The sequence below is a fragment of the Symphalangus syndactylus genome, chromosome 9 (genome assembly GCF_028878055.3).
Source record: "Symphalangus syndactylus isolate Jambi chromosome 9, NHGRI_mSymSyn1-v2.1_pri, whole genome shotgun sequence".
NCBI lineage: Eukaryota > Metazoa > Chordata > Mammalia > Primates > Hylobatidae > Symphalangus > Symphalangus syndactylus.
This window is the reverse complement of record NC_072431.2, coordinates 95,543,144-95,831,501: the sequence shown is the minus strand read 5'-3', so window position 1 is coordinate 95,831,501 and position 288,358 is coordinate 95,543,144. Positions and strand designations below refer to the sequence as shown.

Sequence of the window (288,358 nt, the reverse complement as noted above, 5' to 3'; positions counted from 1 at the left end):
TGTACCCTAAAACCTAAAGTATAATAATAAAAAAAATCTAAAAAAAAAAAAAGAATGCTTATTTTTCTACAAAAAAATATAATAAAAAGAGAAAACATGAAGCCTCTTCTATACAGAATACTATGAGATAACAAGTGGAGAAGAAATGGTAGAATTATAAAATCACTATGTTTCAACCCTCAGTGTAGTAACTGATTTAGGCAGGCTTTATCAATGGATGCTAAAACCATTAGAAGTGGGAGATATTCTTCCATGCCAAAGTATCATGTGACTGCTTTCTTACTAACTGCAAATGGTGAAATTTATCATTACAATGGAGAGATCTTGTGGCCACCATCTTAATCAAATGATTAAAGTCAGCATTATGAATAGTGCAACAACCTGAGGTGATGTAACTCACTATATATAAGTAACATCAGCATGAGGAATTCTTACCCACAATGTTTAACCAAACCTAATCAAGCTTCTAGACATAATTTCTAATTTACCAGAAATATATAGATACAAGAACAAATAACGCCACAAGAAAACAATGAGACAAATCTAGAAGTTGGAATATTTTACAAAATAACTGGCCTGGACTCACCAAAAAATGACAGCGTCATGAGAAAAAAAGGTATAGAGACTTAGATACAAAGAAAGAGAGTTGACCACATGCCAGCTACTATGTCAAACTCTTCCTTCATTTTATAGAATCTTCACTACAACCAGGATGCCAAGGCAAGGAGAGTTTAAACAACTTGCCTAATGTCACATAGCTGGTAAGTAGTAGAGTTGCTCAATCTGCTGAGTCTGTCACTCTGGCCAAACTGCCTACCCATAGTTTGGTGATGGCATTTATTTAACTGATTTTATGCAATACCTAGGAGTAACCACAACAGGCAGATAAATGTTTAGGTAATGTTCTCTGATAACAACAAAAAGTCAATGAAGTTGTCTACTTATTGTATCTGCTGAAAGGTTAGCATTGAGTATCAGGGTTTACCTACCAAAGACGTCAGTGAGCAAGTAGTAGGAAAACATCAGCAGTTGAGTAAAGCAACAAGTGAAAATGGTCAATTGGTAAAAGTGGTTCATTTCAGATGTGTTATGTTAGAAAGTCAAAAGTGCCAAAATGTCCCTAATGGACTCCACCAATTTGAAAGATGTTTCAGTAACATCTGCAGATCACTATTTATTTCAAATTTTATTTCTTTTCAAGTAGTTCATGCTATAGCAATCAAAATACTCCTATTAATTCCAGGTTAGTTCACCACTCATTGGCATTATTTTTCTTTGTTCTATTTAATATTTCCTAATTAAAAATACTAACAGACAGTTTTTAGGTAGCTTTTCATATTTAGTCCCTTGTATCATTTAATATGGTACTATAGTTTCAGCTAGATCCTCCTCTATGTCTACCAGATAAAACAAACAAATAAAATCAAAAGAGAAAAAGAAAAAAGAAAATGAGACTTTATATCCAAGTAAAATATATCAACTTTGATTAGACCCTGGTTAAAAAGACAACAATAACAAATGACATTCTTGGATAACTGAATAAGTTGTTAGATAGTCACACACCACATAATGACATTTCAGTCAACAATGGACTGCTTATACGCTGGTGGTCCCGTAAGATTACATTACCATAGTTTTACTGTACCTTTTCTATGTTTAGATACACAAATGCTTACCATTATGTAACAATTGCCTACAGTATTCAGTATGATAGATTTGTACAGGTCTGTAGCCTAGAAGCAATAGGCTATACTGTATACCCTAGACCTGTAGTGGGCTATTCCATCTAGGTTTCTGTAAGAATACTCCATAATGTTTACACAGCAATGTAATCTCTTAGTGACATATTTCTCAGAACATATCCTCATCATTGAACAGTGCATGACAGTATACTGAATATTACATAATATTGGAGAACTATTAGTTTTCTTAAATGTGATAATATAGCTAAGTGGGAGAATGCCCTAATTTGGGGGAGTTGCATGAAGGAGTATCTAGGAGTGAGATATTTTAATGTCTGTAACTTACTTTCAAATAGTTCAGCAAAAGTGATCACAACAATAAAACACACACAGCGTGGGTAGAAAGCAAATGATCAAAAAGAAACAAGTTTTGAATCTGGTTGTAGGGCATTGTACTATTGCACTGTTCTTTCAAATTTTCTCTACGGTTGGATTTTTACAATTACAATACATGAAGAAAAATCGAAGAAGTTAGGATTACTCTGTGGCATTAAGTTTATATAAAGGTCAAGATAAGTAAGATCCACGAAAATCTTTACCAAGAAGGTGGTGGTGGTGGCACCTGGAGACAATTGAAAATATGCCAACACTTACATGGTGAGGGTAGAAGTCAGAGCAGAGGAGGTCTGGAAAAGGACAACACAGCCTGGGAAGCTCACTCGCTCCAGAGAATAGGCAGTAGAAAGAAAAAAATGGGTTGAGTATCTAGATCAAGTACTAGGTAACTGATTTTTAGTAGAAAAGACAGTATCACAATAATATTAAAGGACCTTTGAAAGAGATAATGATAATAAATCATCCATTATTCCACCACTCTCCCTTGTATTAACTGTATGTGTCACATTCTACATTGAAATTTTACTAATATTGTCATGATGCTATTTTATAATCTACTTGAACTATACATTATGTCAAGTAGTTTCCATATTTTTTTAAAAGTTTCCAAAAAAGCTTCATATTTTATTATGCTTTTATACTATGATTTATTAAGCCATTACTGTATACTGGTGATACAATGTATATAATAATGTATATCTTCCCTCTAATAGATTACATCTTTGATATTCACAAGAATGAAATAATTTGTGCAGAGTGTGTGAGTAGTTTTGTGTTTGGCCCTTTGGGTTTTGAGAATCTAATCTTACTGCTTGAATGTAGAGCCATAATGACAGAAGGGGCCATTAATTCTTCATCCAATAGAGGAAGGACACCAGAACAAGTCCTGATCCAGGCAGAGCTCATGATCTTGGATGGGGATCTGGGAAGAGGCTGGGTGTAAAAGCTGAAAAAGCAGAGCTCTAAGCACCTAAGATGAGGCCTGCTTAGTTGAACTTGGCATTTGGGGAGTGTGGGAGTCCTCTCTTCATTCAGGCATCTGGACTAGAGAGCATATCAACATGTAGGATTCAGTGTAGGATTTCCAATCCTACCCGCAATTTTAAGTATGCATCACTTAGCAGCAAAAAGTAGAAGTGGACTTTTGTCCTGGGTGTAAAGACCAAAGTGGTTTCTTATAGATCTCAAGTCACCTGGGAGTTCTGACACAGTATGAAGAAAACTCTGAAAGAGAGAGATTCAATCTTGTGCTATAGGTGGTGGAGGCTTGAAAAATTAATTGGAATAGATGTGAACCCATTTGCATGGACTTCAATAATGAAAATCACGAGCATCAGATGGTAGCTTCTGCCTGATGCTTCACAGACTCTGTACAAGCAACATAATGGGAGATAAAGGTGAAGTTGTCCAGGGAGTAAATATTAGGGTAGAATCAAACTTGTGAGTTATCTCGGAAGTGAGCATTCTCAGCATGTGAAATAGTAGGCCTGGCACTTAATACAGAGTGCTCCCACTACCACTTAAAGAAGGTGAAAACAGCTCCAGACAACTTCTGTCTGTACCCACATGCATGGGAAAGAAGCCAAGGAATGTGCTTTGTAGCCTGCAAATGCATTCCACTGAAATGCCTTCCTACACTTTCCAGCCAACCAACCTTTTCTTCACAGAATGAAACAGACCCAGCATGAAGACTGCCTTTTCCTTTTGTCTAGAACAACATATTTGAACAGCTACCCATCCCCACCCAAGGCCCCATGACAGGCAACTGTGCACATTTCTGGAGCAGCATGTATACAACTTGCAGGAACCAAAGTGGAAAATAGGGACCAAATCCTCCAAATACCTAAAATCTGTATTTGGATTGCTAATTGCTGCTTCTGACCACAGAGGTACAGACAAAGATATGAGTGGCCATTTCCCCATTGTTGCAAACCCCTCTTTCTCTAGCTAGAGTGACTTTCACAGGATTTAAAAGACCAGTACCCTCTCATCCCTTTCTTTATTTTTCTTTTTCCAGCTTTTGGAGTCAGACATGAAACACTAAGATACTGAAAAACACCTACATATACAGCAAAAATTGGAAAGGGATCATGCATGTTTAGAGAAAACTGCAGACTCAGAAAGGCCTGAAAATACTTTAAGTTTACACCTCAAGCTAATCATCGGCACAAATACAGTCAATGACAACCCAAAAAGCAAAACAATAAACAACTTTTTAAAAAGCAAACCCTGAGGAAGAGGGAGAATCTGGTTTGCTATTAGATAATTTATGAGGTTACAATAATTAGATAAATTATTAGATTCAAATACCCACTTTTCAACAACAAATTACATGGCATACAAAGAAACAGGAAATATGGCACAGGCAAAAGAAGCAGAAACTGTCCCTAAAAATGACATAATGACAAATCTACCAGACAAAGGCTTTAACAAAAATGTCTTAAAGATTCTCAAATAACTGAAGGAAGATGTGGAGAAAGTCAAGAAAACAAGGTATGAATAAGTTCAAATATTAATAAAGACAAAACTTAAAAAGAAAACGAAGAGAAATTCTGAAGCTTAAAGGTATGATAACTAAAATGAAAAATCTACTAGAGAGACTTAAATGCAGATTTGAGCAGGTAGAAGAAAGAATCAGAGGACTTGAAGATAGGACAATAAAAATTATTGAGTCTGAGAAACAAAAGGATTAAAGAAAAATGAACAGAGCCTAGGGTCCTCTGGGATATCATCAAGTGGACCAATATACGCATTGTAGGGGTCCCATAAGAACAAGAAAGGAACAGAGAGAATATTTGCAAAAATAATGACTGAAAACTTCCCCAAAGTGAATAAAGACATAAATAAAAACATTCAAGAAGCTTAACAAACTCCAAGTAAGATGAACTAAAAAAATATTCACACTGAGACACACTGTAATCAAACTTTCAAAATACAAAGACAAAGAATCCTAAAAGCAGCAAGGGAGAAGTAGCTGGCTACATATAAAGGATCCTCAATAATATTATCAGCATATTTGTCATCAGAAACTTTGGTAAACAGAAGACAGTGGGCCAATATATTCAAAGTACTGAAAAACAAACAAAAAAGCTGTCAACCAAGAATTCTATATCTGGCAAAACTGTCCTTCAAAAGTGAAGGAGAAATTAAGGCATTCCCAGATAAGCAAAAGCTGAGGGAGTTTGTTACCAGTAAAATTGTTCTGCAAGTAGTGCTTAAGGGAGTCCTACAAGGTGAAATGAAATGACATTGGACAAAGTTGAAAGCTAGATGAAGAAGTAAAGATAGTAATAAAGGTAAATGCAGAGGCAATTATAATAGCTAGTATTTTTGTTTATTTTGATTAAGACATTTATGTCAAGGGATAAGTGTGTAATAATGCAGATATGGTTCATTTTTCTAAACAGAAAGGTAGAACAGGTTATACAAATATCACATAGTTTTACTGGAGAACTTTCGAGGTCATTAAAGGTTTTGAGAGTTATGGCAGATACATAGCAAATAATAGTAAAGAGCAAAGAGTATGAGAAAAGCAGCAGTCAGCAACATGTTAGCAGTCAGTCATTGATGCTTATACAGGCCCATAGAGTCCAAACAAAGAATCTGGATTTCTGAACATTATACCTTTATATCTTCTGAAGAGAAATCACAAATCATCTTTTTAAAATTCTGCATATATGTGCAATATTTCATAGAAAGCATTGGAACAGAAAAGTCAAGCATCCAAAACCTTTAAACAGAAAAAATAGCAAAATGACAGAAATAAGTCCCTCCTTACTAGTAATTACTTTAAATGTAAATGGATTAGGCTTTCCATATAAAAAACAGAGATTGACAGAATGGATTATTTTTAAAGAAACACATGATCTAACTATATGCTGTCTACAGGAGATACTTTACATCCAAAGACACAAATAAGTTGAAAGCGAAAGGATCAAATATTATATTTCATGCAAATAGTAACCAAAAGAGAGAAGAGGTGGTTATACTAATATCAGACAAAATAGACTTTAAATTTAAAAAGATTATGAGCGACAAAGAAGGACGTTATAAAAGACGCAATATGGCAATATGGCAAGAATATATAATAATTATAAGCCTATACACACCTAATGACAGACTGTAGCATAGAAATATATAAAGCAAAAACTGACAGAATTGAAGGGAAAAGTAGACAGTTCTACCATAATAGTTGGAGATTTCACTACTGTACTCTCAAAAGCTGATAGACCAATCAGATGAAAGATAAGTAAGAAAACAGAGGACGTAAACAACACAATAAACCAGTTAGTTTTAACAGACAAATACAGAACACTACCCAAGAAAAAAAAACACACACATTCTTCTCAAGTGCATATAGGACATTTATATGTTAGGTCACAGATAAAATCACAGTAGATTTGAAAAAGACAGACATGATACTAAGTATCTTCTCTGATGACAACGGGATGAAGTCAGAAATTATTAATATAATTAAAACTGGAAAATGCACAAATTTGTGGAAATTAAACAGCATACTCTTTTGAGAGAAATGAATCAAAGCATCATTTCCAAGGGAAATTAGAAGATATTTAGAGACAAATAAAAATGAAAACATAACATGCCAAAAATGCATGTAACATAGTGAAAACCACGCTAAGGGCAATATTTAAAGTTATCCATGTCCACACTAAAAAATAAGAATGATCTCAAATCACCAACCAAACTTTGTGACTTAAAAAATGGAAAAAGGAGAACAAGTTAAACAAAAGCTAGTAGAAGGAAAGACAAAATAAATATTAGAACAGAGATAAACGAAATAGAGGAAAGGAAAACAATGGGGAAAATCAATTAAACCAAAAGTTGGTTATTCAAAAAGATCAACAAAATTTAAAAATCGTTAGCTGAATGGACTAAGAAGAGAAAAGATTCAAATTTCTAAAATGAGAAATGGAAATGGGACATTACTATTGATTTTACAGAAATAAAAAGGATTGTAGTGTAGTACTATGAAAAATTATATACCAACAAACTGTATAACCTAATGAAATGGACAAATTCCTAGAAACATAAACCATACCAAGATAAATCATGAAGAAATGGAAAATCTAAACAGACTTATAACTAGTAAGAAGATTTGGTAAATGTGACCAAACATTTAAGGAAGAACTAATACCACCCTTCTCAAACTTTTCTGAAAAGTAATGAGAGAACACTTCCTAAATTATTCTGTGAGATTAGCATTACCTGGATGCTATAGCCAGACAAAGACACTACTAGACAGAAAAGAAAACTACATTCAATATCTGTTGCGGATGTTGTTGCAAAAACCCTTATTGAAACACTAGCAGCCAATACTAGGCAAAGTGACCTAGAGATTCAATGCAACCCCTGTTAAAATCTCAATGACATTTTTCACAGTATTACAAAACTCCATCCTAAAACTTATCAGACATCTCAAGTAATCTCAAATAATCAAAACAATCTTGAAAAAAAAAAAACAGCTGATTTCAAAACTTACTACAAAGCTACCATAATTAAAACAGTGTAGTACTGGCAAACAAACAGACATATATATAGATCAATTAAATAGAAGATAGAGCCCGGAAATAAATATATGATCCACTCATAAATGGTCAATTTTTGAGAAAGGTGCCAAGACCATTTAATGAGGAAAAGACAAATCTTTTCAACACATGCTGCTTGGAACAGTATATATCCACCTGCAAAAAAAATGAAAGTGGACCATTACTAACAACATATACAAAAATTGATTCAACATAGATCAAAAACCCAAATGTAAGACTTAAAACAATACAATTTTTAGAAAAACATATGGCAAAATTTTCATGACATTGGCTTAGACAATGATTTCTTGGATATGACACCGAAAACATAGACAAACTGGACCGCATAAAAATTTTAAAAATTTTGTGCATCAGAGGACAGTATCAGGCCAAGTGTGGTGGCTCACGCCTGTAATCCCAGCACTTTGGGAGGCCGAGGTGAGCGGATCACCTGAGGTCAGAAGTTCGAGACCAGCCTGCCAACATGGCAAAACCCCATCTCTACTAAAAATACAAAAATTAGCCAGGCATGGTGGCGGGCACCTCTAATCCCAGCTACTTGGGAGGCTGAGGCAAAAGAATCCCTTGAGCCAGAGAGGTGGAGGTTGCAGCGAGCCGAGATTGTGCCACTGCACTTGAGCCTAGACAACAGAGTGAGATTCTGTCTCCAAAAAAAAAAAAAAAAAAAGGCAATCCACAGAAAGGAAGAAAATATTCACAAATTATATATCTGATAAGGAATTTATATCCAGGAATTAAGGATATATACAAAACTCTTAAAACACAAAAACAAAGAAACCAAAAATCTGATTAAAAATGGGTAAATAGCTCAAATAGGCATTGCTTCGAAAAAGATATACAAATGACCAATAAGCATATGAAAAGATGTTCAATATAACTAATCATTAGAAAATGTAAATCAAAACTACAGTGAGATACTAATTCATACCAATTAGGATGGCTACTATAAAAAAAAGAAAAATAGAAAATAGCAAAATAGGGAAGAATCTGGAGAAATTGGACCCTTGAGCACTGTCGATGAGAATGTAAAATGGTACAGCTGCTGTAGAAAACAATATGGCCATTCCTCAATTAACAATATAATTATCACATGATACAGCAATTTATTTCCTAGGTATAAATCCAAAAGAATTGAAGGAAAGGTCTTTAAGAGACATGTGTACACCCTTATTTACAACAGGATTGCTACAGCCGAAACATCGAAGCAACTCAAGCAAGTTGCTATTTATATTTATATACTACAAACCTATAGTAATATATAATATCATTCAATCTTAAATAGAAAGGAAATTCTGACAAATACTATAACATGGATGAAGCTTGAAGGCATTATGCTAAGTAAAATAAGCCAGTCACAAAAAGATAAATACTGTACGATTCCATTTATGTGAGGTACTTAAAGTAGTTAAAATCATAGATACAGAAAATAGAATGGCAGTTGCTAGGGGTTGGAGAAAAGGGGGAAATGAGTTTTCTTTTAATGGTAATAACGTTTCTGTTTTACATAAGGAAAAGTTTATGGAAATGGATGGTGGTTACGGTTGCAGAATATTATGAATGTATTTAATACCACTGAACTGTGCATTTAAAACTGTTTAAATGGTAAATTTTATGTTATATATATTTTAAAACTTTTGAAAAATTCGGGAAAAAAAAACACTGATAAAAAGGTCAGGAGATCTCATTCACCTGTAATAGTAATTGGAGAAGCAACATATAAAAAAGAAAGTAATAAAGCAATAGTCAAAAAAATAGTAGAAGAAAATGTCCTAAGATGCAGTTTCCATCTTCAGATAAAAGCTCTCTGAAGCTTCCATCTTTAGATTAAAAAGACACTGAGAACTTGGCAAAATGATGAGAAATACACTAGCCAAACTCAATCAAAAACTTGTTTGTGAGGGAGCCTAAGAAATGTAGTTTGCAAGGTTGCCTCCACAGATAACCAGTAGAGTAGAGGAAGAGTACGAAATGGATCTCAGAACAAATGGGAAAACAGGCACGATGTTTATGTAAGATTCACTTCATAAGTAAAAGTATAATTCAGTTTTTAAGGATTGGTTACTTTAATTCATCATACAACTAAATCAAAGAATAAAAACTGTAAAAAAGATACTAAAATGACACTTGAAAAGTAGCAATAAAATGATAAAACAACTATATTTGAATTAAATACTAGAGACTCTTCCACTATAGATAAAATATAGTTCATTATGATTGACTTATTCAATAATGCTCTGGATATTTTGGCCAATGCAATAAGATCTTTGCTCCTACCAAAAAGCAAAACAAGAAAACAAATTAAAAAATTAAAAGGGACGCTTGTAATCCCAGCACTTTGGGAGGCCGAGGCGGGCGGATCACGAGGTCAGGAGATTGAGACCACGGTGAAACCCCATCTCTACTAAAAACACAAAAAAATTAGCTGGGCGTGGTGGCGGGCGCCTGTAGTCCCAGCTACTCAGAAAGGCTGAGGCAGGAGAATGGCGTGAACCCGGGAGGTGGAGCTTGCAGTGAGCCGAGATTGCGCCACTGCACTCTAGCCTGGGTGACAGAGTGAGACTCCGTCTCAAAAAAAAAAAAAAATTAAAAGGTATAAATATTATAAAAGAGGAGGCAAAGTTACTATTATTTTCATATGCTGTCATTTTATACCATAAAACATACAAATAACCAACTAAATAACTATTAGAGCAGATAAATGAATTCAGTAAGTTGTTTAATTAAAAAGCAGTTTACAACAATATATTAGCAATAACTAAGCAAAATTCAATCGATCACCCTTAAATATATTCTATATTAGTGAATTTATTTAAAAGAAACATAATGCAAAAAATACCAGAAGATCTTCCTGAAATACCCAACAAGAAAACATGAATAACATTGGAGAAACAAGATGCATTGGATTGAAAGTCTCTATGTGTTATGGCCTGAATGTTTGTATCCTCCCAAAGTTCCTACGTAGCAAGCTCTAACCCCCAATATGGCTCTATCTGGGGGATAATAGAGCCATATTGGGGGTTAGAGCTTTCAAAATTACTCTGGGTGGGAGTAATTAAGGTTAAATGAAGTTCCGATAGAATTAGTGTCCTCATAAGATGAGACACCAGAGAGCTCACTTACTCTTTTCCATGTACACACAAGGAAAAATGGCCATGTGAGAACACAGTGAAAAAGTGGCCAACTACAAGCCAATAAGACAGCCCTCGCCACAAACTGAATTTGCTGGCAAAAACTGAATTGTAGCTGTACCTTATCATGGATTTCCAGCTCCAAAACTGTGAGAAAATAAATGTCTGTTGTTTAAGCCACCTAGTAGTCTGTGATACATTGTTATAGTAGCCCAACCTGACTAAAACACCATCATAAAGATTTTGGTTGTTCTCCAATTAGCCTATAAATTAAAATCATTTCAATTAAAATGTCCATGAATTCTGTTTTTATTTAAACCTCATTCACACTTAATTAGAGAAAATATTTTTTCTTATATAAATCTGGACCAAGAAAACATGCTATCCTAACATGGACTAACACATGTTGACCACATAGTTACATTAGAAGAAAGGTTGGCACACAGTAAGGACTCGTAAAATGTTAGTTATTATCATTTTATCATTGTCATCCTCCTCATTATTATTTCTCACTTTTGGTAAGTATTTAAAATATTTTAACCTATTCTGAGATAAAGTGGGAAAATTTTGACTTAAAAAAAGTCAAAGATGTGCCCTGTGACAGAGGAATTTCATCTTTAGGAAACTGTCAATAACATGCAATTAGACTAATGGACAAAGACGTTTACTGTAGCTTTATTTATAATGGCATGAAATGGAAACATTCCAAATATTGAATAAGGAAGAAATTTTGAATATATTAGGGCATATCCATAAGATGGAAACCATTTCAGCAGCAGGGTCATTGTCAGTCACAGTCCTGTCAGGGAATTGGTTATGCAAGTGACAGAAGAAACAAGAAGCCAAACGGGTTGAGGAGACAATGCGCAGATTAGAACAGTGGGAAGCTGCCAATACCCCTGAGCTGGGACTAATGACAGGAAGGGGTAGTGTTACTGAACCTAGAAGTTCAGGCCCTTCTGTGGGAGCTGGGGTCCCATTAGGTACCTAAGTAAGGTCTCACTGGAACCTGGGGCCAAAGAGAAAGGAGGTGTTTTTCTCTCTGGAGTCAACTAAGAGGCTCAGTTGTTGTCAAAAGTAACACTCAAAGCAAAGAGGAAGGCGAGGAAATATGCTGCCTTATCCTTTCCAATCTTCCACCAGCTTCCTCCCATTGGTGAACCTGCCTGGAAATTAGAGGCAAGGGAGTCTGGAAAACAGTTCCCTGTGATTCAGAACAGGGCAGGAAAGTGTGGGGAATGAACCTGAGAGAAAACAAGCACTAAGCTGGCAGAGCTAGTGGGTGATACTTACTGATGAGGAGAACATATTCATGATATACTTGCAGGAAAGAAACAGGCTATACCAATTTATATTACCTAAATAGGCATATACACAAATACATAAGCATATAAAAATGTCTAGAGAATATAAACCAAGATATTAATGTTAATATTATCTGGATGGTAGTATTTTTGACTTATCTGAATCTCCTGATTATTCTAAAATAAATATATATTACTAGTGACTTAAAGTAATAAAAAATAATTGTGTTTCTGTGTTTAAGGAAAGAGCAATTTGATTGCCGGCTCCTTGAATACTGGATATGAAGATGAGCTATCTTTATCATTTTTAGAGACTTTATTTTAGAGGAGAAAGCTTAAATGTGTCTACCAACATGAAATACACAACTGAATCTATTGATGGTGCCCATCAGACAAAACGTTCAATATAATTTGACTTCTGCTTACCCTTTTCTACTCTCATGTACAATTGAAATAGAAGGCATATTACATCTGAATCCTTTTTATCTCTTTCAATAATTCATTTTGAATCATCTCCTTTAAGAATTCCCTTCACATTTGCTTATTTTAAAATAATGTTAACTTCTATAATTCAGACAGTTCTATTTTATGGTTTTCATTGTCCAATATCATTTGTTTTATAACAGGCATTCTGTATCCATTTATTTTTAATTTTGTCTCTTTCCCTCTCGACACACTATCCATGGTATTTGAGTCGTATCAGAGGGTGGACCTTGTTTGGAAGGAAGATTCTGATGCCAACTTGAAATGATAACAAAAGAAACACTTACTTCTCTATCAATCAGCCAGTTCTCCTTTTCTCGGCTGGCCTTGGTCAGTATCCAGTCAGGAGACAGTGACCACACCAGTTATTTTTACAATGATAATTTAATTCGAAGAATAGTTGATTAGGTATTGGACAACTGAAAGTGCAAACATGAGACGCTGAGGTAGTATAGAGGTTGTAACTGCAGGAAGATGTAACTACCCCCTTGAGTTGGAAGGGCAAAGAGAAGAGACTGCAATTATTAAAACTTAGATGCTTAGAGAAGGGGTCCCAAGGAATTGGGATGGAGACCTCGTGGAAGGCATTCGCTGCTTGATTGGTGCTGGGGTGATTCTTCAGGGGCCTGTAGGAGCCTTCTGTGGAGGTGGCCCTCAGACCTCTGAGCAGCAGCCCCCTGCAGCCCCATGCCAGAGCTACCATCCCTGAGAGGATACCATGAGGCAAACTCTCAAGGCAAAATGGAGAACCACTGCTCCTAGAATTTACTGCCACTGCCAGGGTGAACAACTACTGCTGTGGTGTTGCCAAGGTGACCAGGAAAAGACACGAAGCAGCAAGTCCTCTCTCCCTCTTTCACGCATCCTCCCTCTGGAACTCCCTAATGGCAGAGCCTAACGAGGAGCCCTCTCACAAAGCTGGAATGGGGTTCACAGAATGCTTAGCCCTGGCTTCAAATGCTGGGTACGGAAGGGTGGTCTGAAGCTGAGAAATGTTAGCAAAAGTCCCTGACACACAGCTCCTATCAAGAGTGTCTGGAAATGATAGAACTCTGTGACTATTTCCAAGACTAAGAGGAAAATTGGAGACCAAATAAGGGTAGAATAGGCTTGGAATAAAAACTGTGGGAGTTGTTTACCGTAATTAGTAATACAGTAACACAGGTCACTGTGCCCCGATTCAGCCAGTGCTCAAGGGAAACAAGCTTTGTGCATTCTGATGCTGAAAAATTCTCAAACCTTATTTATTCAGCTGTCTGACTATCCAGCTGACCATGCAGCTTAGGTAGTTTTTTCCCTCATTTTCTATTATTAGTTCCCATTGAACCAGATAACAAGTTTGGATTCTTGAATTTTGACCCTGAAAGCTCTCGCGCAGGTACAAAGTATGTATATTCACCCTCTGGCCTTTTAAATTATATGCCTCTCCAACAACAAAGTGGCCCATAGTATTCTATCTTTGTATCACGTTTTCCCACAAGACCGGTGCTGGTCTTAGAGAGGCCTATCCATCCATCTATTTACCCATTCATCAACTCATTCAACAAGTGGTTATTTTTAACCCTCTGTGTTTGGCATTGTTCTAGACACTGGTGACACAACAGAGAGCAAAACCAGTCTCTGCTGTGATGGAGCCCACATTCTAGTGGGAGGAGAAGGGGAGAGGCAGGAGAGAGGCAGACAATACACGAATAAATACATCATGGGAGGTCATGGAATAAAGGGCCCTACAGAGAATAACACAGCATATGAGAAGGCAGAGAGTGACAGATGGAGGAGTACAGAGTGATCAGGAAAGACTCTGAAAAAATGACAGTTGAGCAGAGATCACAATAAGAATCTTAGGAATATCTATGAAAACAGCAATTGCAGGTCAAGGGAAGAGCAAGTGCAAAGGGGTGAAGCAAAAGCTGTGTGGCATGTTGAGGAGAAAAGCAAAGGGCCAGTGACACTGGCAGGATGCTGGCCTGGGGTCAGAAGGGGGCTGAGATCAGAGAGGGAGAAGGTCACATGGGACCATCTGAGTCATGTGAAAAACTTTGCAATGTCTCTAAGTGAAATGAGAAGCTACCCAGAAGGGATGAATAGGATACAGAACACAGTCGATTTAAACTTAAAAAAGAATTATCCTGGCTACTCTGTGGGTAAGTCATAGACTCTACATATCAATCAATCAGAAGAGATACAGCTGTTGTTTGTACCACTAAGAAATTGAAAAACACTGCTAATTAAATCACACATAAAGTTTCCTTATGACTCAGGAAATTTTTACACCCATTTAAAGAGCTGTTTTTAAATTTATTTAGACTTAGGTTTTTAATCATGTATCACTTTTGTGCATATGTAGAAGGAAAATATACATGAAACTAATTGGTTAAAGAATTCTTAAGTCTTTTTCATATTCAGAGTCCAGCCCTTCTGAAACACTCTTTCAATTCAAAGTCATCAAGGAAACCAAGATATTCATTCATTGTTTCATTCATTCATTCAACAAATACAATCAAGGGCCTACTATGTAGCAAGCACTGTTCTCAGTGAATGCAGTTGATGCAGTTCTCAGGGATGCAGTTGAAAATATGACAGACGCAATCACCAACCTCATCAAGCTTACAGGCCAATAGACAAAATGTAAGAAAAGAGAAGGGCAATAATCACACAGAAGAAGGCAACATCTCTGCAAATTCTCCATCCTCCTGGAGCACTGTTCATAACAGGATCTTTAATGTCAGATAATTGGGTTTGAATCCTGACTCTCCATTTACTATTTATGTGTCCTTGAACAAATTATTTAATCTCTCTGGTCATCAATTTTCTTCTAATATCTACCTCATAGCATTGGTATTAGGATAAAATAAAATAATGTATGTAAAACCCTTAATAGAGTTTTGGCTCTCATATGGAATTCACAGTTGCTACATAAGCATATTTTTTTGCATTTAAATATGTTTTATATGGTTCTCAAATTAATTCCTATGCTCATGATACCTTAGATTCTCTGAGCACAACCATAGTGCCTTACTCCTTCCTTCTGTAACCCTTGAAGGATCTTCTAAATGTGTTACACATATGCAAAGTTGTAATAATATGACTACTTTGTTTTCTCATAATTATTCATTGAGTTGACATCTTGTTTTCCTTCCCCTAATTCATAAGAGCTCAGAAAAAAAGCATATCTTTCTAACAACTGTGTAAAAGAATTGTTCTTATTTGCCATTCTTTCTCTTTGCCAGAGATAAAAATTGAAGAACTGAAAGGAGATTGAAATACAGGCTCAAAGACACTGAAGGGCATTACTGCAAGCATCTAATAAATTATTGCAAACATGTAAGGAATAATTGCAAAAATCTAAGCTGATTAGGTGGGGCACTGTGGCTCACGCCTGTAATCCCAGCCCTTTGAGAGGCCGAGGTGGGCGGATCACGAGGTCAGGAGATCGAGACCATCCTGGCTAACACTGTGAAACCCCATCTCTACTAAAAAAAAAAGAACAATACAAAAAATTAGCCGGGCATGGTGGCAGGCACCTGTAGTGCCAGCTACTCGGGAGGCTGAGGCAGGAGAACGGCGTGAACCCGAGAGGTGGAGCTTGCAGTGAGCTGAGATCAGGCCACTGCACTCCAACTTGATTGGATTGAAGGATGCAAAGTATTGTTCCTGCGTGTGTCTGTCAGGGTGTTGCCAAAGGAGGTTAACGTTTGAGTCAGGGGAGTGGGAAAGGCAGACCCACCCTCAGTCTGGGTGGGCACAGTCTAATCAGCTGCCAGCAAGCCAGAATAAAAGCAGGCAGAAGAACATGAAAAGATGAGACTGGTTTAGTCTTCTTGCCTACATCATTCTCCCGTGATGGATGCTTTCTGCCCTCAAACATCGGACTCCAAGTTCTTCAGCTTTGGCACTCGGACTGGCTTCCTTGCTCCTCAGCTTGCAGACAGCCTATTGTGGGACTATATGATTGTGTGAGTGAATACTCCTTAATAAAATCCCTTTATATATACATCTATCCTATTAGTTCTGTCCCTCTACAGAACCATAACTAAAACAAACCCATATCATTTATTTGGTTGTCCCGTGAGTCATTATAATGAATGGTTCTTGGTCAGTCTGAGGCATTCCATGTCAAGGGCCCCTTAGCCCTGAAGCCAGAGAGGCTGGTGATCCTATTATTACAATCTTTGTACTAACAGAATTTAAAGTAGCTGTGGACTGGTCATCTTTCTGGTAGTATATTTAAAGGTTTGATTAAGCACTTTTTCTATTTCGAAAATCCTAACATAGATGAAGAGAATACAACTATAATTGTTTCTATTTTTTAAATCATGAATGATGTAAATTGTTTCTTTGTTGATGTTTTCTTGGCCATAAGCTTCTTCAAACAAAAGTGGATAATCTATCTCCAAAATGTCATCCCATTCTCTTTCTCTTCTAAATTCTACACCTGACTGAAGACCTCATTTGCCATCTGGCTCATTTGTGAGATTCTAAAAAAAAAAACCTGGAGCTACAAACTGGAAAAAACACATCTTTTTATATGTATCCTCTATTAATATGTCAGCATAGTGAATGTGTGACCAGCAATATGTCCATGTATGTGACGGGGCCATTCTGCTACCTACCAACCCTCTCTGTTCCAGAGTTCGTAGATTGCTAGAAATCAGAGCACACAACTCCAACATAAACAGGACTCTATGGTTTCAATATGTTATAAGAGCATAAGATTCCTTTGAACTCTGAAATATTTTTAAATAGATGCTAAATATATATGTACTATTTGACTTATTCTCTTCTAAAAGATATTAAAATTATAATGAGAAACTTGAGGTGATATGAATCTAGAAAATGATCATAAATTGTTAATTATTAAAGTCCCATTACAAGCAAATCACTGAAAAACAGTGAAGAGATTAATACATTCTTATCCAGGCAACATATGGTCTTTAAAATGAATATATAAAAATGTTCTGTGTTTATACATTTCTAATTTTTCAAAATATTCCAAGCAGCTCAAACTAATTCTTGGCATGTGTTGCCTCTTAAGACATATTCTATCTTTTGAGTCACAAAATAAAATTAATTTTTTTCACTTGAGGTTTTAATTTATGTGGATAATCAGGTGTCAACTGTGTAGAGAAATCCCATTTCATCCAAATTATGGGTAAATGGTATTCTAAGATAATGTTGTATGTTTCTTTCAAAAGTCCTGCCTGTTCTACTTTCCACCCAATTCCTTTCATGTCTTGATCTATGCTATACATTGATTCTTCCATTTTTAACTTTTCAAGGAATACCGTGAAGCCAAGGCTAGAAATGCCTGGTACAAGTTCACACGAGGTTCCCAGTTTTCTCTGAAATTTTCCAATCTACTACATATATTTATTGACAATGATAAAGATGATATCTTTTATTTACTTAAATGTCATTCAATTGTCTTGCACTATCGTGCTTTCACAGTACTTTAACACTGATTACCTTATTTAATTTTCACATCAACTCTGGAACAGGCAGGGCAATAATACTATATTTGTTTTTATAAATTACATAGTTGTTAAGGATTGCTACTCAAAATACAACCCAGACCTGCTAACCCGCAGCACACAATGTTTTCCGTGATGTCCTAGGTGGAAATAATTTTAGTTTTCATATTGCATGTACCTCAGTTGGAATTCTATTTCCACTCTTTACTAGCTAGGTGAATGTGACTTTAAGTAAACTTCTTAATACCCTTTTTCTGCCTCAGTTTCCTCATCAGCAAGGTAGAAATAACAAATACATGTATAAAATACCTGGCACAGTTCTCCACGTACCATAAGTTTTTAACAAATAGTTGTTGTGAGAATACTACTGAGTACATAGACAATACTCCATAAATTCAAATTTCTTCTTCTCCAGGTAGATGACATCATGGCTCATTGAAAATGAGACTGTCACTAAATGAAACACTTTAGGAGTAAAAAATATTTACAAATTGAGTTGAACAATTACCAATAATAAGTTAACATTTATTGAGCACCTATTATCTGCCACACTCTGTCAATTCTGAAGTGCTTTATCTGTAAAGCTGGATGCTATTCTTATCTCCAGCTTTTACATTAAGAAATCGAGGCACAAATGGTTAAGTAACGACCTAAAAATCACACAACAAAGAGTAACAGAACTGAGATCATAATCAGTAAATCTGTTTCCAGAGTCCTCCAACTATAGGTCAATTTCAATTACAAATGCTATGTCCAAATGATTATAGCAAATAAATAAAGCCAACCCTTTATAGAATGAAGCCCTGTTTCATCGTGTACATTTGTAATAATTAGTTTCTGTCTGTGTGTCATTTCACTATCTAAACTTTATAAACCAACATTATCAATACCTTGACCAAAGGTAAAGCATTACTCTGGAGAACAAGTAGGTCAACATCTATTTTTTTAACCATCGACCTTTTTTCTAGCAATTTTTAAACTATCAACTAAAATTCTGTCTTTAAATATTATGATAAAGGAAAGAAAAGTTTCTCTCAAGTCAGTTGAGAGGGTATCACACCAATTTCTTGCTCAAAAATCTTCAATGCCTTTATTTTTCCTACAGAATTAAGTTCAGATTCCTTAGCCTGTCACTCAGAACCCTTTACAGTCAACTACTTAGTTTTTAAGTTGTATCTCCCTCTACTAATAGTCTGAAATCTACACTCTTCTACTTTTACTTTCAAATTGTTGTCTATACCATGTTTCTGTAGTTATTCTTATATCCAGAATGCCATCTTGACTTTCTCTATTAACCTTACCCATTCTCCAAAGTGCATACAAAATGAACAACCCTTCTGTGAGTTTTGCCTTTTTCCACCATCTTTGAGGGGTCCTTGCCTCTCAATTCTGGGAGCACACCAACCACTCCCATCATTTGATGTGTATCCTCACATTCATTGAGCACCTACAATGTTCCAGCTGCTCTAAATGCATGTTAGTATTTAGTCTTCACTAAGATTTATTTTATTTAGGAAGGAATCAAAGTTGAGAGACCTAATTTTCCAAAGGTATTTAGTTATTAAAAAGTAGATTGGAGCTCTCTAGATTCCTCCTCTCTGGGCAGGACGTCTCTGAAAGAAAGGCAGCAGCCCCAATAAGGGGCTTATAGATAAAACTCCCATCTCCCTGGGACAGAGCACCTGGGGGAAGGGGCAGCTGTGGGCGCAGCTTCAGCGGACTTAAACTTTCCTGCCTGGTGACTCTGAAGAGAGCAGCAGATCTCCCAGCACAGCGCTTGAGCTCTGCTAAGGGACAGACTGCCTCCTCAAGTAGGTCCCTGACCCCCGTGCCTCCTGACTGGGAGACACCTTCCAGCAGGGGTCGACAGACACCTCATACAGGAGAGCTCTGGCTGGCATCTGGCAGGCGCCCCTCTGGGAAGAAGCTACCAGAAGAAGGAACAGGCAGCAATCTTTGCTGTTCTGCAGCCTCCGCTAGGGATACCCAGGCAAACGGGGTCGGGAGTGGACCTCCAGCAAACTCCAGCAGACCTGCAGCAGAGGGGCCTGTTAGAAGGAAAACTAATAAACAGAAAGGAACAGTATTAACATTAACAAAAAGGACGTCCACTCAGAAACCCCATCCGAAGGTCACCAACATCAAAGAGCAAAGGTAGATAAATCCAGGAAGATGAGGAAAATCCAGCACAAAAAACGCTGAAAATTCCAAAAACCAGAACACCTCTTCTCCTCCAAAGGATCACAACTCCTTGCCAGCAAGGGAACAAAACTAGATGGAAAATGAGTTTGATGAATTGACAGAAGAAGGCTTCAGAAGGTGGGTAATAACAAACTCCTCCAAGCTAAAGGAGCATGTTCTAACCCAATGCAAGGAAGCTAAGAAACTTGAAAAAAAGGTTAGAGGAATTGCTAACTAGAATAACCAGTTTAGGGAAGAATATAAATGACCTGATGGAACTGAAAAACATAGCACGAAAACTTCCTGAAGCATACACAAGTATCAATAGCCAAAATGATCAAGTGGAAGAAAGGACATCAGAGACGGAAGATTAACTTTAATGAAATAAAGCGTGAAGATAAGATTAGAGAAAAATGTATGAAAGGGAACAAACATTCTCTTTTTTTGCTGTATCTCTCTCTGCTGGGCTTTGGTATCAGAATGATGCTGGCCTCATAAAATGAGTTAGGGAGGATTCCCTCTTTTTCTATTGATTGGAATAGTTTCAGAAGGAATGGTGCCAGCTCCTCCTTGTACCTCTGGTAGAATTCGGCTGTGAATCCATCTAGTCCTGGACTTTTTTGGTTGGTAAGCTATTAATTATTGCCTCAATTTCAGAGCCTGTTATTGGTCTATTCAGAGATTCAACTTCTTGCTGGTTTAGTCTTGGGAGGGTGTATGTGTCGAGGAATTTATCCATTTCTTCTAGATTTTCTAGTTTATTTGCATAGAGGTGTTTATAGTATTCTGTGATGGTAGTTTGTATTTCTGTGGGATCGGTGGTGATATCCCCTTTATCATTTTTTATTGCTTCTATTTGATTCTTCTCTCTTTTCTTCTTTATTAGTCTTGCTAGCGGTCTATCAATTTTGTTGATCTTTTCAAAAAACCAGCTCCTGGATTCATTGATTTTTTGGAGGGTTTTTTGTGTCTCTATTTCCTTCAGTTCTGCTCTGATCTTAGTTATTTCTTGCCTTCTGCTAGCTTTTGAATGTGTTTGCTCTTGCTTCTCTACTTCTTTTAATTGTGATGTTAGGGTGTCAATTTTAGACCTTTCCTGCTTTCTCTTGTGGGCATTTAGTGCTATAAATTTCCCTCTACACACTGCTTTGAAAGTGTCCCAGAGATTCTGGTATGTTGTGTCTTTGTTCTCATTGGTTTCAAAGAACATCTTCATTTCTACCTTCATTTTGTTATGTACCCAGTAGTCACTCAGGAGCGGGTTGTTCAGTTTCCATGTAGTTGAGAGGTTTTGAGTGAGTTTCTTAATCCTGAGTTCTAGTTTGATTGCACTGTGGTCTGAGAGACAGTTTGTTACAATTTCTGTTATTTTACATTTGCTGAGGAGTGCTTTACTTCCAACTATGTGGTCAATTTTGGAATAAGTGCAGTGTGGTGCTGAAAAGAATGTATATTCTATTGATTTGGGGTGGAGAGTTCTGTAGATGTCTATTAGGTCTGCTTGGTGCAGAGCTGAGTTCAATTCCTGGGTATCCTTGTTAACTTTCTGTCTCGTTGATCCGTCTAATGTTGACAGTGTTAAAGTAAGGGAGTAAAGTGTTAAATAAAATGGCCATACTGCCCAAAGTAATTTATAGATTCAAAGCTATCCCCATCAAGCTACCACTGACTTTCTTCACAGAATTGGAAAAAACTACTTTAAAGTTCATATGAAACCAATAAAGAGCCCATATAGCCAAGACAATCCTAAGCAAAAAGAATAAAGCTGGAAGCACCATGCTACGGACTTCAAACTATACTACAAGGCTACAGTAATCAAAACAGCATGGTACTGGTACCAAAACAGAGATATAGACCAATGGAATAGAACAGAGCCCTCAGAAATAATGCCGCATATCTACAACCATCTGATCTTTGACAAACCTGACAAAAACAAGAAATGGGGAAATGATTCCCTATTTAATAAATGGTGCTGGGAAAACTGGCTAGCCATATGTAGAAAGCTGAAACTTAATCCCTTCCTTACACCTTATACAAAAATTAATTCAAGATGGATTAAAGACTTAAATGTTAGACCTAAAACCATAAAAACCCTAGAAGAAAACCTAGGCAATACCATTCAGGACATAAGCATGGGCAAGGACTTCATGTCTAAAACACCAAAAGCAATGGCAACAAAAGCCAAAATTGACAAATGGGATTTAATTAAACTGAAGAGCTTCTGCACAGCAAAAGAAACTATCATGAGAGTGAATAGGCAACCTACAGAATGGGAGAAAATTTTTGCAATCTACTCATCTGACAAAGGGCTAATATCCAGAATCTACAATGAACTCCAACAAATTTACAAGAAAAAAACAAACAACCCCATCAACAAGTGGGCCAAGGATATGAACAGATACTTCTCAAAAGAAGACATTTATGCAGCCAAAAGACATATGAAAAAATGCTCATCATCACTGGCCATCAGAGGAATGCAAATCAAAACCACAATGAGATACCATCTCACACCAGTTAGAATGGCGATCATTAAAAAGTCAGGAAACAACAGGTGCTGGAGAGGATGTAGAGAAATAGGAACACTTTTACACTGTTGGTGGGAGTGTAAATTAGTTCAACCATTGTGGAAGACAGTGTGGCGATTCCTCAGAGATCCAGAACTAGAAATACCATTTGATCCAGCTATCCCATTACTGGGTATATACCCAAAGGATTATAAATCATGCTGCTATAAAGACACATGCACACATATGTTTATTGTGGCACTATTCACAATAGCAAAGACTTGGAACCAACCCAAATGTCCAACAACGATGGACTGGATTAAGAAAATGTGGCACATATACACCATGGAATACTATGCAGCCATAAAAAATGATGAGTTCATGCCCTTTGTAGGGATATGGATGAAGCTGGAAACCATCACCCTCAGCAAACTATCGCAAGGACAAAAAACCAAACACCGCATGTTCTCATTCATAGGTGGGAATTGAACAATGAGAACACATGGACACAGGAAGGGGAACAACACACAACACGGCCTATTGTGGGGTGTGGGGAGGCGGGGAGGGATAGCATTTGGAGATATACCTAATGTTAAATGACGAGTTACTGGGTGCAGCACACCAACATGGCACATGTACACATATGTAACTAACCTGCACATTGTGCACATGTACCCTAAAACTTAAAGTATCATAAATAACAAAAAAAAGAAGAAGAAAAGGAATGAACGAATCCTCCAAGAAATATAGAACTATGTGAAAAGACCAAATCTACGTTTGATGGGTGTACCTGAAACTGATGGGGAGAATGGAACCAAGTTGGAAAACATTCTTCAGGATATGATCCAGGAGAACTTCCCCAACCTACTAAGACAGGCCAACATTCAAATTCAGGAAGTACAGAGAACACCAGAAAGATACTTCTCGAGAAGAGCAACCCCAAAACACATAATCATCAGATTTACCAAGGTTGAAATGAAGGAAAATATATTAAGGGCAGCTAGAGAGAAAGGTCGGGTTACTCACAAAGGGGAGCCCATCAGACTAACAGTGTATCTCTCTACAGAAACCCTATAAGCCAGAAGAGACTAGGGGCCAATATTTAACATTCTTAAAGAAAAGAATTTTCAATCCAGAATTTCATATCCAGCCAAACTAAGCTTCATAAGCAAAGGAGAAATAAAATCCTTTACAGAGAAGCAAATGCTGAGAGATTTTGTCACCACCAGGCCTGCCTTAAAAGAGCTCCTGAAGGAAGCACTAAATATGAAAAGGAAAAACCCATACTAGCCACTGCAAAAACATACTAAATTGTAAAGACCATCAACACTATGAAGAAACTGCATCAACTAATGAGCAAAATGACCAGCTAGCATCATAATGACGGGATCAAATTCACACTAACAATATTAACCTCAAATGTAAACAAGCTAAATGCCCCATTTAAATGACACAGACTTGCAAATTGGATAAGCAGTCAAGAATCATTGGTGTGCTGTATTCAGGAGACCCATCTCACAGACAAAGACATACATAGGCTCAAAATGAAGGGATGGAGGAGAATTTACCAAGTAAATGGAAAGAAAAAAAAAGCAAGGGTTGCAATCCTAGTCTGATAAAACAGGCTTTAAACCAACAAAGATCAAAAAAGACAAGGGCATTACATAATGGTAAAGGGATCAATGCAACAAGAAGAGCTAGCTATCCTAAATATACATGCACCCAATACAGTAGCACCCAGATTCATAAAGCAAGTTCTTAGAGAACTACAAAGAGACTTAGAATCTCACATAATAATAGTGGGAGACTTTAACACCCCACTGTCAATATTAGATAGATCAACGAGACAGAAAATTAACAAGGATATTCAGGACTTGAACTCAGCTCTGGATAAAGCAGACCTAATAGACATCTCCACCCCAAATTAACAGAATATACCTTCTTCTCAGCACCTCATGGCACTTATTCTAAAATTGACCACATAATTGGAAGTGAAACACTCCTCAGCAAATGCAAAAGAATGGAAATCATAACAAACAGTCTCTCAGACGACAGTGCAATCAAATTAGAACCCAAGATTAAGAAACTCATTCAAAACTGCACAACCACAAGGAAACTGAACAACCTGCCCCTGAATGACTACTGGGTACATAATGAAATGAAGGCAGAAATAAATAAGTTCTTTGAAACCAATGAGAACAAAGATACAGTGTACCAGAATCTCTGGGACACAGCTAAAGCAGTGTTTAGAGGGAAATTTATAGTACTAAATGCCCACAGGAGAAAGAAGAAAACATCTAAAATCAACACCCTAACATCAGAATTAAAAGAACTAGAGAAGCAAGGGCAAACAAATTCAAAAGCTAGCAGAAGGCAAGAAATAACTAAGATCAGAGCAGACCTGAAGGAGATAGAGACATGAAAAACCCTTAAAAATATCAATGAACCCAGGAGCTGGTTTTTTGAAAAGATTAATAAAATAGATAGACCGCTAGCCAGACTAATAAAGAAGAAAATAGAGAAAAATCGAATAGACACAATAAAAAATGATAAAGGGATATCATCACTGATCCCACAGAAAGACAAACCACCATCAGAGAATACTATAAACATCTCTATGCAAATAAACTAGAAAATCTAGAAGAAATGGATAAATTCCTGGACACATACACACTCCCAAGACTAAACCAGGAAGACGCTGATCCCTGAATAGACCAGTAACAAGTTCTGAAATTGAGGCAGTAATTGATAGCCTACCAACCAAAAAAACAGCAGGACCAGATGGGTTCACTGCCGAATTCTACCAGAGGTACAAAGAGGAGCTGATACCATTCCTTCTGAAATTATTCCACACAACAAAAAAAGAGGGACTCCTCCCTAACTCATTTTAAGAGACCAGCATCATCCTGATACTAAAACCTGGCAGAGACACAACAAAAAAAGAAATTTTAGGCCAATATCCCTGATGAACATCAATGTGAAAATCCTCAATAAAATACTGGCAAACCAAATCCTGCAGCACATCAAATAGCTTATCCACCATGATCAAGTTGGCTTCATACCTGGGCTGCAAGACTAGTTTAACTTATGCAAATCAATAAATGTAATCCATCACATAAACAGAACCAATGACAAAAACCACATGATTATCTCAATAGATGCAGAAAAGGCCTTCGCTAAAATTCAACACCCCTTCATGCTAAAAACTCTCAATAAACTAGGTATTGATGGAATATATCTCAAAATAATAAGAGCTATTTATGACAAACCCACAGCCAGTATCACACTGAACAGGCAAAAGCTGGAAGCATCCCTTTGAAAACTGGCACAAGACAAGGATGCCCTCTCTCTCCACTCCTATTCAACATAGAATTGGAAGTTCTGGCCAGGGCAATCAGGCAAGAGAAAGAAATAAAGCGTATTCAAAAAGAAAGACAGGAAGTCCAATTGTCTCTGTTTGCAGATGACACGACTGTGTATCTAGAAAACCCCACTGTCTCAGCCCAAAATCTCCTTCAGCTGATAAGCAACTTCAGCCAAGTCTCAGAATACAAAATCAATGTGCAAAAATCAGAAGCATTCCTATACACCAATCATACACAAACAGAGAGCCAGATTATGAGTGAACTACCATTCACAATGGCTTTAAAGAGAATAAAATACTTAGGAATCCAACTTACTTACAAGGGACATGAAGGACCTCTTCAAGGACTACAAATCACTGCTCAAGGAAATAAAAGAGGACACAAACACATGGAAAAACATTCCATGCTCATGGATAGGAAGAATCAATATCACGAAAATGGCCATACTGCCCAAGGTAATTTAGAGGTTCAATGCTATCCCCATCAAGCTACCATTAACTTTCTTCACAGAATTAGAAAAAACTACTTTAAATTTGATACAGAACCAAAAATGAGGCTGTATAGCCAAGAAAATCCTAAGCAAAAAGAACAAAGCTGGAGGCATCACACTACCTGACTTCAAACTATTCTACAAACAGCATGGTACTGGTACCAAGACAGATATATAGACCAATGGAATAGAACAGAGGCCTCAGAAATAACGACACATATCTACAATCATCCGATCTTTGACAAACCTGACAAAACAAGCAATGAGGAAAGGATTCCCTATTTAATAAATGGTGCTGGGAAAACTGGCTAGCCATATGCAAAGAACACAGAAACTGGACCCCTTCCTTACACCTTATACAAAAATTAAGCCAAGATGAATTAAAGACTTAAGTGTAAGACCTAAAGCCATAAAAACCCTAGAAGAAAACCTGGGCAATACCATTCAGGACATAGGCATGGGCAAAGACTTCATAACTAAAACACCAAAAGCAATCTCAACAAAAGCCAAAATTGACAAATGGGATCTAATTAAACTAAAGAGCTTCTGCACAGCAAGAGAAACTATCATCAGAGTTAACAGGCAACCTACAGAATGGGAGAAAATTTTTGCAACCTATTCATCTGAAAAAAGGGCTAATGTCCAGAATCTACAAAGAACTTAAAGAAATTTACAAGAAAAAAAAATCCCATCAAAAAGTGCACAAAAGATATGAACAGACACTTCTCAAAAGAAGACATTTATGCGGCCAACAAACATATGAAAAAAAGCTCATCATCACTGGTCATTAGGGAAATGCAGATCAAAACCACAATGAGATACCATCTCACACCAGTTAGAATGGCGATCATTAAAAAGTCAGGAAACAACAGATGCTGGAGAGGATGTGGAGAAATAGGAAAGCTTTTACACTGTTGGTGGGAGTGTAAATTAGTTAATAATTGTGGAAGACAGTGTGGTGATTCCTCAAGGATCTAGAACCAGAAATACCATTTGACCCAGCCATCCCATTACTGGGTATATACCCAAAGGATTATAAATCATTCTACTATAAAGATGCATGCATACGTATGTTTATTGAAGCACTATTCACAATAGCAAACACTTGGAACCAACCCAAATGCCCATCAATAATAGACTGGATAAAGCAAATGTGGCACATATACACCATGGGATACTATGCAGCTATAAAAAAGGATGGGTTCATGTCCTTTGCAGGGACATGAATGAAGTTGGAAACCATCATTCTCAGCAAACTAACACAGGAACAGAAAACCAAACACCGCATGTTCTCACTCATAAGTGGGAGCTGAACAATGAGAACACATGGACACAGGGAGGATATCACACACCATGGCCTGTCAGGGGGTTAGAGGCTAGGGGAGAGATAGCATTCAAGAAATACCTAATGTAGATGACAGGTTGATGGGTGCAGCAAACCAACATGGCACGTGTATACCTATGTAACAAACCTGCACGTTCTGCACATGTATCCCAGAAATTAAAGTATAATTTTAAAAAAGTAGGTTGGAGATTCATATTTAAAGTGAAATTAAGCCAACATTTGTATTATTTTTCTTAATAATTTCCAAAATGGAATCTAGGTTTTACCTTTTAAGCCAATCTGATCAACTTTTCATGGCACTACCTTGAGAAAAACTCTAAGGTACACTAAGACACAGTGGGTCTCAGTGCCATAATCCATCTGTGAATGTGGGGACAGGCAGCAGGCACAGAGAGTGGGGAGTGTGCCCAGCTCTGACATAAAGAACAACAATATGTTGATGCAATATCAAGAAGTTGCTTCTCTCCTGGGCTTCCTTGTAGCCATTATCAGCTATTACCCAACTCAGCTACTCTACAGTCATTTTCAACACTTTTCTTCCTTTCTGTGTCCCATCGCCAAGTCTTTAAAAGCCAGGTACTCATTTTTCAAGCCCCCTTTCATAAGGCCAGGGGTTGCTGTATAACCTAGTTCTTGCCAATAAGACATAAAGAGATAATTGCCATCATCTTCATGAGCATCATGAAAATATTTTCCTCTCTGAACAGAGAAATAGATGAAGCAGAATGTCTTCCTCTACCACCAGCATCCTCCCCCGCCCTCCACCCTGTTTTTTTGTTGTTGATTTTTGTTTTTTGTTTGAGACGGAGTCTCGCTCTGTCGCCCAGGCTGGAGTGCAGTGGCGCAATCTTGGCTCACTGCAACCTCTGCCTCCCGGGTTCAAGCGATTCTCCTGCCTCAGCCTCCCGAGTAGTTGGGATTACAGGCACCCTGCCCCCATGCCCGGCTAATTTTTGTATTTTTAGTAGAGACGAGGTTTCACCATGTTGGCCAGGCTGGTCTCCTAACCTCAGGTGATCCGCCCGTCTTGGCCTCCCAAAGTGCTGGGATTATATGCATGAGCCACCATGCCCAGCCTCCTCCCAGCCTTTTTTTTAAACCCATTACCAACCTTGCTTTCTGATTTGGACTGGCATTGAAGATATGATTATTAGGAATCTGACAGCCATCTTGTGATCGTGAAGGAAGATATTGGCAACATGAAGAAAATAGCATAGAGGAGGATGAAAGGAGTCTGGATATCCTGGGGACTTGTTGAGCTACCAAACCCACCCTGATACTGCCCAGCTTCCATTCTTTGTGGTATAAACAATACACGGCTTTGCGGTTTCATCTACTGTGAGTTAAGTCTTCTGCTCCTTGCTATCGAGTGTATCCTAAAACCAATACACCAGCAAATGAGACGCAGGAATAAATGCCTGTATGCTCTGCCATTTTTGCAATGTAGACACCACCTAGAACAAGAAAATTATTGAACCTCTGAATGACATTTTTGTAAAGCTATAGAAGCAAAAACACAAGTTTAAAAGACCAAGATTTTAATTATTAGAGTCAGATTCTTGAGAAAATTTCTGATGGCCTTGAAGCCAACAGTTTATACAGTGAGGCAGGACAAGGAGAAATCTATTTGAGTGTTGTTTCCTCCCTGCACACAGAGAAAATCAGAACATTTTCTAGAGAGGATTGGGAATGGAGAAGAAGACAGCAGATGCTAATGTTGGGCTCTGCTTCCTGGCTTTCCCTTCCTACAGGGTTGACCCATTGATGGGGTGGATAAAATAGGCTTGGGGATCTGAATGTAGAAAGGACTTGCCCCACACTTCCTGCCTAGAACTCAGAGAGGAGATGGCCTTCAAGAATGCCTTGCAGCAACGTGGGTAGACAGCATTGGGTTCAGAATAGGGGCAGAGCATAGCAAAACCAACTCATCTCAGGTCTTGAAAGAGACTTCAAAAACCTCCCAAGCTTCCCCCAAAAAGGAGCTCAAAGGACAGCAGAGAATTAAAAGCTGGAATGCAGCAGGAATTCACATCCCCGTATCGGAGACTCAGAAAGTGATTATGTCAGATAAATGGAAGAAAAATAAGTAGAAAGAGAATCATTCAGGCAGACTGAATTTTAAAATAAATTACCCTGAAATGAGAAGTTAAGAGTTTTTTGGGTTTTGTCCCATTTAGAACAAAAGAGCTATGTTAATTTATCTTGTAAAGAAAGTTTCGTTTCATGCATCCGAGTTGATAATGTAAAATTTAAAGTTGCTTCAGGCAATGTGACAACCCTGGAGTATAATACATTAGGACTCAGCTCTCTGAACGAACAGCAACTTTGCAAAAGAGGAAACAGGGCTGCCTGTTCTGTTACTGTCACATCTGATTTTTATTTGTATATGACTTGACCAGCCTTTATAGCTCTCACCACACAGCACTTCCGTGCTCAATAATGGACCTGTTCAAAGGAAGCCACATCACTCTACTTGATTTGCTTCTGATACCAGTTCCAGGGGTATTGATCTGTCTTGAGTAATGTCTTATTGTTGACAGAGAAGCTTCTTGACTCACTGTAGGTGACTTTTTATGCCCTTTAAAGTTCTGAAAAGCCCATAAAAAGAAGGTTTAAATTACAAGTCATACACAACAGAAGAGAGTCTGGAGCAGCCACACAGGCAACTGCATAATATTAGAAGGACTGTGGACATGGAATCAGACTACACAGTTCCATAGCTGACTGGGTATATTACTCTTTCCTCAATTTCCTCATATATGAAACGGTAAGGCTAATATCTACCTAGCATAGTTTTCTGAAGATTTTATACGAGATCACGTATATAAAGCACCTAACCTTGCTAACCCATAGAAGATATGTAACAAATATCAGAAAAAGAAGAGTTTTTTTCTCCCTTCTTTTGTTATTTCATGCTATAAATTTTACTATTTTCTGGGTTTAAGTACAATGTGTTTATGCTAAGGTTTAACACAGTGGCTTCATCTTTTAGTCATTCTAATTAATTTCAGCATTGACTGCACCCAGTGGCCCCTGTAGATAATAACAGGACCAACCACTAAACATTAAACTCTCAAGCACCCACCTGTAATCACTTAAACAGCTAGAGGTGGCTCCACTGATACTTATTAAACAGATGTTCACTCTCTATCAAAAGTGTACCAATCTCATCCTGAAGCCCAGAAAATAGAAAAGAAGATAGGACAGCCTCTGTTACCCAATGGCAGAAATATGACAGGGCTATATGAGGCTAAGGTAAAGGATATAAAACTCAAAACCAAGAGTGATGAGCAAGGAGACTGTGTTAGACTGTTTCAATAATTAAGGAGAGAAATGATGGTGGCCTGAAGTGTGATTTTCATAGTGAAGATGGGGAGAAATAGACAGTTTAAAAACCTTTAAAAAGGAGCGTTGGCAGCACTCATTAATTAAACAGATGCAAATAGCAGGTAGGCTGGGGGAGGGAGGTGTTTCATATGACAACATGACATATTCTATTAATACTAATTGAAGGCCTCTATGGTGGAATCACTTACTTAGGTGACTTGGGAATACAGGGAGGTAAAGTCACATTCTTGGCTCCCAAGAAATGTATAGTACATTTAAAGGGATAAGACATAACATCTTTTTAGTATCTGCTCTAGTTTATTATTTTATTTTTTAGGGCCCTATTCTGTTCACAAAAAAAAAAAAAGTAGTAAGGATGAAAAAGGGTAGGGCATCTGGAAAAAACTTTGGAGAAGCCTCAGGGACACCCTGCTTGAAACCTCCAGCCAACTATGTTAGTCTTATAGAGAGAGTGGATTAAATGAATAGGTTGTGTCACTGTTTTTGAGAAGCCTAGGTGCCTCTTCTAAGAGCTGTTTTCATTTCCATAAAAAGGAAGGGAAATTGCAGTATCTAAAAGTAGTGTTTGAAAGTCACTCCTTAAGAATTATATCGAGTCAAAACACTTTCATTTAAAGCTCTTAATATTTGAACATTGTTATTTATTTTTGCTGTTTGGATTTTTATGTGCATGTTTGTGTATCTATGAAAAACAGTTCCATTCATGTCTCAGATGAAATAAAAGAAGGCCATCAGAGAAATGCAAATCAAAACCACAGTGAGATACCATCTCACACCAGTTAGAATGGCCATCATTAAAACGTCAGGAAACAACAGGTGCTGGAGAGGATGTGGAGAAATAGGAACACTTTTACACTGTTGGTGGGACTGTAAACTAGTTCAACCATTGTGGAAGTCAGTGTGGCGATTCCTCAGGGATCTAGAACTAGAAATACCATTTGACCCAGCCATCCCATTACTGGGTACATACCCAAAGGACTATAAATCATGCTGCTATAAAAACACATGCACACGTATGTTTATTGCGGCACTATTCACAATAGCAAAGACTTGGAACCAACCCAGATGTCCAACAATGATAGACTGGATTAAGAAAATGTGGCACATATACAACATGGAATACTATGCAGCCATAAAAAATGATGAGTTCATGTCCTTTGTAGGGACATGGATGAAGCTGGAAAACATCATTCTCAGTAAACTATCGCAAGGACAAAAAACCAAACACCGCATGTTCTCACTCACAGGTGGGAATTGAACAATGAGAACTCATGGACACAGGAAGGGGAACATCACACTCTGGGGACTGTTGTGGGGTGGGGAGAGGGGGGAGGGACAGCATTAGGAGATATACCTAATGCTAAATGACGAGTTAATGGGTGCAGCAAAACAACATGGCACATGGATACATATGTAACAAACCTGCACATTGTGCACATGTACCCTAAAACCTCAAGTATAATAATAACAAAAAAAAGAAAAGTAAAAAAAAAAAAAAGAAGGTGGCTGTGATGTATTAGTATGGGTTCTCAATTTCTGTCCTAGGTAAGATGAACAGCATGAAGATGCCTCTTTCAATCCCAGTCATGGCCACAGTCTCCTTGTCATACTCATATAGGCTCTACCTCAAGTTGTGGGCAAACTTCTTTACCCGCCTGTCATGAAACTGTGCTTTTTCTATGCTATCTCTAGGGCCCCAAGACTGTATGGATAGCTGCAGACCACCACATTCAGGAAGAGGGGCCAGATCCATTGGGGAGTATATTTGGCATTGAGTTGATAGAGAATAAAGGAGAAAAACTTCCTGAGTAGCTCCAGTCTTACCAACCCAGTTTGTGTTTCAAAGTGAATTCATGATCAACCGTGGTCTCGCCTGGAGTCATTAGTCCAGAGAACATCCCAACAAAGAAAGTGTAGGAAGTTTTCCTAAACCTAATTTATAGGTCAAAAAACAAGACAGAGAGAGAACAAGATTAGGAAATAAATGGGAAGTTGGAGGAGCCCGGGTCAAGCAGAAGTAAGCCCAAGAATGCAAGGGAAAGGTCTGAGGTATAATGGTATAGGTCTGAGACAGGAAGAGCTACTGAATAAGCAGAGCAAGAAAGTGTAGCCGGGCGCAGTGGCTCACGCTTGTAATCCCAGCACTTTGGGAGGCCGAGGCGGGCGGATCACGAGGTCAGGAGATCGAGACCACAGTGAAACCCCGTCTCTACTAAAAATACAAAAAAAATTAGCCGGGCGTGGTGGCGGGCGCCTGTAGTCCCAGCTACTCGGAGAGGCTGAGGCAGGAGAATGGCGTGAACCCGGGAGGCGGAGCTTGCAGTGAGCCGAGATTGTGCCACTGCACTCCAGCCTGGGCGACAGAGCGAGACTCCGTCTCAAAAAAAAAAAAAAAAAGAAAGTGCAGAGGGCAGTAAGGAATCCTTTCAGATGCTTTTCTTCTACTCCAACCCCAATTAGATACACATGGGCATTGGTAATTTTGCCTTTTGAATCTCTGGGATAATACATCAACCACGTCATTTGCCCTGGGGAGAGAGTCTTTGACATTAGCACAATAGCTCTGATTTCCTGCCAAATGGTTAATCAGAAGGGGACCTAATACATAAAGAGCAGGAATCTATTGTTCTCATAGACTCCTTATGCCTTGGGTAAGACATAATTCTCACTTGCTATTACCCCCTTCTCTGATTTTACACTAACTAGGGATATAACAGCCACCTCAAATGTCCCCAGATAGTCCACATCCCAGCAATAGCCGACTTCGCCAAATTGGGGCAGCAATTTCACCTTCATCTCACAGAGTTCAATGAATATGTTGTCAAGGGACATTTTGAGTGCCAGTTCACTAATTTTACAGAAACTCTCTAATTGGTTGGAATTGCCAAGGTCAGGGATTGTACATTTCTTGTCACCTTCCTTCAGAGTGCTAATTTCTGTTTTCTCTCTCGGATGCATTCTATAGCTCAAACGGCAGATGCATTCTCTTGCAGTGGTGAATAAAGGCCATTCTTGGACAGGCCCAGTTGCTCTACTAAGTTAGAAGGAACCTCCTTTTTAGCTGACATATAATCAATCAGCATGCATTCGGTTTAGAGCAATGAATCTTCTGTAAGTGACAAGAGACTGGATTTGTTAATTTTGCTTTCAGCAAATGTACCTTAATATGGATATTTCTAAGATTCTTGGCAGCAATATAATTTAAAACATAGTTTAGTGTGACAATACAAGAGCATGATGTTTTGATTGTGATAAAATTTTGTCATATATAAGAGAAGGAAGAAGAAAAAAGGTTAGTAGTTCAGATAAGAGAAAATAATTGGCTGAAAAGCTTTTATATTTGAGAATGATATAGAAGTGGAAATTGAAATCACTGACATGAACTGAGAACTTTGACAGATCTTTACTCTGGAACTGCAATTGCCCAGCTGTGCCTGACATGATCCCATCTGAAGTCAGGGGTCATGATATAAACCTCCCATCTCTGATTTTCCCCTAACCAGGGCTCCAATGGACATCTCAGACTTCCTCAGAACCCCCAAACTCTCCAACAGCTGACTTTGATACTTCACTTGTTACGAATCAGGGCAGCAATTTGATCACCTTCTCATATGGTCCAATAAATATGTTGTCAAGTAAAGTAAAAAGATAGCTCAAGAAATTTTTACTAGATATAATTGCATTTGAATCACATCCAACTATGCATGAAAGCAGCACAGATATCACCTAATACTCTTACTAATGAAAGTTCCCCAGAAAATATCTTAGTGCAGTGATTCTCAAAGTTGTGATATATATAGGAATCACCTGGGGAACTTGTTAAACTGCAGAAGCCCAGGCTTTTGTCTATTTGATGAACCTGAGCCTCTATTCTTTATTAACTCCCCCAGGTAATTCTAAAACACTTCCGAGTTTGAGAACCACTGATGTAGTGTTATAGAAAGTAAGTAGAGAAAAGGATGAGCTATAGATAAGAAGGCAACACTTTCTGCCCCTTTTCCCACTGCATGTACTAAATGTTTGAGGAGTGGTTTAGCTGGATGGGAAAGCAAGTGTCTTTTTTCACCAATTTTCACTGAGCAGGCAGTTTCTTAATTGCAGCACCTTCTCCCTCTGACTCCATGCCCATACACACATTATGAATCTGAGGGCCTGTGGCCATGCAGTCATACAATAGAGACAAGGACCAATTTACTTGCCAACTAAACATGTAGAGACATGCTGTCTATCCTCAACAGAGATAAAACCTGCAGGTGCTCTTCCTTTGTTGAGCCCAGTGCTTCTCAACCTTGGCTGCACATTACAATTGAAGAATGTTTCAAACTCCCCATTGCCCAAGCTGTAACGCAGTCTAGTTATAGCTAAATTGGGAGGCGAGCACAGGTTTTGGTGGTTTATAAGGCTTCCCAGGTGATTCAACATCTAGCCAAAATTGAAAACGACTGTCTCTAATTCAGATTCTCATGAATGAGGCAGATTCATCCTGCATTTAAGAGAGCAATCTGTAACTCTAAGGTTACTTCTTCTATTGTATAGTCTCATGATGTGGTATCAGATTAAGTAGTTTAAAATATGAGAAAATGTGCACGAAGAAAAGTCCCAGAGATCTGATTGCCCATTCCTTCTCCTTTCCTACAGTCTTCAGTCTAGGTGACAATGCAAATATAAACCTGCTCTTTTCAGGAAGAAAATACACACAACACCAACATATGGAAATAGAAAGACTGTGTAAACCTGATTCTTTTATAAGACGTGTAAGGGAGAAATGAGAATAGCACATTTGAAATTCAGATTTAATCAAGAAGTCTTAAACTCAATAAAAAGACAACTCAATTTTTAAATGGACGGAAGATTTTAGTAGATATTTTTATCAAAGAAGATATACAAATAACTAATAGGTACCTGAAAAAATGCTCAACATTATGGGCTATTAGGAAATGCAAATCAAAACCACATGAAATAACACTTACTCATCACTGAAATGGCTATAATCAAAAAAACAGACAATAAAAGTGATGTCAACGATGTGGGAAAACTGAAACCCTTATTTATACATTGCTGGTGGGAATGTAAAATGGTGTGGCCACTTTGGAAAGCAGTATGGCAATTTCTTAAAAATTAAACACAAAGTTACCATGCAAATCAGCAATTCTACTCCTAGTAATCTCTCCAAGAGAGATGAAAATGAAAGATGGCCACACAAAGGCTTGTATGTGAATGTTTATTATTGATAATACCCCAAAGTGGAAACAACTCAAATGTCTTTCAACTGGTAAATGGATAAACAAAAGGGGATATAGCCACAAAATGGAATAATTTACAACAATAAAAAGTAACACAGTACTGATATAGGCCACACTATGCATGAACTTGAGAAAATTACACTGCACAAAAGAAATCCAACACAAAGTCCACATATTTTATGATTTAATTTCTACAAAATGTCTAGAAAAGATAAATCTACAGAGATGAAAAGCTGATTCGTGGTTGCCTGGGACTGGAGTGGATATAAGGAATGACTACAAATAGGCCTGAGAGATACTATTTGCATGAGAGAAATGTTCTAAAATTGATTTGTGGTGATGGTTGCACAACTCTGTAAATTTACTAGAAGTTAATGAAGTTGTGTACTTAAAATGGGTGACTTTTATGATATATACGTATCATAATAAAGCTGTTTAGAAAAACATATAGAATTGACTTTACAATTCTGCGAAAATAATGTAAAAATTTAAGTAGATATAACATGCAAAAATAAAGCTTATTACTTTGGAAAAAATTACTTCAAAAATATGAAAATAGTTTAAGCTGCAGGAATTTTTTTAAAAAAACAAACTCTAAAATAATAATATTGAGCATTGAGTATATTCCAGGCATTATTCTAAGTGCTTTATATCATTTTGTCCTATAAATGAGCCTCTAAGTTTGATGTTATGTTCCATTGTACCAGTATTGAAACTGAGATCTAACTAGAGATAAAAGACTGATGCTAGAATAAGAAGACAGGTTAAAAGGAAGATGGTGGTACTAAAGAAATAATTTGAGTAATTTATAGTGCTGTTGAATAATTGTGACTGGTATTAAAAAGAATGAATAAGAGAATAGAGACCCAAATCTAGTGTTGATCAGATCAGATGAAGATTAAAGACATCACAGACAATGCAGAGAAAAAGGAGAAAGAGATTAAGGCGATCAGAGAATAGATGATAGATAGATACAGATGACATAAAATGAGGAACAGAGTAGGGATAATTAGTGTTCTTGGGGTGCAGAGGAGATTCAACATAAAAATGTTAAAAATATTATTTAAAATGTCTTTCTAGCTGAAGAGAATTCTAAACATAAATAATACTATCATTAGCAAGAATAAATACCAGGCAATGATGTACCACAACTGCACTGAGCACACATCAGCTCCTTGAACCATCACAACAACCCTAGGAAGCATGCACTATAATTTCCATTTTACAAAGGATCCCTAAAGCTAAGATGACTAGATATCTTGTTTGCTTAGGACAATTCTGGTTTACTGCATGTAAACTACCTAAAATACCCATTTTATTCTCAAATTTATGCGTTTGGACAATAAATTACATGATCACCCTATTTTGAGTCTAAGAACAACAAGTGGCAAATTGCAGAACCAAAACTTATTAGAGACGTCTCCAAAGCCTTTGTTCTTAACCATTTTATTATACTAAATCTGCAGAGCTAAAGTGTCCATCACAAAGCGACAAAACTTGTAAAAAATAAGTGATTATACCAAGAAATTCTGCATTTCGAAGATAAATAAACAACTCTATATGCATTCAGTAGAAGTAAGTCACTTAAAAAGGAAAAAGATATTAGTTAATTTCATAAGTAAATGAAAAATAGTACCCTGGGTTTCTTCTTTACAACATTAAATGCCAGAAAACAATGTCTACAAAGTCAAGTTAGAATTAATGGAAGCTCTCAAATATACAAGTAGTTAAGAATCAAGAAGTCAAGCAACTACTTAAAGACATTGTCCAGCTAATTTAGGTAGAAATCAAAATTTAGACTTCACAAACACATAAGTAAGATACAGAAGTACTTACAGTGGGCAATGAATCCACTTTAATATCAAATTATGTAACAGTTGATCTGGTAAATATCATGTCTAGACAAAGTATACATGTGACATTTCTTGGAAGACAACATGCACCATATCTAACTTCATTCCTGTATCAAAAATTCCACTGGTTTGAGAAGAGGCCGAGGGAGCAGAATGGGAAGAAATGCACATGAGCTGCTTTTCCCATTTTCACAAGGGGAATCCAATAAATAACGTCTTATTCCTGTTGTTGATAAACTAGCAGTCGAAATTTAGTCAAAATTTTTAAGTTGTAAAAATATACATTAGTAGAGCAAAAACAATTGTATTATCTTTCATGTTGCAGAAGAAAATAGAATTAAAGAAAACCTTAGAAAGACAACATAAAGAAAAAATGCAAAGGTAACACTAAAACTAAAGAAAATATTTTAAATAGCAGTAAAAGACAGAAACAAAAAGAAAACAAAGGTAAGAATCAGGAAGTATATAGAGAGACCAAACACAAGATGTTTAATACTAAATACAAATGGTTAAATTGCTCTCTTATTAAAAGAAAGATAGCCTCATATTAAACAAAACAATAAGTAAAATATATTTACAAGAGACACCAAATGCCAATGATTACAGAATATAGAGAATAAAAGAATCAGGAAAGATATGCAAAAGAAACTAAAATATAATACAAATTTAAAAATACAGTATAACAGCTATTTACCTAGCATTTACATTGTATTTAATTAATCTAGAGATTATTTTAAGTATATGTAAGGATACGCATCGGTTATATGCAAATACTACACCATTTTATATCAGCGACTTGAGCATCTTGGATTTGGCATCAACAGGAGTCTTACAACAAATCCTCCATGCATACCAAGGGATTTGTCTGCTTATCTGACTTACTTAATGAATCCTGATTTTATAGAGCATGACCATATTCTCAGCCTCCCTTGCAAATAGGAGAAGCTATGTGACTAAGTTCTGACCAATGAAATATAAGTGGAAGTTACTGGGAGGGCTTCCAGGAAAGTTCCTTTAAAAGGAGCTGAGCTCCCTTTTGTCTTTCCCGTTTCATTCTTCCATTGGCTGGAATGCAAACACGATGAAGCTGAAATGTATGTCTTACAACCATATGGTGACCTTAAAGATGGAAGCACTTCATCAAGGAAAACAGAGCAAGAAGATATGATGAGCCTGGGTCACTGATGATATCGTGGAACCACTTCACCACCCCTTGACTCAAGTTAGCACTAATTCCCCATTGCTTTCCTACATTAATTCAAACTTGACTTTGTAAAAATTATTTTCTGGCATATAATGTTGCAAAGAAAAAATTCAGGATACTGTTTTTTTATTTACTTACTAAATTAATATAGTATTTCTTTATTAGTGACTCACTTTTACTGAATGCATGTAAAACTTATTTATCCTTGAAATGCAGGATTTCTTGGTACAACCACTTTTTTTTTAACTAATTTGTTTCTTTATGATGAACACTATAATAGCTCTGCAGATTTAGTGTAATAAAAGAGTTAAGAACAATAGCTTTGGAGACTTCTATGACTGAAAGTTTTGGTTCTGCAACTTACCAACTCTAGTTCTTAGGCCCAAGGTAAGGTGATCATGTTATTTACCTTGTGCCTTCACCACAATACCTTGACTCTATCTTACTTGAGGGAAAGACAAACAAGCATTCTGTTTTGTTTAAATTGCTCTTTTTTTAAAGTCTCTGTACTTGGACTAAAAAGCAATTATTAACTGATATCAGCTCATAATATTAGTTTATAAAAAATCAAAATCCAAGGTGAAAAAATTATATGTGAGAGAGTATTTTTACTTGATGGTTGCCATAATTCAACATAATCATATGTGTCACGAATCTTTTTATGACAACAATACAGCATCAAAATGTACAGTATAGACCTAGAGGAAATACAAAGAGAAACACAGGGCCCCAATAATAATGGAAAACATAAACAAACCTTTCTGTGCCTTTGACAAATTAGGTAGACAAAAGCTGAAAGGTAAAGAAACGAGATTCTAGAGACTTCAGTAGAACTAAGAGTACCTAATAAAATGCTTCTAAAAATATGTGTGTGCGCGCGCGCACATGTGTGCACACACGCGCATTTGTGAAATTATCTTATAAATAGAATTGCAGGCATTTTTTCAAAAACTGAACATATATATATGTTTTAAAATATTGCAAAAGATGGAGCTTGCCTTCAAAATATAATTCAAGAAATAAAACTTGAAATTAAACTGAACAAAAATATAAACATTTGGAAGTCACTTCCAAGTAATTCTTTGGTCTAAGAAGAAATCAGACACACATTGTATTTATTGTAGGAAATAATGAAAATGAGAATACCACATATCAGACTCTCCAGGTCACAGCTAAAAGCAGATTCAGAGGAAAATTCGTTGCCTTAAATGCTTCAATTATAAATATGAATGAATGAAAATAAATGTTAAGTATTTAATCCAAGGGTTCAGATTTTTTAAAGACAGTAAAATTAAGAAAGAAAAAGAAGGAATTGATGAAGAGGTAGTAATAGCAATTGTACTTCAATAAAATATTTTGAGGAAATAATCAGACAAGAGTTCAAGAATGTTCAGTGCTGTTTCTGAAAACTCAGAAAAAACTTTAATCTTTATTATAGGGATGATTGAATAAATCATAACACATTTCATGTTAGCAGAACAAAGAGACACTAAAATATATACCTTGATACAAAAACCTACAAGTGGAATTAAGAAGTAGAATGCAGAGCTGAATATACGAATCACAACTGGGCACTGAGGAATATATTAGCAGTTAATATAAGTTGTGTCTTTACATCTTCAGGTATTTATTTAAAGGAACCACAGTTTGGTGTTATAATTAGAAAAATACAACCCTAAAAGTATGGACTGTGAAATCATATTTATTCTAGTGTCCTCCTTTAAGTAGAACATTGCATTCCATTTCTTTAGGGACTATATTTCTTAATCATTGTAACAGGTATAACCTCTTGTACCCATTACAGCAAGCAATTACTAAATATAATATACCACATTTGTCTTTTCTGCAGGATCCCAAGAATTTCTCTGCCCTCAAAGCAATTTTCTGTTTAATGCTATGCTGAGGATACTGTTATTTCATACTAATGATTTAGAACCCTCACCACCATATCAGAATTCCAAGCCAAAACTAAGGTACTATGAAAAGTTAACTGGTGTGGAAAGTCAATGGTCATTTCTTATCTTATTTCTCTACTTGAAGAGTTATTCCTTACCAAGAGCTCTCTGCACCTTCACTATGGGGAAATATGCACCCACTTTAAAGAAATATTATGGGAATTAAACGTTGTGACATCTTTCAGGCACCCAGCCCAGTGGTGAGATGGAGTTCCCCCTTTACCTTCTCCCATATTCTTTCCTGATCCTATCTGAGTAATTACAACTCCTCCAACCAATTCACTTTTACACAGTTTTTTATAGAATAAACATCCAAATGCAGCATCTGTGATATATCTCAATTAAATAATGGGTGCAACAACATGGCTATTTCAAGCTTAAATGTCAGCTCATTTTTTTTGAAAGCAAAGTCATGGGAGTGAGTATCTGTTTACACCTAATGCTGAGAAATTTAATCTCTGCAGGCTGTGACACATTCTGATATCACAGGATCAAAATCCCACTGGTGGAAGTTAATTTCCTTTGCTCTACAGTCCACACTTACTCACCATTCTGCACTCAGGTGGGAAAATAAAAGTTGTGTTCTTCATCCAAAGTTACTAAAAACACCCAAGCCCGAATTTAAACCTCAAAACTATGAGCTCTGCTTCCTCGGAATTCAAAAGAATAATTATCTTTGCTGCTCAGAGATTAATCACACCGCCTTTATCACCTACTATGTTTGTGTTATTTTACTCTTCTTTTGTTATTTAACCGAGAGCATTTGTGTCTATTCCACCCAACCAAACCATGAATTTGCATGTGTCAAGGAAGCTCTGGAAACACCTGATACAACTTATTCCACAGATATTAATTGCTCAATACAGTTTTTGTGATTGAATTTTGAGCTAATAACATGTTTTAATTCAATGCGGCATGCATTTTTAAACACTCTGAGAAGGTCCAAAAACAATTTGGCACTTAGGTAAGAAGAGACTTTATTCAGGCCAGGCGCGGTGGCTCACGCCTGTAATCCCAGCACTTTGGGAGGCCAAGGCGGGCGGATCACAAGGTCAAGAAATCGAGACCATCCTGGCCAACATGGTGAAACCCAGTCTCTACTAAAAATACAAAAATTAGCTGGGCATGGTAGTGTGGGCCTGTAGTCCCAGCTACTGGGGAGGCTGAGACAGGAGAATTCCTTGAACCCAGGAGGCGGAGGTTGCAATAAGCCGAGATCACGCCAGTGCACACCAGCCTGGCAACAGAGCGAGACTCCATCTTAAAATAAAATAAAATAAAATAAAATAAAATAAAATAAAATAAAATAAAGAGACCTTATTCAAAAGGATTAGTGCAAGAGGGAGACTGGACCATTACAGTAAGGAGAAAGGGGCTGTTGTAGTTTGGAGAACATTCTTATCATGAGATCTGCAAGTATCTCAAGAGTTAGGAAAAAAGTGATTCTCTTTCATAGGAAAGAATAGACAAGGCTAGAAAGAACCAGGTGTGGAGAAGTGCCATGACAGGAGTGACACGATCTGTCAGTAGATGAGGGAATATTTTACCCTGAACTCTGCAGCCTACTCCAGGGAGAGGCCGTGAAGGAGGAGCTGTGTGCTGGCTGAGGCTGAGGGCGAGACAAAGTTCAGCCTAGGAGAAGCAAAGAATCTTAACCAAAGTTGGTTTAGCCTGCCTTTTTTTCTGATTGATCAGTGGGGACAAAACAGCTTAGCTAACATCATTTATGAGACAAACAAAAGGAATTTAGAGGGTCTGCGTCTGGCCTTGTTATAAGTGTTTATGGCTATTTACTCTGTGTTGCTACAAAAATATATGTGAAATTGGGTAGTTTAAAAAGAACAGAAGTTCATTTGGTTCACAGTTCTGCAGGCTGTACAAGAAGCATAGTACCAACATTTGCTTCTGGTGAGGGCCTCGGGAAGCTTACAATCATGGCAGAAGGCAAAGTGGGAACAGGCACACCATATGGCAAGAGAGGGAGCAAGAGAGAGAGGAGGAGGTGCCAGGCTCTTTGAACAACCAGATCTCATGTGAACTCAAATCAAGAACTCACTGCATTACTGCAGAACAGCACCAAGCCATTCATGAGGGATCCACCCCCAGGACCCAAACACCTCCCACCAGGCCCCACCTCCAACATTAGAGGTCACATTTCAACATGAGATTTGAAGGGGACAAAACATTTGAACCATATCAATGCCCACAAGGCAGCATTGGTGAGTCTGATTTAAGTTACATGGGGAATAATGGTTAGCTGCACGAAGCCCTTTCTGGAACACAAAGCAGGGGGGCATTTATTAACCTTTTCTGTTTTCCAGGATCACAGGGTTCTGATAAAGTTCAAACTTGTCAGAGGATACATGGAGAAAAGGTGCAGTGTCTCCATTCAGGAATTTGGAGATTAAAGAAAGAGTCAAGGAAAAATTGTTCACATTTTTAAAAATAGTAATGATTAAGCAGAAGACAAGAAGGAAGACAATTGATCTCACTTGATTTCCAACACCTTCATGATGCAGGCACCATAGTCTCTCAGTTAACAGATGAGAAGAAAGAGGCTTAGAACTATTAAGTAAATAATCCAGGGACTCACAGACAGGACATAGCAGAGTCAACTTTGAATCCAGATCATTTTGACAGCCCAGGGCACAGTTCATATATGAAAAGGCCAACTAACAAAATGTCAGCTAACAAATGCATCACTGTGGACAGTCAGGAAATACCTGCAAGCTCCAGAACTTTCTCATTTACAGAGCACTAAGAGAAACTTTTGGACTTTCCCTGCAATGAGGCAGAGTGTCAATCCCTACTGAGATGGACCCCAATAACATTAAAAATACATATATAAAAAACAAGTTTAAATATGTTGCCTATAACTTTTATTCCAAAGCTTATGAACTCTCCTCTTTTAGCATTGCAGGAAAATGATGTATTTGTTCAAGGATATAAAAATTGTGACCAGGGCTCCCATAGTGAATGTATGACGCAGGAAGCTGGTGGGATCCATGGAACCTTGAGCATTCTCTTCCAGAACTCTCCATCCCTGCTAAAGCTAAAATGCCTGTCTCATGGGCAAAGCTTTTCACTCTAGAAAGGTCAAAACTTTTATGTTCTTACCAAGTATCTCCCAGTAGTACGTGGCTGATATGAGACTGAGGCAAAGGTTCTCCTAGCAGAAAAGAAGGGACTCAGTAACCTGGGAAAGGTGACCTTCATCTAGAAAAGGAAGAGACTGGATATTCAATTTTTACAACACGATTTGTTTAAAAAAAAAAAAAAAGAAAAAGAAAACAAGAAAAATAAAGGCACAGCAGGGGGAGAGGCTGAGAGACGAAGGTGAAGAATATAAATAGGTTTCAAAACAAAATCAACAAAATCTCTTCCTATACAATGATCAAAATATGTCAAAATAATATTTCAAATAAAAATTTGTATATACTTTCCCTTAGCGTTCAGAAAAATCCTATTACTTCTAGCCCACGTTCTCCCCTTGTCAAGCCCAAAGAGCTGAATCTTTGGTGGGGGTAGGCTTTGGAGGAAGATGGTCACTGTAGGGTGTGTCATTTGTGAGCCAATGGCAGAGGCCTTGTGAAAGCCAAGTCAGCTCCCAGCTGTCTTTTTATTGGCATTTGTCCATGGCCCACAGTGAACAACGGCCAACACATCCTCACCAATTGTCCATTCCATGTAATTATCTATGCCCTGGGATTTTGGGAAACTCCTCACATTCAATTCATGTGATCCCTGACATTGGACACTGGTCTTACTGAACGTTTGTTTCAGCTAAGACTTTCAGATCTCCATTCTACTTATAGGGAGAACACTGTGCATGTCTCAATAGCTACTAGAGATTGGAGAGTGACCAAAATGATTTTGGAGGAGTTGTTTCACTGACTACCACTGGGCAATGTGCGATGCCTTCTTCCAAACTAAATGCTGGACTTAATACAATAGGAAGAGGTAGAGAGTCTGAGTAAAGGAGAACTAGACAGGTACCAAAGATAAAGGAAGACTTTTTTAAAGGTGAAACTCACCAGACACCACCTCTTTTCCAAAGCCCCATAGCCTGAATGTGCCCCAGCAGCATAAAGAGTAAACTATATCTGGTAAAGCAGTTTCACAGCAGTTTGTGCAAATTTCTCTTTTGATATCTCCAAGCTTTGGTTTAGCCTTATTATGATGCCCCAGTCTTAGATCCATTGCATTCTCAGGTACAAGAATTAAACTGAGAGGCCCATGTTTCTGAGGTCAGAAAGGTAGAATGGATGACTGAGCCAACCCAAGGGCAGAGAAAATCTAAGGGATATATTTGGAATTTTGTAATCTACACACCCTTCTTGTCCCAGACATTCTTCTTTCAGGCTCATGTTGGACATTTTTAAGTAAGGCTATATTTAATTTTTGAAATGTGATCCAAATGTGGTGTTTGATAGTCTCCAGAAAGGATGTTGACTATGACTTCCTGTTGCCAAGAAAAAGAGATGGCCTAAAGATAAAGAAGTTGGAAAGTTCCCTCCTTTTCTCTGCTCCTCTGAGACTATGGGTGCCCCATGGCTAAAACTGGGTCTTGAAAAAGTGAAACACACAAAGGATGTTGGGCTTCCTGTGCATCCCAGGAGTGCCAGAAGCATCCCTCAGGGCTGAAGACCAGGCAGGACCAGATAATTAGGAAAGTAGCCTCAGAATGAAAACTGCTGGGCAGGCAGCAAACGTACAAACCAGAACCAGGAACCTAGAACTGCTCTCCTCCTAGGGTAGGGATTCATTTCCCTGAATGTGTTGTAGGACCAACAGGCTCCTATGCCTGCTGTGCAGTAACAAATCAATTACATAAACAACAAGGTTTGCAGCAGAGAAAGTTTAATGACCGCAAGGCACCCAACAAGGAGATAGGAGAAGCAAGGAGATCCACCTCCACAAAGACTTCTGGGCTGGGGATTTTTTTTTTTGAGACGGAGGTTTGCTCTTGTTGCCCAGGCTGGTATGCAATGGCATGATCTTGGCTCACTGCAATCTACACCTCCCAGGTTCAAGTGATTCTTCTGCCTCAGCCTCCCGAGTAGCTGGGATTATAGTTGAGTGCTACCACGCCTGGCTAATTTTGTATTTTTAATAGAGACAGGGTTTCACCATGTTGGCCAGGCTGGTTTCGAACTCCTGACCTCAGGTGATACACCCGCCCCACCGCCTCAGCCTCCCAAAGTCATGGAAACTGCCTTCTTTGGTGAGTCAGCTTCTCATGGGGTTCTTCAAACCAGTTGGTATCATTGGGGTCCTTTAGACCAGCTGACATCAATAGTTTCATTGGTATGCAGGACCTGAAAGAATTTCTCAAAGAGAAAACAACATTTTACAATGTTCAAGGTGTTATCTATAGAATGATTATGGTGAACTATAATATTGTAACAGGGTTTACTTGATTCTAGGACAATAAGCACTAACCAACTGTAAGGAAGCAGGTAAGAGAGCAAGTTGACCTCATGATTAATGATGAATGTGCTGCAAGCTTGGTTTCTTTTCATTTCTTCCACTCCTTTCTTCCCTGATTAATTTTATACAGTTTATAGGGACAGTTTCAGGTGCATGTTAGAACTACCCGGGGTGCATTTCAAAATCCCAATGCCCAGGTTGCACCCCAGAACAATCTCTTCAGAACCTTCCAGGGTGGCATGAAAGAACCCCAGCTTATTCCAATGTGCAGGGAGGATTGTAAAGCACCCCAGATTATTTCAATGTGCATGGAGGATTGAGAACCCCTATCCTGGCAAGCAGTAAACATGTAAAATACTGGACTTTGGGAGGGTTCCCAGTCTCCATAGGTAACACATAGGTGTGATGCAAAATTTATTGCCATCTGTTAGTAAACTATTCACTTGTGCCAAGGGGTGGCAAGGAGGGGAATGCTGGGCTGCCTCTTGTAATAGACGTAGCAGAGACCAGAGCTCTCAAACCAGAGTAGAATCACGGTGAGGGAAGCTGTCAGCCTTGCCATGAGCCAGTCCCCCCAGCACCACTGGCTATTCAGGGCAAAGATTCTTATCTGTATCATCGCAACATGCTGGGGTTTGTAGTTGCTGTTATCAGTTAATATCTAACTAATAAAGTTAAAGTCCTGTTTTTGTTAAATTAGAAAAGTTTCAAGGTTATCCTATAACAACACGATACCCATGAGCTTGCACTCTGAGTCATTCATTCAACAAATATCTATTTGATGCCAAGTACTGAGCTTGATACAAAAAGGTACAGTAGTCAGTACAACAGCTGTGGTCCCTGCCCTTACAGAGATCATTGTCTATCAGAGAACAGAAATATTTAGACAAAGTATTAAATAGGGATGAGCAATATTATGCGTGAGGAAAAGATTACTAAGGGGATACAAAGAAAAGGACTCTTAGCAGAGGTAGAAAAGCCCTTTCTTGCCAGGAGACCTGTGTGGTAAGTAGGTATTGGGTGAAAGAGTAAAGGATGATGTTACAACTAATGATGAGCAATTGGCCAGGATTAGGAGTCTACCTCCAAAGCTGTAAAGAGCCACCATCCTTGAATGAAATTAATAGTCGCTACAATCATTAGCTATCATAATATTGTAGTATAGCTTACTTCCCTACACATTATAGAGAATTCATCAAATCTCAGTGATACATGGGAGAAAATTTTCTAGGCATATGTATCATATTAGAGGAAATGTCAGGGACCACAGAACTGCTTTTAGAAATATGTCAAAAGGTAATCACATTTATCTTATACCTAAAAGCCAGTGGATTGATGCATTTCAATCCCTCCCTGCCCCAGTCAGGTGACTCCACCCCATGTCACCCAGTTCATCCTTCTGATGACTCCATCAGCTTCAACATGCTTTTCTGGGATCATGCTTCTCAAACCTAGCAGAATTCAGAATCATCTGGAGGGTTCATTAAAACACAGATTCCTGGGCCCCACTCCCAGAGATTCTAACATAGTAGGTCTGGGGTGGGGCCCCAGAATTTTCATTTCTAGCAAGTTCCCAGGTAATGATGCAGATGCTGCCAGTCCTTGGGCCACACCTTGAGGACTACTGCTCTATAGCACTGATCCTTGAGAGTAAATTTCAACAAATTTGCAGCCAGCTGAGGTTCTGCTCCATTCATCTCCTCTGACTGCAATATCCAGAGAAGCTTCTGAAGCAGCATGCAAACTTGGAATCTGCTATCCCTATATTTTTGTATTGTAACCCTTAGAACAGAACTCCCAGGAGCAGGGTCTCAAGGTATTGGCTATTGAAATTTGTGAATAACCAGCGCTCTCATCATTTTCTTATTGAAGAGACTTAACCTATATAACAATGATGAGTTAGTTTTTTTTTTTTTTTTAATGTAACAAAGTTAAATATAACTTGCTGTGTAGACTACTGGTCAATAGATTTCTCAAATCATACCTAAATTTGTATTTCTTTAAAAAATCTTTTGATATTTGTGTCAAGGTCATCTGACATCCTTCATCCAGCCCCCCAAAAGAAATGATTCATTTTGGAGGCAGGAATGTGAAAAAAATATTTTATATTCACACATGAACTTTTCTGGATATAAGATTTTAGGTTTGCAGATTTTTTTTTAAATCTCCAAGTCATTATTCAATGATCTTCTTGCATCCAGTATTGTTATTAAGAACTCAGATACCCATATGATGCCTATTTCTTTGTAAAGGTTCTGTTTTTTCTCTTTGAAAATGTTTAGAATTTTTCCCTTGTCCTTGATATCCTTACATTGTACTGTTACTTGTCTAAGTTTTCCTTTTCTTCTCTTGTTTCACACCTGCTATATCCTTTCAATTTAAAGTCTTACAAGTTCCTTTAATTCTGACAAATTTTCAGTAATTATTCCTTCAAATAATTTTGTTTAAATTTTAAAAAATATTTTATTATGAAAATTTCCAATCATATAGAAAAGAATTATACAATGAAAACTCATATAAACACCACTTAGATTCTATCAATTTTTTTTGCATTGTCATGGACCTATCACTCTATTCAACTTTCTATCCAACAATTATTTTAGGAAATTAATGCATTTCCAAGTAAGTCAACAACATCACTAAGGTCCCTTCAAATGCTTCAGCATGAATATCAAGTAAATACATACTACTATTTGTTTATATATGTTTTGTCTCCTTAAGTAAAAATTATGTATAATAAAATACACAAATCTTAATTATGCCATTCAGTGCATTTTGATGGATGCATACACCTGTGTAACCTAGGCCCCTATCAAGATACATAACATTACCACCACCTCTGAAAGTTCTCTATGCCACTTCCCAAACTCCAAATCCAGCCCCATACCCATACCCACAGATGCAATTACCATGCTTAGATTTTCTACCATAAATTAATTTTGCTTATTCCAGGGCTTAAGATAAACACAATTATATAATACACATTTTTAAGGATTTTTCTTTCAGCCTAATGACTTTGAAATTAACTCATGTTGTGGCACGTATTATTGCTTTGCTCCTTTTTATTGCTGAGAAGTATTCCATCGTATGGGTATATCCCGGTTTATTTACCCATTCTCCTACTGATGAACACCTGGAATCTTTCCAGTTTTTCATCAACAAACATAAACCACCATAGTGGTACCATTTTTTCCTTCCACTAGCATTGTGTGAGAATTTCAAATGGTGCATGTCCTTACCAACCTTTGGTGTTGTCAGTCTCTCGAACTTTAGTCATTCTTGTGAATGTGTAGTAGCATCTCATTGTGCATTTCCCAGACCATTGTCCTTGAGCACTTGTACAAACACTTGTGGCGAATTCTCACATTGTCCTTTGTGAGGTGTCTATATTAATTTTCCATTTTAATATTTTTGTCTTCTTATTGATATATCTTTGATATCAGTTCTTTGTCATATGTATATTTTATAAATATTTTCTCTCAATATTTTCTGTACATTTTGACATCTTTTCTTTTTTAAAAAAATGCACTTTCAAAACATCTTTTGATTATCACATTTTAATTTTAATGAAGTCTAGTTTTTCAAGTTTTGTTGTGATTATTGCTTTCTGCATCCTATCTAAGAAATATTTGCCTAACCACAAGTTGTAAAAATATTCTCCTCTGCTTTTTTATAAAGGCTTATAGTTTTGAGTCTGTGATCCACTTCAAATTAATTTTGGCCATGATGAGAATCATAGGCTGACGATCATTTCGTTTTTCATGTGAATATCCAGTTGCTTGGTGCCATTTGTTGAAAAGACTTTCTATTCACCACTGGTTAGTTTTGGTACCTCTGTCAAGAATCAGATACCTATATAAGCAGAGATCAATTTTTACATATACAAAATGTATTGTTCCATTGTTCATCAGTCTCCACTGTCTTGAATTCTGTAGCTTTATAGAAAATCTTGAAGTCAGGTAGTTTAAGCTCTTCAATGATGTTCTTCATTTTTAAGTGCTTTGGATAATGTCCATTTGTTGCCTTTCCATATGAATTTTGATATCAGCTTGTTAATTTCTACTAAAAATCTTGGATTGATTATTAGTGGAATTTTACTGAATCTATAGATCAATTTGGGAAGAAGTGACATTTCTAACAATCCCGAGTCCTCCAGTCCCTCAACTGGTGTTCCTCTCAATTTCCTCATGTCTTTATTCATTTCTTTTTGCTATGTTTTATAGAGATATTTTATGTCTTTTGTAAATGTATTCTTAAGAATTTTACATGTCAAAATTTCAAGAATTTTTATGGATTGTAAATAAAATTGTTCATAAATTTTGTTTCCTAATCTCTTCCATTAATTTTTAACTCTCCCACAGGGACTCAGGATACAAGTGTTCAGACATCTACCTTTATTGCACATATTCCTTAACTGTTTGTCCCATTTTTTTCATAATATCACTTTTAATGTCTTCTGAGAGTTTTTCACCTGTCTTTTATCTCATTCATTCTTTTCTCCATCCATTCAAAACATCTATTTAGTAGTTTTTTCAGCTGTTTATTTTTATACTCAATATTTCCTGTTGGTATGCCTAAAATACTTAGCTCTACTCTTCCCTGTTTTTTTTTTTTTTTTTTTTTTTTTTTTTTTTTTTGAGACAGGGTCTCAGGTCACTCTGGATGGAGTACAGTGGTGCCATCACAACTCACTGCAGCCTCGACCTCTTGGACTCAAGTGATCCTCCCATGTCAATCTCCTGAGTAGCTGGGATCACAGGCACACATCACCATATCCAGCTAATTGTTTTCATTTTTTGCAGAAATGTGGTCTATGTTGCTTAGGCTGGTCTTGAACTCCTGGGCTCAAGTGACCCCAAAACTTGGCCTCCCAAAGTGCTGTGATTATGGTTGTGAGCTGCCATGCTTGGGCTTCCTGGGTCTTTTTCATGAGCTGCCTCTTCATTTGTAAACATCTAGCCCATGGAGTGGTGTGGAGGATAGACTTTAAGGTGACCCCCATGATATCTGACACCTGGTTTTCACGCTTTTCTATAATCCCTTTCTCTTGAGTGTAAGTAGATTATGTGACTTGCTTTCAGCCAATGGAAACAGGACATATACAATGACATGTGGAAACAGGACATATACAATGACGTGTGTGTGATTACATAAGAGTATTGTACTCATCTTGTTAGAATCTCTCTCCCCTTTGCTGGCTCTGAAGAAAGAAGCTGCCATGAGTTCTATGACCATAGGAAAGGAATTCTGCCAACAGCATGGGAGGACCTAGAAGTGGATCCTTCCCCAGTTGACACTGTGATGAGTTCCCAATCGCAGCCAACACCTTGATTTCAACTTAATACAGATGGACAAGAAGAAACACTCACTGCCAGCCGCCCATCGCACATGTTGTGATCTGCTCCCCTGCTTCCCCACCCCACTGACCCAGCTCTAGGCCAGGCTCCAGAGTTTCTGCTGTGTGGTAACCATAGGCCAAGGAATGAGCCACCTGGACAGTGTGTGCAGAAAAAGACACAACTAAAAAGAGTTCTATCTCAGCCTATCTCCTGTTCATAGCACCTGGCCTTTGCCTGCTCTAAGTTGCCATTTCCCATCCAAGCTCCCACCTTTATAAAACTGTGACTCAGTCAGCTTCTAATCTAACTCCAGAATTTTCTCACAGCTTTTTTTAAATAAGCTTATATAACATTCATACAGAAGCATGCAGAAATTATAAGTGTATATAGCTCAATGAATTTCCACAAGTGGAACACCTTCGGGTTACTATCAGTCCAGTCAATGAACAGAATATTACCAGCATCCAGCATCATTCATTTGCGTTAGTGTATGTTTTCCATTGTGTGAATATACCACAATTTATTTTTCCATTTTATATACCACAATTTATTTTTCCATTTTACTATTGAATGGCACTTAGGTAGCTTCTAGTTGGAGGCTATTACAAACAGAACTGACATATTGACTGTAACATTTTTTCGTTAACATGTGTGCTCATTTGTGTTGGGTATTTTCTTAGCAGTGAAACTGCTAGGTCATAGAGCATGCACATGTTCGGCAGTAGATGATACTACCGAGCAGTTTTCCAAAGGGGTTTGTACCAATTCGCATCACTACAGTAGGGTATGCTAGTTTTTCCTCCACATCCTCACCAACATGTAGTATTTTCCATCCTTATCATTTAAGCCATTCTAGCAAATGTCTTCTGGTTTTCCTTTAAGTCCTGCATTTCATCAATGACTCTCTCATTTTTATGGAATTTCTACAAATGAGTTCAGGTGAGAATGTGTATTAGAGTTCTCCAGAGAAACAGAAACAGAACTAATAGGAGGGGTGTGTGTGTGTGTGCGTGTGTGTGTGTGTGTGTGTGTGTGTGTGTGTAGAGTGGGCGGAGAGAGAGAAACAGAGAGAGCAATTTATTATAAGGAATACAATATGAAATAATCACTCACACAATTAATAGAGACTAAGAAGACCCACGATCTGCAAGCAGCAAGCACCAGGAGAGCTGATGTGTAGTTCCAGTCTGAGTACGAAGGCCTGAGAACCAGGAGAGCCAATGGTGTAGTTCCAGTCTGAAAGCTGGCAGGCTTGAGACCCAGGAAGAACTGATGTTTCAGTTCAAGCCCAAAAGCCAGAAAAAAAACAATGTCCCAGCTCAAAGTAGTCAGGCAGGAGGAGTTCCCCCCTTTTCACAGAAGAATTAGCCTATTTATTCTATTCAGGCCTTTAATTGAATGGATGAGAGTCATTCACATTAGGGAGGGCAATCTGCTTTACTCAGTCTGCCAATTCAAATGCTAATCTCATCCAGAGCCACCTCACAGACACACCCAGAATAAGGTTTAACTATTTGGGCACTCCATGGCCCAGTCAAGCTGACACATACAGTTAATCATTATACCATGTTAGTTTGTCTTCTTGTCCACTCAACTTTCTTTTAACTACTGTATAGTATTCCATTGTTTATATACATGCATAGTTATACTTTATAAAAATGAAAGGGCCAGGCACAGTGGCTCACACCTGTAATCCCAGCACTTTGGGAGGCCAAGGCAGGTGGATCCCGAGGTCAGGAGATCAAGACCATCCTGGCTAACATGGTGAAACCCTGTCTCTACTAAAAATACAAAAAATTAGCTGGGCATGGTGGTGGGTGCCTGAAGTCCCAGCTACTTGGGAGGTTGAGGCAAGAGAATGGTGTGAACCCAGGAGGCAGAGCTTGCAGTGAGCTGAGATCGTGCCACTGCACTCCAGCCTGGGCAACAAAGCAAGACTCCATCTCAAAAAAAAAAAAGAAAGAAAACAAGCATATTTATTATTTTGCTTAATATTATGTTTGTAAGTTGCATTTATGTTATTTTTGGCTGCAGATCATTTTCTCATTGCTATATAGTATTTCATTGTGTGACTACATGAAAATTTATTCATCCAATTGTTGGACATTTGGGTGGTTTCCAGTTTGGGATGATTCATTGATTTTGATATCATGAATATTTAGGTTGCTTCTGATACGTTTCTTTACACATGGCAAAGGCATCATTTTGCATGTCTGCTTGTATAGATACATAAATGTTTCTCTTGGGTGGCCACAGGTTAAACAATGGTCTATTTGGATCATGAATGGAGAGAAAAGGAAACAACCAGAAAGCTCTCTCTCTCCACCTATTCTCTGTCCATGGCATCTGCCACTTTCTCTCACTCTGCCCCTACCACACTGTGACCTAATCAGCTTCTACCTTTTCCCAGGAGTTCCTCACAGATTTTGTCTTATAAACATTTTCTTGAAGTAAAACATGCCTACAGAAAAGTGTATATGTTTTAAGTATGTAGTGCAAAGAATTTCTGTGAATTGAGCACATGTAAGTAACCCAGATAGAGATGAAAAATTATTAGCATCTAGAAATGGAACAATGCATTAGAGGATATGTAATTCCAGCTTTACTAAATACTGCTGAATTGCTCTTCAAAATTACCACATCAACTAACTCTCACCAGAAGTAAAGATGTACACCTGTTTCCCTTCAATCTTGTCAGCACTTGGGGATAGCCATACGCTAGCTTTCACTATGCTAATAGGTAAACATTCTTACTGTTTTGAGTTATTTTCCTTAATTTTTAATATGGTTGAGCCTATCTTCATGCTTATTTGTTTGCTGGAATATGCTGCACTTGTTTTGCTATTGAGTTGTTGTCCTGTTTTGAACCTTTCCTTAAGAGCCCACAGCTTATCCAGTTTTCTACACAACTCACTTCTGTTTGCTGCCCTTCATTATAGACTTAATGCCTTCTCATGGCTAGAGCACTGTGCCCTCCTTGGGGCTCGATGGTTTATAATAAAGCTTTCCCAGGAGATCTCATGGGGGCCAGGTTCTTTAGTGGTGGCCATTAAAGCTACTACCTCTTATTCCAGGTGTCATAAACCAGTGGTTGGACCTGGTTGGTTCACAGAGTGTTCTCAATGTGAGGAATCAGGTATTATGTTTGGTTGTCATGTAAGCAGCTTAATTCCTATTGTTTTATACCTGGCCTGCTACCCTCATTCATGTTACCTTCATGCCCCATAGACATTTGAGATTTGATGCAAACCAGTCTGTTACAGTAAAAGCACTGCTGTCTAGGAAGTTCTGGAGATGGGTTATCAGCTCATTTACATCAGCAGCTGCGGGATCTTGGGCAAGTCATTTCACCTATTGGAGCCACTCTCTGCTAGCATAAAGGAGAACATAAAGATAACTTCCTTGCCTATCTCACAAGGTTGTTTGGGAAACTGCATGAAAGAATGTAAATGTGCTTTGCAGGTTTTTTGTGAAACAGAAGCAGCTCTTAGTATTCTCGCCTAGCCCTGTCTGTGGTGCCCAGGATGCTGCATTACCTCCTTTCTACCCTTGCCCTGAGTATTGGTCCTAGGTAGAAACTGAGGTGAATATACTGAAGGCATCTTCACCAGGCCCTTCCCAGTCATATCACAAGGTTTTGTGGCTCATTGACAAACACAGACCTCATGTTTTTCTGAGAACCGCCCTGTGAACACCTAGATAGAACTAAGGGTGTGAAATACAAATGTACTATTTGCCTACACTTACGGAAATAAGAGCACATGACACAGTAGATGGCAAGGTGAGGCTTTAAGTCAGAAAGCAACCTCAGCTGAAACAAATACATAATTATAATTTGATTTCAGAAGTGGAAACATGACCCGAATTCATACACCTACTGATTAGTCCCAATTCCTGTATCGTTGAAGCTGAAGCAGAAGTGGGGGTCCACTGTGGAAGTAAGGAAAACCACAACAGAACAGGGGTCCCATCCAGGGAGCCATGTCGATGGCTATGGGGAGCTCCACCTTGCTCTTGGGGTGGGGCCTGGGCCCTGGCCCTGGGTGGGACCGTGGGGTGATGAGGGTTGTGCTGTGCTGGCTACCTGGTGGTAATTGCCAAGGAGAGAGCAGCACGTAGATCCTCCCTGTCATCAGGCAAAGCTCTTCAGTGAGGTGGGCTCAGGGAGGGCTCTGTGCCTCTGTTCAGCAGAGCTGCAGCTGCCGCCCAGCTCTCAGGAGGCAAGCTGGACTCCCTCACTCAGCTGCAGGAGCAGGGACAGTGAGGCTCAACCCCGCCTGAGCCATGCCAGCCAACTTCACAGAGGGCAGCTTCGATTCCAGTGGGACCGGGCAGACGCTGGATTCTTCCCCAGTGGCTTGCACTGACACAGTGACTTTTACTGAAGTGGTGGAAGGAAAGGAATGGGGCTCCTTCTACTACTCGTTTAAGGTAAGTTTCTTGCCTGCGACTCTGAACGCTGACTTATAACAATGAGACTGCTGGAACTTAAGAGTGTCAACTGAAGTATCATAGCCAGTATTGTGAATGAGTGTTGTTTATTTTCTTTACTAAAAAGGATTTTTAAAAGTCTGAAGTGCTAAAGCAACAAGCTTTAGTGTGCAGAGACCTAGATTGTAGTTTCTTAGGAATACAGGTGGCGTTTTTCTTTCTGATGCTGCTGGAAATGTGTGAATCATGAGTAACATTTTAGTAGATGATTTTTACTTTCCCCCTTTCCTTAGGTGAAAGCACTTTTAATTAATCCTATAGCAGTACTTGAAATGTCTGTTTCTAGTAGGGGTTAGAGCTATGAGTTTTTTGCTAGGAACACCAGAGATGCGGAAAGCTCACAATCCCCAGGACAGTGACTGATATGATGAGAAACAATATTGAATAAGGCAGGAAGGACGACACTTTCTTTGATGATCCTTTTCATTAAACATCAGTGAGAAATATTATTTCTTTAAGGGTAGTTGATGATGCCACCATTTGCAACAAATTACCTCCTAGAACAAATGAAAGAGAGGTTGGTGAGTTTCACCTTCAAAGTATCCAAGGGCCACACTGAGGAAGGATCTTCATTAAGCTAATACTGTATTGTTTCTTATTCCGCAACAAGATCTTGGGGACAGAAATGAATCACACATTTGGGAAAACAACCGTTTCCTGCTTCTTGCCTCAGAATGCTGGGTTGTCAGGTTATTTCACACCCTGTCTAACGATATGTTTAGTCATTGCAATAATTCACAGGTCTCAAACTGGTCCTTTCCACTGAAGAAAAAAATGCTTCAAAAAGATTCTAGTTGTTGCTTTGTTGGGTTTTGTTGTTGTTGTTGTTAATCCTCTGTATGTTCTTGAAATGATTTGGTTTTTACCCAATGAGGTAGCATTACTGTAACATCCACCTCCCTACTGGAAGTTCACTTCTTTTGCAAATATTCAGAATAAAACTTTCAGCAGGGTGCTGTCCCAGGAGTCAGACTTAAACTTCCAGGGCCCTAACGATCCTGCAGCAAAGCAGAACCTGAGCAAACCACTCCTCCACTGGCTTCAGTGAAACCCTGTCCCTTGGAATCACCTCCTAATGCATATGCACATACACAGCCCAGCTGCACAGCTCCACGATGTAGCTTAGAAAGTAAAATTAGAGTTTGTTGCCACTTAATGTCAACTGAATAATCCCCTTTATGAAATCAGCCTGCAGACCCAGAGAGTCTGTCTTGGCAGGCTTTGTGCACCCAAGAAGCACAGGACTCCACTCAGTATTGCTGCCTGTGTAGCCTCTTTGATATTCTTAGAACATGACAGCAAGCAGAATGAAGAGAGGCCCTCCATTGCAAAGGGGATAAAATCAGCAATAAGGTGGTTATTCTGAGACTTAGGCAAGAATCAATCTCAGCTGAAATCTCATTTGCCGTTTTTTGAATACAGCACCTACAGGGATATTTGGAATATGTGAAGAAACAAATCCCACCTTGCTCTCTATGAGTGTTTGTCCTCTCTATCCCAGCAACATCATCGCCAGACACTAAAGAGAATCACAGCATCTCTAGCTGATTCCTATTGATATGTTTGCAGCAAAACGGCTGGACCACTGGACAAGGAGAAAAGCAGAAAGACAGGAATTGTGTCTGGCCAGGAGCTTAGAATGCTCAGATTCGTTATTTGAGAGATACATATATTGACTAAAACCCTGTGATTTTTAGTTACACAGTGATTAGTGGTGGTACTCGTGAGAACTTAGCTTACATTTCTTAGTGTAACTTTTTTTTCTATGATCCTCTTTGAGCACAAGCAATTTAATGCATTGTTGATACAGAAATAGTTCTGATGCAAGCCCTTGTTCACTGCAATTCATCTTATCTGACATACTTCTAGAGAAGAAATTCGAAACCGTGCCTCCTTTACTGTCTCCCAAATGTATCCCTTTAATCCTCATTGCCTTCATCAAAAGCAGTAAAAAAAAGTATGAAAATAAAAATAACAGCAGCAGTAAAAGTCACAGAAATAACAGCAACAACCATACATCTCATTTACTTTGGGCATTCTTGGTGCTAAGAGTCATAGCAAGACTCACTTAGCAAGTGACTTCTGTGAAGTATCTCATTTAATTCTCACAATCCATGGTGTATCTTTCCATCTGGACCTGCCTTCCATCTTCATCTGTTTATCTCAATTTTACCCAGTCTATAAAGCTCAGCTTGGGTTGCTTCCTCCACGAAGCCCTCCTTGACTCATCCCTCCCTGAGCTTCATTAGTGTCACGGACTGTACCTCTCTTCTTGCCATTTAATGCAGCTCTGTCTTAAACTGCTATTTCCATATGTGTTGGCTGAATGTGTTACAGTCCTCAAGCTCCTTGAGTAAAATGAATGCCTTATATTTGTGTCATATTTTCTCCTAGGACCTACCACTATGTTAGTCATACTCAATAAACATTGACTGCATAAACAAATTGGGATGTGTTTTTTCTTCCAATTACCAACATTTTGTCAAATAAGCAACAGAAAGTGTGTATTCCCTGTGACAGAGGTGGGTGGGGCTCTCATTAACCAAGTTTCCACCCATCATCCCCTACCCTGCCTGGTCTCTATACTCACCCAGGTCCCTTTCTGCAAGCATGTTCAGCTTGTCCCTAATCCATTTCTAATCCATTTCTAAACCAATGGGACCAAAGTCGGTTCTAGATTCCAGTGGGTGGGGTATGGAATTAGCTGAGGCACCATGAGCTGGTACCAGGTACCTGGTCCAGCCCTGGGGAATCCATCTCTATCACATGGCAGCCTTACCTAGTCTCAGCTGTCCTGCTCAGTCCACTTACCTAGGCTCCTGATGTCGTTTCCCATCTCACATTCTAGTTCTTATCCTCTGAACCCCAAAGCTCTTTCGGGAGGAGACAAAGCACCCCGTCTAGATCTTACTGGCACTTCCTTCACAGGCTTAGAGTCTGTTCCTTCCTCCCACCTCCACCCTTGAATTCTGGCTTCTGCTCCCACCACTCTAACCTACTCTACCTTCAAAAGCATATGAGGCTCTTGGAAATGACCAGAGAGGTCTGGGGTGGGTTCACCCTTCCCATCTTCTACCATAGGCCTTGTGTAACTAACCCTACATGGTCTTGGGTTCAAGATTCTCAGCTCAGACCCTGGCTCCCTTCACAGTTTCCAGTTTTGTGTACTTTTAAGATCACATCCAGCTCACGTCTTCAAGACCTAGGTCTTGCCATTAAGGAATTATATGCATTTCAAGAATCTACCAGAAGTTTTCAAGGGGAAATGGGAACCAGCTCATCAGAAAATAAATGAGGTATCTGAATATAAGGCTGTCCAAATGCAAAACAAATACAAAACTTTTCACACAGAAAGCCCTTAATTTTGCTGGTGAATTCACCAGCAATGTTTCCTGAATCTCTGATACATAATGAGAAACCTAATTAGAAGTAACTGGGAGGGAGACCTGTCTTGATTAGTGAATTACCTAAATTATAAAATAATGTAAATGAAACTTAGTTTTATTACTGATAGGTGAGTGCGGAAACATGAACTAAGACTGCTAAATATCACCTAACAACAATATTTTATTGCGTCTCCTTCGGTGGATAGTTACAAGTGATACACAATTAGTCCAACTATTGTTTTTATGTAAATGGTTGCTTCTAAGTGCTGGAGGGTGATTTGACACAGTTTGTTCCCTTTGTACACCCTCCCTGCCACACTGCCTTACTGTTAATTTTCTTAACACACTCTTCCTCCATTAATATAACAAAAGCAAATTTCAACTCAACGCATGTCCCAATTATCTCACACTATGCTTTTGCAAGGCAGCTCAAATTAAGAAGCTTAAGTAGACCATGCTTGTTGCTACTACATTTTGGTTGACAACTCATTTCTAAGACCTTCTTCTACGTATCAAGTACTGGCATTTTCACCTGTGACTGTCCTCGCAACGGCTCACATCTTTCCAGAACTTGCCGTTCTCCCTTCCTGCCCTGGCCCCAGGACAGTGTCAGTGATGTCCTTCCTGGAATCCAGAATCCCTCATGTCCCAACCCCCAAATGTATCTCCTGCAATTTGTAACAAGCGGTCTTGCATTTACATCATGCATTTTTTATTCTTTTCTAATTAGTCTCGCTCAGTATGTTCAATTTGAGTTTCTACAGTTGAATACTGTGGCTGCTCCTAAGGGAGTTTTGCTTGGTTAAATCATTATTAAATATATTATTCCTTCCTGCCAGTTCTGCTACCCAGACCTAGTGCTCTGCTTTCCAATCCCTGACCCTGGGTAAACTCTACCGTGCAGTGTGTCCAATTTCACTTCACGCAAATGAGAAAGGCCGAGGATGGCACGCAATTTCCAAACTATAGACGCTAGTATTTGAAAAGGAAATTTCCCTCAGCTAAATTTCTCTTTGCATTACTAATGCATCTGATGGCAGGAAGCATAATCTTAGCTAATTCGGAATAAGCTAGTCATTGCAGAGCTTTTCAGCCCAGGAAGAGTTTTCACATTTTCTGGCTTCGGGAAGGCAACTAACTCCAGGGGCAGTGCTTCTGTAGTGCATTTCTCTCTCTCTCTCTCTGTGTGTGTGTGTGTGTGTGTGTGTGTGTGTGTTTGTGTATGTGTGTGTGAGGGGGGAGGGGAGTGGGGGTAGGGGATGGAAGGTGAAGAGAGTCTGATCTAGTGAGGGATCTGAGCAAATTGGCATCAGCTGAAACAAGACCTGTCTGTCCCTCAGATGTGGTCATCCTCGTTCTGGACTTTCATCTGGGTTCCCATCCCACCTGTGTCAGGCCCACACTGCTTTCTGGGGTAATGTCCCTTGGCCACATTCTCTCCTGGTACAGCGTGCTTGAATCCCTGTCTCTCAATCCCAGCTATAATTTCTGCCTCCTTCCTAGGAATAGAAGGTTTGGCTGCTACCAACTTTGGGCTGCAGAAAACAAAATGGAGCATCTCTGGCCCTCTCTCATCCCACATAGCCACCTACGCTATACAACTTCCACCTCATGATAGATGGGAAAACCTGGGAGACTGTCCTTCCCTGGTCCCTACACAGTAAGTAGACCTCAGCGCCCTTCCAATCCTGTGCTCTCCAAATGTAGCAAATGTTCTCTCTTCCTCCCCTTTTTGCTAACCCTTGGAGGGGGGCAATCCAATACCCTCTCGTCATTGTCTCGGTTGCCTCGCATCTCCCCGGCATCTCACACCACTGCTGTGCCATCAAACCCTTCCATCGCCCTTAGTGACCCCCCTGTCATGGGGAAATTGATGACACAGTGTTCCTCCGAATTTATTATTCCAGGCTCTCTGGTCTGAATGCTCAAAAGTCACAGCCTCTTGCAACAGAAAAACCCATTTCTCTTCCAGCTGTTTAAGACATCCTCAATGAGGTATTTTGAAAGCCCAGTGCTGACTTGTTTCTCTCTGTCTGCACTGATAAAGAGTACACTCTGAGGACAGTGGGGCTTCCTGGGCTGGTAGACAGTGTATCAAAGAAGTGGAAAGAAGCACATCCATTCATGCTTCACAATGTCATTCTGCCATCCTTGAAATAATTTCCTGTTGATGAAGTAAGAATGTTTCAAGCCATGCACTCAGGTAGATAAGAACTCAAACCCTATTTTTCTTAAGTAAACTGAGCTTCTCTCTGGACCTCTCAGTCCCCCAAGTAAACTCAGGCTTTTGAGCTTTCTCCATCATTTCAATGAGGCAGTGTGGCTCAGAGAGCAGGCTTTACAGCCAGACTTCTGGGGTCAAATCCCAGTGCCACACCATCTAGCGGAGTGACTTTGGGCACTTTACTTCCACCGGTGTCTCAGTTTCCTCATCCAACAAACAAAGCTAATAACTGCATGTCCTGTAGAGAGCTGGCGTGAATAGTTAAGTGAGAGAATGCTTGTATAGCCTTAAAGAACAGTGAGCAGCCCCCAGTAGTGTTCATTATTCATAATTAGAGTCCCAGGAGTTCATCATTCCACTCTTCTCTCAAGACAACTACTGAGAGGTGAGGAGGCAGCATTAGCTGTAAGGAAGAAGTTTCGGAAGATGCTGAGAGAGACCACGGCAGGTGGAAGCACTTCAGGACAGCTTTTATATGCAGGTGGTCCTCAAACGATAGTCGTGAATTAAGCAGTTTCTTTTCTTTTTTTAAAAAAAATGACACCATGAAAATGTAGAATAAGATATAGATATAGAGGGGAAAATTCTATTTCTTACTTTGTCATCCTGATATTATGTCTAGCTACTATCTAAGCAAACTTAATGGCCCACTACATGAAAGGCTATTTGCAGAAAGAGCAAATTATGCCCTATCTGGAGAAAGAAAGAAATGGCTTCTTCTCTGGTGTAAAGATTTTCCAGGCCACAGATGGCAAAATCACCCAAGGTCATGAGGAAGTTGTAAGGAATAATCAAGGTTCTTGTTTTCCCACTTAGGCAATATTGATGGCTGCCTAAAAATGATAGATCTATTAGTCTTGTCAGCACTTCACAGTCTGCAATATGATTTCACAATATCAGCTTGGAACCTCCCATCAGCTCTAGGGGGAATTAAAATAGCATTATTTTTCTTTGAGCAGATATGAAACTAAAGTCTGAGAGAAGTTAAAGGTGTAAACTTCCTAAAAGTTAAGATGAGGTAAAAATACAGTAAGAAAGAAAAGAAAGAGGATTCTGAGCTGATTTTGGTCTGGATAGGTTAAGCTCTCCAACAGCAAAAACCAAACCCTGAATCTCTGTGGTTTAACACACCAGAGGTTTATTGTTCCCTCATATCGCAGTAGCAAACAGGTCAACTTGTAGCTACACCTTCTAGAACAAGTGGCTTCCAGGGGAGATGGTAAACTTTCTCTTGTTGGCTTTGGCCTGAAATGACACATGACTTTGACTGAGTTCCATTGGCAAGAATTAGTTACCTCGATGGGCAAGAGAAATGCCCCCAGGGTTGAGGGTATAATGCACGGCTTTAAAGATTTGATCCTTACCTTCTGGCAGATAAAACCCAAATCCTTGGGCCTGGCCTATTGGCCTTTCACATTCTGACCCAATCACCTTCTCTACTCCTCTCTTCACATCCTGGACCACGTTGTATTACCACTGTCTTACCATAGTCTGAGGATGCAAGGTCCTGTTTACCTTTTCTGGATATGCCTTTCTCACACCTTTTTCTTCTGATATCACACTAACCTCAATTGCCTTCTCTTTTGGGAAGGCTTCAGAATCGTTCAGTAATCCAGCATCATCACATCACTACCCTTCTGCTCCCAAAGCACTTAGAATCTCTGTGCAATATGGTTCCTCTCTTGACATGCATGTTCACCTACATACACAAACACAGGCACACATACACACACACCCATGAGCATACATGGACACATACAAATACACAGTGACAGACACACATGCCCACACACACACAGACTAGATTTCAGTTATTTAGGGACACCTTTAGATCCTACTATTCCTAGTACAGTGACTGACACATAGCAGATAAAAGGTCAATAAATATTTTGTTGAATGAAAGAGTATATCAAGAAATAATCTGTAAAACAAGTTTACTGCTAATATCTCAATAAGTTCATGTGAATGAATTTGGGTAGATAAAGTCTTAAACCTATTCACCAACCATTTGGCTTGAATTTATAGATGTCATAATTTGGGAGGGATTCGTGACATCACAGTAAGCCATGTTCTATATTATTTAGTACTGACAAGGAATAATGATGATGCTATCGGATTTTGGGAAAAATCAGTAGGATTGGTGAGTAGAGGCACTACACGAGCCTAGAAAAGGGAAAGGGAAAGAGAATAGGTTTCTGTAACCCAGGATGCCATTTGGTTGAAACAATACTTAGTTTCAACCTTCTTCTCACTTTCCCAGCTAAGTACTCACTCTCCTAGTCTCCCTTGCAGTTAAAGGTAGCACAGTTTGGAAAGCTTAATTGGAAGTCTCTGAGATTTCTAATAAAGGTTTTTCCTTTTCTGATGAAAGTAGAAAGATATTGCTTACATTCTGATGTCCCCCCGACTTGAATTCAGACACAATGCATGGAGCTGCAGCAGCCATTCTGTGACCACCGGAAAAAAAAGCCAAGGGAATCTTAGCAAATTGAGTTCAGCAGCAACATATCTTCAGATTTCTTACCATATGAAAAAAAATTAAATCTTTGTTTAAGCCACTGCTAAGCTGAATACTTTCCTAATTGATATAAATACTAAGTGTAATATGACATTGACAGTATCGAAGCCAAGATCTTAAAACGTGGCCCCCAGAGATTCAAGCAGACATTGCATTATTTATACATTTGGAGGGTACAGAGGCTGGCTCTGCCCATGGTTTTTGTCCTGTTATTATCTACATTACAAAGAGATTGAATAGATTCTTATAAAAACTGATTCAGACTAGATTGTATGGTTTTGAGTAATCAAGAAAGTAAAAGTTTCTCCCCCTCCTCAAAGAAAAGGGCCTTACATTTTTCAAATGGTTCTCTACATTCCAGATAATAACAATGCCATTCACTTATGTAATTTTATGAAAAAATACTAAAACCATTCTAAAAACATCAGCTCAAAAAACTACCCAAAACATTTGCTCATTTTTTCATGATGGCTCAATAAGAAGATTTTTTTATTCTCCTCCAAAAGGCATAAGGAATCACATCCTTTCCTGACAGCTTAAAACATCCAAGCAAAATGTGAGCTGGAGCCATGGGCTCTGGACCTGGCAGCCAGTTTTATGCTGTGGGACCCTGAGCACACCACAGGGCTGCTCTAGCCCCAGGCATTTCTGCCCTGGGTGCAGAACAATAACCACCATCCCTGCCTGGATGTGAAGTAGGAATGGAGCCAGTTCTCATGTGGGAGGAACGGTTTTGAGAGACAGGAGAAAGGGGGGTAGTCATGGAGGAGTTCTGCTTACTAATCTGTGACAATCCTCTCCAAGCCCAGAGAAGGTGGGAGGTAGGGGAGGACTGATGCTCTTCCCCCTCAAAGGCCAGCCTCCCAGACTCTCCATTCATCCAGCTTCTTCACCCTCCTGGCCTCTCCACTTTCCCCCCCTGCCCATTTACTCAGATTCTCCACCTTTCCAGACACTCCACCCTCAAAGACTCTCCACCCACCCAGACTAGTCATACATTGCTAAAGATAAACAAAAAAGAAACTTCCTGGGACTCTCCCCCTTCTAAAGACAGGAGTAGGTGGTTGGAAAGGAACAAGACGCAATCATAACTTTGACAAGACTCACAAGAACCCTCATGAAGATTCCCTGCCCTCTCACAAGCCTCTCTTTTCCCAGCCTTATCTGCTTGCCCTCATCCTTACCAGGGCATTCAGCTTGGACTTTGCATGCTCAGTTTTTAAAAAACATTTCTTTCTCCCCCTTTCTCATCATCCCTCTTTTATCTCATCAGAACTTCTTTCTTCAATAAACTGATTCCAAGTATTAGCAAAAAAATCATTCTGAGTGAAACAGTTCTGAGTTCCATCCCTCAAATGTCTCTTCTCATAACCCCCCTAACGCATGTTACGGGGGTTAATGTTAGTGTAAAATAAACTCCTACTCCCTATCCCCTCTGGACAGAGTCTAAAGGATTCTTGGAGTTCCTTATTAAAGAAGCCAAAACTCTTTTGCTGGGCTAGAGCCAGGATTCACCCAGGCCTCTGAATCAGACCCAAGATATCCCCACAGCACTCAGAATTCCATTCACATACAGATATTGAACGAAAGTGTTCACACAAGAAGCATTACTCACAAGTCATAATTTAATAAAAAATGAAAGGGAATATTGTGAGTGCTCAAATGCAGGTTTCTCATCTTTCACCTATTATTATAGACTCTAACCCTTGGCAACACAGAACAATCCATGCAGATAGAAGATATTCTTTTTTTTTTTTTTTTCTTGTTCCTTATTTTTTTTATTTTTTTTTTTTATTATACTTTAGGGTTTTAGGGTACATGTGCACAATGTGCAGGTTTGTTACATATGTATCCATGTGCCACAGACACTTCTCAAAAGAAGACATTTATGCAGCCAAAAAACACATGAAGAAATGCTCCTCATCACTGGCCATCAGAGAAATGCAAATCAAAACCACAGTGAGATACCATCTCACACCAGTTAGAATGGCCATCATTAAAAAATCAGGAAACAACAGGTGCTGGAGAGGATGTGGAGAAATAGGAACACTTTTACACTGTTGGTGGGACTGTAAACTAGTTCAACCATTGTGGAAGTCAGTGTGGCGATTCCTCAGGGATCTCGAACTAGAAATACCATTTGACCCAGCCATCCCATTACTGAGTATATACCCAAAGGACTATAAATCATGCTGCTATGAAGATATTCTTTTGGCTAATACATTTATTCCCTTTCCAATGTATTTAGTCCCTTTGTGGGATTTTTGGTCTAGGTTAAGATTAAAATGCAAAGAGTATTCAAGAACACAGAAACTATGAGCCTAAAATAAAACTTAGAATAATGTAATGAATGCAACTCTATCAGGCCACTCAGTCTTTTCTATCGATTATTCCATTCATTAATCAGGTTAAGCTAGCTTATGCTGAGGAAACAAGTAACTGGATATTCTCAGTGGGTTAAAACCATAATATTTTAATGTTTGTTTCCTACTCATGTCCCATGTCCATCACAGGTTAACAAGGGGACCCCGTGTATTGTAATCTCTCAGGGAACCAGCTGATGGAAGCCCCATGTCAACACAGGCTTCCATTATACTGAAGTCAGGAGAGCAAGAGCTAGAGAGATACAGAGTAATGAACTTTGCCCTGGCTCTCATAAGCTTCTGCCCAGAAATAACACATATGACTTCCACTCACTATTCATTGGCCAAAGTAATTTCATGGTCATGTCTGATATCAGTGGAGCAGAGAAACGTAATCCTCCTGCTGGGAAAGGCAGGGAATCTGGGTGCTCAGTAATGTCTAATGCAACTCCTAAAGCTCTGAGACAGGCATTATCCTCTTTGATTTAGAGAAAAGAAAAGTGAGGCTCTGAGAAGATAAGTTCACACAATAGTTAATAATCCAAAAATTTTAACCCAGATATGGGTTAAAATTATAACCCAGATGAGATGCATGTTCTTTCCACCATATCAGAACTTCCCAGAGGTTGTTCCACAGAACTCTAATTATGAGAGTTCTTAAGCAGTTGTCAGGGGGATGTAGAATAAAGAACTTGGGAAGCACCACATATTATACACCATTATATACTTAGATGATGCATTCACCTATTTAACTCTGTGAGAAGTCTTACAGTAAAGAAACTTGTTTATGGTGGCTCACACCTGTAATCCCAGCACTTTGGGAGGTCAAGGTGGGTGGATCATTTGAGGTCAGGAGTTTGAGACCAGCCTAGCCAACATGATAAAACCCCATCTCTACTAAAATATAAAAATTAGCCAGGCATGGTGGCAGGTGCCTGTAGTCCCAGCTACTCAGGAGGCTGAGGCAGGAGAATTGCTTGAACCCGGGAGGCAGAGGTTGCAGTGAGCCGAGACCACACCACTGCACTCCAGCCTGGGTAACGGAGTGAGACTCCGTTTCCAAAAAAGAAAAAGAAATAAAGAAAAGAAACTTGTTTAATTCTTTAACATGCATTTTCCAAATCTATTTGACCACAGAGCATTACAATATTACCTCTAATAATGACCACTGGCACACACTTCAGAAAACACTCTGCTACATTATGTGCTTTCCCAAAAGAACCTACCAGATAACCGAACAGAACTAGCTCTTTCAGCAGATGAGGCCCAGAGAGGTAAAGTGACCTTCCCAAGGTTACATAGCTGGTAGATGGTAGAGTCAGGACAAGAACTGCAGTCTCTAAATATTCAAGTTGGAGCTTCTGCCCAGCTGTTGAGAGGATCGTGAAAAAATGAGAGTGTTTTATAAACTGGAAAGCACTATTCAAATTTAAGATAGCATTAATTCTCTAGGCGAAGCATTACTGAAATATACAGAATACATGGAAGGACATGTGGTGCTTCAAGATAGGAAGATTAAATTTCGTGAAGATGTCAATTCTTCCCAAATTAGCATATAATGTTTGAAACAATTTTAATCAAAACTCCAATGTGATTGTTTTAAATTGATTAAATACTTTGAACTTTTTATTTAAAAAATAGGTGAGAAAAGCTCAGAAATTTGAACACAAACAACTATGGGGAAGAAAGATGTTTCCCTATTAGTTATTAATAAATGTATATCCACAGTAAGCAAAACATTACAGAACTAGCAAAATAATTGACAGATAGATCAATAATAACAAATAGTTTGCCCTGAAAATAAAGTCCTGGTACATACATGAACTTAATGTTACAAAGAAACTACCACAATTAGTAAAAAAGGAACTAATATTTTGGCAACAAAAGTAGTGGGTAATGGTTCTTATATAAAGTTGTAAGGTAAATCTCAGCTAAATGGTGGAACTAAATTTTTACAAAATAGCTAGAAAAATTATATAATGATGACACTAATTTTAGGATAAGCAAGCATTATTCAAGCCTAAAAACAAAAATTTAAAGGGAAACAACAAACTAAGAAAATTATTTGCAATAAAAATAAATATATAATATTATAGCTAATAGTATATATATTAATTATATAAAAATATAACATAGTTAAAGTCCTTAATATATAAAGAGCCCTTGAGGGAAAATAAATAATATTTCTAATGGAAAAATGGGCATGGGAAATAAAAACAATTTTAGATTAAATACAGAATTAAAAGAATGTGTGAAAAAATATTGTTTATTAGTGGTCTGAACAATACAAACTCAATAATTCATCATAATATGAGATATATCAAATAAAGATGAAAGGAAAATAATATATAAAGCACAGAACAGTTGTGTAAAACTGTTTGTGGGAGAGTAAATCAGAACAACTTAACCCAATTTTTATGGAGAGCAATTTGGTAATATACAGCAAACTTAAATAATGTATTCAGACTTTGCTTGGTAATTCTATTTGCAGGATTATACCATAAGTATACTAAAGAAACATGCAAAAACAGAAACAAAGGCTGCATTAAGTTGTTTTATTAAAAAGTAAGTTTCTAACAATGGAATAATAAAATTGTGATATAACCATAGAATGGAATATTAAGAAATACTATGCAAATATAATAATGATTTCTCTTTGTGCAGTTTTAAAAGTTTTTAAAAGCACAGTAAATATAATATATTTCAAGTTTTATATATACTCATAAAATATAGAACAAACAAATACCAAGATGGAAAAGTAAGAAATTCTCTCTGAAAGTTACTTTGCAGATGATTTTTATTTTATCTTTGTGTAAAACCTTACTGTATTTTCTAGAGTGAGCACATATTACATTTATTATTCTAAACAACAAAATAACCATGTAAGATACGCCATGCCACCTCTCAAATAAATTGTGTGCATTGTATTTCCATGAGAGTAAATAGGAAGAATCTATTTACTCTGAAGAAGCCCAGAAATGAACCCAAGCAAGCGAGGCTTGCATGACCCAGAGAGCACATTAAGAGATCCAGAAATGCAGGTAAGGGAACAAGACAGCCAATGAAAACAAAGGCAGACGACTGGCTGTATGAATTGAGTGCACACCAACTCATTAGCCTTTTACATTTTGCTACCCAGCCATCCAACTAAGCTGCACAGAAAACAAAGCTTGCGAGATAGCAATTCCAGATTCTGCAGCAGGAATCCTTCTGCTGAGCCTCTCTCATGCCCCCTCCCCTACTGTTCTCATCTCCCAGGATGTTCAACTCCATTCCCTGGTCCTTACATCTGCTTCTGCCCAGCCATGTGTTCGCTCCTCATGGTTTCTTTTAGCTACTTGATTTTGAGCCTCCCGGATGAATTTTAAATATCAGGTCCAAGCCAAAGTGAGCCCCCAGGAGAAAGTTTGTCAGGCACTTTCCCTTTTTATTAGCACCTCCAGAACAGAAAACAAATTCCTGAAGGTTTATTATTTTAATTACGTGGATCATCAGGAATAGTACATTCTGGGTATTTTTATTACATAGTAATTACTTTGGTTCCTACGACATTGTAGAGATTTGGACTTAATTTACTCAAATGTTTTCCATATTTCAAGAGTCTAGAGCTTAAATACCAATTTAAATGTTAATCTCAGGTCTTCTTATATAGCTGGCATTTCATTCGTTTATTCAGCAAATATTAATTACTACATAGACTTGAAGCCCAGTGGGTTTCCAAATGATTTCTAACATCTGTGGTTTGCTATATTATGGGAATTCAGATGCAATCCCAGAATTTAATTGTTTCAAAGCTTTCAATACATGCTATTAATGGTTAATTTGGAAGTCCTCTTGCAATCCAAGAACAAATTGCAAGAAGAGATTCACATTAAAATGATTGCAGAACATTGGCATTTCTGTGTCTGGTGAAATTCAAGGATTCACTAGTAACCAGAAAACTGAATTCGAAAGTAACGCAAATGCAGTCCCAGATGCCAAGCTCTGATCGAAATGAGAATGTTTAGGATGTGGGAGATTAACATTATTAATAAAGCATGACCTACAGCCCACGGTACCGATGTCTTTCCGGTCAGAGTAGAAATGACTAATGCAGTTATTCAACATGTCCTGGAGACTAAACTAAGAAATCAATGTCAGGCAGTAATCCAGAGTCTACTGAATCGCTTTCCTGTACAGTCCCAGTCTGAAGGTGCTAGTATTACATTCCGTCACTTGTAATGATGGTGTTGAGAGGTAAGGCAAAGGCAATTCAGGCGAAGACAACTGAGGAAGATTGCAGATGGACAAGAATCTCTCCTCCTGACAGCACATTCTTATAACTCAGGACAATGACACAAGCCCTAGACCTTGTCCCATTATTGAAATAATTGGCTTTCGGACCGAGCTCCAGCTTCTCATTGTAAACCTTTCTCTGTTGTTACTACTTCAAAAGTCCCTGAATGGCCACTATCTGTCCTCACTAACCTGCAGTTCTCACTCTCTGCCTTCACTTACGCATTGCCAGGCACCCTACTTCTTAGCTTGGCTACTTCTACTCATTGTTTCAGACTCAGCTCGCATAACAGTCTCTCTAGGCTATACCTGTTGACCAACCATGACCAGTCCCTCCCCAGGTTCTATTACATGTTCCTTATCTGGGTTTCTACAACATCTTTATCATAGAAGTTCACATTGGAAATTCTGGTTGACATACCTGCCTCCACCATCAGACTAGAAGCTCCTTGTCTTAGCCTCCCTTATATCCCCAAAGTATGTTGAACTTTGATACTAGATTCTCAGAAATGTTTACGGAATCTGATTGTACAGATTACAAACCAGTATAATCATGTCTCCAGCTCCATGATTTTCAGGAGAGTTTCCCACCTCTGCCTTAGTGTCATTTCTACACCAACATGTAAGCCAAGGCTCTCTCCTCAGGGTAAATGCCTTTCCCTATGCTATACTACATGGGAGTTCACAGATTGACTGTCAGTTCACAACTACTTGGAACAATCGTGGTCCACAGCCCCACTCTCCAATTCAACAGGCCTAGGCTTCAACTGCACCTCCCATCCCATCCACATTCTCTGTTCTTCATGAAAGAAGGCCCTTGTCAGCTTGTCTTGCCAGTCTCCAGACAGGTCTAGAGGCATTGCAGAGGGTGCAATCTCTCTCCATCCCTGTTCTAGACCCTTGTTAAAGTGATATGAAAAGCCTTACAAAGATATTAAAACTTGAGCTAGCAACCAAATTTATATATAGCTTTATACAGGTTTCTTTTTTGTGAATATTTAAAAAATCTTGTCATACATATTTTCATAATTGAGTGTTATAACTGATGACAGTCCTGGGTAATCCGGGATAGAATCCCCATAGTTCATGATAAAACATTTAGAAAATGTAATTGCCAACAGGAGGTCGTGATGACAATAATTCAACTGTATTTGCAAGCAAGCCTCCCAGTTGGGTTACTCAGGGGTTGATGGCAGGGAAGTAGAGGAGAGACAGATTTTAAAAAGGGGCATCATCAGGAGATGGCTGTTGGGGAGAAAAATGGCAGGCCCTCCTGAACTAGCCCAATCCTACCTTCGGGCCTCCTTGTTGACCTTGACTGGTTATTGACCACCTGGCATTGCTTCTGTAGCAGCAGGTAGGGTGAGATGTGGGAAGAAGTTTGGATGACCTCCTGAACGACAGATTACCAACTGTCCAGCTACTGCCCAGGGGTCACCACATCCTCACATTGTGTCTCATTCTTCAAGTCTAATTAAGCAGCTTCAGCAACACAGAACTTTGCTATCTGCTCCTACCTGTTTCACTTAAAATCAGGTGCCCATGTATGTCTCTGTGTTACACTGTGACTGATCCCTAATAAAATTAGAGATTTTCAGTCTTTGCCCTTGATATTGCCAACTCACCTAAGCAAATTAATGAGGCTTTGAGTAGGCCTCAGAGCCTGGTGCTGTGAATGATGGAAGCCACAGAAGTCTCAGTGACAGGGCAGTAGAATTTCATTGTCTTCTCACTGAGAAGTGACACCAAATCATTGAAACCTTTTTTTCTTATACTTTATTTCCTATATTGGAAAATAGCAGATATTTGCTCCTTCCTGTGTTAGAGATATTCATCTTCAACATCACATACATAACAACCTTCCTAAAACAAACCCTGAAAACATGAGGGGCACGGAAAGCTTTGTGACTCCCAGGACAGTTGATGTGGCTGCATCTGGTGTGACATTTATCACTACTGTTGTGTGGAGGCCACATGTTGTCATAGAGTCCCTCCATTCCTCCAATGCATGGACCTTATGCTCAGTCCTAGGGGAGACAGTCATGAATCCAACCCAGCCCCGGAAACCCAGCTTCAGGCAAGTTTTGGCTCAGAAAGAAAATGAAGATTTGTCTCCCCCTTGAAAATTGAAAGTAAATGAGGCAACTTTCACTATCTTCAAGCCAAAATTGGGGCAGAAAACTACTAGAGTAAGCAGGGCATGGTCTTTCCAGTTAAGCAAAGCTACATTCAAATCCCAGCTGCATCACCTAATGAGCCAGTAACCCAGGTAAGTAACTTCTCTGAGCTTCATTTCCTTACCTATAAGATTGAGGACAGTGATAACTTGTTGGTCAGGTTGCGATGGTTAAGAGAGCAATATGTAAGCCTTCTTAAATGATGCTTGGCACATGGCAATCAATCAAAAATATTTATGTGCACCTACTACATACATTACAAACTCAGCCATGTACTGGATTAATGTGATTCACTCAAATTATTTCATTCCCTTTCACCCTGTAATTGTTAAAGATACTTAGGCTTTTTGTCTTCCAGTTTTCAGCACCTAACTGAAAAAGGAGATCATTATTCCTTGGATCTGGATAAATCCAGACTAGCCTGACAGATCCAGAATCAACTAGAGTAACTAATTAATGTCTTGTATTTCCTGAGATAATTCCCATTTCAAATGACCTTTTCTGTGATTCTTGTAAGTAGCCTTGCACTTGTCATCAACCATGTTTCCATCTGACAGAGATTTATTAAGCACCTTCTATGTGCCAGACAGATGCCAGGGGTGGAGTTGTGACCCAGACTTAGTGCCTGCCAGCATGGGCATCCTTTTGGCTCTGGAAGCATGGCTTATGGAGCTACATGCCAGCTATCAGCCCTGTGGCAGCATCACCATCATCAAAGGAACCCTGCAATTCATCTTTCTAAATCCCAATTTGCAATTCTCCAAGTCTGCAGAAAACTGATGTCACTGTGTAGCTTGACTAACTTGAGGTTAAAAGCCAATCAGTCATGTGCCAGCAACCATGTAATTGAGCTGAGAACAGGCCAATCTTTAGTTATTGAAACATTTTAAATACATTTCTTATTTCCACTCAGTATTGGACCATCTGGCTGGAATTTTGCCTCACATCACCACTAGGGGGCATTTTATGCCCAACTATATTCTGCAATAGTTTGGGGATGGTGTTGGGACACCATCAGCACAGTGTGGTGGGGGGTGGGTAGGGAGAATGCTTCTTAGGCTTAGTGAAATTCCAATAGACTGGTACCGAAAATAGGGTGAACAGGGTGAATTCAAGCATCACTCTGAAAAGGTAGTGTGTTAGTTATCACCCCTCATATGTACATATGTAGTCCGCAAACCTAAGGGAGGAGATAAACCAATTTTTATTGCATATCTACTATGTAACAGGCACTGAGCTAAAAATCTCTGTCTTCATCATCTTATCTACCTATCACAACTATCCTGAGATAGGTTTTGTCTTCATCCTTATTTTACAAATAAGAGGTCAGAGAGGTTATCACTTACAACCTATCACACATCCAACAAGTAGCAAAGACTGAGTCCAGGTCAGGTTGCTTTCAAAGCCTATCAACTTTTCTTCCACGAGGCTCACCTAGTTGTGATATTCTCACTCCTCTGAAATTGTTTCCTCAATCCCCATTACCATGACTCTCCAGATTATCTGAGATTTGTGTGTGTCTCTGTGTGCCTGTGGGTGGTGAGGGGGACATGCACGCATAATATGGCTGCGAATAAAGGAGCAAGCAGCTGAGTGTTTTCATACTTAATGACCCTTGTACTAGTCAGTGAAACAGGATTTAAATTTGACTGAGTACAACGTATACACTCTACCTGTTTTATTCTCTTGTAGCACCAACACCTTACACTGTGTCTGGCATAGAGTAGGAAATTAATAGATGTTAGATGAATTCATAAACAGATAAATCAACATGGCTCTTAGGAAGACCCCGAAAGCATTTGCCCGGGGAGGCTTCCTACGTCTGCAAGTGTTCTGAAGCCTATGAAATAAGGTGAGATTATCTTCCAATAGAAAACTCCAAAAGATGTGGAGGTGGGGAGGATTTGATTTATAGGATTTGCTCAGCCTGCCCTAGAGACATCAGCCAATGAAAGGAAAATAGACCCCAACCTGTTTACAGAGCTCCTTGGACTTACCATCCCAAAGCATAGTCCAGAACAAACGCCCAGTCCAAGCGATCACTGACTCACCAGCCCCGGGGAATGATTTCCAATTCACTGATGTATCAAACCAGCATGATTTGATATGCAGTGCTTGTCACTCTAAACTTCCAACAATGCAGATCTGAGCCCCGGGACTACTTTGAAAAGACTGGATCCCTTGGTTCGGATTGTACTCTACAAAGATGAAGAAAGCAGCCATTTTCTGCCCACTGGGGACCAGAAGGCTCTTCCATTAGACAGAAACTTCATTTCTGGAAATGTGAACTTTGCTGCCAGAGTCATAAATGCCGACTCTCTATGTGAAAAGCAGACCATTTACTCACTTCAGCATTGATTTTCTGGAAACATGGCCTGCCTGTACTCACACGAGGAAAGGAGAACATGAAAGACAGATATAGTCTGAAAATGTAATGTTGACTTCCAATGCAAAACTACCCTGAGTTCACTTACTTTATTCTCTTCCTCTTTCCAATTCTCATCCAAAAGGCTATCAGAATGTAATTTCAGTTGAAAAGCCTTCCATATCAGAAGTAGAAAATAGAGAAGGTCGATGACTTCCCCATTCCCTTCCACCTGCTGGAAAACTGCAGGAGTGTCCACAAGGTGTAGAGTAGGTAAGACGTTCTGAGGGAGGGGCCGACAGACTCCTCCGCTCTCTGACAGGAAGTGAAGGCCTTCCTGGGGGTTCAGCAGAGAATAGACCAGCCCTAGGGGATTCCACTACTCAGAGTCCATCCACTGAGGCTGGGGCCACCTCCAGTGAGCAAATTTCTGTGGGAGATTCAATGAATGCTGCAGACCTCCCAGAAGAGGATTGTGGCCAGTGCCTTCTCCCAGCTAAAGGAGTGTGGACAGCTGGCTAAGTAAAACTTGGGCGAGGCCATGGATGGTGCCAGTGAAGACAGAGCCTCAGTAAGGAAAACAGTCCTGCATCTACTATCTTCCTCCCATTCCACCCTTGCCTCCTTCTTTGGCTGCTCCCAGACATTGTTCTCACCTCTCCCACCATGGAGACCTGGATTTCTGATCTGGCAAAGAAACATCACAAGTGCTTTAACTTTTCTCTTCCTTCTTCATCCAAGAATGAAAGTTCAACAGAGACCAATACAGTACTGCACAAGTGTAGAAATAAACCATCCCCCAGCACCAACCAGGCTGAGAAAAAATGCTGGATATGATACAAGGCTTTGCAATTATTTCTTTTTTTTTTTTTTTTTTTTGACAGAATCTCACTCTGTCTCCAGGCTGGAGTGCAGTGGCACCATCTCAGCTCACTGCAGCCTCTGCCTTCCGGGTTCAAGCGATTCTCCTGGCTCAGCCTCCCAACTAGCTGGGACTACAGGCACGCACCACCATGACCAGCTAATTGCAATTTTTAAAGAAGAAATTGCTTTAAGGCATCAACATGCTTCTCTTTATGAAACAGATTCCCTAAAAGAAACAGGAGTAAATCTTGGAAAATCTCTTATTTGTATTCTCAGCAGAGCTTGAAAGGACATTGCATTAAGAAAAGGGACATAGTGGCCGGGCGCGGTGGCTCACGCCTGTAATCTCAGCACTTTGGGAGGCCAAGGCGGGTAGATCATGAGGTCAGGAGATAGAGACCATCTTGGCTAACACAGTGAAACCCTGTCTCTACTAAAAACACAAAAAATTAGCTGGGCATGGTGGTGGGTGCCTGTAGTCCCAGCTACTCGGCAGGCTGAGGCAGGAGAATGGCGTGAACCTCGGAGGCAGAGCTTGCAGTGAGCCGAGATCGCACCACTGCACTCCAGCCTGGGTGACAGAACTAGACTCTGTCTCAAAAAAAAAAAAAAAAAAAAAAGAAAAGAAAAAAGAAAAAAAAAGAAATTTTTATAAACTTCACTGTAAACAATGGAAAGCAGAATATGATCTCCTAAAAAGAAAAGTATGTTATACTAGAATATGCTAATAATCTAAATTTTAAAATCACAGATTATTTTAACAGAACCTGGGGTTGGGGAAATAAAATAGTTTTAAAGCCTCTTAATTAATTTTATTTCTCAGTGTGAGGTCAAATTTGAATGATTTTTAATGGTTACTTAAAAATTAAGCATTCAATGTCTTAAATTTTTTAAAAGTTAACATGCGATAAAAGAGAATAACTGTTTCAAATTACTAGTGAACAAATTAAAATAAAAACACAAATGACAAAGAAAATATTTTTAAAATACAAAAACAAACTTTAAAAACCTTGTAAGATCTTCCATATCAGTTACACAATAAATTACAATGAATCAGTGTCATTATTAAAAATAGACTCTCAGTTTAAGTCAAAAACAAAAATTATATTCTACTTACAGGAGAAATACTTGGTAGCAAATGAAACAACATAGAAATATATAGATAAAGATATACCATTAAAATAGAAATATGATTCAATCAAGTATGGCAAAATTAATATTAGGAAATAGTTCAAGGCAAAAAGAGTTATGTAAGAAAAGAACAGTAAGCCCTCCCTTATCATCTGAGTGTTTTGATAAGTTCTCGGGAACTGTGACTTTAAGCAAAACCACATATAATAAAACCAGTGATTTTTCTTTTTCTTATCGATGGCATAATGTTGAAGGAAATGATATTATTCAGGACCTGCTAGTTCATTTCACTTTAAACTCACGGTTTCCAAGAACCTATTGATGATGATAAGTGAGGACTTACTGTAAGTTATGTAATTGAAGATGAAATATACATAAAATCACAAGCCAAATAAAAATATTTCATTAAAATGTGTAAACAAAAATTATTAGGAATAAAAGGTAAACTTTAAAATTAGTATAGAGATCATTTAAATAATAATATTCAAAAGTTTTATTTATAAGTATATACTGAAATGATGCTACTACTAGTTAGAAATAAACTAATCCTAATACTAAATACAAAATGTTAAAATTGATCACAAATGAGACAAAAAATATCAAAAATTGATCTTATGTAGATAATTCATCAACATTATAAAAATAATTGCAGAAATGTTATGTAAAGAATTTACAAAGCTCACATGATATGACCATAAGAAATAAACCACCAGAGAAAACCTTATTGATTTTACACATAACAAGAATGCCTTCTAGCATATGATAATCTGATCTTTGTTCTGAAACTTCTAACCAATGAAATAAAATGGGAAATATAAATAATCTTTGAGAGTTGGAAAGAAAATTATCATTTGCCATTGATATGATAGTCTCCACTAAAAATACAAAAGAATTAATGAAATGACAATTAAGATTAGTGAAACAATTTATATCTTGGCTGGCTTCAAAGTAAATATATGAAAGTAAGTTATTTTTATATAAACCAACATTACCCAGTTAGAGAAATACAATGGTGTAAATGAAATATGTCATTTAAAATAGAAATTTTAAAATATAAAATACCTAGGAATAAAAAGTGTGAAGAAAACTGTAAAGCTACCCAGAACCACTAAAGAGAGCATCATGGCATAACCTAGTCAAGTTTAAGATTTGTTTCTCCCATGTCCCAGCATTTCCATACCTAGAATATGTACTAGAGAAAAAAAGTACAGTACCCTATAGCATTGTTTCTGATAGCTTCAAACTGGAAACCATCCAATTGTCTATTAAATACATGGGATCAATAAATCGCAGCATAGTCACGCCATGGAGTACTATATAGGAATAAAAATGAAAAACCTGCAGCTTTTTGCAATCACAAGAACGAATCTTGCAATTATAAACCAAAGAGTCAAGACAAAAGAAACACATGGCATAAAACTACTCTATAAAGCTGGAAAACAGGCAGCACTCTTTATGGATGCATATATAAGTGGTAACAGTAAATATTAAATAAGTAGAAATCAGGTTAGAGGTAATTTCTAGAAGAGACAGAATAGAGTTTTACATGGGGCACATGAAGGGCTTTCTGGTGTTGATAAAGGTTTTTTTTTTAAATGATGTTGGTAATAATTACATGGGCTTTTACTCTATGATTACTAAGTAATGTGTATGTATATATATTGTGCACTTTTTATGTTGTATATTTTGTGTCAGGCAGATCGTCTGCATAGTCCTAAACTCTTGATTTCTTCCACTTCTTGACACAATCCTTTGGGACCCTTTCAGCTCTTCATTCTGTAGGCTCAAGTTCTGCCCTGCCTCCATCCCCAGACCAAGTCCCAACCTGAGGGAGAGTTGAGTCTCAATCTTCCCTTTACTAGGATGGGAAATGCCAACATTCTTTTTGGTTACCCATTCCTGGAGGATGGTTCCAGCTGGCAGGGATCATAGAAGATTGATGCGCAGCTGTATTTTCCTGTCATTTTGGGCACTGGGGTGAGGATGGAACTTTGCCCCTTTGACAGTTTTAGCTCTAGTCAACTGCTGTTAACTTTGACCTCAGGACACCCTTCACTCCACATCCATGAACACGTTGCAACATCAAGCAACTACAAGGTAAGCAGAGGCATGCAGGGCCTTGTGGATTCAGTTTCTTCTCCCACGTGGATGAACAGAAGCAGCGGAAGAGATAGCACCTCTTTTCCAGCCGGACAGTGTGCTGAAACACTTCCTCAGCCTCCTAGCCGTGCCAAAGACATGTAGGGTGGCCTTAGCCAGAAAGGTGAGGCCATCCCAGCCTCCAGCATGGGGTTGCGGAAGTAGATATAGGTGACCCACTAGAGCTGTGAACTCCTTCAACTCTAGCGTTGAAGTGCCATATTCAATGAGCACAGTTCTGGAAAGGTCTCCAGGGACCCCACATCACGTCATGAACTAACCCAAACCTCTAAATCCCCTAAATCTTTCAAAGCTGAGAGAGAGAGAGAGAGAATAGTTCATCTTTAGGGATTGATATAGACTGGGCTATGATATTTGGAGCCCACTCACTGGGACCCATGGATAGGGTGATTACATAATTGACTATCCAACCAAAGACACTTTTTGAGAGAGAAAGGGCAATTTAAATAATTATCTTGGGACAGCAGTTGACAACTAGGACTGTCCTAGGCAAAGCAGGTTAAATAATTACCCTAGCCATGGACCATACTTTGAGAAGCACTTTCCAAAGGCCTCTGCCATGTGCAGCTGCTCATAGCCAAGCTCATGCTACACAGGTGGAAAAGCTTCTGGAAAATTGGGGTGCTTCCCTAGAAGACTCAGAATGTTAACAAGGAATAGGGAAGAAAGAGAACTACTGAAGAGCTTGGCACAGGAGGGCTGGCCCAAAACCTGTGTCACAGCACTACCCTGGGCCATTCATACCAAAGCTCATTCCAGAGACCAAAAGTATTTGATGGCCTTCTGTCATACCTTACCTGCCAGGCCACATGCTTGATGGGCTCTTTCCGGAACCTAGACACCCCCAGGGCACCATCATCCTCCCTGATAGAATATTATATTAGAACAATTTGAGGAACATAGACACACTATCCCCAATCCTGTCCCTCAACTGTTTCATCTGTCAGCACCATGGTGTCAGTGAGACCTTCTGATGGAGACTTCCAAGCCACCTGACTGCTTAGGTTAGTCTGCAAGTTGTTCCAGTGTTTTTTAAAAGAGAGGTCCTCCAAATTCAAATCACTTGTTTATGTCCCACTGCTGGCACACCACCTGAATGGGAAGTGTCAGTCTACGACATCAAAGGCCTCTCTTGCTGTAACTGCTACTGACAGTACCGTTGTCCATCTATGTCAAAGGGGAGAATTCTCTTAGAAAAATTCACTCCCTCCACTCAATACAGTCCTTTGCATAACAATTAGTTTTTATTGTTGATGCTTTATTACCCATTTCAAGACTGCTAGAGAAATGAGTTATGCAGGATATGACCCCTCTAGTCATCAAAGAGCCAGAGAAAAAGTGTGTAGCTTGAAGCTGAGCAAAGATGCTGCCTTCCAAGTGGGAAGTGACATATGTATGCTGGACATGATTTATCTGCAGAGCTCTCCAACCCTGTCATCCTCCCGCTCTAGTTGTGCAGCCCCCATCCTCCCCCAACATCACCACAATGCCTATCCTCATTTCCACAATTCTGCAGTTCCAAGGCCCTGACCTCCACCTAGGATCTCAGAAACTGATCTGTAAATCCAGGATGGAGAGCCTAAATGTCAGATTGATAAAGTGTAAGACTCATGAAGATGCTCATAAAAAATTTCTTAGAAGCCAGGTGTGGTGGCTCACACCTATAATCCCAGCACTTTGGGAGGCTGAGGCAGGTGGATTACTAGGTCAGGAGATCAAGACCATCCTGGCTAACATGGTGAAATCCCGTCTCTACTAAAAAATACAAAAAAAAATTAGCTGGGCATGGTGGCGGGTGCCTGTAGTCCCAGCTACTTGGGAGGCTGAGGCAGGAGAATGGCATGAACCTGGGAGGCAGAGCTTGCAGTGAGCTGAGATCATGCCACTGCACTCCAGCCTGGGCGACAGAGCGAGACTCTGTCTCAAAAAAACAAGAAAATTTCTTAGAAGGACTGTTAGATTAATAGCATTCCTGCTTTTTTCTTTTTTACTAATTAATCATTTATCTTAATCTGTTTTATGCTGCTATGACAGAACCAAAGACTGAGTAATTTATAAAGAAAAGTAATTTATTTCTACAGTGCCAGGGTCTGGGAAGGTGCTGGTATCTGGTGAGGGCTTTCTTGCTGCATCATTCCATGACAGAAAGTGAGAGGGTGAGAGAGGGAAAAGGGAAGGGAACTGAACTCATTCCATTATCAGTAACCCACTCCTGCAGTAACTAACCCACTCCCACAATAACAACATTAATCCATTCATGAGGGCAGAGCCTTCATGACCTAGTCACTTCTTAAAGGTTCTACCTTAACTCCATTGCTTTGGGGATTAAATTTCAACATATAAACCTTGGAAGACACATTCAAACCACAGAAACATTCTTCAGTAGAACTTTAATATTACTGTCTTATAAAATTCTGTCAAATGAACAAAAGATAACCCATAATTACAATACCCTAATATGACTGCTTTTAACATTTTACTGTATTTCAGCCTTTTTGCTATGTATATAATTTTAGAGTTGTAATCATACCCAGTATATGATTTTATCATGTTTTGCCACTTACCATTATATTATAGGTACTTTTAATATTGCTATATAGTCTTCATGGTTGTCATTGTTAATAGCTATGCTGTAATAGTTCACTGAATTGAAGTGCTTTATTTACTTAGCTACCCTATTATCTTTAAACAATTTCTAATTTCCTTTTATAATAAATATGGATATCTTTGTGACAGGGGTGTTCTTTTTCACATCTTGACCTATGTTTCACATAGTGTTACAATTACTTGACCAAAGAATACAAACCTTTTGTCTCTTGACGTATATTTCCAAAAGATTTATAAAAGGTGCATTAATTTACTCTGCAGCTGGTGTAAATGACGACTATTTTGTCATCGTTTTCTTGAGAGTAGAGCTTCCAAAGGTAGGGATATGGGGCTAGGAGGAAGAAATCCAGCACCAAAGCCTGGGCCATGCATTCTGTAAAGAACCCCGGTTCTCACTGGTACACTGGTTTTACTTTTCTCTGTTTCTTGCAGACTGAGCAATTGATAACTCTGTGGGTCCTCTTTGTTTTTACCATTGTTGGAAACTCCGTTGTGCTTTTTTCCACATGGAGGAGAAAGAGGAAGTCAAGAATGACCTTCTTTGTGACTCAGCTGGCTATCACAGGTAAGTCACTATGCAAGTGAGAGGAGGAAGCTGTATGTGAAGTCCCTATGGCTTCCTGCTTTTAATGAATTTTATCAAAAAAAAAAAATGTAACATCGGTCAATTTGGGAATAATTTCTGAAAGAATATAAAACCCATGTTTGAATATTTCCTCTGGCATACTTAACACATATGAATGCCTCTAAGATTTCATTAGAAAAGTAACTCACTACACTAATAGAAATACCATTATCAGTACCACCAAATGGTTCTATAGGGTTTCCCTGTTTTTATACACAATAGCCTCCATAGTTCACTAAGGTGATATTACCATATCATCCTGCATTATGAGCTTAAGGAATACATCCAGAAAATGTACCAGCACTATCTCTATTCAATCATTAATGTTAAGTCTTGAGTACTTTGCAGATTAAAGCCTGTGGACATTGCTTTTGAAATGCAAATGATGTGTAACACCACTACTGGGGGTAGTATAATGAAGTAATATAATCTCAAGGATCAGGATGCTTAAGTGTAGACTTTGGAAATGACCATTCAGTAGAAGAGTGAGCACAGCACACCTAGTAGAGGAATGATGAAATATTCTCAAAGAAGAAAATGATCTGTGAAAGTAAGAGCCCCATAGACATGAGTAGAGCTCCTGTTCAAAAGGAAAAGAAAACACAACCAGGGAAAGAGTCCTGTTCTACAGGCCAGAAAGAAAGTGAGAAAATGAGATTCACAGAAGGTCCAGCATAAGCCACGCTTGGAGTCCTAAGCTCTGGGAGCAAGATGGCTGTTACATTAGCTTAATTTGGATCAGACTATAGAAAAAAAATGCAAAAAGAAAAATTTAAATATTAAATGCTTACAAGGAGTGATGGTAAATGACTTTCAGAAAGGGCTGTTTGGTACTTTTCAACCTGTACTGTTATCTCAGCTGTAGTAATGGTAGTGGAGCTCTTTGGAATTTAGTCTTGAGCCATAATATTTCAAAAATATATGACACTGTAACTTACAAGAGAACCTTAGCCATACATTGTTGGTAACCTGAAATTCCCCTTTTTCTTTCTAACAAAGTATAACAAGCCCACCTGCTTGAGCTGGGCTGCAGTGGCCAGGGTAAACATCTAAGGCACCAGTGAAAAATACAGAGAAGGTAAAAAGAGCAAGGGTTCTGAAGATGGAACCTGGGATGGGGGAAAGTTTCTTCAATCTTTCCTACCAACAGGAACTCCAATTTTTCACTCTTATAATTGTAGAAGTAGAGGTAATTAGGATCATCCAGCAAATGCTTAGAGGCAAATATCCCTGGATGAGGATAGCACAACTTATTTTCATTATATTTCTTTGATTACAGTGTGGTAATGCATGTTGTATGGAACTATGTATTCTTTTAGAATGAAAGGATTTAGAGGTGGCAAGAATATCAGCTTGAAATTTAAAGTTTTTTCATAAACAATAAACAAATGATAATTGAAAATTCACTACATATTATCAAAGAGAAAAGTTGTATGCTCTATTCTAATTCATAGTCGTATTAATCTGGCTTAATTTCATATACATCTTCTAGACAGTGTTTTTGTTAATTGTTTCTAGAAAAACTCTAAGGGTCAGGTCAGAAGCATTTTAAATGAAGAATTCCTGAAGTGAAAAACATTGCCAAAGGTCTAGGATTGAAGCTCAACCTTCTGAGACTGAATTTATATGTTATTGAAATTTCCTTCATCCACATTTCACCATGATCACAGATCCTTTGGTAAAGGAGGTGAGAATACATACCTGAGTCTTGAGTATGCATATGAAAGTTACCCAGGCATCCAATGAGGGGCCCTGTGCTTTGAGACATATATAAAAATGTGGTTTGAGTCCCCCATCGTATGTCAATGTCCTCCTTAAGATTTCTTCAAATTCTTAAGGAATTTATATTTTTACTTCTCTCTTTTGCTTCTTGTAAAAATATAAATTCTTAAAAATTTATTCTTTTTTTACAAGAATTTACAAGAATTCTTTAAAATTCTTGTAAAAAATTTAAAAAGAATTTACAAGAATTCTTTAAAATTCTTGTAAAAAAAATTCTTAAGGAATTTATATTTTTACTTTTCTCTTTTGCTTCTTGCTTCCTCCTTCCACTAAAATCTTGCTCTCTCTCACCAGTATCTCATCTTTCTGAGCTCCTCTTTTTTTGTGATTGTTTCATGCTGTCCCTAACAAGGCACTCAAGGCACCCTTGTTTCCTTTATTTTCTTTAAAATCATCCACAAAAGTATGACTGTCTATGTTTAAAGGACTTTTCTGAATATTTCAGGTAATATAAGGATATTGTGTCATAGAAAAGTGAATATCTTAAGAGCAAATATTTCATTTTCTCAGAACATTCAGCTGCCATCAGAAATGTTTCATTTTGATCATGCCACTGCACTCCAGCCTGGGTGACAGAGTGAGACTCTGTCTCAAAAAAAAAAAAAAAAAGAAAAAAAGAAAGAAATGTCTCAGTTTTACCTTGCTTCAGCCTCACTATCCTACTCTATCTTCTAAATGTCTAGTATCTTGTGCCAAAAAATTTTAATACTTTCCTGTTTTTTGTTTTGCTTTGTTCTTACCACTACCAAACCATGATCTCAGAGACCCCACAATTTCCAAAAAACAAGTATCGGGCTTTTTTTTTTTTTTAACAAAGGAGGTTGCTCCCTAAAAAAGAACCCTGGAACTAGTTACAATGATAAGCAGACAAAGAAAAATACACATTCATATTCATAGTTACATATGTCATGGCTAAAAATAAATTATTCTGAATTGTATAAAACCATAATATATACAGTGATAACTCAATAGTATATCGTATTAGTCTGTTCTCACACTGCTATGAAGAAATTCCCGAGACTGGGTAATTTATAAAGGAGAGAAGTTTAGTTGACTCAGAGTTCTGCATTGCTAGGGAGACCTGAGGGAAGTATTAATACAATCATGGCAGAAGGCAAAGGAGAAGCAGGTACCTTCTTCACAAGGCAGCAAGGTGGAGTGAGTGCAAGCAGGGGGACTGTCAGATGCTTACAAAACATCAGATCTTGTTAGACTCACTCATTATCACAACAACAGCATAGGGAAACCACCATCACGATCCAATTACCTCCACCTGGTCCTGCCCTTGACACATGGAGGTTATTACAATTCGAGGTGAGTTTTGCGTGGAGACAGAGTCAAACCATATCATATATTATGTACTGTGGTTGCAAAAATTTCAAACTGGTTTTAGGCCAATACTCCTACTACAATAATTAGAAAAGCTGGACAAAATTTAAACATTTGTTAGAAGGTATCACATAGCTGCCAAAGACAACTAAGATTTGAGGGGCCAAGATTTCACAGAGCAGAAAATTGTATGAGATAAATACATTATTTGACACCACTATCCCCTTAAAGTATTAGCTGATTTAAAAGCAGAAACTGGAAGACTGAAAACCTGAGTAGAGCTTTGGGCAGTTTCATTGGACTGATGGGGCAAAAATTAATCTGCCAAAGCATAGTGGCTTTGATAAATATTCCAGGGTTTCTATTGGTACTGCTGAAAAGATACAACCTACAACTAAGAGTGAACTAAAAATGGATCAGCCCTCATCAAAAAATGAAATACAACCCCAAACCTGAATGAAATCAGATGATCTACCTCTGCATGCACACAAACCATCTGCCAGTGCAAAAATAAATCTTCTTTGGAGGACGAAGGCATTATCCCATCATCAAATTAACTATAATTTTCCATGCACAATGTTCAGCACTTGATTAAAAAATAACCAGGAATGCAAAAATACAAGAATTGATGAAAAACATGGAGAAAAATAGATAACGAAGAGTTGCACAAGAGATCCATCTATTGGCATTATCAAGATACAGAATTTACAACGGTTGCTCATCTGTTTAGAAACTACAAAATAAGATTAAAGGTTGAATGTCCTATCTCCAGGCTTTTGATGCACCTGCCCCCTTAACATTGGAGCTTGAGCACACAAAGAACTCCCTTTCCACACAAAGAACTTGGTGTAGTGGCAGTTCCTCCACTCCACGCCTGGATGTAATTCCAGCCATTTAACACACCTGCCCCAGTGGACTAGGAGTTTGAGCCACCTCTTCCTCCCATGCAAATACCTTGTTGTGGCTGCAGTTTCTCTGCTCTTTCCCCAGACATATCACCCAACTCGAGGTGCACCTGCTCCTCCAGATCAGGACCTTGAGCTACTCCTACGTTCCCCAGGAAAACTTTGTGGCAGCAGTGGTTTCTCTCCATCTTGCTGGGGCATATTTCCAGGCATTTGGAACACCTGATTGTCTAAATTAGAAGCATGACCTGCCCCTCCCTGCAGAGATCTTGGTAGAGCAAAGCTCTCTTCACTTGATGCCCAGACATATTTCCAGGCATTTGAAGAACCAACTCTTCTAGATTAGGAATTTAAGCTTCCCCCACTTCCTGTGCAGAGAACTTGGGACAGTGGAGGTTTCCAGACTCTATGCCTAGGCACATCTCCAGGCACTTGGCAGCTGCCCACCAGACCCTGCCTCAGAGCTAATGCTTCTGCCTGCCATTGGGAGAACTGTAGGAGAGCTTGCTTAGTCTATCCCACCCATCTTGGCCCCTACTCCAGAACTAAGCAGGGAGTTCAGACCACTGTGCATTCCACAGATCAGCCCATTGCCCAAGTCAACAGAACTTCTCCCAGTAAACAAGAATCAAGCATATATCCATTTGAGTCAGCTGCAGCTGAACTTTATCCATAAGCATCACCTACTGGCCTGGAGGTTGAACTGCACAATACAATAAGAAATCTGGGGCCAGGCACAGTGGCTCACGCCTGTAATCCCAGCACTTTGGGAGGCCAAGGCGGGCAGATCACGAGGTCAGGAGATGGAGACCATCCTGGCTAATACGGTGAAACCCCGTTTCTACTAAAAATACAAAAAATTAGCTGGGTGTGGTGGCGGACGCCTGTAGTCCCAGCTACTCGGGAGGCTGAGGCAGGAGAATGGCATGACCCCAGCAGGTGGAGCTTGCAGTGAGCCAAGATTGTGCCACTGCACTCCAGCCTGGGCGACAGAGCCAGACTCTGTCAAAAAAAAAAAAAAAAAGAAGGAAAGAAAGAAAGAAAGAAACAAAGAAAGAAAGAAAGAAAGAAAGAAAAGAAAAGAAAGAAAGAAAGAAATCTGGGCAGGGCATGGTGGTTTATGCCTGTAGTCCCAGCACTTTGGGAGGCTAAGGCCGGCAGATCACTTGAGCTTAGGAATTCATAACCAACCTGGGCAACATAGTGAGACCCTCGTCTCTGCAAAAAAATTTTTAAATTAGCCAGGCATGGTGGTGCACACCTGTAGTCCCAGTTGCCAGGGAGGCTGAGGTGGGAGAATTATTGGTGCCCAGAAGGTCAAGGCAGCAGTGAGCCAAGATCATGCCACTGCACTGCCATCTGGGTAACAAAGTGGGACCCTGTCTCGAAAAAACAAAATAAAAGGAAAAGAAAACAAATCTGATGACATAAGTGCACAGCACTGGAAGATGTAATAAGCCTCCCGAGACCTCTGCCATCCCAGCCTTATAGGAGGCAGTGAGCCTGCTCACATACCCAGTACACGGCTACTACAACCGCACTTGGGAAAGCCACCATACAAAGACTACCCATTACCAAGAAATGCTTATACAGACTCATTGCCACTGAAAGCACCCAGAACCAAATCCAAAGGACTTTACACAACATAAACTATAGACATCTCCTCAGAAGAGGAAGAAAGTCGCATCCCAATAAAAGCAAATTAAAAAAAAATAATAATAAAGAGAGATAGCTTATGTGGATGAGAAGGAACCAGAGAAATAACTCTGAAAGTATGAACAAAATAGAGTGCTACAACACCCCCAAAGGATCACACTAACTCTCCAGTAATGGATTCTAACCAAGATGAAATATTTGAAGTATCAGGTAAAGAGCTCAAAATATTGATTTTTAAAAAGCTCAATGAGATCCAAGAGAAAATTGAAAACCAACACAAAGAAAACAATTCAGGACATGCAAGAAGAGATAGATACCACTAAAATAAAAGAACTGGACATTTAAAAATTATTGAAGGAATAACAAAATAAAAGTGAAAGCTTCAACAATAGGCTAGACCAAGTGGAAGAAAGACTTTCAGAACTAGAAGACATCTTTTGAATTAAACCAATAAGAAAAAAATACAGAAAAATGAATTTTAAGAAATGCCCAATGCCTTTGAGAAATATGGGATTATGTAAAGCATCCAAACCTACAATGTATAGGTATTTCAAAGGGTGAAGAAGAAAAAGTATGGAAAACCTATTTGCGGAAATAATTCAGAAAAGCTTCTTTGGTCTTGGGAGAGATTTAGAAACCCAGATACAAGAAACTCAACTCCTAGAAGACACATTGTGAGAAGAACATCACCAAGATATATTGTCATCAGACTATCCAAAGTCAACATGAAGGAAAAAATCCTACTAGTGTCCAGAGAAAAGTGTCTAATCACCTATAAAGGAAATTTCATAAGACTAATAGTGGATTTCTCAGCAGAAACCCTACATGCCAGAAGAAATCAGGGGCCTATTTTTAGCCTCCTTAAAGAAAAAATATGCCAGCCAAGATTTTCACATCCTGCCATGCTAAGCTTTATAAATGAAGAAGAAATCAAGTCTTAACCAGACAAATAAATGCTAAGGGAATTTGTCAATACTAGACCAGACTTACAAGATATGCTCAAAGGAGTTCTAAACACGGAAACAAAAGAACAATACTCATCATCATAAAAGGACACACAAATACAAAGCTCACAGATCCTGTAAACCAACAACACAATTGAAACTCCAAGACAAGTAACAACACTGTGACAGGAACACAACCTCACATATTAATATTAATCTTGAATGTAAATGGCCTAAATATTCCACTTAAAATATAGAATGGAAAATTGGATTAAAAAGAGACTCAACCATCTACTACCTACAAGATACCCACTTACTGACTAAAGACAGCTACAGACTCAAAGTAAAGGGGTGGGAAAATATATATCATGCAAATGGGAAAAAAGGCAAGCAGGAGTAGCCATTCTTATATTAGATAAAAGAGACATCAAACCACCAACAATAAAAAAACAAGACAAAGAATGGCATCATATAATGATAAAAGGTTCAATACAACAAGAAGATTGAACTATTGTAAAGTATACACGATCAACACTGGAGAGCCTAGATTCGTAAAAATTACTACATATAAGAACAAAGATTAATAGAAAAAAAATAGTGGTCTTCAATACTCTGCTGACATCAGTAGACAGATCATCAAGGCAGGAAATCAACAAAAAATCTCTGGACTTAGTCTGGGTACAGTAACTGACTCTTGTAATCCCAGCACTTTGAGGGGCTGAGGTGGTAGGATTGTTTGAGGCCAGTAGTTCAAGACCAGCTTGGGCAATATACTGAGACCCAATTCCACAAAATAAATAAATGAATAAATAAATAAAAATTAATTAAGCATAGTAGCGCATGCCCATAGTCTTAGCAACTTGCAAGGCTGAGCTGGAAGGATTGTGTGAGTGCAGGAGTTTGAGGTTACAGTAAGCACCACTGCAATCCAGCCTGGGCAAAAGAGTGAGACCCTGTCTCCTAAAAAACAAAACGAAACGAAACAAAACAAAAAGAAAGAAACTCTGGACTTAAACTATATATAGACCAAATGGACCTAATAGACATTTACAGAACATTTCATTTAATAACTGTAAAATATACATTCTTCTCATCTGTTCATGGAACATTCTCCCAAATTGACTTTATTCTTAGCCATAAAGCAATTCTCAATAAATTCAAAAAAATTGAAATCATATCAAACGTTTTCTTAAACCACAGTGGAATAAAATCATAAATCAAACCAACAGGCACCTTCAAAAATACACAAGAACATGAAAATTAAGCAATTTGCTCCTGAATGACCTTTTGGTAAACAATAAAATTAAGACAAAAATAAAAAAAATTTCAAAATGAATGAAAGTAGAGATACAACATACCAAAACCTCTGGGTTATAGTGAAAGCAGTTCTAAGAGAAAAGTTTATAGAATTCAATGCTTACACTAAAAGATAGAAAGATCTCAAATTAATAACCTAACATTACACCTCTAAGGAACAGGGAAAGCAAGAACAAGCCAAGTCCAAAGTTAGCAGAAAAAAAAGAAATATAATAACAAAGATCAGAGCACAATGACATGAGATTGAGATTTAAAAAAAGATACAAAAAGTCAACAAAACAAAATGTTGGATCTTTGAAAAGATAAATGAAATTGGCAGCCTTCTAGCCAGATGAAACAAGAAACAGGAGAGATGATTCAATTAAGTACAATCAGAAACAATAAAGGTGATTGATATAGTTTGGATGTGTGTCCCAGACCAAATCTCATGTTGAAATACAATCCCCAGTGTTGGAGGTAGGGCCTGGTGGAAGGTGATTATATCATGGAGGCAGATTTCTCACTAATGGTTTAGGACCATCCCCCTTGGGCTACTGCCCTCATGATAGTGAATGAGTTTTTGTGAGATCTGGTGTAGATCTCTCTCTCTTCATTCTTCTATGGCCATGTGATATGCCTGCTCCCTCTTCGCTTTGCCTTCCATTATGATTGTAAGCTTCCTGAGGCCTTCCAAGAAGCCAAGCAGATGACAGCATCATACTTCTTGTACAGCCTGCAGAACTATGAGCCAATTAAACCTCTTTTCTTTATAAATTACCCAGTCTCAGTTACTACTTTATAGCATTGTGAGAATGGACTAATGCAGTGAAATTACAACTGATACTATAGAAATAAAAAAATATCATCAGAGATGACTATGAACACCTCTGTGCACACAAACTAGAAAACCTGAAGGAAATGGATAAATCCCAGAAACATACAACGCCCCAAGATTGAACCAGGAAGAAGTAGAAATCCTGAATAGACCAATAGCAAGTAATGAAATCACATCAGTAATAAAAAATCTTCCAAGAAAAAAAATCTCAAGACTAGACAGATTCACAGCTGAATTTTATCAGATGTACAAAGAAGAGCTGGTACCAATCTTACTGAATCTATTCCAAAACATGAATGTGAAGCAATTCCTAACTGTTTCTATAAAACCAGTATCACCCTGATACCAAAATCATACAAAGACACAACAACAACACAAAAAAAACACTACAGGCCAATAACCCTGATGGACATAGTTGCAAAATTCCTCATCAAGATACCAGCAAACGAAATCCAACAGCACATTAAAAAGATAATACATCACAATCAAGTGAGTTTTATTCCAGGGATGCAAGGATGATTCAACATATGCAAATCAATAAAATCAATAGACATGATTCACCACATTAATAGAACTATAAACAAAAACCATATGATCATCTCAATACAATAAGGCTTCAATAAAATCCATCATCTTTTGATAATAAAAACCCTCAACAAATTAGGCATCTAAGGAACATACCTCAAAATAAGAGCCATCTATTACAAACCTACAGCCAACATTATACTGAATGAGGAAAAATTGAAAGCATTATCCCTTAAAACTGGAACACAATGAGGATGTCCACATTCACTACTCCCATTCAACATAGCACTGAAAGTCCTAGCCAGAGAAATCAGGCAAGAAAAAGAAATGAAAGGAATCCACACTGGAAAAAAAACGTCAAATTACCAAATTATCTCTGTTCAGTAATGACATGATTGTATACCTAGAAAACACTCTACAGACTCCAAAAGACTCCTAGACTTAACAAACAACTTCAATAAATTTTCAGGATACAAAATCAACTTATAAAAATCAGTAGCATGTCTATACACCAATAGTCTTCAGGCTGAGAACCAAATCAAGAACTTGATCTTCTTAACAATAGCCACAAAAAATTAAATAATAAAACACCTAGGAATACTTTTAACCAAGGAGATGAAATATCCCTACAAGGACAACTACAAAAAGTGATGAAAGAAATTGCAGATAACACACATGACTGGAAAAACATCCCATGCTCATGGATTGGAAAATTTAATATCATTAAAATGACCATACTTCCCAAAGCAATCTAGATTCAACACAATCCCTATCATATTACAAATGTCATTTTTCAGAGAATTAGAAAAACAAGGTTAAGGTTTATATAGAATTTTAAAAGACCCTGAATAGCCAAAGCAATTCTTTTTTTGAAATGGAGTCTCACTCTGTCACCAGGCTGGAGTGCATTGGCACGATCTTGGCTCACTGCAACCTACACTTCCTGGGAACACAGTAAGGGAAGGAAAATAACTTTGTTGTGGAGAGGGCAAACCAAGGAAGGTCAGAAAGACTTAGAGACAGTGGAAGCTCAAGGAACCAGAGGTTGTCCCAAAGTCATTAGGTGGATGTAACGAGAGCACCCGAACAACAGAGCTGGAAGGAAGGAAGGAAGGATAGGTTTAGGAAGCAAGATATTCCCAGATGAATATTGCAGAGGTGGTATAACTCAGTGCAACGATCGTACTGGGTAGCCAAGGTAGGGTGGCACGGAAAGTCACTAGCAAACATGGCCACAATAATGGAAACTAAACTTTGTGTTTACCATGCACCAGGCTCTGTGCTACATGCTTTCTGTAGATTATCTCATTTAATCCTCACACAGGGATTTAAGCCTCAAATTTTTCTCAGAGAAGACATACAAATCCTAAGTAAGAGCATGAAAAGATGTTCATTAGCACTGGTCATCAGAGGAAATGCAAATCCAAAGATCAGGGAGATACCACTTCACACCCACAAGAATGGCTATTCCCCTATAAAATAATATACTAAATCACTCTTTAAAATATAACATTTTCCACAAACTCACCTCTTTGAATCCACATTTTGCTTTGCCAGTGTTTTATGTTATTCAGACATGAGTTTGAATCTCAGCATTTCTACTTCTGAGCCCTATGACCTAGGAAAAGTGACAATTTCTCTGAATATCAATTTCCCAATCCAAAAACTGGGAATACCTCTTGGAGTTGTGGTGAGGATTAAATAAGATAATGAATATAAAGTGCCTAGTATAGTAAGAGGCATATTATTGTTCAATAAATGCTAGCTGTGAATGCTACTGCTATAGTTATTCCATTCAGGGTAGAAATGGTTAATTTAAACTCCTTCAAGTAACTTACTAAAGAGTGAAAGTTCTCCAAAAGGCTTGAATTTCATTGCAAACCTATTTCCTTGTTTTCCTCTTTTATTCAGGACAATAAACTTTGCTCAGGTGTGTCTTTGGCTCTCAAGCATTGCTTTAAAGAATGACCAGACTTTGTCATATAACATTCTTAAAGGAGTTCAGGACATGCCCCCAAATATGCTGCTTTCATATATTGATTATTTTTAGCTGATGGCACTTCAACAGCAAATGCAAGAGAGGCTTTCTCTGAACTCAGCTGCCTAAAAATAGATCCTCCAAAAGAAATTCAATTGCCATATATCCTCTCCCTGGGAGTTTATTAATCAGGAAAGATACACTTTTATCACAAAACAGGAAACTGGAAGTCAACACCACCTACAGAAAAACCTTTTCATAAACTATTATATCTCCCATTGATTCTTCTAAAAACCCATTCATCTTTCCCCAAAATCATTTACTCCACCCTAAGTGGCTTATATCACCCCTCTCCATCCCATTAACACAGTAGGTAAGCTCTCAAATCTCATCTCTTTTAGGAGTATTCATTATTTTCCTGTGGCACCCCATGAACATAATATTAAAATAAATATGCCTTCTCCCTTATTAATCTGCCTGTTGTCAGTTTATTTCATAGACACAGCTATCGAACCTAGGAGAGTACAGGGAAATTCTTTCCTCCCCTATATCCTTAAATCATAAGATTCAACTGACATCACCAATGAAACAAACATTCAGAAGACTAAATTCAGAGACATTGTATCTGGCTTTTCTGAGGGAGAATAATAAGAACTAATAGGCATTGTCAGGTAAGGCAATACAGATGTTTTTCATTAAAGGATGTTTTTCACCATGACCTACATCTTGAAAACACCTTCCTAATTAAAGACCAGTAGTCTTGAGTGATTCTTTGAAGAACATTTTTACTTCCGTTTGGTCTTTTCTTTATTGAGTTGATGAATCTGCTGGAATTAGATTCAGCACACATAACATAAAATCCAAATAATGCTGGCTTAAGTTCACAAGGATTTATTTTTATCTTATGTAAAGAAGTCCAGAGTTAGGTAATCCAGGGCTCGTGCTGCATTTTCTTATCATTGGGAACCCAGGCTCCTCTGTATTTCTACTGTATTAAAGGACTGTCACCCTCAGGTTCAGCTCATGGTACAGATGGCTGTTGGTTCAAGATGACTGCTAGAACATCTGTCATCATGCCCAAATTCTAGCCAGTAGGAAGGAAGAAGGGAGGAAGGACAGAGGGGCCTGTATCAGCTCTTTGTCCTCCTCTTAATTGGCATTGCTAGAATTCCCGCACATTAGTTTTTCCTTGCATCTCAATGGTAACATCTAAGTGAAAAAAAGCCTGGGAAATATTTTCAGTTATTATTATTTTTTTAACCCAGGCCCATTGGCCAGAATAAAACCAGCTTCCTTTTCCTAAGGAAGAAGGAGAAAATAGAATTAAGAAGCAGTCTCTGGTATAGCTTGTTCTCCATACTTTTACTTCCATCCAGAACTGAGAAGTTTAGACCACAAATCTCTTTTTGTCTACCCATTCCCTGCTTTGAGAATGCTTCTTCCAGAGTGCTGCACTCTCTTCTAATGACCTATTATCTTGGCAGGCTGCACTTTTCACACCCTCCATAGGCTGCAGTGATCCATTGGATGATTGTTCCATTATGTAGATAAGTTCCTATTGCTGGCTGTTTATGCTTTTCTCCCATTTTTAGGCTATTAGCAATCCTGCAATAAACATTCTCATAATTAAATTTGTATGAGAATTCTGTATTATTTATTTAGAAAAAGTTTATAGAAGTGGACTTACTGCATCAAAGAAAGGCACTTTTGTGGCTTTTGAATTGTCTAATGTCTTTTTTGGTTACCCAAGTTAAAAGATGATGGAAAATGTCAGGGGACAAATGCTCTAGAATCCGCTAGCATAGACCTACACTAAGTCTTGTTCAAAAAGGTCCCTGTAAACAAAACCCTAGTTGACTTGCAGTAGCAACAGAATCATAACTGGTTTTTTGAGAGCAGAGATTCTCTCTGTTCCTCCCTTAGTGATATTTAGCCAGCTACTGGTAATTTGCTTATTATCAAAAGGAGCGGCCAGGCGCAGTGGCTCATGCCTGTAATCCCAGCACTTTGGGAGGCCAAGGCGGGCGGATCACGAGGTCAGGAGATCGAGACCATCCTGGCTAACACGGTGAAACCCCGTGTCTACTAAAAATACAAAAAATCAGCCAGGCGTGGTGGCGGGCGCGGTGGCAGGCGCCTGTAGTCCCAGCTACTCCAGAGGCTGAGGCGGGAGAATGGCGTGAACCCGGGAGGCGGAGCTTGCAGTGAGCCGAGATGGAGCCACTGCCCTCCAGCCTGCGCGACAGAGCAAGACTCCGTCCCAAAATAAATAAATAAAGCATTTTTTTTTTCACTTTAGCCAGCGCATCAGAGAAGAATCCACACCTGATTGTCTTATTTTACCCCCTACAATGCCCAGAGCAGTATTCACACATTCATGAAAACACATCACTTAGAACATTCGAATGGAGGACGTGTTTTTATTTTGCTCTTCTATGTTTTACCTCCACTGCTCCACAATTTTGATCCCTTCAAAAAAAAATCTTAACGAATTATTCTCTATATATTCTATTAGGAATCTTGGCTGCAGACTTAATCTTGAGGTTAGAAAGAAAATAGATCTTGAAGCCACTATTTTGGCACATTCTGTAATTCTTAGAATTTCCATTCTAACAATTTTCTGGATGAATTTAATAACCGTTTATATTTTATGAGCTAAAGTACCAATTAAAATTTATTATTCATTTATCATCTTTAAGGCTTACTTGTCTGTTTTATTCAAATGCAATAAAAAAGGGGAACTAATAAGAGTAACTCCCGATGAGTGTTCAACAAAGTAAAGAAAGAAAACATTTTTTTGGCACACATTCAAATCATTTCCTTTTTCTGGTAGGGCCAAATCTTTTCGTATTGAGAAAGGAAATTAGCTTTGCTTCATAGCACTTTCTGAAGAGCAATTTACTAATGAACTTAGGAATTCTCTGCCCTCATAACCCTCCTATACATTACCTGAATGCAGAGAAACTTGAGACGTTCAGCAAGCGAGGTGAGGCCAGGAGCGTTGAGGGGTCCAGGTCCATCTGTGGAGTTCACTGCCACTTTCCTGTGTGGATTTCAGTCCTTGTTTTCCTGGATTTTCAGTTGCATTCTCAATACATTATTTTTATTCATAGTGAAAATATTGAAGACTGAATTTTTTCTGAATTCATACAATTTATATGACATGTTCTTTTTTATTTTCTAAATATTTTACTGTTGAAGTAGTTCCTCTTTCACACACAAAAACTAATAGTTTTTGCTGTCTTTTTTTAATTTCTAGGTGACCTTTTCTTTAATATTTTGTAATTCACATTTAATTTCATTGCCTTGTAGTCAAGGAATATTTCTGAAAGGACTTCTGCTCTTTGGAACTTATTAAGAGTGTCTTTGAGGTTTAATATGTAATTATTATCTTAAAAATATTTAATGTATACTAAAATGTAAGACACAATTTATGCTGTGGAATTAAACAAAGACCATCCAAATGAGAACAAGCAATGGCTATTTACTCAGAGTCCGTGTTGACAGAGACTCAAAAGGCTGAGTGGAAAAGCTTCACAACAGGGGAAAAAAAGGCAGGGCCTCAGCTGTGCTCCGATTGGAGGCTGTTGGCCTGGGGAAGTTGACCTGAAGCACAGCATCTTATCTGATTGCTTAAGGGTGCATATTTACCTTTCTCCTATTGGTCCTAATTTAGAAGGGAAACAATTAAAGGAGCTATCAGTTATGAATCAAGTTCTGGGTTTGTTGGGCTAATTGCTATGGTGGTATTGTTTGGCTTCCTGAGCTGGTTGCTGCAGGTTGTGGATAAGAGTTCTATTTTATGTATATGAACATTGTCCATATGTTCAGTCTTTCAATGCATTATTTGTACTTATTCTTTTGAATTTGCCTTTACTAATTATGATCTCTATATTGTCTCTTTATATATATATAGATATATTTTTTGTCTGTTTAACATGATAGATGACTAAAAGTACTATTAAAAACTTTCACACTTTTGGTTGGACGTGGTGGCTCATGCTTGTAATCCCAGCACTTTGGGAGGCCGAGGCGGGCAGATCACTGGAGGTCAGGAGTTCAAGATCAGCCTGGTCAATATGGTGAAACCCCATCTCTATTAAAAATATAAAAATCAGCTGGGCATGATGGTGCACGCCTGTAGTACTAGCTACTCAGGAGGCTGAGATGGGAGGATCCCTTGAATCCAGGAGATGGAGGTTGCAGTGAGCAGGGATCACGCCACTGCTCTCCTGCACTCTAGCCTGGGCAGCAGAATGCGACTCCGTATTAAAAAAAAAAAAGAAAAGGAAAAAAAAAGCCTTTCACACTTTCTCGCATCTTTTAGTATTTTTTATCAATGTTTGTTTTATACATTTCAATGGTTTATTATTTGGTTCCTAGCGGTTCCTGATTAGCATATCTTTAATGTATGTTTATATATGTATGTTGATCTCTCTCTCTCTCTCATATACACACATAAGTCTTTTCATTAGCTTTGCTTTAAATTTTGCTAATGTGATATTAATATTATGTTTATGTATCTTCTTTTTATTGCACTTGTTTGCCAAGCACCGAACTAAGCATTTTAAATAATATCTTATTTTTGTAACTGTTTTGGCATTTATCTTCTTCATTATGATTTTACTTGAAATAATTATCAATGTGTATTTCTATATTTGAGTGTTTCAATACTTACCAACAGTTTGCTTCCCCATTCTTGGTTCCTGTGTTTTGACACAGCTCTCAGTTTTCTGTAGTACTTTGGGTAGTATTTTTTTCTTTTCAAGAAATCAACTGGATAAGATTCTAAACACCTGGCATTTCTGTAAGAGCCTTTTTCTTCACTCCACAACAATAATGATATAGATGGGTATAGAAATCTTGAATTCATAACTCAAATCTCCATAGATGTTTCTCCATTTAATTCTAGTATTTTATGTTACAAAAAAAAAAATCTAAAGTCTGTCCAAGATTTCTTTCTTGATGGGTTATCCAATTTTGTCTTTTGTTTCTGATTTTTTTTTTTTTTAGATTTCATGCTTTCACCAGGTTATGTCTATTTATTGGTCGTCTGTTATATGAGTTCTCTGAGCTGCCATATGCTCTTTTGATCTGCTGATTAATGTGAATTCGTAGATTATTTTCTTTATGTCTTCGAATACAGATTACCTTCCATTTATTTTAATCTTATCTTCTGGAATTCTAACTGTCTATATGTTAGTAATTTTGGCCTTTCTGTCATCATTTGAATATCTTGGTCCTATTCTTCTACATGGGAAGAATAATTTATACTTTATTAATCAATAATTTGATTTTGATTCAATGATTAGCAGTGTTAATTCTACTTTTTATTGTTTCTAAAGTATCTTAAAGGTTGTTTTGTCTATGAAAAGTTTTAAAACATTCTTTCTTTGTATTATCTGGTGCCTTTTTATTTCTGTTAGCTTCTCGGTGTTTCCTTTCTCACAACCTATCTAATGTCTTATTATCTTGTCTTTCACCTTTAATTCCATACCGTCAAAGTGTCCCCAAAATGTAAAAAGAATGCAAAATATGCACTGTCTAAAATTTCAGTGTTTCTTGAGCTAAAGTTTTTTTGAATGTATATTCTTTTTCTGATATTTTTGTGCTCTTTCTAACTCAATGCTAGGAAATCTCTCTCACTCTCTCATATGTTTCACCCATCTACTGAAAGTTTTTTAATTGGCTAACATCTGAATAAATGCACATACCTTTTATTTGGATTATTCCTACACTAGCTGCACAATGCCATCATTGTTTCCTCCTCCAAGAAGAGCTGGGTCATGTTCATTGAGAAAATCAGTTTCTCTCAATCAGGAGAAAAACGGCATTGTCCTATCAACTATGTGAATAATTCAACTAAAAAGAATAACTGTTCTCCCAGTAAAGCTTTTTCTCTCTTAGAAAAATTGGGTGTCTTTATATTCCATGCCTTTGCTTCAGAGCACAACATGTGACCTGGGAAAGGCATTTACCCTTGTTAAACCTTTGTTTCCTCTTTTCTAAAATGATAAGGGTTATCTCCATGATCTTTAGGAAGCCAGAACCGATCTGGTTCTAATGGTCTTTTGATTCTAATTAGAAATTTCCAGCTGCAAAAGTTGAGGGGAATTCTTACATCTTCAGAAGCCAACTAATTAAACAACTTTTGCTGTAATGAGTGTCAGTCACCTTTATGAATCAGCTTGTCACTTAATAATAGAAATACCTGGCTTCTGGCCCATGCAGAAGGAATGTAGACAATAGACTATAGTAAGAAGCTGACTCCCATTCTCCTGTTGTTCCCCTGCCTCACTCAGCTTCCAGAGTCAACTTAGGACAATTCCATACTGTGATTATTTACTCCTTCTTTGCTTTCATAATTCAACAAACAGTATTAACCACTTACTATGGTGAGGCATGGCTCCAGGTGCTGAGGACCCACAGTGTATTTGATTACAAATTACAGCTAAAATAATAAAGCAATAAAAAGGATAATTTTGCTTTCGTCGTGAAAAACTCAGTAATAGAGTAAGGCTTAGACTTAATTTGCCTCAGCAATGCAGCAGTGGTAGAGGGCAGAGGAGAAGTCTCATCCTAAGCCTTGATCCCAAGGCTGGTTATAGGATGCTGTATTAGTTTGCTAGGACTGCCGTAACAAATACCAAAGATTGGGCAGCTTAAACAACAGAAATTTACTTTCTCACAGTTCTAGAGGCTAGAAGTCCTCTATCAAGGTGTTGGTTAATTTTATTTTGAGGCCTTTGTCATTGTATTGTAGATGGCTGCCCTCTCCATTTTTTTCACATGGTTTTTTTCTCTGTCCATGTCTGTATCCTAATCTTCTCTTCTTATGAGGACACCACCAGTTATACTGGATTAGGGCCCACCCAGAATTACCTCATCTTTTTTTCTTCATTATCTCTTTAAAGTCCCTATCTCTAAGTATGTCACATTCTGAAGGCCTGGAAGTTAGGACTTTAACATATGAATTTAGGGGAGATGCAATTCAGCACATAACAAATGCCTGCTAGTAACTCATGGGAACTCTCATCCACATGCAAAGAGATAGAATGTGACTTCCAAAAGTTTTATTAGAAATATAGGAAGGAACCCTTCCCAGCAGGGCTTGACAAGCCTGTGCATGTGCCTCACTGATATAACTAAGTTATGCGGTCATATTTGAACTAATCCATGGAACAAGACATGCAATTACACTGATGAGCTTAGGCCAAAGTCAAATGTCTCACTCCTGAAAATTCTGACTTCTCGAAAACACATGGGCTGAGCAGGTAAGATGGATACTTCAACTGAAAGTCAGAGTGCTTAACTAAAGCAGGAGAAATAGATGTTGGGGAGGTAATCCCAACGTCCAGTGCAAATACTGTGAGGGAAAATGATAAGAGTCCCAAACATGCTGGAGCTTATAGTTAGAGGAATGAAAAATAAGATTTTTCTCAGGGCTTTGGGATTGGGGCACCTGGCAGTCAGCGCCTAGATTCCAAAGCAGGTCAGAAGATGCCTCTGCCCAAGAATTGGAAACCTTTTGAATGTCTTTGAGTATTAAAAACATTTTAACACTGCCTGAGAAAAGTAGTATTTATGAAGTTATGCATTTAGCCTATTCCATTCAACTCAGGGGAATGTACACAGATCAAATAAATTGCAGCTGTGTTTCCCTCCCTGATATTCACATAGAAAGCTGAGTGGTGAGCACTAACCTTCAGGACCTTTAAAGGTATCATTGCTTTCACCCTTGCACCAGACTTTTGAGGTAAATATTCCCATTTTCTGGGAGAGGATAATGAGGCTCAGAGAGGGTAAGTGGCCTCCCCAAGGTCTTCTAGCTGAATTGTAACCAGCTTGATCTTCCTTTTGAATTCCACCATCTTGCCTGTGAGGGAAAAAGGAATAAGGAGCCAGGAGTTGCAGGGTCATTTTTCCCCTCAAGAGGCTTGAGAGTAACCAAGTATCTGTTCAAAACACTTTTGAGAATTTGATGGCCTCATTACCTTCTCAGGAGTCCCTGGGGGAGGTTACACTTTTAGGATCCCCAGGAATAGAGTAACAAAATACAGCTACCACAACTTGGTCCTGTGCAACTGTGCCCTTGCTCAGCAATTACTGACTCCATTCTGACTGAACTCTGCCAAAAACTCTTAACATTAATAATTATTACGTGTTCCCAATTTTAATAATTAAGAGTTTTATAACTTCTGGTGACTCTTCATTCAGGTTTCTTTGGCTTACTTTTCTTGGACAATAACAGCATGGTCATTGTTACACAGACAGAAGCTACACATAGTCTATGATAAACTGCTTCCTCCACAATAATCTCATTGCATCCTCCTTAATTCCCAAAGTTTTTGTACAATTTAGTCATTGTTTCAAAATTTGAGGACTCAACATTTGTGTTAAAATGTGTTCTTGTAACATACTTTTGTTGCAGACCCAATTCATGATACTCCAAACTCATATACCCAACTGCTTACCCAACACGTCGAAAATTCCCCTTCTTATGCACTTGCTTCTTCCATCTCAGTTGATGTCAACACATCACATCTTTGCGGTTGCTTAGGACAAACATAAAATCATCCCAGACCCCTCACTTTCTCTCACACCACACATCCAATTCGTCACGGAATCAATTGACCTTAAGAAATTCCTCTGAAACCCAAAGGCTCCTTGCCATCTCTATTGTTTCTACGCTGGTCTAAGTGATCATCCTCTCTTGCTTGGATGACTTAGATATCCTCCTAACAGGTCTTGCTGCTCCTATATTTGTCTCCTTACAGTCTAAGCAAGGGTAGCAAACTATGACTCACAAGCCAAATCTGGTCAGCTGCCTGTTTTTGTAAATAAAGTTTTATTGGAATAGCAGGCTCATTTGTTTTTATATTGCATACAGCTGCTTTCGAGCTAACATGGCAGAATTGAATTTATGTGGCATAGATTTTATGGCCTGCAAAGCTTAAAATATTTACTGACTGACCCTTTAAAGAAAAAGTTTGCTGGCCGGGTACGTTGGCTCACACCTGTAATCCTAGCACTGTGGGAGGCCAAAGAGGGTGGATCACTTGAGGTCAGGAGCTCGAGACCAGCCAGGCCAACATGGTGAAACCCCATCTCTACTAAAAATACAAAAAAGTTAGCCGGGGGTGGTGACAGGCACCTGTAGTCCCTGCTACTCAAGAGGCTGAGGCTTGAACCAGGGAGGCTGAGGTTGCGGTGAGCCACAATTGCACCACTGCACTCCAGCCTGGGCTGCAGAGCAACTCCATCTAAAAAAAAAAAAAAAAAAAAAAAAAAATGTTTGCTGAGCTATGGACGATTCTCAACTCAGCAACTTGATAGGTCCTTTCAAAGTGAAAATCAGATCAGGTCATGTCTCTGCCCACATTCCTCCTATGACTCTTCATTCTAGTCAGAGTAAAATCCAAAGGCTTGCCAAGGCCTTCAAGGCTACATGATCTGGCTTTTCTTTTGCCTCTTCTACTACTCTCCCTGTCATGCACTCTGCTCCAGCCCAGTGGATCCCTCGCTGTTCTTCCCACATGCCAAGCACATTTCTACTCAGGGCCTTTGCACGTACTGTTCCTTCTCCTGGAGAGCTCTTTCTCCAGATAATCTGTATGGCTAACTCCCTCATGTCCTTCAAATCTTTCTTCAAATATCAGTTTCTTATGGGGCTTTCTGTGACCAACCTGATGAATACAGCCCACCAGCCCCAGACCACAGCGTTCCTGACTTCCTTTACTCTGCTTCACTTTTCTCTTTTTCACTGCAATTGTCACATTCTATTCTACTATAACTTATTTATTGAATTTACCATTGATTGTTTGCCTAACCTCCCTATAATATAGGGATCTTTGTTTTGTTCTCCAAGAACTTAGAACAATAGTTATTCAATTAATATTTGTTGAAGCAATGAATGAACCAAATGAATGAGAGATGAATATAAAAATATTTATATGTCCTAACACTCTACTAAGCATTATGAGAGAATATCCACCAATAAAAAAAAAAAAGGTGACATGCTCCTTTACACCAAGAATTTTTTATCACATACACAGTTAAACGAATTCAGGAACAGTATATTGGCATAAAATTAGCATTAAAGTTACTAGTATAGATAGTATATATAGAATGTACAAAGCATATTTCAGTAAAAGACAGCAAAGGAGAATAGAGTGGTTCAGGAAGACTTTATGAAACACCATGAATCCTTCTCAGAAAAATGAACAGAATGAAGCAGATAGGAAGTTAAATCTTCTAAATATGGAATATAAGATATATTAAATGTAATATACATATTCTATGATATATAATGTGAAAATATGATGTTATATAATTATATACTTGTGTTTATCTGTATCTCATCTGTATGTACAATATATAGATATATAGCATATATATTTTATGATATATACAAATACATATTATATACAGATACCTATATATTTATGCACATATAGAGATATAGATATATAAAATTCAAAGGTGTTAACATTCTGAACTTTTTTAATAAAAAGAAAAATGTTATGAAATTAGGTAACTACTACTGGCCAATAGAAAGGCACTTAATCAGGTCACTAATGTGATACTCTGTCCTGTGAGTCAATTATATGTCATCTGGCCACACCATGATCATATATTCATTCAACAACCAAAACTCTGAGCATCTTCTATGCATCAAGCTTGTGCTAAGTGCCAGAGATCCACTGGTGAGCACGAACAAAAGTTCTCCTTCCCTGTGGAGCCTAAGTCTATTGGGGATGACAGAGATTAAACCCACACTGGTCAAAGAGGGTGCAAGGGGTCTCCAAGACCAGTCACATCTTGCTCTGATTCTATAATCACGAAGCAGTCTTCCGATGGCCACTGCAGTCTCTCAAACACACTGTTATCAGGAAACTGTGGGTTTTGGGAAATGGGGGTAGATAGGAGGGCCTAATTAGAAACTTAGTTTCTATACCTGCTGTGCTGGGCCAAGAACTAAGCCATGGGCCCTGGCAAACTCCCCATGGGAAAGCCATTCTGTAGGTCTCTACATAGCTTGTCCCCAGCCCAGCATAGCAGGTATAGAAAGCCACTCTGTTGGTCTTCTACAGGCCCATTTGGAGCATTTGGAGTCTGCCAGTGACAGGTACAGACATGAGATTTGGAAGGTGAGAAGGAGAAACCATTATTCTCCTGTAGCAGAGCTAACAGAACATGAGCAGATGGCAAACATGAGATTATCAGCACCTTCTGGGCTAGTTCCTGGAAATCAGCTGATTTCCTGCTGCTTCCAAAAATTCTTAAAGCTTTCAGACTCCTGAGCAAGCTCCTGCAAAACACCTATTTTGGTGCTGCAAGCACCTGCAGTAGCTAAGGGTCATTCAGGTACTTGTTGACCTTAGGAACTCAAGCCATAGCTTCCATGATTTTCACTCCCTGATTTTCACTCCCTGATCCCTCTTAAATCTTAAATTGCTGTATGCAAAACCTTCCTACTTGCAGTATCTTAGAAAGACCACCTTCTGACAAAATCTGACAAGTTGGGTAGGTTTGTAGAGGAAGAGTTATTGGATTATTCCCAATTCTTTTGATCCTCACCCCAACCTCCTAAGACTAAAGCTACAGTGGCCTCCCTTTAGGGAAGAAAGCAGAGGAAAGGAGCAGAGGAATTATTTTCTGTGAATTGCCTGTTTCTGGATTCTGATATTAGTGACTAAACTGCCATTTGCACTTCCTGTATTCCTGTTTTAGCAAGAGCTAAAAGAGTTTCAAAGAAGGTAAATTGTATTCTAAGAAGAGAATTCAGAAAGGCCTTTCCAGAATCGATGAATCTTAAAAGATGGGCAGGTTTTCCAAAGAGATAGGTGGGGAAGCCATTCTAACCTAGAAAACAGGATGCCTAGAAGTATGCAGTGTTTTCAGAAAATGGCAGAAACAGGCTTCCTTGGCTAGAGAACAAAGACTTCATACAGGAGTAGGTTCATAAATACAAGCACGAGACCTTTATAGCATCGGAGTCTAGTGATTCTCAATTATTCTGCCTATAAGCATCAACTGCAAGAATAGTTAAAATTCTGTTGAAGAGAAGAAATAAGTTTCCTGCTGTGCCAGAAACCTTTAAGAAAAAGCAAAGGAATTTCACAGAGCTGAAGATCAAGCACTTGAGAAACAAGTTGGCCTCAAGAGATGCTTCCAAAGGCAAGTTGGAAGCTTATTGATGAAAAAGTGAAACACTATCACAAGCAGTACAGGCAGATGGACAGAACTGAAATTCAAATGGCTAGGATGGCAAGAAAAGCTGACCACTTCTATGTACCTGCAGAACCCAAATTGGCATTTGTCATCAGGATCAGAGATATCAATGATGTGAGCCCAAAGGTCCAAAAGGTGTTGTAGCTTCTTCGCCTTTGTCAGATCTTCAATGGAAGCTTTGTTAAGCTCAACAAGGCTTCGATTAGCATGCTGAGGATTGTAGAGCCATATATTGCATGAGGGTACCCAAACCTGAAGTCATTAAATGAACTAATCTACAAGCATTGTTATGGCAAGATCAGTAAGAAGCGAACTGCCCTGATAGATACCAATTTGATTACTTGATCTGGCTTCATCTGCGTGGAGGATCTGATTCATGAAATTTGTACTGCTGGAAACACTTCAAAGAAGCAAATAACTTCCTGTACCCCTTCAAATTATCCTCTCCATGAGATGGAATGAAGAGAAAGACCGCTCATTTTATAGAGGTGGAGATGTTGGCAACAGGGAAGACCAGATTAATGGGCTCATTAGAAGGATAAAATAAGGTATCTGCCATGATTATTTTTGTAATCTTGTCAGTTAATAAACAGTGACTGCTTTCAATTTGAAAAAAAAAAAAAAAGTTAAAACACACCTACACACTCACACCAAAGATTCTGATTTAACTGGTACGAAGCCAAACCAAGACATTAGTATGTTTCCAGAGCTTCCCAGGTGATTTTAATTTGCAGCCAGTGCTGAGAAACACTGAGATGATACACATAAAATGCCCAGCCCAGAGCCTGCTCAAGAAATGTTAGCTGTTGCTCTCTACTGTCATTGTTTGGGTGGTTGAGACTTGGGCCCAGGCTTCCTAGGGGAGTGTTCCTCCCATTGCCCCACAGTTCCCTGGAAGTGGTGGAAAAGGAGACCCTATAGCAGCAATTCTCAGCACTGGCTACACATTTAAATCAACAGAGGAGCTTTGCAAAGGTTTGCAAAAGATGACTGGGTCTGTCTCTAACCAATCAGAATCTCTGGAGGCGGGACCCATGTATCCTCATTATTTACTTTCCTGATTAATTATTCCACAAATATCCTCATATGATCTGGTCTCTATTTCCCCATAATGATTGACTGGTATTTCTCTTTGCCATTTCAGTATTCACAATCTGCTTTGTATTAAAGCTGCTTGTTTATATTATCTCTCCCACTGTGAACCACTGCAGATCAAGGATTGGATTTGTTTTGTTTTGTTTTAGTTTTTATACAATCGCTTTCCCCTTGCACTCAGCATACAGCAAAGCTCTAACACATGGTATATACTTACATAATATTAATTTAATTAATCGTCAGAGACCATAGATACTCAACTATAAGACTTTCCTGCCTTCTCCACTCTACTTTTCCATTTTTCATGTTTTCTTTGTTGTTGTGCTTTTTCATGCTTTCTTCACACTGTAGCCAAAGTTATTTTATTCAAAATTCAAATTAATTTAATTATGGAAGCTGGGTAATGGGCCTAATAATATAGACACAGTGGTGCAGTGAGCATGCAGTTAGTTACAATGTTCCACTATTTTTCTGTTGTGTGAAGGCATCCACAATTTATAAAGTACCTGGTGATTCAAAAATTAAGAACCACAGTTCTAGGAGTAGGTTGAGGCCAGACTATAGAATCTTCCAACGCCCAGGAGCAGGAGTTGGAATGGAATAAATTAGAGCACTGGGTCATCCCTGAAATCTTTGAGCAGAGGAACAACCTAAACAGAGATATATTTAAGCTATAAGTCTAAATAAAAGTTGGGGATTTAAAAAGGCTACTTAATTACCTCTGAGAAAAAAATCCTTTATTGATTTCTCAGTGGGCTTCAAATAATCATCTCAGCTCTGTCTGCAGTTTCCTTTCTTCCATAATTATTTTTCTCTCCATTTTCTTGTCCTGATAGCCACGTGCTCATTTGGTTATCTGTCAAAAGGCTTCATTTCAGTATATTAATTCTCTCACTGAATGGTACAGCTTGAATTTCCTTCTGCTAGTTTTATTAAAATCTAAATGAGGGGAAAAGTCCTCTACATTGTCTAGGAGATCCATGTGAGCTGTCCAGCTCCATTAGCTGTTGTCTGTTAGAGGTGGATTACAAGCAGATGTAATCTTAAGGACACCGCCCTTCCGTGATTGTTAAGAAGGAACACAGACAGGGCAGAGCAGCTACTGCTCTGATCAGGAGCCACCACCACTGGTTCCTACAGCAAACAGAATTTCAATTGTCAGATCTGTCCTGGAGGAACAATAGAATACAACTGTGAATTAAATAACTTAGAAACCAAGGACATAATCTCACTTTTCTAAATGAGTTTGCCTCTTTTAGGAGTCAGCATATTCGTAGTTTTGCTAGCACAGTTCTGTGATGTAGGGGGAAAATGCCCAAAAATATTCTAGAAAAAACATCGAGAATTCAAGTTAAAATGTCAGATGGAGCAGCCTCTAGAATTCCTCCTTTGTAGGCCATCAGTAACTCACTGAAAATTAGAAATTTATTATTTATAAATAACAATATAATAATATGCATATTTTAAATATTAATGATTTAGGTCAAGGGCAGAAGGTGAAATTTCTAGGTGTCAGAAATGAAGGCCAAATCTTTAGTGGGAAAGCTGTGGGAGTTGAAGCTCTGCAGAGCACAGTCGGGATCCAGATGCAATATTTAGAGGCTGGTGTTTTCACTCTCCTATGCAGAAGTCAAGGCTCCAACTCTAGAGCATGGAACTAGGCTTCCCAAATAAGCCTATTGCTGGCAAAGCTCTCCACAGTCCATGACTGAGAGATGGGAAATCTGGAAAACTAACCATCTGACCTAGGCCCATCCCAGGCCTGTCCTGGGTCCCTCCAGAAATCTCAAGAAATAGGATCTCAAACCCACAGGGTACTATGTGCGAGGCACCATGTCCACCGGACACATTCAGGGAACATCATTCCCATGAATATATGTCCCTGTTCTGGTCATTGATTGCTATGTAACAAACCATCTCAAATATTAGTGGCTTAAAACATCAGTTTATTGCCTTTCATATTTCTGAGGGTCAAGAATTCAAGTGGAATACAGTGAGGTGGCTCAGCTTTTCTCCATGCTGTCTGAGACTCAGCCAGAAATGGCTTGACTGGCACTGTTGGCAATGGTGCCAGCTGTCTGCTGGAAGTCTGGCAAAGATCGCCAGGCAAGTTCCTCAGTTCCTCCTCACTTGGGCCTCTCCAGAACTCCCTTGCTGGTGCTACCTGGGTTCCAAGAGGACCAGGTGAAAGCTGCAAGGATTCCTGTGACCCAGGTTCTGAAATTATGAAATGTCCATTCTGCCGCATTCCATTGGTCAGGCATGAGTCCCAGCTCCAGCCAGAGTTCAAGGAGAGGGGACCACACAAGGGTGTGAATAATATGAAACATGGCTCATTGGGGGCCATCTTTGGAGACTAGTGACCACACGTCTGGAATTGTGCAATCGGCCAGTACTTGGCTGTGGTTGTAGAAATCCCAGTGTAAAGCCTAAATAGAAACATGAGTTAAGAATAAGTCAACCCAGTGGTGCACTTCAGAAGTGACCATAAAACTCTCCTGTAGAAGGACTTTCACATATTAGAGCATCTACAAAGCTCCCTCAGTTTCCAAAAATGATAGATCTCCTGGAAGACGAACTTGAGCAAAAGGTAGGTGCCCAGTATCAGAGCTGGGCTGTGAGCTCCAAGCTGGGCTCACTTACCTAGTGGGGGTCTATAGGTTACTCATCCTCGACCCAGTCAATTGCCCCTGACCCGCCTCGGGAGTGAAGCAGAGCCAGGGTCAGGACTAGGTGTGTAGGTAGGCTGCTCCGGACTTAAGCCGTGCATTGAGAAGTGCCATATATATCAGGAACCAAATGAATGGAGATTTGCTATTATTTGGAAGGATGTAAGACCACAAGCATATCTATAAGAAATTGTACCAGGATCACAAATCTTCCATCTCAGCCCAGCAGCAGTGATCTCTGGAAAGAAACACCACCCCACATCCCAGGCTGGTACACTTCACAGTAATGATGTGTGCCCAGATTAACCCAAATGACAAGTTCCATCATACTCCCTCTATCTGAAGGAGGATTAACTGAGCACACCTGATGTGAGAAAGAGCATGAGAGGAGCCTGGCTGTCAGAGCAGGAATTCTGCACTGTGGCAGGTTCTGCTCTGTCTGGCTGATGCTTCTGAATACAGCAGAGATATGATGGCCTCATAATTTGGGTTCCTTGAAAGGCAGAGAAAGAAAAGTTACCTAGTTTAGTAAAATCAGGAAACTCAAATATGGAAAGGCTATGCTATCCCAAGCCAGCATTGCTCTTGAACTAAGCAGATGAGAATGTGAGTCCAGAAAGTTTTTCTCCCAAAGAAATTCTCTTTTTGACAGCCAATCAGGCCCAAGTGGTTTATAAGGTAGCCCAAGCGGCAAAACATTTGAGTCAGAAAACCCTCACATGCTTGGCACCTCTACCAAGGAATTGTCAGTCAGCCCTGCAGAACCTTCTGACTGGTCTTAAACTTGTGGCAGAAGTAATGCCACGTGTTCACAATATCCCATGGATGGGGTCATGTGATGTGTTCAGGCCAATGAAATGTGAGTTGAAGGGACTATGTCACTCCCAGACTGAGACTGCGAAAAGCCCCTATTAGATGGTTGTCTCTCTACTTTGAACTGTGAGTATGGAGGCCACGTGTTGAGATGGTAGAGTCCTCAGATCAAAGCAGCCCTGAATACAAAATAGTTGCATTTGGAGCTTGTGTGATATTGCCGGTACCATAAGCCTCGCCTATTTTGTTACTCCAAAGATGTGCTGGGTTCATCTTTGTAGCTAGCCCAGGGGCACCATGATGCTCAGGCTACCATACGGGAGGGCAATCCATGAGGAGCAGCACCTGGGTGGTGAATAGCATCTGGGAAGCTGAACCTCTGTGTTCAGCTTGGAGGTAGTTAGCAGATGGAGTTCTAGGATGTACTACCATGAGAAGAAAGTCAAGGGAAGACAAAAGTCAGAATGAGGGAGATGGTATTGGTTAAATTCAAAGAAGGAAGGATAAAAACCTTGGGGAAAGAGTGGAAAAAGGGTGGCCTCCAGAGCTGAGACCACCAGGATGTACAACAAATTATGCTTGAGATGAGCTGTCCAGGACTCAGTATGCAAATGGGTGATCAATGCCTCAGTGCCCACTTATTGGAAAACACACCTGAGATGCAAAGCATGGTCTAAACTCTGTCACTGGAGAGTCTTGCCGCTTGGACCATGAGATGACTATAACAAAAGCACTGCCATTCGTCTTCCAAAAGAGGAAATGGACAGACATATAATTACTAGCCCATAAAATGATGGCAAATAACACAGCCCTCCAGACACTATACTTGGTGCCATGGAAAAATTTGAGCATTATTGGGAAATCACTGCCTTCTGACTTCAACTTTGACTTAAGAAGAGCAGAAGAGTGTACATATTGGGAGCAGGATCAAGACACAGAGTTTCTGGTTCAAATCCTCGCTCTCCTGCTTTCTATTGGGAGATCTTGCAAGTTAATTGCTTGACTTCTTTCTGCTTCAATTATTTCATCTGTCAAATAGAGATAAAAGCAATTCCTTTTTCATGAGGTTAGTATGAAAATTACAGTGGATCATGATGAAAAGTTCTTAGGACCGTGTCTGATACATGAGTCCTCAATGAATGATGAATTCATCGAACACTATAATTTTACCAGGATTTTTTAAACCTCTGGCCAGGTATCCCCTCACAATCCTTTATCTCTCCTCCTCCCTAAATGTCCAACACAGGCCACTTCTCCCCTTTCTACACCTGCTGTGCAATTCCTGCCACTTTGGAATGGGAGCATCACAGCTTAAGGGTCCTAATTGTTTTCTCAGCCTCTGGGTATCCCAAGTCTTTAACTTGCCACTGCCATTGTCTGCTTTGCACCAAGACTAGAGGGTCAGGGGCAGATTACACAGAGTCCTACAGTCCTGCTCTGCTAATGAGTGCTTCCCTTAGAGGTGAAGAAATGAGGCAGTCCCTGCCTTAGAATGTTTTAATAAACACCAGAAAGTCCTCACTGCCAAGGACATTTTACTCACTTACTTTCTAATGTCTAAAATTCTAGAAGATAGGACACATTCATTTGCTAAAATACAAAATTTCCAGGGAGAGGATGTATAACAAGTCTTTTTTGTTTGATTGTTTTTTGAGACAGAGTTTCGCTGTTGTTGCCCAGGCCGGAGTGCAATGGCGTGAACTCGGCTCATGCAACCTCCGCCTCCCGGGTTCAAGCGATTCTCCTGCCTCAGCCTCCCAGGTAGCTTGGATTATAGGCATGTGCCACCACGCCCGACTAGTTTTGTATTTTTAATAGAGACAGGGTTTCTCCATGTTGGTCACGCTGGTCTCAAACTCCCGACCTCAGGTGATCCGCCAGCCTCAGCCTCCCAAAGTGCTGGGATTACAGGCATAAGCCACTGTGCCCGGCCATATAACAAGTCTTATCAGTCAGTATACCTCAGTATAAATTAATTTATCAGGCTCCTTTTCTAAAGGGTTAGATGAGGGGGAAATGTACAATGGTAGAAGACTTAGGCATTTGAGAAGCAATTGAGAGGGAAAATGATCCAAATGAGAACCCTGGAACCCCCAGAGACAGTCACTAAGGAGTTACCAGTTGGCACAGAACTTCTACTTCTGCTCCCAACTGGCCATGCTCAAAATGAAGCCCAGTAGGGTCTTCAGGCTCTCAACTTGGAAGAGGACAGCTTCCAAGCCTAGGATTGTAGAACGTATAATGGTCATTTGAGTGCTGCTCATCAGTGAACCATAGCTAATCAATGTGCAAATTCAGCAGGCCTGAGCTCCATCACCAAAGGCATTTTCATGAGGACACATCCTGCTTGGAGAATTTTGAGTGCCATCAGACAAGTCAAATGGCTGCCCTCCTCTTTACTCAAAGGATCTGGAATCCCCTGAACCAGTAAAAATGCCATTGTGACCCTCCTGGGTGTATAAGCACAGGAATAAACGCACTAGATGGGCAAATCCAACTGTACCTTATCCTGATGACATATTTTAGGGCAGCAGTTTTTAACTTTCTAGTTTACACCCTTAAAAATAATATTGAGAACCCCAAAGAATTTTTGAGGATGTGGATTAACTTATCTTTACAGATTTTATCATTTTAAAAGTTAAAGTGGAAAATTCTTTTAAAATATTATTTATAAATTCATTGTAAATAACAATAAAATGTTAATATAAATGTAATACGTTATGATAAATAACTCATATTTTCCAAAATGACAAAAACACAGCTTGCATTGTTCACATTCTTGCAAATCTCTTCGTTGCTTGTTTCCATTCAGCTGTGATATCACTCATGATGCTGCCTCTGGAAAACTCCACTCTACACACAAGAGAGAATGAGAGTGAAAAAGACAAAGGACAGCTCAGGATTGTTGTAAAAATAGTTTTGACTTTGCAGACCCCCTGAAGGGGTCCCAGAGACCCACAGGAGGCCCTGACCCTACTCAAAGACCTCTTTTTTAGAGGATTGTTTTAGGTGATTGGGCTGTTCTGATATGATCCATTCCTAGGCTTCTAAACACCTCAGGCAAGTCTCCAGGGCCCAATAGGAAGGTCAATACAGCCTCTTCCTGGTTAAGGGTAGACCTACATTGAAGATCAAGGAATCTTGGTGTTTGTAGAATAATTATGGACTAGCAAAGGATAAAGCAGTTGCAGTTTTCTTTGCTGAGCCTCTGTGTTTGTGAGTCTGGAACCCAAAGAGGCAGCAGCTGAGGGGCAGGGACTGAGAAGTAGCAGGATCTGTCTCTTAATAGCTGCACCAAAAGGGAAAGTCATGACATTTTTCTGAGACTTCCTTTGTAAAATGGAAATAAAATCCAAGCACTTCATGGAGAGGACATTATTTAATTCAAACACATAACATAGAAAGATTGGGAGATAATCATCTTACTCTGTTTTACAGATGAGAAATCACATACTCAGCAAAGTGCCCAGTAGACAGGAAGTGACAGAGCCCTAATTTGAAGCTGTGTTTGTTTGATCTTAAAGCCCAGGCTTTTCCCTGTCCTGCTGGCTTGGTGAGAAGGTGTCCAGCATTGGCAGGGAGCTGAGAGAAGTGGAGGATGGACTTTTTTCTGGAAGTTTATCTGGAGTTAATGGCATGTGGTGACTATGCCAGGGGTGTGTGAGCACTCAATACCTAATAACTGCCTGTAGGAGGATTAATAGAAAGTGGAAAAATAGAACAGCAACCTGGCCATTTATCAAAGCAACACAAGGGACAGTAAATACCCTCACAGTATATGCTGTGCATGCATATGTGGACCCTGCACTTCTCAACAGAGGGAAGGAGGGAGGTTTTTTCCTTTTTTCATTTAGACACATGGATGCCTGGCATAGTTTGCTGCGAAGCATTTTTCTCTCTCAGGACTTAGGAAAATGGAGTCACAGGTTAGCAAGCTAGATTGGTCAGAGCTTTAGTGAAGCAGCAGGTGACCTAGAAAAGATCTTCCCTAGGAAAAATGCAATAACACACTGTCCCTAGATAATGATGACATGCTGTCTCTATGCACTGCTAAGACATTTCAGAAACATTATGGGAAATAAGAAATAGATTTTTCATATAGCTGGCACCTTACTAAATAAATATGTATTTCATACCTGTTCTGTTAATGAGGATTGAAACTGTATTCCCATATTGCTGCCAGAGTATGTCCCTAAATCACAGACAGATTGTTTCCATTCTCTTATGCAAAACATCTAGATGGACTTCCAGTTCGAGACTGTGTCTGGCTAACAGCCCTCAGTGCAACCTGTCTCATTTTCTCACTTTTAAAAGATGGGAAAAAATGAAAACTCATTATTATGGAAAACCACCAGTGACAGACAGTCTAATGTCAGAATCAGAGAGGAACTGACACTAATTGTAAGGCAGATGGAGCTGCATTAAGAAACACCAAGCCAAGAAGCCCTCCATGCCCATGCCACACTTAGATTAGTTTCAAAAAAAAAAAAAACAAAAAAAGAGAGCCAAGGCCGGGCATGGTAGCGCATGCCTGTAATCCCAGCACTTTGGGAGGCCGAGGCGGGTGGATCATGAGGTCAGGAGTTTGAGACCAGCCTGACCAACATGGTGAAGCCCTGTCTCTACTAAAAATACAAAAATAGCCAGGTGTAGTGGTACACACCTGTAGTCCCAGCTACTCAAGAGGCTGAGGGAGGAGAATCGCTTGAACCCGGGAGGTGGATGTTGCAGTAAGCCAAGATTGCACAACTGCACTCCAGCCTGGGCAACAGAGCAAGATTCCAAGAAAAAAAAAAGGGGGAGCCAGACAAAGGCAAGGCAGAAGCATGGAGCCTTGTGTGTCAGGATCTGGCCCACCAGACCAGGGGGTGCTGAGCTGTATATGCTACTAGGCTGTGACGCAAGCAGAATGTGGACTCTATACCAGTCTTCACTTTCTGGAAGGAAAAACAAGTCCCACGGGGAAATATGGGCAGGATGTAGGGGCAGACCTAAGATATGATGCAATGTGTAGTTCCCCAAATAAAGCCCTGAATATGTGAGTTGGGAGAAGTTCTCTGAGTAACAGTGCCATGTTGAGAGTTGTGTGTGATGTGTGGGGTTTGGTGTGTGTGATGGGGGATGGAGAGTGAGTGTGCATGTACTTAACCACAGTATTTAAGAGTCCTGAAGAGTCAGGCAATTGAAGGAGAAGAAGCCTTCCGTTGGCTAGAGACCCCATCAGAACCTTGGAGTTGGCCTGGAGCTTTGACCTGCCTCCAGATGCATGTCAGGAAAAAGTCTTATTTGTTCACTGTACAATGAACAGAAAGAAGGGGCAAGAGTGATTTATTCACATATCTGCTTCTAATAATCAAGTCTGAAAAGAAATCTGGATACTATTTTTGAGAAAAAAATAGAGAAGCCATAAATAATTTGGAACTGTATAAGTACACTTTATACCAAGAAAAAGGCACAACATCTGGAAGGCTCAAAAGAAAAGGATATCTCTGAAAAAAAAAAAAAAATATATATATATATATATATAAATACCTCAGTGACTAGAAAAATATATTTCAAGGAAATGTTTTACTGTCATGCAAAGTTGTAGGAAGACATAAATAGGAACAGTGTCATAAGCAAAAAGGCAGGAAGGGTAAAGAAACAGGATGGTAAGAAAGAACAAGAATGATCAAGGAGCAATGCTTGAGGTAATAACAACCAAAACAGGTGCAATTCATGATGCATAACATCCAGTCCATTCCTGGAAAGACGAATTTGAGATGCATTTCCAGAACGTCAAAGGAAAGGATAAGGAAATGAAAACAACAAAATAGGAATGGAAGATAGCAGCTAGTCTTCCTGGAAGAGAAACAGGAATAAATGGAAGAGAGGTAGAATCAAACCTACAATAGAAGAAACCCTTCCTGAGCTTAATAAAAGATGGAGGAGGAGTCTTGTGTGAGCAAATTCCCAGGGCTCACCATTTTCAAGCACAGTAATTAGAACGAGACCCCACCTCCCACCTTCACCATCACATCTTGCCAAAGCATTCTTATTCATTCTTTCAACTAACACTGTATTTCATTCCAACTGCATGCCAGGCCCTGCAATTATAAAGGTTAAAGAAAAAGGCCCCAAAGTTTCAGGTAGCACAAAATTATGTATTTATAATATGCACGCTGACTTTAGATTTCTTCGTAAAAACAAATATATCAAAACATTGTGGAAAAACATCTATAGTTTTAAAAGAATAGTCTGTGGCTCAGGAATTTCATATGCCGCCAAATTTATGTATGAAAGCAACAGTTTTTAAAAAGATGACATTAATATTAAATGCTTAAAAATAGTTAAAGGTGTTCCAGAACCAATGGAGAGTTGGAACAGAATTAAAGTCCTAGGACTAAAGAAATAATGGTATAGAAATTCTGAAATTATTAAAATACAGATAAGCATAATTGGTACAGTGTAGCTATAAACTGAAATGATATTGCAAACATTATACCAGGAAAAGAATATATATAAATGTATACATCCTTAACTCAACCATTCCTTTTATTTTATTTTATTTTATTTTTTATTTTATAGAGAAAAGGAGGGGGAAAAGGAGGGGAAGGAGAAGGAAAAGAAGGAGAAAGTAAAAGATGGAATGGTTTTATTAGTAAAAAAAAAAAATTCCCAATGAATTATTTAAGGATGGGTATAATAGTTTCTAAATGAGGGTGTAATTTGCAATATTCATTACAAAGTGAAATATGTTAAAGAATTTAAGAATAAAACAATGATGGAGTTGCTTATATGGACAAAACATACCTATAATGAAATACAGTAGAATAACGTGGATAAAATCCATCCATAGGGTAATAAACTAATATGTGGTATATGTAAAAAAACCAAGTTATAATCCAATACTATAGTACAATTCTACTTTGGAAAAATATGTCTATATGTGTATAAATAGAAAATAAGGTCTAGAAATCTCTGCAGCTAAATGTTAACAGTTGTTATATCTGGAGGAAAAGATTTTGCGTGCTTATTATGTTCTGTTTTATATTAATTTGTTTGGGGCTCATCTGGATTTTTTAGTTTTACTAGAAATTACATGTAAAGGATTTAAACAAGGCTATGGTATATTTAGATTTGTAAGGGTAGAGACAGAATTGCAGGGGCCAGTATGAGAGAGAAGGTAATTGAAGCAAACCAAGTGAGAGGTGACGGTAGTCTAAATCCAGACAATGGCAATAAGATGGACAAAAGTGGGCAGACTTGAGCTATTCTAAGATGAGGAACTGATGGTGTTGGAGATCCATTAGATATGGGAGTGTGGCTGCAGATAATGACAGTTCCGTATATCAGCATCAACATGGATGGAAGTGTCTCCAGCCACTGGAAGATCAGTCTGGGAGGAGTTGGCAAGGCCTCTTAGAAGAAATCATGCCTCCTTTGAGCTTTAAAGAATAATGAAGAGTCAGCCAGCTGGAGACAAGAGGAAGGCCATTTTAGCCTGAAGTGAGTGTCCCATTATTTGACCTGTGTCACAGTGGCCTTTCCCAGCCAAATTGCAAACAGAGTCACCAAATTCGAATAAACATTTTTAAAGGGAGAAGAAAGCACTGCTCCCTCTGGAACCTGTGAACAAATTAAGCCAGAGCAAATCTATCCATCCTGGCTGCAGCAATCCCCAGATAATGCTGTTCAGTGCTAGGCTTCTTGGCAGAAAGGGGTTATTCTTTGTTATGTGCCTCGTTTACTCATGAATGGAGAACTTCTGGGAATCTGGCTTCAGCCAGGCACAGCACAGTTACTATTTCTAGGAAGATTTCATTTGACCCCAATTACTTACAATAGCAGAGCGATGTCCCATTGTCCAATAATAATCACCATGACCTTCACTGGGTCTAGGTGTCCTTTCCCCAAAGACCTGCTTCAAAATATCATCTAACAGATTGGAGCTCCTGTCAAAACGAGAAGAGTCATCAAACTGACAGGATCTCCCTGAGGACACCAAGTGCCTAAGAATTTGAACAAAGCATCCTTTCTGTGCAGGAGGAAGGGGGCACAAGATTTCTAAATAGCAAAAATAAATAAATAAATAAATAAATAAATAAATAAATAAATAAATAAAGATGAATTGTAATTATCTATGTTTAGCAGACATTTGAAGTAGAAATAGGTCACTGGGATTTCCATTTCAAATCTCCATTGAAATTCTTTACCAAAAAAAGTCTTTTGCACTTGATCTACCCAGCCTTTTTTTGAGAGGCGGATCTCACTATGTTTCCAAGGCTAGACTTGAACTCCTGTGCTCAAGCAATCCCTCCATCTCAGCCTCCGGAGCAGGGCTATGGGTGTGCACCCCCACTGCACCCCGCTCAGCACTTTTTATCAGCTATAATTTATAACAATAATAGTGATAATAATTATAATAAAATAATACGAATGTTACCGTTTGTCAGGCTCTGTTATGAATATATCACTATCTTTATAACAATCACATGAAGAAGTTAACTCAATTTCTACAGATGTCAGAGAGAAAAATTATCCATTTGGTTGAACCAAAACCCATCTACCTTCCACACTGAGTTAGTCATTTATTTTAAATAAATATGTTGTTATCAAGAAAGGAAATCACCCATTATACTTTCACTTTCACCTTTGCTTTCAAAACCACCCAAACCTGAATTACTAGCTCATTTCTCCAAAAGCATAATTAATATTGACTTTCTTTTTATTATCTCCTATAACTAGATATTGAAAAATGGAATAGCTAGCATAAAGGAAAACTTCTGAACAGTGTAGCCATATTGCCACAGAAACAGATTCAGAAAAATAAACCTGAGAACTCTAGAGAAAGAATGCATGTTATATAAGTTTCTCCCTAGAGTTTGGCAGCCTTTGTACATAGTTGGATGTAAACTTACTCATTTCTACCCATAAACCCACATAGCTTTACTTCCTGACATCTGTTCTTTCCTCCCAGGATCGGAAATGTTTCTTCCTTCTGATAAAGTGTGAAACATTTGTGGGGAAAAGGTAGGTTCAGAGAGGGAGAGAAAGATGACAGCCTGATTTCTAGATCTGAGGTGGGACCCAGGAAAATGGATTTCTTTTAATTCCCCCTTCAAAGTTATTCCTCCTCATGTGCTTTTGGGACTATGCTTTGAGAATCTCTGGAGTGGAGTATCTGGTGGTCTGCACATAGTGGTGAAGAGCGTGGAGTCACAGAGTTTGGGGTAAAATCCCAGCTCTATGTCTAATGAGCTGGGTGAACTTGGCAGGTCAATTCACTGGCTAAGCCTCACCTTATCTGTTTTTAAAATGGAGAGTGGTGATATAAGAAAAGTGCTTAGCATAGTATCTAGGTTACAGTAGGTGACCAATAAATGGGAGTGATAACTACCATCATTATATTACATGAAAAGTACAAAACAGGTAGTATCATAGTATGTAGTGAAGTCCTCATTTTGTTGGAAAAGAGTGATTAAATAAAACCTCAAATATCTGTGCCCGTGGGGTGAGATGAGGGAGATGTTCAACGGTAATAGACAGCAAAGTGTTACCAAGCTACCCAAATGGATGATCCATTTAATTTCTACATGGAAAAGGAGGAAAAAAGGAAAGGGACCTCTGAAACCCTTCTAAGTACCCACACACACACAGACTCACACACACACACACACAGAGACACACACACACACTCACACACAGAGCTCTCAGAACACTGCTGCCAGAGGGTGAATGCAGATACAACTTCCATAACCACTGCTGAAATCACATATATTCCAAGAGGGGAAAATACTTGTAAAACTAAAACTTATTGATTAAGATACTATAGCCAAAATGGATGTCACAATGCATGTCTGAATACCCATAATAATATTCATGTAAAATTTACTATGTCCCCTCAACTATCCCAAATCCTCTACCGGGATAAGATCACACTATCTTGACAACCACTCTAGTTGGTAAGTGTTGGTCTTAAGACATCTACAATTGAGGATACTGAAGGACAGAGACACTAGGTAATCTACCCAGGCTGCACACCTCATAGACAGTTGAGCCAAGACTCATATATAAGTTAACACATCCCAGAGCCTGTGCTCCCAAACACAGCCCTCACACAGAACTGCTCCTATAGTTAAGAACATAGTGAGGTCCCCAGAATGTGAGCAAAATCTAGTGGAGAGACTGTTTTCTACCCCATACCAGCTGTTTTCACCAGATCTTTAGTAAAAAGAAAGTGGATCAAGAGAATGAGAAGACAAGCCATAGGCTGGGAGAAAATATTGGCAAAAGACAGACATCTGATAAAGGACTATTGATATGATTTGGCTGTGTCCCCACCAAAATCTCACCTTGAACTGTAATAATCCCCATGTGTCAAGGGTGGTGCCAGGTGGAGATAATTAAATCATGGGGGCAGTTTCCCCCATACTGTTTTTGTGGTAGTGAATAGGTCTCATGAGATCTGATGATTTTATAAATGGGAGTTCCCCTGCACAAGCTCTCTTGGCTGCTGCCATGTAAGATATGACTTTGCTCCTCCTTCACCTTCCACTACGATTGAGAGGCCTCTAAATCACATGTGGAACTGTGAGTCAGTTAAACCTCTTTCCTTAATAAATTACCCAGTCTCAGGTATGTCTTTATTAGCAGGGTGAGAACAGACTAATACAACTATGGTACAAAATATACACAGAATTCCTAAGACTCAACAATAACAAATAGCCCAATTAAAAATGGGTAAAAGACCTAAGAGACACCTCACCAATAAAGATACACAGATGGCAAACGAACATATGAAAAGATGCTCCACATCATATGTCATCAGGGAATGCAAATTAAAGCAACAATGACATAGCACTACACATCTTTTAGAATGGCCACCATCCAGAACATTGACAACACCAAATGCTGGTGGGGCTGTGGAATAACAGGATTTCTCATTCACTGCTGGTGGGAATGCGAAATAGGACTGTCACTTTGGAAGACACTTTGGCAGTTTCTCACAAAACTAAACATACTCTTACCATATAATTCAGCAATCACACTTCTTGGTATTTATCCAAATGAACTGGCAACTCATGCCCACACAAGAACCTGCACATGAATGTTTATAGTAGTTTTATTCATAACAGCCAAAACTTGGAAGCAACCAAAACGTCCTCAGTAGATGAATGGAAAAACAAACTATAGTACATCCAGACAATGGAATATTATCCAGCACTAAAAAGAAATGACCTATCAAACCAGGAAGATATGAGAGAAAATTACATGCATATTACTGATTGAAAGAAGTCGGTCTTCAAAGACTACATACTGATTCCCAAGTATATGACATTCTGGAAAAAACAAAACTATGAAGACAGTAAAAAAAAATTGGCAGCTTTCAGGGATTAGAGAGGGGGAGGGATTAATCGGCAGAGCATGGAGGATTTTTAGGGCAGTGAAATTATTTCATATGTTATTAAGGCTGTATATGTGTCACTGTACATTTGTCTAAACCCATAGGATAGGCACGGGCCAGTGGCACAATGGATAACGTGTCTGACTACGGATCAGAAGATTCTAAACCCATAGGATGTGCAACACCAAGAGTGAACCCTAATGTAGACAATGGACTTTGGGTGATGATGATATGTCAATATAGGTTCATCAATAATAAGAAATGTACCATTCTGGTAGGGGATATCGAGAGTGGGGGGTGGGGGTTTTGTATGTGTGGGAGCAGAGAGTATATAGAAACTCTGCACTTACTAGATTTTGCCGTGAACCTAAAACTGCTCTGAAAAATAAGATTTATTTTTTTAATGATGTATATTTGCCAATTATATTTTAATGAAGCTGGGAGATCAAAAGGAGTGGAGGCTATCTTCAAACACATGTGAAGACTTTTACAATTCATTTATAAACAGGATCTCCAGGAGGGTGATCATGTTTATCTTGTTCACTTTTAAAAAAGTCATTTTGAAAAAGCAATAAATTCAAAGGAAATTGCAAAAATAAAGAGGCCTGGTGTATTATTGACCAAGTTTCCCTCAATGGTTTTTGCATAACATTTAACATAACTCTAGTTTGATATCAAAATCAGGACATTGACGTATGTACAATGTGTGTATAGCTGGACGCCACTTTGCTACCTGGATAAGTTCATGTAGCAACCACCACAATATCTTGTTCACTTTTGTCAGCCGGTGCTGATCATGATTCTCAATAATACTCTTAAGTGACTCAGTCAACAAACAAATAAGCAAGTGAATGAACAAATTACTGAATCCATGACATCAATAAAGAGCATGTGGTTCGTCTGATCTGCATATGCGCTCAGTCAATCTCACAGATCATTTTTATTTGTATAAAGTCCTGACCTGAGAGCAGTCTATTAAATACAAGGATTGGGAGCACCTCACCACACTATTAAAGTGCGCTTTCTTCCACTTCAACTTGACTAATTGAGCCTATGTGAGTTTAACTGCCATTCCCCCAAAGATCTTTATTGAAATAATATAACATAAAATGGAGGAAATGATTTTTTTTAAATCCCTGATGATAGGAAAGAGTGCTATCCATATGGTTAAAAAAAAAAAAACCTGAGGCTTTCTCGCCAGATTCAGAACAGGTGAGATGGAAAGCCACCATCTGGGAAGAAAAACAAAAAACTGCCTTTAGAGATGGGAAGAGATACCCATCAAAACTTCATTCTCAACCCCCAAACCAAGAGCTGGAAATAAAAGGTGTACAAGGTGCCAGTTACAGAGGAAATGCACCAGACCCTGTCACTGTAACACGGGATCAGAGCATCCTCCCAATCTATCCTGGGCCAGGGAGGCATGCTGGAGGCCAGCTGGGCTGAGCTGGGTGCATGATGTGGGGTGTATGCTGGCAGGGCCAGTTCCCACTTGAGCCAATGATGCTAACTAGAGAGGCGTGCAGTGCCTCAGCCCCCGACAAAGCTCAGAAGCTCCAGGTGGAGCAAACGCTCTTGCCTTAGTCTTTAAAAATAACTGGACTTTGATCTGGCCAAATGGAACTGGAGAAAATTCTCCCCCTCCTCTTGTCGGTTCACCTGAGGTTTTTCAGGAACCATCCAAGCAATTAAACAGGAGTGACATTAACTCTGAAGAAAATAATTTCAGTTACCAGTTTGGTATTATGAAAGACCCTTGGGAATAACCCCTCTGCTGGGCTTGAGACCCGTGATAGTTATACGTACTGGTTTTCTTCTCACAAGAAACTGATGGGCATGAAGACTGCAGTGACTGACCTGTCTCTCTGCGCTTCTTCTCACATAAGCTGCAAATAGGAACGAAGAGAGAAGATTAAATGTCTGTAAATTTTCATTGCAGCCCCTTTTTGTTTAGAAAGTATTTCTGTTTACCTTTTATATTTCTATTAAATAATAGAAAGAAATTTACTCCTCCAGCTCCCAAGAGAAGAATGAAAGTTATATTAGAATCTATAGCGGACCCACAATTTCTGACCTAAGAACATTAACACAGGAATCCAAACCCCTCCCAGCTCTTCTTTGCTATAGTCATCACCCACTCAGAGGTTCAGCTCTGAGCAAACCCCTTCTAAGCCTCTCCCCGGAAGCCTTATCACCCCACAGTCCTGAACCACCCCGACTGTTCGAGAACCTCATGAAGGGGACTTGCAGCGCTAGTGATGCCTGCAGACTGCTTGGCCTTGTACTTGAGATGGAGTGAAGACAAGGGAAACCCCTTGATTGTTCTCGGTTTTCCCCTTTGTGCCTTGAAATTTCCATCTCATTGTGAATAAAAAAGTCAAAGTGTATTCAATCCCAGAGAGGGGCTGAATCCCTGAATTTCACAAGATTGAAAGATCATGAAAAAATTGACCACCCTATGGAAAGATGAGAAAAATCAAAAAGATCAATGAACACATATAAAGAGTCTGTATCTATGACTCTTATTGACAGTGACTAAACGAATTTATCTGAGTAATTTAGCTAATTCAACTCAATAAGGAAACAACATAAAAGATATAACTGAAAAAATGAAATTATCAATTTGGAAATGATATGATTAAGAATAAAAAACAAGATTGTTTTTGAAAAACTGGGCCTAATAAGACATGTAATTAAAGAAGATGATTATAAAACCAACAAATATAAAAAGCCATTAGCTTTTCTGTACACTATCAATAACCAATTAGAAAATATAATTTTAAAAAACAAAAGATTAAATATTCAAGAACAATCAAAATACAAAATGCATATGAATAAACTTTCTTGTTTGTTTGTTTTGGGGACACAGTCTCGCTCTGTCACCCAGGCTGGAGTACAATGGCACGATCTCGACTCACTGCAACCTCCACCTCCCCAGTTCAAGTGATTCTTCTGCCTCAGACTCCCGAATAACTGGGACTACAGGCACCCGCCCACCATGCCTGGCTAAATTTTTATTTTTTAGTAGCAATGGGGTTTCACCATGTTGGCCAGGCTAGTCTGGAACTCTTGACCTTAGGTGATCTGCGTGCCATGGCCTCCCAAAGTGCTGGGATTACAGACATGAGCCACCGTGCCTGATCATGAATAAACTTTAAAATAATTGTGGTGACTTACATGAAGAAAATTGCACAAGTTTACTGAGTGACATTTTAAAAGTTTAATAATTGAAAATCCATTCAATGTTCCTGGTAAGGGAACAGAATTAATAGTCTGTTTCTGCAAAAAAAAAAAAAAAAAAAAAAAAGCCATTGGAATTTTTGGCAGGTTTGGCATTTAATCCGTAAATCACTTTAGAGAGTATCATCTGTGTATTAGTCTGTTCTCACACTGCTATTAAAAAATAACTGAGAGTGGGTAATTTATAAAGAAAAGAAGTCTAATTGGATCACGGTTCCACAGGCTGTACAGAAAGCATCATGGCCTCTGGGAAGGGCTCAGGAAGCTTTCAATCATGGCAGAAGGTGAAGGGGAAGCAGGCATATCTTACATGACCAGAGCAGGAGGAAGACAGAAAGAGATGTGGGAGGCACCACACATTTTTAAACATCCAGATCTCATGAGAACTCTATCAGGAGAACAGCATCAAATGGGGAAATCCATCTCCATGGTTCAATCACCTCCCACCAGGCCCCATCTCCAACACCAGGGATTATAATTTGACATGAGATTTGGGTGGGAATACAAATACAAACCAGATCAATCTGCTTAATAATATTAAACTATTAAAGACATTAACACAGAATGTCTTTCACTTACATAGGTCATTATTAATTTTACTTAGCAATGTGTATTGGGCAGCATTCTCCAGAGGGACAGAATTAATAGGATATATGTATATACGAAAGGGAGATTATTAAGGAGAATTGACTCACACAATCACAAGGTGAAGTCTCACAATAGGCTGTCTGCAAGCTCAGGCTCAAGGAAGCCAGTAATGGCTCAGTCCTAGTCCCAAAGCCTCAAAAGTAGGGAAGCCGACAGTGCTGCCTTCAGTCTGTGGCCAAAGGCCCAAGAGCCCCTGGCAAACCACTGGTGTAAGTCCAAGAGCCCAAAGGCCAAAAAATCTGGAGTCTGATGTTCGAAGGAACATCACTCCAGCACTGGAGAAAGATAAAAACCAGAAGACTCAGCAAGCCAGCTTATCCAACTTTCTTCCACTGGCTTTGTTCTAGCCACACTGGCAACCAATTAGATGGGGCCCATCCACATTGAGGATGGGTCTTCCTCTCCCAGTCCACTGACTTGTGTTAATCTCCTCTGGCAACACCCTCACAGACACACCCAGAAACAGTACTTTACCAGCTATCTAGGCATCCTTCAATCCAATCAAGTTGACACATAATATTAACCATCACACAATGTTTTATAGTTTTCAGTGTATAAGTCTTACACCTCTTTGGTTACATTTATTCTAATTATTTTATTTTTTCATGCTATTGTTAAGTAGAGTTATTTTCTTAATTTAATATTTGGACTGTTAATTGCTAGTATATAGAAATACATCTGGTTTTTACGTGTTGATATTGCATCCTGCAACTTTGTTAAACTTGCTTCTTAGCTTTGATCGACTTTTGTAAATTCTTTAAGATTTTCTACATATAAGTATTATCTGTGGATAGATAATTTGCCTCCTCCTTTCCAATCTACATGCCTTTTATTTATTTTTCTTGCTTAATTGTTTTGATTAGAGCTTCCAGTAAAATGCTGAATAGAAGTGGTGAAAACCAGAATCCTTATCTTTTTCCTGATATCAAGAGAAAGTTTTCAGCCTTTCATCATTAAATGTACATTAGCTGTGGATTTTTTCATAAATCTTCCTTTTTATGTTAAGGAAGTTTCCTTCTATTCTTAGCTTATTAAGCAATTCTTACCATGAGAAGGTATTAGATTTTTGTCAAATACTTTTCTGCATCACTTGAGATAATCATGTTGGGTATTTTCCCCTTCATTCCATTCATGTGGTGTATTATATTAATTGATTTCCATATGTTGAACCAACCACCCTTACATTCCTGGGATTAATCCCATTGGTGATGGTATGTAATCCCTTAAATATGCTGCTAGGTTTGATTTACTAGGGTTTTTTTTTTTTTCTAAAGATTTTTGCATCTATATTGTAAGGGATATTGGTCTATATTGTCTTTTCTTCAAGATGATTTGTCTGGGTTTGGTATCCAGGTAATGCTGGCCTCATAGAATGAGTTAGGAAGTGTTCACTACTCTTCGATTTTTTGGAAGATTTTGAAAAACATTGATGTTAGTTCTTTAAATGTTTGGTAATGTTCACCAGTGAAGTTCTCTGGTCTTAGGCTTTTTCTTGTTTGGTGGTTTGATTACCAATTCAATCTCTTCACTTTTACAGATCTGGTCAGATTTTCTATTTGTTCTTGAGTTCGTTTTGGCAGTTTGTGTGTTTCTACGAATTTATCCATTTTATGTAAGTAATCTAACTTGTTGATGTACAATTGTTTATACTTTCCCTTTATAACCTTTTTTATTTCTGTAAGGTCCATAGTGCTGCCTTTACTTTCATTTCTGATTTCAGTAACCTGAGTTTATTTGTTTATTTATTTTTGCTTGGTCAGTGAGCTAAATATTTGTTAATTTTGTTGAGTTTTTTCAAAGAACCAACTTGTGGTTTTGTTGATTCTATTAGTTTTTTATTCCCTATTTATCTTTGCTCCAATTTTTATTACTTTCTTCTTTCTGCTAGCTTTGGGTTTAGGTTGCTCTTTTTTAGTTAATTAAGGTATAAATCTATGCTATTGTTTGAGGATTTCTCTCCTTTTTAATGTTGGCATTTACAGCTATAAATCTTCCTCCACATATCATCTTCAATGTATCACATTTTTAATTGTGTCTTGGAGTAGTGTTGTTGTTTTTATTCTTCTTGAGGTATTTTAAAACTTACCTCTGATTTCTTATTTAATACACTGGTTGCTTAAGAATGTATTGATTTCCACATGTTTATGAAGTTTCCTGTTTATCTTCTGTCTTTAACTTCTAGCTTCATTCCATTATGATTGGAGAAGACACTTCGTACAACTTTTAAGTATTTAAATTTATTGAAACTTGTTTTATGACCTAACATGTGGTCTATTCTAAACAATGTTTCATGTATACTTGATGAAAATGTGTATTCTGTTATTGAGCAGACTGTTATACAGATGTCTGTTAGTCCAGTTGGTCTATAGTGTTGCTCAAGTCTCCCATTTCCTTACTGATCTTTTGTATGGATTTTATATCCATTTTTGAAAGTAGATATTGAAGTCTCCAACTATAATTGTAGAAGTGTCTATTTATCTCTTCAAGTCTGTCGATCTGCTTCACATGTTTTGGGGCTTTTGTTGGTGCATATGCTTACATGATTGTTATATCTTCTTAATGAATTCACCTTTTCATTATTTCATAATATCCTACATAGTGTCTTATAATAATATTTGTGTTAAAGTCCATTTTATCTGATAGTAGTACCAGCTCTTTTTTGGTTACTGTTCTCATAGGATTTGTTTTTTTTTTTTTTTTTTTTTTTTTTGAGATGGAGTCTCGCTTTTGTCACCCAGGCTGGAGTGCAGTGGCCTCATCTTGGGTGACTGCAACCTCACCTCCCAGGTTCAAGCGATTCTCCTGCCTTAGCCACCCAAGTAGCTGGGATTACAGATGCCCACCACCACACCTAGCTAATTTTTGTATTCATAGGACTTTTTTAATCCTCTTAGTTTTATCCTATTTATGCCTTTGAATAAAAAATGAGTCTCTTTTAAGCAGCATATAGTTAGATGATAATTTTTATGTATTCTGCCAATCTTTGCCTTTTAACTTAGGAATTTAATCCATTTATATTTAAAGTAATTACTGGTAAAGAAAGATTATTTCTGCCACTTTGTTATTTGTTTTCTATCTGTTTATAATTTTTTGTTTCTCAGTTCTTCTATTACTGTCTCCTTTTGCAAATAATGATTTTTTTGACTGGCATGGTGGCTCACACCTGTAATCCCAGCACTTTCGGAAGCCAAGGTGGGTGGATCACCTGAGCTCAGGAATTTGAGACCAGGCTGGCCAACATGGTGAAACCCTGTGTCTACTAAAAATACAAAAATTAGCCAGGTGTAGTGGCGGGTGCCTGTAATCCCAGCTACCCTAGAGGCTGAGGCAAGAGAATCGCTTGAGCCTGAGAGGCAGAGGTTGCAGTGAGCCAAGATTGCACCATTGCACTCCAGCCTAGGCAACAAGAGCAAAACTTTGTCTCAAAAAAAATTAATAATAATAATAATAATAATTTTGTCAAGCATACAGTTTTGATTCCTTTTTTATTTCTTTTTCTGCATGTTTCATAGGGTTTTTTTTTTTCCTTAATAGTTACCCTGTGGGTTATAATTGACATCTTGATATTATAACAATCAAATTTAAATTAATATCAACTTAGTTTTGATAGTTTAAAAAACTCTGCTTCTTTATAGATCTGTCTCCTTTTATCTTATTGTCACAAATTATATCTGTATATATTGTATGCCCATTAACATATGTTTTATAAATTTGTCTTTTAATTAATACAGGGGAAAATAGAGGCATTACAAACCCAAAATAAAATAATACTGGCTTTTATATTTACCTATGAAGCTAACTTTCCTGTTGTTCTTTATTTCTTCTTATAACTTTGAGTTACTGTCTAGTGATCTTTCATTCCAGGCTGAGTACTCTCTTTAGCATTTCTTTAAGGGCATATCTACTAGTGAGGTATTCCTTCAGTTTTCCTTCCTAAGAATATCTTAATTTCTCTTTTATTTTCAAAAGACAATATTACTGAATGTAGAATTCATTCTTTTAATTTGTTACTTCCATAGGTTATTGGTGAATAGGTGGTGTTTGGTTACATGAGTAAGTTCTTCAGTGGTGATTTGTGAGATTTTGGTGCACCCATCACCCGAGCAGTATACACTGCACCCTGTTTGTACATCTTTATCCCTCACTGCCTTCCCATCCTTTCCCCCTGAGTCCTCAAAGTTCATTGTGTCATTCTTATGCCTTTGCATCCTCATAGCTTAGCTCCAACTTATGAGTAAGAACATACAATGTTTGGTTTTCCATTCCTGAGTCTTAGAATAATAGTCTCCAATCTTATCCAGGTTGCTGCAAATGCCATTAATTCATTCATTTTTATGGCTGAGTAGTATTCCATTGTATGTGTCTGTGTATATATATATGTGTATATATGTATGTATATACATATATACACATATATATACATATATACACACACACATATATATGTGTATATATATGTGTATATATATATGTGTATATATATGTGTATATATATATGTGTATATATATGTGTATATATATATATGTGTATATATATATATATATATATGTATATATATATATCAAAAACAGTTTCTTTATCCACTTGGTGATTGAGGGGCATTTGAGTTGTTTCCACATTTTTGGAATTGCAAATTTTGCTGCTATAAACATGCATGTGCAAGTATGTTTTCCGTTTAATGTTTTCCTCTGGATAGATACACAGTGTGGGACTGCTAGATCAAATGGTAGTTCTACTCTTAGTTCTTTAAGGAATCCCACACTGTTTTCCATAGTGGTTTTACTAGTTTACAATTCCATTAGCAGTGTAGAAGTGTTCCCTGTTCACCGCATCCATGCTAATCTTTTATTTTTTTTAATTTTTTGATTATGACCATTCTTGCAGGAGTAAAGTGGTATTGTATGTGGTTTTGATTTGCATTTCCCTGATCATTAGTGATGTTGAGCATTTTTTCATATTTTTGCTGGCCTTTTGTATATCTTCTTTTGAGAATTATCTATTCATGCCTCAGCCCACTTTTGGATGAGTTTTTTTATTGCTAATTTATTTGAGTTCTGGATATTAGTCTTTTGTCAGATGTATGGGTTGTGAAGACTTTCTCTACTCTATGGGTTGTCTGTTTACTCTGTTGACTGCTCCTTTTGCCATGCAAAAGCTTTTTAGTTTAATTAAGTCCTAACTATTTATCTTTGTTTTTATTGCATTTGTTTTTGGGTTATTGGTCTTAAATCCTTGCCTAAGCCAATGTCTAGATCCAATGTTATCTTCTAGAATTTTTATAGTTTTGGGTCTTAGATTTAAGCCCTTGACCCATCTTGGTTTAATTTTTGTATAAGGTGAGAGATGAGGATCTAGTTTTATTCTCCTACATGTGGCTAGCTACTTAATCCAGCACCATTTGTTGAAAAGTTTCCCCATTTTATGTTTTTGTTTGCTTTGTTGAAGATCAGTTGGCTGTAAGTATTTGGGTTTATTTCTGAGTTCTCTATTCTGTTCCATTGGCCTATGTGCCTATTTTTATACCAGTATCATGCTGTTTTGGTGACTATGGCTTTATCGTATAGTTTGAAATCAGTTAATGTGATGCCTCCAGCTTTGTTCTTTTTGCTTATTCTTGCTTTAACTATGTGGGCTCTTTTTTGGATCCATATGAATTTTATCATTGTTTTTTCTAGTTCTGTGAAGAATTATGGTGGTATTTTGATGGGAATTGCATTGAATTTGTAGATTTCTTTTGGCAGTATGGTCATCTTCACAATATTGATTCTACCCATCCATGAGCATAGGATGTGTTTCTATTTGTTTGTGTCATCTATAATTTCTTTCAGCAGTGTTTTGTAGTTTTCCTTGTAGAGGTCTTTCACCTCCTTGGTTAGGTATATTCCTGAGTATTTTATTTTTTTGCAGCTATTATAAAAGGGATTGAGCTCTTGATCTGATGCTCAGCTTGGTCACTGTTGGTGTATAGAAGAGCTACTGATTTGTGTACAATAATTTCATATCTGGAAACTGCTGAATTCTTTTATCAGTTTTAGGAGATTTTTGGAGGAGATTTAGGGTTTTCTAGGTAAACAATTATATTATCAGCAAACAGCGACAGTTTGACCTCTTTAACAATTTGGATGCCCTTTCTTTCTTTCTCTTCTCTTATTGCTCTGGCTAGGACTTCAAGTACTATGTTGAAGAGAAGTGGTGAGAATGGGCATCTTTGTGTTGTTCCAGTTCTCAGAGTGAATGCTTTCAGCTTTTCCCCATTCAGTATTAGTTTGGCTGTATGTTTGTCAAAGATGGCTTTTATTACATTCAGGTAAGTCCCTTGTATGCTGATTTTGCTGAGTGTTTTAATCATAAAGTGGTGCTGGATTTTGTTGAATGTTTCTTCTGAGTCTGTTGAGATGATCATATGATTTTTGTTTTTAATTCTATTTGTGTGGTGTATAACATTTATTGACTTGCATATGTTAAACCATCCGTGGTATGAAACTCACATGATCATGGTAGATTATCTTTTTGATATATTGCTGGATTCAGTTAGCTAGTATTTTGTTAAGGATTTTATCATCTATGTTCATCAAGGATATCGGTCTGTAGTTTTCCTCTTTGGTTATGTCCTTTCCTGGTTTTGGTATTAGGGTGATGCTGGCTTCATAGAATGAAGTAGGGAGGGAGTCTTTTTTCTCTGTCTTGTGGAATAGTGTCAAAAGGGTTGGTACCAATTCTTTGAATGTCTGTGAGAATTCTGCTGTGAGTCCATCTTGTCCTGGACTTTTTTTGTTGATAATTTTCAAATTATCATTTCAGTCTCACTGCTTGTTATTGGTCTGTTCAGGTTATCTAATTCTTCCTTATTTAAGCTGTAAGGTTTGTATTTTTCCAGGAATTTATCCATCTCTTCTAGGTTTTCTAGTTTATGTGTGTAAAGGTGTTCATAGTAGCCTTGAATGATCTTTTGTATTTCAGTGGTGTCAGTTGTAGTATCTCCTGTTTCATTTTTTAGTGAGGTTATTTGGATTTTCTCTCTTCTTTTCTTGGTTAATCTTGCTAATGGTCTGTCAATTTTATTTACCTTTTCAAAGAACCAGTATTTTGTTTCATTTATCTTTTGTATTTATTTTTTGGCTGAATTTCATTTAGTTCTGCTCTGATCTTGGTTATTTCCTTTCTGAGTTTCATTTGTTATTGTTTCTCTAGTTCCTTGAGGTGTGACCTTAGATTGTCTGTTTTCTTTCACACTTTTTGATGTAGGCATTTAGGGCTATGAACTTTCCTTGTACTATCCCAGAGGTTTTGATAGGTTGTGTCATTATTGTCATTCAGTTCAAAGAATATTTTAATTTCCATCTTGATTTCATTTTTGACCCAGTGCTCATTCAGGAACAGGTTATTTAATTTCCATGTATTTGCATGGTTTTGAAGGTTCCTTTTGAAGTTGATTTCCAGTTTTATTCCACTGTGATCTGAGAGAGTGCTTGATATAATTTCAATTTTCTTAAATTTATTGAGGCTTATTGTGTGGCCTATCATATAACTTTCTCCAAGTTCCACAAGCTGATGAATAGAATGTCTATTCTGCAGTTGTTAGGTAGAATGTTTTGTAAATATCTGTTGAGTCCATTTGTTCCAGGGTATAGTTTAAATTCATTCTTTGTTGATTTTCTGTCTTGATGACCTGTCTAGTGCTGCCAGTGGAGTACTGAAGTCCTCTGCTACTGTTGTGTTGCTGTCTATCTCATTTCTTAGGTCTAGTAGTAATTGTTTTATATATTTGGGAGCTCCAGTGTTATGTGCATATATATTTAGGATTGTGATATTTTCCTTTTGGACAAGATCTTTTATCATTATATAATGTCCCTCTTTGTCTTTTCTAACTGCTGTTGCTTTAAAGTTTGTTTTGTCTGATATAAGAACAGCTAATCCTGCTCGCTTTTGGTGTCCATTTGCATGGAATGTCTTTTTCCACCCCTTTATCTTAAGTTTATGTGATTCCTTATGTGTTAACCGAGTCTCTTGAAGAGAGAGCAGATAGTTGGTTGGTGAATTCCTATCCATTCTGCAATTCTGTATCTTTTAAGTGGAGCATTTAGGCCATTTATATTCAATGTTAGTATTGAGATGTGAGGTACCATTCCATTCATTGTGCTATTTGCTGCCTGTACACCTTGGTTTTATGTTTCCTTTTTAATTTTATTTTTGTTTTATAGGTCCTATGAAATTTATGCTTTAAAGAGGTTCTGTTTTGATGTGTTTCCAGGATTTGTTTCAAGATTTAGAGCTCTTTTTAGCAGTTCATATAGTACTGGCTTGGTAGTGGTGAATTCTCAGCATTTGTTTGTATCTTTCCTTCATTTATGAAGCTTAGTTTTGCTGGATACGAAATTCTTGACTGATAATTGTTTTATTTAAGGAGGCTAAAGATAGGGCCCCAATCCCTTCTAGCTTGTAGGGTTTCTGCAGAGAAATCTGCTGAGTTTAATATAATAGGTTTTCCTTTATAGGTTACCTGGTGCTTTTGCCTCATAGCTCTTAAGATTCTTTGCTTCATCTCAACATTAGATAACCTGATGACAATGTTCCTAGGCAATGATCTTTCTGCAATGAATGTCCCAGGTGTTCTTTGAGCTTCTTGTATTTGGATGTCTAGGTCTTTTGCAAGGCCAGGGAAGTTTTCCTTAATTATTCCCCCAAATATGTTTTCCAAACTTTTAGATTTCTCTTCTTCCTCAGGAAAGCCAATTATTCTTAGGTTTGGTCATTTAACATAATCCCAGACTTCTTTGAGGCTTTGTTCATATTTTCTTATTCCTTTTTATTTGTCTTTGTTGGATTGGGTTAATTTGAAAACCATGTCTTCGAGTTCTGAAGTTCTTTCTTCTGCTTGTTCAACTCTATTGCTGAGACTTTCCAAAGCATTTTGCATTTCTATAAGCACATCCATTGTTTCCTGAAGTTTTGATTCTTTTTTATTTATGCTATCTATTTCACTGAAAATTTCTCCCCTCATTTCTTACATTATTTTTTAATTTCCTTAAATTGGGCTTCACCTTTCTCTGGTGACTCCTTGATTAGCTTAATAACGGACCTTCTGAAGTCTTTTTCAGGTAAATCAGGGATTTCTTCTTGGTTTGGATCCATTGCTGGTGAGCTAGCGTGATTATTTTCATGTGGTGTTAAAAATCTTGTTTTGTCATAGTACCAGAATTGGTTTTCTGGTTCCTTCTTATTTGGGTAGGCTCTGTCAGAGGGAAGGTCCCTAGGCCCTAGCTCAAAGCTGTTGTTCAGATTCTTTTGTCCCACAGGGTATTCCCTTGATGTAGTACTCTCCCCACTTTTCCTAGGGATGTGGCTTCCTGAGAGCTGAGCTGTCGTGATTGTTATCTCTCTTTTGGATCTAGCCACCCAGCAGGTCTACCAGGCTCCAGGCTAGTACTGCCAGCGTCTGCCCAGAGTCCTGTGATGTGAACCATCTGTGGGTCTCTCAGCCATGGATACTAGCACTTGCTTTGGTGCAAGTGGCAGGGGGGTGAAATGGACTCTGTGAAGTTCCTTATTTTTGGTTTTTAATGCATTATTTTTGTGCTCGTTGGCCTCCTGCCAGGAGGTGGTGCTTTCAAGAGAGCATCAGCTGTGGTAGTATGGGGAGGATCAGGCGGTGGGCAGGGCCCTAGAACTCCCAGGAGTATACGCTGTTTGTCTTCAGCTACCAGGGTGGGTAGGAAAGAACCATTAGTTGGGGACAGGGGTAAGTGTGTCTGAGCTCAGACTCTCCTTGGGAGGTCTTACTGCAGCTGCTGTGGGTAATTATGGTGTGTTTCCCAGGTCAATGGAGTTATGTTCCTGAGAGGATTATGGCTGCCTCTGCTGTGTCATGCACGTTGTCAGGGAAGTTGGGGAAAACTGGCAGTCACAGGCCTCACCCAGCTCCCAAGCAACCCAAAAGGCCTGTCTCACTCCCTCCATGCCCCACCAACAGCACCGAGTTTGTTTCCAGGCAGTGGGTGAGCAGGGCTAAGAACTTGCCCCAGGCTACCTGCCTCCCAGCTGTGAAAGCAAGTAGGGCTTTAGTACTTCCCCACCTGTGGAGTCTGCATACCAGATACACAACCTCCCCCAAGTTCTGTCCAGGAGACTTCTAGTTTGGTAGCAATTGTTACAAAGTTCAGCTGGAGGTTTCCTTCTCCTTGCAGCCTTTTCCCAGTACCTCTGGCAGCACTCCCCAAGGACCCCTGTGAGGCAAGGCAGAAATGGCTTGTTAAGGGACCCAGAAAGCCCACAGGGCTTTCCTGCTGCTTCCTCTACCCCTGTATTTCACTTGGCTCTCTAAATTGACTTAGCTTCAGGTATGGTCAGAATATTCTCCTGTCATCTAGACCTTCAGCTTACCTAGTGACGGTGTGTATTTGGGGCTGGACAATCTCCCTTTCCCACTTTTACAGTTTGGGCACTCACAGGATTTGGGGTGTCTCCTAGGTCTTGCAGGAACAATCCACCTCCTGCAGAGGGTCTGTGGGTTCTCTTGGCTTTCCTGATTTATTCCTGCAGTCATTCTGGAGCAAGAGTTCATGAAGCAAGACTCCACATGCTGCTCTGTCCATCTAAGTGACAGCTGCAATCTAGTCCTGCCTCCTGTCCACCATGATCCTCTGTAAATCCTAGATATGGAATTCTTGACTGACAGAATTATTTTTCTTTCAGCACCTTAAATATGTTATCCCATTGCCTTATGGCCTCCATAATTCCTAAAGAGAAACCTACTGTCAATCTTATGGAGGAGCTCTTGTACATGACAAGTCATTTCTTTTTTGTTACTTTTAAGATTGTCTCTTAGTCTTTCGTCTTTCAAAAATTTACTAATATGGTGTCTTGGTATGGATATCTGTAAGTTTCTTCTTCTTGGAGTTCATCAGGCTTCTTGCATGTGTAGATTTGTGTCATTTGGGAAGGTTTTGGCCATTATTTCTTTAAATACGCTTTCTGTCCCTTTCTTTCTCTGCCTTCCTCTAAGATACCCAGAGGTGAAAGCTCAGGGTCTTCTCATGTCTTTTTTGAGGGTTTATTCAGTCCTAAGTATGTATTTGATCTCCTTGATTTACTTCTACATATTAGTGCTTTTGAAAATTGTTATTCCCCCATATATCTTCTTTCCCAACCTCATACTTCCTAGGATTCTTGATCTATTGTTTGTCCTAACTGTTATCACTTGCTCCAAGCTGCTGTGGACAATAACTTTGGCTTTAAATATTTTTAGCAAATGTGGCTCAGGAAGCTCTATGACCCTGGGAATATTCCAAGTTAGGTAAAACAAAGGCACGCTTTACACTGATCCTTTGGGGACCCTGGGAATATTCTAAGTTAGGTAAAACAAAGGCACGCTTTACACTGATCCTTTGGGGACCCTGGGAATATTCTAAGTTAGGTAAAACAAAGGCACTTTGCACTGATCCTTCAGGGAGCTGCCAGACAGGTCAAAACACACAACCAAAACTCTTCAGGAATAAAGTCTATACTGTCCCCTGTGACGTTAGCAAACTAGAACAGTATCTTCATGGCCACCATTACTCTGGGGAGGAGGGGTGGCAAGCAGGCAATTTTAAATGCTCTAACACCCTCTTACCACAATGCAGCAGCTTCTTTCTTCATTAAGCTTCCCCTGGTTGTTGTTAGTTTTTCACTGTGTTTCCTAGTTCTGTGAAAGTTGATTCTACTAGTTTTTGCCAGCATTCATTGCTGGATGTATGGAACCTTAGAGTTCCCTACTCTGTCATTTTTGGCAAAATCAATTGCACCTTTTTTTAACTTGTCAAATTAGATGCTTAGATAGTTTATTTTCACTTTCTTCTTCTCTAATATAAGCAGTTAGGAACCATACGTTTTTCTCAAGGATTTTTTAGTTTCATCATCTCACAAATTATAATGTGTTATTCTCTCAATCGCTCTCCTTTTTTTTTTTTTTTTAGGTTTGGGAATGCATGTGAATGTTTGTTACATAGGTAAACTCATGTCACAAGGGTTTGACATAGGTAAACTCATTGTCACAAGGGTTTGTTGTACAGATTATTTCATCACCTAGATATTAAGCCCAGTACCCAATAGTTATCTTTTCTGCTTCTCTCCCTCCTCCCACCCTCCACTTTCAAGTAGACCACAGTGTCTGTTGTTTCCTTCTTTGTGTTCATAAGTTCTCATCATTTAGCTTACATTTGTAAGTGGGAACATGTGGTATTTGGTTTTCTGTTCCTGCATTAGTTTGCCAAGCATAATATCCTCCAGCTTCATCTGTGTTCCCACAAAAGACATGATCTCATTCTTTTTATGATTGCATAGTATCCCATGATGTATATGTACTACATTTCCTTCATCCAATTTGTCATTGATGGGCATTTAGGTTGATTCTATGTCTTTGCTATTGTGAATAGTACTGCAATGAACATTTGTATGCATGTGTCTTTATGGTAGAATGATTTATATTTCTCTGGGTATATATCCAGTAATGGAAATGCTGGGTCAAACGGTAGCCCTGCTTTCATCTCTTCGAATGGCCATACTGCATTCCACAATGTTTTACAGTCCCATCAACAGTGTATAATTCTTCCTTTTTCTCTGCAACTTCACCAGCATCTGTTATTTTTTGACTTTTTAGTAATAGCCATTCTGATGGATGTGAGATGGTATTTCACTGTGATTTTGATTTGTATTTCTCTAATAATCAGTGATATTGAGCTTTATTTCATGTGCTTGTTGGCTGCATGTGTCTTCTTTTGAAAAGTGTCTGTTCATGTCTTTTGCCACTTTTTAATGGGGTTGTTTTTCTCTTGTAAATTTGTTTAAGTTTCTTATAAGTGCTAGATATTAAAACTTTGTCAAATAAGAGTTTGAAATATTTTCTCCTATTCTGTAGGGTGTCTTTTTACTCTGTTGATAGTTTCTTTTGCTGTGCAGAAACCCTTAAGTTTAATTAGATTCCACTTGTCAATTTTTGATTTTGTTGTGATTCCTTTTGGTGTCTTTGTCATGAAATCTTTGCCCCTTCCTGTATCCAGGATGGTATCACCTACGTTGTCTTCCAGGGTTTTTATAGTTTTGGGTTTTACATTTAAATCTTTAATCCATCTTGACTTTATTTTTGTATGTGGTGTAAGGAAGGGGTCCTGCTTCAATCTTCTGCCTACGGCTAGCCAGTTATCTCAGCACTATTTATTGAATCAGGAGTCTCTTCCCCATAACTTGTTTTCTTTCTCTCTCTGTCTTTTTTTTTTTTTTTTTGTAGATGGAGGCTCACTCTGTTACCCAGGCTGGAGTGCAGTGGCATGATCTCGGCTCACTGCAACCTCCGCCTCCTGGGTTCAAGCAATTCTCTGTCTCAGTCTCCCAAGTAGCTGGGATTACAGGCACCCACTACCATGCCTGGCTAATTTTTGTATTTTTAGTACAGACGGGGTTTAACAATTTTGGCCAGGCTGGTCTTGAACTCTTAACCTCGTATCAGCTTCGTTGAAGATTAGATCATGTATTATTTTCATTACAATCTCATGATCAACGAATCTATAATTTTTATTATGATTTCTTTTTGGGCAACTTTTACTTAGAAGTGTGCTTTTTAATTTTCAAAAGTACCAGGCTTGTCTAGCTATATTTTTGTTATCATTTTCTAGCTTACTTTCCTGTATGCTTTAGTTTTTTTGAATTAGATGAAATGACATATGGTCTAATATATAATAATCTGATACTCTCCTATGTACCATTGAATACATGTGTTCAGCCGATTTGAGAAGTATTAGTTTATATGTTTACATTAGGTCAAGTTTGTTTGCTGTGTAGTTAAAATCTGCCCTATCCTTGCTGATTATTATTATCTATTCCATCTTTAAATAAATAAGAGAACTTGCTAAAATCTGAAGTTCTGGTGGTGGATTTATCTTTTTCTCCCACAGTTCTATTATTTTCTTACTTTATTTATTCTAATGGGCTTAGAATTGCTACATCTTCCTGGTGAATTTAACTAGTAATCAATATACAGTAGCTCTCTTTATCTCTAGTAATGCTTGTAGCATTAAAAAGATTTTTATCTTATATTGATATCACTGCAGAATTTTTCTTAATTAATATTTGTCTGGTATGCCATTTTATTGTTGTTTTAAAATTTTATGTTTTTATGTTTTAGGTGCTTCCTTTTTCTTCTTTTTTGACAGCAAGTCTACATGTGCCTAACCTTGTGTCTGGTAGCAGTGGGCCTCAGGATAAAAGGGGCAGGAAGAGCAGAGGAAATGGGAAGGACCCCAATTTTGCTGGGTGACTTTCTGGCACCTAGCAGGGATTCAATAGATGTCCATTGAACTGTCAAAATGAATGCAGATGGCTGAACTTCCTTCTAGTGTTACCCTTGGACCCAGATGAAGTCTCCCCATTCCTTCTTCCTGTTTGAAACACTAGTTGTCCCATTGGGAATCCCTCATTCCCAAGGCCTTCTGCTTATGATGAATAACCAATCAGGTTTGTGATTCAAAACAACATCCGTCATCTCTGTAAAACCAGTTATCCATCCTAAAGCTATGACATTGTTTGACAAAGGTATGTATTACTTAAAACCAGGACTTTGTCATGTTTTCAGTATCTGAGTACAGTTGGCCCGTTGTATCCATGGGTTCTGCATTTGTGAATTCAACCGATTGTGAATTGAAAATATTCAGAAAAAAATGCATCTGTACTGAACATGTTCAGACTTTCTCCTTGTCATAATTTTCTAAACAATATAGTATAACAACAATTTACATAGCACTTACATTGTATTAAGAATTAAAAGTAATCTACAGATAATTTAAGCTAGGTTAATATATGCAAATACAGCAACATTTTATTTCAGGGATTTTGGTATCCATGGAAGGATATCCATGGAAACCAATAACCCCATTTATACAAAGGGACAACTATATTGGCATCCTTTACCGATTATAGAAAATCCCTAGTCACTACCATAGTGCCTCTTTCACATTCTCCTTATTATCTTCTTCTGGAACTCCAGTGGGATTTTTGTTGGACTTTCTCACCCTATTCGTTATGCCTCTTCACTTTGCTTTGATCTATCTCTTTGTCTCTTTCTATTGCTTTTTGAGTAATTTATTTGGTCCAATCATCAAGTTTACTATTTCTCTTTTTATTGGTTCCAACCTTCTAATCAACATATTCATTGAGATTCTAACTTTATTACAATTATTTTTTCATTTCTAAAAGTTCTATTTTGTTCTTATTTAAATTTATCTAGTCAATTAGAGAATTCCTCTTTCATCAAACTTGCAATTTTCTGCTTAATTTCTTTTAATATATTATCTATTAATTAATTTATTTAGAGATAGGGCTTTGCTCTGTCAACAGGGCTGAAGTGCAGTGGCATGATCATAGCTCACTGCAGACTTGAACTCCTAGGCTCAAGCCATCCTCCGATCTCAGCCTCCCAAGTAGCTGGAACTATAGGTGTGCACCACCAAGCCCAGCTAATTTTTTTTTTTTTTCTGGAGATAGGGTCTCACTGTGTTGCCTGGCTGGTCTTAAACTCCTGGTCTCAAACAGTCCTCCTGCCTTGGTCTCCCAAATTGCTGGGATTACAGGTGTGAGCCACCATCTCTGGCCTATTTTTAAATATTATATAATACTGTTTATCTGATATTCCCAATATATGCAATCTTTGCACATCTGATTTCTGTGTGTACACAGGTGTTCATGTTCATACAGTTGAGTTTTCCAAAAGCCATAGTACACTCATGAGAAAATGAAAGTGAAAAGACAAATACAATCTTTGTATTATTATAAAAATAGTTTTTGCCTAATGGATTCAGAGTCTTAGTGACCCTCAGAGGGCCTCAGACTACACACTCAGAACCACTTCACTAAAGCATCCATTGATACAATCAGTTATTTCTTTCCCATGCCTCCAAAATGTTTCTACCTCGATGCCAACCTTGGAAAAATTGAGAAAATGAAAGCTCAAATTATTTTCCATGGAGCTTAATTTTCTCTGGAATTCTGATCGAAAAAGATTGCAAGCAATAAAAGAATCAAATGTAGCTGTATTCAGTAGTCCTCCCTTATCCACAGTTTCACTTTCCATGGTTTCAGTTAATAGTGCAGTAGAATAAGATATTTTGAGAGAGAATGACGCCATATTCACATAACTTTTATTACAGCATATTTTTATCATTATCATATGATATCAGTATATTATTATTGTTCATTTATGTGCCTGATTTATAAATTAAATTTTATCATAGTTATGTATGTATGTGTAAGAGAAAACATGGTATACATAGGGTTCGGTACTATCTGCAGTTGGGACTCTTCAAACATATCCCTCACAGATAAGGGGGGACCTGCTGTAATATTTTTGCTTCTTAACCAAGTGTTCTCCCTCCACCCATCCCTGTCTTAGCATTTCTATCATTATATAATTCTTTATTTGGAAAACTGTATCATGAGGTTTTTACTGCCACAATGCAGGTTAATTAGGAAATGAGAAAAACAAAGTAGTCTATTTCTTGGTCTTGAGTTTCAAGTGATTTAGAAGGAAAAATGAAAACCAGGCTACCTGGACACAAGAATGGGAAAGAGTGACGAGTATGCAGGGAGGAGGAGAAAAGGGGCTTAAACATGGAGGCATTTCTGGCCAGGTGCGGTGACTCACACCTGTAATCCCAGCACTTTGGGAGGCCGAGGCAGGCAGATCACGAGGTCAAGAGATCGAGACCATTCGGGCCAACATGGTGAAACCCCATGTCTATTAAAAATACAAAAATTAGCTGAGCATGGTGGCACGCACCTGTAGTCCTAGGTACTTGGGAGACTGAAGCAGGGGAGTTGCTTGAACCTGGGAGGTGGAGGTTGCAGTGAGCCGAGATTGCACCACTGTACTCCAGCCTGGTGACAGAGCAAGGCTACCCCCGCAAAAAAAAAAAAAAAAAAAAAAAGGCATTTCTAAGAGAAAGAGAAAGACCTTAACCCTAGGGCAGACACCGAAGAGGATTTGGGGCATGAGATAGGAGCTACAGGTTGGAGAACATCACAAGCAAGGGCATCTGTAACCCACCCTACCCACTTTCTCAAGAGACAGTCCAGAGAGCGAGTAAGGCACAGGGGCCCTCTTCTACATATTGAAAGTGAGAAGAAATGTCTATGTGAGTGTCTAGGCAGAGAGCTTGAAACAGCCACTTGTGGGTCTCTGTACCTGCGGCCTGGTGCAGGGATCAGACAAATGTCCTTACTCTGAGCAACAAGAGCCATGCCCTTGTGACAAAGACTGTGGCCCAAAGAGGCCCTGCAGTTGGAAAAAGGAGGCACCACTTTGATCTGCTGACAGCTAAGTGCAAGGTGGAATCAGAGATATCTTAATAGATGCCAATGATAAGAGATGACACCAAGGACCAGGCATCTTAGACACACACACACACACACACACACGTGCGCGAGCGCCTGCACCCGCATGCAACTTGATACTGCATGAGTTTTCTAAAGTTTAAAGATGACTACAAGGACAAAGAGTAAACACTTAATTGACTGCAATTAAGTTTTTGATATCCAGCAGAGTAGGAGTCTTTACTAGCAATTAACTTCAGTTTTAGAACATGACAAATGTTATTTTTATTATACAACTACAACAAATATGTAATGAATGCTCAGATTCCAGGACCCTATACCTGGGGTGATGGGTGGGATGAGTTAAAGAAGGGATCTGGGCACTGCTTCCTCTCTGCCTTCTTTATATGGAGACCATATCACAAATGAGGCTCACTGTGGCTCCAGTCATGTTCACTGTGCAGAAAGGCTTTTGGCCAGAGAACATAATTGACGTGCATAGAGCTGGAGCTCTTGCCAGCTCACAGTAAAAGGGCCTCTAATTCAGAGAAAAAGGAGTTGGACCTCTGCCAGTCATGTACCTGTTATTCTTTCATATAGGCATCAGTTAGACCCTGATCTCAGTCTGACAAACCAGAAAATATAAAACCATCAGGATCAAGGCACACTCTTTACTGGGAGTGTTAGCCTGGTAATGGAGAGGAATGTTGTTGCCTTAAGCATTTGCATAATATCTATTGATCAAACCTCTGTGAAGCTGCTATTCTTCATGCTAGCGTCTGGCAGCAAGGGAGGACTGTTTCAGGTCTCACCATCACAGCCACTTCACACTCAGCTCATGCCACAGGCACTAGCACAGCTTGACATTGGGGCAGGAAGTCCCCAGGGTGACCAGACAGAAAGCAGCCTTAGGAGGAGGCCAGAGCATGAGACTGGGGGTGGTGACAGCTGGGTTTTATTTACTCTGGGCTGTGTGACCTTGGGCAAGCTGCCAGCCCATTCTGTTCCTCTCTGCATGCTATACCACCTGGAATTCCTACATTACTAAGTCACTCCTGGGCCAAGGTTTGATGTCCCTATGAAAATGCTGTTGAGAGAGTAAGTGGCTTCAGTCAGTAGCCCTGGAGAACTAGTTCACCAGTTTTATTTGTTTACAGCTGAGAACTCTTTCAGTTTGTGTGGGTGAGGTGCTGGAGGAGCAGATGGAAGAGGCTTTGCTGGAGTGGGGGAAATATCCTGCCTCGGAGTGGGATCAGGGGAAGGGGGCGTATTTGTCAATCACAATAGAATCCTAGACACATATGTCTGGTAGCACAGGCCATTGCATTCATCTTCCCCCAGTACCTGAATCTCTGACCAATGGAACTGAGGATCTTTACTTAATAACCTCTAGTGATGGGATAATCACCTCCTCCTAAGGCAAGCTACTTGGAAACTCTAAGATATTACTGAGAAAAGACCCTGAGCCCAGCCTTGAATTAGTCCAAAGTCTAATGCTTCTCCCAGGTGACAGCCCTTGAAAGAGTGTGTGATGGGCACCATGCCCCCCTGAATGGTCTCTTCTCCCAAATAAATAATACCTGGTTCTCCCTCTGCAGTGTTCACGACCCAAACAAAGCTGAGCCTCTGTGTGGCCACTCTCAGTTTGATGTTGTACCCCAAACCTTCAACCTCAGTCTTAATGTCTGGGAATGGGGGAATGTGTGGAAAATGGCATGAAACACAGTACACAGCAAAATGTCTTAACATTTCTCTTGATTCTTTAGCTCCTTATCTCTTTCCTTAAAAATCTCTTTCTAAATCTTTCAAGGAAAAAGGGAAGGGGGTAGAAAGGGCAAGTGAGAGGTAAAGGAAGATATTCATTATTGGGAGCCTATAATGTTCCAAACACTTGGGACATTTAATCTTCACAAAGTATACCCATCCTAATTTTATAAGGTAGAAACTAAGACCCAAGATATCTAAGTAAGTTGCCCAAAGTCACAAAGCAATTACTTGGCAAACAATGGATTCGGATAATGACTATATCACAGGCCAGGCCCAATTACACTCAAAATAATTCACATCTTCCTGAGAGGCAAGCCCTGGGGGCCCAAGAGGGGGTTGTTGAATAAGGGCAGAAAGTACAAGGGAGACAAGTTGCCAATCACAGCTTGGCCTTGATTATAATAAATGATACAATTAAAGTTCAATTTCATATCCTTAGAAGGTTTCCTTCATATTCCAAGGCTGATGAGAAATTCCCATTCTAAGAATGGTGATCTGTTGAATGTTTTAAATTCAAGCCCTTAATTAAATCTTTTAAGATGACTCTTTCTGTGTTTGCCCTTAGTCTTTTATTTCTATCCAATATTGTTCCCAGACCAAACAGGGTCGGGCTGCTGTTTCTTGTAGTCCAATAATGAGATGCGGATGAACTGGGGAGGAAGAGAGTTTTTTTTTTAAGTATACAAAAACATTTATTCATTAGAAAACAAGGAGACTGGCAAATATATATTCCAAAGTGAAAGCAGCTCAACGCAGTTCAGTTAGGCTAATTTAAGAGAAAGGCCTTGCATTTTAAAGATCGTGTATGTATTTTTTTTTTTTTTTTTTCAAAAAAGGAGACAGGCAAATATTTTACAAGGGGAACAGAATTAGAATTCTAGGTCACCCTACAAGATACCCTGCACAGGGAGGACAGGAACAGACAAGATGACTTCTTAGGATCTGTGCCTGCGAGCTGATGCTCTGAGAATGGGGGTTATTTTCTTGGGTGTCCTGTCTTCTGTTATCTAGGCTAAAAGATCTTCCTCACTTGACTCATCACTTGAGAAGACAACTTTGGGTTTCTTTTTGGAAGTTTGCTGCTGGGTGTTCAGATGCCAATGGGTAGTACGGTGGGGCTCTGGTGTGACAAAGTCATTGTCTGAGGCTGCAGAAGCCAGAGGCTGGTGCCTACAAATAGTGGATGGTTTCTTGGCTGATGGGGCTCTCTGGCTACCTGCTTGGTTAATCTCAAGCTCCTCAATCCCATCCAAACCTCTGGTATGACAGGCCTGAAGCTTTTGCTCAAATTCATCTATTATAGCCTTCCCCTCAGGCTTGGCCCCATGTTGCAGCTTGCCTACAACTGACAAAAAAGCACTGAAGATGGACTCATCTGACAGTTTATCTCCAAAACAGTCAAAATTGCCAAGCATCTTGCAAAGGCCTTGCTCTGTGAGGGGCAGCTGTGACACACAGTAGGCCAGGTCCTGCTGCACTTGCTCAGTTTAGGCTGTGTGGAACCGCTGACACAGCTTTTCCACCAAGGTTTGTCTGCTTGTCTTTGGTGATGGTGTAGGAGAAGAACTGCTTCATAATGGTGTGAAAAGGCACTTCCTCCACCCCCAGCTCAGGATCTGACAGGTGGCTGATGATATCTGGAAGGAAAATATAGATTGCATTGCCCTTGTGGGAGAGCTCGTTGAAGAACTTCTTGGCCAGGGCAGCAATCTGAGGCTCAGGGTTGATGAGCAGCATGGCCATCTCACTCACCTGCCCCTTTACCTTCACCATGTCCTTGAGGATCAGGTGAGTCATCACCAGCCCCACTGTTTTCCACACTGGCTGAGCAGGGTCCCGAAGGTGAGCATATAGATGAGGAGTCCAGGGGTCCACCAGATTGGGAAAGCGGATGGCCAGATCCCCAGTGGCAACCATGAGATTAGACTGGACAATGGGAAGTAGAGACTTTTCTAGCATGGTGAACAGAAGATGAGGCTGGGAGTCACAGAAAGTGGCACTGATCGTGCAGAACTTGCCAAGGGCAGGTGAAGCAGCTGCAGAGAGGTCTGGGTTGCTATAGAGGCCTGAGTTGTTGCAGACTTTAAGCAAGACTGGAACAAAGGCAGCCAGTGTCTGTTTGCCATCCAACAGTTCCAACTTGCAGAAGCCACGGATTAGTTCTGCCTCTGTGTTATCTGCTGCCCCAACCAGCCCCAGCTCCTCCTCCATGGTGGTCTCAAAACTTGTATTCTTCTCCTTGGGATCTTTGGTCTTGTGCTCCTGTTCTTCCCGGAGAACTCGGTGCTGACAGAGCTCTCCACTTACTGCCTGCTCCAAGTGGACCAGCTGCTGCAGTGCCACATCCCCAGCCACGGACAGCAGGTTCATCAACAGGAAAGTGGGTAGCATTGTGGGAGACTCCTTCAGGTCCTCCTGACTGGTTCTCTTCTCTTCTAGCTTCTCCAGGGCCTGTTTTGCACAGCCCTGCCATATCTGGCACAGATCACTTTGGGACTCTCTGCAAGTTGGTAAATGAGGGTCACTGCCACCGCTTTGAATGGGATCCAGAGTGGGTCTGGTGGACAAAGCCTTTTGGAACTGTCTCCCACAGTCGCTCACACAACCTGTGTTCCTCAGGCAACTGAAAGTAGGGGTGATGTTTGCCCAGAGAAGTCTTTCTACTGTCAGAGATGTTGGCAATGGCATGGCACACCTGCTGGGCCAGCCGGTAGTCCTGTGGAAACTTCGGAAGAGAGTTTTATTTTCTGCAACCGGTGACGGGGAGAAGGCCTGGAAATTATTGCCAGACCAACTTAAAATTACAAAGTTTTCCAAAGCTTATATACCTTCCAAACTATATGTCTACGTGTAAGGTGTGCATTCATCTAAAGATATAAATGGTTAACTTCTTTTAATCTATAACCAAGGTCTGAGTCCTGAAGACCTTCCTCTGGAGCCTCAGTAAATTTTCTTAATCTAAGTGGGTCCAGGTGCTGGGGGGACTACCCTTATCTTGTCTCCTGCTAAATTACAGAGGTTTTGGGAGTTCTTCAGACCTCCAATAAACTTGTTTGTGGAGGCCTAGGGAGTTTCTTCAGACCCCCAGTGAAACTTGTTTAATCCTAAATGGGTCCTGTTAAGAATTCCTTTGTTATTTTGTCATGCTTTGAGTCCCAGGAAAGGCCTAGGTAAAACTCTTGATGGGCTTTTTTTACATTCCAGCCTTCGTATAAGGGCACTGGCTTTTAATATTTAACTTAACCACTCAGTCAGTACTGAAAGAGTTGTTAGTGACACCTGGCCTGCCACAATTATGAGTGTCCAGAATTTTACTAGACATTTGGGGGAAGGGGAATGAGAAGCCTGAGTTAGGAATCTTCTCCATGAGTCTCTCACAATCTAGTTGGAAAAACTAGTAAATTCAATGACATATTAAATGATAAGTAAACGACAACCTGTGGTCCTTACTTTATGCCTTTGCACACACTGCTCGCACTATCTGGATGCCCATCTCTCACCTGGTCTTTCTAGCAAAGCACTACTCATTCCTCAAGACACAAAGCTGAACAGGCACTCTGTGAAGCCTGCCTAGTCCACTTGGTTCCTTCCCAGAAGATCTCGCCAATCATCCCTCTTTTGAACAGATATCGTGCAACACTGTATTTTAATTATTTCACATCTCCCTGAAACACTAGAATGTGAGCAATTTGAAGATAGGAATGGAGTTTCCTTCCCTGCATTCTCAGCACATGGCATTGTGTCTGAAACCAAATAGTCAGCAACCAATAGTAATTGATGAGTGTTTAAAGAAGCACTACATGAAGTGGCACAAATCAGGGTCCTCCAGGGCAACATGATGGGGACTTCACAGAGTGGGTGGAGCTTGTATTGGGCCTTAGAGGTTGACTAACATTTGGAGATGCTGACGCTGCCAAAAGTAGAAAGATCAGGAGGAATAAAAGGCCAGAAATACGCGAATGTCTTCCCCAGTGTTTCATGGTGGTCCTAGATTCAAATATCCCACCATGTCACAACTTTGAGATGAGGATAATACTTTCACCAGGAAGATGAATGCTGTTCTGAATTACAAACCCAGGTGAGTGCTCATCAAGAACAGAAGACCAGCCAGGTGTGGTGGTGCATGCCTGTAGTCCCAGCTACTCAGGAGGCTGAGGTGGGAGGATCACTTGAGCTCAGGAGCTCTGGGCTGTAGTGCGCTATGTGGATCGGATGTTTGTACTAAGTTTGGCATCAGTATGGTTACCCCTATCCCAGAATCAGGTGACCACTAGATTGCCTAAGGAAGGATGAACCAGCCCAAGCTGGAAACAGAGCAGGTCAAAATTCCCATGCTGATCAGTAGTGGGATTATGCCAATGAACAGCCACTGCTCTACAATGTGAGCAACATAGAGAGACCTCCCTGTCCAAAAAAACAAAGAAGGAAACCTGCAATCCGAGCACTTTGGGAGGCTGGGGAAGGAGGATTGCTTGAAGCCAGGAGTCCAAGACCAGCCAGGGCAACATGGCGAGACCCTGTCTCTACAAAAATAAAAATAAATTAAACAAAAATAAAATATTATAAACGAATTTTAAAAAGAAAGAAAAAATAACAGAATGCTTTGGGGATCAGGGCAGCCCAAAGGGATTCCTGGAGTTTCAAACACAAAATAGGCATGAGAGACTTAATCTGGATTTCAGACCAGCACCAGAAGAAAACCTGGACATTTTGAAGCCCTTAAATTCATAAAACTTTGACAATTTTATGAACATTTGTTGAAACCTTGCCATGTCCAAGAAGGTCACCCAGGATCAGAACTTCCACCCATCTCCTCTTCTCCCCTGTCCTTTTCTGAGGTCTACACCCCCTTTGTAGTAGGTGGTCAACTGGACATGGGACTAGGTTTATCAAAACTTGCTCTCGGGAAATAAAAATAAGACAAGAAATACAATATACACAAGAACGCATGTTCTTGTACCTCAGTAACTATCTCTGAATAGCCTGTCTCTAGATTCTGTTTGATGTAAGAGTGGTTGCTTCTGAGAAAAGAACTGAGTGACTAACAATTGTTGGAGAAGGGTGCCTTTCTTAATTTCAGTTTTTATTATTTTTATTGAAGTATGAAGTTCAATCCGGTGCACACAAGTATCAGCTGACGAATTTTCACAAACAGAAGATAACAGTGTAACTAGCACCCAAATCAAGAAATGTTATCATCTGCCTCTATGCCCCCTCCTGCCAATTCCAAGTACCACCTCTTCCCCCACCAAGAGTAAGCCCTGAGGCCCAGACAGGCTTCACCTAATTTTATACTTTATTTTTTGTTTTTATGAACAGCTTTATTAAAATATTCACATAACAATACAGTTCACCCATTAAAAGTATAAAACTGAGTGGCTTTTAATATATTCACAGATATGTATAACCATCACCAAAGTCAATTTTAAAATATTTTCATCACCTCAAAAAGAAAATACCTTTTAGCTGTTAACTCCCACCCCACATCCTCAGTAACCTTAGCCAACTGCCAGTCTACTTCCTATGTCTATGAAATTGCCAGTTCTCTACATTTCATATAAATGGAATCATGTAATATATTATCTTTTGTGATTGGTTTATTTCACTTAACACTTTCTTTTCTTTTTTTTTTTTTTTTCTTGAGACAGAGTCTCGCTCTGTCGCCCAGGCTGGAGTGCAGTGGCGCAATCTCGGCTAACTGCAAGCTCCGCCTCCCGGGTTCACGCCATTCTCCTGCCTCAGCCTCTCTGAGTAGCTGGGACTACAGGCACCCGCCACCACGCCTGGCTAATTTTTTTTGTATTTTTAGTAGAGACGGGGTTTCACCGTGGTCTCGATCTCCTGACCTCGTGATCTGCCCGCCTCGGCCTCCCAAAGTGCTGGGATTACAAGCGTGAGCCACCGTGCCCGGCCCACTTAACACTTTCAAGGTCGATTTTTGTTGTAGCATGTATCCATATTTCATTTTTTATGGCTAAGTAATATTCTATCATATGGATATAGCACATTTTGTGTATCCATTCATCAGTTGATGATTATTTCAGTGGTTTTTACCTTTTGACTCTTAGGAATAAAATGCTGCTATAAGCATTCATGTGCAACTTTTTGTGTGGACAGTTTTTTCTCTTGGGTATGTAACTAGGAGCAGAATTGCTGGGTCATATGGTAACACTGTGGTTAGCATTCTAAGCAACTGCAGTTTTATATTCCCAACAGCAGTGTACAAAGGTTTCAATTCCTCCTCATCCTCACCAACATTTGTTATTTGGGGATTGTTCATTACAAATACATAAAACAGTGGTTACCAGAGTCAGTCAGGGTGGGAGGTAGGAATGCAGAGATTTAGGTTGAGGATATAAAGTAGCAAATATGCAGAATGATTTAATTCTTTACATAAATAGAACCTTACAGTATGTGTGCTTTTGTTTCTGACTTCTTTTGCTCAGCATTAGATTCAGGAGATTCATCAACATTGCTGCGTATAGTTGCAGACAGTTTACTATCCTTATTGAATGGTGTTCTACTGTGTGAACATACTACAGTTGATTTTTTCATTCCACTAGTGGTGGGCATTTGGGTCATTTCCAGTTTAGGGCTACTATGAATACTGCTTCCTTGAACAGTCCAGGATACACCATTTTGTGAGCTGCTTATTTTTTTGTACTACCTGTATTTTGTATTATGTGCACGTATTACTTTTTTTAAATGTCCTAAAAACACCTTTAAGGGCTTTTAAACTCGGATCAGAAACTTAGCTCCTTCCCTACTGACAAGTAGGCAGAAAAAAAAATAACAGTAATAGCTAATATTTACTGAATGCTCACTGAGCCACCTCTTTAGGGAAAAAATCTTTTCATATATGTTTGCATTTAATCCTCCAAATTACTCAAAGCCATAGGTATTCTCATTATGCCCATGTTAGACCTGCAGAAACTGAGAGTGAAGGAGGTTAAATAACTTGTGCAAAACCATACAACTAGCAAGTAGGGAATCACAGTACAAATACAGGTCTCTGACTATAAACCCTGTGCATTCACCCTCCAATTACACAGCCCCTGATTACACTCAGCTGGGAGTTCAGGGAGCCTGCTAGACATGGGGAGGAGAAGCTGAAATGAGAGCACCTGAAACTGCCAGCTCAGTCCAGCTCAACAGCTCGGATTGTTCTCCCCACCGCCCCCCTACTTCATGTCCTAATTAATCAAATGCTCTTGAACATAAAAGACAGTGAGATTGGATTTTTGTTAAGATGAAAGAAAGGAATCTGTTCCCATCTGGCATCTTCAAAACTCTCCTATTCAAGCCAGCAGGGAGCATTTAGTGCAACCTACATGGCAGTTTAATAATTCCCCAAGAATGCCGGGAGATTAAGCAATGTCACAACCGATCTGGATCCACCAGCACTTGAGAATAATGGAAAGAGCAGGGGTCTAAGGTCTAGGGCAGGGGTCAACCAACTTTGTCTGTAAAGGCCCAGATATTAAATATTTTAGGCTTTGCAGGTCCTATGATCTCTGTGTCAACTACCCAACTCTGGCATTGTAACATGAAAGCAGCCATGAGCAAACAGGCATGGCTGTGTAACTAAAACTTCATTTATGGCACAGATAATTGAATTTCATATAATTTTCATGTGCCCAGGCATATATTTCTGTTTTAAAAAATATTTTTTAACCAGTAAAATACGTAAAAGTTATTCTTAGTTTGAAAGCTGCACAAAAATAGAGGACAAACTCTAGAGACCTGAATTCAAATCCTCTCTCTACCATTTGTTATTTCTGTGGCTTTCGACATATTACTTACATTCACCAAGCTTCATTTTTCTCTTGAGAAAATGAGCAGAGCAGGTGCCATGCATTCAGGGCCTCCCTTGTGGCTGGCACTGAGCCACATGCTTTATATGCTTTACTGAATTAAATCCTACAATAACCACAAAAGGCTGAAATTATATGATTGCCTTCTTCAGATAGTTACGATGATTAAGAAATTATGTCTATAATTGTGCCTGAGCTGGCCTCCATAGTTCATTGAGTTTGATGCTTCCTGTTGTACGCAAAAATTGCCATGTTGGTTCAATGAGAGTATGCCTGCTTTTTCTAATACCTGTGATGTTTTGAGTACCTATATTTGTATTGCACTTAGAGTGAATAATTATCTAATTATTCTATTTAATTACAATTGCATCAAGCTCCAATATACAATCCAAATTTCACTGAACTTAAAGTCGAGTGCACACTTTGAATAGTCACTCCTTCTATTAGGTTGGTGCAAAAGTAACTGCCATTATTTTTAGTAGCAAAAGCAGCAATTACTTTTGCACCAACCTAATATATATGTGCATGGTAGGCAGTTTGGCTCAGGTACACTTATTCACAACATTGCATTAAGTAAGATAATACATGTTAAATACCTAGCACACAGCCTGGGATGCAGGTGTCGGCCAGTGTTTGTTCCCCACTTCCTTAGTGACAAAGATTAGGCTTAGATACTTTTTGGGAAAGGTGAGTGCCACCAGAAAGATGAGGCCAAGGCCTTATCAGGCACACTGGAACACACAGCCTTCCCAAGGAATAAATCCAACATATTTCGAGTGTGAGTCCTGGCTCTGAAGCCCAGCCTGTTCTTACACTGACCCCCCAGTTTCTGCCTTGATCAGCCACCCACTAGGCTGGGCATTGCTTCCTCTCACTCTGCTATCTAGCAGCCCAACCTCGGCCCAACCCTCCAGCTTTCTTCTGGCCATGCAACTGTTCTGCTAGTCTGCTCCACATATCTGCTCCTACATTCTGATGCCTCCTCTGAGCTTTGGCTCCATTTCCCACTCAGCACAAACAACTCACTTTGCCCCAATATGGGGTACAACAGCTCAGACTCTTCTAGAGGTCTAATCCTGGATACCTCATTTGCTTTATAAGCACAATCTGGAAAGAAGAGTTTCATTGCTCAGAGCCCCTCAGGAAGCAGAGGAGTAGAGTGGTGAAGAGAGCATTCATCCTCTGGAATGACCCTAACTGGTGTTTCAATCCCAGCTCCCCTCCATACTAACACTTGGGTGAGTTACTCACCAGGTCTATGCTTCAGTTTCTTCATCTGTAAAATGGAGGTTGTAAAAATATCATCTACCCCAAAGGGTTATGGTGATGATTACATTGGTTCTTCTATAGAAAGTGCCTGCAGCAGTGGTTAGCATGTGGTAGGCACTTTGTATGTGTTATCTGTTATGTCTGTTTGCTCTTACTAGCATCTATATTTCTGAGTCCTAGACCTCCCCAAAGAGCGTAAAATTCGTGGTGTTTCATGGGAACAGATGTAAGCCCACTTGCTGAATCTCTCTCTGAGCTAATAATTAACACATACATTGCACAGTAGCTTACCAGGAAAGCCTATACTGCTCTGAATGAGAAGAAACTTGCTGAACAATTCTAAAGCTCACTTCTCAATATAACTGCAGCCCTTGCTCAACATTTTGCCCATATCGTCAGTACTGTGCAGAGGTCACAGCCATCATATTCTGCCCGCTCTTCCCCTATGGGTTGAGCAACCATATCATGTGTCTTCCCAACCAGAACATTTTTCATTTTTAGCTTCTTGTTTCGACATAATTTCACGTTTACAGAAAATCTTCAAGAGTAGTACAAATACCCCCATGTACCCTGTACACATATTCCTGAAGTGTTAATATTTTCCATATTTGCTTTATCATTTCTTCTATCAGTCTATCTATAATACCTATCTACCTATCCATCCATCTAAAAATGTCCCATGTAATCAGCAAACCTGCTTTAAATGTCACCAATTATACCAAGAACATCCCTTTTAGCACAAGAAAACCCTGAATCATGTATTGTATTCAGTTGCCATGTACTTTTAGTGTTCTTTAACTTAGAACAGTTCCTTGGTCTTTCTTTGTATCTTACGACATCAACATTTTTAAATAGCACAGGTTAGATATTTTGTGGATTTTCTCTGACTTTGGGTTTGTGTGATGTTTCCTTCGGAATAGAAATTATGTCTATAATTGTGCCTGAGCTGGCCTCCATAGTTCATTGAGTTTGATGCTTCCTGTTGTACGCAAAAATTGCCATGTTGGTTCAATGAGACTATGCCTGCTTTTTCTAATACCTGTGATGTTTTGAGAGTTATACACCAGGAATGATGCTTTGTTCCTCTTAGTATATAGTATCAGCAGACACAGTATATCAATTTGTCCCATTACTAGTGATGTTATTGTCAGATTTCTCCACTGTAAAGATACTATTTTTCCTTTTGCAACTGACAAGTATTTTAAGAGTACATAACCATCCTGATACTCCTTAAACTTTCACTCACAGCACTTAGCATACAGTGTAGATTCCTGTCTGAATCAATGCCATAAAGGTTTCCAAATGACGATTTTCTAATTTCATTATTTCTTCTATACTTAATATTAGTAGTCTCTCTACTTTAAGGAAGAAATTTCCCTTCTCTCCCATTTTTAAATTTATATCATAGGTTCTTCTTTTATTCTATGGGTTATAATTTGTTGCCATAGTTATTTCTTTTTATGCCTAGATTGCTGACTGGGGTCAGGAAGAGCCCTACAATTTGGTGCGTGTTTCTGTTGTGTTTCTCAGCATTTTGGGGCATGTCCTCACTTGCCAGCACAACATGATGTTCCAGGCTTATCTTGTCCTTTTCCTAGCCCCAGGCCGGGAATCAGCCATCTCCAATGAGATGCCAAGTAAACCAGCACATAGTTAAGAGAAAGGGCCACAGGCATAATCATGGCGGGTGTAAACTGGAACTGACCTAGAAATGCTGGGTCATATTCTCAATCTACCACTAGATGTCCTTCCACACCTCAATAGTTCTTCACAGGAAGCAGTCCTGGGGCATTTGGAAATGGTGGGATATTTGGAGTTACCACAAAGACTGGGGCAGCAGGGGTTACTTCCTGCATTTAGTAAGCACAGTCCAGGCATGCCAAATTTCCTGCACAGGACCATCTATCCTGACACAAAATTGCCCCATAAGTAGCAATCCTGTTAATAAATAGTGGCCCAATCCCTGAACTAATCTATCTTGTGTTCTAGTCTCTCAAGGATTGGCTTAGTTCTTTTCACCTTATCGGCCATCAGTTAATTTAATCACCGCTGTTTCCATAGTGAGAATCTAATATATTAGATTGATCAAGTGTGTTAATCAAATATATTGGATTAGCGGGCATGCATTATAGCAAATAAAATAGCCAGTCTTCATTGTAGACCTAGTTTAAACAAAGCCTCTACCTCTTATGTGTCAATTTTTGCAGAAAACATTATTCTAGCAAGTTGGAGAGGAGCCTAGGACTTATGTTAAGACACATCATCTCATCCCCAGTTCTTACAGCTCTCTGTCTAGTTATTCGCCCTATTCATTGCATCAGCACCAACAACAGGTACCCAGGTTTTATAGGGCAAGCATTTTACTAAGCATTTTACATGAACTATCTCATTTAACCTTCACAGTAGCCCTATAAATCAGGCATTCTTATTATTACAATTTTACAAAGAATCTGGGATTCCGTGTGGTCAGTAGCAAGCCCAAGACAGCACAGCTGTCATGTAGCAGAGCCAACATTCAAAATCCCACAGTCAGGCTCCAGTAGCCATGCTGTGTACTGCCCATGCATGTAAGAACATACCCAACACAATGAAAAATAAAAAATGAAATAGAAAGGGCATGGAAAATATTAAATCATAACTGCAGAGGAAAAAAATCAAATTTAGGCTTTGAGTTACTGCAAAGTTACTGCAACCCATCATATTTTATTTTGTGCTTCCTAGTTAGTGGCTAAAACTAAGGGCAAAACTGACCAAATATAATTTGTTGTAATCTTGAGGGAAATACACAGCAAGATGTCTCTTGATCAAGAAAACTGATACTATGGAGCTTTATATTCAGTACTTTGATGAAACAGCACTAAAATGTCCTCAATAGCATCTCAACAAAGAATCAGTGATTCCTACAGACCTCTAAGAGGAGCCGATGTGATGCCTAAGCATAGGCATGTAGGCTACTTGGCAGACAGACTCAGCATAGCAGTCATCATCACATAGTAATTTCTAGCATCCTAGTAGCTTTCTCACTGGCTTTAGTTTTGAATAAATGGGATTTTTGCTAAGATCTTACATTATGCAACAGAGGCAACCACAAAGGCCATCCCTAGAAAATGAAATGATCTTGGGCCCCTTCCTCCCTTACCTCCTGCTTCACATTGCATTCTTTGGGAAGCAGATGCTGAAACAGAATCAGGTATACAAAAATCTGGGGAGAAGTCACACCTGTGAAAGCAAAGGGAAGAAGTAAGATTGGGCCGGAGGACCCATCAGAGCCTGACATTAACCTGACAGTCTCTGGCAGCTCAGGAATCCTTTAGGATTTCTATGTTGGGTATAAGTGACTAGACCCTTCTACTGGAACTTAGTCATTGGTAGAGGTTGTACCAAGAATAGCATGATCCCAGCTAAAAAGCTGAGGCAAACCCTGAGGAATCTAACAGCTGGAAGATGTCAGCAAACCATATTCCTCACAGCTAGACAGCAAGGTCTTTCTTGAAGGGGGATCTGAGCAGCATATCTCTATGTCTGCCTCACTTCCCTGTGTACAAGCATGTACCTGATTGCAGCAGAATGAGATGAGAAATATTTTTTTGTTACAATTTACCACTTCCATCTCAGCCTGCTACTCCTTAGCTCTCCTTGGGCAAACGGAAAAAGACATTTGAAGAGCCTGCCTCTTGGATAAGTGAAAATGGAACTCTCCTCTCCTTCCCTTGGATTTCTAAACATCCCAGATCCTTTCTGTGAATTCTTTTTATTAGGAAAATAGCATCCTTTAAAAGAGAAGACAAGTTGTCTATGTCTTATATTCAGAGTCAGTTTGAGCCCCATGTTGTGCAATGATGTACATCTAGTGCAATGATCATTACATGCTACCATGCCTCAAGAAATTTCCCCTTAAGTGGAGTGAGGAGGAGAAATAGTGGAGGCTCAATGCCTTGTTTTAAGAAAACATTTGTTCTTGCTGAACCTGATGCTTGTGCTTATGAGCACAGGAGTTCTTCCTCCCCCAGCAATAACCAACAACTCAGGTAGGCCAGTTGGCCTCATTTAATGAGCTTCTTGGTTTCTGAATACAACAGAGGCAAAGAGAATAAGTTTTATGAGGACTTGGGTTTCCTTAATTAGACACAAGATTTTTATTTGGTTAGGGGGACTAATGGAGAAAGGGTGACACTAGTGGCATTTGTAACTTGTTAAGACTAATTGAAAATCTCAGGACCAAAGTTTTCTGTGAAGAGAGTGCTCTAATGAGAATAAATGTGATGATTATTTACCTAATTGAGCAGTAATGACTGAGGTGCGAGCCACTTCCCCAGGATTAATAAAGAGCCGGGGAGTTGACAGTTTAGACCACTAGGCTCAGCTGGTACTTCATCTTGGCAAAGGGCACAGTGCCAGAATCATATTAATATTGTAAAATGAGCCCAAAATATAGACATATACTTTTGGAGAAATAATTTTAATTGGCTAAGTACCTGACATCAGGTTGGGCCATTCAGTTCTATCATTAAACAAAGTTTCACACAAGTTCTTCAAGACTTGTGCCATTTAGAGTGTTCTCAGCATTCAGTGATTAAAACAGAAAAGTTGAAGAGGGACCCTTATCAATATCAAAAATAGTTTTTTGTGCAACCAAAAGCAAGCAAGCTATTATTACATACAGACACTAGCTTTAAAAACAATACTAAAGACATTGAGTTGAGCTGGAAGCATTGCATACTCTGAGATACACAGTTGATATTGTTACCCACAGTGTCCCTTCAGGAAAGCCAGAGGTCATCTGTAACACCACAATTAAGGATAAAAGGATCTTATATTATCAGAAATTTCAATGTCTTCATAAAAATTGTGTTTATATTCAATATCTCCCTTATTCAGTGTGACAAATGTTCATGTACAAGTCATCTCAAGATAAAGAGTTACTCAGCTTGCTACGTATTCATTATTCTATGGCTCTGCTATGCAGGGGAAAGTGCAAACAGCAACTGAGAGCAAGCAGGAATCTAAGACATGGGACTCAACTTGCCCTTTACACAGGGTGAACCCTACACTAGTGACCTTTGTGTTTTAAGGAAGTTTGCAAATATGTTTAATTGGACAACACTTCTTCCTTTATCTAGCAAGTGCTGAGTATCTTGCCAGGCACTATGAAAAAAGATAAAACTATAAACATGAGCAAGGCACAGCCACTGCCAATCAGAAGTGTACAATCTAGCAGAGATCTTAAAATGCAGGGAGCTCTTTTAGAAATCTGCTTAGGGATCAAAATTTCCAATCACACTCTTCCTTCTAGCATCTTGATTCTGTAATCATTATTTTATCTTCATTGAATGAGATGATTAATGTGGTTCCATCTGCTGTATGAAATCAGCCATGCTACACTCAGCCAATCAAGCAACAGCAGTAATAATGTACTACCTCATTTAATGGAAATTTACCACGCTGTTACTATGTAATATCACAGTTTTAGGGCCTGGAGAAGTAGAGCTGAATTAAAAATAATAATCTCTGTTATCCCATAGTATAGTGGAATAGGAAAGAAATACAAAAAAAATTATGTGTTAATGTATTATAGGTACTATAATAGTAGGGTAGGAAGATACACAGAAGTGGGAATAACCAAGCCAATCTCAGTACTCAGAAAAGGTGTTATAAAGGAAGTAACCTTGAATTAAACCTTGAGGAAATGGATATTCTTCAGGTAGAGGTGTATAAAGAGTTTCCCACACCAATGGAGCAGCATAAAGAAATGGCATGGCAGAGTGAACAGTTGGGTATGGTCAAGGAAACTCTTTCAACCACATCTTCTTCACTGCCTCAACTTATTACTCAATGCTCTCCATTCTCTCAGCAAACACCCTGACTAACTAAACTCCCATGACTAGCAGGATATTATTAGACTTAACAAACCTGTCAATTTATGCTTTCCCTTTAGAAAGACTTGACTTTTGTTTTAGTGAACTGCAATAGAACTAAGCTCAGGAGATGCAACTATGAAAGATGAAGGAATATTATAAAAATCTCTGCAATGAGATTCTGCCTTAGATTGCTTTGCTATATGTCAACTGATTACTCCAACTTAAAGAAACCCAAACTGGAAATTATAAAAGATAAATTAGGGGTGTATTTTATGCAAAAAAGAATCGAATCAAATCAAAGTCTTGGCTCTACGTTAAAGAAATGACAAATGCATGTTTGTTTTTATTAAAATGTTTTAGGGTAGATTTCTATGTATGCTTTATTTCTTTAACCAATGTTTTAATCAGTTAAACAGCTGCTATTATTAATGTGCTGGTTGAAAGTGTTTTTCTTAAAGTATGAATTTAAAATAGAATGAGAAAAGATCAGACTCGACAAGAAGGAAAGTCACAGTAGGACATTTGGAATTTATTCTCTCGACCAGAAGTTTGCAAACTCCAGCCTACAAGCCAAATCCATCCTGCAGCTTATTTTTATAAATAAAGTTTTATTGAAATACAGCCAGGCCCATCCAGTTACAGAATTGTCTATGGTTGCTTCCACTCTACAACAGCAGATTTGAGTAGTTGTTAGAGAGACTATACGCAAGTGTGCAGGAGAGTTTAGACCATGCCTACAGGAAAGCTATGAAATACTACCCTCCTTCCTAGACACTTCCCCAAACAAAAACCTTAAGCCAGTGTGGGACCAAACACTGTTGCCCCACAGAGCACTAATAAAGGCAGATAAATGACTGAGAAAACCCTGTCCCTTGGGAACAGAGGCCAGAAACAGCAACACCAATATCATTGGAAGTCTCCTACTTCTAGGGAAGGGCATGAAACTCTCTCATATGCAACACCCACCACAGATACAAGGCAGGCGTTTGATTTTCATGGGGAAGAGGAATTGGAACACCGAGAATGCCCCACCCCTAAGGCCCAGGCACACTGGCCTATATGTGTCTGTAGCTGAACTGGGACAAAAGAGAAGCCCTAAAACCACCAGTAGCAAGCACTGAGTAACAAGCAGTAGCAGTGTTACAGCAAAACAGGCACAGCTGAAAGCAGAGAGTGGGGCATTAAAACCCTTCAGCATCTCAGCTTCTGTGCTAATAGAAAATCCAAAGAAAAATTTGAAGCCCGTAGGAGGCTGAGGATGACCCTACTAACAACAAAACTCAAGTCTAGCTAGACTCCTAAGTAGACTGATTTAACACCACTCTAACAACCTTAAAGAAGTGTGCCCATTTCCATGCATAAATACTATGTATCTCAATATTTGATACACTCTACACAAAATGTTTGTCATTTAATCAAAATGTATGATACTCAAAAAGAAAATGCAATCCACTGTTAACAGCCAAAGCAATCAACAGAACCAAACAGAGACATGACTCCAATGTTGGAGCTATTAGACAAGGACTTTAAATAAAATAATTACAATGAATAGGAAAAGTACATTAAAAATACTTCATGAAAGAGGATAGATATATGGATGGCAAAGAAGCACCTTTAAAAGTGTTCAACAGTTTATACGCTATTGATGGAAATGTAAATTAGTTCTTCCACTGTTGGAAGCAGTTTGGAGAGTTCTCAAAAAACTTAACTACCATTTGAATTAGCAATCCCATTACTGGGCATATACCCAAACAAAAGCAAACTGTTCTCCCAAAAGGACACATGCACTCATATATTCATCACAGCACTATGTATATTCACAACACCAAAGACATGGAATCAACCTAAATGCCAATCAATGGATTGGATAAAAAAATGGAATACTATGCAGTCATAGAAAAGAATGAAATCATGTCTTTACAGCAACATGGATGCATCTGGAGGCCATTATCCTAAGTGAATTAATGCAGAAACAGAAAACCAAATGCCATATGTTCTCATTTATAAGTGGGAGTTAAACCTTGGATACACATGGACACAAAGATGGCAACAATAGAGGGGAAAACGAAGAACTAGAGCAAGGGATGAAAATCTAGCTATTGGGCACTATGCTCAGTACCTGTGTAATGGGATCAATCGTACCCCAAATCTCAGCACCACACAATATACCCATGTAATAAGCCTGCACATGTACCCCCTGAATCTAAATTAAAGTTGAAATCATTTCTAAAAAAAGAAAAGAAAAATGAACAAATTGAAAATAAAAAGATGTTCAACATGATTAGTCATTAGAGAAATGCAAAATAAAGCCATGATGAAATATCACTACATATCTAGTAGAACGACTAAATGAAAACATACTGACAGTCCTGAGTGCTAGCAAGTGTGTGGAACCACAGTCTCTCCCATACATTGTTGGTGGGAGTACACAGTGGTGCAGCAACATTGGAAAACTGCTGGGCAGTTTTTTATGAAGCTAAACACATATTTACTTACTCTGTGGCCCAACAATTCCACTTCTGAGTATTTGTCCTAGAGAAATGAAAATTTATATTCACACAAAAACTTGTACATGAATGTTAACATCAGCCTTGTTTGAAATAACTAAAAACTGAAAATAACCCAAATATATTTCAGTGAGTGAATAAACATATTGATACATTTATACAATTAAAAACTATTCGGCAATAAGAACAATGATACACACACCTTAGAATAATTTCAAAGGCATTCTGATGAATTTTTTAAAGCTAATTTTTAAAGGTTGCATATTTTATAATTCCATTTATATAAGATTCTTAAAATCACAAAACTATAATGATAAAGAACACATTAGTGGGTAGGGAGTGTGGCTATAAAGGGATAGCACAAGTGAATTTCTCGACAGTTGTAGAACTGTTCTCTATCCCAACTGTGGTGTTAGTGACATGACCTTATATGTATGTGAGATTAAATTTCATTGATATATGAAAGGCTTGTAAAAATTGGTGATGTCCAAATAATTCTATAGTTTAGTTAACAGTATTATACCAATGTCAATTTCCTGGTTTTCATCATTATACTGATATTGACCAGGTAGAGCATACATGGGGAAACTTCTTATTTTTGCGACTTTAATATGGGTCTTAAATGATTTCAAAATAAACACTTTAAAAAATTATCCCTACTAAATCACCATGATTAATAGGTTAAAGTTGCCAGGGGAAAAAAGTGGACAACACAGATGAACAGTTGAGTGATTTCACAGAAAGATAAAAACTATAAGCAAGATTCAAGTAGAAATGTGGGGGGGAAATAAATCACAATAGTAATTCACACATTTAATTCTAGGAATCGTGGACTTTACACAGCCAGAGGAAGAATTAGGTAATTTGAAGATACATCAATAAAAATTGCCCAAAGTGAAAATCAACAAGAAAAGGACAAAGAAAGTGGATGAGGAGAACAAAGCATTTAAAAATGATGGGACAGTATCAAATAGTCTAAAATATACGTCATTGAAATTACAGAAGAAGAGAGAATGGGCAAAAGAAATCTCTGAATGATAGCTAGAATTCTCCAAAAATAGTGAAAGCATCAAATCATAGATCCAAAATTCTTAAATAACCTGAAGCAGAATAAATTTTAAAAAGCTAGCTATAACTTATCCAAAGTACCAAATAAAGGTAAAGACGAAATTGACGGAAGACCATGGAAAATATATGAACATATTAAATCAGAGAAATTCTTAAAGAATACAAAATTACAGCTAGATAGAATTAGAATAAGTTCTAGCGTTCTGTATCACTGTAGGATTACTATAGTTAACAACAATATATGGTTTCAAATAACTAAAAGAATATTGAATGATCCTCACAAAACAATGATAAATGCTAGAGATGATAGATGTGCCAGTTACTCTGATCTGATAACTATATGTACTGAGACATCACCATGTAGCCCCATGAATATGTACACTTATTTTGTCATTTTAAAAATTAAATTAATATAAAGAGGTAAAGACAAGAATTATAGCTGACTTCTCGTCTGAAGCAATTAAAGCCAGAAGATAAAACATATCTTCAAAGCCAGCTGGGGGGACAACTATCACCCAGAATTCTACATCTAGCAAAAATACCTGTTTAAAATGAAGATACAATAAAGACTATTCAAAATTTTTGTAATGGGAGACTTCCTTACCAGCAGACCTGTACTTTAAGAAACATTAAAGAAAGTTCTTCTGACAGAAGGAATGTGAAACCAGACCAGAAATTTTATCTACAGAGAGATGTGAAGAACTCCAAAAATTGTAAAAATAAAGAATAATATTAAAAATCACATTTTTCTTAATTTTAAATGACTCTAAAATGTAATTGACTACTTGAAGAAAAATTGTAGCAGTGAGATTTATAACCCATGTAAAATTTAAATGTCTGATAACAATAGCACAAAGTTTATGAGGAATTTGAATGTCTAAGTCTTCACAATATGTAAGAATTTGTATAATATTATATAAAACACCTAATATTCACTCTTTACTTGCTGCAGGGAAGATCAATTTTGCAGGTCCAGCACTGGAATTACCATTTAGATTAGTTAGGAAACTGAGGAAGTTCAAGAAAGAAATCATCAGTACCTAGAGTATGCCAAATAATAGTAAGAACACAGAGAGGATTCAAATTTGAGATCTACTTAATAAGGTAAAATAAGGAGGATTTGGTGACTAGGTATCGAGATGTTCTGAATGTGAGGTAGAAGGAAGAGTCTATTATGTATTATGGGTTCCTGGCCTGGGTGTCCCTACCAGATAGTGGTGCCATCAAGTGAGTCTGAGGAGAGAGGAGGATAGGATCATTAATATGAAAAGTTAATGAGTTTGGATTTTAACTGGGGTTTCAGGCAATTTACATGTAATGTTATTATTCATGTGTTTAGATTGAAATCTACCACTGGTTTCTTGCTTTTATTTGTTCCATCTATATTTTTCTTCCTTTTTTCCTTCTATTTCAGCCTGGATTAATTGAGCTTTTTATGATTTCATTTTGTCTCCACTATTGACTTATTAATTATGCCTCTTTTTCTATTTCTTTTAATGTTGTCCTAGGCTTTACAATGTACATCCTCTCTACATTCCTACAGTTATTTAACATACATTTCTTCCTTGAACTTCTGCAGTTTCCTAATTAAATGTTAATTCCAGTATTGGACCTAACAAATTGATCCTCCCTGCAACAACTAAAGAAATCTATTTATAATACATGTTTGGAGACATAAACATTCAACAACTCTCACAGTATAAAAATAAAATACAACCTCTTTTAATTGGCGTGTGAGACCCTAAAAGTCTGGATTCTTCTTGTTCCTGCAGACCCATTTTTGCCACTTCCTAGCTCCCATTTAGGGATGTTTAAACCGATATATATATATTAAACCGATGTTTAATATACACAAGCCAAGTAGTTTCTCACCTCCATAACTTTGTTCATGCTGTCATCTGTGCCTAGAATCAATATTCTGCATTCCTTTCTCACCTGACCAATCCTCACTGAAAAGCTCAGCTATTGCCTCGTTCTTGACTTCTTCCCTGTCCACCTGCATTTGTGCTCCAACTGGAACCCCATTCATGTTTACAAGAAACCCTCAAAGGACAATAAAGCCTGTTGTGACCCTACCTTGGCTTTTCTGAGTATTGAAATTTCCTAAGATCTTCCAAAGGACAAATTTTTAAAAAGCAAGAGTAATACATGGAGGTGATTAAGCCTTTAAAGTGTACCCTTTGTTCCCAAGGTCTTGTTAATTATCATTTAGGAGCAGTTTATTTGCAATGTGCTCAATTACTTAGGTAACTAAATAGCTTTTTACTGATCAGCATTGAACATCATTTGCTTAATAGCAACTAACAAATGTGGTGGCAGAGTTCCACCAATAGTCTGCTTTCAGAAATAGGCTTATTTAAGATTGAGCTCCAGGGGAAAAATAGATTCTAACAAAATAGATTATTGTTATTTACATAACCACTTAGGTCTAGAGAAACAAAATAATCTTTCCGTTTTTTAAAATTAAGGAATCAGTAAGCCAAAAGAGAATATCCAAGTAACTCCCAAGTCCATTCCGTTCGTTCATCCAGTCCATTTGTGCCATGAAAATCTTCATGACATTCCTATTTGATCAATCACAACCCACAGCTCTCAATGACTGCTCACGTCTGACCTTCTCAGTAAGGACTTCTCTTATAGCTTAGAACAGTCATAGGATTTTTCCTCTACAAGCTTTTGACACTTTGGATTATAGATCCCATGTGCTTGCCAATGCTTTTTTTTTGTTAACTATAGAAAAATAAAAAGCAAATACAGACAGGCAAAAGACTGGGAGGGTCACATAACCTTGTATGGTGAACTATACCATGTGAATGGTCAAGGAAAGCTTCTGGAGCATGGGACATATTAGCTAGGTGTTGGAGGAAAAATAGGAATTCAATAGGCTGGAAAATGGATGGAGGAGATTCCAAGCAGAGGGAATGCCTATCTAGATGCACAAATGTATGATCAATATGGTGTTCAACATTGAAATGCCACATGGGGAACTGACAAGAGGTAGTTGTATTAGTTTGTTTCATGCTCCTGTGATGGAATGCTACAGACTGTAATTTATAAACAGAAATTTATTAGGACACAGTTCTGGAGGCTGGGAAGTCTAAGGTCTAGGTGCCAGAAAGTTCAGTGTCAGGTTAGGTCATTCTCTTCGAAGATGGTGCCTTGCATGCTGCTTAGATCCTCATGTGGCAGAAGGCCAAAGGGAGAAAGAGGATGAGCCCATTCACTTTTTATAATGGCATTAATATATTCATGAGGGCTCAACCTAAATGCTTCCCATTAGGCCCCACTGTCACATTGGGAATTAAGTTTCCAACACACCAATTCCTGGGCACACATTCAAACTGTAGCAGTAGGCAAAGCCAAATAGTGGAAGGCTTTTATTCTAAGCTGTGGGACTCAGCTTTATTCTGTTAACAGTGAAGATGCAGAAAGGGCAAGATGCAGTGGCTCATACCTGTAATCCTAGCACTTTGAGAGGTTGAGGTGAGTGGATCACTTGAGCCCGGGAGTTCAAGACCAGCCTGGGCAACATAGTGAGATCCCGCCTCTATGAAAATTATTAAAAAGTAAAAGTTAGCTAGGTGTGGTGTCATGTACTGTTCCCAACTACTCAGGAGGCTGAGGCAAGAGGATCACTTGATCCTGGGAAGTTGAGGCTGCAGTAAGCCATGATCACACCACTGCACTCCAGCCTGAGTGACAGCAATACCCTGTACCACTTCCCCACCAAAAAACATGCACAAAGGGGAGGTTTATCTCCCTAGTTTTCTAAAGGAGTAAAAGCAACTTCTGTGGGTAGAATAGCCCTATAAGTAGAAGGGACCAAAAGATAAAAAAAGGGCAACCAAAGAAGGGAATAAGGGGATGAGAAGAAGACAGGGACTCATGTCTGCACATTAGTCTAGGGAATAAAGAAGAAAAGACACAACATCAATCTAAAAAGAAAATTTTCTCCCATTTTATTGGTTGCGTTCATTCTGATGGTAGTTTCTTTTGCTGTGCAGAAGCTCTTTAGTTTAATTAGATCCCATTTGTCAATTTTGGCTTTTGTTGCCATTGCTTTTGGTGTTTTAGACATGAAGTCCTTGCCCATGCCTATGTCCTGAATGGTATTGCCTAGGTTTTCTTCTAGAGTTTTTATGGTTTTAAGTCTAACATGTAAGTCTTTAATCCATCTTGAATTAATTTTTGCATAAGGTGTAAGGAAGGGATCCAGTTTCAGCTTTCTACATACGGCTAGCCAGTTTTCCCAGTACCATTTATTAAATAGGGAATCCTCTCCCTATTTCTTGTTTTTGTCAGGTTTGTCAAAGATCAGATGGTTGTAGATATGCGGCATTATTTCTGAGGGCTCTGTTCTGCTCCATTGATTTATATCTCCGTTGTGGTACCACTACCATGCTGTTTTCGTTACTGTAGCCTTGTAGTATAGTTTGAAGTCAGGTAGCGTGATGCCTCCAGCTTTGTTCTTTTGGCTTAGGATTGACTTGGCGATACGGGCTCTTTTTTAGTTCCATATGAACTTTAAAGTAGTTTTTTCCAATTCTGTGAAGAAAGTCATTGGTAGCTTGATGGAGATGGCATTGAATCTATAAATTACCTTGGGCAGTATGGCCATTTTCACAATATTGATTCTTCCTACCCATAAGCATGGAACGTTCTTCCATTTCTTTGTATCCTCTTTTATTTCATTGGGCAGTGGTTTGTAGTTCTCCTTGAAGAGGTCCTTCACATCCCTTGTAAGTTGGATTCCTAGGTATTTTATTCTCTTTGAAGCAGTTCTGAATGGGAATTCACTCATGATTTGGCTCTCTGTCTGTTATTGGTGTATAAGAATGCTTGTGATTTTTGTACATTGACTTTGTATCCTGAGACTTTGCTGAAGTTGCTTATCAGCTTAAGGAGATTTTGGGCTGGGACAATGGGGTTTTCTAGATATACAATCATGTCATCTGCAAACAGGGACAATTTGACTTCCTCTTTTCCTAATTGAATACCTTTTATTTCCTTCTCCTGCCTGATTGCCCTGGCCAGAACTTCCAACACTATGTTGAATAGGAATGGTGAGAGAGGGCATCCCTGTCTTGTGCCAGTTTTCAAAGGGAATGCTTCCAGTTTTTGCCCATTCAGTATGATATTGGCTGTGGGTTTGTCATAGATAGCTCTTATTATTTTGAGATACGTCCCATCAATACCTAATTTATTGAGAGTTTTTAGCGGGAAGGGTTGTTGAATTTTGTCAAAGGTCTTTTCTGCATCTATTGAGATAATCACGTGGTTTTTGTCTTTGGTTCTGTTTATATGCTGGATTACATTTATTGATTTGCGTATGTTGAACCAGCCTTGCATCCCAGGGATGAAGCCCACTTGATCATGGTAGATAACCTTTTTGATATGCTGCTGGATTCGGTTTGCCAGTATTTTATTGAGGATTTTTGCATCAATGTTCATCAAAGATATTGGTCTAAAATTCTCTTTTTTGGTTGTGTCTCTGCCAGGCTTTGGTATCAGGATGATGCTGACCTCATAAAATGAGTTAGGGAGGATTCACTCTTTTTCTGTTGATAGGAATAGTTTCAGAAGGAATGGTACCAGCTCCTCCTTGTACTTCTGGTAGAATTCGGCTGTGAATCCATCTGGTCCTGGACTTTCTTTGGTTGGTAAACTATTGATTATTGCCACAATTTCAGAGCCTGTTATTGGTCTATTCAGAGATTCGACGTCTTCCTGGTTTAGTCTTGGGAGGGTGTATGTGTCAAGGAATTTATCCATTTCTTCTAGATTTTCTAGTTTATTTGTGTAGAGGTGTTTGTAGTATTCTCTGATGGTAGTTTGCATTTCTGTGGGATCGGTGGTGATATCCCCTTTATCATTTTTTTATTGCATCTATTTGATTCTTCTCTCTTTTCTTCTTTATTAGTCTTGCTAGCAGTCTGTCGATTTTGTTGATCTTTTCAAAAAAACCAGCTCCTGGATTCATTAATTTTTTGAAAGGTTTTTTGTGTCTATTTCCTTCAGTTCTGCTCTGATTTCAGTTATTTCTTGCCTTCTGCTAGCTTTTGAATGTGTTTGCTCTTGCCTTTCTAGTTCTTTTATTTGTGACATTAGGGTGTCAATTTTGGATCTTTCCTGCTTTCTCTTGTGGGCATTTAGTGCTATAAATTTCCCTCTACACACTGCTTTGAATGTGTCCCAGACATTCTGGTATGTTGTGTCTTTGTTCTCGTTGGTTTCAAAGAACATCTTTATTTCTGCATTCATTTCGTTATGTACCCAGTAGTCATTCAGGAGCAGGTTGTTCAGTTTCCATGTAGTTGAGCAGTTCTGAATGAGTTTCTTAATCCTGAGTCCTAGTTTGATTGCACTGTGGTCTGAGAGACAGTTTGTTATAATTTCTGTTCTTTTACATTTGCTGAGGAGTGCTTTACTTCCAACTGTGTGGTCAATTTTTGAATAGGTGTGGTGTGGTGCTGAAAAAAATGTATATTCTGTTGATTTGGGGTGGAGAGTTCTGTAGATGTCTATTAGGTCCACTTAGTGCAGAGCTGAGTTCAATTCCTGGGTATCCTTGTTAACTTTCTGTCTCGTTGATCTGTCTAATGTTGACAGTGGGGTGTTAAAGTCTCCCATTATTATTGTGTGGGAGTCTAAGTCTCTTTGTAGGTCTCTAAGGACTTGCTTTATGAATCTGGGTGCTCCTGTATTGGGTGCATATATATTTAGGATAGTTAGCTCTTCTTGTTGAATTGATCCCTTTACCATTATGTAATGGCCTTCTTTGTCTCTTTTGATCTTTGTTGGTTTAAAGTCTGTTTTATCAGAGACTAGGATTGCAACCCCTGCCTTTTTTTGTTTTCCATTTGCTTGGTAGTTCTTTCTCCATCCCTTTATTTTGAGCCTATGTATGTCTCTGCACATGAGATGGGTTTCCTGAATACAGCAGACTGATGGGTCTTGACTCTTTATCCGATTTGCCAGTCTGTGTCTTTTAATTGGAGCATTTAGTCCATTTACATTTAAAGTTAATATTGTTATGTGTGTATTTGGTCTTGTCATTATGATGTTAGCTGATTATTCTGCTCATTAAAAAAAATGCTAATCATCACTGGCCATCAGAGAAATGCAAATCAAAACCACAATGAGATACCATCTCACACCAGTTAGAATGGCCATCATTAAAAAGTCAGGAAACAACAGGTGCTGGAGAGGATGTGGAGAAATAGGAACACTTTTACACTGTTGGTGGGACTGTAAACTACTTCAACCATTGTGGAAGTCAGTGTGGTGATTCCTCAGGGATCTAGAACTAGAAATACCATTTGACCCAGCCATCCCATTACTGGGTATATACCCAAAGGATTATAAATCATGCTGCTATAAAGACACATGCACACGTATGTTTATTGTGGCACTATTCACAATAGCAAAGACTGGGAACCAACCCAAATGTCCAACAACGACAGACTGGATTAAGAAAATGTGGCACATATACACCATGGAATACTATGCAGCCATAAAAAATGAGGAGTTAATGTCCTTTGTAGGGACATGGATGAAACTGGAAACCATCATTCTCAGCAAACTATCGCAAGGACAAAAAACCAAACACCACATGTTCTCACTCATAGGTGGGAATTGAACAATGAGAACACATGGACACAGGAAGGGGAACATCACACTCCAGGGACTGTTGTGGGGTGGGGGGAGGGTGGAGGGATAGCATTAGGAGATATACCTAATGCTAAATGACGAGTTAATGGGTGCAGCACACCAACATGGCACATGTATACATATGTAACAAACCTGCACATTGTGCACATGTACCCTAAAACTTAAAGTATAATAATAATAATAATAAATCTAAAAAGAAATAAATGAAAACAATAAAAGGCAGTGTTGAAGGCAGTCAAACACTGACTTCTATTGTATGGGTTAAAGTCTAGCTTCACCTCTAACTTTCTCTGAAATCTTAAAATGTTCTAACCTTTCTTATTTTGTTCATCTATAAAATGGAGATTTTATCTCAGTTTGTTGTGAGATTAAATAAGTTAATGATTGTAACTACTTAGAACCTTGCCAAGGATATAATAATTGCTTCATAACCCCTCACAATCATGTTCTGTGTTCTAGAGAAGTCAGGTTAAGGGTAGTAATTCTCTTTTAAACCATGAAGTCTACCTAGAGTTATGTAAGATGTCACCATTGGGGGATGCTGTGTGGTAGGCACATGAAACCTTTGTGTACCGTTTATTGTAACTTCTTGTCTCTAATTATTTCAAAATAAAGTTTTATTTTGTTTTGTTTTTCTTACAGCCTTTTCAAACCACAATGGCAATTCATTCAAGCATGTGCTCAGCACTTGCTGCATTCCATACCCTGAGCTCATTTTCCAATATTCGAAACCTCATTTTCCAATATTCGAAAAGCAATTAACCAAATGACAGTGTGACTTTCCATTTTTACTATTGCTCTTTAGCAGAAACATAGCAATAAAAATAAACTATTGGAAATGAAATTATGAGTATCCTAGATTAATCCCCAAAGTTGCAGTTTCTTTTGTTGTTCAGCTGTTTGATTTTCTAAGAGGCTGAACCCAGCCAAGTGCATACTCTATTTCTGAGCAGAGTTCTGCCCAGTCCTCTGTCTGACTAGAATCACACAGAAACAACAAATCTCTCATAAAGCCTAATGGTGCTTCTCAACAGAGTCATGATTGGAATTCTGAGCTGTATAATTTAATACTAGGGTACAGCCCATGGGTAGTACAGAAAAGAGTCAATACTTACCTTGTCTTTGTACAACCAGGATGTATGTCTGTGTGACAACAATGAAGACTCAATTTCAGCCCCCATTCACCCTTCCACAACAGCAGGGGCAGGGCACCCTAGAGCATAAATAATCTGAACAACCCTGTGTTGAGGGCCTGCTGAAGATGCTTAACATCCGTGGTCCCATCCACTAATTGTCTGCCATCAATCACAACTTGACAGTTACAAGTAAATTTCTTGTGTTCTCCGCATATGCCTGCCTTTCTCATTGTGTAAAAACAGCTCTACCTCCATCTGCTAGTCACTACCAATCATTCTTGCCAAGATGGTGATTCCTCTTCTTGCCTGCTAGTCCCTAGACACAAAGAGTCCAAAGTGCCCTGGTGGCAGCCATAGCTTTTAGTTCAATGGTACCTTTGCTATGTTCCCTGGCAGAAGTATACTTCCTTTGGTTACCAGGACCTCCAATTTGAAGAGCACAGAGGTGCAGATGAAGAAGTGCAAAGCCCTTCAGTGGGTCAATGGGAGTGATGTTAACTGAGGCCATTTCTTCCTCTACCTTGATTCTAAGACCTATGTATACTTCCTGTTAGGGACCCCACACCATGAAGTGGGCTCTGATTTAACACATATGCTGCACTTTAAAGGGTGGGACCCTAACTTTCAGAGCATTACCTATAAGTGGCACTTCATATGTTCCTTCAGTAGTTCATTCTAGGGCTCTAAAAGTACAGCTACTTCTGTCTGGTGTAGTAAGTAATACAAACAGTAAGTTCTAGGATCATGAGCCATCCTACAGCCCCTTCACTATTAAGTGGGTCCCCTGATCACATACTATGTTGTGTGGATTTCCATTCTTGTTTGCTAATCTAAAAGCCCCCAGATAATAGTTGTGTTGACTACGACTCAGAGATCAGGAAAGGAAAGCTTATACCCAGAATAAGTGCATCATTGGAAGGATGGACAGCTGGCTGCTGCAGGACAGAGGGGACCCAATGTAGTCAACTTGCCACAAATCAACCAGTCGATCTCCTGAAGACCTAGTAACCTATTGAGGGCTCCTTGTTGGTCTCTCTTGTTAGCAAGTTGGACATTCAAAATCAGCCATAGCTAGATTTGCCAGGATAATTTGTAGTCCATTGTATTGGCTAATGAGTAGTCTTGCTCTCTGCCACTGTGGCCACTCTATTCATGTGCCCATCATGTGGTACTTAATCCAAGACAAAGCCTGGATAATATCAACTGGACATGTTACCTTGTCTATTTGTTTTTTTAGTGCTTCTTGCGTACTTGATGCTTTCCAATTAGTGTTAAATGCATGACACAAAAATCTTCACACATTGTGCCCACTCCCATAGTCCCAACCATATGTCTCTGTCTCAGACTCTTGTTTCCATTCTCCAAGTCCCTTTCATTCAGGTCCCTGTCTACACAGCTAGACTATTGGCTACTGTGCACAAACCTACACATATATTCACACCTTAGGCCAATTTTTCTTCCACACAAAATAGATAACCATATTCATAGCTTGCAGCTTCATTCATTGGGAAGACCTTCCTTCTCCACTGTCTTCCAAGGCTACCCCATAATTCAGCTGTACTTCAGTGACCATCTATTTTTGCTTTACAGCTACATAAGGAACTAATCCATTGTTAACTAGGATTGGCCTTTTACCACCCTTTCAGCTAGTCATAGAGAACCCCCATATAGCCATAAGTGTGAGCTATGCAAGGGCACTGGTACAACCATAGTGGGTGACATGGAGGCATCTGTGCTACTTGCTCATGCAGCCTCCTCATGCCAGTCTAGTCCCATATGGGTTTGATCCCAGATGTGCCATTTCCATTTTCCAATAGAAGGCTGTGGGACACGTCTGAGTGTACGACTTAGTGCATTGGCAATAATCTAGCTCATAATGGTCAGTTCCAAATACATTTAGTGCCCATTATCAGCCATTCCATCTTGACCAAGGCTCAGCAACATTCTAGGAAGGGTTTCTCAAAAGGTATATAACTTTATACTGAAAATGGATGGCATTGCTTCAGAGCCCTAGGGGCCTGCATTCTGACTCTTTCACTTGGGCATCCATCAACTCCAAACTGTACCTTTCCCCACTAACAAATTCAGTGCCATAGGATCAGCCAGATCATATGCCCCAAGTAGCAGGGTTGCTTATACTGCAGCCCACAGATGCTGCAGAGCCCTTTCTTGCTCCAGGCCCACTCAAAGCTGTGAGACTTCTATGTAGTTCAGTATATGGGACCAAAAAATATTCCTAGATGTGGAATGTGTTGCCTCCAAAACACAGAGGCCTACCAGGTATCTTGCTCTATTTATTGAGATTGAGAATGTAACATACAGCAATTTAACTTTTACTTGAAAATGCAGTGGTGGGGGTGGTATTCTAGCAGACTTTCACTACTGAACCACTAAAAACTTTACCAATGTGGCATGTTCCTGAATTTTCACAGGGTTTCTCTCTCACCCTCCAGAGTGTATGTGTTCTACCAAGGCCTCTAATGTATTAGACACTTCTTGTTGACTCTTAATGACATCTTTGATGTAAATGGATCAATGTGATATTCTACAGAATGTTCAGATGGTCCATGTCTCTTCAGACCTTATTATGACAGATGTTTGAAGAGGTAGCATAGCCATGGGCAAAGCAGAAAATGAATATTATTGTCTGTTTCATGTGAATACAGACTCTGATTTTTTTGGATTTGTCTTTGTCTGGTTTTGGTATCAGGATAATATTGGCCTCATAGAATGAGTTTGGAAGTATTCCCTCCTCCTCTATTTTTCAGAATAGTTTGAGTAAGATTGATATTAGTTCTTCATTAAATGTTTGGTATAATTCAGCAGAGAAGCCATCAGTTCCTGAACTTTTCTTTATTGGAAGACATTTTATTATAAGATCTTGTTATTTGTTATTGTTCATAGTTCAATCTTGGTACATTGTATGCATTAGGAATTTGTTCCTTTCTTCTATAACTTCCAATTTATTTATTTGAGTCTTCTCTCTTTTTTATTAGTCTGGCTAAAGGTTTGTCAATTTTGCATGACATTTCAAAAATCCAACTTTTTGTTTCATTGATATTTTGTATTGTTTTCTTCATTTCAGTTTCATTTATGCTCTAATATTTATTATTTATTTTCTGCTACTAATTTTGAGTTTGTTTTGCTCTTCCTTTTCTAGTCCTTTAAGATGCATTATTAGGTTGTTTATTTAAAGTTTATCTTCTTTTTCAGTGTAGGTACTGATAGCTACAAACTTCCATTTTAGTGCTTTTGCTGTATCCTATAGATTTTGGTATGTTGTGTTTCTATTATCATTTGTTTCAAGAAATTTTTAAATTTTTTTCTTAATTTCTTCATTGACCCACACTAGTCATTCAGGAGCATATGGTTTGATTTCCATGTATTTGTATAGTTTCCAAAATTCCTCTTGTTATTGATTTCTAGTTTTATTCCATTATGGTCAGAGATGATGCTTCATATTATATTATTTTATTTTGTTTTGATGTTTTCAGGCTTTTTAGTGATTTAACATATAGTCTACTCTTAAGAATGACCCATGTGCTGTAGAAAATAATGTGTATTCTACAGCTGTTGTTTGGTCTGTAGTGCAGATTAACTCTCACGTTTCTTTACCAATTTTCTGTCTGGAAGATCTGTCCAATGGTGAAATTGTGTTGTTGAAGTCTCCAGCTATTATTGTATGGGGTCTATATCTCTCTTTAGCTCTAACAATATTTAATTTATATGTCTGGGTGCTCCAGTGTTGGGTGCATATATACTTACAATTGTTATATTCTCTTGCTGAATTGACCCCTTTTTCACTATATAGTAACCTTCTTTATCTCTTCCTATAGTTTTTGTCTTGAAATCTATTTTGCCTGATATAAGCATAATTAGCCCTGCTCTTTTGTGATTTCCATTGACATGGAATATCTTTTCCCATCCCTTTATTTTCTGCCTACGTGTGCCTTGTGTCTTTATTGGTGAAGCACGTTTCTTGTAAGCAACAGATCATTGAATCCTTTTTTTTTTTTCCAATCCATTCAGCCACTTGATGACTTTTGATTGGCAAGTCTCAGAGTCTCATCCAAAGTCTTCAATGTACCTGGGTATTGCTGCTGGTTATTCTGAGCCCAAGGACTCTTTAGTTAGCAGGTGATGAATGCTGCCAGGACTATGTCCTTCCCTTCAAGGCAGTAGTTTCCCTTCTGGCCTAGGGCATGTCTAGAAATGCCATCCTGGAGCTAGGGCCTGGAAAGGGGGCCTCTCAGAGCTGACCAGTGCCCTCTGCTGTTGTGACTGTGCTGGTATCCAAGATGTAAGACAAAATCCTTCCTACTCCTTCCTTCTCCTTCTCCTTCTCCTCCCCTTAAGTGGAAGAAAGGGATCTCTTTTGGAGCTGTGAGAATTGCAGCCTGTGGTTAGGGGAGGGGTAGTGCCAGAACTCCCTTAGCCACCCAAGCTGGTATCTCAGTAGGCCATGTACCTCCCCAGTATACTGGCTCTAGGCCCAGTTCAGAACTAGAACTTGCTTGAAAGTTGCACTCCTTGTGGCCTAGACTGACTTTCAAGTGTATTTAGAGCCCTAGAGCACTTTAGCTTGCAGTGGTAAGGCTTGTGGGAACTCAAGTTCTGACCACCAGGATCGGTGATTTCCTTTCGGCTAGAGCTAATATAAATGCTGTCTCCATGGGGTGGGGCATCAGCTGAGTTTGGCCCAGTTTTCTTTTATGCTATAATAGGACAGCACTAAGTTCAATGCCTCACAATTGCTGTGCTTTTCTCCCCTAGCACCTAGGAATGCTCTCCACACCCTGCTGCCATTGCTGGGGGATGGGAGAGGGGTGGTGTCAGAGATTTAAAAGAGTTTTTTTTTTTTTCTACTTCTTCAGTGCCTCTTTCAGCAATATGAAGTTAAAACCAAGAACTATGAGAGCTCACCTGATTTTTGGTGCTTACAAAGCTACTTTTTTTGTGTGTAGATAGTTGCTACATTAGTGTCCTTGCTGAGGGAGGAAGAGGGAACGATCAGTGGAGCCTTCTATTCTGCGATCTTGCCTGCAGCACTCTTTTGAGAAAGATTCTGGATTATGTGATAAATTAGTGATGTCTGTCATGGAGGGGTGAGGGGCAGTTTTTAGACACATAGCCTATTTTGCCATTTCTGCTATAAACATCTGCACAGCTTTACAATCTGTAACTATAGAATTGAGTACAGATGACCTGCCCACAAGAGGACAAATGTCCTGACCTTGGCCTTAGTGCCTCCGTAATTCAACCAAGTACATTAATTAAATGGCTAGATCATACACTTGCTGTTTTCCAAGGGCAGAGGTTGAAAGTGGAAAGGAGAAGAAAGCAAAGAAACCTGGGAGGAGGGGGACTGAGACTGGGCATAAGGAGAAACAAGAGGTCCAATTTGGAACATAATGGGTGTAGTAAGGGGAATTTTGAAGTATTCTCCAAAGACAACAATTTTGCTTTTCTCAATTTTGTCCTCTTGATTCTCACACAGTGCTTTCTTTAGTAGAGACCTACATACCCTGAAAATTTCTGTTCTGTGACTTAAAAAGTCAACTCTATGATTAGCATGATTCCTCTTCAGTCATTACTGAAATTCTTCCTAGGTGGTTACATTTAAGTGGTAAGAAGCTGCAATAATGTAAGTCAAAGAAGTCCTATCTTGCTTTGCATTTCCTCAGTAGCCATCTGATAAAGCAGGAAGGAAAAAAATAAAAAATGAACCTCCCCAGGATTTCATTTCTATTGTGGCTTAGCTGCAAATTTGAGAAATAAAAAATAAAAATAAAATAAAACCCTGAATGTAAGCACTTGTATGTTTTTGTTAGATTCTTTCACAGGACTGGTCAACATCTTGACAGATATTATTTGGCGATTCACTGGAGACTTCATGGCACCTGACCTGGTTTGCCGAGTGGTCCGCTATTTGCAGGTATGTCACACCTTCCAAATGTGATGAGACAAACTGATACCAGAGTTAGCTTTTAGATTTATCATAAGGAAAATAATATAAAACCTTGCATTCCTATGCATCAAACTGCCTGCTTTCTCCTAGGTAGAAGGGCAGTGAAAATTTGAAAGATTTTTAATGTATTTCCTTGCTAAAAATAGTATCTATATAAAGAAAACGCAAATGAGCCACAAACAAGCAATGCTAAGGATGCAAAGCATTCATATTTCAAATGTTAAATAAAATGTCTGGGTCAATATTAAGGATTTTGGCATATTGTGGATAATCTCCAAAAAGTTTGTTAATTATATTTACCTTTCACTTCTCAAATGAACTCAACACTGGCTACTGTTCTTTTTTGTAAACCAAGGGGAATTTGTTAGAACATAACTATTACCTATTGAATTACTGCCTAAATTATACTTTTTAAAGTATCTATTGGCATTTGAATTTTTTCCTCTCAAATTTCCTATTTTCCTTTTTGAATGATTTTATAACTGAGAGACTTTTTTTTAGTTTTTCTAAGATCTATTTTTAGATTAAAGATATTGATGCTTCAAATGTCAATCTTCTTCAGTGTAAGCCACATTTATGTATCATATGTATATTTGATTTAAAATATTACATATATACATATTTACATATATACATACTTATTAACATGCATTAGATGTTTATAATATAGATTTAGACACTTCAACTAAGTATGGAAGGAACGGATTATTTCATAACTGGTATTAGGTTTGATGTGCTGTTTCTGAGTTCTTAAAATTACTTTTTATTAATATATTTTTATTCTGATGCTAGTACTTCAGGTCTAAATTATTATAGCTTTATGTGTATATAATGCATTTCTAGAAAGCTTTATCCTGCTAGATTCCATTTGTTAGTAGAATCTTTTAGGATCTTTGTATATATATTCATAAGTAAAATCATAATTTTTTTCATTGGTTTTATTATTTTTAGGTCATGGTAATGAAGTTATTCCATATTCAGAAAATGAATATGGAATAGTTACAGTTACAATCTTCTTTTGTGCTCTGAATATAACTTTGAAAGTTTGGTATGTCTGAAAGAGCCTTTACCATTATGTACAGCTAGTATTTTCTCAGGGGAAATTTTTAAAAACATATTTCAATTTCTTTCTGAGGATATTTGCTTCCTTGTAAATAAATGCTTTCAATTGCTTATTATATTAGTAACCAATTGCTGAGACACAAATTATGACAAAACTTAGTGGCTTAAAACAATAAACATTTATTATCTCACAGTTTCTATTAGTCAAGAATTCAGGAACAGCTTGGCTAGGCAGATCTGGATAAAGGCTTATCAAAAGGTTCAGTCAGATGCTTTGTGGTATTGTAGTCATCAGAATGCATGGCTGGGACTGGACAAGATCGATCACTCACATAGGTGGTAAATTAGTACTGGTTTTAGTGGAATACTCAGTTCTCCACATGGGCCTCTCTATAGGTACATTTTAGTGTCCTCACAACATAGTAGCTGGCTTTTCTAAGAATAACCTATTCAAGTGACCAAGGTGGAAGTGGGAATGTATTTTATGAACTAGTCTCAAAGGTCATACACCATCACTTTCATATGATTATTTTGGTTGTACAAATCAACTCGGATTCAGTATGGGGAAAGAAGAACCACAAAACTAGGAAGCAAGGATTATTTTCGACATGTTGGAGGTTGGCAACCACACTATCTTCATATTTTTCCAAAGCATTTGATAACCTATGGTTTCTCCTAATCATTAACTTTAAAATGTCTTCTTGATTTAGAAATATTCATGTCAGTAAAATTTTTTCTAACTCTATCTACAATAAATGTTAAGATAATACTATATATAAAATATATCTTTTGACATAGGGAAAATGATAAAGAAATTCTGATAACTCTTCTATAAAGAAAGCAAGAAAATTGGCAAAAAACATCAGAATCAAATTTGTAAGACTCTGGAAATTAATCAAACACTTGCAATTACCCAGGGAGTATTTATTCAGGAAAATGGCTGAATCTCACTGAGAAAAATGAGCTTTGTGGTGCTTTGGCTTGCATTATTCTCATCCCCCAGTATCCAACTCTGTAATAGCCTTAAAAAGTAATAGCTCTCATTCATAGTGAAAAACAAATTGTCTGGCAGCCACTGTAGAAAGCAAAACAGGGATAGAGCCCTTCTAAATTCCCAAGAAATTGCCATTATTTGACATGTCTGGCAGTTCTCTGGAAGACTCCACTTGCAAGGCTGTCTTTATTTTACTTAAATTAGAACTCACCCACTGTGAAAAACCTTCCTCCTCTGGGCATTCGTCAAAACAGTTACAGGCAATTGATTAACTTTGCTTATGACTAAGGTATTGGATAATAGTCAGGGAAAAAAATAGACTAATCAAAGCTTAAAAACATAAGCTGAGTAATGAGATATCCATAGGGGATTTGAAAATCTCTGACATACTCCCAAAAATCTAGAAGACCAGGTATATGCCCTGGACTATGCTCATCCTAAGGAAGAAATAGAGAAGGCACTGAGCTGTCACCTGTGAATGACCTTGAGGCTTTGTGCAAGCAGGAAGTGAGGGCAAAGACAGAATTGTAAGTTGCCTGGCTAAGTGTCAAAATCATGCTCCAACATTCACACAGACTTCCTCTGCAATGAATGGGGGAATTAATAGTTTCTAGAATTTAAGAAAATCTCTGTTTAGGACCTATCACCAAGATCATGGAGTAGGAGATATTCATCCCTCCAAAGCATTCAAGTATAGACAGCTATTCACAAACTAAAATAGCCCAGAAAGGACTCAAGGGCCCATTAAAGAATTTGCAGCAACATCGTGAAGGAAAAAATGGAGAATAACCACATAGAAAGAATGGCTGGTGTGATTGGCATACCTAAGAGGCCATGATTTGGCTAAGAACAAAGAAGAAAGGTGGAAGCTATCAATATTAGACACAGAAAAGATCAACATTGTCTCTAGTGGCCTGCTCCACAGCAGACACTAGCATCTTTTCCCACTGAGTAACCAACAGTCATTCCTGCAAGAGAACCCCAGAGGGGGAGATGTGGCTATACCTTCCTCCTATCCCCCAAGAAGCAGTTGCTGTTGAGCTGCTTTGGGAATGGGGTCACCACCTCTCCCAACCATGTGTAAGCTCCAGCCCTAGAGCCATGGCCACGCTGGGAATGCCCACACTCCAGACTGATAGTCTGACTACATTGGGCTCACTCATGTTTTTAACACCACAGCCAGCACCATAGCAAGCTAGTTAACACTCCAAGCCCCAGTGTTAAACTCTGCCTGCATGTGTCCACATTCCAGACACTGACTTAACCACCATAGAGAGCTAGCCCCACCCAGGCCTCAGAGCCATTATAATTCTGTGCATACCTGTGCTCTCATTCTTGTCTCCTTGACTAATTCATATGTATACTATTACCAACATTACAGCAGGGGCACCTGTGCCCTGGGCAACAGCTCAGCCATAGAGAGCTATGCCTTGCCCCAACCCTGAAGCCACTGAAAGACTGTGTTCTCAGCTCCCACACTACTTTGCATGTGCACTCATGCCTCACATACTATACCATGCAGCAGAAGGGGCATCTGCACCTTGAGCACCAGTGTCATTACCACTGTAATCCCAGAGCCATAATCTCTCCATGTGAGCCCATGCATCAGACCTCAGTTTCATGGCTACTCCATGAGTGTCACCCATCAGACACTGGTGGTACTGCCACTATGAGAGGCTCTACAAGCCAGATTTAGTACCAAGAGAAATCTTCTCAGCTCCAGCTTCCCTGGTGGGGGGAAAGATCAGAAGAACCTTAGCAGCCATCACCACTGAGGACCCTATCAATTCTTGCTGCTACTGCCAATATCCACTGCTTTGGCCACTGAAGATCCTTATGATCTTTGTCAACTCTGACCCGAGCTGAAAAAGCTACACAGAGACTACAAATCTGCACCATCACTGATGCTACCCCACCCAACAAACCCTCCCCCATAGGGTATGGTCTTTCCATAGTGAACTAGTTCATAAAATCTGAAAGGTGATTCTTTTTGGTTTCGTTAATGTTTATTTTTCCCTTATATTGATGTGTGTGCATTTGACTGCTTTACCAAATGCACACACATCAATATAAGGCAAAAATAAACATAAAAAAACAGACATAACATCATCAAAAGAACACAGTAATTTTACAGTAACTGGCCCCAATGAAATAGAGATATACGTGGTGCCTGACCAAAAAAAATCAAAATAATTGTTTTAGGAAAGCTTAGTGAACTTAAAGTACAGAGAAGCAATTCAATGAAATCAGTAAAACAGTACAACCAAAACAAAGAAATAAAGAGAGAGATTGAAATTATTTTTTAATCAAATAGAAATTCTGGAGCTAAAAAACATAATAAATGCACTAGACAGAATCGGCAGCAGAAATTATCAAGTAGACAAAGAATCTGTGAACTGAAAAACAGGTTATTTGAAAATATACAACTAAAGAAGAAGAAAGAAAAAAGAATGAGAAAAGATGAAGAAAGCTTAAGAGATTTATGAGGCAGCATCAAAAGAGAAAATGTGCAATGCATTAGTCCATTCTCATGCTGCTATAAGAACAGGGTAATTTATAAAGGAAAGAGGTTTAGTTGACTCACAGTTCTACAGGGTTGGGGAGACCTCAGGAAACTTATAATCATGGTGGAAGGGAAAGCAAACATGTCCTTCTTCACAAGGTGGCAGGAGAGAGAAGAATGAGAACTGAGCAAAGGGGGAAGCCCCTTATAAAACCATCAGATCTCATGAGAACTTACTATCACGAGAACATACCATGGGGGAAAACCACCTCCATGATTTAATTACCTCCCACTGAATCCCTCTCACGACATGTAGGGATTATGGGAACTAAAATTCAAGATGAGATGTGGGTAGGAACATAGCCAAACTATATCATACGAGTTATAGGAGTTATAGAAGGAGATGAGAGAGACAAAAAAATAGAGATTATTTAAAGAAATAATAGCAGAATAGTTTGCAAATCTGGGGAAAATATAAATATCCAGGTGTACAAGAAGGTCAGAAGTTTCTAATCAGATTCAATGAAAATAAGACTACACCAAGACATATTATAATCAAACTGTCAAAAATCAAAAAACAGAGAAAATCCTGATAACAGCAAGAGAGAAGAGGCAAATCACATATAAGATAGTTATAACAAGGCTAGCAGAAAATTTCTCAGCAGAAACCTTGCAGAACAGGAGAGAATAGAAGAACATATGTAAGGAAGGAAAAACAAACTGCCAACCAAAAATATTTACCCAACAAAGCTGTCCTTTAGGAATCAAGTAGAGAGAAAGATTTCCCCAGAAAAGAAGCAAGCTAATTAGTGACATGAAAATATACAAAAGTATATCACTCACTGTTAAAAGTAAGTACATTTACAATACTCTAATACTGTAATGGTTTTGTGTAAATCACTGATATCATTAGGATAAAGGCTAAAAGACAAAACTATTAAAAATAATAATAGCTACAATATAGGTATACCTCAGAGATACTGTGGGTTCAATTCCAGAATGCCTAAATAAAGCAAATATCACAATAAAGCTAATCAAAATATTTTTGTTTCCCAGTACATATAAAAGTTATCTTTACATTTTACTGTAGCCTTTTAAATGTGTGATAATATGTCTAAAAAGTATATATGTTAATTTAAAAATACTTAATGGCTAAAATAAAAGGATTAACAATCATCTGAGCCTTCATCAAATATTGGCCTTTTTACTGCTGGAAGGTCTTGCTTTGATGTTAATGACTGCTGACTCATCAGGGTGGTGGTTGCCAAAGGTTGAGGTGGCTGTGGCAATTTCTTAAAATCAGACAACAATAAAGTTTGTTGCATCAATTGACTTTTCCTTACATACAAAAAATTATCTGTAGTATGCAATACTGTTTGATAGCATTTTACCCAGAGTAGAACTTCTTTCAAAATTGGAGTCGATTCTCTCAAATCTTGCCACTGTTTTATCAAATACGTTTATGTACTAGTTTAAATTATTTGGTATCATTTCAGCAATGTTCACAGCATTATCACCAAGAGTAGATTCCATTTCAAGAAATCACTTTCTTTGCTCATCCATAATAAGCAACTCCTCATCCATTCAAGTTTTATTAAGAAAGTGAAGCAATTCAGTCACATCTACACACTCCACTTCTAATTCTATTTCTCTTGCTATTTCCACAACATTTGCAGTACGTTTCTCCAGTGAAATCTTGAACCCATCAAAGTCATTCATAAGAGTTGGAATCAACCTTCTAAACTCCTGTAAATGTTGATACATTCACCTTCTCCCATAAATCATGAATGTTCTTAATGATATCTAAGTAGTGAGTCCTTCTGGAAGGTTTTCAATTTCCCTTGTCCCGATCCAGCAGAGGAATTACTATCTATGGCAGCTATGGCCTTACAAAATGTATTTCTTAAATAATAACACTGGAAAGTCAAAATTACTCCTTGATCTATGGGATGTAAAATGGATGTTGTGTTAGCAGAAATGAAAACAAGTTTAATCTTTTTGTTCATCTTCATCAAAGCTCTTGGGTAACAATGTGCATTGTCAATGAGCAGTGATATTTGGAAAGGAATCTTTTTTTCTGAGCAGTAGATATCAACAGGGAGCTTAAAATATTCAGTAAACCATGCTGTGAACAGATGTGCTGCCCTTTAGGCTCTGTTGTTTTATTTATAGAGCACAGGCACAGTAGATTAGTCTAATTGTTAAGGGCCCTAGGATCTTTAGAATGATCAATGAGCATTGGCTTCAACTCAAAGTCACCACCTGCGTTAGCTGCTAAAAAGAGTATCATCATGTCCTTTGAAGCTTTGAATCCAGGCATTGACTTCTTTCTAGCTATAGAAGCGCTAGATGGCATCTTCTAGTATCTGACTGTTTATTTCCACTGAAAAACTATCGTTTACTGTAGCCACCTTCATCAGTTATCTAACCTCAATATTCTGGATAACTTAATGCAACTTCTATATTATCACTTGGTGCTTTACCTTGCATGTTTATGTTACAGAGACAACTTCTATCCTTAAACCTCATGAAACAAACTATGCTAGCTTCAAACTTTTCTGCTGCAGCTTTCACATCTATCTCAGCCTTCATAGAGGTGAAGAGAGTTTAAGAACTTGCTCTGGATTAGGCTTTGGCTTAATGTTGCAGCTAGTTTGATCATATATCCAGACCACTAAAACTGTCTCCATATCAGCAGTAAGTTTGTTTCATTTTCTTATAATTTGTGTGTTCACTGAAGTAGTCATTTTACTTTTCTTCAAGAAAGTTTCCTTTACATTCACAACTTGGCTAACTGGCCCAAAACTAAGCTTTTGGCCTATCTTGGTTTCTGGCATGCTTTCTCTCCCTAAGCTAAGTCCTTTCTAGCTTTTGATTTAAAGTGAGAGATGTGTGACTCTTCCTATCACTTGAACACCTAAAGACAATTTCAGGGCTATTTACTGGCATAATTTCAATATTACTGTGTCTCAGAGAATAGGAACATCTGAGGAGAGGGAGACAGTTGGAGGAACAACCAGTTGGTGGAACTGTCAGTATGCACGCAACATTTATCAGTTAAGTTTGTCACCTTATATGGATGCGGTTTACAGCACCACAAAACAATTACAACAGTATCATCAAACATCACTTGATCACAGATAGCCTTAATGGACGTAATAATAATAATAATGAAAAAGTTTGAAATAACCAAAATATGACACAGACATGAAGTAAACACATACTGATGGAAAAATGACAGACTTGCTCAACACAGGTTTGCCACAAACCTTCAATTTGTAAAAAAAAATGCACTATCTGTGAAGAACAATAAAGTAAATCATGACAAAATGAGGCATATTTGTAGTGTGTTAAGGGATATACTATATAAAAAATTTAAATTGTGACATCAAAAACTAAAATGGGGGTGGTAGAGTAAAAGTGTAGAGTTCTTGTATGTAATCAAAGTTAAGTTATTATCATTTTAAAATCGCTGGTTATAACTATAAGACATTCCTTTGTAAGTCTCAAGGTAACCACAAAGCAAAACCTTAGTAGATACATGAAAGATAAAAAGTAAGGAATCAAAGCATACCACTAGAGAAAAGCATCAATCACAGAAGACAGAAAAAAAATACATGATAGCCAGAATACAATTATCAAAATGGCAATTTAGGACATATATAACTGAAAGTAAATAGATGGAAAAAGATATTCCATGCAAGTGGAAACAAAATAGATGAGGGGTTGCTACACTTACATCACACAGAATAGACTTTAAGTTAAAAACAGTAAAACAGGGCAAATAAGGTCATTGTATAATAATAAAGGGATTATTTCATCAGGAAGAAATAACAATTGTAAATATATATGGACCCTACACTGGATCACCTAAACATATAAAGCAAATATTAATAGACCTGAAGAGAGAAATAGACTGCAATAAAATCGTAGGTCTTCAAAATCCCACTTTTAATAGACAGATTATCTAGACAGATAATCAGTAAAGAACCATTGGACTTAAACTACACTTTAGACCAAGTGAACCTAATAGACACATATAGAACATTTCACCTAGTGGCAGCAGAATATATAATCTTTTGAAGCACCCAAGGAACATTCTCCAGGATAATCATAGAGTATGCCACAAAACAAGTCACAACAAAATTAAGATTGAAATATATAAATTATTTTTTCAAAAACAATGATATGAAACTAGTAATCAATAATAGAAGGAATTTCAGAAATGTTACAAACATGTTAAAATTAAACAACATACTCCTCAACAATAAATAGGTCAAAGAAGAAATTAAAAGCAAAATTTTAAAATATCTTAAGATAAATGAAAATGAAAACACATCATAACGAAGCTTATGGGATGCAACAAAAGCAGGTCTAAGAGGGGAGTGTATACCAATAAATACCTACATCAAACAAAAGATTTAAAATAAATAACCTAATATTACAACTTAAGTAGCTAGAAGAAGAAGAAGAGTCGGGGTTTCTCTTTAGTAAGAGGGCAGAAATAATAACAATTAGAAAAGAAAGAAAACAAATGGAGACTAGAAAAACAATTGAAAAGATCAATGAAGAGTTAGTTTCTTGAAAAGATAAAATTGACAAACCTTTAGCTAGAATAACTAGGAAAAGAAGAAAACTCAAATAAAATTAGAAATGAAAGCGGAGACATTACAATTGATACCACAGAAACAAAAAACATCATAAAAGGCGACTATGAAAAACTAAATGTCAGCCAGGTGTAGTGGCTCATGCCTGTAATCCCAGCACTTCGGGAGGCCAAGGCAGCCAGCTCACCTGAGGTCAGGAGTTTGACACCAGCCTGACCAACATGGAGAAACCCCATCTCTACTAAAGATACAAAAATTAGCCAGGCGTGGTGGTGGGCGCCTGCAATCCCAACTACTCAGGAGGCTGAGGCAAGAGAATCCCTTGAACCCAGGAGGCTGAAGTTGCAGTGAGCAAAAAAAAAAAAAAAAAAAAAAAAAAAAAAAAAAAAAATTGATAACCTAGAGGAAATGGATAAGTTCCTAGACACACAAAAACTACCAAGACTTTGAGTATTGAAGGAATGGAAAATCTGAACACACCAATACTAAGGAGATTTAATCAGTAATAAAATGTTTCCATTCCAAGAAAAGGCCAGGATCAGATGGCTTCACTGCAAAATTCTACCAAACACTTAGAGAAGAACTAATAGCAATCTTTCTCAAAGACTTCCCCCAAAAAAGTGAAAAAAGTGTTTACTTCCAAACTCATGTTACAAAGTCAGCATTACTCTGATAACAAAGTCAGACAAGATAGTATGAGAAAATTACAGGGCAATAACCCTGATGAACATAGGTTTAAAAATCCTCAACAAAATACTAGCTAACGTATTTCAATAGCACATTTGAAGTATTATTCACCATGATTAAGTATAATTTATTCCTGGAATGCAACGATAGTTTAACATACGCAAATTAATAAATGTGACATGCCACATTAACAAAATGAAAGATAAAAGGCATATGATCATCTTAATAGATGCAGAAAAAGATCATGACAAAATTCAATATCTTTTTGTAGTAAAAATGCTCAACAAATTAGGTACAGAAGAGAAGTACTTCAACAAATAAAGACCACATATGACAAGTCCACTGCTAACATCACAGTCAACAGTGATAAACTAAAAGCTTGTCTTCTAAGATCAGGAACAAGATAAGAATGCTCACTATTGCAACTTCTATTCAACATAGTACTGGAAGTTCTAGCCAGAGAAGTAAGGCAAGAAAAAAAAAGAAAAGAAAAAAGAAAGGCATTCACATCAGAAAGGACAAACCTAAATTTTCTGTTTGAAGATGACCTGATCCTACATATATATATTATATATTATATATAATTTATATATAATATATAATACATAATATATTATATGTTATATATAATTTATATATAATATATAATACATAATATATTATATGTTATATATAATACATATTATATAAAATATATTATATATAATACATATAATATATATTATATAAAATATGTTATATAAAATATATATAAATATGAATATATAAAATATATATAATATATATTATATAAAATATATATAATATATATTATATAAAATATATATAATATATATTATATAAAATATATATAATATATATTATATAATATATATAATATATATTATATAAAATATATATTATATATATTATATAAAATATATATTATATAAAATATATGTAATATATATTATATAAAATATATGTAATATATATTATATAAAATATATGTAATATATATTATATAAAATATATAATATATATTATATAAAATATATAATATATATTATATAAAATATATAATATATATTATATAAAATATATAATATATATTATATAAAATATATAATATATATTATATAAAATATATAATATATATTATATAAAATATATATTATATAAATAAAATATATAAAATATATATTATATTTATATATAAATATATATATTATATTTTATATATATATTTATATATTATATTTACATATGTATTATATAAAATATATACATAATATAATATATTATATTATATATATATTATATCTAAATATATAAATAAATATATATTATATATATTTTATATAATATATATTTTATATATAAAATATATATAATATATATATTTAGATATTTAGATATAATATATATTATATAATATAATATATTATATTATTTATATATTTTATATAATACATGTTATGTATTATTTATATATTTTATATAATACATGTTATGTATTATATAAAATACATATAATATATATACACAAAACACTAAACACCACCAAAAAACTGTTAAAACTAACAAATGAATTTACTATAGCTGCAGGATACAAAATCAACATGCAAAGTCAGTAATGTTTCTATACACTAACAATGAACTATCCAAAAAAAAATAGAATCTATTTACAATAACTCTGAAAAGAATAAAATACGTAGAAATGAAGTTAACCAAGGAGGTGATAGACTTATACATGAAAAACTAAAATATATTGATGAAAGAAATTAAACAAGACAAAAATTGGAAAGGCATCCTGTTTTCATAAATATACAGACTTAATACTTTTAAAGTATCTATAAATCAAAGCTATCTACAGATTCAATGCATTCCCTATCAAAATCCCAACAGCATGTTTTACAGAAATTGAGAAAAATTCAAAAATTCAAATTAAATCACAAAAGTCCCAGAATTGCCATGTTAACTTGAGAAAGAACAAAGCTCAAGGCATCACACTTTCTGCTTACAAAAGTATATTATGAAGCTACAGTAATTGAAATAGTGTTGTACTGGCATGAAGACAGACATATAGACAGATGAAACAGAAGAAAGAAGCCAGAAATAAATCCATGTATGTATGGTCCACTGATCTTCAACAGTGGTGCCAAAAATAAACAGTGGTGCCAAAAATAAACAATGGGGAAAGGATAGTCTCCTCAAAAAGGTGTTGGAAAACTGGACATCTACATGAGAAGAGTGAAATTTAACCCTTAATTTATACAATACAGAAAAAAATCAACTCGAAACGGATTAAGGACTTAAATATAAGACCTTAAACTATAAAATTCCTAGATAAAAACAGGGGAAATGTTCCTTGACATTTCTCTTGACAGTGATTTTTTTCGATAAGACACCAAAAACTCAAGAAACAAAACCACAAATAGACTAGTGGGACAACATTAAACTAAATAACTCTGGTGCAATAAAGAAAACAATGAATCAAATAAAAAGGTGACCTATGGAATGGGAGTAAATATTTACAAGCCATACATATGATAACGGGTTAATATCCAAAATATATTAGAAACATCTACAACTCAATTTAAAAAATAGTACCAGGCATGGTGGCTCACGCATGTAGTCCTAGTACTTGGGGAGGTTGAGGCTGGTGAATGGCTTGAGCCCAGGTGTTTAAGACCAGCCAGGAAAACATGGCAAAACCCTATCTCTACAAAAAAACACACACACACATATATATCTACATATATATATATGTTTGTGTATATATACGTATGTGTGTGTGTATATATATGTATGTGTGTGTGTGTGTGTGTGTGTATATATATATATATATTAGCCAGGCATGGTGGGTGTGTGTCTGTATTCCCAGCTACTCAGGCAGCCGAGGTGGTAGGATTGCTTGAACCCGGAGTGTCAAGGCTGCAGTGAGCCATGACAGCACCATTGCACTTCAGCCTGGGCAACAGAGAGAGACCCTGTCTCAAAACAAACAAACAAACAAAGACATAGGCTGTGTGCAGTGGCTCATGCTTATAATACCAGCACCTTGGGAAGCCAAAGCAGGAGGATTTGAGACCAGGAGTTTGAGACCAGCTTGGGAAACATAGCAAGACCCTGTCTCTACAAAAAGTAAAAATAAAAATAAATAACCAGGCATATTGGCATGAGTTAGTAGTCCTAGCTACATGGGAGGCTGAAGTGAGAGGATTACTTGAGCCCAGGAGTTCAAGACCAGCCTGGGCAACATAGTGAGACCCCAACTAGGAAAACAAAAAGCACAGGCAACAAAAGCAAAAATATACAAATGAGATTGCAGGAAACTAAAAAGCTTCTGCACGGCAAAAGAACTATCAACAGAGTAAAGATACAGTCTACAGAATGGGAGACTATATTGGCAAACTATGCATCTGATGAGGAGTTAATATCCAGAATATATAAGAAACTCAAACAACTCAATAGCAAAAAACAAAAAATAAACCCAATCCAAAAAAATGGGCAAATGACCTGAATAGACATTTCTCAAAAAATATATATACAAAAGAAGACATACAAATGGGCAACATGTATATGAAAATATGCTTAACATCCCTAGTCATCAGGGAAATACAAATCAAAACCACAGTAAGATATCACCTCAGTCTAGTTAGAATGGCTACTACAGAAAGACAAATGATAACAATTGTTGGCAAGGATGTGGAGAAAGGAAACTCTTACATATTGTTGGTGGGAATGTAAATTAGAACAGTCACTATAAAAACATTATGGAAGTTCCTTGAAAAATTAAAAATTGAACTTCCATATGATCCAGCAATCCCACTAATGGGTATAAACCCAAAAGTAATGAAATCAGTATGTCAAAGAGACATCTGCTGTCCTGTGTTTATTGCAGCACTATTCATAATAGCCAAGATATGGCAACAATCTATGTCCATCAATGGATGAATGAATTTAAAAATCATAGTATATACATAATATGCAATACTATTCATTCATAAAAAAGAAAGAAATTGTTTCATCTGTGACAACATAGATGAACCTGGAGAACATTGTGTTAAGTGAAATAAGCTAAGCACAGAAAGAAAACTACCGCATGATTTCACTTATATGTGAAATCTTAAAAAGTTGATCTCATAGAAGCTGAGAGTAGAATGGTGGTTACCAGAAGCTGGTGAAGGTAAGCAAAAGAGGGTATGGGAGAACACTGGTCAATGAGTACAATGTTAAAGTTAAATAGAGGAATAGGTTCTAGTGTTCTATTGCACATCAGGGTGAATATAAAAAAAAATAGTATATTATATATTTCAAAATAACTAGAAGAAAGGATTTTAAATGTTCTCACCACAAAGAAATGATAAATGTTTAAGATTATGGATATTCTAATTACCCTGATTTGAGCGTTACACAATATATACATATATCAAAACATCATACTGTACCACATAAATATGTACAATTATTATGGCTCAATTAAAAATAAAATAAAATTTTAGAAAGGTTAAGAAAGGAATATTATGAACAATCTTAAATCACAGTTTTTATAATCTAGTTATGATGGACCAATTCCTTGAAAGATACAGTCTATTATAACTCATACAGGGAGAAATAGGCAATCTAAATACTGTTAATTGTATTAAAGGAATTAATTATTGAATAAACTTCCAAAACAGAAAGTATCAAGCCCAGATGGGTTCACTGGAGTATTCTACCAAACATTTAGGAAAGAAAACTACACCAAGTCTCTACAGTTGCATTGAAATTATAGAAGCAGAGGCAATATTTTCTAATTCATTGTATAAGGTCAGCATTACACTAATACCAAAAGCAGACAAAAATATTGCAAGAAAAAAAACATCAATATATCTGATGAATACAGATGCAAAATTTCTCAACAAATATTAGCAAGTCAATCCAACAATTTATAAAAATAATTATACACTTGAGATAAGCCTGGGCAACATAGCAAGACCCTGTACCTACAATAGATACAAAAATTAGCCAAGCATGGTGGTGCATACCTGTATTCCTAGCTACTTGGGAGGTTGAGGCAGGAGGATTATTTGAGCCCAGGGGTTAGAGGCTACAGTGAGCTATGATTGTGCCACTGCACTCCAGCCTGGGTGATAGAGTGAGACCCTATCTCTTAAAAAAAGAAAAAAGAATTATACACCACAAACAAGTAAGGCTTATCCCAAAAAAGTAAGACTGGTTCAACATTGGATATCAGTTAATGTAACCCATTATATCAATAGGCTAAAGAAGAAAAGTCACAAGACTATAACAACAGATTTTTAAAAAGTGTTTAACAAATTATACCTATTCATGATTTCAAAAAAAATTCAGTAAACTAGGAATAGAAAGTAATCCTCCTCAACTTGAAAAATAACATCTACAAAACAGCCTTCATCTGACATCATATTTAATAGTGAGAAACTATGAGCTTTCTTGCTAAGATCAGGAACAAAACAAGGATATCCCTCTCACATTCCTTTTCATCATTGTACAGTAAGTCCTAGCCAGTGCAATGAGACAAAAAAGGAAATAAAAGATATACTAATTGAAGGAGAGAAATAAAATGTTGCAGGTGACATGATTGTCTATGCAGAAAATCCAAAATAATTAACCAAAAAAACTCTCCCAGAATAGGCAATTAAAGCAAGATTACAGAATATGTTAATATTCAAAAGTTCATTGCTTTCTTATATAACAGCAATAAACAAGTATAATTTGATATTAAAAACAATATTATCTGCATTAGCATCCCCCAAAATGAAATAATTAGATATAAATTTAATAAAATATGTACAAGATCTATACAAGGAAAACTATAAAACTTGAATGAAAGTAATCGCAGAAAAACTAAATAAACAAAGAGTTATTCCATGTATACATAGGAGGATTCAATATTGTCAAGGTGTCAGATCTTCTCAACTTACTCTATGTAGATTCAACACAGTCCTAGTCAGTAACCCAGCAAGTTATTTTGTGGATATCAACAAACTGATTCTAAACTTTATATGAAAGACAAAAGATGCAGAATGGTCAGCATAATATTGAAGGTGAAGAACGAATTTGAAGGAGTGATACTTCCCAAAGTCTATATTTACTATAAAACTATAGTAATTAAGACAGTGTGCTATTAGTGAAAGAACAAACAGGTCAATGGAACAGAATAGCAAGCCCAGAAATAGTCTGGCATAAATATAGTCAACTGATATTTACAAAAAAGCAAAATACAATGGAGAAAATGTCATAATTTTAACAAATGGTACTGAAACAAGGAGACATCCACACGCCTAATAATAAATCTAAACACAGATCTTATATCCATGACAAAAATGAACATAAAATAAAACCTAGATGACCTTGAGTATGGTGATGACTTTTTAGATACAACACCAAAGGCATGACCCATGAAAAAAAGAACTGATAAGCTGGAATTTATTAAAATTAAAATTAAAATTTCTGTTCTGCAAAAGGCAAATGAGAAGCAAACCACAGACTAAAGAGAACATATCTGCAAAAGGCATATCTGACAAAAGACTGTTATTCAAAATATACAGAAGAGCTCTTAAAGCACAACAATAGGTAAATGAACAATCTGATTTTAAAATGGTCAAAAGAACAGACACCTCACCAAAAAATTATACAGAAGGCAAATAAGTAAATGAAAAGATGCTCATATACTTATGAACATCTTTGTTATTAGGGAATTGCAAATTAAAACAACAATGATATAGCACTGCATATTTATTAGAATAATCAAAATCTAAAACATTAACAACACAAAATGCTATTGAGAATGTGAAGCAACAGGAACTTTCACTCATTGCTAGTGGGAATACAAAATAGCACAGCCATTTCAGCGACAGTTTAGTGGTTTATTCCAAAACTATATTCTTACCATGGATTCCAGCAATGGTGATCCTGGGTATTTACCCAAATAAGTTGAAAACATATATTCCCACAAAAACCTGCATACAAACTTTTATATCATGTTTATTCCTATTTTCCAAACTTGGAAGCAACCAAGATGTCCTTTGGTAGGTAAATGGAGAAATAAGCTGTGGTACATCCATACAATGAAATATTATTCAGTGCTAAAAAGAAATGAGCTGTCAAGCTTATTTAAAGGTTACGTGTCTCATGCAAAGACATGGAAGAAACTTATGCATATTAGTAAGCAAAAGTGACAGTCTGAGAAGCTGCATACTGTAGATTCCAACTTTATGATATTCTGGAAAAGGCAAAACTCTGGAGAAAGTGAAAACATTAGTGGTTGCCAGGGGTTGGGGAGAGGGAGGCAGAGCACAGAGGGGGAACAAGGGGCAGTAGAACTACTCTGTACTATAACAGTGGACACATGTCTATACTTTTGTCAAAATACAATATATAACACCAAGAGTGAATCCTAATGTAAACTATGAACTTTGGGTGATAATGATGTGTCAATGTAGGTTCATCCACTGTAACAAATATACCACTCTTGCGTGGAAGCGTGATGGTGAGTGAGGCTCTGTGTGTGGGGGACAGGGGGTTTATGGGAAATCTGTACCTTCTGCTCAATTATGTTATTAATCTAAAACTGCTCTAATAATGAAATCTACTTTTAAAAATGTAATAGAATTCCCAAGAACTGTGGGACAATTACACAAAGTGTAGCACACACATATAACAGAAATACCGAAAAAAGAAAAGAGCAGAAGAAGTATTTGAAGCAATAAAAGATGAAAAATTTTCTAAATTAATGGCAAACACCAATCCACAGATCCAGGAAGCTCAGAGAACACCAAAGCAAAATAAATGTCAGAAAAAATGTACCTCTAGGCATATCATATTCAAACTGCAGAAAACCAAAGACAAAGATAAAATCCTGATAGAAGTTGAGGGGGAAACTTACTGATAAACAAACAATAATAAGAATTTCCTCTGACTTATCAGAAATCATCCAAGTAAGAAGATAGTATAATAAAATATTTAAAGTGGGAAAAGAATAAAAATCCCCCCAACCTAGAATTCTCTATCAAGTGAAATTATTCTTCAGAAGTGAAGAATAAAGACTTTCTCAGATATACAAAAACAGGAAATTTCTCAAAAGTAAACTTTTCTTACAAAAAATGCTAAAAGAAGTTCTTCAGGTAAAGGGGGAAATGATAAAATAATAAGCACAAATCAATATAAAGAAAGGAAGAGCAATTGAGAAGGAATAAATGAAGGCAAAATGAAAGCTACTTTTCTTACTCTTAATTGACCTATAGATAGCTGGTCGACACAAAAATAGCAATAATGCATTGGTAATAATACTTAGGATAAGTGAACTGAATGACAATATTAAAAGAGATGCAGCCCAGGCACGGCAGTCCATGCCTGTAATCCCAGAATTTCGGGAGGCCGAGGCAGGTGGATCACTTGAGGTCAGGAGTTCACGGCCAGCCTGACCAACATGGTGAAACCCCCTGTCTACTAAAAATACAAAAATAGGCCAGATGTGGTGGCATGCACCTGTAATCCCAGCTACTCAGGAGGCTGAGGCAGGAGAATCTCTTGAACCCGGAAGGTGAAGGTTGCAGTGATCCAAGATCGTACCACTACACTCCAGCCTGGGTGACAGAATGAGACTCTGTCTAAATAAAAGGGGGTGGGGGGTTGAATGCAAAGAGAAATACAATTTAACTAAACAGCTATCAGTTAAAGTTAACTGAACTATTAATTAAATGGATCTAATTGGCATTTATAGAATACTTCATCCAGTAATAGCAGAATATATCTTCTTATCAAACTTATATGGGATTTCCATCAAAGGAAACTGCATATGGACCATAAAACACATTTTAACCATGTAAAAAATAGAAATTACACAAAGTGTGCTCTCAGAACACACAGAATAGAACTAAAAATCAGTAACAGAAGGATAGCTGAAAATTTTCAAACTGTTTGGAGATTGAACAACACACTTCTAAGTAATACATGAATTGAAGAAGATATCTCAAGAAATATTTTGAAATAAATGAAAATATAACATCATAGTTTGTAGGATGCAGTAAAAGCAGTGCTTTGAGGGAAATTTATAACACTGAATGGATATATTAGAAAAGAAAAAATATGTGATATTAATAATCTAATCTTATGCCTTAGGAAACTAGAGAAAGAAAAGAAATGTAAGCCTAAAGAAAGCAGAATAAAAGAAATGATAAAAATTGGAGCATAAATTATTAAATTGAAGTAGATTTTAAATTTTCTCTGCAGAATAATTATGTGAGGTAATGAATATGTTAATTAGCTTAACTTAGCCATTCCACATGTATACATAAACACATCATGTTATACAGCATAAACATATACTATTTTGTTTTTCAATTAAAAATTTAATTAATTAAAATCAGAAAAAAATTAATAATTAAATTTAAAACAGGAATTCAATACTGAAAATCAATGAAACCAAAAGCTGTTTCTTTAAAAAGATAATAAAATTGATAAATTTCTAGCCAGGCTAATCAAGAAAAGAAGAGGGAAGCCACAAGTTACTAATATCAGAAATGAAAGAGGGGTCATCACTACTGATTCTGTGGACATTAAAAGAATGATAAATAAATACTATAAACAACTCTATGCCCACAAGTTTGATAGCTTAGATGAAACGAACCTATTCCTTGAAAAGCTCAATCTGCCAAAACTCACATAAAGTGAAATAGATAATTTGAATAGGCCTATACCTACTAAAGAAACTGAATTAATAATTAATAATCTTCCACAAAAGAAAACACCAGCCCAGATGGGTTCATTAGTGAATTCTGTCAATCATTTAAGAAAAAAATGATAACAATTATCTGCAGTCTTCTCTAGAAAACAGACGAAAAGGGAACCATTCCTAATTCATATACTTGCTGACTTGTTCCATGAGGCCAGAATTGCCCTAATTCTAAAACCAACGACATTAAAAGAAAGGAAAACTACAGAACAATATCCCTCATGAACATAAATGCAAAAATTCTCAATAAATATTAGCAACTTAAATTTTTGTTAAAAGGTATAATCATATACAGAAAGAATTATAGTCCGTGGCCAAGTGAGATTTATTCCAGGCATGAAAATCTGGTTAAATATTTAAAAATCAATTAATATAATCTATCACACAAACAAGATAAAGAAGGAAAATTCTGTGATTTTTCCATCAATGGACACAGGAAAAGCATTTAACAAAATTCAACATGCATTTATAATAAAAACTCAGCAAACTGGAAACAGAGAGAAACTGCCTCAACTTGATTAACAGCATCTACAAAAACCATACAGTTAACCTCATATTTAATGGCGAGAAATTAGGTGCTTTTGTCCTAAGACTGGGAACAAGGTAAAGATGTCCTCTCTCGCCACTCCCATTCAATGCTGAACTAGATGTCTTAGATAACTTAACAGGACAAGAAAAGTAAATAAAAAGTTTATACATTGGAAAAGATGAAATAAAAATGTCTTTGTTAATAAATTTGTAATTGTCTATGTCAAAATCTGAAAGAATAGACAAGAAAAATAAAAACAAACAAAAAAGAAACTTCCAGACCTAGTAGGCAAAAATGGCAACATTGCAGAATAGAAGGTTAACATACAAAAGTCAGTTGTTTTTTCCAGCAATTACCAAGTTGAGATTGAAATTAAAAACACAATACCATTTATATGAACACCAAAAAATGAAACTTAGGTGTAAATCTAACAAAATATATACAAGATCTATTGAAGAAGACTACAAAACTGATGGAAAAAAGCAAGTATCTAAATAAATGAAGAGATGTTCCACGTTCATGAATAGGAAGACTTAATATTGTTAAGATGTCTATTTTGCCCAATATGATCTATAAATTCAATACAATTCCAATCAAGGTCCCAACGAGATATTTTATCAATATAGACAAACTCTAAAATCATATGGAAAGGCAAAAGACACAGAATAACCAATGCAATATTAAAGAAAAAGAGCAAGTTTGAACAACCAACACTACCTGATTTTAAGACTTACTATAAAGCTTCATAATCAAGACAGCATGGTATTGGTAAAAGAATCAACAAGTAGATCAATGAAACAGAACAGAGAGCCCAGAAATAGACATACAAAAAGATAGTCAACTAGTCTTTGACAAAGGAGCAAAGGCATTGAGAGACAGGCTTTTCAAGAATGGCTATCTTAGTTGAAAGAGTGGTTGAATATCCACATGCAAAAAAAAAAAAAAAACTTAATGTAGACCTTACACCTTTCACAAAAACCAACTCAGTTTAGATTATAGATATAATATAATGCTCAATACTATTATACAAAACGACTAGAAGATAACATAGGAGAAGATTTAAGGGACCTAGGGTTTGTCTATGAGTTTTTAGATACAATACCAGGAGCATAATCCATGAAAAATGATTGAAATGTTGGACATTACGAAAATTTAAAACTTTGCAAAGGACACTGTTTAAGAGAATGAAAAGACAGCTCTCAGAATGGGAGAAAATATCTGCAGAATATATATTTCATAAAGGATTTGTATCCAAATATGTACAAAGAACTCTTAAAACTCAACAATAAGAAAACAAACAACTAATTTCAAAAATGGGCAAAAGATCTGAAAAAACTTCACCAAGAAGATGGCAAATAAACAGATAGAAAGAAGCTCAAAATCATATGCCATTAGGGAATTGCAAATTAAAACAACAATGAGACAACACTACACATCTATTAGATAATCACTAAAATTCAAAAAAACTGAAAATACCAATGGCTGATGAGGATGAATATTAACAGGAACTTTCATTCATTGCTGCTGAGAATTCAAAATGGTACAGTCACTTTGGAAGATAATTTAGCAGTTTCTTACAAAACTAAGCATGGTCTTACCATACAACCCAGCAATTGTAAGGCTATGTATTTACTCAGTTGACAACTTATACCCACAGAAGAATGTTTATAGTAGCTTTATTTATAATCACCAAAAACTGGAAGCAAACAAGATGTTCCTCAAAAGCTGAATGGATAAGCTGTGGTACATCCATTAAATGGGATATTATTCAGTGATATAACAAAATGTGCTATCCAGCCATGAAAAGACATGGAGGAATCTTAAATGCCCATTGCTAAGTGAAAGAAGCCAGTCTGAAAAAGCTACATACTAAATGAATCAACTATATTACATTCTCAAAAAGGCAAAACTATAGAAGAGCAAGAAACCAGTGTTGTCAGAGATTTGGAGGAGGAAAGAGATGAACAGACAAAAGCAGTGGATTTTTAGGACAGTGAAACTCTTCTGATATTATAATGGTGGATCCATAACATTATGCAACTGTCAAAACCCATAGAACTGTCCAACACAGAGTGAACCTTAATATAAACAATAGACTTCAGTTAATGATAATATATCCATATTGGTTCATCAATTTTAACAAATGAACTACAAGATGCTAATGACAGTGAAAAGCATATAGATGGGAGGGAGTCCTAGGGAAACCCTCTGTGTTGTTTGCAATTTTTTGTAAATATAAAATTGTTCTGAAAAATAAAGTCTATTTGCTTAAAGTCAGTCCAGGGATCCTCCTTTATATGAATACAATCTGGCATTTTGCTAAGTAAAATTTCTCTGTTTCCAGCATTTAAGTCTCACTTCTCTGTGCAAGATTTTCTTTAGTTTTATATTTCCTAGGTCATTTCTGTCAGAATTAAGGGGTGGGGTAGTGAGAATTCAGACATATGTCCTCGAGCTGCCATCTGTTCCCCGAATGGTATCCCATATGTTGTTGATGTGTAGAGTTTTCATTGTTGACATTTATGAATTGACTATAATTGTACTTTGATTTCCTTCTTGACTCGAGTTAATTATGAGGGTGTTTAAATTTCTAAGTGGCATTTTTTTAAAAAACATGTTACTAATTTCAGCTTCATTGCTCATTGTTTTAAATATGTGATTTGCGTAAGTCCTACTTTTTAGAGCTATTGAGAGGGTTTTTTTTCTTGGTAGTTTAGTATATGGCCAATTTTTGAAATGTCTAGATATTTTATAGCAATGTGTATTATTCTGAAGTTATAAAGTCTATTTTTTCTATCTGTATATTTTTGTTTATTCTTCTGTAAAACTTTGAACGGTTTCATTATATATTTAGTGTTATGTTACTTGTTACATATAACTCTGTGAATATTCTATTGCCATCATGTGTTGTATCTTTTATCAATATAAATAATCCTTTATCACATGAAATGCTGTTTGCTTTGAATTTAATTTGTCTAATAGTGTTGTAATGAATGCCTTCTTTAATTTTTACTTGCCTGATATACCTTTGGCCATACCTCTATTTCCACACTTAGATAGCTAAGTGATGTGGTTTAAAATTTTTCGCTTTTAAACAGCATAGAATTAGATTTTAGGGAAGTTTTAAAATAAGTTATTTTCTTAATGAAAGACCTTAAGTCATTCACATGTATTGTGACAAACAGTGTTTTGGTTTGGTGTAATTTCAGTTACCTCATTTTAGTCTTTCTATATTAAGGGTTTTTTGTTTGTTTTTTGCTATTTACTTGTTTTTTCTTTTTATTTGATTATCGATTGTGGTAGGCTTGAAAAAAGCACCCCCCCCCCGCACCCCCCCCCACCACAAAATCCATATCCTAATCCCTGGAACCTGTGATGTTACTTATATAAGAAAAGGGAACTTCACAAATGTAATCAAATTAAATATCTTAAAACTGGGAGATTATTCTGGTTTATCCCAGTGATTCCCACATGTAATCATAAGAGGGTGGTAGAAGGGAGTGTGACACACAGACAGAAGAGGAAAAGGCAGAGCTTGGGCCAATATGGTCACACACCAAGGACTGCTGGCAGTCACCTGAAGCCAGAAGAGGCAAGGGGCAGATTCTCCCCTAGAGTCTCTGGAGGAATCATGGGCTTGCCAAACTTTTATTTTTGCCCAGTAGAACTGATTTTGGACTTCTGGTCTCCAGAGCTATGCGAGAATAAATTTATGTTGTTTTAAGCCATCAAGTTTGTAGTAATTTGTTACAGTGACCATAGGAAACTAATTAAAATTTCTCCATTTTTATTTTACTCTATCATAGCTTGTCTTTAACTTTTAGCTTTAATATATCTCTATCAAGGTTAAAAAACAAGAGATACCCAAAATACATAACAAAATTCAACATGATGTCTTTCTTTGTACTCTGTCCCTTCACTCAAGTTTTTCCTGAAATGTTCCATAGTCATATTTAATTATTTTGTAAGCATTTCATGTGTTTCTAACTTCATTGCTTACCATAGTTGTTATTATTCTATGCTCTTTCCTCTTCTTGAATTCTTAATTTTAATTCAATTCTCAATTAGCTGAAGTATGCCAGGAAGAGTATAAAATGTTATATTTTCTTCCTTCTTATATATCTGAGAAAATTGTTCTGTGCCTTGGCACAGAAATCATATTTACAAAGTTCTTGGATCACAATTTTTTTTCAAAACTCTGAACATGTTGTTATACTGTTTTCTGGCATTAGTTTTTGTGGGAAAGAGGTATGATAATTTAAGATGCATTTCTTTTAGGTGACCTTGAATTTTTTTTTTTACCCTGCCTTAAATGCCTGAAGATGGTTAATCTCTGAAATTAAATACTCTTTTGATTGTATCTCAAAGTCAGCATCTTTTTATCAGCATTGACTGCTCTTCTGGACACTCTTGTTTGTGGCTCTTCCTCCTGCTCCAGATTCTGAACTGTGCCGGTCACCTCCCTCAAGACAGCCACAGAGCCCCAAGATCCTTATAACCTCACCATGATGTTTCACCCCACAGGTTTCTGCCATTGTGTTCTTTTTCATCCTTCTCTGATGCCACCTCCTCCTCTGTTTGTTGCCAGCCTTAGTAATTCTAAATTCATGGATCACAGGTAGAAACCCCAGTTTTGCCTAAGTAGACAATCGATTTTTTTTTCTTAAACCTAGTCTTCCATTTTTCTCTGTCTCTATTTATCACCTTTTCCCAAGAGATAATTTTTTCTTAGAGTTTTCAGGGAGCCTTCAGTTTTTTTTAACCTTTTTTCTAACTTTTATTTCAAGTTGAGGGGTACACGTGCAGGTTTGTTATACAGGTAAACTTGTGTCATGGGGGTTTCTATACAGATTGTTTCATCACCCAGGTATTAAGCTTCATATTCATTAGTTATTTTTCCTGATCCTCTCCCTCCTCCCACCCTGCATCCTCCTATAGGCCCCAGTGTGTTTTGTTCCCCTCTATGTATCTGTGTGTTCTCATCAGTTAGCTTCCACTTATAAGTGAGAATATGCAGTATTTTGTTTTCTGTTCCTGCATTAGTTTGCTAAAGATAACACCCTCCATCCATGTCCATCCATGTCCCTGCAAAGCACATTATCTCATTCTTTCTTATGTGCCTTCAATTTCGAATCATTCCTCAGAACCTCCTCCCTATGGTGGCTTTCACAACATTAGTGCTGAGATGCATTTGTGGAAATAACAAATAATAAAGAACCACAATGTGCTTGATTGTTATTTGTCTGAGCCAGAGAAAGAACAAAAAGGCACGAATTCAGAACAAGGGTAACTGCCAAGAAGAAAGTGAAGTAAATGCTCTCCATTAGACTTCAATTTACAGGTTACTCTTCTACTCCCTCTGGATTTGATCCTAATGTCACAAAGCGGAGATACAGCCAGACTCTTGGTAGAAATGAGGCTCCAAGTTACCTGAAAAATGTCCACCTTGATCATCCCTTCAAATATATTTCATTTAATCACATTCTAAATATGCTCTTCACATAAGAGAAATCAACTTCTTAAATCCCAATTTCCTTTTCTGCTAATTATGCAAAAAAAGATTGTACACAGATAATTAAAAGGTGTGGGTAAAGTTAATAAAAGACAGTTGGAAGGAAGAGGAGATCCAGATCCTGAGCCTAATGAAGTGGATGAAAAAGGGGAGCTCTCTGATGGTGTCAGTGCTGCTGATGATAAATGATTCAACACCGTACATAGGCTCCCTAAAACCGGAACCCTTCTATCATCTCTTGACTCCCACTCATTAAAAGCAAATGAACTTCTGTTTCTAATTATTCTGGAATGTCCATTGTGGCAGAGAAAATTAGTTTAGCTTTAAAAGTCAATTACAAACAAATGTACCATGCAAATGTAAAGGACTGATCCAAGACATTGGAAACAATGGAGTTTCCAAGAGGCCAAGGGAATAAGTGAACAAGAAAGGACTGGAAGCATTCTCACTCATCATGGCCAGCAGTACAAATTCTAGCACCAGGGACCAAACTCTGCTTCCTGGTGTGGAGATGAAAAGTGAGAGTTCCCTGGTCCATCCCATCACAGGACATGGGACGGGGTTCTCTGTTCAGCTGCCTCAAGCTCAAACTCCTTATAGGAGGGGGAGCATGCAGAAGGGTAGGTGCAGGAGCCAGGGCAAGTGCATTGAACTCCGGCCCTACAGTAGTTTCTGGGGTGGGTGACTGTGACTCTTGAAGCCCCAGTATTATAGTGCAGTTTTAACTCTGCCGTCTGCAGATGGCTTAAGTGGTAACCAGCTCAGTGCCCTCTTGGTACCCACGTCCTTGTCGATAGTCCAGGAACAGTTAGGTCACACACAGACTCGAAGGATGAATGCAGGAGTTTTATTGAGTGGTGGAGGTGGTTCCCAGTGGGATAGATGGGAAACTGGAAGGGGGATGGAGTGGGAAGATGATCTTCCCCTGGAGTTTGGCTGTCCAGGGCCATTCTCCTCTCTGATTGTCCCCAGCTGAATTCCTCTTGGTGTTCAGACCCTCCTTCTCTTCTCTCCTTCTCTGTCATGCTGTTCTGCCATTCGTCTGCTCATCTCCTCCTGGAGCCTGGGATTTGGGGTTTATATGGGTACAGGATAGGGGCATGTGGCTGGCCAAAAGGCAACTTTTTGGGCACAAAAACAGGAATACCTGTTCTCATTTAGGACCACTGGTTTCCAGGCTTGAGGGTGGGGTCTTTGCTGGGAAACTGCCCTCTTCCACCCAGTATTTCCCTTTCTCTTGTCCATATAAGAGAGTTATTTCCCTTCCTAACCCAACACTCACCCCTTCTTTGGTTCACCTCTCAGATTTCTAAATAACACAAGGTGCTATTCTTTCCACTGTGTGCATTCCCTCACCTCTCTGAAGTCATGAGCTTCCTCTCATTTCTGTCTTTAGGTTGTGCTGCTCTACGCCTCTACCTACGTCCTGGTGTCCCTCAGCATAGACAGATGCCATGCCATCGTTTACCCCATGAAGTTCCTTCAAGGAGGTGAGCTGGCTTTACCAGGTGCTCTTTCATAAAGAACTGTCCTTTAGTGACTAATGTTTTACTCTTAATAATAGTGATCTTTCTCCTCTTTCCTTCTCTTTCTTCTCCTCTCTTCATTCTCTTCTTCCACCTCTTTCCTCACTTCATGGGTCTGATTGTCTAAAAAGATGTACAAAAGAAAACTTAGATGCCTGGAAAAATGCTGATGGTTCCCATGAACAGCCCAGAGCCACTAAGGAAGGTGGGTGGCTGACCCACTTTGTGACCATTCACCTTGATGCTGATGCTTCCGTCTTTCTCCTCTAGAGTAGTGTTGACATGCATACCTGTCCAAAGAAATGAACTCTCCCACACTAAGCTCTCATTTTCCAGAAACAAACACCTTGTCCTCCTTATCCAAAACCATAGAAATAATTGGAAAGATGTTTTTAATTGATCATTGTTTGGCAAAAAAAAAAAGGAAACTCTCCTTGATCCAGAAATGGTGAGGGATCCCTAAGAAAAGGAAGCAGATAGGTCAGAGGGAAGGCTGAGACCACACAGCCCACAAAAGCCCTAGGAGATGCTGAAGTGGGATGGGAGGCCTTAAGAGCACTTCCTGAACAGGCTGCATAAATGTGGAGTGCAGGAGAGGACCCGAGGCAACCGACAAGGTGATTTCTGAAGTACAACACGGAGGATCAATCACAGTAAGTTTCCCTGGATTTGAAGAGGCAGAGGGGCCCTGGGGAGCAGTAATGCCCTAGAGGAAGGGTGAGTACATATTCACAAGACTAGCTGCCTACTGCTCTGCCCACAATCAGAGACCACTGTCCTCCATACACCCTGAAAGCAAATACAAAGCCAGTGTTTAGCAACCTGTTCTCCCTTTCTCCAGATAACTTCAAAAACTGATAAAGAACCTAACAAAAAATCTTGACCACAAAAATGAGTGCAATCAAATATTATTTAAAAGGTGACAAATCCAAACTGTAGAAAACAGATAATACATTTAAAATCTCATTCCACACAATTTGGATCTAGGGAAGCAAATCTAATAGAAGTAGCAGAATTTTAGGATAAATATAATTAACGTCATCAAGGATCTACAAGAAGTGGAGTGAAATAGGGTAATTTCATTTACTATTGACAGGGGTATAAGTAAACACATCTTATTGAAATATAAAATGTGCAGCCCTTTGATATGACTTCTTGGTATCTGCTCTGGAGAAACACCCACATGTGTGCATGTATACATATGTGATGTATATTGTGGCATTGCCTACAATAGCAGGAATTCATTGCTAACCTTGGTGTGTCTCAGTGGAGGAATGGCTAACTAGTCTATGGAAGAAGTTTCAGTACCTTATATTATTGACTGCATACTAGGTGTCATTCATGATTCTAACTGATTTATACATATTAAATATTTTAATATTCATAATATCTCTGTGAGGTGGGCTCTATTATTATCTGCATTTTATAGGTAAGGCAATTGTTCCAAGAGTGAAAGTAATTTGCCCAAGGTCACAGCTAGTAAGTGCAGGAACAGGATTTGAAACCATACAGTCTGGGTCTAGCTCCAGTGCCCTCAAATGCTACATAGCCTGCCTCTCAATGTGGAAGTGGTAGAGCCATGGGCAGTAATACACATCAACATGAACATATCCATATTGTATGCTGTGTGACAAAAACGATATGCACAAAAATCCATGCAGAATGATAACATTAAAGTCAAAAACTCAAAACAGTGCTAGATACTGTATACAGAAAGATAGGAGCAGAAAGAGAGAACACACAAAAGAAAACACTAGGAAAAATAAAAAATTATTTGCAAAAACACACAAAACTTGACATTTGACCTCACTTCTAGTTATGGGAGTTAGACCAGTGGTGTGACCACCACAGGAACTTATATGCAAGGCGGTCATTTTTACATGAAGAACATATCAATGTGTTGTGTGCAATTAAAATTAATTTATTTTGATCATGCTTGTTATGCCTACTGTACAGCATAAGACATATGAGTAACAATACTAAATTGTATACTTAAGAATTTGCTGGGGATCTGTTCCAAGATGGCTAAATAGGAACAGCTCCGGTCTGCAGCTCCCAGCATGATCGATGCAGAAGACAGGTGATTTCTGCATTTCCAACTGAGGTACCTGGTTCATCTCATTGGGATTAGTTGGACAGTGGGTGCAGCCCACGGAGGGTGAGCCGAAGCAGGGCAGGGCATCGCCTCACCTGGGAAGCACAAGGGGTTGGGGGATGTCCCTTTCCTAGCCAACGGAAGCTGGGACAGACTGTACCTGGGACACTCCCGCCAAATACTGCGCTTTTCCCAAGGATTTAGCAACCAGCAGACAAGGAGATTCTCTCCCATGCCTGGCTCAGCAGATCTGGAGCCTTGCTCACTGCTAGTACAGCAGCCTGAAATTGAACTGCGAGGCAGCAGCCTGGCTAGGGGAGGGGCGTCCACCATTGCTGAGGCATGAGTAGGTAAACAAAGTGGCCTGGAAGCTCAAACTGGGTGGACCCCACTGCAGCTCAGCAAGGCCTACTGCCTCTATAGGCTCCACCTCTGTGGGCAGGACATAGCTGAACAGAAGGCAGCAGACAGCTTCTGCAGACTCAAACGTCCCTGTTTGACAGCTCTGAAGAGCACAGTGGTTCTTCCAGCATGGCATTTGAGCTCGAGAATGGACAGACTGCCTCCTCAAGTGGGTCCCTGACACCTATGTATGCTAACTGGGAGACATCTCCCAGTAGGGGCCAACAGACACCTCATATAGGTGGGTGCCCCTCTGGGACAAAGCTTCCAGAGGAAGGATCAGGCAGCAATGTTTGCTGTTCTGCAATATTTGCTGTTCACAGGCTCTGCTAGTGATACCCAGGCAAACAGGGTCTGGAGTGGATCTGCAGCAAACTCCAACAGACCTGCAGCTGGGAGACCTGACTATTACAAGGGAAACTAACAAACAGAAAGGAATAGCACCAACATCAACAAAAAGGACATCTACACCAAAACCCCATCTGTAGGTCACCAATATCAAAGATCAAAGGTAGATAAAACCACAAAGATGGGGATAAACCAGAGCAGAAAAGCTGAAAATTCTAAAAATCAGAGCACCTCTTCTCCTCCAAAGGATTGCAACTCCCCACCAGCAATGGAACAAAGCTGGACAGAGAATGACTTTGACGAGTTGACAGAAGTAGGCTTTAGAAGGCCAGTAATAACAAACTATCACTTCTCGGCCTTTTGGCTAAGATCAAGTGTGTAACAAACTACTCCAAGCTAAAGGAGCATGTTCAAACCCATCGCAAGGAAGCTAAAAACCTTGAAAAAAGGTTAGATGAATGGCTAACTAGAATAAACAGTGTAGAGAAGACCTTAAATGACCTGAAGGAGCTGAAAACCATGGCACAAGAACTTCGTGAGGCATGCACAAGCTTCAGTAGCCAATTCAATCAAGTGGAAGAAAGGGTGTCAGTGATTGAAGATCAAATTAATGAAATAAAGTGAGAAGACAAGGTTAGAGAAAAACGAGTAAAAAGAAACAAACAAAGCCTCCAAGAAATATGGTACTATGTGAAAAGACCAAATCTACCTTTGATTGGTGTACCAGAAAGTAATCGGGAGAATGGAACCAAGTTGGAAAACACTCTTCATGATATTATCCAGAACATCCCCAACATAGCAAGGCAGGCCAACATTCAAATTCAGGAAATACAGAGAACACCACAGAGATACTCCTCGACAATAGCAACCCCAAGACACATAATTGTCAGATTCACCAAGGTTAAAATGAAAGAAAATATGTTAAGGGCAGCCAGAGAGAAAGGTCAGGTTACCCACAAAGGGAAGCCCTTCAGACTAACAGCAGATCTCTTGGCAGAAACCCTACAAGCCAGAAGAGAGTGGGGGCCAATATTCAACATTCTTAAAGAGAAGAATTTTCAATCCAGAATTCCATATCCAGCCAAACTAAGCTTCATAAGTGAAGGAGAAATAAAATCCTTTACAGAAAAACAAATGCTGAGAGATTTTGTCACCACCAGGCCTGCCTTACAAGAGCTCCTGAAGGAAGCACTAAATATCGAAAGGAACAACCACTACCAGCCATTGCAAAAACATGCCAAATTGTAAAGACCATCGATACTAGGAAGAAACTGCATCAACTAATGAGCAAAATAACCAGCTAACATCATAATGATAGGATCAAATTCACATATAACAATATTAACTTTAAATGTAAATGGGCTAAATACTCCAATTAAAAGACACAGACTGGCAAATTGGATAAAGAGTCAAGACCTGTCAGTGTGCTGTATTCAGGAGACTCATCTCATGTGCAGAGATACACATAGGCTCAAAATAAAGGGATACAGGAAGATCTACCAAGAAAATGGAAAGCAAAAAAAAGTAGGGGTTCCAATCCTAGTCTCTGATAAAACAGACTTTAAACCAGCAAAGATCAAAAGAGTCAAAGAAGGCCATTACATAATGGTAAAGGGATCAATTCAACAAGAAGAGCTAACTATCCTAAATATATATGCACCCAATACAGCAGCAACCAGATTCATAAAGCAAGTCCTTAGAAACCTACAGAGAGACTTAGACTCCAACACAATAATAATTGGAGACTTTAAGACCCCACTGTCAATATTAGACAGATCATCAAGACAGAAGGTTAACAAGGATATTCAGGACTTGAACTCAGCTCAGCACCAAACAGACTTAATAGACATCTACAGAACTCTCCACCCCAAATCAACAGAATATACATTCTTTTCAGCACCACACCACACCTATTCCAAAATTGACTACATAATTGGAAGTAAAGCACTCCTCAGCAAATGTAAAAGAACAGCAATCACAACAAACTGTCTCTCAGACCACAATGCTATCAAATTAGGCCTCAGGATTAAGAAACTCACTCAAAAACACAAATACATGGAAACTGAATAACCTGCTCCTGAATGACTACTGGGTACATAGTGAAATGAAGGCAGAAATAAAGATGTTCTTTGAAACCAGTAAGAACAAAGACACAATGTACCAGAATCTCTGGGACACATTTAAAGTAGTGTGTAGAGGGAAATTTATAGCACTAAATGCCCACAAGAGAAAGCAGGAGAGATCTAAAATTGACACCCTAACATCACAATTAAAAGAACTAGAGAAGCAAGAGCAAACAAATTCAAAAGCTAGCAGAAGGCAAGAAATAACTAAGATCAGTGCAGAACTGAAGGAGACAGAGACAGAAAAACCCTTCAAAAATCAATGAATCCAGGAGCTGGTTTTCTGAAAAGATCAACAAAATTGATAGACTGCTAGCAAGACTAATAAAGAAGAAAAGAGAGAAGAATCAAATAGATACAATAAAAAATAATAATGTGGATATCACTACCGATCCCGCAGAAATACAAACTACCATGAGAGAATACTATAAACATCTCTATGCAAATAAACTAGAAAATCTAGAAGAAATGGATAAATTCCTGGACACATACACCCTCCCAAGACTAAACCAGGAAGAAGTTGAATCTCCGAATAGACCATTAACAGGCTCCAAAATAGAGGCAATAATTAATAGCCTACCAACCAAAAAAAGTCCAGGACCAGACCAATTCACAACTGAATTCTACCAAAGGTACAAAGAGGAATTGGTACCATTCCTTCTGAAACTATTCCAATCAATAGAAAAAGAGGGAATCCTCCCTAACTCATTTTATAAGGCCAGCATCAGCCTGATACCAAAGCCCGGCAGAGACACAACAAAAAAACAGAATTTTAGACCAATATCCCTGATGAACATCGATGCAAAAATCCTCAATAAAGTACTGGCAAACTGAATCCAGCAGCACATCAAAAAGCTTATCCACCATGATCAAGTTGGCTTCATCCCTGGGATGGAAGGCTGGTTCAACATATGCAAATCGATAAACATAATCCATCACATAAACAGAATCAATGACAAAAATCACATGATTATCTCAATAGATACAGAAAAGGCCTTTGACAAAATCCAACAGCCCTTCATACTAAAACCTATCAATAAACTAGGTATTGATGGAACACATCTCAAAATAATAAGAGATATTTATGACAAACTCACAGCCAATATCATACTGAATGGGCAAAAACTGGAAGCATTCCCTTTGAAAACCGGCACAAGACAAGGATGCCCTCTCTCACCACTCCTATTCAACATAGTGTTGGAAGTTCTGGCCAGGGCAATCAGGCAAGAGAAAGCAATAAAGCATATTCAATTAGGAAAAGAAGAAGTCAAATTGTCCCTATTTGTAGATGACATGATTGTATATTTATAAAACCCCATTGTCTCAGCCCAAAATCTCCTTAAGCTGATAAGCAACTTCAGCAAAGTCTCAGGATACAAAATAAATGCACAAAAATCACAAGCATTCCTATACACGAAAAAGAGACAAACAGAGAGCCAAATCATGAGTGAATTCCCATTCACAATTGCTACAAAGAGAATAAAATACCTAGGAATCCAACTTACAAGGGATATGAAGGACCTCTTCAAGGAGAACTGCAAACCACCGCTCAAGGAAATAAAAGAGGACACAAACAAATGGAAGAACATTCCACGCTCATGGATAGGAAGAATCCACATAGTGAAAGTGGCCATACTGCCCAAGGTATTTTATAGATTCAGTGCCATCTCCATCAAGCTACCAATGACTTTCTCCACAGAATTGGAAAAAACTACTTTAAGGTTCATATGGAGCCATAAAAGAGCCTGCATTGCCAAGACAATCCTAAGCAAAAAGAACAAAGCTGGAGACATCAAGCTACCTGACTTCAAACTATAGTACAAGGCCACAGTAACCAAAACAGCAAGGTACTTGTACTAAAACAGAGATATAAACCAATGGAACAGAACAGAGCCCTCAGACATAACACCACACTTCTACAACCATCTGATCTTTGACAAACCTGACAAAAACAAGAAATGGGGAGAGGATTCCCTATTTAATAAATGGTGCTGGGAAAACTGGCTAGCCATATGGAGAAAGCCAAAACTGGATCCCTTCCTTATACCAAAATTAACTCAAGATGGATTAAAGACTTAAATGTTAAACCTAAAACCATAAAAATCCTAGAAGAAAACCTAGGCAATACCATTCAGGACATAAGCATGGGCAAGGACTTCATGACTAAAACACCAAAAGCAATGGTAACAAAAGCCAAAATTGACAAATGGGATCTAATTAAACTAAAGAGCTTCTGCACAGCAAAAGAAACTACCATCAGAGTGAACAGGTAGCCTACAGAATGGGAGAAAATTTTTGCAATCTACCCATCTGAAAAGGGCTAATATCCAGAATCTACAAAGAACTCAAACAAATTTACGAGAAAAAAAACAACCCCATCAAAAAGTGGGCAAAGGATATGAACAGATACTTCTGAAAAGAAGACATTTATGCAGCCAACAGACACATGAAAAAATGCTCATCATCACTGACCATCAGAGAAATGCAAATCAAAACCACAATGAGATACCATCTCATGCCAATTAGAATGGTGATCATTAAAAAGTCAGGAAACAACAGGTGCTGGAGAGGATGTGGAGAAATAGGAACACTTTTACACTGTTGGTGGGAGTGTAAATTAGTTAAACCATTGTGGAACACAGTGTGGCGATTCCTCAAGGATCTAGAACTAGAAATACTATTTGACCCAGCAATCTTATTACTGGTATATACCCAAAGGATTATAAATCATGCTACTATAAAGACACATGCACACGTATGTTTATTGCAGCACTATTCACAATAGCAAAGACTTGGAACCAACCCAAATGTCCATCAATGATAGACTGGATTAAGAAAATGTGGCACATATACACCATGGAATACTATGCAGCCATAAAAAAGGATGAGTTCGGGTCCTTTGCAGGGACACGGATAAAGCTGGAAACCATCATTCTCAGCAAACTATCACAAAGACAGAAAACCAAACACCACATGTTCTCACTCATAGGTGGGAACTGAACAACGAGAACACTTGGACACAGATTGGGGAACATGAGGCACCAGGGCCTGTCAGGGAGTGGGGGGCTGGGGGAGGGATAGCATTAGCAGAAATACCTAATGTAAATGACAAGTTGATGGGTGCAGCAAACCAACATGGCACATGTATACCTATGTATCTAACCTGCACGTTGTGCACATGTACCCTAGAACTTAATGTATAATAATAATTTTTAAAAAAGAATTTGCTAACAAGGTAAACCTTATGTTAAGTGCTCTTACCACAAAAGGAAAAAATTAAACAAAACAATACTAAAGGGGGGCAGGAAGAAGTCTTTGGAGGTGATGGATACATTTATGGCATTTCTTGTAATGATGGTTACAGGAATGTATACATATCTCTAGACACATTAAGTGGTATGCATTGAATATGTATAGCTTTTTATATGCCAATTATACATCAATAAAGTGGTTTAGAAGTTAATTTTAAAAATAGAAAGTATACTTGTTCCCTGGGTTTCTTCTCAGTCATTTGGTGTGTCTGTTTTGTGAAGGTTGAGACCTGTACCAAGTTTTCTGGGCACTGTGCAGCCCTAGTTATTATGATAGGGGAGGCAGGAAATTGATGAGGCAGGGGAGATAGCAGAGACATTTCATGACATAGGTATGCAAAAATGTGTCAATGAAACGTCAAATTCTGTAAAATATTTGTAGAGATTTATTCTGAGTGAAATATCAGTGACAATGGACAAAGCCCTCAGGAGGTCACGAGAATATGTGCCCAAGGTGGTCAGGGTACAGCTTGGTTTTATACATTTTAGGGCGACATGAGCCTTTAATCAAACACATTTAAGAAATACATAGGGTTGGTCCGAAATGGCAGGGTTGGGTAGGGTGGGGTGGGGTGGGGTGGGCGAAGCTTCCAGATTATAGTTAGATTTAAATTTTTTCTGGTTGACAATTGGTTAAGTTTATCTAAAGACCTGGGATCAACAGAAAGGAATATCTGAATTAAGATAAAGAATCGTGGAGACCAAACTTCTTATTTGCAGAGGAAACTTTTAGGTTTTCTCTTCAGGGAGATTATGTTGTAAAATGTTGCTCATTAGACTTAAAGTCTGTGTTGATGTTAACGCTGGAGAGGTATAATGAGACACATCTGAACCCGCACTTCCCATCATGGCTTGGAACAGCCTCTCAGGTTAAATCTGTAAACAGCCTTGGCTGAGGAGGAAATCCATTCAGATGGTTGGGGGGCCTTATAACTTTATTTTTGGTTTACATTCATGGATTTGTGATACTTTTTTTTTTTTTTTTTTTAGACAGAGTCTCGCTCTGCCACCTGGGCTGGAGTGCAGTGGCATGATCTCAGCTCACTGCAACTTCTACCTCCCAGGTTCAAGTGATTCTTGTGCCTCAGCCTCCCGAGTAGCTGGGATTACAGGTGTGCATCACCACGCCTGCCTAATTTTTGTATTTTAGTAGAGATGGGGTTTCACCGTGTTGGCCAAGCTGGTCTCGAACTACTGGGCTCAAGCAATCCACCTTGGCCTTCCAAAGTGCTGGGATTACAGGCATGAGACACTGCGCCTGCCCCTTGATACACTTATTTATCCATCTTTTTGTTTATGCCTAGCCGACTTTAGAAAGGATTAAATGTGGTAGACAAAAGGACATCGACGCTAAAGTATTTTAAGGTGAAGAAATAAAAGTGAAGGAAAAATAAGTATAGGAAATTGCATGAGGGAAGTCCCAGAAAACTTGTTAGAGGTACAGACTTGAGACCCATAGTCAGAGGGTGACATGATGAATTACATGTTTCACCATATTCACTAGGTTAAAAAATTAGCTGTTTGCTCGTGGAAAATATGTCTAGTTCTGGGAGACACTGTGTAATATCATGAATAGTGTCCTAAATTATCAGAAAGGCAGCAATTAATATTATAGTGCTTTTCTAAAGATGTAAAACAATTTATTCCCTCACTACAAAATTAAGAGAGGCTCAACATAAGGTGCTTGGAAAATCCTCATCATCAATAGCTTCTGGGAAAGATGAAAGCTTAGAAACACATTAGCCAGCTCCCTTCCTCTGCCCAGTCCCAACGAAAGTCAATGAAGAAATGTAAAAACGGGGAGACCTGCAACTAGAATGAGAGCCAAGGAAAGAAGCCATCCAAATACCAGAAACTTCTAAGAATTCCCAGCACACGAGGGAGCAGATGAAACACGGAAGCCAAGTGTATAATGTATAATTCAGCCCCCGGGAGAACTCCCTGGCCTTGTAGAGGATGAACTGATACTCACAAGTTTATAGGGTGAGGGCAGCCGGTGAGAACGGGACACGAGAGGTTCCAGGAAACAACGCGGGAGTCATTTTAGTGCCGCAGCTTGTCAGAATTTAAGGGCAGCTGAGAGGCAGGGTTCGGAGTTTATGCGGCTCAGCTGAGAGAAAGCCGTAGAAAGAAGAGATTTCCCCCAGAGTGGCAGGGCTCTCTGGGAGAGTCATGGAGCAGGGAAAAGCCAGGAGGGAGTCAAATGTAGCTGTGCAGGCACAAGGCAATGGCCGCTTAACTGAGGGGAGGCCATATTTTATTTATTTTTTACTACTATTTACTGAAGCAGCAACTCCAGAAAAGTTGACAATTTTAAAGCTCTTCACCAGAAATGAATATGAGAATAATTAGAAAAATATCAAAATAATAAAAAGAAATATGCAGTGTTATATTAAAATGTAATATAAAACTTTGATAATTAAAACAATATAATACTGGAACCGGAATAACACATATAAATCATACAAAATTTCAAATCAGTTGGCAAAAAATGAATTGGTATACGGTGTTGAAACAGCTGTCTGACCTTTTTTCAGAATATTAGATCACCACCCACCATAGCTAATAACAAAGTAAATTTTAGTTGGATTGAAAAAATTAACACTTTAAACATAAAAGGAGCAAAAGAATATTTGGGTAACACCTTCATAATTTCGGTGAGGGAAAGGCCTTTCCAGGAACCATATCAAAAGCAGAAACAACAAGGAAAATATAGTTTTTTACTACATAAAAATTTAAATTATTTATGTAAATAATACATATCCATAAACAAACTTAAAAAGCAAAATTATAAATGGAAAATATTTTTATATAACAGGCAAAGAAAAATATTCTTTTTATAAAGAAGTCTGGCAAAGAAATAAAAACATTCTAATTGAGTAAATGGGCAAAGGGCATGAACAGACTAGCAAGAAACAAAGAAACATAAATGAGACCAGGTGCTGTGGCCCACGCCGGTAATCCCAGCACTTCGGGAGGCTGAGGTGGGTGGATCACTTGAGGTCACAAGTTTGGGACCAGCCTGGCCAACATAGTGAAACGCTGTCTCTACTAAAAAAATACAAAAATTAGCTGGGCGAGGTGGCACACACCTGTAATCCCAGCTACTCAAGAGGCTGAGGCACAAGAATTGCTTGAACCTGGGAGGCGGAGGTTGCAGTAAGTGGAGATGGCGCCACTGCACTCTAGCCCTCTAGCGTTGGCAACAGAGCAAGACTTCGCCAAAAATAAAAATAAAAAAATAAAATAAAATAAAATAAAACCATAAATGAATAGAAAATGTATAGAAATGTTCATTTTGACTACTAATTAAAGAATTGCAAGATTGAACATTTGAATACAAAATTTTACCAACCACATAACAAGATTAAAAGGAAGAATTATCTAACTATTAGGAGAGTATAAGGAAATCGGTACTTTTGTTGTTATAGTGAGAGCCATAATTAGCAGGCACTTTTGAGGGAAATGTAACAATATTTGTCAAAAGTTTATAAATCTTCTGTTTCTAAGAGTTTATCCTAAGGAATAACTAGAACTGAGAAAAATAGATGAATATAAATTATTTATAATAAAAAATGGAAAACAACTTAGATAATAATCGGCTATTGATAAAATTCGAGTATGGTGTAACCATTGGAAAAAATATTATTTATCAGCGCTTTTCCAATTGCACTTCCCACACTGACCCCCAGAGGGCTCATTTTGCTGGCCTGCTCCAGGGCAGATCTGGGAGCTGCTGGCTGTCTCAGTTTCAACCAAAGCTACCTGAGCTTTCAACACTTTCCTATACTGGGTTCGAGATAAAATTATATTTGAAGAAAGGATCTTACTACCTGAAAAAAAAATACCACTTGTACAAGTTCATATTTCTTAACAGGAAAAGATGGTCATAACAGGCTTTTCAGAGGAAAAAAATTAGGTTACAAGGTAGTATCTGTATCATGATCTCATTTCTAAATGTGTAATCTATGTATTATATATGCATGCGTTATCAAAATTTAAGCTTGACGTTTCTGGTTGGTGCCACTATGAATGTTTTTCCTTTTCGCTTATTTTTATTTGCTAGTGTTTCTGTAATCAATGTGTGTAACTTATACGATTTTATAAAAAGGTAAATGAGTTACATGGAAAAGAGGAAGGCTAAGCGGCAGAGAAGTGCAGAAATGGACAAGAGCACATGGAAAAGGGAGTCTGACTTTCTGGGGGTGAGAAACATGAGACAGTCTACCTCATATGCAAACCTGCATCTCATCTCTTCGATCTCGGATCCTTCAGCCCTGAGAAGTCACTCTTCATGGCAAATGGGCTCAGCTGCCTGGAAGGCCATCAGTCTCCCTGCTGTGGCAGCTGCGTCACAGCCTAAGAGAATGGGGCTTTCCCAGTGTAGCCCCAGCACCAGTATGAGAAAAACAGCTCCAAGCCTGTACCCTGCTGGGCCTTTGGGGAAACATCTTCGGAGACCTTGGTAGAATTGATTGTAAAGTATGATTCTATACTCTCTTAATCTGTTTCCCTGTCCATCCCTCTCAAAAGTGAATGCACTGTTCATCCATCAAGTGGAAACTCTGTGGGGCCCAGGAGTCACATGTTGCCCTTAAAAGTGCCCTGGGACCTATAGAAGGAGATGACATTAGAATTCTAACCATTGAAAGAACAAGAGCACAGGGGTCAGCTACTAATGTCACCCAGGGCCATAGAAACCCATCAGGCTTCACACCCCCACTATCAAGAAGAACCCCCTCCAGTCCTATCACCTGCCCTCTTCATCCCACCCTGCTTCTTTCCTAATCTGAACTCCCGCTGCTTCTCTGCACCCCGGGTTTTTCTCTTTTCCTTTAGGGACCAGCTCCCCTATACCGTCAACCTCCTAATAGGAGGCTCCCTCCACCTCCTGCCTCCTGAGGTGGCTGATTCCCCTAAGACATCTCAAAAGCATGCTCCTCAACCTTCCTTTTTAGGTACCTCATGGCCTGGTGGTGGTGAAGACATTTTCCTACCTTTCTAGACCACCTCCAGGCCATTTCTCCTTCAGTATTGTATATACATGCCTGCTCTGTTTCTCTGATGCTTATGCTATCAGTCTAGACTACCTTCTACAATGTCTCCCCCATGTCTGTGCCCATATGGCCATGGCCCTCGTCCAGTGAAGATGTTGACACTATTCTCAGTCTCTCTTTCACCTTTCATACTGTCCTAATCACAGGTGACTCGATGTCTACATAAACTAAGTCTAGTGAGAGGGCTTCACATGGTGACTCACAGAGCTTGACATGTTCCCTGTATTTGAGAGCATTGTGGACCAATGACTACATCACACCTGAGAACATTGAAGAGAAGCTGGTTGGTGCTGTGGTCCCAGCCCAGGGGGCTGATGTAGAACCTGCATCGCGAAGTTTGCCTGAGGCTGTGTTTAAAAAAGATCCTGCCCCAGACATTTCTGCCAGAGAGAGAGGCCTCCCTGGAGGTCACCAGGGAAGGTGGAAGGTCACTGCCCAAGTCAAGCAAGTGGCCACCAGCACTCACAGGAGAATTTCCAAAGGACCCAGAAAAGTTCCTCAGGGGACCAAGAATCAGCTTTGGATGCAGCCAGGCACAGAGAGCACAAAGCCCTCTGATGACGGCAGCAGTCAAGTGAGGACTCTGTCTTCTTCCTCCTCCTGGTTCCCTGTACCCCAGCTCCGGAGAGACCCCAATGTGGATAGCAACCTGGGGGAGGAGGAGGAATAGCAGACAAGGATAGAAAGCGGAAGGGCCGGTACCTCTGCTGGACTTCCTACTTGAAGCAAGCCCACCTAGGGAGAAAAGACTTAACTTGAAATCTTCTTGGGAATTTGGGTTTTTTTATTGTTATCTAGGATTTTAATTACTAATTTTCAGGTGATTATTAAATTGACCAATGTTTGTCACCTATGAGTCATCACTAACATCAAGGGCCTTGAGTTTCCAAATGCAGGCAGGAAAACCTCTCCCCCTGTCCCCAGTGGATTACTGGTTGCATGTAAGGAACAGGAAAGACCTTAATCAGATTGCTATTATAATTCTACCCCAAGACTCCTGCTTGCTCAGTGGGCCAATAACAACTCTTTTCTACATGAATCTAATATCTCTTCTCAGTGAGTACAATTCAGCAAGAACAGAACCCTAGATATTATTCTCCTAAATATTTCAGGTTTGGATTTTAATAGACTCCATAGGTTCCTCTAGATTTTTCTCACTTCCTATAGCTCGACCACAGTCAACGCACTGTCGAACACCACCTGACTCTACATTCCAACCCCACCCAAAGACACACACCTGCTTTCCAAGTTGAAAGTAGGGGAGCAAGGTGGCCTCCTGTTTCTGGAAGAAGGTCCCAGGGCCAATGAGCACAGAAAGCCCAGCTAGGTGAGCTATTAAGACAAGAGCTTCAACAACAGCTTGACAGAAAGCATCACATCATAACAAGGGTGTATTTTAAAGGTACTTGCTTATGTATTAATTGTCTCTCTCCAGCCCCATCATAACCTGCTGAGGTGGCCAGAGCAGGTATTTTTTATTCCAATTTAAAGAAAAGATGAGACTGAGACTGCATGGTTTAGCCAAGGTCAGAATATTGCAACTGAAATCCAGTGTGCAGACATAGCTACCAGGTTTCTGGGCTGGTTTTGAATGCACCCTACTCTCCAGAACAAAGTTCAGTGTTCTTTCTCTGCCTTATAAGTCCACCCATGTTCCTACCAAAAAAAAAGAAAGAAGGTTCCTTCCCATTTGGCAAATAACTCTCAAAAACTCTCCCAGTGCTTTGCAGTGCTGGGTACAGTGAAAGGATGCCACATGGACCAACGGCTGTAGCCCTGCCTGGTAACAAGAGACTGCATGTGGGTAGACACAACTCAGCATTTGCACCACAACTTACCAAATGTACATGGTACAAACTGAGCTCCCTAATAGTGCAGGAATGGATGCGTCAGCATCTCAAGTCAAATGGGTAAATCAGGAAAGAAGAAGCACCAACCTTAGGCCAGGCAATGTTCTGGCTTCTGTTCAAGCTTCCCTTTGTAATCTTCACATTGACTCTGTATGGGGATACTGTCTCCCTGTTTACAGATGAGGAAACTGAGGCTCTGGGAGGTTCTGTGAGGTCCAGGTGGCTGCCCCACAGTGATCCTTTTCTATAGCAGACTCCATTGTGCTCCCAAAAATGGTTGCCACATACCCAGACATTCCTCTCTTTTCTTTGGGCAGAAAAGCAAGCCAGGGTCCTCATTGTGATTGCCTGGAGCCTGTCTTTCCTGTTCTCCATTCCCACCCTGATCATATTTGGGAAGAGGACACTGTCCAACGGTGAAGTGCAGTGCTGGGCCCTATGGCCTGACGACTCCTACTGGACCCCATACATGACCATCGTGGCCTTCCTGGTGTACTTCATCCCTCTGACAATCATCAGGTAAGAAGCTGTCAGGCCAGGACCACACAGTGTGGGCGGGGTGGGGGACTTTCCTATTTCGCCAGCTACTGCTCTCCTCCCCTACAGCCCATTTTTCCTAGTGCCCTTGGGGGAACTGACCAGGCCACAAGATTTTATGTGTAGCTACCATAGGCTAAGCCCAATTTCTTCAAAGTAGAGTAAGGAGAAGAGAATTAACAATTACTGGGTATATAGGGCAGGCATTGTGCTAAATAGCTAACAATTATCACATTAGCCACAGTATAACCCTGTGAAATAATTTCCATTGTCCCAATTTAATGAATAATGAAACTCAAGCTCAGAGTGGTTAAGTAACTTACTCAACATCAAACAGGATTGATATCCAGGTTTTTCTGATTTCATACCATATTATTTCTTTTATATCTCACAGCCTTCCAAATATAAGGCAAATTACCAGTTTCAGGGATTTTGTAAATGAAAAGATAGATATACTTGAAACAAACTGAACACAAAACTCAGTAGTCACTAATATGCTAAACTGTCTATGCAGTGGAGTCAGATAATGGCAGGGAATATATTTTGGAAGCCACCAATGAAGGAGGAAATGATTCAGGTAGGATAAGGGAGAAGTGGGGAGGAAGCAGAGTCTGTGATGACCAGAAATTGGAGTGAGTGTAGAGGCAGAGTGGACAGGTACGCAGTGCCAATGGGACAGAAGTTGGCAGTAAGCTCCTTCCAGTGGTTGGGGGAGGCTCAGTTGTGAATGACCTTGGCAAAAAAGTCATAGGATGTCCTTTGTCCTGCAGCCAATGGTGAGCTGTAGATGGTCTTTCAACAGAGATTAGCACAACAACCTGGTCAAGATAGGATCTCACTTGGCCATGCCATGTGGCAGGATCACCCTCTGAAATGGGCTCTGCATGTGTAGATAGGGTGGGAGACTACAGGAAGAGACCTGGCACATTGTGTGTATCCTTGAGCCATGATGATCCTGCACCTTTTGAGTACTTCTAAGCCTGCTATAGTGTGTCATATAACACACTGTAAGCAAAGGAAGATCAGCCTTTGTTTTTGATAAAGAGAGCTGTGATAAAAATCTTTGTACTTAAAACTGTACATGAGTCTCTGGTTATTTCCTCATAACTCATTCTCATGGAATTACCAGATCAAAGGTATTGATAAAAGATGATGCACATTTTAAAACTTTTGATGCATAGTCACAAGCTGCCCTTGAGAAATGCTGTATTGCTTCTTGGCCTGTTAGCTAAGATCACTTGTAGAAAAGGTATATTCTGGGCAACACCATACAAGGGCTCTTGTTTTCTGCTCCCCTGATCCAATGGAAGGTCGCACTATTACCTTACTAAATCTTTGCCAACCTAAGAGTTTAAAAAGTATTTCATTGTTTTAATATGCATTTCTTTAATTACTAAGCTGGTTGCATGCTTTTCAAGTGTTTTCTGATATGGTGGGAGTCATCTTTTCTTGCTCATTATTCATCTTTAGTCTAATAAAATACTATAGCTGGGAGAAACGTTATCCATCATATGGTCAAATCCCTGAATTTTTCATAAGAGTAGAATTAAGACTAAAAGAAGCTAACTGCCTTGCCCCCGCCCCCTCATCAGAGATTGAGATGGGCAAGCACAGAGTGACCTCAATAGCCAACCCAGCAGCCTTTGCAAGATGGGGTGTTGTTTGGTCATCTCTGCTGAATGGACAACTTAACACCAACACTTTATTTTGACTTATTGCCCTCCACTCCATCAAGCTGAGCTTGAGAGAAAGTTTGAAGGAGAAAAGGTTATTTAGACAACCATCCAAGGTAAGTCACAGCACGTGGGAAGGGGCCCATGGCAGAGGAGACAGGCAAGTGAGCCACAGCAGTCAGAGAGCATTTGGAAGAAAGCGGCTTGTGTCATCCTGAGCAACTGAGGCATCGATTTCAGTGGCAGTGCATGTCCTGGCTTCACTGTTGATTGATTTCCCATCAGCTCAAGAAATGAGCTCCAGTCAAAGTCCCTGCTCAGCAGAGTGGATGCTGCAGCACATGGACCACGCAGCTCAGGTTATCCTGTATCTATGATTTCCCTATTAATTTGGGCTACTTTTTCCACCAGGACTTCTCAAACTTGCCTATGGGCTAGCTAGTGTGTTTTCCCCTTGAAAGGGCAAAATACAATGTGTTTGCTGATTGAGGGAAATGATTTCAAAAACTGGTTTCCCTCAGCTCTCACCAAGCTAAAGTCTCTGTAAGGCCTGATCCTAGCTCCTTTCTTCCAGCTGTGACAGTCATGAAAACTCAGCCATGGCCTCCAGCCATCCTTGAGCTTCTCTGAAGCATTTCCTACCTGACAAGAGGTTCCTCTTCCATCACCTTCCCTCTTTCGTGGCTCCCCGCTGCTGAAGAAAGAACTTCTCTCAGGGGTACTAACATCCTCCACCTCCTTCAGCAACAACTATCTTCTCAAACAAGACCAGGCCCTGGGCGGGGGAGTTTTGTGAGGAACTTGTTTGCAACTAGTACCTGGCATAGGTGCTACAATTTCATCTCAGAGATAAGGTTCAACTCTTATTCTTTCTTTATTACCTATATTCTGGCCCCCTGGGCTCAATTCTCTGAGTAAGGTTAAATTCTTCATTTCAAGCTTAAATAGACAAAGAAAACAGCGCAAGGAAAGTGTTCGCTCGTGTTCACCATGCCTCACTGTCCTTCATGCATGCTACATATGCTACATTTACCAAATTGACAGAAAAGAAAAACATATCTTAGTTGTTTTATTTTGCATTTCTTTCATTACAAATGAGATTAAATATATTTTATATGTTTGTTTCTTTTAAAGTATTTATTAGGTTGGTGCAAAAGTAATTGCAGATTTTGCCATTGAAAGTAATGCCACTTTTCTTGTTTAAATGTTTTTATTTTCTCTATTCTCTATCTTTAGAAATTATTTATACAATAACCTTTTTCTTTTTGCATATGTTGCAAATATTTCTCCTAATTTGTCATTTGCCTCATATTGAGTATGGTTTTATTTTGTTTTTGATTATTAATAGTAGTGATTGACGTAATTAAGAAAAAAAGAAAAAGCACAAATAACTAACTCAGCAGCTTTTCTGCCACAAATACCTCATTGTTTTACTTATTGCCCAGCTTCGTATGCATTTAAGTATCTGCTAGGACAAGATCTACTTGTCTTTTTCAAAGATTCCCTGGCTGCTTCATGGGGAGCTGCTGATGCCTCACCTGCACTCCCAGCTCCAGCCATGGAACAAACACCCCTCTGGCCCATGTGCATCACTCCCATGCCTGAACACTCTGCCAAACTCACCTTGCCTTGTTTCAGCCAACTAGTTCACATCCCTCGTGTCTCATTTCCAATACCAACTCCACAGTAGAGCTTCCCTTGCCAACCCTGGACCAAGAGGCACCTCAGGTCCTCACTCCCTAACCTCCAACTTTACTTTGTCCATGTCATCATTTAGACTTCATGGCAGTGTGACTGTATCTCATGAGTGCGGGGACTGTGGCCTCTTCATTTCCAGATTTCACATCCAGCACACACTAAACAGTTGGTGAATATTAGATTGAATGAATAACGCAATAAATTGCACCAAACAACAGATGTGTCATGTCACTCTCTCTACTCTTTCTCTCCCTCTCTCATTCTCTCTCTCTCTCTGTCTCTCACACACATACACACACACACACACACGAACACAAACACACGTGTACACGTACTGCTAATATAGAAATTTCGGGCTATCTAATGCCTACATCAGTTTTTGGCATATGATAGCTCCTCCATAAATATATGTGAGAAGAAAGGGAGAAAAGAAAGAGGAGGGGGGAAGAAAGACAGGGAGGGAGGGAAAGAGAGAGAGAGAGGCAGTTGTATTGTTGGTGGCAAACTCTCATGAGAGCTGTGTATGAATAATGATGTAGCTGTTCCATCATCCACTAAATCAGGCTCCCAGGAGTTGAAACCATAGTGACTGACAGCAAAGGCAATACGTTGTTTTTCTGGGTCAAAACAACAGGAGTTGTTTTGAAATTCACTTGACATAACTGTCTAATTGTTGCTGGGGAGGTTATTAGCCCTGGTGTAATTGCTTTACTTTAGCTGTCCTTATTTTCTTGCTACCTAATTGATTTTTCATTCTCTTATCATTTTCACCTCTGTAAGATAATGGTAGAAGCAGAAGAGATTCATGACCGACAATTGCAAAAAAAAAAAAAAAAGTGGAAAAAAGCACATTAGTCATGGATCATTGATTTGTCATATGTGAGAAAAATTCATTTATTTTGCTTAGGAAATGGGATCACATTGTGGGAAATCCCCATGCCAGGTTGGTGCAGCCCTGCAGATAGAATACATGGCCATGGTGGGTAAAAGGGCCCCAGGGACCTGGCCAGCACTGTCCATGGACATGAGGTGTGAGGTCAAAGAGGATCACAGGGCCCACAATAAAAGTAGTCATCAGAATGAATAAAGAGAGATTGTAAGGTCTCCACTAATGCTGAAAACCTGGATGGAGAGGAAGGTACAGATTATGGAGTCATTTTGCAGGGACAATCCACAAAACTTATCTGCAATCTGATTGATCACATAAAGGAAAAAGGAAAAGAGACAAAGCCAAGTGTGGTGACTCACACCTGTAATGTCAGCACTCTGGGAGGCTTAGGCAGGTGGATCTCTTGGGCCCGGGAGTTCAAGACCAGCCTGGCAACATGGTGAAACCCTGTCTTTATAAAATATACAAAAATTAGCTGGACATGGCGGCGCACACTGGTAGTTCCAGCTATTCAGGTGGCTGAGGTGGGAAGTCAAGGCTGCAGTGAGCTACAATCCCGACACTGCACTCCAGCCTGGGTGACAGAGCAAAACCCTGCGTCCAAAAAAAAAAAAAAAATGGTGACAAACAGCAACGCAGATGTCTCTTTGATGCTTGATTGCTACGCTCAGAGAAGTAGCCTGATTTGGCAATAATACCCTAGTTATTAGGTGTTCGCCATGCTAACAGAAAAGCTGGTACTGGTTCTTACTCATCTGATTGGCCCTAAGTAAAAAGAGGGGTGACTTAGGCCCAAATCCCTAAAGCATAAGACATTTCTTAACTTTTCCCCTGTGTACATGGTTGATAGCCATAAATATTTGAATTATTGGTCAATTAAATACTGGGGTTGCAATTGACATAACCATTAACTTTCCATGGTGGGTATAACCTTACCTTGCACAGTATTTCACTTTCTGGGGAAGAAGTTTCCCTGTTCTAGCAAATATTCAACTTAGGGTTGAACTCACTAATAACATTTTTCTCATTTTTTCTTTACTGCAGGCATACAAATTGTAAAAATAGTCCCTGGGCAATTATATAAGAAAGAATGGAGATGCTCCAAAAAAGTCCCTGAGCTTTCCTGGAGCACTCGGAGAGGTTCGCTCAGCAAGAATGGGAAAAGGCAATAAGAAGCAGAGATTTTAACATTGCCATTAATTAAGTTATATTCTAAAGATCATTAAAAGCAATTAGTGCTTTGTCGGCTACTGCAAACTGAAGCTCTGATTTTTTTTTTTTAACTAATAATTCTCAAGAGAGAAAATACGCAGTTTTAAAATAAAGCATTGCTTTGTCCCAAAGTTTTTAGTCAAGGTTCTTAATGTAGTCAAAATATCAAGTAATATTAAAGAAGAGAAGTTTTTATATTTATCAACGAGTATCTAGGATACAAAACTTGCTGACACTTTTGAATCATTAACACTTTGTTTTCCTGTTAGGTACGGATTAAATCATGTAAGAATTGGTGTGATATAGTGCAAAAAATAGGCAAAAAAAGAGGAGAAAGGAAATTAGTCTCCACTAATTTTCCAGCACTGTACTTGGCACTTTAAATATTGTCACATCTGATACTCAAAAAGTTCGAGAGGTCTGTATTGTTAACACCATTTTGTAGAACCTCAACTGAGGCTCAGTGTAGTAGTTATCTATTACTGCATTACAAATCACCACAAACCTAGTGACTTAAATCAAGATACGTTTGTTATCTCACAGTTTCTGTGGGTCAAGAATCTGGCCATAGCTTAACTGGGTCCTCTGCTCAGGCAAGGCAGCCATCAAGTTGTTTATCCAGGGCAGGGGATCATCAGAGGCTGGACTGGGAAAGGCTCTTTTCCAAGCTCCCTTAGGTCCTTAGCAGAATTCATTTTCTTGCAGCTGCGGGATTCATGGCACCTTGCTTTTTCAAAGCCAGCAATGGGTAGAGACACCAACAAGAGAGGCACTACATTCTATGTAATCAGTCCCATCCCCTTTGCCACATTGCATTGATTAGACGCAAGTCACCTGCTCTTCCCACACTAAAGGGGTGAGGATCAACAAAGCCCATGAATGCCAGAATCAGGGATCATAGATGTCACTAAAAGACTGTCTGAAGTCAGGACTATACAACAGGCAAGTAGTAGAGGAGACCCAAGTTTTTCTGACTCTAAGGCCTGTTTTTGGATTCTAATCACAACTCTCCCTCAAACCATTTGGGTTACCTTGAGGAAACTGCATAACTTTACCAGGTCTTAGCCTCCTCACTTAAGAAAGAAGTAACTCCATCCAGTGGATCCTCATGGTCACTTTCAGTTGTGATTCTATAAACAGCAAGTGTAACAGGGCAGGCATGGTTAAAAGATCCGTCCCTTCACACCTTGCACTCGGGGAGGTGGGAGTGGTCTTCTCTGTGTCCTCACAGTAGGGATCCACCAGCCACTTTAATACTACCTTTGGTTCTTTCTGCAGCATCATGTATGGCATTGTGATCCGAACTATTTGGATTAAAAGCAAAACCTACGAAACAGTGATTTCCAACTGCTCAGGTAAGTCTCTACTCTGCATGGCCCAATTCTTCGCTAATTTGCTTCTCCAGAGGTTTTCTTCTAGCAAATGTGAGCTAGGGACTCCTTGATACACAAGCATACAGGATCATATCAGGACCCAGCCGGCAGACCAGACCCACCAAAGGCTGTCACAGGCAGGCTCTGTCTTCCCCCATGTGACCTCCCTGAAATCTAGGAGAGGGAAGGGGGCACTTTGGACCTGGCCAAGCTATGCCAGCAGAGAGTTAGCCTTTGACCTAGGATCCAAGGGTTACCCCAGCCTCAGGTCTGGCAAAGAAGCACCTTGGAGGACACAGATATGAAAAGACAGAGTGTCCAAGGAGGACATCACACCTTCAGCAAAGATGAGGATAGGCTTTTCTGATTGGCTTGAATTTTCAGATATATAAAGCTGCCATCTGTCCATAGAACAATCTTGGACCCTAAGCCAGTAAAGGCACGGTGGTCCATGCTTTCCCAGCTGTCACACCAATTCAAACCAGATGAAGCCTAAGACCACCTACTACAACTCTTCCCCAAATTCCTTCTCAGTAAACCTGAATGCAGAGCCCCTCATACGCAATAGACTCTGAGCCCTGGAAGCCTACCCTGCTTCCCAGGAAAACATTACTGGACCTGACCAAGATCAACCTGGAGAAAACACAGCAAACCAAGGGGCCAAAAGAAGAAAGGGCTTCTAGTTTTCTGTTGTTATAATGTGATAGCTCTGCAGAAGAAGACTGGCTCTGCTCAGCTTTCACACCCCTCCCATTCCTTGTGCACACACATACACACAACATAGGCTCATATACACAAATACACACACCTTCACACACTCAGTCTCACACACACTAACAATGCATACTCACACCTATATGCACTCACACAAGGACAACAAGCTATACCACAAATATCTGGAATAAGAAGAGCTACTTTCTGTTCCACATGTGCCACTAAGAGCTGTGCCACCTGGCAAAGTTATGTAATACCTGGGCTCCAAGAGGTTAAAATAAGGGGATAGACTGGATTCTCCCTAAGTCCCCCGCTTTTCAGACTGTGAGCTAACTTTTGTTGGACCAAGACAGAGCTTGTTTTCTCCCTCTTAAAGCTACTTTTTCGAATAAGACTGTGAGGCCACCAAGAGGATGCACAAGTATTATCAGGCACTGATAACCTGTGTCTCTTTCCCTAGAGGTGTGAGTGGAGATATATAAGTCTGGGTTCTTCACCTGAATTCAGTTCAATTCTTCTGTGCTCTTCTGCTTTTCAGGAGTGGTACAAGGGACCGGAAATGACAAACGAATGAATAGCATGTTTCCTGACTATAGGCAGCTTACAGTCTAGGGCTTTGGGTCTTCGCCCTGGCTACACAGTAGAATTGCCTGGGGAGCTTTTAAAATGCACCAAAACCCAGACACCGTTCCCTGAGAGATTCTGATTCACTCCATCTGGAGTGGAGCATGGACATTATTATTTCGGAAAAGCTCTTCAGGCATTTTTAATGTTCAACCAGGTTTGACAGTCTGGTCCAGTGAGACACAGAGTCATAGGTGGCTGACCTTCACACTGACTGACCAGTGTAACCAAGAGATGTGCTTAGGCTGCTTGGAAATTTTCAACCCACGAAGACCCAGTCATTCAGCTTGGGCCTAATTCCAGCCCCCATGCAGATCCTAGTGCTTCCCTTCCACTGGTACAGTGGTGCAGTCTCCACACCCTGGTTTTTCTGGAAGAGCAAAAGCAATCAGAGAGAATAAACACAAGTGAATTCATTCTATTCAGTGCAATTGGCTTTGATTAAAAGTTAGAATATCTGTCTGAAAAAAATTGGATGAAGGCATCCTTCCTCTATCAGGTATCAAATAAATGCAGTAAGTACTATAATTATAATACTAAAATCATTGAAAGAGAATTATATGGACAGGGAAATCCAACCGAACAGAAATGCTAAAGGAAACCTCAGGAATTTAGAATGTGATGAAGTATTTTAAAATAACAGAGAATTAGAAACTGTTTAATTACTAATGTTGAGACAACTGCCCATATGGAAACAATCATATATTAGATTGTTGTATCGTATGCTACAAGGAAATACACTCCTTATGAAAGGAAGAACAAAAGATAGAATGAGGGAGAAAGAAAGAGTGAGAGAGAAAGAGTGAGGAAAGAAAAGAAGAAAAGAAAGAAAGAAAAAGAAAGAAAGAAAGGAAAGAAAGAAAGGAAAGAGAAAGAAAGGAAAGAGAGAGAGAGGGAGGGAGGAAGGAAGGAAGGAAAAGAAAGAAAGGAAAGGAAAGATGGGGAGAGGAAGAGAGGCAGAGAGGGGGGAAAGAAAGAGAAAGAAAAAAATATAAGAAATATTGTTTATAATCATGAAAAACTGAAAAGATCTGAATATCCTACAATGAAGGAACTGAGTATAATAATTATATAGCCGTACAATTAAATATTACAGCTCTAAAAATTATTATATAGAGTGTACTTATTGCCATAGAAATATTTCTCCAATATATTACACTAAGAAAAAGAAAGCAGCATGGTATCCCTTTTATAGATACGTGCACATATTTTTACTTAGCAGAATATATATGTGCCTGTATAGATAGATGATAGCTAGAGAGAGGGAGATGGAAAATATCAAGAAGCTAAATGTTATCAATGTTATTGCAGTTATCTCTAAGAGGTCGAATTTTAGTTGATTTTTATTTTCTTCTATTTTCCACTTAGCCATATGTTAATTTTTCTACAATTACCTAAATCATACAATTGAAACAATAGCCCTGTGGCCCTTTAGCCTGAGTAAACAGCCAATATTATCCTAGATGTATATATGTATATTCCTTTTTTAAAACCATCAAGTCAGGCCCCTCAAAACATATATTTGCCATGCACTTCTCTGTATAAATGTCATGCTTAGACCCTCTAAGGCCCACTCAAAGCCATCGTCCACTCACCTCTCAACACAGACAGACAAGTCAGAGGGACAGAGGGAGCAGCTCCTGTCTGCCACTGCTAGGTCCTTTCCTTGTGTTCTTCCCTTTAACTCATTTCCTGTTTGCCCCATTTCACCCATTGCCCATTGCCCATTTCCCATTTAACCCATTTCCCGTTTGAGAATACTGCACAGGCAGTGTGTTGCACTTTTTTTCTAAACAGTAAATGGGTTAATCCACAACTCTTCGAGGTGGTGTTATTAACTGTCTCTCACAGAAGATAGGCTCAAAGGTTAAGCAGTTTGCTTGTTTTCACAGGTAGCATGTGACACAGCTGGTATTCAAATGCACACATATCAAATACACACATAAAGACAAGACTTTTTACAAATTAAAAACACAAACTCAGGGTCTTGGGTGTGGCTTCCTTTCCTGGACACTCCCTCCAGAGCTCTGTCTTCAGAGAGCTATTCCTACCTCATCTCCTGAAGGTTTTGTTTTGATATATTTAAAATCTAAAGGCTGAGTCATGACTGGCAATGTGGAGACCAATTTTGTGGAGGTAGCCGAGGTCTTCCTGTACTTTCAGACGAGTCAGATTGGTGTAAACCCCTGTCTTGTGATTTCTGCCAATTCCGTGGGTCTAACATGCTCCTCCCTGCTTGTCCCTCTGAGCACTCACTCTCACTGTCTCACCTCCTACAGCTCTCCTGTTCCCTCCACAGCAGCACCGCCCTTGCTCACCACCTTCCTCAGCACACCTCCCCCCAGGGAGGCTGAGTTGCTGGCTCTCTCCAAAGTTTCCATGTCTCCTGCTACTACATATGCCAGTACTTGCACTCTTGGGCTCTCCTGACTTCCAGTCCTTGAAATTGTACAAAGCCACTTAGAGCTCTGTTTCCCACTGATATAGAGTATGCCATTACTCCCTCCCAAAGGTGGAAATGGCTACCGCCACTTTTTATTCTTTAATATAGTTTTATATCTCCATTATATCTATTTTTTAGTTACCGTTAGTGACCTCATCCCGAAATGAGGGCAGCTGGTATTCTCAAAAGCTTATATGCTCTCTATATCTTATTCGTAAATGGAACGCAGTTGATTTCCCATCTGTCATTATAGCCAAGCAGCTCTGGAGTTGGCAGGTAAATGGGATCTCCAGCTGGGTCTGCATGCCAGGATTATTGCTCATCAACAAGGGGACATTAGCCATGATTAGTGTGAACAGAAGCTCACTTTGTAAACACTGGCTGAAAAACTCAAGCCATCCTTAGTGCGAGAACCACTCTTCTTGCTGACAAATATGTCTATTTTCTCCCAGTCAAAGGCTGACAGAAAGGAAAAGAAAAAGAACGGTATCATAAATTATCTAAAGACTTTCCCATAAACGAGCATGGAGGGCAAGACGTGGAGGAGATGGGGTTTCCAGTCCTATATGTTATCTTTCATAAATGAGCATATTATTGATGTCCAGGAGGATTTACTTGTACAAACTAGAATATTTACTGCATGGGAGCAGGAGATTGGGCAAGTGTACCCATGGAACAGATAAATTTCTCGTTATAACTATGTCTAGCTATCATGGCTTGGTGGATATGATCCATGCTATATACAAATTCCATGTTTTTAATTAAATGAGGCATACTAGAGTGAAGAAAAAAAGCTATGGATTAGGAATTGGGTTAGAGCCCCTATTCACTTTCTAGCTTAAAAAATTTAAGAGAAGCCCATTAACTGCTGTCCATATCAGCTTCTTCATCAGTAACTGTGAATAAAACGGCTTCTCTACAATTAACTACATTTAATAAAAGATGTGCCAGAAAAACATAAAGATACAAATAAATGAAGATTATGACATGTTCGTGGATAGTAAGGTTCAATATCATAAAGACGTTGAATCTCCCCAGCTGATCTACAAGTTAATAAAGTTCCAATCAAAATTGAATTGAAACATTTTATTGAGCTTCACAAGCCTATTTTAAAATAGACAAGGAAAATTCAAGAGCCGTGAGTAGCCTAGACATTCCTAGAGATGCAGAACAAGGTAGAGAAAGTTTGGTTTACCAAATATTGAAATGTATTGTAAAGTCAGAGTGCAGTATTGGCACAATAGACAAATGGAAACCTCAGTTTCCTTGCCACTTGCTGCCTGCCCACAAATCCAATGCTACATGTTTCAGGTTTTCATTAAGAAAGCACTGCATATGAGGTACCAATCTCTACTTTAGAAGGGAAACACTAGCAGCTGTGTAAACCCAAAATATCAGTAGCCTTAACCACATAGAAGTTTATGTCTTAATTAAAATCCAGTTGGCAATAAAGACCAGAGGGAAAAGCATTGTTCCACAGTCATTCAGAAATTCAAGCAGGTGGAGATTCTGCCATGCTTAACAGAGGGCTGCTAAGGTACTCCTCAGCACCTCCCTCCAGCAGGCAGGGGCTGGGGAAGAGAGAGAGTGGAGGACTGCTCAGGAGAGGTATCTGAGCCAGGTTTGAGGTGGTAGACATTGACTCTTCCCAGCATCCCTTAGGCAGATCTTAGTCACATGACTACACACTGCTGGAAGGCAGGCTGGGAATTGTAGTCTAGTTGTGTGCCCTGGGGAAACAGGAATGGGTTTGGTGAAGAGCTCATCTGTCTTTGCATAATTATTTTAGGCTGTTAGGGCTCCTGCTTCTGCCTCAGCTGAGGTGCTGAGGTACAGAAAGGGCTATCTGGTGGGTTAGGTGAAATCTTCTCATATCTAGCTACAATTTACAGTTGGCTCTGGGCTAAAAACCTCCTGAAAAGGAATGCAAAATACTTTCCTACTTGAAGGTTCAGAAATAATGCAGGCATGTCCAGCTAATGGGGAGAGAGGGAGCACCTCAGATGACAAGAAAGGGACAATAAGATCCCTGAATGTGAAAACATTCTGGAGAATACGGAGTCAGGCACAATGAGTGCCTTAAGGTCAAAGGGAAATGTAAGTTCTGGGTCACAGATGAACATTCCCACCTAACCACTCTAGCCACTTGTTGGCATCTAGGGAGGAAAACGCTGTGTGGGGGGCTAAAGAAGCTGAAACTCTTGGGAGTTCAAGAGAGTCTGCTGCAAGCTCCTGGAATAGCACAGTACAGAGGAGAGAGGCCATTCCCTTGCTTCCTGACAGAAGAACTTGGAGAGCAGGTATCCCCGGGAAGAGCAGCGGTGCTGAATAACCCACAGCCCAGGGACACAACTGAGGCCCTGAGAGGTGGAGCAGAAGAGCAAAGCAACCGCCCAGGGTCAAGAGCAATAATGAAGAGGACTCACAATGTGGCTTTGAAGTGACTGTGGCTGTGGAGCATCTGGTGCCCAGCTGGAGCCCCTCAAGAGGTAGTCATTGGCAAAGAGGAGATCTGGGTGAAGTGACCTGGAGCAGCCCAGGGCAGCTGCAGCGAGCCTAGAAAGCAGGATCCAGACAGCATCACCACAGAAGCACAGGCGGCGGCCTAGCTGGATCCTGGAACACTGAGACACCTCCTTGGGTCCCTCAGAAAAACTAGAGGGACAAAAACACCCTGGGAAGGAACTGACTGCAGTCCTGCAGCTAAACAGATGAGACCTAATGTGCTTAAAATACTGAACTGATGAGTTCAGGGGGTATTCAAGCTATATTAGTAAAGAGAATGTTACTGTTCAAAATGAATTTCAAGTTTTAAAAATTTTAGAAATCAGGAAAAACTGCTAAAAAAATGTTGAAGTTTTTAAAAATCAGCCTAACATACACAAAGTTTCTAATATAGGAAGCATATTTATTTTTAAATATTGCCAGTTAGACTTCCTTGTTTCTAAACAAATCACCTGCACTCATTATAGGTCCACAGATGAATTCCCCCCACTACCTCCCAGGAAACAAGTCAGCTTCCATTTGAAATCCCAAGGTACCAATTGCTCCCACTTCAGGTGCTCAGCCTGCGTGAAGAATGGGTTCCCAGTGGCTCTGTAAGAGGCCTGTGGTCTTGGGAAGGTGAGGAGCCAGAAATGGCCATTTGGAGACCAAATTTTCAGCATGTGTCCCCATTAGGGGTATACTGTGGAACTAAAACAGTCCACATCAGTGTGCTTCTCCCAGTCCCAAATCGAATGGACATGCCACCTTCAGGCTACCCAAGTTATTAATGCACAGTGACAGCTGAATTTAACTGCTTTTCACTGTAGCTCAGCACCAAGGCCTGAGTAGAAATAATCCTTTTATCTCCCAATAAAGGAGAATTACCGGCATTTTGCAGCTCAGCTCTCTCTGAAGGGCCATGTTTAGAAACTAGAGGCTTTGCATTTCCTGGAATGGTCAGATTAAAGATGCTTTTCACTGATCTCTGGGCAGGTAGACGATTATATTGTCACCCAGTTGCCCTGTGGGAAGCACTGCGGGTTTCCATTTTAAAGGGATTTCAGAGCACAAATGCCATTCTCGAAAACTTTTCTGAAAGACCAAGTTAGTCTTCAGAGCCATACTGTTTAGGGGCCAGCTGTTGCCTAGGAGCAGCTAGTGGGGACGCTTTGAAAGGATATAATTTGGCCTGCTGTCTTCTTTATTTGCCCCCCATGGGTATAATCTCACCCAGATCATTTTCTGCTGTACATAATTCTTACACAGATAACAAACTTGTGTAATAGACAATCAAACGTAGTAATACCTTCTGTTCACTTCCATAAAGATGGCTCACCTTCCATCTGAAATACTGTTAAAGCTGCATTCATCTCAACAGATAAGACATCCAACATCCCAGCATGGGGCTTGGTTCCTTGAATGTATTATTTTATGTTAATCTTCAAAGTAACTCTGTGAGTTTGGTGTTCTACACCTCAATTTTTAAATGGGAGAACTGAAGCCGGGAACTTTAGACAATTTGCCTAAGATTACAAAGTTTTAGTAATTGGTAGAGATGGAGGATGCATTCCAATCTGATCTTAAAGCCTGTGTCCTTCCCAAGATCCCATCCTAGAAATCAAGGTTTCTCACCTTTGACACCTTTGGCATTTTGGACTGGATAATTCTTTGTTGTGGAGGCTGCCCTGTGCATTGAAGGATGTTTAGCAACATTCCTGGTCTCTGCCCACTAGACGCCAGTAGCACACATGCACACACAATTGTGACAATTAAAAATGTGTCCAGAGTTTGCCAAAAGTTCCCTGTAAAGCAAGATCACCCCCAATGGAGAATCACTGCTCTAAATGTTCTGAAGCATTTGCTTTCTTACAAGGCTGAGGTTTCGTGGTCCCATGAAATGCACAGAATAATTTGAAGACCCTAATAGTATTTAGGAGTGGCCTTACAGGGTATGCTTTAAGAAATATGAATTAATTATAATTAGCATTTTTTCTTTGTACCTAAAGAGCCCCTATTCCTGTTACTCTTGAAAATCATTTGTCCTCTGCAATGAGTAAATGTTCACACTGCAAAAACACGCAGAAACTTCAATGGCCTGCGGCCGCCTCAGGAGCTCAGCCCAAGCTCCTCAGAAAGACATTCAAGGCCTCCCCAGTTTGCCTTCAGTTCTCTTCTCCACTCTCAAACCCCACGCATTTGTAGGCTACAGCCAAGCAATATGACTCACTGTGGTTAAAACGCATCCTACGTTTTCTTGTTCCATGTCTTGGCTGAGGATGTTCACTCTCTGCCTCCCACCTCTCCTAATCCCACGCTGCACCCCGCCTTTGTCTTGGAATCCTTCTTATGTCATTTGAGTTCACTTGATGCTCTCTGCATCTCCCACACAGCCTCCCCAGCAAAGTGGTGGAAGGATGGGTCTCTCCTCTGTCCACAGTTGGTTTCTATCTGTCTTAGTCCATTTTCTGCTGCTATAACAGAATACCACAGACTGGGAAATTTATTTTTTAAAAAAGAGATTTATTTGGCTTATGGTTCTAGAGGCTGGGAAATCCAAGAGCAGGGCACTTGCAACTGGCAAAGGTCATCCCATGGCAGAAAACAGAGGGCGAAAGCGAGCACACAAGACAGAGAGAAAGTCAAGCCAAACTCATCCATTCCATCAGAAGCCCACTTCCACAATAACATAATAATAGCAATAATCCATTCATAAGGTCCAAGCCCTGGTGGCCTAATCACCTCTCAAAGGCTCCACCTCCCGATACTGTTACAATGACAATTAAATTTACACATGAGTTTTTGCAGGGACATTCAAACCATAGTAGCATCTCGCTCATCTCAACCAGTTTTATGGAGAGTGTGTGATCTTTCATGCTGGACTGAAAATTCTTGGAGAACAAGTACTATATTTCAGCCCTTCTAGTCAGTACTTATCTCTTAGCAGATGTGCTATACTTGTGGGGTTGGGCTAGATCAGATTGGAGGTGGGATTGAATGAATATTGCAAAGGTAAACATCTGACTGGTTTCCATGGGTATTAAAATAAATTTCAAATGTGAGAGCTGGGCAGTGCAGTGAAGACAATGGAGCACAGCAGTTTGCCTTTCTAGTGCACAACTGCCCTACTCCATGTGACTTTGATGCACTGAGTGGGTCTCTGACCAGGGCCACCACTAGGGTTGTGCCCATTGAGCCCCACTGGGTGGCTCCTGGCTGAGAGGTGTGCAGGGCTGGCATTCTCTTCATATTTCCCTCACTAAGTGTGTGCCCTAGGCAGGCCTGTGCTTATCAGAGGAAGGGCCCCTTTTCTGAAACTTCACAAAGGTGGCCTATGGGCTGGTGGAAGCCCTGACAGTAAAAACTCTTCCATGAGGAAAGGGACACCACATTTGACATTTTCATCCCCAAATTTACAGGTAATCACTCCTTTAACTAAGGCCTTTTGCACTGGATCCTGCCTAGCCTAATCCTATCTCTTTGTTTTACCACTGCTTGACTAATGAGAGGTGGTTATTGATTCATTCAACATATTTGTGTTAGTCATTGAATATGTGTATAGGCTACAGGAGTGCAAAAAATAAAGCCCATGTCCCCATCAAGCTTGTATTCTAGTAGATTCTTATATTCACCCCTCAGTGTTCACCATCAGACAACAGCCCACATATGAAAAAAATGTATATCCAAGCTCCTATTTTGGAGAGTTCTGATATCCCTGGCTTGAGCTTTTCTTGAGAGTGGTTTTTTTTGTTTTATTTTATTTTATTTTATTTTATTTTATTTTATTTTATTTTATTTTATTTTATTTTGACGAATGTATTTGTCTGGGGCAACTATTTTAGAAAGTAACTTTGCCTAGGTTGCTAAAGTGGCCGCATGGGTGTCTCAGCATAACCAGGGCTCAGAGAGTAGCACTCCTCAGGGAAGGCCTCAGCTCCTGCATAGTCACATGGTCTAATTTCAGCTACAGCTGTTCAGGCCATCTGACCAAGTCTCTTGAGAGAGTCTGAGCATTCCATACCATTTGCATATAATATTAAGGTGTAAACTGAGCATTCTCCAGAAACCAGCCCAGAACCATCTTTAATCTAAAAATTTCCAAGGAAGGCCATCTGGGCATAAATGCACAGGATATAAGTGAAAACTGGGGTCTAACCTTTAATGTTCCTATTGGCAGAAACAGAAACTCACATCTTGAAGACTTCCTCTTACTATGCCCCTCTCGTATCTACAGATGGGAAACTGTGCAGCAGCTACAACCGAGGACTCATCTCAAAGGCAAAAATCAAGGCTATCAAGTATAGCATCGTCATCATTCTTGGTAAGCAATGTCCCTCCTTGAGCTGTAAAGTGGTATGAACATCCCAAAAGCAAGTTTGCTCCTGGGACCTGGTGGCAGAAAGGAATTTGCCAACGGGCACTTCTACATTGGTCTGTTTGGAAAGGAATGTGTGAAACTCATCAGCCCATTCATGGTTCCTTCAAGGCTGACATTTGGTTCCTAATCCCTCTCCTTATGAATACAGCTGCCTGCCAAGGCTATGGGTTGAATAATTTGGAGAAAATCTGATTAGGACCTAACTAGCTGAAGCAGATGCTCACATCACCAGCTAACTCAGTCACTTCCTTTAAGACACACTCTTACCCAGGGCTGGAGTTCATAGGCAAAAAGAAGATAGAAGTGCCTTTCCACCTTATCTGAATATTTAATGTTAGGTTCACTCCAAATTTCTCCCTTATGGCACCTTACCTGCCCTTCCACCCTCCTGTCTTCTGCCCTTTCCCTTTCCTTTCTCTCTACTCTTAAGACTCATAAAGTCGCCTTGTACTATTTCCTGTCTGAAATACTCTGCTCTCCGGTGGTGCCCTGGCTTACTTCCCAACCTCATTTGTTCCCCAACAACGCCACCTCCCTGAGGGCTCCTTGATAAGTCTTTTTAAATATCCTTTTTCTAGTCTTTACTCTGCCTTATTTTTCTTCTTGGTTCTACCTCACACTATAGGATATAGATTGATTTTCTTATAGTCTGTCTCCCCTGTTGGAGTAATAAATCTATGAGGGCAATGACTTTGGCTTTTGTGTTACTTATATCATCACCAAGACCTAAAATAGGGTCTCCTACACACTGCTCAATTAACATTTGTTGAATGAAAGAATGAATGAATGAATGAATGAATGAATGAAACTATGCAAGAAGGAAAGGGATTTGTGCTATTTTCTTTTTTATTTAGCTTAAATATCCCCTCCTTGCCCCTCTGGTAGCTCTTGAAGCTCCGAGGAAGCATAGATCTTCCATCAGCTGCATGTCAAAGCACCAGAACAGTCTTCTCACCTTTCTGAAACGCAACTGCAAAATGCGAAACAGACCACACGCAGCATGACTCAGCCAGCAGGATGTAGGCACAAAACAACACTGCAGGCGGAACTGGGATAAAACATATACAACCCACCAGGGCTCAAAAACTTTCTCAGAGGCTTCTGAAGTAGATCAAAGACTCCTCTGTCTTCTCAGATAGTCAGAACCACAGATGCACGTTCCCTGGATGTTGAGTTAGAAAATGTATGTTTACAAGTGTGTCCCAGAGCCAGCATAGCCCTTTGTCATCAGCAACCATACTCCAAGGCCCTGTGGGATCCCTTCCGTCAGCAAGCAGGGACATTCTCTAGAGGGTCAGCAAATATTGACAGCCCTATCAGACCAAAAGGGCCTTTTCTGTAGCAAACACTTTGTAATGTCCATTTTCCACCTTGAAATAAAATGCCTACTTATACTACCTACCATGATAATTAAAACATTAATATATTGCCAAAAAAAAATATAAAGGAGGAATAAGAAAATAATCTAAAATAAAATAATACTATTTTTATTAATTAAAATTTATACAAATTTTAATGTGTAAAAACATAAGCACAGCTACACTAGAAGAATAATGAAGTAGTCACACCTACACCTTGACATAATAACAGCCACAATGAAAACCAATACAGGTGTATTTTCATGGAGACATAAAAAAATGTAAGCGATATTACTGTCAGTGACTTGATTTTCTGAGCTGGCAAAAAGAAAAAATCCTCGTAAAATTTTGAATTAAACAAAGTAATCTTTCCTCCATTTACAACAGAATTGCATTTCTACAAATTTCAATATTTATTTAAAATATCTGTGTTTATGTGTAAAACAAAGTCAGGTTTCTAGACTGGGATAACTATACAGAGGGTTCTCCTCTACATGAATGGGCATTCAAAGTAGATACAAATCTTTGCTGGCTGGGCTGCGTGTACCATGCCAGAGAACTGGTATCACTGTGAAAACCAGAATCCTCCAACCCGACTTACACACACATGCAAACACCCAAGCACACAAGGCCATTTGCCCCCTTAGTGCCCCAAATACTGCTCAGGGCCAGTGTTTGTGTTAATTAACCAGAATCCAGAACACTTAGTGGGTTTTGTGTTTGAATTGCTCCTCTTTAATACATTGCCAAGGTCTGGGGTCGAGAGGGGACCCATGAGTCAGTTTATCATTCCAAAATTCCCAACAAGTTACAGAATCCACATTACAGAGTTATGGCAGAAAGCTTGTCCCTGCATGCAGACAGCCAAGGAAGCCAAACTTCTACTCTGAGAAAAAATTCTATGGATGAGAAAGTGGGAGAAGGAGTGGAGAATTTATGGCAAGAAAATGAGAGATGCGTGTATTTCCAGTCAACTTATGAGTGTTTAGCTCTGTGTCGTAGTCTGTGCTCTCCAGAGGAAAATGAGAGAGAGACAGAGCGTGCTTTATTAGAAGGAATTGGCTCAGGTGATTACTAAGGCTGAGAATTCCCAAGCTGTGCGGTTGGAAGCTGGAGACCCAGGAAAGCCAATGGTGTAGGTTCTAGTCCAAGTCTGAGTCCAAAGGCCTGAAAACCAGGAGAGTGGATGGTGTACATTTCAGTTTGATTCCAAGTGTGAAGGCAGGAGAAGACCAATGTCCTAGCTCGAAGACAGGCAAGCAGAGTGAATCTTCTCTTACTTAACCTTTTTCTATGACTCAGGCCTTCAACAGATTGGATGCGGCCCACAAACAGGGGAGGGCAATCTGCTTTTCTTACTCTACCAGATCAAATGTTACTCTCCTCCAGAAACGTCTTCATACGCAGTCAGAATAGCATTTAACCTAATATCTGAGCGCTCCGCAGCCCAGTCAAGTAGTGTCAAAATTAACCGTCACATCTGAATCCCCACCTTTCATCCATTTCTTTTGAGAATTTGGAGCCAAATAAACCGGTGTCTCACACATACCAATGGATTTAGAGAAGGGTATAGTGTAAGTGTTTTCTGGAGAGGCCAACTTAGGGGTGAAAGAGAACATTGTCATTAAAGTGGGGTGTGCTTAGAAAATATTGTGATCACCCCTTCTCCCTGACATAACCTAAAACCAGCAGTCACTCTGTGGTCAAAATGCTTCCTGTTCTTCTGTCTTTTCCTAGAGAGTCTTCAAAGTATTTTGCTGTTTTTTCCTGATCCCTGTGTTTGATGAGAGGCTATGGCCATAGTCACTTGTTCCTGGGGTTTCTATAAAGAATCCACAGCAGTAGAAATTTGACCCTTCTTTACGGATAGAGAAGCTCTACGACCTTTGCTCAGTTTTAGGAACATGTCTGTAAGATGTGTCCATATGTATGTGTGTATGTGTTTAAGTGAATATGACATCAATGCTCCAAACAGCATCAAACTCCAATATTTCTGAGAAATTCCAGGTCCCAAAGAACCTCCCAGGTAAAAGTCCAGTCAGGACCAACCAAAAGAGACCCCTCAACTGCTACCTGCTATGATGCTAATGGCTCTCTTCTCCCCCAGCCTTCATCTGCTGTTGGAGTCCATACTTCCTCTTTGACATTTTGGACAATTTCAACCTCCTTCCAGACACCCAGGAGCGTTTCTATGCCTCTGTGATCATTCAGAACCTGCCAGCATTGAATAGTGCTATCAACCCCCTCATCTACTGTGTCTTCAGCAGCTCCATCTCTTTCCCCTGCAGGTAAGGGGAGCTCTTGCATGGGTCAGACACACTGATGGCCATTGCACTGGGATTCCGCCAACATGTGGGTTTCTCGTGTCCAAACTCTCCAGCAGGTTACAGAATCCCCCTTTTATAGATGAGAGGCTTGAGAGTCAGAAAGATTCCACTAACATGGCTGATTCAAACCCTGGCCCAGGCCACAGCTGATGTGCTTTTTCCTATACCACAACACCTCCTATAGAAACCGTCTTAATCATGACACATCTAGAAGACCTTGCTTTTGTTCAAAGCATCTTCACATGAATTGCCTCAATACAATTCTATGACAATAATAGTACATGGAGCCTTATTACCATTTTACAGATAAACAAAGTAAGTCTTACATGGTTAATGACATCATTGAGGTTATATGAATAATTAGCAGAGCTGAAATTAAATCCCTCCCACAGTTATTGTCATTCTTCTGTTTTTCTGCTGTTTTTTAGCTGTTTTCCTGCATAAGCCACAGAGGGTAGGTGGAGAATTCCATAGGAGATACAAGAGGAGAACGATTTAAGTCTTGGGCTTAATGCCAGTGGTTGAAGTTTATATCTTGCCATTGCTTATTTGTAGCAATGTGTGACCTTGGGCAAGTTATTTAACATCTATAAACCTCAGCTTCTTCATCTGTAAAACGGGGCTAATAGCAGTGTCTACCTGTTGGCCTATGATGTCTCTGTCCTCTGGGCTCTGGTGCTGACCAGTGAGAAGGAGAGCTATGAGTCATGGTGAAGAAAGGTCAGGGTATTACATGTAAAGTGCCTGGCACAGTTGTCTGATCTTTAATACATTTTTCATAACTATTGTCTCTTAACATGTCTACTTGCCTTTTCATTAGGTCAAATTATTTCCCTCCCTGCTTTATTTTGACTTTCTCCAGGGAGCGAAGATCACAGGATTCCAGAATGACATTCCGGGAGAGAACTGAGAGGCATGAGATGCAGATTCTGTCCAAGCCAGAATTCATCTAGACCCTAGGGCAGTGCCAGTGCTAGGCTGAGCACCATCAGCTCTCCCAGGTCCTTATCACCTGCTTGGGCACGTGCATGGAACCGGAGCCAACTTCACCCCACCCTCATCATCACCCGGGAGATGCACAAGACAAATGTTCTAATGAGTGCATGCACTGCATTAAGTATTGGCCAACACGAACTCCCCAGTTATTCATGCCAGCCAGGAAGGAAACGCCTTCCCTCCCCACCATTCCCAGCCCTCCTTCCCACTGACCAGCACCTGAACCCAGTGAACACAGGCATCAGTGGTCCAGGGTCCTGGCTTGGAGCCAGTGAGTAGACAGGCAAGCAGAGGGGACAAAGGTAGCTGGGTTATACATGAATATTCTCATTACAATAGAAGAAAATAAAAGACTTAATTAAGCCTATACTTTTCCCCCAGTTTTGGATTGGAGGTTCAGTGCTTGTAGCCAAGAAAGTGTTTGTCCTTGAAATGCCAACAAATTCATTTCCAGGCATTGGTGCTTTGCACCTCTTCTGCAGATAGCCTCGGTTTGCAGATGGGTGTGCTGGCAGCAGCCAACTGCATCTCCTATTCCATCAACAAATGATTTGTGGAAAGGGCATGCTGTTGGCCCTCTAGAACAAGGTGAAATGAAGGGATACTGATTCTGATAGAAAACAAGTTGTGTTAAAAAGCCATGAGCCCCTGACTTCCAGCGTCTGAGAGCTGGTCCCTAGAACACACATGTCCTCGAGGGTTTTTTTTTTTTGACAGAGTCTCACTCTGTTGCCCAGGCTGGAGTGCAGTGGTGCGATCTCGGCTCACTGCAAGCTCCACCTCCCGGGTTCATGCCATTCTCCTGCCTCAGCCTCCCAAGTAGCTGTGACCACAGGTGCCTGCCACCACCCCCGGCTAATTTTTTGTATTTTTAGTAGAGATAGGGTTTCACCGTGTTAGCCAGGATGGTCTCAATCTCCTGACCTCGTGATCTGCCCACCTTGGCCTCCCAAAGTTCTGGAGTTACAGGCATGAGCCACCGCGCCGGCCTGTCCTTGAGGCTTTCTAAGACCCCTCACTCTGTATTTAACACTTGGGCCGCTCTGGGCTCCATTCCTCACACCTCAAGGACAAGTCTTCCTGTTTTTAAATCCCTGAACCCTCTCTTTAGTTAGGAGCTAGGTTCCTGCGGCTTTTCCAGGCTTAATGTTTCTCTAAGCTCTTTATCGTTTTTGCCTGTCACAGCCTTTGTCTAGCACCTCGGTTGGGAAGTGCTGGTGGGGCTTATTTTGACAGATCTGGAGTTTGGTACTTATGAGCATAATCCAAGTGAAATATGACTAAATATTTTCTAGTCAATTTCTCCTATCAGATTTTTCCACAAGTGGAAGTGAAATAATTTCATTTGATCATATATACATCCCACCCAGGGCTCCAGGATGCACGTGAGCCCTTATTTTAGCTTCACGTATATTCTTGACATTAAAATCTCCTTGGAAAAATCCTCCTTCCCAGAATTATTCAGAGCTTAAATCGGTTTTTTTTTTTTTTTTTTGGCATACTGCTAGTGGAGTCATTAAATCGTTCAGTATATTTTAATAGCACTCCATTCCTCATTATGGTGTCAACTCAAAGTCTGCGTGTTTAAGGTCATGTGGGCTTTTTTTTTTTTTTTTCATAAACTCTTTTCAATTCGATCTGACCTTAGGGAAAGTATCTCTTTAGGAGGAAATCAGACTCCTCACTCACCATCTCTCAGAGAATTATTCTCTGAATTTGAGGAGGCTAAATAATCTAGTTTTATTTCTACACAACAGTTTTGAAGGCTGCCTCTTTCTCTGTCCAATCAGCTAAACTTGAGCAACTCTGGAAGCTTTGAGCAGTTGAGAAATGCTTTTCAACATTTCACTTTAAATCAAGATGTGCCACAGAAGACCCACAGAACTGTTGCTAAAATAGCTGCCTGCACAGGAGCCAATTAGCAGAGCAAAATCTGGCAGATGTCCTACATGGCAAAACAGGAGGACCAGGTTCTCTTGACAGATGCTTTCAATCTTTGTCAAGTCTGGTCTGCAAAATACATTACACGCCTACCTCACCCATCAGTAGAGTCTCAAAGTGAAGGAGAGAGTGGAGTGGGGCGTTGTGATCTGTAGAAACTGTGAACATGATTTTTTAGTTGTTGTGGTGCTGTCTCTCTCATTTCCTGAGAAGACTGGAGATCAGTAAGATAACGGTACAGGTTGCTGCAGGATAATCTACCATTTAAATGAAACTTGCTTTATATTGGTATGGATTCTGGAATTGTCATTTCCATGTATTTGCTGAGCTTGGGAAAACATGATTTAAGCATTATGAAAATATTGGTAATTGGCCGGGCACAGTGGCTCACGCCTGTAATCCCAGTACTTTGGGAGGCTGAGGTGGGTGGATGACAAGGTCAGGAGATCGAGACCATCCTGGCTAACACACGGTGAAACCCTGTCTCTACTAAAAATACAAAAAAAGTAGCCGGGCGTGGTGGCTGGCACCTGTAGTCCCTGCTACTCACGAGGCTGAGGCAAGAGAATGGCATGATCCCGGGAGGCGGAGCTTGCAGTGAGCCAAGATCACGCCACTGCACTCCAACCTGGGTGAGAGAGCGAGACTCCACCTAAAAAACAAAAAAAAAAAAAAAAAAAGAAAGAAAGGAAGAAAACACTGGTAGTTAATAGTCTTATGACCTTGAACAAATCATTTCACACCTCTGGGCATCAATGGTCTCATCTGCAAGATGCGGACAAAATCAGGCTGGAGCAGAGGATCTTGGTGGTTCCTCCCAGACACAGGGAGGAATCTCTGAGATTGGGTCCAGAAACTGAGAGCTTCTGGAATTCTTTCCCCAGGGGACTAATGACTCAGTGACTTAATGCTGAGTCATTTGCCCTTTAGAGGTGTGACTTCCCTATCTATCACTATGAATGCAGAGAAATATCATTTCCCAACTGAGAAATGCAGTTTGAGCTCTTGGAGAAAATTAGAAGCTTAGTGCTGTGACATTACTGTTTGTAGCCTTTGATGCCCATGTGGAATCAGAGAAGCCAGCAGGATGATACCTAAAATAAAGGTGCTTACTTCCTGCACCAAGATGTCAAAAAGTCTACGGTTACATTATTGCATGGCATCAGGGACGGGAGAAAGTTTAGGAGAGCCAGAGTAGGTGTGCTTACTATATTCAGCCATACTATAGAAAATAAGTGTCTATACTTTACTGAACTAAATTAAATATGAATGGTAAAAACTTCTCTACTTGCAGGGTGCATGTGGAACATAATTTAGTTGAAGTTTACTTTCACTAAGCAACATCTCCCACCTTTTCCCCCAGAAAATGATAACACCTTTTTAATGACTTTCATTTGTGGATAATCATGAGAAAAAAGTGGCCCTTTTAAATCAGCCCAACACGCAGCTTAAACTTCCTAGCTTTGTTTGGAAAATTCTGTATACTCATATACAGAAATGACTTTGCCTCTTCCAACTGCATTCACAGCGTCAATCAGAAAAGGCCACAAGCCTGAGTCTGAGAGAAAAAAGGAAAACAAAAATATCTTTAGCAGGAAATAAAGTGATTCTGCTCTTCTAGAATTATCTTAGGTGAGCTACAGACCTGCTGGCAACTCTAATTTTTTCGTCATCATTTGAATATACCTTATCTTATATGCAGATCGACTAGTGTTCCCTGAAGCTTTCCAATTGCATTTAATTGAAGGGAGAGGGCCGTAACTGTTTAGGTGCCAATCTGTGTTTTTGGAAACGTGAAAAACCCATGCCTCATTTCTCTGCAATTGCATTTTAAGAATACATTATTCACAACAGGGCTGGTCCTGTTAACATTTTAAAAGTGCAATTCCAGGCTTAGAGAATGTTAAAGTGGGTGGAGTCTTATATCATCTGGTCTCATGGTTTTCAGATTGCTCGGAGACTCCAAAGCTGTTTCAAGGAGGTGACTCAATATTAATATTTTTACACGGCCGGGCATGGTGGCTCACGCCTGTAATCCCAGCACTTTGGGAGGCCGAGGGCGGATCACCTGAGGTCAGGAGTTCGAGACCAGCCCGGTCAACATGGTGAAACCCCGTCTGTACTAAAAATACAAAAATTAGCCGGGTATGGTGGCGGGCCGCCTGTAATTTCAGCTACTTGGGAGGCTGAGGCAGGAGAATCACTTAAACCCGGGAGAAGGAGGTTGCAGTGAGCCGAGATCACACCATTGCACTCCAGCCTGGGCAACAAGAAGGAAACTCTGCCTGAAAAAAAAAAAAAAAGAAAAAAGAAAAATTCTTACACACAACAATAGCATAGAAATCGAAACGCGACTAAATGTAGTTAAATAGTTTCAAGTTCCTTGAATTATCTTGCATGCAAAATGTGGATTAAGATTAGTCATTGATACACCAAGAATGCATGTTACAATTTCAGGGTCACCACTAAAATAATAGAAATGCAAAAACATATATCTTTCAGACTAAAAGAGAAGGAAAGCTGAGTGACAAGTCACTCAATTTGAAAAAAAGCAAGAAAAGAGAGAAACAGGGACATAAAATAGCTGGGATAAACAGAAAACACATAGGAAGATGGTGGATTTTTTTATTCAAACTTATTAGTAATGGTAAGTGCAAAGAGATTAAATGCCCCAGTTAATAATCAAAGACTATGAGACTGATTTTTTAAAAAATAAATAAATGTCTGCTGTTTACAAAAGACATGCCTAAAACACAAGAATACAGAAAGTTTGAAAATCAAAGAATGGATCAAAGAGTCCATGGAAACTGTAGCTAAAAGAAAGCTGGTAAGGCTATATTAATAAAGACTAAATACGCTTTTAGGCAAAAAGTATTAGTAGAGTTAAACATGGACATTTCGTAATGATAAACATTTTAGTTTAATAAGATGAAGTAATAATTCTAAATTTCCATGCATTTAAAAACATGGCCTCAAAATATGTACTTTTAAAAGTTGTCAGAACTATGAAACAAATAGAAAAATTCACAACCATAATGGGGAATTTTATCACACTTAATGCCAGTAATTAAAGCAGACAAAAATCAGGAACGATCTGGATAATTTGAACAACTTGAATAACACAGGAAGAGCACTTTACCTTACCACCCCTGAACAGACATTTTTTTCAAGCACACATGAAGCAGTTACCAAAGTTGACCACATGCCAGGCCATAAAACAAGCTTCAACACTTCCACGAGATTGAATTCATATAGTCTAGTTTTTCTGATCATGCTGTAATTATGCCAGAACTCAAAAGTGAGAGGATAACTAGAAACTTCTGATAGGTTTGGAAATTAGGAAATACACTTCTGAATAACTTATTGCCAAAGAAGAAAGCATATGAAAATTAGAAAACAATTGTACTGAATGCTATTGAAAGCATTATGTATTAAATGTATGGGATACAAATAAAACAATACTTAAAGAAAAAAAAAGAAGGATTAAAAATCAGTAAACAAATTATCTATCTTATGAAGTTAGAAAAGTTTACCAAATTAAACTCAAGGGAAGTAGAAAGAATAAAATAATAAGAATAGGAGTAAAATTAATGAAATAAGAAACAAACATAATAAAAAGCCTCAACAAAGATCAAATTCTGTTCTTGAAAAAAATTAAATTAACAAACCTCTGGTGAGACTGATCAAAGGAAGAAAAAGAGAGAAGGCACAAATAAACAGTATTTTTTAAAGGATATCACTATAGATCCTAGAGTCAATCAAAAGATAATAAAAAGACATTATGATCAAGCTTATGTCAAAACAAATTGAACATATAGATAAATGGGAAAACATATAATTGACCCAAGAAGAAACAAAATCAGAATAGTAGCATAACTGCTAAAGAAAGAGAATGTCTTCATTGGTGAGCTCTACTAAAATATAAGGCAAAGCAACACCAATTTTATAGTCTTCAGTAAAATAGAAAAAATGTGACTTTTCAGATTATTTATGAGGCTAAAGAAACTTCAATATCAAATGCTACAAAGGCATTACAAGAAAAAAATTGCAAGTCAATTTTGCCATAAAAATACATGCAAAAATTCAAAAAAAAATTACCAATCAAGTCCAGCAAAACATAACAAGGCTAACATATGTGACAAAACTGGTTTCATTCCAGGAATGCAATGTTGGCTTACTATTAGAAAATCACTCAACTCATTACATTAACAGATTACAGGATAAAACAATATATTAACTCAACAGATGCAGAAAAAAAATGTTTGATAAAAATTTTTGACCTCCAATTATGATAAAAGATATTCACAAACTTGGGATAGAAGACAATTTCTTAAACCTTAAAGTTTATCTGCAAGAAAGCTACAGGAAACCTATACTTAATGGTGAAGTTTTGAAGATGTTCCTTTTGAAATAAAGAATGAGTAAAGAATGCCAGCATCAGCACTTCTATTCAACATTGTAAGAGATCCTAGCCAATGCAGTAAAACAAGAAAAAAAAATAAGATAAAAGGTATATGGATTCATAATAAATAATAAAAACTGACAATATAGATACAAATATATAGCTGAATATCCAAAATAATATACAGATAAATTATTAGAATTAATCAAAAAGTTTAATAAGGTTGCAGGATACAAAAATCAATATTATTTCCACATAGCAGCAATAAATAAAAAATTTAATTTTTAAAGATTTGTAGCAATGAAGGGAAAGCTTCCTTTTTGCCCTTGGAGGCTTCACTGAAAAATCAAGTTATAAAATGGCAGAAAAATAAGAGAAAAAGCATTCAAATGTATTACTCCTATGCACAAGGGGAAAATCAGAGTGATTGGCCAATACTTCAATGGGTACAGATGCTTGTAGAGCCTTCTTCTTAGGGGAAAGAGAGATGGGGAAGTGTGGATGATTTTAGGGGAATAATAAATGATTTTTAGGAATTTGGTGGGCTTGAAGAAAACAATGGTCCAGGACAGAGTCTGTTGGGCTCACAGAGCAGACTTTTGTTTGAGACAAAAGTCTGTCCAGGTTTCTTGATAGACTTTAGTCTTCCTTCTTGTGATATGGGTTCAGTTAATGAAAACTCAGGGAAGGGACCGGAAGTCATTGTTTTCTTCTTTGGTAAGTCTAGAATTAGGCAGATGAGGAAACTTCATGATTGAGAGGCAGGAGGAGGGAGAAGAGAAACAATTGTTCTCCCTGGTAAGAGAATTGAAAACTAGTCCAGTCTTTATGTAGATAGGGGGGGAAAATCTCTTCTAGCATCTGTTGATCTCTTCAAAGAAAAGCAGTGTGCTCCTTTCTTTGCCAATAGACAGCCGTTGCTGTAACACTGTTCTCTTGGACACAAAGCTGAGCTGGATGAGGCAGGCAAGCTAAGGGACTGTTTGCATCCATTTGCAGAGCTAGTGGAAGTGCTAACTTATAGCCAATGCTGACTGAGGCTTCATTCCAGGCAACAAACACCTCAGCAGGTTCACCTGGTGATTAAACCCGCCTCTGCTGGAGGCAAGAGACCAATGCCCTACTCACACTGGCGACAGGTGATTGCTTGAATTGAAGAAGAGAATAGTCAAGATTCACCTCAAGGTCAATGGCATTTGCCAGGGTTCTGAGTTTGAGCAACAAACAGCACCCATGTTTGTCAGAATGAGCCTCTGAGCCACCTCCCCAGGAACTTGAGCAGTTCCCCTTCTGAGAATATGTTTCCCTCAGATATCTGCTTGTCCAACATCCTTGCTTTCTTCTAAGAGAGGCCCACCCAGACTACATTGTTTAATACTGCAGCTGCCAGCCCAGCAATCTGGATGCCCAACCATCCGGCATTTTTCTTTTGCAGTAGTATGTATTGCTTTCTAACATACTGTACAATGTGCTTATTGGCTATGTTTATTGTTAATATCTCCCATGAGACAAAGATCTTTGTTTTATTCAATGCTGTATTCCCAAGGACAGAACCACACCCAAAATAGAGTAGCTACCAATAAATATTAGGTTAATGAACGCACAGGTAATGTTTAGACACGGAAGGGCAGAGGAGAACATCAGCTTCCTGTAAGCAGCCTACTCCCAAAAGAAGGGGAAGGCAGAGGTGAGCATGCTTGGTTTATTCTCTGCAAATTTATGATGCATGGTTCAGCCATTCCGTTTCATCAGAGTGACTGAAGGGCAAATAGGAATTGGGAATGTGATATCTCCACAGCAAAAGAAGACATCAGGAATGGAAAAGAAGAATCCACTCCTGATATCCCCAACAGTTTGTTCTTAACTCATTTGCATTCAACTCCTAAGCCCATGCTCAATTTAAGCCTGTGGTGATCCTCAGAGTTCAGAAATTCCAGCAAGAGCATTCTGCTCCCTCTTCAACAGGCACTCCCCCAGTGCCAACCATTGCACCTGTGCCCTTTGTTTCCTTATTGTTTCTCAGCTCCAAAGCCACCCTTCTATTCACTTCTCTTGATGGTGGGGTGAGTACTTTGCAAACCAATTTTCTCAGACTACCTCAACCGTTGACTTCCTGTCTGCCAAAAGGAGATAGGCAGGAGACTGGAAGCAAGCAAGAGCTTAATTGCAGGAGTGGGAGTCAGGAGGTGGCAATGGGCAGTTCTTCCTCCAAGCCCCAGCCTTGCCATCTCCTCAGTTACTAGCAGCATCCAGGCACTATTTGTCATCAGTTGCATGGAGCTCACCCCCAGAGTCCCAGCATCAGCCCTGGGCCCTCCTCTGAACTCTTAGGATAACTCTACCCTTTATTTTTTGTTCCTCCAGTCTTAGGAATATTAGCAGCTTTCTGCAGTTAGACTATGTTACTCCTCCTTCCTGCTCTTTCATTCCTCCAATAGCCGTGGGATCAGTTCCCTGCATTGAGTCTCTCTATCTAAAATACTTAGTGTGGTTTCTCTTTCCTTGCCTGGATGGACCCTAACTCATACAGCTTCTCTGTAAATACTTTTGGGAACATCAGTGGACAAGTTAGAATTCATCCCCAGGGAGCTCTGATGCGGGTCAGAAAATTTACTAATTAAATTTCTACAAGACTGCAAATCCATTCCTTATTCCATTTCTCTTTCCTAAGTATGCCCTTCTGCATTGTCCAATATAACTGGGGTGACCATACACACCAATGCACCCAAGACAGTCCAGGTTTTTGCTTGTTATCCCAGCAAAATTATTAATATAGCCTCTTTTCTCTCTCAAAACTATCTAGTTTGGGCAATAAATTATATGGTCACTATAAATATAGACCATCATATGTTCTACAGTGAAATTCAATGATGACATTAAGATACTACAGCAAGGAGGCATCAAGCTACCTGACTTTAAACTATACTACAAAGCTACAGTAACCAAAACAGCATGGTACCGGTACCAAAACAGATATGTAGACCTATGGAACAGAACAGAGGCCTCAGAAGTAATGCCACACATCTACAACCATCTGATCTTTGACAAACCTGACAGAAACAAGCAAAGGGGAAAGATTCCCTATTTAATAAATTATGTTGGGGAAACAGACTAGCCATATGCAGAAAACTGAAAGTGGACCCGTTCCTTACACCTTATACAAAAAATTAACTCAAGATGGATTAAAGACTTACATGTTAGACCTAAAACCATAAAAACCCTAGAAGAAAACCTAGGCAATACCATTAGGACATAGGTATGGACAAAGACTTTATGACTAAAACACCAAAAGCAAAGGCAACAAAAGCCAAAATTGATAAATGGGATCTAATTAAACTGAAGAGCTTCTGCACAGCAAAAGAAACTAACATCAGAGTGAACTGGCAACCTACAGAATGGGAGAAAATTTTTGCAATCTATCCATCTGACAAAGGGATAATATCCAGAATCTACAAAGAACTTAAATAAACTTACAAGAAAAACAACCCCATCAAAAAGTAGGCAAAGGATATGAACAGACACTTCTCAAAAGAAGACATTTATGCAGCTAACAAATGTATGAAAACAGTTCATCATCAATTGGTCATTAGAGAAATGCAAATCAAAACCACAATGAGATACCATCTCACGCCAGTTAGAATGGTAATCCTTAAAAAGCCAGGAAACAACAGATGCTGGAGAGGATGTAGAGAAATTGGAATGCTTTTACACTTTGGTGGGAGTGTAAATTAGTTCAACCACTGTGGAAGACAGTGTGGTGATTCCTCAAGGATCTAGAACCAATAATACCATTTGACCCAGCAATCCCATTACTGGGTATATACCCAAAGGATTATAAATCATTCTACTATAAAAACACATGCACACATTTGTTTATTGCAGCACTGTTCACAATAGCAAAGACTTGGAACCAACCCAAATGCCCATCAATAGACTGGATAAAGAAAATGTGGCACATATACACCATAGAATACTATGCAGCCATAAAAAAGGATGAGTTCATGTCCTTTGCAGGGACATAGATGAAGCTGGAAACCATCATTCTCAGCAAACTAACACACGAACAGAAAACCAAACACCACATATCCTCACTCCTAAGTGTCAGTTGAACAATGAGAACACATGGACACAAGGAGGGGAACATCATACATTGGAGCCTGTCATGGGGTGGAGGGCTAGGGGAGGGATAGCATTAGGAGAAATACCTAACGTAGATGACTGGTTGATGGGTGCAGCAAACCAGCATGGCACATGTATACCTATGTAACAAACCTGCACATTCTGCACATGTATCCCAGAACTTAAAGTATAATAATAAAAAAAAAAGGTACTCCAGCAATAAAATACCAATTACAAGATGTTCCAAATTTGAATATAAACTCCTTCTCATCATGAATTTTCTGAAATTAAAATTAAATTATTAAGTTCAATGATTAATGTACAAAGATATTAAACCCCAAAGGAGCTGAAGTCCAAAATCATATTCTCTTCACCTTGTAATTAAAAGTTTAAAGAAAATTAATGTCCAAAATATATCCCAATTTCTTATCCAACTGCTTTGTTATATTTCTCAATGTTCCTAGGCCATGCACAAAATGTTGGAGTTGAGATGTCCAAATATTACTTCTTTTTTCCTCATGATCATCTTGAACAGATTATAAAATAAAACAAAGAGAACAGAGAAGAGACTAAAACAACATCCTTATTACTAACAAATGTGGCTTGTGCCTGCAGGCAAGAAAGCCTGCTAACAGTGAACTCTAGAACTGGTCTTCCCCACTGTGGCATAAACAGCTACTGTTCACCCATGCCTGTGTTTGTCCCCTCTTCCGGGCACAACTACACTATATCTTTCTCAGCCTCCCTTATGGTTAACTCTGTTCATATCATTGAATTTTGGCCAATGGAAGGTGGAAAAAAATTCTGTGCACCCTCCTAACATGGTCCATAAAAATTTCCCAAGTGTGTTTCATGCTTTCACACCCTCCCCTCATTTGCAAGCTGAAAGAAGAGGACTCTCAGGGCTTAAAAGAGGGCAAAGCCACCAGATGGAAGAACACTAGGTCTCAGCATTACTGCATGGAATAGAGCCTGTTTCTTTACCACCAATCCTCATTGAACGGTGACATAAGTGAGAAACAAACATTTATTTTTGTTCTGCTATGAAATGTTTGGAAGTTGTTTGTTTCACTGGTTAGCCTATCCTGCCTGATACACCCACAAAATCCCTGGAAGTGCTGATGCAGGACAGGTTTTCCTGTGGCAGGAAGTGAACTGCTCAGGTGAGACAGAGACTCAGAAGAAACTTCTGACCCTAAGGACAGCTCCCCCCATGAAAAAGAGGGCGAGGCTGAGCTGAGCATGCTCAGTAGAATCTTTCCACATTCAATCCAGGAGGCTTAAGCCCCTCTTTCTTCCCTGGTAGGAGTGAGGGAGCTTCTTTCCGGAGGTTAAAATAATCACACCGCCACATGGAAGGAAACAACTCCCCACCGAAAATGTGTTTTCTTTTTGTGCAGCTCTTTTCTTGATCTCTAGAAATCTTTCCCTTTGTTCCCCATCAGATTCTATATACTGTTTCTCAAGACACATCCCCTCTTAGCATCCTTAGCAGATATAAGACAGAGGGGCACTACATTTCTCTCTTCTGACTAGCCCATGAATGCCAGTCATATGGTCCCCTTTGGGCAAGCTTGGGTGAGAGTTAAAGGAGAAACAGCCCTTCTTGACCTCTCTCCCGACCTGCTCCAGATTCCAGAGACCATGAAGGGTCATTCTCAGCAGACATAATAAGGATCCTGGATGCATTCTTCTTTTTAAAAATGAGGTCATTTCCTCACAAATCACCAGGCTCTTCCTAAGGAAAATTTGCACCCACAGCAATGCCCAGAGTCCACCTGCTTTACAGACCCACCTTCCTTCCCTGCCTTTATTTGAAAAGGAGAGAGAAAAGCTCCAGTCTTCATCATAACAAAACTAATGCTGGGATGAATCCACTTCAATGTGCTCGCCATGCTCATAGTCCCTACTGAGGGACAATGCCCTGCATAGCCCTGGATACTTGAACCAATGTTTTGTCCCACATGGCCTCCACCTCCCAACCAAAACAGATGAGGCAGAGGTGGACACCCATGGATTGGTCAGCACACTATGGCTGAGAGATAAGCCAGTTAATGGGAATTGAAACCCAAAGTTCACAATATAGAATTCAAATGAGATAAGTCACAATAAACCATCTCAAAACCATGAGACAGCAGGACCTGTGAGTAAACGGAGGAAGTCAGCTCATGGAGAAAGGACAATGGCACAGTTGTAGACAGACATGCAAATGATGAGAGGATAGCGAAGGGACACGAGGCAGAGCGCACAGCCTGGAGGAAACAATTCACAGAGATATCTTGGAACCTATCCATTGTTCAGTGCTTTCTTTCCATGTCTATGTTTATAATAAGCCCCTTTTTCCTTGACCTGACTTGGGTGGTCAAGGTCACTGTGCCTTGCCTGACTGAGACAACTCAGTTGCACAATTGTATAATTAGACTGTGATAAGTGATCCAGAAAACCATGATCATATGGGCTTCTCCTCTTCCTACCTAAAATAGAAGATGCCTTGAGCTACAAACTTTGGGAAAAGGGTATGAATAAGCACTAGATAATTTTGCAAGATTTGCACTCTAGGGAGAAAGGAGAGTAAGCTAGGTGAATTATTGGGATATTCTTTAGGTTACTATGAGGTTTAGAGGTTACAGTTAGAAAAAAAAGCTTCCTGCAGCAAAACCCGTGCCAAATTGAAAAATTCTTTAGACTACGTGGGAGCTCTTCAAGGAAATCATGCTACTGGTAAAAATAAAAAAATAAAAAATAAAAGATTTTGACTTTCTCTTCTTCTGAGGATGGGAGAACTAAAGCCAGGCCTCAGTATTATCTTTCTACCCAGGAGCAAGACTGAGCCCTTCCACTGTGGGATGTTGAGGCCTGAATAAGACCCTTCCAAGCAAAGGTGAAAGAGGCTCTGAGCACAAGTACCCATAACCATGGGCTGCGGTAACAGTAACCCAGAACCCTAATCATCAAAGACAATGAATGTCTCTAAGAAAGGGAGTGATTGTCCTGACAGAGTTTTAAGAGCCAAAAGGCTTTGTGGACTCAACCTCCAAAACACAGCAGATGGGAGGAGGGATGGTGAGAAGGCTTATTCCCAAGCCAAGCCCTGGAGAGGATGGCAAAGTGGCAGGTGGAAAGCGTGGTAGATGTGGAGTCCCATGTGAGATAGGATATCCAAGCTGATGCCTCACAAATCCTCGCACTTGCTGCCTCTCATTGCACCTCCTGTTTCTATCTTCAGTAAAGGCTTGAGGCTATTTGGAGCCCAGAAGCCAGCAGCTGAAGGGAACAGGCAATTGGCCAGGCCAGCTCCTCAGCCCAAGGAAGGCAGGCCTGGGGCAATGCCCACTGGCCAGTAACATCAGAGGGCCCATTGGAAGCACATCCCAGTCCCCATGACTCACAACTGTCATAGCTGTGAAGTAGTGTCATCTTTCTTCCTGAAGATTTCCCGTATCACCCCAGGAGCAACAGGGATGATTGATTTTTGCCCTAGAAATAAGTAATGGGTGACTGGGGAGATGAATAGAACTATAGCTTCCTTAAGAAGCAATCTCTCTTAAGAAATTATAAAGCAAGTGGCTCCCCTGCTCAGTGGTGTCTGTGGCATTGCACTCCCAGCCTTTCAGGATAAGTCTAAAATAGTTTGGCACTCAGTTCCAAGCTCACCTATGGAAAAGGACGAACTCCAAAATCTGTAGAATAAATAAAGTAGTAAGGTATGCCTGCCCTAAATGGAGAAAGTCCAGCCAGTATTATTAAGAACTTTCAGTCTTTAAAATTTATAACATGGAAAGCTATACTATATTGAAGTATCTGAGTCTCCCCAAAAACAATGACATTAGGGAGGAAATCAAATGAGAAGAATCTAAGATTGACAGTTCAACTAGCCAAATCGCCAAATAATCTGCAGGCACAGTGGGAGAGTGGACTGTTATTAAATAAACCCCCGGTGAATTTTCTTTATTAAAGAGCAAGAAGTCAGCCGGTTTCAAAGCCCCGGGAATGTGGGGATGTAGACCCTTTCAGCGATAGCCAAAAGTGAGAGTTAGGAAGGGTCTAAAACCTCTGCTCCCCCTTCACTAGAAAGTCAGCCCTGGGGAGGGAGGGATCAGGCAGCAGCCCCACTCTGCACCACATAGCCCTCTGTTACTCCTGCCTGGCCTATTAGTCTCTCCCTTAGCCTGACCTAAGTAACTCTAACCCAAACAAGGAGAAAATCAAAGTTGGGAATTACAGCATTCCTGACCAAGAAAGATTGAGGGTCAACCTGCAAAAAGTAAGCCCCAAAGTCAAGGAAAGGGAATGAGATCTGGACACAGAGCTGCACTCAACATCTAGCATGACCCTCAGCAGGATGCACCACTAGGCACAGCAGTGTGTACGCTTGTCCAGCAGACATGGCAGGGTTAGCTTGCTCTCGGCAGAAGAGAGAAACCTCCCACTAAGGGAAGAAGGAGCTGGGTGCATGAGATTGGCCCAGTAAGACAAACCTTCTCCTCAAAATAAGAGGGGCAGCTCTCACAGTATTGTGGTCTCGGTCACTCGTGTTTGCCCCGTGTCAGTTTCCATGGACTCCCGTTTAAACCCTGGGGGCAGGCAGGCAGGGTCACTATAAGTCTGTGAGGCATTAGGTCTACTCTGTCCCCCTCTGACAAAATATAACACAGATGGAGAAAGAGGTGCTGCTGACCCTCAAATCTCTAAAGGCCTGAATGGGGGTGGCCCAGAGCAACAAACTGCCTACTTGCAACAAGCCTGCTTGCAGAAGACAGGACTTTGGTGGGAGAGGAGACCAACCACTCCTGAGGACCTGCCCCTTGCTGCCTCTCATTGTACGTACTGTTTCTATCATTGATAAAGATGTTGCATGCACCACTCTATTTAGCATTTAAGGTCAAGGTTCTGGGGAAATGAGTCCCACAACACTGGCAGGAAGAATGTCTACTCCATGACAGGGCTGCCACAGTATGGTAGCAGACAGGACTTTTCATCAATGACAGCCTCTGGAAACCATGGGGAGAAAGTGTCCTGCATAACCAAGTAGAGGCAAAAACCAGGGAAGCATGGATTAGACAGTGAAACGATTCAAGTGAAACAACAAAACAATTCAAGGGGGGGAAATAAAGGCCCAGTCATTCATAGTACTGCAAAATGATTAAAATGCAAACTTGATGACATCAGATTCTATTTAAAATCTCTGCCTTTTCTCCATTCCCACACACCCTCTCTTATCAGACATAATGAACTACTGCTAGGATTATTGCAGTAGTCTTCTCACTGTCACCAGTCTCACCTCACTGCACTCCCCCACTTCCCCACTGCTTTCACAACAATCTGTGTAAATCTCCAAACTCTTCAGGGACCTCCTTACCTCTAGCAATGTTCCCCGACTTCCTACACCCTTGGGGCGAAAGTCTACACACATTATAGGCCTTATAACAGCCTCCATCCATTCATTCATTCATTTAACAAATATTTATCAAGTGCCAACTCCATCCCAGAATACTGTTAAGAGTGGTAGGGAAGAGTAAACCAAAGACCAAAAGTCCCTGACTTTAGGAAGTTACATTCTGAGGGCAAAATTTAGCACCCCTCTGTGTTCAGCTCTTCTGCATTCAGTGGTGTGGGCACAGGTTTTTACCAGCTCATGGAGACCAAGGGTGCACATCTCTTCCCAACTCTGCACTCAGTGATATTGCTTTGGTAGCTTGAAATCAACCTGGGTGGGAATATTTACACCGTGGAAATCAAAAGTCACTACAAATAAGCAGACACTAGGCTTTTTGTTTTTCAAGAACAGGTACGTGAACATTTAGCAGCATACTTTTGTACCTTAGTCCAGGCTGCTCTCTGTGCCTACAAATCTCTTCTTCTTGTCATCTGCCTGATGAATACCTACCTTCAAGACTTAGTTCAAATATCAAAGCAGTTTTGGACCTAAGAGGGAGAGCAGACTCCTCCTCCCTCTGAGCTGCCTCTGTACCATGCACATACCTGGAACACCTTCAGCACTTACCTAGTCATGTGACTGTCACCCCACTGTACTGTAAATTTCTTGAAGCCAGGGATGAGTCAGACATGACTCATCAATATCCCCAGCCCCTGGTGTAGTGCCTGGCCCAGTTCCTGGACCACTCTAAAATAAATTCCTGTTGAATAAATTTGGAGCCAGGAAAAAATATGTATCTTATTTTAACAGCTGTCATCAGACTTCATTTTAGGAAAGGAATCAAGTATGAAGTGAAATGAGCCCAAATTGTGGAAATGACCATGGGATATTTAGGTATAGTAATATGTAACATTGAGATTTCCTTTTCTGAGCTAAAATTATTCCATACCTACAAGATAGTCACAATGTGAATGCCTTATGTAAATGGTTGGACTGGTGAATGTTAAGAAAAATGGCTGAGTTCTATAACTGAGTTAATGGGGTGCAGAACAGGGAAGACATGAGCAACAAGCAAGGGGATCCCTAGTCTGAATTTGCTCAGAATAAGGAGGCTGGAGCCAGAAGTAACCACAATTAATAAGCCCCCTGGGAATTTATGAAAAGCTTGTGAGGCTCTGGATACTCCAGAATCCTTGGGCTAGGGCTTTAAATTAATCTCATCTAGACATGAAAAAACAGGGTAGCCTAATTTGACAGCTTAATCAGGAAGAAGTGGGTAACATGGATGGATGGATGGATGGATGGATGGATGGATGGATGGATGGATGGAAGGAAGGGTAGATGAACAGATAGATGGATATCTGAAAGCACAGGTTGTGAATGGCTTAGTAGTGGAGGTGGCAAGTGAGATTATATTAGGCCATTCTTGCATTGATATAAAGAAGTATCTGGGGCTGGGTAACTTACAGATAAAAGAGATTTAATTGGTTTGTGGTTCTGCAGACTTTACAAGAAGCATGATGCTGTCATCTGCTTCTGCTGAGGGCCTCACTAATATTACAATAATGGCAGAAGGTGACAGGGAGCCAGTATGTCACATGGCAAGAGAGAGAGGGAGAAGGCATCACACTCTCTTAAACAACCAGATCTCATGTGAACTACCAGAGCAAGAACTCACTCATCATTAGGGGATGGGGCTAAGAGAGTCAGGAGGGATCCACCCCCATGACAAAAACATCTCCCACTAGGCCCCATCTCCAACACTGAGGATTACATTTCAACATGAGATTTGGAGGAGACAGACATCTAAGCCATATCATTTCATCTCTGGCCCCCAAATATCATGTCCTTCTTACAGTACAAAATACAATCATACCTTTCCAGTGGTTCCCCAAAGTCTTAAGTCTTTCCAGCATCAAGTCTGAAGTCCTAAGTCTCATCAGAGACTCATTCTCCTTCCACCATCAGCCTGTAAAATCAAAGACAACTTATTTGCTTCCAAGATACAATGGTGGCACAAGCATTGGGTAAACATTCACATTCCAAAAGAAAGAAATTCACCAAAAGAAAGGAGTAATAGGCACCACACAAGTCTAAAACCAAGCAGGACAGTCATTGCATTTCGAAGCTCCAAAATAATCTCCTTTGACTTCATGTCCCACACCCTGGTATGAGGGGTGGGCTCCCAAGGCCTTGGGCAGACCCACCCCTGTGGCTTTGCAGGGTGCAGCACACATGGCTGTTCTCAAGGGTTGGAGTAGAGTGCTTGTGGCTTTTCCAGGCAGAGTTTGCAAGCTGCCAATCTACCATGTTGGGGTCTGGAAGGCAGTGGCCCCCTTCCCATAGCTCCACTAGGCAGTGTCCCAGTAGGGACTCTGTGTAGAGGCTCCAATCCCACATTTCCCCCTGCCATTGCACTAGTAGAGTTTCTCTGTTGGGGCTCCACCCTGTAAAAGTCTTCTGCCTGGGCACTAAGCTCTTCTATAATCTTCTGAAATCTAGGTGGAAGCCTCATTCATGCTTACATTCTGAGCATCTGAAGACTTAACATCACGTGACAACTGCCAAGGCATGGCTTGCACCCTCTAGAGCTGCAGCCCAAGCTGTACCTTGGCCCCTTTGAGTCATGGCTGAAGCCAGAGTGGCCAGGATGCAGCGAGCAATGTGGCAGCACAGGAAAGCAAGGCCCTTGGCCTGGCCCCCTAAGCCACTTTTCTCCTAGGCCTCTGGGCCTATGATGGAAGGGACCACCCCAAGACTTCTAAAGTGCCTTCAAGGCCTTTTTTCCATTGTCTCAGATATTAACAATTGGCTCCCTTTAGGTCAGGCTAATCTCCCTAGCAAGTGGTTGCTTCACAGCGTGTTTGAACTTCTCTCCTGAAAATGATTTTCTTTCCTGCTACATGGCCTGTTTATTAGTCCATTTTCATGCTGCTGATAGAGACATACCCAAGACTGGGTGATCTCTTCAGGAAAAAGGATTTAATGGACTTACAGTTCCACATGGCTGGGGAGGCCTCACAATCATGGTGGAAGGCAAGGAGGAGCAAATTATTTCTTACATGGATGGTAGCAGGCAAAGAGAGAGAGAACTCCTCTTTATAAAACGATCAGGTCTCATGAGACTTATTCACTATCATGAGAACAGCACAGGAAATACTTCTCCCCATGATTCAATTATCTCACACTGGGTCTCTCCCACAACACATGGGAATTCAAGATGAGATTTGGCTGAGGACACGGCCTAACCATATCAGCCAGCATGAAAATTTTCCAAATTTTCATGCTGTGCTTCCCTTTTAAATATAAGTTCCAGTTTCAGGTCATTTCTTTGCTTGCACATATAAACATTGGCTGTTTGAAGCAACTAGGCCACCTCTTGAACACTTTGCTGCTTAGAAATTTCTACTGCCAGATACCCTCGGTCATCACTCTTAAGTTCAAACTTCCACAGAGCCTTAGGAACTGGATAAAATGCAGCCAAGCTCTTTACTAAAGCATAACTTGGGTGAATTTACTCCAGTTCCTAATAACTTCATTTGCATCTGACACCTCATCAGCCTGGACTTCAATATCTCTATCAGCATTTTGGTCACAACCATTTAGCCAGTGTACAAGTTGCAAACTTTCCTTCATCTTCCTGTCTTCTTCTGAAACCTCCAAATTCTTCCAGTCTCTGCCCATTACCCAGTTCCAATGCTGGATCCACATTTTTAGGTACCTTTATAGCAATGCCCCACTCCTCAGTACTAATTTTGTGTTATGCCATTCTTATGTTGCTATAAAAAAAGTACCTGAGGCTGGCTAATTTACAGAGAAAAAAAGGTTTAATTGGCTCATGATTCTGCAGGCTTTACATGAGGCATGGTGCTGGTACCCACTTCTGGGGAGGCCTCAGGGAGTTTACACCATGGTGAAAGGTGAAGGGGAGCCAATGTGTCACATGGTCAGGGCAAGAGCAAGAGAGAGATGGAGGTATCACACTCATTTAAACAACCAGATCTCACATAAACTACCAGAGCAAGAACTCACTCTTCACCAAGCGGATAGGGCTAAGCCATTCATGAGGGAGCCACCTCCTACCAGGCTGCCACCTCCAACATTGGGGGTTACATTTCAACATGAGATTTGGAGGGGACAAACATCCAAACCATAACAGAGATGAATGCCAAGACAGCTGGACTAGGTGGGGCAAGCCAGGAACAGGCTTCAGAAACAGCCTAGGCAGGAGGCAGGAAGACAAGGCGGCAGGAAGCAGTGGAGAACAAAGCAGGCTCCTCATCATTCAACTTCCCCTGAGTGCAGCAAAGGGGCCTTATTGTCAGCCCCTAACTGATCATTATAACAACTCATACCTCTAAGGGCCATGGCGAGTTAGAGCTGGCAAGAGCCCTAACGATACACAGTCTTCTCTTGAAAGAGGAGAAGACTGAGGCCCAGAGAAGTGAGTAAATTTCCCAACAAGCAGAGAGTTGAGACTGGAATCTGGCTTCCCACCTGAGCCCAGTGCTCTTGGAACTAGAGGACGGTCCTCACCCAGTCAGCTAAGGGGAGCCTTGGCACGCTGGCCACCACCAGCCCAGTGATGCTAGGAAAGCTGCAGTGCTTATCTATCTGTGTGCGCCTCCCTTTGCTCAAATGTAATGTAGAAACAATAATACTGCCCGTCAGGATCTTCTTGTAAGAACTAAATTTGTTAATATTTTAAAACATAGTGGTGTCATATTTGAGCTCACATTACCCTAAGATTCACCCTACCATCAGGCTGCTACAAGGAATTCAAAGATTCCTGGGTAGACACCTGATGAAAATGGGCACCGGTTAAAAACAAAAAGGGAGGGATAATTTGGGGGTAGGGGTGTCATTTATGTTGTCCCCAGGTCCTATCCCAGGAATTGTGCAAGGGCCACAATAGTCAGAAATGGATTGTTTCATGGGATGTTCAATGAAACCTCAGTTAAACCATGGGACCATCTTGTCTTACTGCTTAAAACCACTGAAAGCTGAAAGGGTGGGATCTATGGAGCTTCTGGGTCACATCCTCTGAGGACCCTAGGAATGGTGAATGAGGGAGGAAGGGAGTAGGGAGAGAAGAATTTAAACTGAGCAGAGCCAGGCAAACTCTCCCCACATGAGCAACTAACAGGAAAACCCAGGTCCCATGTGAAGTACCAAATTATAGGACCCCAGCAGGCCATGTTGGTTCCCTTTCCCCTTTCTGGACTTACTGTTCCATCAAGGCTAAGCAGACCATTGGCTCTCCCTTTTCCTCTGTTCTTCTGGCTCCCACTACCTCTGCTTTTTTCAGCAACAGATGTATTTTTCAAGGATCCTGCTCCTGGGAAGTACTTCCTCTATCACTTCACTTATCTCACCTGATGCACTATACCTAATTATCAGCTTAATTGCCTGCTTCCACCACTGACCAGTTACAATCAGGTATATTCTATTTTTGTTCCTGTGGCATTGTCCCTCCAAAACAATAGTAGATACTCTTTGAATATTTACTGGATGAATGAATTAATGAATGAATGCATGGAACTCTTCCTGACAATGAAATTCAGGCCCTAGTCCCACACATAAGTAATTGAAAGTCGAAGTGACCATACTGAGCAAGTTCCTGAGCCCTTGCTAGTAAAAACAGGGCCCTGGGAGCAACATTGGTCTTTCTTGGAAGCTTAGTAAAAATACAGACTCTCAGGCTGAATCTAAACTTGCATTTTAACAAGATCCCCAGATGATTCCCACACACTGAAGATTAAGAAGCCCTGTTCTAAGGGGTAACGTCTTCCAGAGAGCTTAGCTGCTTCCAGTGCCCTACCTCAAGGGTCTGATTCAAGGAATGAGATGGAAGACTGCAAATACAGGCAGATCACTAAGGCCCTGGGGCTCCATCATCAGTCTACCCTCCACCCCAGATTGGCCTAGAGATCCCCAAGTGTGAGGCAAGGAATCAGGCACTCCCTGAGAGGGTGTCGAGCCCCAGTGCCTCCTGGAGGCCTACAGCTGTGCAGAATCATGCTATTGGCAGCACCTGGCTGCTATTGTTAGGAGAGAATGAGGAGCTGCGGGGACAGTGGCACTGAACATGCTGACTAAAAGGCGGGGCTCCTATCTGCATTTGGAATGACAGACCGAATTCTATTTGGGAAAGAAGCACAATGGCCCTTTATTACAGGATTTCAATGGCAGGAACCAGCCAAATGGACCAGGAAATGATTAAGAGACAAAAGTCAAGTCATTCTGTGTGCACCATGCTTAGCCCAGCCCTGAAAGCCCTATTATAATGGCCACTGTTCCTGTAGCCCTTCCTGAGCCCCACCACCCTTCTCAGAAACACTGTGGCTCCTTGGACACACTGCAAGGCCTATTTGTCTCTCCTCAAGGAAAAAGGTGTAAAGCTACAGCAAACTTTGCCAGAGATTGGGAGCGATGGTGAGGCAGGGAGAGATGAAGTTTGGGGCAAAAGACAGGTGGGAAAGGAGGTGACAGCCATAGACCACAAGCAGATCAGGGAAGGATACAGACGGCAGAATTTGTAAATGTTGTACTCAGCTTGGAGGAGAGGAGAGAAAGAAGAGGGCAGGGAAATATCACTGCTGTTCCACATCATGGGGCAAGATGTCAGGAAACCCAAGTTCAAAACCCTTACCCCATGTACTGGCTATGTGACTAAGGCATTTTGCTTATGCTTTCTGGATCTCATTTTCCTGGTCTGCAACATACAGATGCTGATATTAGCTGTATGTGGTGATATGCCAATGAAATTAACTGAAATGAAGCATAGGAAAGTGCTTAGCACAGTTCTTGACACATAAACTGTGAATTCTAATTCAGAAAGAACTAGAAATTGCTTCCTTTTGCCTGTCAACTAGTACATACAGCACCACCCCAGTCCTGCCCATGTCACCCCCTGAGAAAGGCTTAAGGCAGATTCCTCTCAAGATATTAGAGGTTGGTGCAAAAGCTATTGTGGTTTTTGCCATTACTTTTAATACAACCTAATATTTGTATTTAAGTGGGGTCTTCAAAAGAGTCAATGGCTTCTGTTTCAAAAGAAAGACTCTCTAATCATGGAAATGGTATCAGGAGGTCCGAGAAGGACCTGGGCTGTTATCTTTTGAGTCATGACCGCTATGGGACCACTTTCCTACTCAGCCTCTGTCTGAGACTATTGAATATGATCTGAATCCAGCATTCATTGAGCAAGGTTAGAGAGAAATGCTCTGACAGCAGAAAAAGACTTGGAATGCCAGGAGCTCTGCTGCAGGACTCCAGCAGTGAGGGCCAGTGGATGGCAGGAGTCACTGGGGAATCAGGCCTGGGAGAGTCAGGGCTGCAGGTCACATGGCAGAGCCTGAGTCCCCCATACAGACACACAACCTGGGCCTACCCCCCACTCCTGGACAGTAGACACCTGTACCCACTGCTCCAAAGGAGTTGGGAATTTAGAAGGTGTACGTTTGGTTCATGAACCACAAGATGGGGCCACCAAGATGACAATCATTCTGATAGCCAGAAGGATCTGGATCTCGGCATGGACCATGGAGACACTGAGCACTGATGAGCCACAATTCTCATGGGGTGCGGCCAGGAAGGTAATGTTCCAACAGGTGGTGGGACTTGGATGCATGGGGGTGTGAGGGTGGCAAGAGCACAGAGCCAAACTGAGATCAGAATGGTAGCCCTTAGGGCCCCTCATCCAAAACCTGACACAAAGAGGGTGGCCCACTCCTGCCTCCTTGCAGACAGTCTTGAGGAGAGGGCAGTGGAAGACAAGACAAGGGCTTCTAGAGAGAGTGTGGCACCCAGGCCCCGGGTGTTGGGACAAGTGTCACTGCACTATTTGGGGGTGTGGGAAGGGGATGGAGGTCAGGGTCAGAGGCACAGCCTCAGAAAAGCTGGACGGAGCAATAGTGAGTGCCCAGGTAGCAGACTGCACACACCTGATGAGGACTGGTCTACCCACTCGAGGAGTCCAGGGAGACCAGAGGCAGAGGGATCAGTTGGCTGAGAGGCGGCCATCAGGGTAGGATTGGTGACAGATGTGGGAGAACATGTTGGTGCCCACTAGAATCATAAAACTGAAATGGCTGCAGAGTCCCTAGAGTAATTCTAAAGCCTCCAGGGAGGCTTTGAGTCAGGTGCTCAAAGATGCTGTCCACATTCAGCTGGAGTGGCCACAATGACAGTTGTCACTTCAAAACAGACACTCAGAAGAGGCAGCAGGGCCCAGCCCTTAGGAAAGAGTTGGAGAAGATGAATGAAGCAGAGCTGTCACCCAAAATAAAAGGCCATTTGTGGTGGTATTAAGTAGAAAGTGAAGACCTGAGGTGGGAGGTAGACTATATCTTATGCGAATGACCACAGTGAGGTCACACATTCCTTCCTTTTATGCAAATAGGAAGACCCAGGTCCCTAAACATTTCAATAAGCCTTTCTTCTTTCCCAAGGTCATCCCTCTCCGTCAGCTCCAGGAGGCTGCCCTAATGCTCTGCCCTCAAAGAGAGAACTGGAAGGGTACTTGGCCAGGTGTACCTTCCTGGGCTCTTCCAAGGTGACAGCTCTCACCCTGTGCTACAGGCGACCCTGTGCCTGGTGCCACTTCTCACTGCTTACCAGGGCACATGGACACAGGTGGTTCCCAAAATGGGTCACAGCAGGATGGGCTGCATCAGAATCACCAGGGAGGGCTATAAGAAGGCAGATTTCTTTTTCTTTTTCTTTTTCTGTTTTTTGAGACAAAGTTTACTCTTGTTGCCCAGGCTGGAGTGCAATGTGTGACCTTGGCTCATTGCAACCTCCACCTCCCGGGTTCAAGCAATACTTCTGCCTCAGCATCTCCAGTAGCTGGGATTACAGGCGCCTGCCACCACACCTGGCTGATTTTTCGTACTTTTAGTAGAGACGGGGTTTCACCATGCTAGCCAGGCTGGTCCTGAACTCCTGTCCTCAAATGATCCACCCGCCTCAGCCTCCCCAAATGCTGAGATTACAGGTGTGAGCCACCATGCCCGGCAAAGAAGGCAGACTTCTAAACCTAGAAATTCTGATGCAATAACATGTAGGAAAGAGCCCAGGAATTTGCAAAAATGTTTCAACTCCACAGGCAATTGTGAAGCACGGCCAAATTTGGAAAATATTGATCTACACAAAACAATACAACTATCTAAATATTAAAAATGACTTCACAAAAGGTAGCTAAGAGTGTGTGTCCAATTTTGTAAATATACATGCAATATCCTTTTTAGTATATAATAAATGTATAACTCTGATTCTGTAAACACACACACACTCACTCATGCGCATATATCTGAGTTGTAGGATGATAGAGGTTTTTCTTCTTTATTCCTTTCTCAGTTAACTTTCTATAATAAACACTTATTCTGTTCGTAATGAAAATATGATTTTGTGAGTGCTGGGGAGCAGATGATGACATACTTGGACTCCCAGAGTGGCTTAGCTCAGACTCCCTGTGTGGATTTCCTAGAAACGCAATGCCTCCCAGAGAGGCGTGCTGTCCCCTTCCTTTCTTCTGGCGAGTGTTCATATGTGTTTGTTTCAATACACTCTTCATTCTGACTAGCAGATTGCATGGCTGGCTTTTGTAAATGAACACTCATTTCACTCCATTAAATTAATATATTGACTTTTTTTTTTTTCCCGCAAGAGTTAAGGAAGAGATCAGGGCTGGGGGGCTGGGCATGCATTCGGGATAGGGCTCTAGTCAGCAGGAAATGAAAGAGCTGAGCAAGGAACCTGAGGTTGATATCAACATGGTGGGGAAGAGAGGCTGCTGTGCGGAGGCTCCCTTGTGCTGCTGGTGGCCCTGTGCCTAGTGCCAGGGCTCTCATTGGGGACCCCAGACCCCTGTCAAGCCACAACAGTGTCATGCCAGGGCTGAGTCTGCTGTTGCTCTCCCTGGGGCAGGAGGGGAGAAGACCTGGTGTGAGTCCAGCGGGAGTGCTTCACACTGGTGAAGAATAAGGTTCTGGAGTTAGAACTGGATTCAAAATCTGAGTCTGGCACTGAACACTCAGGCATGTTACTGTCCTTCACTAAGCCTAGTTTCCTCTCATCTAGTAGGGATGATAACAGTATCTATTCAATGGATTTCTTGATCATGACCATCATCCAGCTCCCAAGACCCCATCGCCACTCACCCTCCTCAGGATGGAGTGACAGTGTGGGCCTGCTCTGAAGACTCAGGGTTGGCACCAGATGGTTAGAGGAGGTGTTTGCTTTTTTCTCCCCTTCAGCCATTGAGACAATATTTGTTACCAATACTGAGATTCTTCATTCTCTGCTTCACTTCTGACTGGAGGCAGCCTGAGGGGAAAACTTTTTTGAGAGAGAGAAACTGCTGGGAAGGTCCCTGGCTCTTGAGGGAGACTCACAGGAAGTGACACTGAGTATTAAGGGTCTGGATGTGATGTCTGGAATGGCTGCAGCCATCACATTCCAGCCTGAGGATACAGCCAGTGCTGAGAGAGTTAAGACACAGGTCTTTGCTGCCATCACCAAGCCAACAAATCAGCTGCCACTGAGGTGTGCCTATCTCACAAGTTCCTGGTACCTGAGATAATAAAGTCCTTTTTTAAACTAGCTTGAGTTGAGATTTCTCTGTCTTGAAGACAAATGTAACTGACAGAGAAGAATAAATTTTACTTTTAGAATCACAATTGATCTACAACCTCTTCGAAGTGTGAAAGGAAAATAAATCTTGGAACCCCAAACCCACTAAGCCAAAGGGAAAAGTCAAGCTGGGAACTGGGTCACACAAACCTGCCTCCCATTTTGGTTCTTAAATAAGATGACTACAAAAATGAAAAACTACATGCCTCCCTCAAATTTTGCCCACAAGGAAATTCCTTTGCAATGTAAGTTGAATGCTTATCTTCACAGGTGTGGGGGACAAAGAACTCTAAGTCATCCCTCTGCCCACCTGAGACGAATGTATATCTGATTGTTTCCTCTGCCCTATTGTCTATGTTATCTTACGTAAAAATGCAGATTCACTGAGCCAGAAAAAAGCATGAATGACTCTTTTCCCCCTACACCCCTCCCACATGAAAATTATGTATTTTTCAATATCCCACCTTTTCCCTTTTAAATTTGAAACCCTCAAAATTATCTTGGGAGAAAGGCATAGACCTGTTTCCTGAGTGAGCGTCCTTAACTTTGGCAAATAAACCTCCTAAAATGATCAAGACTTGCCTTAGTCATTTTCCTTGATTGGCAGAAACAAAGTTGCCAATGTCTTCTACCTAGACCAACAATACCTTTTGAAGTAAACTTTGTATTGAACTACAGAACACATACAAAACTGGGCACAAATCCTAAGTATACAGTTGGATGAATTAAGACAAAGAGGGCACATCCTTGTAACCACCGTCCAGATAACCCTACCTTCATCCAGAAGCCCTGCTTGTGCCCTTCTCAGTTGCTACCCCTCCCACATCTTTAAAGGAAAACACAGTCAAGGTCAGCAAAAAGAAGGAAGGCCTAAGAAACTGCCCCAGCCAAGAGCAGTCTCAGGAAACATGGTGGCTGTATTCATTTCATCGGGCTGCCATAACAAATTGCCACAAACTGGGTAGTTTAAAACAGAAATTTATTACCCTGCAGTTCTGAAGGCTAGTAGTCTGAAATCAAGGTGTTGGCAGGGCCATGCTCCCTCTGAAGTCTCTAGGGGAGGATCCTCCCTTGCCTCTCCGACCCCTGATAGCCCCAGGTGTTCCTTGGCTCACACAGCATCACTCTAATCTCTGCTTCCATCTCTGTCTTCCATCTCTGTCTGTGTCCAAATTTCCCTCTTCCTGTAAGGAAACCAGTCATTGGATTAAGAACCATCTATCTAAGTGCTTAAAAAAACTTTGCATTTTAGAGAAGTTCTAGATTTATGAAAAAATTGTGAAGATAGCACACAGCTTTCCCACATGTCCCACACCTGGTTCCCCCTGGGAACCTACCCCAGTATGACCTCATATTAACTAATTACATCCGCATTATTTCCAGTTGCAAATCAGGTCACATTCTGAGGTACTGGAGTTAGGGTTTCGACATATCATTTTTGGAGATACAATTCAAACTATAACAACAACTTATATCACCTTAAGTTTATAAGGTGATATCCTGACGGGATCCTGGAACAGAAAAAGGACATTAGGAAAAAATTAAGTAAATCTTTTAAAAACTATGAACTTTAGTCAATAATAGTGAATCAAAAATTGGTTCATTAATTGTGACAAATATACCATACTAAAGTAAGATGTTAGTAACAGGGGGAACCAGGTGTGGGACATGTGGGAAAGCTGTGTGCTGTCTTCACAATTTTTTCATAAATCTGGAACTTCTCTAAAATGCAAAGTTTTTTTAAGCACTTCAGGGTGAGAGTTCTAGGAGGTAGCAAAGTTTCTTGTACTGATCTCTGTCATGTTCTCAGCAGCTCATCAGTGTCTGAAGCAAGGTATGGATTTGAGCTACCAATGGATGGATGGATGGATGGATGGATGGATGGATGGATGCAAGGATGTATGGATGGATGATGGATAGATGGATGTATGGATGGATGGATGGATAGATGGTGTATTAGTGTGTTTTCATGCTGCTGATAAACACATACATGAGACTGGGAGGAAAATGAGGTTTAATTGGACTTACGGTTCCATATGGCTGGGGAGGCCTCAGAATCATGGTGAGGGGCAAAAGGCACTTATTACATGGTGGTGGAAAGAGAAAATGAGGAAGAAGCAGAAGTGGTGACCCCTGATAAACCCATCATATCTTGTGAGACTTGTTCACTATCATGAGAATAGCACAGGGAAGACTGGCCCCCAAGATTCAATTACCTCCTGCTAGGTCCTTCCCACAACACGTGGGAATTCTGGGAGATACAATTCAAGTTGAGATTTGGGTGAAGACACAGCCAAACCATATCATTATGCCCCGGCCCCTCCAAATCTCATGTCCTCACAATTCAAAACAAATTGTGCCTTCCCAACAGTCCCCCAAAGTCTTATTTCAGCATTCACCCAAAAGTCCACAGTCCAAAGTCTCATCTGAGACAAGGCAAGTCCCTTCTGCCTATGAGCCTATAAAATCAAAAGCAAGCTAATTATTTCCTAGATAGAATGGGGGTACAGATATTGGGTAAATACAGCTGTTCCAATGGGAGAAAATGAACAAAACGAAGGGGTTACAAGGCCCATGCAAGTCTGAAATCCATCAGGGCAGTCAAATTTTAAAGCTCCAAAGTGATCCCTTGACTCCAGGTCTCACATCCAGGTCACAATGATGCAAGAGGTGAGTTCCCATGGTCTTGGGCAGCTCTGCCCCTGTGGCTTTGCAGGGTACAGCCCCCCTCCCACTGCTTTCATAGGCTGGCATTGAATGTCTGTGGTTTTTCCAGGAACATGGTGCAAGCTGTCAGTGGATCTACCATTTTGGAGTCTGGAGGATGGTGGCCCTCTTCTCACAGCTCCGCTAGGCTGTGTCTCAGTAGGTACTCTGTATAGGGGCTCTGACCCACATTTCCCTTCCACATTGCCCTAGCAAAGGTTCTCTGTGAGGGCCCCACCTCTGCAGCAAACCTTTGCCTGGACATCCAGGTATTTCCATACGTCTTCTGAAATCCAGGCGGAGGTTCCCAAACCTCAATTCTTGACTTCTGTGCATGTGCAGGCTCAAAACCACATGGAAGCTGCCAAGCCTTGGGACTTCCATCCTCTGAAACCATGGACTGAGCTATACATTGGCCCCTTTCAGCCACATCTGAAAGGGGCTGAAAGCTGGGACACAGGGTACCAAGTCCCTAAGCTACACAAAGCACGGGGACCTTGCGTCTGGCCCACAAAACCACTTTTTCCTCTTGTGCCTCCAGGCCTGTGATAGGAGGGGCTGCTGTGAAGGTCTCTGTCATGGCCTGGAGACATTTTCCCTGTGGTCTTGGGATTAACACTAGGCTCCTTGCTACTTATGCAAATTTCAGCAGCTGGCTTGAATTCGTCCCCAGAAAATGAGTTTTTATTTTCTATCACATAGTCAGGCCGCAAATTTTCCAAACTTTTATGCTCTGCTTCCCTTATAAAACAGAATGTTTTTAACAATACCCAAGTCACCTCTTGAATGCTTTGCTGCTTAGAAATTTCTTCTGCCAGATACCATAAATCATCTTTCTCAAGTTCAAAGTTCCACAGATCTCTACAGCAGGGGCAAAATGCCACCAATCTCTTTGCTAAAACATAACAAGGGTCACATTTACTCCAGTTCCTAACAAGTTTCTCATCTCCATCTGAGACTACCTCAGCCTGGACCTTATTGTCCATATCGCTATCAGCATTTTGGGCAAAGCCATTCAGCAAGTCTCTAGGAAGTTCCAAACTTTCCCACATTTTCCTGTCTTCTTCTGAGCCCTGCAAACTGTTCCAACCTCTGCCTGTTACCTGATTCCAAAGTGGCTTCCACATTTTCAGGTATCTTTTCAGCAACACCCCACTCCTGGTACCAATTTACTGTGTTAGTCCATTTTCTCACTGATAAAGACATACTCAAGACTGGAGGAAAAAGAGGTTTAATTGGACTTACAGTTCCACATGGCAGGGGAGGCCTCAGAATCATGGCAGGAGGTGAAGGCACTTCTTACATGGTGGCAGCAAGAGAGAATGAGGAAGAAGCAAAAGCAGAAACCCCTAAGAAACCTATCAGATCTCATGAAATTTATTCACTATCACAAGAATAGCAAGGGAAAGACTGTCTCCCATGATTCAATGACCTCACCCTAGGTCCCTCCCACAACATGTGGGAATTCTGGGAGATATAATTCAAGTTGAGATTTGGCTGGGGACACAGCCAAGCCATATCAGATGGATGGATAGAAAGAGAGATAGATGATAGATGATAGATAGATAGATAGATAGATAGATAGATAGATAGATAGATAGATAGATAGATATTACCTATGGACATCTTATTTTATATATATATACATATATATAATTTTCCTATCGCTATCTATCTATATCCTTGATAGTTCTAGATTTAGATATAGATAACAGAGAATGCCTATGTGTAGGCTCTATACAAGATATTTTACCTCCATGAATCCTCATACCAATTGGTATCCCCATTTTATAGATGAGGAGCCTGTGACTTAGAGAGAAAAGCAACTTGCTCAGATACCTTACTAGCAGAGTGTCAGAGCCAAGTTTCTAATTCTAGTCTACCTGGCCCTGAAGCATGGGCTGTTCCACTACATCATGCAGTGTTCATAATGCTGCACATCCCTTCCTGCCTGTGCCCTCACTGCTCATCCCCTTCAAGTTACAAATGAGCAAACTGAGGTCTAGAAAGGTGTAGTGACTTGCCAGTGTCATACAGGGAAAAACCAGGTAATGAGTTTTGAGATTGGGACTTTGAATTAATGTATTTAAATAAAAAATGTTTATTAACAATCTTACCTATCAGCCATGTGTGTACGGAGAAAGGAAGAGATAGAGAGAGAGAGACAGCAGAAAGCTGAAAGCCAAAAGTCTTGGGAGCTGGTAGATCGTGGATCTGAGAACTTTACATTTCCAGCAAAATATTGTCTATGGAAGGTTTTCAGTTGCTTCTGCAGTTTTTCCCTCCCACACCACCCTCACTCAGAATAGTGACCTAGAAGAGAACAAAACATCTTTGAACAGGTCATCTGTTTCCCGTCTCAAGCAGGGTGCTGGGGCATTGAAGGTTTCATTGTTTACTTAACAGGAAGCCTAGACCCTAGATCCATAGACTTGGCCTCTATCTTCTTTGCCTGAAAAAGTTCAATGCATTTAAGAATGTCAGAGCCATCCCCATTGACACCGTCTCTATGATTGATTTTACAAAGGTCACAGCTATGAATCAGAGGCTGAAATGCCACTGCAACCACTTATCTCCTGTCCTTGCTCATGGCATTGACAAGGCTGGTATAAAATGATGAAGTTGGCTCCAAAATATGAGGTTCTAACCACTAGAACTTGTAAATGTTGTAAGGACAAAGAATCTTTGTAGATGTGACTACGTTAAGGATCTTGACATGAGGAGATCATCCTAGATTATCAAGGTGGGTCATAAATGCAATCACAAGCGTCCTTATAAGAGAACACATGGAGAAGAGGAGAAGGCAATGTGACCACAGAGATTGGAGTGAAGTAGCCATAAATGAAGGAATACTGGCTGCCACTAGAAGCTGGAAGGGGCAAGGGACAGATTCTCCCCAAAGCCTGCAAAGGGACCTCAGTCTTACTGGCACCTTGATTTCAGTCTTATGATACTGATTTCAGACTTCTGACCTCCAGATTGAGAGAATTAATTTTCATTGGCTAAGTCAATTAGTTTGTGAAAATTTGTTACAGAAGCCTGAGAAGACTAATGCAGATGGTAAGAAATGCATTCCACTAAAAACTGAGCAAAACTCTAAAGCAAATGTGAGTCTCCTGGCTGACAGCTACATCACTGCAGGAATGAGGAACAGTCTGGTGATGCCCATGTGTACATCTATGAAGAAAATGAAATCCTTCAATGCTCTGAGGCTCTATCCAATTAAGGAGGAAGTTAGGGCTGAAAGAACCCAATGACCTCATTTTTCAGGTGAGGAAAATGAGATCTCGGGAGATCATTTAATTTGTCCAAGAGCTATTATTAGTTCCTCATGATTAAGGCTGTGTTAGGACTCTGGACTCAGCCGAAAGGACTTTGTTATAAACACATGCACAAAATTAGGTCATAATGACAAGAACATACTCAATGAAATTATTATTTAAAAAAGAAAAAATAAAGACAGGATTTGGAGAAAATACTATTAAATTTAGGAGATTAGAATCAAAGCAAAAAGTTAATGAAAGGTACAGACACCCTCCTCAGAGCCAAGAGAATGTCTATAGTTAAGCTTCAACAAACAAACAAAAAAAGAAGACTGACCTTGAGCTTCCCAGGAGCCAATGTGAAAGGCAAGCAGAATCAGTTACTTTATTCTTAATACCACAAAGAGAAAGCATGCCATTTCCTCAGGAGAAGCCAAGTGTTTTCTTTTATTAATTTTAAATGTCATTTCTCCTGTGACAGTTTACTTAGTTAACACCAGGAAACGTAATAGATGGTGAGTGCAATAATATTTTTACTGTGTCTTGCAGAGATAATGCAATAATGACTGTATCTTGCAGTGATCTTTGTTTGATGAAAGCCTCAGGCAAATAATTAAGAAAATTCTGAAATGATGCTTCTGTAAATGAATGGGATGATGGCGTGCATGGAGAAGTGGATGAACTACTTAACCATTCAAGGACCTCCCATTGACATTTCCCTCCATTGGGCATTTTCTAAGACCTGCATAGAAGTCAGTCAATTTGTTCTCTCAGACAAAGGTCCAGCATACTGATACTCTTCCTCTGTTGAAAGTAGAACCAGTCTTGCAGGTGATGTCCTTGACATTCTTTCATAGAAATAGTCACCTAAGCAATAAGGTAAAACCGTCTAGCCTCCACAGGTGCACCTGGATGTAAAGGGGGAGTTTTTTTTGTTTTTGTTTTTGTTTTTCAGGAAACAAGGTACCTCTGTAGAATAAGCTCAATCGGCACCAACATTGTGATATGCTGGCCAATAGAAAAACATCATCTCAGGCTGTGATCACAGAATGTGAAGTCTAAAAAACAGAGGAGATAAAGGAATGTTGTTCTGCCCTGTGCTGTCATTTGGATGTACCTGGAATATCATAGTCAAACCCACAAGCCATGCCTTAGGAAGGTGTCTATATTAATTAGAACTCCTTCTGCTTCAAGTGACTTAAATTCACTTAGGCAATAGCTGTGCATGGTGGCTCATGCTTGTAATACCAGAACTTTGGGAACCTGAGGCCGGCAGATTACCTGAGGCCAGGAGTTCAAGACCAGCCTGGCCAACATGGCAAAACCCCATCTCTACTAAAAATATAAAATTTAGCCGGGCATGATGGTGTGCACCTGTAAACCCAGATACTCAGGAGGCTGAGGCATGAGAATCGACTGAGATTGCAGTGAGCTGAGATGTTGCCACTGCACTCCAGCCTGATTGACAAAGTGAGACTCTGTTCAAAAAAAAAAATTCACTTAGGCAATAAAATAGCATTTATTGGTTCAAATAATTGGACAGTCTGTAGTAGAACTGCATTAGGCCCAGCTGAATGCAGGGGCTCAAGTGATGTTATCAGGGCTGTCTTGTGACCTCCTTCCACCTTGTTCCCTCAGAATGTTGGCTTCACTCTCAGCAGCAGTCTCCCCATCCCACCCCCAGTAGACAAGAAGGCCACTGGCAGTCTGAAATTTAGACCCTTGAATTGTGATTGACAAAAGAAGAGGAGCTTTCTGTTCCCAGTGCCCCTGGACGGTATCTCATGGAACGATTCTTATTGGCCTAGCTTAGTCCATGTGCCCACCTTCAGATTTATTTATTAATTCATTTATTCAATAAACCTTAATTTAATTTGTGTGGCATATACTGCTCTAGTGCTGAAGGTACAGCAGTGACAACAATCACTCTTCTGCCTCTTGAAGCTTAAGATTTTGAGATGCAACATGTCCTGTGATGAGGTATGTGATAAAGAAGAAAAAAGTATGGTAAGGTGATAAGGTGTCATTGTGAGGGGTTCTTTCTGGATAGGATGGCAGGGACAGCCTCTCTGATGATGTAATATTGATATTTAAGCAAAAACCTGAAGGAAGTGAGAAAGTAAGCTCTGTGAATATCCACATCTGGGGAAAGAGTAATCCAGATTTAGGAAACAGCAAATATGGAGGCCCTGAGATTGGAAGCTGTTCATCATGCTTAGGAAACTGCAAGAAAACCATTGCCTCTAGAGTCAAGGACAAAGAAGGGAGTAGTACGAGATGAGGTTTGGGGTTTGGGGTTGGCTATCATATAGAGCCTTATAGACTATGATAAGTACTTTGTACTTTGCCCTAAGTAAGACAGGATGCTATGGAAGGGTGTTCAGCAGAACAGTGATGTGTTCTGATGCTTTAGAAGGTTCTACATGATGTTGTGCAGAGATTAGATTGTAGGGGTAGGAGTGCCCTCCAGCCAAAGACCACCAGTCTGTAGTTTGGTTTTATTGATTTGTTGCAATAAGGAGAAGTGTGGAATGTCTTGGTTTAAAAAAATGGGTGTAACTTACTGCAGGGTTTAGGGTCCTGTCAGGTGATTTGAGAGTTGGGATTAAGGAAGTGGGGCTTTGGGTGCCATCAGGCTAATCCATAGCTATGTATCTTAATCAATCTTATCTTGAAGGTGGGAAGAACAGAGTGAGGCTCAAAATTTGGTAAAGAAGCAGCAGTCACTCATATTAACCAAGCTAGGAAGATGTTTGGTCACTTTTGCATTTGGACAATGTTTTTGTTTTTGTCTTAATCCGTCTTAGTCACAGAGTGACTTTGTCTGATGTGGGTGTTCTGTGTGTGAGTGCCAGGCAGATCGCAGTTATCAGGGGCTGCTTTTCTCTTCCTCAGAGAACAAGGGAGGGTCAGGGAATCAGATTCCTATCTGATGCTATGGATGCAATTGTCATCATGGTTTCCAGCAAAATCACAATATCTCAAGAGATTTAAAGAGGTATGATTTGGAGCATATTTTGAAGCTAGAGGTGGAATTTGCTCATAGATTGTGTGTAGAAGGCAAAGAGTTCAAGGTGATTTCTGAGAGCTTTTCCAAGTGATGAAATGGAATTGCTGCTTATCAAAATGTGGTAAATTATGAGAGACATACATTAAGTGAAGTGGATCTAGAGAGCTCAATTTTATTTATTTACTTATTTTTTTGAGACAGAGTCTCGCTCTATCACTCAGGCTGGAGTGCAGTGGCACCATCACAGCTCACTGCAGCCTAGACCTCCAGGGCTCAAGCAATTCTCCCACCTCAGCCTCCCAAAGTTCTGGGATTACAGGTGTGAGCCAACACACCGGGCCAGAGATCTAAGTTTCAAACATGCTAAATGTAAGATGCCTGTTAGACAGCCATGGAGAAATACTGAACAGACAGTTATACATATACATATATATATAAAACATATGCAAGTTACTGACATTTAGATAATATTTAGAGCCATGGGACTGGACATCACCTAAGGATTGAGAGTAGACAGAGAAAGAAAATGAGACTGGCCTGAGCCATGAGATACCCCAGATTTTAGCACCCAGCCCAGTGCCTGAGAAGGGACTATTCTGAGTGGCCATCCTGAGTTGAGTGGTAGCCTGTATCTGCCAAGAGGATGAGGCAATATGATTGACAGATCCCTCAAGCCCACATAGAAAGAGGTGATTTCCTAAAGCAAAGAATGTTAAGTCAAACAAATACCACTTGTCTACTTTGATATCTAATGAAGAACTCCCATCTTTTGGTTATCATTGAATTATTTGATTGATCAGCAATTCTTATCTGCTCATAAGTGGTATGCTTATATAAGTTTCAGGAGTGTTAGTAGGATTGGAATACTTGTCATGTTGGTCTTGAGAACACAAGGACTCTTCTCACATATTAAAAAGTAATCTTATGTATGTATGTATGTATGTATGTATGTATGTATGTATTTATTTATTTATTTATTCATTTATTTATTTTTTGAGACGGAATCTCACTCTGTCATCAGGCTGGAGTGCAGTGGCACAATCTCTGCAACCTCCACCTCCTGGGCTCAAGCAATTCTCCTGCCTCAGACTCCTAACTAGCTGGGACTACAGGCGTTTGCCACCACACCCAGCTAATTTTTGTATTTTTAGTAGAGTCGGGGTTTCACCATGTTGGCCAGGATGGCCTCTATCTCTTGACCTCGTGATCTGCCCTCCTCAGCCTCCCAAAATGCTGGGATTACAGGCATGAGCAATCATGCCCTGTGTGATCTTATTTTTTGTGTGTTATTTTTTGAGAAAGAGTAGGTACCAAGCGATTACTGTTTCAATAGCAAAGACTTGGAACCAACCTAAATGTCCAACAACGATAGACTGGATTAAGAAAATGTGGCACATATACACCATGGAATACTATGCATCCATAAAAAATGATAAGCTCATGTCCTTTGTAGGGACATGGATGAAACTGGAAACCATCATTCTCAGCAAACTATCGCAAGGACAAAAAACCAAACACCGCATGTTCTCACTCATAGGTGGGAATTGAACAATGAGAACACATGGACACAGGAAGGGGAACATCACACACCAGGGACTGTTGTGGGGTGGGGGGAGGGTGGAGGGATAGCATTAGGAGATATACCCAATGCTAAATGACGAGTTAATGGGTGCAGCACACCAACATGGCACATGTATACATATGTAACAAACCTGCACATTGTGCACATGTACCCTAACATTTAAAGTATAATAATAAAACAATTTAAAAAAAAAAGAAAAAAAAAGACTTATAACTCAGCTCAATATAAGTCAGACGTTTTTAGCTATAGATCTCTTCACAAGTGAAATGGGGCTCCTCAAATAGGTGAGCCCTCTACCCTCATAGACAAAGAAGCCAAGACTGGACACCCACTCAGAAGGGATGTTGTGGAAGCATTCCAAGCATCCTGAGCTGGACAAAGTTATCCACAGTGATACAACTACTGTGTAAGACTGTGAGAACAGAGATCTGAGTGCTTGTCCTCAGTTACTAACTGGATGACTTCGAGCAAATCACTTCATCCCTCTAAGCATCAGTTTCCTTTCGTTTATTTATTTTGAGATGGTTGTGCTCTGCCTCCCAGGCTGGAGTACAATGGCAGAATCTCAGCTCACTGCAACCTCCCCCACCTGGGCTCAAGTGATTCTCATGCCTCAGCCTCCTGAGTAGCTGGAATTACAGGCGTGCACCACCACATCTGGCTAATTGTTGGTATTTTTAGTAGAGATGGGATTTCACCATGTTGGCCAGGCTGGTCTTGAACTCCTGACCTCAAGTGATCTGCCTCCAGCCTCGGCCTCCCAACATGCTGGGATTACAAGCATGAGCCACTGGACCTGGCCAGTTTCCTTATCTTTCCAACTAGGGATAATAGTGCCTTTTTCACAAGGCTGTTGCGAGAATTAAGTAAGATATTATTTGTGAGAGACTGTAGCATCATGATTGGCATATAACAGCACCCAGCAAATGTTAGTTTCTTTCCTCTTTTAATAGCCAACCTGCAGGGAGAGTTTAATTCTGGAAATATTTATTGACCACTTATTATGACTTCTGTAATATTTGAACACGAACCATTGACAAGTCAGTCTGAAAACTGGCTGAGAGTCTGTGGGCAGGGGATTTGGAAAGGAAGGCAGTGGGACAACTCACCCTGGGGAAGAGAGGAATGTGTTTGCTCCTGAGGGAATAAGCCCCTAGGTTCTCTCTGGTGGGGGAAGAAGGCTGGAACTGGAGGAGGCTGTCTGGGAGGTGGTGTGGCCTCTGACTTACGCTCTCAGCCTTAAGCCAATGGCTCACACAATGCTAGTGTGATTGCATTTTCTGTGAAAATCTGGCAGAACTGAGTTCCACAGGCTGACATGACTGGAACAAGAGGCTCCATTCATGGACTTAGAATAGAACCAACATTAGGGCAAGGGCTCTGGAAGATTTCGGGGGCGGGGTGTTGGAGCGTTTGAGTCAAGGGTACTTATGTCTCTGACAAGTGAAGGACTTCAGCAGATCTCTGCTTTACCTATACATTTTACAAGATGCCCTGAGTGCAGCTGTAGAAGGATTTCTCCAGTCAGGGATCCTTGACATGAATGCTCAAAAGATACATTCTTCCTCTACAGTGCAGTCAAGGACAGCAGGACAAGCAGATTTATCCTCACCTGAAGTCATAACCAGGATCAGTTTCCCCCAATTCCAGCTCTTCCAATTTCCCAAAGAGGACTTTGTGTAACTACCTTAGGAGAAACACACTAAAGAATAAACATCAGCAACCAGCACAGGTGTGAGTGGAGACATTTGATCCCCAGCCCTGTCACTGTTGAATCTGGGGTGTGTAAAACCTCACGAAGTGGCAGAGGAGAACATGGCGCAGTAAACAACCTGCCCCATGCCCCAACTTACACTGCTGGCAGTAAACGACCCTCACAACTATCTCCTCCACTCATTCCCAGAGATAGTGATATGTTGGTATTAACAATACATCTCTTTAAAAATTCAATTATATTTGCATCTATTTGACAGACTAGAATAATTACTATCTGCTGCTAAGGTTTCCCCTGCAGATGCAAGAAAAAAGTGACCTTACATTTTCTGTCTGTCTGATTGTGGCAGCCAAGATTGAATAGGGAAATACAGAGGGTAGAAATCTAATTATATAACAGTATTGTGGTCATTTCTTTAAAGTCTTATCTTTTGGAGACACATATTGAAATATTTATGAATACAATCACATGATTGTAGCTTCAAATAATACAGGATAAGTATGATTTCATTTACATGAAGTACAAAAGCAAAAAGAAAATCACAAACCCATGCTGTTGAGGTGAGGAGAGTAGGGTGGAGGGTGGAGATAGTGACCAGTAGATAGGACGAGGTGGACATCTGGGATTTACATTTACACAAATGGTTTGGGGTTATGAAAATTCACTGTGCTTTAATTTTATAGCATATGCTTTTCTGTGCCTGTGTATATGTATACATGTGTATGTACATCATACTTCAATTAAACTTTTTGAAAAATCATAATGTGGGAGGACGGGTAACTGACACGGGGGTGGGAGTGGGGAGTGACCGAAACAGGATTGTCTGAGTGTTCATTGCTGAAGCTGGGTGGTGGGCAGGCAGGGGGTTATTTTACTAATCTCCTATTTGTGTCAATGTTTGACATTTTCCACAAGAAAAATTTTATGAAAGTATTCCTGGAGGTATTAAGTCTCATGTATTCTTAAATACTATTAGTTTTTTGAGCCGAGGTCTCTCTCTATAGCCTAGGCTGGAGTGGAAAATGTTAATTTTTTAAAACCAGAGGCTCAGTACAACAGGAGTTGAAGCTCTGATGGATCAAAGAGGATGGGTCATTTGAATATGAGCCAGAGTGCTCAGTGTTTTTGCAAATGTGATTTTTTTGCCTACCCTGGTGAAGCCACTTTAAATTAGAACTGTTATCATTTAAAAGGGAAACATAGAGATATATGTTAGCATGTGCCAATATTTGTATTTATTTACTAATGTTATTGATTACTTATTAATATTTCTAGATTTCATATCTGTACTATGTACAAAAATAATATAAACATAATAATACACATTTGACAAAAAGCTTTTAAAGGAAGAGATAAAATATGTAAATAGATATTCTAATGTATTATTTCTACATGCCAATGGATGTTTCTTGGGTGCCTTCAGGGTATATGATTTGGAAAACATAATTTTTCTTTTCACAATAAGAACTCGCAACAAAGAAAAAATAGATTTAAACTACACACACAGAAAATCTACATTCTGCTTTGAATATCGTCTATTAGACACCAGGCTTTGCCCTAGGCATATATGAATATCCTTGGCCTTGATGGGCTAGTAGTCCAACAGGGGAGAAGGCATATAAAAATATAACTTCAATGTGATATGGTGGTGCCACCAAGATGGAAATGGGTGCAAGGCATCTTCGGAATTCTTCCTGCAGGAAAGAAAACCTGAGAGGAGATTTGAATCTTAACAAAGAACTAGGCATGCAAATAAATGTAAGAAAGATATTCCCAACTGTTATGGGTTGAATTGTGTCTCCAAAAAGATATGCTGAAATCCTAACCCTGGTACCTGAGAATGTGACCTTATTTGGAAATAGGGTCTTTGCAGATGTAATCAAGTTATGATAAAGTCATTAGGATGCCTCTTAATCCTATATGACTGGTGTCCCTATAAGAGAGAAAGAGTCACAGAGACTCACACAGAGAGAAGAATGCCATGTGAAGACACAGAAATACAGGGAGAATGCTGTGTGATGACGGAGGCAGAAATTAGAGTTATGTAGCTGCACACCAGGGAACACCAAGAATTGCCTGCAACCACAGAAACTGGAGCATGAGCATGGCCATTGATATGGTTTGGCTCTGTGTCCCCACCCAAAATCATGTCGGATTGTAATTCCCAGTGTTGGAGGTAGGGCCTGGTGGGAGGTGATTGGATCATGGGGGCAGAGTTCTCATGAGTGATTTAGCACCGTCCCTCATTAGTACTGGTTTTATAGTGGGAGAGTGCTCATGATCTGTTTTCTTAAAAGTGTGTGGCACCTCCCAACTCTCTCTCTTGCTCCTGCTCTGGCCATGTAAGACATGCCTGCTTTTCCTTTGCCTTCTGCCATGATTATAAGTTTCCTGAGGCCTCCCCAGAAGTAGAAGCCACTATGCTTCCTGTACAGCCTGCAAAACTGTGAGCCATTAAACCTCTTTTCTTTATAAATTACCCAGTCTTGGGTATTTCTTTATAGCAATGCAAGAACAGACTAATACAGAAAATTGGTACTTGGAGTGGTGCATTGCTATAAAGATACCTAAAAATGTGGAATCAACTTTGGAATCAGGTAATGAGCAGAGGTTGGAAGAGTACAGAGGGCTCAGAAGAGGACAGAAAGATGAGGGAAAGTTTAAACTTCCTAGAGACTTACTGAATGGTTGTGACCAAAATACTCATAGTGATATGGACAATGAGGCCCAGGACTCAGACAGAGATAAGTAATATATTGGCAACTGGAGAAAATGTCACCTTTGTTATGTGTTAGCAAAGAGCTAAGGATCTGTGGGACCTTGAACTTGAGAGTAATGATTTAGGGTATCTGGCAGAAAAAATTTCTAACCAACAAAGTATTCAAGATATGACCTAACTGCTTCAAACAGCCTATGCTCACATGCATGAGCAAAGAAATGATCTGAAACTGGAACTTATATTTAAAAGAGAAGCAGAGCATAAAAGTGGAAAATTTTCAGCCTGGCCACGTGGTAGAAAAGAAGAACCTCTTTTCTGGGAATGAATTTAAGCTGGATACAGAAATTTGTGTAAGAGGAACCAAGTGCTGATAGCCAGGACAATGAGGAGAAGGCTTTGAAGGCACTTCAGAGAACACTGCAGCAGCCCCTCCCATCACAGGCCTAGAGGCCTAGGAGGACTGAATGTTTTTTTGGTCCAGGGCCAGGGCCTCACTGCCCAACACAGCCTCCAGACACTGCTCCCTGCATCCCAGCCAGTCCAGCTCCAGCTGTAGCTCAAAGGGACCCATTTATAACTCAGGTGGCTGCTCCAGAGGGTACAAACCATAAGCCTTAGAAGCTTTCACATACTGTTAAGCCTGCAGGTGCACACAGTGCAAGAATTGAGGTGTGGGAACCTCTGCCTGAATTTCAGAGGATGTATGGAAAAGCCTTGATGTCCAAGCAGAAGCCTGCTCCAGGGGCAGAGCCTCATGGAGAACCTCTACTAGGGTAGTGCAGAGAGGAAATGTGGGGTTGGGTAGTGGGGCACTACCTAGTGGAGCTGTGAGCAGAGGGTCACCATCCTCCAGACCCCAGAATGACAGATTCACCAGCAGATTGCACCCTCTACCTGGAAAAGCTGCAGGCACTCAACATCAGCTCTTGAGAGCAGCCACAGAGGCTGAACGCTGCAATGACACAGGGTTGGAGCTGCCCAAGGCCTTGGGAGGGAGCCCATTCCTTGTACCAGAGTGCCCTGGATGTGAGACGTGGAGTCAAAGGAGATTATTTTGGAGCTTTGAGGTTTAATGACTGACCTGCTGGGTTTTGGACTTGCATGGGGCCTGTAGCCCTTTTATTTTGACCACATTCTCCCTTTTGGGAGTATTTACCCAATGCTCGTACCCCCATGGGAGTATTTACCCAATGCCTGTACCCCCATTGTATATTGGGAGTAACTAATTTGTTTTTTATTTTACAGGATCATAGATGGAAATGACTAGCCTTGTCTCAGATCACACTTCAAACTTTGGACTTATGAGTTAATGTTGGAATAAGTTAAGACTTTAGGGGACTGTTGGGAAGGCATGATTATATTTTGAAATTTGAGAAGGACATAAAATTTCGAAGGGGGTGGGGTGGAATCACATGGTCTAGATATGTGACCCTGTCCAAATCTCAAATCTAATTGTAATTCCCAGTGTTGGAGGTGGGGTCTGGTGGGAGGTGATTGGACCATGAAGGTGGAGTTCTCATTACTGATTTAGAGCCATCCCCTTTGTTATGGTATAGTGAGTTATCATGAGATCTCATTGTTTAAAAGTGTGTGGTACCTCCCACCTCTCTCTTTTGCTCCTGCTCTGGCCATGTAAGATGTGCCTGCTTCCCCTTCCCCTTCTTCCATGATTGTAAGTTTCCTGAGGCCTCCCCAAAAGCAGAAGCCACTATGCTTCCTGAGTAGCCAATGGAACCATGAGCCAATTAAACCTCTTCTTTATAAATCACCCAGTTTAAGGTATTTCTTTATAGCAGTGCAAGAATGGACTCATACAGCTCTGCTGACACCTTGATTTCAGAATCCTACTCTCTAGAACTGTTTGGGAATACACATCTATTGTTTTAAGCCAGTCAGTTTGTGGTATTTTGTTAGAGTAGCATTAGCAAACTAATACATCAACATAAGGAACCCAGTTAGCAAATGAATAGGCACTGAAACAAGGTGTGTGGTGGGAATTGCCAGCCTTAAAATTGGGAACAGTAAAGACAGCGCCCTTAAAGCCACTGGGGCACAGAAGGCAAGATCTGCTCTATAGACTTGCAGTCTGGAGAAGCCTGCAGGAGCCAGCCACACAGGACCCTAAGTGAGAGGCCACTGTCATGGCCCCAGTGAGAGGCCATGGATCCTGAGCCTAACCAGGACCACAGAAATAGGGTGCGAGAGGGGTGACAGCTGCCAGAAATATACAAGAGACAAAAGTGGCAAGATCTGGTGACTGGTTGGATGTTGCGGGGACAACATAGTGGGAGAAACTTAGGTGGATGGTGATTTTGCAGCAAAAAAGAGTAATAAAAGCCAGCTTGGGGAATAAAGGGAGTTTATGAATTCAGTTTTTGATATGCTGATTTGGGGAAGCTTATGGAATATACAAATGTGTTCAGCAGACAGTTGAGTGTATAAATCTAAAGCTCAGGGAGATGCAATACACAAAGATAAATGTTTGGGAGTCAACAGCATGGAGGCTATTAAGATCACAGAGAGTAGGCAAAGACTGGAAAAAGCAAGTGTCAAGGGGAGAACCCTGAGCAACATCACCATGAATGTGGTGGGTAGAGGAGCCCAGGCAAGAGACGGGAAATTGACAGGCAA

General features: G+C 39.4%; 1 protein-coding gene and 1 pseudogene across 5 annotated transcripts; one reads left to right on the top strand and one right to left on the bottom strand.

The window, feature by feature from the left end:
* Positions 1 to 56,377: 56,377 nt before the first annotated feature.
* NPSR1 (neuropeptide S receptor 1) lies at positions 56,378 to 268,659 on the top strand. 5 transcript variants are annotated; one of them, XM_055293450.1, is made up of 10 exons: positions 56,573 to 56,719; positions 83,282 to 83,414; positions 179,102 to 179,172; positions 206,238 to 206,331; positions 221,871 to 222,072; positions 228,841 to 228,917; positions 239,435 to 239,521; positions 243,044 to 243,224; position 243,357; positions 268,552 to 268,659. In XM_055293450.1, the coding sequence occupies exons 1-10, from the start codon at positions 56,573 to 56,575 to the stop codon at positions 268,657 to 268,659; spliced, it is 1,101 nt and encodes a 366-aa protein (XP_055149425.1). The 5 variants fall into 5 exon arrangements, with proteins under 5 accessions (XP_055149422.1, XP_055149426.1, XP_055149425.1 ...); XM_063609678.1 differs by having other exon boundaries at positions 179,069 to 179,172; XM_055293447.1 differs by lacking the exons at position 243,357; positions 268,552 to 268,659 and adding an exon at positions 244,126 to 244,540 and having other exon boundaries at positions 56,378 to 56,719; positions 179,069 to 179,172.
* On the bottom strand, positions 146,658 to 156,679 carry LOC134731393 (condensin complex subunit 1-like; annotated as a pseudogene).
* Positions 268,660 to 288,358: the final 19,699 nt, after the last annotated feature.

Coding starts and splice junctions, on each gene's coding strand:
- NPSR1 (XM_063609678.1), top strand. CDS start 56,573: ATGCCAGCCAACTTCACAGAGGGCAGCTTCGATTCCAGTGGGACCGGG. Junction 179,173..206,237: donor GAGTGGTCCGCTATTTGCAG/GTATGTCACACC, acceptor TTCTGTCTTTAG/GTTGTGCTGCTCTACGCCTC. Junction 239,522..243,043: donor TAGCATCGTCATCATTCTTG/GTAAGCAATGTC, acceptor CTTCTCCCCCAG/CCTTCATCTGCTGTTGGAGT.